This window comes from Thermobia domestica, chromosome 2, assembly GCF_964235325.1.
Source record: "Thermobia domestica chromosome 2, izTheDome1.hap1.1, whole genome shotgun sequence".
Classification (NCBI taxonomy): domain Eukaryota; kingdom Metazoa; phylum Arthropoda; class Insecta; order Zygentoma; family Lepismatidae; genus Thermobia; species Thermobia domestica.
Genome location: NC_137455.1, coordinates 288,723,942 through 289,012,299, shown reverse-complemented (window position 1 = coordinate 289,012,299; position 288,358 = coordinate 288,723,942). Strand labels below are relative to the sequence as shown.

Sequence of the window (288,358 nt, the reverse complement as noted above, 5' to 3'; positions counted from 1 at the left end):
ACTATAGAAGCTTCTTTGAAAATACTTTTTGTTGAAATTATTTGTCGCTGTAGATTACTTTTTGTCTTACATTTCTCGTGAAAACAATTTTAACGTAAATCACAAAAGTTTAAAATACGAGGGTCATTTAACTCGAAGTGGCAACATAGTTGTGAAATGGAATGTAGTGAATTACTCACCTCAAGAATTACTACACTCCTTCGATGTAGTCTCCGCCAGCCTGTTGAGCCCTTCGCCAGATGTCTGGTAACCGTTGAATACTTGTCAAAACCCCACTTTGTGAAAGGGTGTTGACAGTGTGCCCTAAGGCGCGTACAATGCTGGGAATGTCTCTGAAACGTTTGCCCCTGAGAGGTTCTTTCATTTTTGGGAAAAGATCAAAACTGCAGGGCTCATATCCGGGGAGTATTGCGGGTGCTCTAGTACCTCGCAACCCCATCGTCGTAAGAGAGTATATACTGGATTGGTTGTATGGTTGTATGTAGAGAGTAAACTACATACGTGTGGATTTTTTAAAGGTTGGTAAGGAACTTTTAATAAACCCTGTATATATTTACACGCGGACGATGCTTGCGAGCCGAGCTATATACCTACAATACATACCGATGCTAAAGTTGTTAAATATACCGAGAGCAGCGTACCTTATAAAGGCTCCTATTAGGTTATACGACACTAACAAATGTACAGTAATAAATGATTGCACACATTTATGGATTCTCTTCGCTCCATCGGGAGAAGTGGCTTTTTCGTCCATTGTTCCTTGATGGCATGGTGGTACTCGAGATTTCGTACAAACCTGGACACGAATTGTCCTAATGCTCATTATAATTTGGTTGAAATCGGTCGCATCATTTGAAAGAAGAACGGCTAGTGGCGGCACTTCAGGAAAGTCACATCCGTAAAAATTAAAATTGTAACGCTACAGGCTAAGGGAGGGAAGAAAGCTTGATACAGCTTCAGAAAGCTATATACAAGAATTAATACGTGTACACTACGTAATCTTTCTTCCCTTAGCCTGTAGCAATAATTTATAAATTTTGATCGATGGAAATTCCTTGAAGAGCCGTTACTGAGAATTACACTAACACACTTTTAAGAGGCCTCATCCCGGCGAAATTAAAATACCGCTAATTTTTTCAGTAATTATGTGATACCTTCAAATAGATAAAAGATAATTGAAATGTGGAACAAGAGCGCCCCAGACAATATTATTTTGTGGGAGGTACCGTTATCACAAGTCACCTAGTGGCTTTCCGTTTTCAGCCGTTTAGAAACGCGAAAATAAATGCCGAGTTTCAAAATGGCTTGAAATCGAGAGCAGATAAGTGAGTCGTGATAACGGTATCTCGTGTAAAATGATATTGTCTAGGGCGCTCTTGTTCCACATTTTATCTTTTATCTATTTGAAGATATCACATAATTACTGTAAAATTAGCGGTATTTTAATTTCGCCATCATGAGGCCTCTTAAGGGAAGAATGGAGCTTCTGTGTGCTGACATTCACTTCGCTCTAAATAACGAAACGGTAGTATTAAATCAAAGTTCTTTCATCATAAATTACATGGTTCTTTATTACAAAGGTGAATTAATTAAATTGATTTTCCTTATTTTGTTATTTCAACTCTATTAGCAGTGAGATTCCAATAATATGTTCCATAATATAGCAAGATTATTGAATATATATCTGAACATCGTTTATCATAGATTAAAGATACTACGTTCTACGTGAAATTAAGTGATAATTGTAGAACCAAGCCTTTCAGAGAAAACGGATGAAAGCAGTATTTCAAGATTAAAAAGGAATTCTAATTAGCTTCCTGTTCGCTACATCGGCAAGAGAAAGATAAGAAAAAGATAATGAATATCAGATTAACTCATGCTGTGAGGAAAGGAGTAATATAGGAGACCATGAAATGTGCTGTTCGTGAAGCAAGAGGCTTTAGGGTAGCAGATTCATATAAAATGTTCTTTCACGAATCAAGTCTTTTGAATTGGAAATGATACGTTGAGTGCCGATTAATATAACTTCGGGAGATGATTACTTTTATAACACATGAGAAAAAGTTCTTTAAAAATAAGCAGACCGGAAAAGTTTCGTTTAAAAGCTAGAAGCATATACAAGTTCCATTAACTTCTTAAGGATATACCTTCTTCAGAAGCCAAACGAAACAATTTCTGCCACCACTCTCTTTCAAATTAAATTAAACTACGCTTCGTAAGAGATTTTCCGGGGATGATAAAGATTCATTTACATAAAGCATCTTTTATAGCTAACTTGCATAGTGTTTCTTTTGTCTAGTCGGTGACATGGTCAAGAGGTATCAGTCATTATGCTTGAATCACAACGTCCCTCATTCGTGAGTTCCAATGAAATAAAAGGAAATGCAATAATTCAGTTTAACAACCCACAATTATGCCCTTTAGGCTAAGGGAGACTATTATTAAGGCAAGTGAAAGATGATGGAAGAACTGGTGGAATGAGAATGGGGGAGAAAACGAGAGTACCCCGAGAAAATCCAGGATACGATTTTGTCTACCATAAATTTACTTAGCCGGGGACCGAACTAGGGATCCCATGCCCTAGAGGTAAGTGCTCTACCACTGAGCCCCCTTCCCCCCCAGTTCGAATTCTGTTCAGGAAATAAATATATATCGTCCTTTCGCCATTCATTTCTCATCGTCTCCTTTTAGGCTAGGGGGCAAAATATGGGACATGAAACGTAAATATCAATAAGTAAGTCCAGAAAAAATATATCTAATTCATATATATTAACAAAGTGTATTTCTTGCTTATTTCTTTGAATGTTTTACATATACATAGTCATTGAACATTTTACATATTCATTCAATTCAAAAATGAATTTATTCAAATTACCTTGTCAATGTTCTCTATATCAGTTGATCAAGTAAAATGACTTTAACTTTTTAAAATAAAATTTAATTATCTTCCAGAACACTTGTAGCGAAATGTATAAATGGATTCGTCCGTTGTGAAATTATTGCCAGAATCGATATAAGAAGGGTATATATTTCTGAAATATCTGTAAAATACAACCGCCTAAAGAAGGTCCTCATTTCAAATAAAATTTCTGTAGGTGTTATTTACTGAATTTATTGATCTACCCTGGAGCGTCTCATGTCAATAACTTTACCCATTCCATAAGATAAAAACATAAAATAAAAAAAAAACTATGATCGATTTGCTTGATTGAGTTTAACCTTGGTGTATAAAGAAGATATACTCTTTTTGATCAGATTTTAAGCTTCTAATTGTAAACTAAAGAATGACAAACTGATAATATAATTATTAATCGAAAGCTGTAACAAAATATTAAACATAATTATAGAAGAGCTTTATTACTGTTTCAGTAAATGTAACTAGAATTGACATTGTATAGTTTTAAAGTTGTTTATTTTTCTCGTCTACTGTGGCGTTAAAATTATTGTATTTCTTCATGTGTCATTGAAGTTAAAGTTACTAACTGTATTTTCCTCCATTTATGTCTAACAATGCTTTCTAAACGTACTGGAGAATTTTGAGAAAAGCCTTCGGGTCTCATCCTAAACAAAGGAAAAATCCCAACCTACACCTCCTCGTGAGAGAAAGCGGGCAACGTCGAAGGCGGCTAACGTAGGTGGGGACCGACCGTCTCCCGGGATAAGGAGTCAGCCCATACCAAGTGCCAACGGCCTTTTCGGAGGGCGGATGAGCGGGTGGAGGTCAGAGCATCTTCTTGCCCTTAGGAAGGGAAACCACCAGGTGGTCAACGGCATGAAGATGTGGAAAGGAAATGGGAATACTACCACATTATCCTTTTCCCAGAAGTGACGAAGAAGGAGAACAAATATAATGATGATTCTTCCGGAGGTAAAATAGTCCCCCGTTCGGATCTCCGGGTGGGGACTACTCCGAGAAGAATTATCAGAGGAAGAAATAATAATAGCTTTCATTTCAGCATAGGAACCTGGAACGTATGGGCTTTACGACGTATGGAGAAACTTGAAAATTTAAAAGTGGAAACGGACAGATGTAAAGTAAACATAATGGACTTAAGTGAAGTGAGATGGCCAGGAAAAGATTAGACAGTATCGAGAAATTACACAATATTCTATTCGGGTGGCGTTAAGGCCGAGAATGGTGTCGCGATAGCAATGAAGAACGAAGTAGTAAGAAGTGTAACCAAAGTGGAACGCTGCAGTGATCGCTTGATGTTTGTAAAACTAAGTGCAAAACCAGTGGATATTGTGGTAATACAAGTATATATGCCAACAAGCGACCATGATGACAATGAAGCAGAAGTACTGTATGATGAGATTAGCGACATATTGCATCAGGTGGGAAGAGGAAGTTCAATGCCATAATAATGGGAGATTTTAACAGCGTAATAGGATAAAAAGCCGCAAACAAGATGGTAGGACCATTTGGACTAGGTAGAAGAAACGAACGGGGAATGCTTATCGACTTCTGTAGGTAAAATGATATGGTGGTGACGAACACGTGGTTTAAGAAAAGAAAAACCAAGCTGACACATGGAAAAGTCCAGGAGATAAGAAATGCTACCAAATTGATTACATTCTTGTGAAGCAACGTTTTAGAAACAGTGTATATACAAGACGTGAAGACACTACCGGGAGCGGATATCGATTCGGATCACAATCTCTTAGTGGCGGAAGTGCAAACCTGGTTCAATACAATCAAGAAAAGTGGGAGGAGAAATCGAAAATGAAACTTAGAGCAACTAAGAAGTATGGACAATGATGTGAAAGAAGAGATTGAAGAAAAATTCTGTAATTGGCGATATGGTAGACAATAGTTGAGGAAAAGTTAACAGATTCTACTTGACACACTCCACAACAACATTGGTAAGATGGAAAGAGCACAGAGAAAGCCATGGGTAATTGAAGCGATGCTTAAGAAGATGGAGGAACGCAGAAAGGCGAAAAGCACGGACATCAAGGAATACAGAAGGCTGAATAATAAATTGAGAAGAGAGACGGACAAAGCCAAAGAAAAGTACATGGAACAGGTATGTGAAGCAATAATGGAACTTCAACTATGCGGCAGATATGATCTGATGTATCAGAAAGCACAAAAATTAGGAGAGAAAGCTAACAAATGTATACGCACATTTGGAATCGAAGATCAATAAGGCCATGTAATCTCTGACCATCAAAGAATTCTTAGAGTTTGGGAGGAATACATAAAAGATCTATATGAACAGAAGAACCGCCCCAAAGATATTGCGTTTGAAGCAGAGGAAGAGGTGGATGATGATGAACAAGGACCCAGTATATTCAAAGTGAAGTAGTACAAGCCATCAAGGACATGCGAAGGAGGAAGACCACTGGAGAGGAACACATACCAGCAGATTTGCTCAAGGAATTAGGAGACAATGCATTGAAAGTACTGACTTCCCTTATTAACAAGATCTACCTGAGTGGAGAATGGCCAAAGGATTTTCTTGATGTTACAATGATTGCATTATCCAAGAAAACGGAACCAAAGAAGTGCAGTGATCATAGAACTATAAGCCTATCACACTGGAAAGATAATTGCGCGTATACTGAACAGACAACTGGAAAGTAAGATCGAAGAGGTGTTGGAGGGAGATCAGTTCGGATTCTGGAAAGCAAAAGGCACCAGATATGCCATTGGGTTGATGAGAATTTTCTCAGAACGAGTTCTGGACTTAAAAGAAGAATTGTGTTTGTGCTTCATAGACTGGCAAAAACCTTTGACGGGGTCAATTGACGAAACTTTTGCAAATACTTAAAGAAATAGGGGTCAACTGGAGAGGCCGATGGCTCATTCGCAACTTGTATATGGGGTAACGAATCAAGATGCGCTTGAATGAAAGAGAAACCAATAGTCTGGAGATTGGAAGAGGAGTCAAACAAGGATGTAGTATGTCGCCCCAATTATTTAACATTCATAGTGAATGGAAGGAGATTTCAAGATCATCAATAAGTTCAGGTATGCAGATGATACGATTATAGCTAGAACCGAAGAAGGACTACAGGAGATGATTGACAAAGTAGTTGACACTAGGAAACTATATGGAATGGAAATCAACATCGAAAAATCTAAAAAAAAAAAAAATCATGAAAATATCACGTGGAAATTCGCCCTTATGGGTCAAAGTAGAACAAAGAATACTTGAAGAGGTCGACTATTTCAAATATCTGGGAAGTATTTTAACGGAAGACACGTACTACACCAGAGAGATCAGGTTGAGATTGCCATAGCCAAAGAAGCAAAGGTCACTCTTAACTAGCAGCCTTAATATTGGACTAAGGAAGAAATTGGTCAAGTGCTATATATGGAGCACTGGACTTTATGGTTCAGAGATTGGACATTATGGAAGTTAGAAAAGAAATATTTGGAGAGCTTCGAAATGTGGTGTTGGAGGAAGATGGAGAAGATAAAATGAACAGAAAAAGTAACGAACGAAGACGTTTTAAAACAAACAGAAGAGAAGAGGGCGCTTCTAGCCACCATCCTTCGTAGAAAAGCCAATTGGATTGGACACATCTTGCGAAGAAATTGTCTTCTTCATATCACCATAGAAGGAAAGATGGAAGGAAAGCGAGGAATAGGGAGAAGAAGAACACAATTGATGACTTGAAAATTAGAAGAAAATATTGGGAATAGAAAGAGAAAGCTGAAAATCGAGAAACGTGGAAGAAACATTTCCAGGCCCAAACTGAAAATTAAGATGAAGAAAAAAAACATTAGTTCCAGATCATGCCAATAGGCAGACTACTCAATAATAATAATAATGTCTAACAATAGACTGACAATAGACTAACGAGGGGCCACCAATTAATGAGGCACGCACCCAAGACTTCTCTTGGAATGATCTTGTGATGTGACCCTATTATCTACCTTTGTTGGTGATTAGATATTTTGAGGGTGAATTGATATTGAATGATAAGCTGTGAACGAACTAACTTCATTGACTAATTCGGGATTCACATAAATAAATATTACTATAGCAGTGGCGGATTTAGAAGGTAAAAAGTGGGGCGGGAGCAGCCAGATATGCTATGATAGGTGTATGATGAGTTTACTATAAAATTTAAAAATAATAGTGTAAATTATTTATTCACTCAAAAAGCTGGGAGGCTAACCCCCCAGTCACGGGCTAGATCCACCACTATACCATAGCTTCCGTCGTAATATCTATATATTCTGTACATAATTTTAGAAAATTTACCCAATAGATGGACGGAAGAAAAATTGCCTCAATTAGCGCAAAATTTATTGAAAAGACAAGTGACGTGACTGTAATTTCTAGAATTTGACAATTTAACTTTTTTTTGTAAGTGTAGAAGTAAAGTGAAAAGGGATTTATTTAACTATAAAGAAGCTAAATGAAGTGATTACAGAGTAAGGCAATACTATGGAGAAGAGACATGCAGGAAATTGGTCCTGGAGGTCCGAACTTCCCAGTCTCCAAAATTTCGACTTTTCTGTAAATTTAGTCTAATTTTTGGGGGTGATTTTACATATTTTAATATACGAGTAATTTATTCTTAAATTGAATTTGGACCCCCCCAAGAAAACTTTGGTTCGCTCTCAGTATAAATTCATAAGTAATATTGGGGTCAGACTTATTTTTCCCCTTTTCTCGTATGGTCTTGTTACAGAGTGGAACAGCTGACCACAACAGAACGGTTTTAAAATCGGGATAGCTTCAAGGAGTGATTACTGTTTCTTAATCAGATAACTAATTGCATACCTGATTTTCATATGTCATTTGCTGTCTAGTTTGTTAGTCTCTAAAGAGTACAGGTCAAGCCCTAACTTCACAAGAGCAAAATCATAAGTAACGAATTTTTGTACAAACCCGGGATATACCGTACGTAGTACAATAATAAGTAGCCATTACGAAGCTGAGATGACTAACAAGGCGTCTCTCAAGCATTGATCTGATGCTTTTCTGCACCTTGAAACCACAGTACTTTCAACTGGTGCAAAATTATCTCCGCACAGATAGCAGAATCACTGAATCAATATGTTGAATACTCTTATAAGAGGAGTTGTAAACTGAGCCAATATTGATAATCTACACCAAAATATGAGAAAGCTTAATAATCTATTAAGACTTAATTACATTCCATAATTATAGAGTTTTGGCTTAAAGCAACTTCACTACTGTAACACATAGGTACATTGATAATTGCTTATTCCTTTATTATACGACATATGTATATCCAGAGAGAATGATTCAATTACTAAAAAATATCATACTAATTATCATACTAATAAAACAAGAAGACACATTAACTAGAGTAGAGATTCTTCTATCCAAGAGAACATACATGAGAGTCCAGAATATCTTATATAACCTATTAAAATCTATACGTCTGTTCAATAAATACAATTATCCCGATAATATATTAAAAGAACTTGTCAGTTTTCTTAAGATTATAGAATTTTTATTCATGGGAACCACTTTCGATGCTCTTCTAAGATTATATGTTGGTACCCTTATACCTATATTATGTAGGCAGTATTCACTACTATATCTATTATCTAAAATTTTCTGAATAAAGTTTTTCTCTATCATTTTTCTTCTTACATGTAATTCTTGCAACCCCCAGTATTTGTTCCAGTAATCATAACTATGAGAGTAGTAATCTTTTTTCTTATTTCTACACAATAGCCTAATGAAACATTTTTGAACCGATTCAATTTTGCTACATAATGTTGTGGATATATTATTCCATACAATTGCACCAAATTCTAATTCCGATGCTCTTCTAAAATAATAATAATAATAATAATAATAATAATAATAATAATAATAATAATAATAATAATAATAATAATAATAATAGTTGCAGTCGAAAAGTTCATAGCTGGAAGATTATCAAACATTCATTTGTATAAGCACACCATTTAGAAACTGTGCAGAATGTCATAAGTTTTGAAATTCCAAATCTAGTTCTTCCATCCCTCTTGTAAATGCACCCCTAAAATTAATTAATTTGATTTTAATTCCTTTGCTGTTGTAATATTTAGTTCCTTTCCAGCAATGGCGATTCTTGAGGGAAATCACATTGCGAAGGATTAAAATTTTATCGCTACAAGCTAAAGCAAGAAAACTTAAAAAATACACTAACTTCTGTATACAAATTTCTAAAGCTATATGAACCTTACTTGTAGCGATAAATTTTAAAGCTTTGCGAATGTGCCTTCCTCAAGTTTCCACTATTTTCCAGTTCAATCAGGTTTAGAAGCTGTTCCGCTATTATCTTTCTGTCTTTTCTTCTTTCCTAGAGAACCCACTCAAGAGATGGGTCCTCAGGGAAGAGTTGGTCTCTCTCCAATAATAAATAATAAAATTCTTTAAAAATTCATAGAATTAAAGAAAAAAGTTGTTTGAATATAACACATAGGCTACATACCTGATATGTTTCGGATCTTGGCTTTACCTCGTACGTATAGAATACTTACTACCTCGAAGGTATTCACACAAAAACTAACTCAAATTTCCGAACGTGTTACAATTTGTGTATTTGTATGGTACTATCTCTCACACTTTTTTTTTTTTTTTTTTTTTTTACGATCTTTTAATAATAGACACTGTCTGTCGTTAAATTTAGTGTCTCCAGCAAACGCCATTTGAAGAAATACCTCTGCATTCCTCTACCCTGTTATTGTAACCCTCAACGATTCATCATTTCATGAGTTACCTCCCCAGACAATACTGTTCTACAGATCATGAATATTTAGTAACATTCTAGAGAAACTATTTTAGACAGATCACCTCCCCAAAGAAACCATGTAATGTAAACAGGGTTTGATAGTTTGGGGAATTCCAATGATCACACTGGGAGAGTTCTCTAGAACTTCTTTGGGTTTCCCACAGGAAGAAGAGGAGAACAGCGGTGGGTAAAATAATTTAAGCAAAAAATCACTGGATTACATTTTGTGTGTGTGTTTTTTTTTTCTGAAGATTTATTATTAGTATGTATAATTGTATCACATCTCTGCTAGAGGTTCCAAACAAAATAGATAAATCATATTGCTTACTTTTCTTAATGTGGTCTATATACACACACACGTGCATGATCTTAATATATGAAAACTTTATTGACATCCAGCCAAGTGCTAACATTAATATTTTCACATAGTACACGTGTAGTATGTGCGTTAGTTAGATGTATGTGTGTCATCGTTAGGGGACAACAAAGAATAAAGCGAAAAAATCGTTCTTCATTGTTTATTTTAACAAATCTTTACTAGAGATATACATTGTACTTACTTCCGTTAATAAGTAGCCAAAAATTCACTGGCCAATAACTCAAGAATCAAAGGACTCCACGTATCCAAACTTGAAATGTTGGTAGACCTTAATAACTTTAATAGTTATGTGAAATATCGTGGTGTACAGGCGTTTGGTTCTTGAGTTATTGACCATCAAATTCAAGGTTTGGATTCAAATAATTTCCAAAGTTCAACTTTGGTGTTGAATCACTTGAGAACCAGAGGCCTCCACTCAACCATATCTGCAATGGTAGTAGGCTTTGATGAATTTATTGGGTATATAAATTATTACGTTATGTAGGCTTTTGGTTCCGGAACTATTGCCCATCAAATTTGAGGTTTGGATTTAGTTAAAAAGAAAATAAAGAAACGGTAAAAATGAAATGAAATCTACGAGTTTTACGTCCCATGGTTATGCCGGCTAAGCTAAAGGAGATGGCGATAATGAAAAATGAATACAGTGGTGGAATGAAGAAAGTAGGAGGAAACGAGAGAACCCCGAGAAAATCCACGCACACGGTGTTTGTCCACCACAAAGTCAATTTGGCACGAGCTGGAATGGAACCAAGGAACCAATGCACCAGAGATGAACACTCTACTACTGAGCCATGATATTTAGTATGCGTGCTAAGGTTATAAAGATCTACTACCACACCAAATTTGGTAAAAATCGGATGAGTTCCATCAATTGAGTTTTAGTGATATTTCTTGTTTTCACTGAATCGAAACTTAATTTTGATGGCCAACTACTCAGGAATCAACGGTCCAACACACCATAGTATGTCATATTAGACTAGCGCGCATACCAAGTTAGTCAGGGTCTATCACCATAGTGGGGTGGCGGTGGCTCAGTGGTAGAGCGTTCACCTCCGGTGCTTGGGGTCCCTGGTTCGATCCCAGCTCGCGCCATGTGGACTTTGTGTTGGACAAACATCGTGCTCGTGGGTTTTCTCGGGGTTCTCCCGTTTCCTCCCACTTTCTTCATTCCACCATTTCACTCATCTCTCATCATCACCGTCTCCTTTAGCCTAACCGGCATAAACGTGGGACGTAAAACTTAAAGATTTCATTTCATTTCTATCACCATAGCAAGTTTTGTCAAGATCGAAATTTTTTATTGATCACTAAGGCTTGAAAAAAAAGAAAGAAAACAAAAGGAAGGTCGAAAATGCATCGCACACTTACATTCTTAGATCTATCCGTCTGGACTTCCCTGTTGCTTCGTGCATTCTCGTACCAATAATTAGGAGTCTTCACTACCCTCCCCACAACTTTATCTTATTTTCTGTAAATTATTGCAGTAATAACAAAAAATATAAAACATTTTGATAAGTCAGTCATTTAATATTTACAACATTCTATTAAATGAGCTAATTGTTGTTTTCATCGTAAAGTGGATCAGAAATTTAAATGGTCAACTATATGATGGTTAGCCTATAAACAAAAGCTTAATAAACAATATTATTACTTTATTTAATAGTACTTCATAGGCACCATCTGCTTTAATTTTTTAAAGAAACTTTTTTATTGTCTCTAAGGTTGTTTAACAATTATTTTTAAAAAAAGTAATGGGGAGGTAAGGAAAGACCCGTAATGGTTGAATGCGTTTGTTCTCCTTTTTTTTTTTATGTATTTAGTCACCCGGAGTTTGCTGTTTCAAAAAGAGGAAATTTTCTACCACTCGCTGTAGAAGATAGTTGCTTATGTTCCTGCTTCTGTGTACTCCACGTTAATAATTGAGAAGTTGAGACCATCTGCACTAGCGGCGGCCGGAAATAATGAACAGCAATGATCTGGTTATGATCTGAAATGCCTATCATCGCCTCTAAAATTCTCATACTTCCAGGAACATTTCTTGTAGCTATATTAATATATGAAAATTTTTAGCAACTCTATTCCCTTTATGGGGGTGTATTTTAGCCTTCATATTTTTCGTCTTCCATACAAGTGAAGATTATCCACTCTAGCTCTTAAACCCTTCATCAATTATGAACATATCAAAAAGAGGCGAAATTGAGCTCACCACAGTAAGAAGGGAAGGGAAGTAAAACAAATTAAAAATTCACGTGAATTCTAAATAAAAGAATTTCGCAATAGTATATTTCATTTGTAAAGTTCGAATTCTCGGACTCAATTCCTGATGGGCGCACATTTATTTTATTGTGTTGATGCAGCATCGCAAGGTAACTGGAGAGTTGTTTAAATTAAAAGGTAGCGAACTTAGGTCTAGAAGATCATTAATAATTGCGCAGGCTACATATTAAACATTGACCAACTAAAGTTATCAGGCCAGTCATAGCCTATTGAGGGGTATAAAATCATAGAGTTAGCTTAAAATTCATATTTAAAATAGTATTTGCTTCAAGTAGGGATAGAATTTTGCACCTGAACTAATGTATTTCTTCTTCTTCTTCTTCTTCTTCTTCTTCTTCTTAAATCATTCAATTATAGTTTCCCAAATGTAATAACATTCCCACATTTCAATTCATTGTAACTTTGTTAAAATGGAGGTATTTCAGCGAAATGAGGTTTTTACATAGTGTTGTTCTTTTAAGGTTTTATCTGATAGCTCTATATGTCTGTCGTACTTATTATACCGCACCTCCAAATGGGCATCATACAAATCCGATGCATTTCTGCAACCTCATCCTGAAACCCAGAATGGCTTTCCGGTGCTGCTCATCCAAAATGTTCATGATGATTGCAAATTTCTTTTCTGTAAGATCATCCAGATTTCTTGGCTTTTGTACGTACACTTTCCTTTTGAAATATTCACAAAATCAAAATGCACACGGAGTTCAGTTCTGGCGACCTACGGGCAGGGATTTATTTGTAGCCAGGGAAGCCTGGGAATTTCCCCCCTTCTAAGTTTTGACTTCCCTGTCTCTAGATTTAATTCAGTCTTCCCAGCCTGGGAAGATATTTTCCCCCTTTCTTAGGCTATACAATCTGTTTTAAAGTACAATAATTCAAATTCATGTTTTAGTTGCAGTTCTTTATTTTTTCAGTATGTTTATTGTCGCGAGCTGTGTTGGTCTTGTTTATAGAATTGCCTCCCGAAGAAAAAAATCTTTCAACTGGCATCACTACTTATCATTCTTAATCTGAGTAGCACAGTAATAATAATAATATATATAAAAAAAAAACGTTTTCAGTAATCAGTGAGCAGTCATAGCAGTTGTGAATTGGTATCTTCTTCGTTGACAAGCACGTTAAAAAGAACAAAAAGAAATGGATATTAGCCAAAATTTAAGAAAACAAAAAGCTCCTGACGATGAGGCAAGTAATTCCAGCACACAAAGTAAGAGGCTTTGAAGATAGTGCAACGTCCGAATTCACATTAGAGACATCTAATCAGAAAGATGAAAATGATTCGGGACCTAGTGTTGATAATGGTAAGGTTATTTCTAGCCCCAATGGTTTGTTCTCTTCTATATGTGATCAAAAACAATTTGCGAGCTGGAAAATTAAACGACCGTGGCTAGGTGTCAAACAAAATACTAATGACATTCGCGTTGTGTATACTATATGTGCTTCCGTTCGTAAACTCGGTATTGATACAGTGCGTGAGTTTTCTCGGGGTTCTTCTGTTTTCTTCTACTTTCTTCATTCCATCATTTCGTTCATTTCTCATCATCACCGTCTCCTTTAGCCTAACCGGCATAAACGTGGGATGTAAAACTTGAAGATTTCATTTCATTATTCATACAGAAAGAAGAATAAATGCACAAAGTGTATGGTGCAACGATATTATTGCAAAACCATCCAAGAAAAGTTTTTTATAAAATCTTTGACTACGAAAAAATGTTCACATGTCAATATGTGAACAAAGAGATAGGGAAGAAATATAGGTTTCAATGGCAAATGGAGAAGACAGGTGGAAAATTGTGAATGAAATTTGTGTTAAAAAGACAGCTACGATATTTAGGACTGCCTACGTTATTGTCCAAAATCGTCTATCGTTTACGGTGCTCCCACATCGTATTAAATTACAAGAAATAAATTTAATGGACCTCAGACAAGTTCTTTACTCGTATGTTACATGTCCAAATATTATTGACTTTTAGCTACAGAAATGAAGGCAAACTGACTGAGCGCGTTCCGTTGAACCCTTCGAGCTAATGGTGGATGAATCCTCCATTGTGTCTCATGTTCTCATTGTGTATATCCGTACTGTAGTTAATCACATATTTATCAATATAATTTTAGGATTATTTGAGTTACAGGCAATAACAGGCAGAGAGGTTTGTGATTCCGTGAAGATGTGAACGTATGAATCTTTCCAAAACGATATTACGGGAAAGACTTACGGCAGTTTGTCTGAGAGCGCCACTAACATGCAACGCGGAATAAAGATGCTCTCTCTTTACTGCAGCAAGAATTTGACACCAATTTACTCGTGATTTACTACATGAGTCAGAAGATGGAACTGGTTGTTCACAACGTTGTTAATACGGTTTCAGATATGGTTCATTTTCAAAACTTTGTAGAGCGATTACACGGTGGTTTACTCAATGTCCCCGTAGAACACGAGAAATCGAATTAATATCAGAAAAACTAGGTATTCTCTTCCATAATATTAATACAGTTTTTGATATACGGTGGTTAGGCTCTTCTTACCGTTCAGTAGAAGCACTGTGGAAGTCCTACCCTGCGCTAGTGGAACACTTTCGAGAAGATTCTACAAATTTGCAGAGAAGTTTTGAGCAGCGTGTAATATTTTCGGGCCTGCAAAATTTCACTAAGTTTGAAGAAACTGGTCAGTTTTGTGGAGTCCCACTCGCAAAACCCTTAGACAGTTCTCTTGAGAAGTACCAGCAAATAAGATTGCAATTCTGTCAGGGTCTAGCAGATAACATACGGTCTTGTTTTCCTAACGAAACGTTCAGTAAGGTCGAGGTTTCGCTACAATCCAAGTGGCCAGAAGAATTGTCTGCAAGTATGTTATACGGCGACAAAGAAGTAATGGAAATTAAATAAATAAATAAATAAAATAAAATGTTCCTATGATAATACAGCAAAAATTCTGCAGCATTTCGAGGGAACCTCCTAATATTGGACGAAATCTACAAAATCTTAACATGAAATCATTTTTCTTCTTGTTTCTTCTGCATACTGTGGGAGAGGCTTTTCCAGCTTAAACTTACATCACACTGACACTAGAAATCTTTTATCTATAAAAACCCTCGAATCTACCAGACATTACGAGACTTCTTTTAATGCAGAAAAGTATGTTATCAACTGGATAAAAAGTGGACATCATGCTGCTACCGACAAATCAACTGGGAAAAAGACGGTATCCGATTTAAACCAATCTCCTATTGCTTCACTATTCTAAAGTGAGGTAAGGTGTGACAGTACTATTAATTCTACTGGTACTAAAACTTAGACATTTAGTACCGTCTTTCCCTTCTATCTAATAAAATTAGATTCAAGTGTATGTGCACCTATCACTGTTCTGCAAAAAGTAAACTCTTACTTTTGTAGTATTTATTGTTCAGGTGATGAATTTCGTCTTCAAATACCTAATAAGAGTGGTCTAAAGAATTACGTGTCATAACAAAACAGTTTTACGTAGGAGTGTGACACTTGTTATGACAAGTTATGCATTTTGCAATGTCCGTGTGCGTGGGTTTTCTCGGGGTTCTCCCGTTTCCTCCCACTTTCTTCATTCCACCATTTAATTCATTACTCATTATCACCGTCTCCTTTAGCCTAGCCGGCATAATCGTGGGACGTAAAACTCAAAATTTCATTTCATTTCATTTCATTTTGCAATGTAACTATAGGGCTTTTGCTGGATGCTGCACACTTGTCCTCAGCAAGAGGACGAAAAGTAGCAAGGCAAGTAACGAATGTGATCTCATCTACTTAACCAAATTTTATCTAACGTCCCTACCAATATTTATCATTTTTTTTTTTTTTATGTTAAAATTATGAACTTGGGGACTCGCTATGAAACTAGTACCATAATTTCAAAGTAGATAGGTTTAAAAATAACGTTGTCCCAGCCTGACTTTATAGTTGTTCTGTTATACGGAACACAATCTTTCATAAATATTCCCCCCTTCTACAAAATCCACAAATAAATCACTGCCTACGGGCCATAGTGTGGTCGTCTGTAGCCAATGACCTGCATCCGTATTCCAGCTTAATTATCTCATTCTCCTCGTCTAGATGGCAAATAATGTTGAGCTTAATTATTGCTCCTAGAAATCTATAATGAATATAGACTTGACATTTTAACCTTCAAATGACAAAGTAAGAAGGAAATGTATTTGTTTCCTATCTGACTTACGTCAGTCACTAGTGTTACTTCTATTCATAAAAAGAACAAAATTTTGTTTTAAGTTGTCTTATGTAATATATATATACTCAGTAATAATAATGGATTGAGTATAGCCCGCTCCCCCCAGTGATTTTTAACGAATCATAGTGATTCTAACGATTCATATTAGTTCATAATGAATCGGAATCACATGTTATCAAGATTTAAGATGTAAATCTTGTGGTAAGGAGGCTTTAGTATAAGTAGTAGTAGTAGTAGTAGCAGCAGCAGCAGCAGTAGTAGTAGTAGTAGTAGTTAGTAACAATACTAGTAGTAGTAGTAGTAGTAGGAACGGGTTAGAAGCCCCGCAGGGGTTGGTTGGGTTGTTCTCGATATAAGTAGTAGTATTAGTCGAAGTTGTAGTAATAGTAGTAGTAGTAGTAGTCGAAGTAGTAGTAATAGTAGTAGTAGTAGTAGCAGCAGTAGCAGTAGTAGCAGCAGCAGCAGCAGCAGTAGTAGTAGTAGTAGTAGTAGTAGTAGTAGTAACAGTAGCAGTAGTAGTAGTAGTGAGTCTTCCAGTTCCGGTGACAAAGAACCGGGAGGAGCGGGCTATACACAAGCCATAATAATACTATATATAGAATATATATTGAATGAAAGGTAGCCAGAAGTTTTCAAATATGCGAAATCTTATATTCTCTTATTTTTAACGTCTAAACCTCCTCTGTCAGGAACTCTCGTGAAAACATAGGTGGATAAGAAGAATACAAGTATTTCACTTTAATGTTCCACTATTATACCCTTTGGGCAAGTGAAGCAAGTGAATGATGATTAAGGGAAGTGAATGATGAGAGAAGAATTGGTGGAATTAAATAATGCAAGGAAACGGGAGTATCCCGAGAAAACCCAAGAACACGATGTTGTCCACTACAGTTACTTAGTTGGGGATCGAACCAGACACCGTCACCAGAGGAAACCTCTCTAACACTGAGTTACCATGTCACCCCCCACCCCACCCCTGAAGAAGAATGGAGTCAGCATGAAGCCTCTCAATACACTCTTTCAGGTTTGTGTATCCATAATAACTACAGACGCGCTGCAAGATGTTCCACGTGAAGAATTAGAACGTTTACACATGTAAATGAACAACCGGACAATCACGTTGTGATTCGATGTAATATACCACGCTCAAGCTAGAATTTAGGCGTATTCGCAACAAATGAAAACAAACGAGGAAATTAAAAGTTGGTTTACGCTTAGAAATGTGTGCTGATAATCTGTCCAGTGCCCGCCTTCGTAACTCATACTCAATATATTAATAGTGAAAATATGTATAAAGGTAACCAAGAAAGTTCTGTCACTTTTTCACCCGCCACATTCGAACATCGATATATCACGAAAGATCAAAAATAGTCCCCATCAGCATCGACGACCTGCTGTCAACATGCTGCAAGACCATGAATTCCATTGCGGTAGAACTTGGTGGGCCGTGAAGTGAAGAAGGTATCAAGTGCATTTTGCACCTCTACTGGGGATTTGAACTGGCCTCCACTAAGGTGATTGTCCAAGGAATAGAACAGGTGATAATCGGACGGTGCAAATGTCCGGGGAGTATGGCAGATGAAATAATGTTTTCCATCCAAGGCGAAGAATAGTGTCCCGGGTCATCCTAGCTACGTGGGGCTTAGCGTTGTCCTATAACAGGAGAACCCCTTTGCGATTCAGAAATGCTGGCTCCAGAATATTGAGTTTTTGTTAAATACGGCTGAACAGTACACAGTTGTATTGATGTTTTGACCAGCTGTTAGCAGTTCCCGATGCACGATGCCATGAGCAGTCCATCAAACACACAGGAGCGCCTTCTTCTGGTGCAGTGCTGGTTTCAGCTGTTTTGGAACCGGTTCATGGGATGCTAACCAATAATGAGGCGCCGTGGAGCTTCGTATAGGACTCACTTCTCAAACATGTCAACACCTTGTCCAGAAATGGCTCCTTCCTCAGACAAGACAGCAAAGAAATACAGGTGTCTGATCACGTTGCCTTCTGGCCTGAAGTCAAATCATGTGGGACCCAAGTGCTTCCCAAGTTGATAGAGGTGCTGCCGAACGGTTTCTCCACTCACACTGAATTGCAGTCCCAGTTCCTCACATGTCTGGTCACTGTTCGCCTCAGTTGCTGCATGAAGATCTTCATTTTGTACATGTGTTGGTTTGCCGGCACGTGGTGCGTCTTCAAATGTTTCGTTACCGTCCTTAAACTTGTTAAACCACCGCTGCACTGTCCACGTAGTCACGACACCCTCACCAAAGGCCTGGCATATCTTCCGCCTCGCTGCAGCGGCGTTTGACCCCAGTTTGAATTCGTACAGCATACACGCCCTTATGACGCTCTGTAGAGATCCCATGTTCACTCTGTCCTTACGCAAGTTCTCTGTGTAACTGAACTGCCACAACCAGGTCGTATGTTGGATATACTCACACCAACATCTGACTTTCGCCTTATCTCCATTCGCATTCGACTCATGGTGTGAGGGCCAATTCAACACAGACCTCCACAAAAAGCTACATAACTTTCTTTTTTACCTTTATAAGAACATTTTTTTCTCGTTATACTCTAATATATGGGTGTAAAAGACGGGTGTTAAGTCGCAGGGATGAAAACAAGTACACATCAAAAAGAAGATTGATAAGGAAAGATTCAGAGCAAAAAAGGAACGAACTAGTAGGTGAAAGAAGAAGGTTAGAAATTCTAAAGTATGTAAAAGGTATAGAGTGTACCGTGTGATGATAGTTAAATCAAGATATCTTAGATATGAAGGACACGTGTCTCTCATGGGTTATACGTGCAGAGTGCATAGTACTTTATGTTAGTTGTGGGAGTACATAAATTAACAATTAACAGGAGAATCTTGCGGAAGAGTGATGGAATGAGTCACGGAACCACTTGGGTCACGATTGTTGTCCGGGTCATCCGAATCTATGTACCACTCCATAAACCTGGTGACTAGGGCAGACCCAGTGATCCAGACAGACAGTAGCGTACCCAGGAATTTATTTCGGGGGGGGTTCAAACTAAATATGAAGCTATTTTATATTAAAATTGCTAAAATTGCCCCTAAAATTAGGCTAAATTTTTAAAAAGTCGAAATTTCGGGGGGGGTCCGGACCCCCGTGTCCCCCCCCTTCCGTACGTCCCTGCAGACAGACCCGATAACCCGGAAGCAGCTCATTATCAACTAGGCAATATTACTGCAGAATTTCACAATGGATTAATGATGCCCTCTACTTGAGCTCGAAATTATTTCCCGGTGAGACATTTTTTTTTTTTAAGATAAAGGTAACATGTCTTGAATATTTTAAATGTAATTTCTTGTTTATTCATCTTCCCGCGCTGAAAATAGTTTAGTGGTTTTTAAACATAGACAATACAAAAAGATTTAACAAAACATTGTTTGGACTCAGTGGCATTATTTATATTCTAAACGAGAAGTTTTACAAGTTCTATCGATTAACCTTGACTAATCCTTGGAATAAAAACATATAGCTTACCTTCCGTTTGATTCTCATGGGGTTATACTCTGTTCAATCTTGTAGTTATCTTTAAGTGCAATGCTTTGATAGACACAAGCTAGAAAGAAAATTGTAGATTTATTTAGAAAACATATACACAGAGAGAGGGTAGAATCGTGTTTCTTAGGACTATATTATAAGCCTCAAACATTCTTTCCATATTCTTATGTGTATGACGATGTTTCGCCGTCTCTGGGTCACACCGACTCTGTCCGAGTCTCTTCGCATCATGGGTCTGATTGCCTCCAGGTAATTGTTATGAAGATAGGTATAAAAATCCAACTGAGTTGAAGAGTTAATGATTTGGAAAAGAGCTGATGTAGTAAATTTGAAATTTTACAGCATAGGTTTTCTATTTTACGTTTCGTGTCATGTTTTACAGGTTATATTCTGTACTAGGTAATTTATATACTTCCTGGTACGCACACACACTCATCTAAATTACTAATATCATCCGGGAAAAAACTAGATGCAAACTAAAGAAGAAAGAAACACAACAAAATACCCTCTGCTGCAAAATTTTAGATTTGTTACATGAGCTCTTATGCATGGACTGATATTGAATGATATACTGAATGATATTTTCTGGTGCATGTTGACTCCTTATGCAAGATCACCGATATGAAAGATAAGATATATATTATGTATGTGGACTCCGAACCACGACCGGAGCTTGAAGATCACAATAGCTCAGAGCGTTCAGTTCACCTCTGGTGCCTCAGGTCCCTGTTTTGGTGGAGAAAATATCGTGTTAATGGGATTTCTCGGCTTTTTCCGTCTCCTACCACATTCTTATTCTACTAATTCTTTTTAATAATTTACTTTAATAAATCATCTGTCTCCTTTAGCCTAAAGCAGGGATTCTCAAAGTGGGGTCTGCGGACCACCCTAGCCAGGGGTACGTGACGCCTAAAAATTGAAGTGTGTTGTGATAAACTGGAACTCACAGATGTTATGCAAAAAGTATTTTTAAGACTAAGAAACTGCAGCTGTGGGCAGTACGAGTACAAAACAATAACTGTTTATCAGTTCCAGTACTCAAGGATTTCATTAATTCTTCAGGTGAAAAACTTTCTGCTGAAATGCACAAAACATTTGTAGGACACTTGAGAGCATTAGCTGCAAGTTTTCGAGAATATTTCCCTATCCCACAACCTGGTAATGGTTGGATTGAAAATCATTTCACTAATGCAGAAATCCATGACATACAAGGTATGAATCTCTCTAACACAGAACAAGAACAGCTATTGGAACTATCCTGGAACTTCATGGAAAAACGTTTTCAAAGGAAATGAACTTCGTAGCTCTTGGTCATGTGTCGTTTTGAGTATTATCAATTGAAATTTCGTTCATTAGGAAACATTCATGAATCTTTAGAATAAATTACTTATTGCATTTTTTTTATCTCTTGTCAGTGGTAATTCTAATTAGTATATATTTTAATACCATGTGAAATTCCAGATATCATTTCAAGATAGTTCGCAGATCACTTTCCGAATGCACAAGGAGTCCGCGTTACAGAAAAGTTTGAGAACCACTGAAGGGTGTAAACGTGGGGCGTAAAAGAAAAAAAAAGAGTGAAGTTTGAATCCAGTGCAGTTTTCTAGTTCATAGACTATCAAACAAGAGATCAAAGCTCACAGATTAGGATGTTCCTCACCACACTGCCCCGCCTCCAAGAGGCTGGATTACAGAACCACGCCACTGGATCCAGCTGTTCGGGAGAGCCATTGTGAGTTGCTAGGAGAGCCGGGTTCAGTGCGGATACTACATTAAGCTGTAGGTCCTCGACTTGTATAGCCTTGATGTAGAGAGGAACGCTAAACTCAAATTCACGTAACCAATTATTATCAGTTAGTTAATGATGACTTGAATACATTAATTTAGAAAATAATATCAGAATTCACTATGCAGAAGTATGTCTCTAAATCTTCCCTTCGCAAAGAGGAATGGACTCCGTAAACAAATGAAGAAGTGAATGGAAGTGAAATATGGTGAATAATAAAATTTGCCGCAATGGTCCCTGGTGTAGAGGCTTGCTGGAAGCTCTCCAGGATTTTTATTCTCGATGGTTCTAATTATAAGTAGGAGGCAAAGAGAGAGAAGCAGAAATAAAAGAAAGAACCTGCGACACGACAGAGAACGAAAAACATAAAAGTTAAAGAGAGGCAAGAGAATTACCAACTAACTTCCTGTCTCTTGCAGAAACTTCCAGAATAGACGCTGTCATTTTTATCCCTTGTTGTAGCTATTGGAGGTTCAGACACTTCAGTTGAGTAAAACTTATTCCAACACTTTAAATATTACATGCGATTTGATTATGTATTATACATACAGTATAAAAAGCTAGACATTGTATTCATTGTACAGATTGCAATGAAATAAAGGTGATGTCGTTTTATCATACTAAACTTTGATAACGAGGGACAAAAGCAGAGCACGAAAGACACAAAAACAGAGGAAAACAGAAAGTCGTTTCTTCAGTAGCTCAATATAAACCCCCCTACTTCGTAAGACGTTTATCTAACAACGAGACGACCCGAGTTAAATTGGTTTCGCTCAATTTCTATTGTTAATTACTCCTTTATTGCTATTCATGAAAAAGTGATTGATTATACAAAATTATTTTAGTCATAATCAGGGTCGTAGCATCCATGAAAATTGTGGAAGCACCATTTTCTCTGAGAATAATGCATTAATGAAAAAGTGATTTAAAGAATAATGCATTAACTATTCAGAATAATACATTAAAAATAACAACTTTTCCTAAGAAGAAAACAACCCTATGCTGCTGGCGTAATATTATTTAACTTTTATTTCATCCTTGAATGTTTGGAGTTATAAAGCAATAAACTCTGGTAAAGACAATAGATAGGATCACTCGAAATATTTCCATGTATGGAATATGGTTAGCCACCGTTAGTCACCGTTACCAACTAAGATGTTAACGGATTGACTCTATGAACTCAGTAGAGATAATCAATCCAGTTATCTTTACCGAAAACAGAATTAAAAACTTCGTTTAAACGTATAGAATATGGGCTAAAGATAGCCATTGTTAAAGTCATCATTATTCGTTACCCGTTAACAGATTGACTCCATTAACGAATTCAGTCTAGATAATCATTTCAGTTATCTATTGCAAAAACAGAATTAAAAACTTCACTTACATGTATTGTATATAGGTTCTAATTAGCCATCGTTAAAAATCGCCACTTACATGTATTGTATATAAGCTCTAGTTAGCCATCGTGAACAGTCGCCATTATCCTTTAATCCGTTAACAGATTGACTCCATTAACACATACGGCCGAGATAATTGCTCTGACTATATATTTTTAAAAAACAGAATTCAAAAATTCACTTGCATGTATACGATATAGGCTTAAATTGACATCGTTAAAGTCGCCGTTATCCATTAATCGGTTAACGGATTGACTCCATTAACGAACTATTTCGAAATTATCACTCCAGTTATCTATTCTAAGAACATAATTAAAAATTTTGCTTACATGTACCGGTATAGGATATGAGCTATAGATAACCGTTTGCGTGTTACTTGCCACGGTGTTACTTGCCACTATTGGAATTTCGTGTTACTTGCCACAGTTACCTTATCGCATATTTATCTGTCTATGACAGCGTGTCCGTTGCCACGCACCTGCATCTAGATTTGACCTTGAGGGGGTGGGCGTAATTTCCCAAGCAATTTTCAAAGCAAGGCAATCACCTGAAACGCAAGAAACAAAGCAAATTTCTGATTTAAGAAATAGGAACCTTGTTACAGAAGCGTCATTTCAAATTTTGTTTGGGAGGGTAAGATCCCTTGAAATAAGTAAAATTTCGCGTATTTCACTGATTTGCTACAATTCTGTTGATAAAATCTATATAAATCTCAAACTCAGGGGGGGCAAATGCCCCTCCCTGCCCCCCTAAATGACGCCCCTGCCTTGTTACATTTATGCGTGTCACAAAACTCGCACGAAATACAAGAAACAAAACAAGATTCTGATGAAAGGAGTATTCTTGCAAATCTACACAAACAATTGAAGTTCTTCAGTAATTCGAGCGCTCATTTTGCCGCCTGAAAGCATGGAAGAAACTCAATGATTTATATATTACATCACATTCTATCCATACTCCTAGGTGGTTCCAATAGGAACCTTGTCACTTGCGCGTCGCACGTCATAATGATTATAAGTGGGGTTTGTGGTGGACAAACACCGTGTAGATGGGTTTTCCCATTTCCTCCCACTTTCTTCATCTTGCCATTTCATTCATTCTCATCACCTCCGTCTCCTTTAGCCTACCCGGCATAAAAGTGGAACAAAACTCCAATGTTTCATTTCATTTTCATTTCAAAATGTAATAGAGTCCTGTGTAAATACCTGTGTTATTTTTTTCTTGGCTTGGAAGCTCATTCAAGTTTCTTACAATAGCGAAACACACTTTCTCCCACAATTTCTTCTCTCAATTTATATCTAAATATTCTTGCAAACTTTTCTTTTTATATAACGCTGGGTGTTTCTCTATTTCCTCAATTTTACATTGTCTTTACCACTAATTTACTAAGACATACATGTATTAGCTTCCATCGCGAACACTTCTTTTCATACTCAACGCACGGAGCGAGCTGTTATGTAAAAAAACTTGTAGAAAACATCTATTTTTTTTCTCTCTCTGCTTGGATGTACCTCGGCAACTTTTCTGTCGCCGTCGCCGCAGTGAGCGGACTCCCATAAGACTTAATGCATTTTTAGATGTTACCCAACTGTTTCGTCGCCAAGCTGTTGCCTTAGGCCTACCGCTCACTGGCAACATTTTGTCGGGCAACTATCTTGTTGCTCTGGCTAAATGCATTGAGTCTTATGGGAGTCCGCTCACTGAGACGACGGCGACAGAAAAGTTGCCGAGGTGTTGCTAAGCAGGGTGACAGCAGGGCAACAGCTCGGCGACGGAACAGTTGCGCAACATCTAAAAATGCATTGAATCTTATGGGAGTCCGCTCACTGAGGCGACGGCAACAGATAAGTTGCCGAGATATCTCCAAGTAGAAAGGTAAAAAATAAATGTTTTCTACAAGTTTTTTCACGTAACAGTTCGTTCCGTGTGTAGCGCGTGAAAAGAAGTGTTCGCAATGGAAACTAATACATTCTTTGATTAGTGACTAACATGTCTTTAATTAGTGATAAAGACTATGAAAAATTAATTGAGAAAATAGAGAAACGCCCAGCATTAAAGAAGAAATATATATAAAGAAGAAGTTGTGGAAGGAAGTGTGTTTCGCTGTTATAAGAAACTAGAATGAGCTTTCCAGTCAAGATAAAAAAAAAGTTAAATTATTCCCACCCCCTCAAGGTCAAATCTAGATGCAGATGAGTGGCAACGGACACGCTGTCATAGATAGATAAATATGCGATAAGGTAACCGTGGCAAGTAACACGAAATTCCAATAGTGGCAAGTAACACCGTGGCAAGTAACACGCAACGAGATAACCACCGTTAAAAGTCGCCATTGTCCGTTAATTCGTTAACAAATAGACTCCATTTAAAAAACTCGGCCAAGATAATTACTTTAGCTATCTATTCCAAAGAAAAAAAACGAATTCGATAATTCGCTTACACATATACGATATAGGATTTAGATTGACATCGTTAAAATCGGCATTATCCGTTAACGAATGACTCCATTAACGAACTAGTTCGAGATAATCACTCCAGCAATCTATTGCAGAAACAGAATTATAAATTTCGCTTACATGTATAGGATATTGGCTATTGATAGCTTCGCCATTATCCGTTAATCCTTTAACGGATTGACTTCATTAACTATCTTGGACGAGATAATTGCTCTAGCTATCTATTTCATAAAACAGAATTCAATAATTTGCATATATGTATGGAATATGGGTTTAAGATTACCACAATTAAAGTCACCTTTATCCGATAAATTATTAACGGATTGACTCCATTGAAGATCTCGTTCGAGATAATCATTCCAACTAGCTATTCTATGAACAGTTTTAAAAGCTTCACTTACATGTATGGGATATGGACTGTAGATAACAACCGTTAAAAGTCGTCGTTACCTGTTAATCTGTTAACGAATTTAATCTGTTTAAACAGATTAACGAACTTGGCCGAGGTAATCTCTTTAGCTATCTATTGCAAACAAAAAAAAAACGGAATTTCAAGAATCCATGCAGAAGTAAGGGAGAGACGGACGGAGAGATTAACAACACAATCTTCTAAGTCTCTTAATAAAGAAGACAATAAAAATAATGCCAGTAGCGGATCTGGGCTGTAGCTGGGGAGGCCTAGGACCCCAGCTTTTTAAGTGATAAAAACAATGGAAGCTATTATTTATGTATTTATGAAAGTTTATAGTAAACTCGTGATATAACTATCATAGTCTGGGTTCTGGCTGCACCAAGCGATATGTTGCTACATATCTATATCACGAACGTTGGACCCAGGCTGCAACTGATGGTGCCCACATTGAAATATCAAATGACAATAAAATGGTTCTTAAAAATTATTATTATTGAGCCATTAAATAAGGCGAAGCTCTGTTGCAATTATTCCATTTATTTAATCTCTTGTTGTCTTGACAACCTTCTATTGACAATGATATTATTTAAAAACTATGACAACCTATAAAAATCTTCTTTATATCGATATTATATCTAACAAACTTCTTCTTCTTCTTCTTCGAATAACATAGTTTAGTACATATATAAAAATACTTTACGCCCAAATTTACAAAATTTACAAGTGATAACAATATACAAACGTACTGTTGTAACAAATACAATACAATACATTACACAATTGAAAGCAGCTATGTAACTTGTTTAATGACAGATCTATAGTGTACTAGAGAAGGGTCATAATAGTGGATCACCTTATATACATACTGTTTCTGCAGCCAACACCCTAACAGCACTGGAATACCACTTCTCTTGAGATCAGCGTGATTAAACAGTGCCGAATGTGATCAGAGGAAGAGATCGTTCATACTCAGCAGATCATGTCATAACGCCGTGAACCCAGCGTCGTGAGAACAACTGAGGAGCTAATTTGAAAAAGAAGTAGCGAACTCCAGTCTAGAAAGCCAGCATTAACGGCGAAGGGAGTTGATGTGCTGACCACACATAATCTCAAAGGTTATGGAGTGATGTGTGGTCATGGGTCTTCATGGAACCATCATGCCATAAGCTAGCTGGTATAGACCCTAGCTTCTAAAGGGCTATTACACCAAGAATTTTTATTATTTTTTAAAGGTACGTTTAATGCGAGATAAACCAAAAAAATTCAATTCAGTAAAATAACCAGTTGAGAATTCTCCAAAAGCATTGCCAAAACGAACTTAACCCTACAACAGCCAACCTATTTTCCTAACATAAACAGCCAAGGTGAATCCAATGGACTCACACTGTTTATAAACATATTATCAGACCTTATAGACCCTATTGTGTTTCAAAGTCTATTTTTTTTTTAATTTCGTATATTTTTAAATGTTTCTTACAGAACATGTAAGTATAACAACCTCGCATTCCTCCGATAGCATATCTATAAAAAGACATCCATTGAGCAACAAATAATTTCCAATCGATTAGAAATTATACACTATGAGTCATTGGACTCACGTTGGCCGTTTACAGGTTGAAAAGAGTTAATTTTTCTTCTTAACTTCCACAGGCTTTATGCCAATTGTTCTATGTACTTTATTATTATACTCATTAAACAATTCTTGTCATATATCTATCCATTTATAATTTCCTTGAGTGCTAAATTTTCTCCACGTTTTGTTTAAGAGTTCTGTTAAAACGTTCTACGATATGTTTTTCACGAAGACATCTGCTCAAAATGGAGGGCTCAAAATTGAAAAATTCACAAAATATTATTTCTCCATGACTTATGATTCTCGAGATATGGTTCCTTAAATATCCCGGAATGGGAAATTTTTCGGCCAATATCTCGGAAACGGTAAGAGTGACGCAAAAAATGTCACCACTTCTTTCAAACAGTTTTTGATTCTCGATCGAATGGAGGGCTCAAAATTGAAAAGTTCGCAAATAACAGACACACACAGAGAGAGAGAGAGACATATATTTTCCACACATAGACACAAAAACTGCTGCTCTACCATCCTTGTTTAACAATTTTCATCTTTTTTTTCCCTCCATTTTCTCCAGAATCAATAATGTTATTCGTGCGAAAGCGCAATGTATCAGGATCACAGGTGTTTGCATGAGAGATGATGAAGCATGGGTTGTCAACTTAAGCTGCTTCTACATAGATGAATGTGACTCTCTGTCACGATGGCAGGAACCATCAGACGACGGCACCAAGTACGAAATGCATTTCGCCTTTCCCTCAACTGATGATACAATGTCAACGTGTTCTTGCTCTTTACTTGTCAGATTACTAGGTGAACAATTGTATAGTATAAAACTATACTCAATAGTAATAATAATAATAATAATAATAATAATAATAATAATAATAATAATAATAATAATAATAATAATAATAATAATAATAATAATAAACAAATCAAAAAAAAGTAGCTTATATGGGTTGTTATTCTCTTGTTTTAAAGTAAAAATGAGAATGATAAAGATACCATGTTTCGTGGTTGTAATGATGCAACATTATCTTCCGTAACTGTCAGTATTCTATGATAAGCTAGTTGCACCCGAATCTTCGTCCTGCTGTACATTATAAATTACAATCGTGCTTAATTAGAAATTTTAGCTGTTATTTAACAAATTTATCTTTTTATTTATTTTTTATTTTTTTATTTGACCATCAACCAACATACGGCTACACAGATATTAATGTTGAAATCTAAATACAGTAAAACCTGTGAACTTGGCCACCTCTCTAAGTTGGCCACCTGCTTATCTTGGCCTGGTTCGTCTTGAACCTGCATTTGCCCATAAGACATTCGTTACTTATTACTCTGTAAGTTGGCCACCTGTCTATCTTGGAAGTTGGCCGAATTGAAGCAATGTTTACCCTATGATGATAATGATACATTTACCTGCGTATCTTGGCCACGCAAAATACCGTTTTGTTATTTTTCTTTAGTCTTTCGTATTCTCATACAAGAGGCAGATATTCTGTATTTGTAACTGGAGACAAAGAAGCACGGATCTCCACGATTTCTTCTTGGAGGTCAGTGGCCAGAACACTACCGTGATAAAGGGATAGTGAAGGAAGATGTGAATCAGAAATAGCACGTAACGGAATTCAGGAAATGGTTGTACGTATCTTTTTACACTGTCTGTTTTGATAAAACCATTAGCTATATCAGCTCCTTTAATCAGTGGGGATCTCAATTGTCAACTACTGGCACTTGACAGCTTGTCGAAAGTAGCGTAGTTTTTAAGATATAAATTCCCTTAAGATTTTCTCAAAATATATTTTGTTCCGAGGGAAGGACTTGTAGCTCATTAACAAGAGGTAGTTAACTACAAAATTAGAATGTGCATATGTGCCAAAAAGAATAAAAGAAATACATTTAGAATAAGCCGCCATGAATAAATTTGTATAATAACTGATTTGCTATTTTTTCGAAAAGTATCTACAGAAAATATTTGTCACTTCGAAAAAAAATCATATAAACTGCACATAAATTGCTCAATTTATAATTTTGCTTTTCTTGTTTTCAATCTGAATAATTCACTGTGCTACAATATCAATTTCAATGAACTGCCTACATGTGTTTCTATTTTATGGTTGTTTGTGTTATTGTGTTTTCAATCCGGATAACTGAGTGTACCAGACTAGTTTTCAGGAAGATAAAGGTACATATATTAAACATACTGTAGTAATTTTTCTAGTACTGTATATTGTTATGATTATTCTATATATTAATACATTATTTAAAAGTAGCTTTCGTGCCATTGGTTATTTTTTTTTCTATCAAGTAATACTAGAAATCCTATTCTAAAAAATACATGAATCTCACTTATTCTCTGTAAGTTGACCACCTGTCTAAGTTGGACACTTTTCAATGAAACCGATGGTGGCCAACATAGACAGGTTTCACTGTATGATTACAGTTCTTGTCCTGAATACAAACAGGAAAGCACGAGGAGAATTCAAAAATTCAAGGCATTTAAGAAAAGCTGTACTTATTCTAATGATGGAAAACTGAAACATATCTTATTTTTCTACGTAACCTCCCTGGACTTCAATCCACTTTTTCCAACATTTCATAAGGTTTTTTTTTTTTTTTTTTTTTTTTTTTTTGATTCCGTGAGAAAAAAAAAGTTTTTCGGTTGCATCTGTAACCAATTTTGCACATCAATGACTAGCTAATGATTGACCTTTAAATTTCTTAACTTCTGGTGATGATGATTGTTTCCAAACCATACCCGCAGCCTTATTTTCCGGTTCAGGATGATGTACCCAACTTCCTCAGTCCCTGAGGTCGATATTCTGCCGGATTTTTCATAGTCACATAAAGTTCTTCCCTGTTTGAAACGCACTATCCATATGTAGATCTTTCTTCGTGATAAATAGCTGTCACCATACGGTGCTTGCATTCGACTAATAATGTCCGCAGGTTTCACACCTTCTGCATACCAAAAGCGAATCACTGCTATCATTTCGTCTTAGATGCAGATCGCCAATGGAACTGCCATGTTTAACAGTCTGCTACACTCCAACGACTAATGCAGGAATACGAGCGACACGTCTCGAAGTGCTGCCAACTACACTCACTGGTTATTAGCAGTGTTGCCAATCCCTGGAAATAGAAATTGCAAAGGTACCTTTACTTTTTGAAATTCCTCGTATATTCAATGGCGCGTTCAATGCACAAGGGAATCAAGTCAACTTTTTGGGTCATTTCGAACATATTTCATTTTTAAGATCTCCATGCGAAGCTTTCACAGAGTTTCATGTCCAGGTGTTTCAAATAATTCTTATAAAGTTAAACACGGTGTTAACTTTTCCATGTACTTAAGCGCACCGTAAAAATTGTGTATATCTTTTTCTCACAACCTTGGTAGTTGGAGTTGACGTCCTTGTCCTCTGAGCGCACCACATTTAGTATCACTGTCCACAGTGGGGGAGAAAAAAGCAGTTTTAGGTATTATTGAGAAGAGGAAGAGAAATTAGTTGGCACATTGACTAATTAGGAACTGTATCTTGAGGAGGTTCTAGAGGGTATGATGGTAGGAAAGAGAGGGAACGGGAGAAGGAGACTACAATTCATGGATCATGTCAAAACAGAAAAATATACGGAGAAGACGAAGAGGGTAGCGTAAGACCATGGAGCATGGAAGCTTCTCAGTTTGTCAAGTGACCTACAATAATGGCAGAATACCTATGATGATAATAATGAAATTGAAACTATGCAATTTAGGCCCTTCTTTTATTCCAAAATAATTAAATTGAAGTATACGTACAGCATTTTATCATGCAATTAAATCGTCGCATTAATTTTACATCAGAAAATTGCCTGCACATTGGCGACATCTATTAGCGTCAGCTAGGGAAGCGATATCTCAAGTAGTCACTGTTTATTGTTATAAGTTAACATAAAGCGCTGAAATGTTAGCCTTTTATAGATAGGTTTCATCAAGGAACCGCTGTTGAGAAAACAAAATAATGTATCATCATCATCATAGATATCTGCCATTAGCCCTATTGGTAGGTCACTTGCCGCAACTGAGAAACTTCCTTACACCAATGTCTTCACCTAAGCTCTTCATCTTCACGTGTGTTTTTTATGTTTTAAAACCTCCAGCAATTGTAGCCTCTTTCATCATATCCCTCTTTTTCCTGCTACCTACCCTCCAGTACGTCCCTCATGATGAAGTTTCTTCTCACCCAATGTCTCAACCATTTCTCTTGTTCTTATCAACTGTATCTAAAGTTGTTATTTTCTTTTCTAATATTCGTAACACCTCCTCAAGTCTTGTGTTCGATCCAGCTAATTCTTTTTCATATCTACGTTTCGGAAACCTCCAGTCGTTTTTCATCGCTTTTGCGTAATGCCCATATATCTGCCTCATGGAGCACAACACCACTCCACATAAAACATTTTATGAGTCTTTTCTTTAACTCTTTATTCAAGGACCCACAAAATAGACTTTCCTTCCTCCTAAAGGCTTCTTTCACCATTCCTATGCATGCTTTTATTTTACGTCCGCCCTTCTTGTCATCTCTTATAATGCTACTCAGGTATTGAAAACTAGTCATCTGTTCCTTTCTTTCCTCCTATTTCTATAATTGACACTAATCGTTTCGTTCCAATCACCATGGTTTTTGTCATTCTACCTTTTGTTTTCATCCCATATTCGTATTTGTATTCCTCAAGCTTTCTAACATTTACTGATTTTCTTTTCAGACTCCGCAATGAGCGCCATGTCATCTGCAAACCATGTACATCTAAACATTCTACTTCCTACCGAAATATATCTTTAACATGTAGATTCTTCATCTAGATAGGTATGTAATAAATACATCGGCGAGAGACAAATCCCCGATGAACTCCCCTTCCAATTAAACTCTTCGTGTCATTTCTTATCCTACTGTTGCAGTTATTTGTTGGTTCATATATAAGTTTCTTATGAGTGTTCGACCTTCCCACTCCAACCTAACTTTCTTTAAAACTCCCATCAACAATCCCCAGTTCACCTTTTTGAAAGCCTTTTCCAGATCAATAATTACAACATACATGTTTTTCCTTTTTTCTACAATATTTCATCGATTACTCTTGACAAACAAATTGCATCTTTTGTGCCCCTACCTCTCCTAAACCAGAATTATTTCTCTTCAACTTTTAAATTTGTTCTTCCATGCAACCTTCTGTTAAGTATTCGAAGAGTAATATTTGGTTGCATGAAATTTGAGACTAAAAGTTCGCTGATCCTCACATGTCTATGGGGTCTATTTCTTACTTATTATCATGATCGTCTTCAGGAAATCTCTTTGGCCACTCCTCTGTTTCATATATTTCGTTGCAGAGTCGGAACAATTCTTTCTTGCTCTTGTCTCCCGGTTGCTTTTCCATTTCTCTTTTTATCTCGAATAAAGTTCTTTAATCTCATCCTGAAGAATATTAACCCCTGTATACTACCATTGGGTCCTCTTGGGACCCCAGATATATTTAATGCAGTACATCTCTTAAATGAGTGAGTACCTAAGAGTTTGTTCTTATATTTTCTCCCCTGTGTATGTTTAATATATTGAATGCATCCTGTTGTTTTGCTTTAATGAAAAAGATGACTGTTTACCACTGGGGACGTAAAAGGACCCCAAGCTAATACCCATGTAAGTAATCAATTCTCTTTTTTTTCTTTTTTTTTCTTTGTTTTGTTTCTTCTTACCAAACGACCTTAATAGTTTACATAATGCTCAATAAATGGTACAAACTACTAATATATTGTTCCCGAAAATTACTTCATTTTTGACATAATAAAGTAAGTTGGATATGTATCAGAAAGAAAGTTATCTTACATTACGCTATATTGTTTGTGTCCTTACCTCTTTCTACTATTTGAAGCTATATATAACATGAAACCTGCTTAGATTTTTGAACAGCTTGAAAATAACAAAGTCTCTAGTTTCAAAGGGCTAAAGCCTGCTACTTAATAGCCTGACTTACTAAAAATAATACAAACTTTATCATTTTTCTCTTGCTTGTTTTTCATGAGTGAAAGGAGATACTGAAATGCAGCTTACCACAATCATAATGTTAATGTTATTCTACGACAGAAAATGTGAACCTAAAGAATTTTCATTGTTACCATCCATAAAATTACGCAGTGTTGCCAGAATAACATTTCCTAAAAAATCTAAGTTAACCCTTTTAGGATTTCCACTTTTTGAGGTAAAATTTCGACTTTCACTCAAACAGCAACTGGTTCCTTATTATTTATCGTAGAGTCATGGTTCGTACCTAGTTTATATATATATATATATATATCATACCTTCCAATAGTACTATCCGCTTGTCCGTATTATACAACAGAAACGCCAAAATCGGAGAAAAACAGCAGATTTTTCGAAAAAAAAAAAAAACTTTTTTCGAAATTTTTGTGCCCCTCTGGCCCGAGCCTGAATTCACGTAGGGGTATGAATGTTTTAAAAACAATACGTTTTTATATGCATAATACATGTGCAAAATTTATTTCTTGTATCTTTGAAATTTTTAAATTTTTGAATATCTGAAGGTGACCCATTTTTCATATATATTAATTAGGGAATTAGTGAAAACCCGTTTTTTTTTTTTTTTTTTTTTTTTTTTGTAAATTCCACCAAAAGACTTTGTCCCTCTGGCCCAGACCTGAGTTGATGTAGGAATCTAATTTCTTTCAAAAATACGTTGTTATGTTCATAATACGTGTGTTCAAAGGACGAAAAAATGTTGAAAGCCTGAATTTAGGGTCTCTGTATACACACACACACACAAACACATATATATATATATATATTTGGTCTAGGAATTAATTTGTGCGGGTGGACAAGAGATGGCGCAACGAACGGAGCGTCCCACAGTTCCGTGTATCCACACATGTGTTGCAAACCCCTGTCATCGCGTATCGTTCGTAGTATAGGGCAGTGGATTAAAGCGTCAACAACACCAGTTTGTAGTTAAGTGAACATGGCGCAATTTGTGCCTGATAAAGTGTTTTTGCGGGGTGTCCTGCTGCATTACTTTAACATGCAGAAAAGTGCGACTGAAAGTCATCGTATTTTGGTGGAAGTGTATGGTGACCATGCTCTAGCTGAGCGAACGTGTCAGAAGTGGTTTGCACGGTTTAGAAGTGGTGATTTCGGCTTGGCAGACCAAGAGCGAGCTGGACAGCCAAAAACAATTTCAAGACGAAGAATTGACAGCATTGCTCGAGCAGGATTCGTGTCAAACGCAGGAACAACTTGCAGCAGCATTAGGCGTTGATCAACCAACAGTCTCCAAACGCTTGAAAGCCATGGGAATGATTCAAAAGATGTCACATTGGGTTCCACATGAATTGAAAGACAGAGACGTTGAAAGACGAAAAACCATTTGCGAATTGCTGCTTCAACGACAGAGCAGAAAGGGGTTTCTGCATCAAATTATTACGGGTGATGAGAAGTGGATCCATTACGAGAACCCTAAACGAAAAAAGGCCTGGTTGAAACCAGGTGAACCAGGTCCATCACAACCAAAACGAGATATTCACTGTGCAAAGGTTATGCTGTGCATATGGTGGGATATGAAAGGTGTGGTGTACTATGAGCTGCTGCAACCGGGTGAAACTATGAATGGAGAACGTTATCGACGACAATTAATGCGTTTGAAGCAAGCTCTGGCCAGAACACGATCAGAATGGGAGAACAGACATGATAAACTTATTGTTCAACATGATAACGCTCGCCCACATGTCGCAAAACCGGTCAAAACCTATTTAGAAAATGTCGGATGGGAAGTTTTACCCCACCCGCCGTATTCACCAGACGTTGCTCCTTCGGACTACTACTTGTTCGATTGCATGAACAACGATTTGATTGGACAGCGGTTTACTTCTTCAGAAGATATCGAAACATGGGTCTCTGACTGGATCGCTTCCAAGGATGAGGACTTCTTTCGCCACGGAATTCGTACATTGCCTGACAGATGGGCGAAAGTGGTGGCTAGCGATGGACAATATTTTTCTTAAGGTATTTATGTATTTTGTGTTTGTACTACAGCTTCAATGTGTGCGTACCAACCGCACTAATTAATTCCTAGACCAAATATCATATACCTGAACTGGAAAAATCGGGAGAAACCGGAAATTTTTCTGAAAAAATTGGAACAACCCCTTGAAACACTTGAGCCCGGCCTCAGTTTTACGTAGGAATCTCAGAAAAAATTGAGAAATACCTGAGAGTATACACAATCCGTATGCAAAGTTCCAATATGATATCCTGAAAACTAAAGGAATATTTTTTTTTTTTAAATTTGTCTTAAGAAAAATAAAAAAACTCACGCCCCTCCGCCCCCACTTAACGCCGCCAAGTTGTCCATCCGATTCCAAAATAATCTGGGGTGTTCTTTGGTCCATTCTTGACTTGACTAATATAAAAAACCGGCTTGAATACCTGTTATAGAACCTAAATAAGCGGTCAAAAATGATACTACGCCATGGTAACAAAAGTTACCAAAACATCCTAAAAGGGTTAAGGCAGCGACTAGAGGAACGAACTCCTCATTCTTATCATTTTACGTAGCTATGTGCTCTTTTTTCTGTCAGCAAATTATGGAAAAATAGGGTGGTGGAGATTTCCCATTGCCTTCCACTCCGCAATGTCCCAGCCGTTAAAGTCATCTGATTATGCCTGCGACTATGTCAAAGTTACCATACCATTCATTGTGAATTCCGCTAACTTGACTATTGAAAGAAGTTATGCCTTCTCCCAAGACATTCTTCGTCTGGTTACTCTATTTAGACTAATTTTGGCAGTGAAGTACTGATATAGCTCTAAATTTCACTGTAGCACGTAATCCTACCTATTTGACATATAAATATCTTCGTGAAGGTGGTGTTTATCGGGGAGGAAATATTACATTTAAAAATTAATTCTTTTTGCTCCGCAGAGCGGAACTATATCCATTTAATTTATTCGGGTATTATTTTCCTCCTTTACACTTTAACTAAAGTCAAATAACATAATTTATCTAAATTTGCATCAAATGATTTTGATTTTTGATTGTCTTTATCATTTTCAGACACTCTTGTCTTTTTCCTCCTATGCTCAAGACATTTTGGTATGATTAGTAGGAGTAGGGTGTTTTCTCGTGTAATTGAATGGTCGATACGCATGCCTAGGGTGTTTGTCTTTCCGAGTTCAATGTCCAATGGGGAGAAGTGTTTCATTGTTCAGTAACCTACTATCTACCCGTGAGATGGACTCAAGTTTGAGTGTCTGACCAAATTTTAAATTCAGCACTAAATAAAGATTAAAAAAAAAATACCTTCTACTATTTTATGTTCAAATTATTTGTATGGATTAACCATTCACAAGACATAAATATTCGCATAATTAAAAAAAATCCTTAGATATTTCTAATATACAGTAATACCTTCTCCATAAATAGTTCTGGCTTTACCTCCTCTTTATGACTTTGGAATTAACTTAAGGAAAATATTAAAATCTGATCAACGTAAAAGAAATTCAGTGTAACGTCTCACGGTTATACTCTTTAGGCTAATGGAGGCGGATGATTTAGGACAGTAAATGATGATGGAATAAGAATGTGGGAGGAAACGGGAGTACCCCGGCTTACTTGGCCTGGGATCGAACAGGGACCCCACGCATTAATGGTAAGCGTTTTACCACTGAGCCACCGTGTTCTCTCAAAGCAAAAAAATCGAAATAAATAAACATATTAATAATCTTGTGTTACAGTTCCTGCAGTATTACAGCGTTCGAAACTTAATACAAGTTTATTATTATTATTATTATTATTATTATTATTATTATTATTATTATTATTATTATTATTATTATTATTATTATTATTATTTGGAATGTTTACATTCAATTCTTGAACGGTTAAACTCTCCTTTCACTTGCGTTATTTCGGGTTCGATTTTCTATGGAGACACCAGATTTCCTGAGTATTGACAGTTTATTATGAGAAATTGAGTAATTGAACCCAGTAATAACGAACTGCGATCTAAAAAGCAGAAATAATTGCAGTACGAACTTGCACTGAGTTCTTTTCACAGCAAAAGCCGTTCGCCAAGCCATAGGTCCTTCGCGGGCTGCACCATAATACCTACAATAAAATATGCAACAGATATACTGTACAATAATAGTGCTGTGTTGCATATTGTACAACATGCTAAAATAACATGTATATGTCCATCAAGGGAAATTGTAGGCTGTGTGAATCAGCACTAAAAGATTCTTCAAAATCGTAAATGGATTACCATAGAAGCTTGTAGACAAAAAGATGCTGCTCGTGGGAGTGAAGGAAGTGTAGTCTGATCTAGACATGTTCACTTTTATAACATTTCATGTAGAGAGTACATAAATAACTAAGCAAATATATTGCCTGAAATTAAAGCGGGCGTCTATATCATAAGACTTGCAATTGTCTTCACTTCCTGGACCTACGCAAAAGAGGCGTCACTGGCAACATCGTTCATTGCTGTTTTATTTAAAAGAGTTGTAAACAATGGGCCATTGTAAAATGTACAATGATGTCAGTACAACACCTAGCAAGACAGTCTTTCCTCCTCCATTCGTTTGTCTGGCCTTCAAGTGAGTGACTGCCCTTGCAAGGTCTCTGTCGTTCCGTCAGATGGTTCTGCTGATGGCTTCAGTTGCAGAGATGTTGGCAACAGGTCTCTCGTTACACTGACCCACTGCTCAAGAAGGAGGATGAAGAAAAAATTACATATACTCTTCTGTTACATGCAGAAGGACTAGAAGTATGTACGGGTCTGAGTCTTATCCTACACTACTTATTGGTGACTTTATTATCGGCCTCGGTTGGGTTTGTTAATTTGAAAGTTTGTAATAATTTTTCCCTTGAACTTTTTTGGACCGTTTTTAAGCATGGCAAGATTTGGAAGGAATGAATTTCCAACCTCAATTTTTGACTGGACCATTTGAGATTTATTTGAATGCTAATCTGACTTTGGCCAAAAATCTTACACTCACAATATCAATCCTAAAGGTATGTGACCCTTGGCCAGGAGAAATACAGTTAGGCCTATTCATCTGAAGATATAAATCTCTAACCCTCTTGAAAGTGTATATTGGGATTTGATGTACTTTTTCTAGCGTTTCTGGAAGTCTCTTTGTGAAGGAAATATAGCTGAGCCATCACTTTTCGCATGATGTCTTGTGACTCAAATTGAATGATTTTCAGATTGAAGAACAACGGAAAATCAGAAGCGACTATCGACGAGTAGGAAGCTGAACGGACTAGATGGATGTTGATCTTGGATAAGAAAGTCAGAATTTTCCCATGAACACTTCACTGCATGATTGTTGGCTCAAGATAGACTATGACAGTATAGCACCTAATCGAAAGAATAGGAGGCATTGTATTGGTGATACGGTGGCACTCACCATCAAAGCCTACGGCGGGAAAGCCGTTTGATAGGAATATGGTTGCAATATTTATTGGACCAACGGTGCTAACCGATTATATCTATATGCACTGCGGCAGGCAGATATGAATATATCCGCATCTAGTATCTAGTTTATCACATGCTACTGACTTCTTCCGATTGACCATACTTCTGTAGTCTACAGTGCACAAAGAATCCTGTGGCGAATTGTTCATGAGACAAGTTAGCTTTAATTAGTAGCATGTTTAGGATTTAGGATTTAGATTTCTGGGCTTTCAGCATATATGACCATTTAGCCCGTCACGTATGAGGGATTACACTTTCCGGGGAAAGGGAAGGAAGGAAGCGGCCTGGGACCTTTAAATTAGGTACTACCCCGGCATTTGCCTGGTGGGAATGAGGAAACCCCAGAAAAAGCATTTTGGACTTTTTCGACTGAGTATCCCTCCACCGGGAATCGAACCTGGGACCGCTCGCACCGAAGGCAAGAGCGTTAGCGACTACGCTACTCAGGGTGACTAGTATCATTTTTATACACAAAGAATGAAATTATTAATTTCCACTTCTAATGTTGAAAGTGTCAGCACATTGTAACAATGATTCAGATGAACAGCAGAAAGTTCTGATCTGAGTGAGAATAGTAAAATAAATTTGTGCTATGTAGGAACTTTTGGAATATTTTGTCTCCAGAGTTAAAAAACAAAAGAAAAAAAGCTAATCTGAACGGTGGGTTTATTTATCACATTTATCATCGGATAGGAATAAACATTTATTTTCGAAACATTAAATGCAGCTATGACCGTATGATACCTACCAGAGTTCGTTCAACAATATCACCTTTTAGGCCCGTAGCTAGGGGTGGCCAGGGAAAAGTCAGCCTGTGCGATCACCTTCAATCCCCCCTGAATCTTTCAGTTGTTTGTTGATATGTATTTATGAATGTAATGTGAACTCAAGTTAACCTCCCCCACCTACAAACAAATGATATCGCATCCCGTGTCTCAGTGTTCTGTATAAAGACTTGTCCAGCACTCATTTTGAAAATCCTGGTAGAAACTTAGTTTCGTGAAGCAGGCTCCAATTCTACATGGATCGTTTACTATATAAAACTCATTTTATTTGCTGGTCTATTGATACATGAGGCTGACGATTTTGGATTTTATCTGATCACATATCTACATTCACAATCAAAGCTATCAACTATATCTTTCATTTTCTCAAAAGAAAATTTTAAAGAAGCATTCATACACAAAAGCACATGCAATGTACATATATATGTGTGTATGTATATATATGTAAAATTTATAACTATGAAACATTTTATTTAACTTTACTATCACTGTAACTCATCCTATCTTTACAATCAACTCTGCTATCGTACATAACCCTGGAAGTATAAAAACGAATTTTGTTTCAATATTTGGCTTATGAACAGCCCTTTATCGCTTAATAACATTTACAAAAAAAGTATATTAAAAATATGGTTTAATCTTGCTTATTTTTTACGTTATCGTCTTCATATAAAGCTCACAAGTGCGCCTGGCATGATGTGGTTGAATGTCATTGAGTCTGACGTTTATTAAGCTTCTGGAGTCTGACGTTTATGATTGAAAAGATAAAACTTTTCCTCATTGAAATTGTCTGACATGTGAGTTTTTTTTTTAATTTGTTTTTTGCCATTTTACACAGTCTGTTGAAAAGTCATATACAGTCTTGTTTTTTTTTTTTAAAAAAAAAAACGCTGACCACTCATCTCTCTCTTTAAAATGCATTCTCCTCTGGTCTCCAATCGGAAGTAAAAGAAAAAGATGTAAATCTTGAATTACTTAAAGCTATATTTCAATATTAGATGCATAGACTAATAGAAGGTATTAAATGCATAGACTAATAGAAGGTCACTATCTAATTTTTATAACTTGACAAAAAAAAAGTTAAAAAACATTAAATTTTCTAGCGTATGGTTGCAAACACACGGACTTTTAAAGTGATACAGGTTGCCACAGGAGTGCACCTACGGGGATCCACCCTCCAAAACTTCCTAACTGAACATATATTGGTACACTTTCTCAATAAAACAATATTTGTTTAACAGTGAAATGATTGATTTAGCATGAAAATTTTTATCTTACACTTCATTTGTACTCTTTTCTCCTATAGAAACAATCTAGTTCTATCATTTTTTTCCCCTGAAAATATAGGTATAAGTGGAAATATTTTACAATTACAAATCGTCTTTTCTGGTGCAGTTCAATACTAGTTCAATACTGGTTCAATACTAGAATGATATCAGTTCAATACTACAAGATGTAGTGGCTTGTAGAATTAGCCCCCACAAAGCTTGCACCTCTCCTAACAATAATTTCTGGGTACGCGCCTGGGTTGCCAGCAGGCATTAAATTAAATGAATGCACGACGAAACTGAGCCACCGCAGTAATTTTGTAGAGAACACTGTCTACATCACCAGATCGCCAAACCGATCAGCTAAAACTAAACGTCATTGCTCTCTGTAGTTTACCTACGAGTATTTACTAAACTCCATATGTATATGAGTAAATACCAAAAGCGTTAGGCTTAAACTGAATACTCGTATCGTTAATTAATTCTCTCTTTTTACACATTTATATATTGTTTTGCTCCTTACTTCATGTAAAACAATATGCAGTTACTAACATCCACAGGCGAAGCTCAACATCTCTCATCAACATCAATATATTAAATAAAAGCACACTACAATGCTTCTTAAACTGCCAACTTTATTTAATATCAACAAACGCAAATAACTAACATCTAGACAGACTAAGTTGCCAAGCGACTTGTAACCTCAAAAAACTAGACACTTTCAACCTGATTAAATGTATCACCTCTCAACACTCTCAACATTTTATATTTACAAGTACGTATTTTGTAGTACTATTTTTAACAGCATCATGTACCTATGAAGTGTACATGACACCATGTAGATACATCTGCTTCGTTTCTCATTTCACATTTCCACTAAGTTTACGTATCACTTCCAATGGCAATATTCATTTAACAATTAATATTTCAAGGTCTATTGTTTACATGGGGCCGCATGATTTAAGGTACCCTTTCACGTGAAGATAACAACTTCGTCGACTTTCTCCAATTATTACAATCGAATTTAATCTCTGACTAGCTTCTTTTAATAAGACATCCAAATGATAATCAAAATAAACAAAAAATATATCAAAAATGTTTTTAAAACATTTTTGTAAAACTAAGACACACACTGGAAAAAATTCTGTAATTTAAATTGCCGAATATTAATGTAAAATCATTTACCCTTCATTTTGTAAGTTGATATACATTTCCATAGATTAAATTACAAAATTTGCTGTTCTTTCTACAAATTTAAAGTAAATTTATAAGAAAATATTATATTTTTATTGATAAAAGTGTTATTTTACACCGTTTTATATTAGTAAGCTTACTTTATAATAGTAAATTGATTTACATAGAGTCTTGGCAAACAGATTGCCACCGTTTATTGTAAATTTACCTATGAAATTTTTTGCAGTATATTGTAAAGTAAAAACTGAAAGGTAATTTTGAAAATACCAATTAAAAGATCTATTTGTGAATTCTAAATTTAAAAAGAAAACAACATATATAGTGCTTTCACATACTTATAAATTGATTGATTATAAGAACGCTCCCCATGCTTTACTTAGTTATGAATTAAAATATTTTTAAAGTAATTTTCTTGAAAACAGATTTTCTTTATACATTTTAGTAACTTTTGGTACGATTTGTTTCCTTTTTTACATTTTAGTACGATTTGTATCTTTTTTTTTACCTTTTAGTACGATTTGTTTCATTTTTTCACTTTTTAGTACGATTTGTTTCATTTTGTTTACTTTTAGCACGATTTGATTCATTTTCTTTACTTTTTAGTACGATTTGTTTCATTTTTAACCTTTTAGTACGATTTGTTTATTTTTTTACTATTTAGTACGATTTGTTTATTTTTAAATTTTTAGTACTATTTCTTTCATTTTTTCTCTTTTTAGTACAATTTGTTTTATTTTGTTTACTTTTAGTACGATTTGTTTCATTTTGTTTACTTTTTAGTATGATTTCTTTCATTTTTTAACCTTTTAGTACGATTTGTTTAGTTTTTTTTTTCCTTTTAGTACGATTTGTTTCACTTTTTCGACCTTTTAGTACGATTTGTTTAAATATTTGAAAGAAAACATGATTTCTTAAATATTTTATTTTATTTTTTACTTCTTAGTACCGTATAATTTGTATTTTTAAAGAAGAAATTTTATCTTTATTTTTTGTTATTTGTTTTACTTTTTAGTACGATTTGCTTTCCTTTCAAAGAAAATATGTTTTAAAAATATTGATTCATTTTATTTTTCAAAAGAAAGTATGTTGTCAAAGTCTTCTTTATTTCAGTTTGTTTTCTATATTTTAGTCATAATTAAGTACGTTTCCTATTTCTATTTTATTATATATCATACGTTTATTATTTACATTTTATTTCTCAAAGGGTTCATCTCGCTGTGGTCTGTCTCTCTATAGTTGAACTAAAAGTTACTCTTGTTATATGTAAAATTTCATCATGGTGTGACGTCAGAAAATGAATTGAATTAACGTTGCTAGATTTGAAAAACACGGTCCATGCGGTTCTTGTCCGTACGGTCCAACCAAAATCACTCTTACTTTAAACTATGTAAATATGATATATAGAAACATCTTAAAGTAACAATGGAATATCATATTGTCATCGACTTATCTATGTTGCTGTGAAAATGTCATCATTATGTGATTGAAGGGAAATGAGTCATATTAAGTTGCAAAATTTGAGAACAATGTTAAAGCATTGTAAGGAAGAAAAGAATATAAAAATAAAAGTTCCACTAAATACGAGATGAAGATGACTTCCTAGCTTAAAAAAAAAAAAAAGCCCCACCTTGAAAATTATTATCTCTATCAAAAAGGGTTTTAAAAATTTCGTACTAGTATAAGCTCCATTTACCAGGCTTTCCCAACTTTATTTCACGACCTCCCTTCTATCACATCCTCTTTCCAGTGACTCCCATAAGCAATTTTGCGGTTTGTAATAAGCTTTTGATCATTGCTGCCTATGGCTTTCGTCTTTTATTACAATTATTTTTTAAAACAAAACTTTAATATTCTTTCCTGCATTTGACATTAAGAATGGAAATAAAAATGGGTCTTTGAAAATACTTTTTTAAAAATATCACTCCACTATTAGATTTATCTTTTTCACCTTACTTATGACTCATATATACTGCTATCGCATTGGGACCTGATATGGGTCCCGACCCCTGATTGGGAAACCGTAATCTGCTCGAACCAAATTTAAAGCCGGGACTGTTATAATTCAGTGAGTTCCAGATATTGTATGGGAATTAATCGTTAACAGTCAACAGAGATATCAACAATAATGGGAAGAAATCTGCTGGAGTCTATAAGTTAAAGCAGTATTCCAGCCTTTACCTGATGGATCTGAAGAAAATCATCGTGAAAACCTGTCAGTAGTAAGCATCTACTAGATTCAAATCCTACATCCGGCGGGAGCTCATGTGGTTCGGATTCCACGTTAATCAGTAGGTCCCGTCTCATATAGCCTCGCTGCTGAAAGGGACGTTAAACTCAAAATCAACTCAACTCAAGTCCTACACCTTCTGATTTCAAAACAATAAGACTATCAAGTATCTTAAACCCCCTCATTATTATTATTATTATTATTATTATTATTATTATTATTATTATTATTATTATTATTATTATTATTATTATTATTATTATTATTATTACCTCGTTTGAGTGAATTGTCGTAAACTCATAGTAGGCGTACAACCCCACGTGGCGAGGCTAATACTAAGGGATTGCAAGAGGATGGTGGGATGGGATTAGCAGGAGGATTAAAAATATCCTTCCTTGCAGTCTCCTCCTGGTGTCTGGACCAACCAACATTTTCTTTTGCTCTGAACATCTCCTCTCATCCCCCGGACTCCGGCGAAAGAAGAATTCCCTCCGCAACGAGATTAACAACTATAGCACATGCCTTCCTGCGATGGTGGTGCCCTCTGCTGCCGTGGTTTTGGCACCAGTGATCCGTCATGAGGCCTCCCCATCTTCTGACAATCCAATTTCCCATCAGAGTTACCAACTGCTTCAATTACCCACTACTGGAACATTTATTATTATTACTATTGCTATTATCTAATATCATGTATTTTAGTACTCCAGATCTTGCATCAGAGGGCTACATGTCCATCTAAATTACTGAAACCATGCAAAACACGTATTTACAAGTCGCTTTTGGGAGAAGACCAACCAGCGTTGGATATAATATGCCACTAGTGTTTTTTACTATTTATTTATTTATTTATTTATTTTTACAGATAGGTCTAAAGTACAGAAATAAATTTACAACATTTCCAGTATGATATTGGTAACAAACATCATATTTGTTAGTACCATAGATATATCTTTTCTCGGCTTTCTCAAAAACTACTCATGTCAATTTACCCCCTCAAGCATATCATTTAGTTCGGCTTAATGTGATCTGTCGATTGATATATGTCTTCAATACAGTATTATATTAAAATAACAACAATAACTTTCAACAATAAAGTTTAAAAAATTATCATAATTTTGAGCAACTTCTCGTATTATTATCTTACTAGTGTTATAATGAAAAGCTTGAATAATGAAAATATACTTCAGTATCAGGGGCGTGGCTACAGGGGTCTACCGGGTCTAGGCCCTCTAAAGTTGGTAACTTGCCATATATTTGTACATTTTCTTAATAAAATTATACTTGTTTAGCTGAAAAATTATTAATGTTGCATGAAGATTTTGATCTTGTACTTCCCTTTGTACTATTTCTTTCCTTACAAAGCAATTTATTTCTATCATTTTTGCTTAGAATATAGATGGAAGTATTTTATAATTACTTATCGTTTCTTCTAGTGTAGAATAACAGTGGTTCAATACTGCATAGATGTAGTGTCTTCTAGTATTGAATCCTTCCCAAACTTTCGACCCCTCCCAATAAAAAATTATGGGTGCGCCCTTGTTCAGTAACACTTTCTTCTTAATATATGGCGTGATTATCTTACAGCATTTTTTTTTTTTGTCGATAACAAGGGGTGGGAATGTTCGCTTCAGGGGCGGATCGGAGCGATCGCCCCCCCCCCTCCCACAAAAAAGAAGAAACTTTCTTATTTGATATATAGATAAAAACCCATCCCAAAGTTTGGAGCTCTTAGAAGTAGCTCTAAGTAGCAGTATTGCAATCCACCGCCCCCCAGAAGTCCGTTCTGGATCCGCCCCTGGATCGCTTACCCCATATAATTGTATTAAGGCCAATTAGATCTACTCATTGCCATGTGTCTCATCTTTAGACGGTTTTTTTTTTTCGTTAAACCCTATAATTTTGAACAATTGCATGTTATTTCCTTGTTTCTTGAAACTAAGCCTCAGCAAAGGGACAGACACCTGGACGTGTAAAGAAGGTTATCAAATTAATAAAAACACCTCGAGTTGTAACCATTTCAGATGTCTGGATTAGCAACGGTCAGGCTGTTAGCGGTGGTAGTGCTTTACGCAAACTATGTATTACGTGAAGTGCAGTAGAACAGCAGTGTGCAGTGAACTCAGCAGACAATAAGAGTGTAAAATAGATGATCTTACTGATTTCCAAAAAATGGCAAATTATTGGCGCACGGTTATGTGGTGAGAGTGTGACAAAGTGTCAAGTATATTGGGTATGTCGCAAGGACCAATGTCTAAGGTGATGACGCGGCCTACAAAACTCACGCCTAAACCACATCGGCGAAGAGAAACAGTAATCGGAGGACAGGTGCCTTGCAGTTTTTAATTTCCTTGAGATATTGTCTTCGGCATAAAATGTAATCGATCTGACTTTCTTTTCCATTACTCCTTAAATCAAAAGCTTTCCCTTCCTCTTCTGAAATAATGTATTGCAAATCGTCAAATCGAATGCCGTCGCGTAGTCTATCACCCTTTTTCCTTCCTCATTTCTTTCTCCTACACTTCGTCCACTACGTACTCTTTCAATCCATTCCATGCTTCTACAGACATACTCATTCAAGTCACCGATATAACTTCCCTCAAGAACCCGTACTTCAAAAGTTCATTAGCTGCTTGGTTTCTCCTAGTTACTATTAGAGTTGATTCTAATATAACTGTCGATAATTGTGGAGGAAGTAGTCCCCCCTAATGGAAAATAAAACGAACGAAATTTCTAGTTTTACGTCCCACAGTTATGCGTTTTAGGCTAAAGAAAACAGATAATTAATTTAAGAGAATGAGTATGAAATAATGGATGAAGTGCCAATGTTGGAGAAAATTGAAGAATTCCTGAAAAACCCACGAACACAAGATTGTCCGCCATAAACGCACTTGGCTTAGGATCGAACCACAGCCCCTTGCACTAGAGATGAACGCGTTACGAATAAGCCATCATGTCTAATAGAGTATATGCGTGCCATAGGATATGAAAAGTAAGATAAGGTACTATGTGTAGAAGTGGTTGCATTTCCTCTTCTGCGTGGAAGGCCCGAAATTGAGTTCGCGGTGGGAGGTCGTGCAGTTTGAATTCATAGCGTTAAATATCAAAGTGTATATATAATATGATACTTAAAAAAAAAAATAGGCACAAACGATAATTTGCAAATAAAGAAATACACAATTTTTAAAAAGATAGATATGGTAAATGAAAAACATATTGTAATGACTTTATATTTGTGAACTCTTCTCATTGCAATCGTGGGATGTTGACCTTCTCGTAATTTAAGCTCATCAAAGTTTATTGCTTGTGTCTAGTTGGAAGAGTAAACATCATGTAACAGATCCGTGTAATTAGAAGAATGTTCATAGAGTTTATTAAGCTATTAAAAGAAGGAAATTTCAAAAAAGAAATATTGTGCAAAGGTAATTATAGCCATTTGCAAGATGTTCCCTAAAGCTCTAGTTACATTCCATAGAAGCGGATATGGTGGTGGTGTAACTGTAACTATTTATAACGTGTGTGTTCCTTGCCGGTTGATGTGTTTAGTAAGTAAATTACAAACATGAATCATCATAGTTTTTTATGTTAGTCTTTCTTATGTAAAACATTGTCCTCTGGGGAATGAAAAATATGTGTATGAAAAAAGGGAATATTTTCTAAATAGGGAAAAATTCAGGTTGCCTGAAATATAATAATAGCAAGCGAGTTTAATTTCACAGGGTGAAACTACGGTAGTCTTTCCAACTATACGAATTCAATACTGAAAGTGGAGGTAGAACAATCCATAACTTCTTGTGGCAATACAGAAGAATAAGATCAAAGATAAAGCACGTTCCTTCAACGCTGAATTCATATCAAAAAGCCATACTCACTATCTCTTACGGTTTTTCCTCTGTAAAAATTAACATTGAAACCAGTAGTTGTAGTAAATTTCTACTAATTTTGGTTTTAGTAGAGAGATATGGGTGAAGATGGTAGTTTTACACTGCTTCAAACGCTAAGTCGATTCCAAAAAGCTGCTATCACTTCCTGTTATCTTTTTTGTTCTATAGCAATCAGCGTTGAAATGGAAATTGTTAATTTCAACTACTATCGGTTTGATTTGAGGGTTAATGGAGGAGATGGAATCTATTCTTGAGACGCTGAATCGATTACAGAGACCGCTTCTCGATATCTCTCACAGTCTTTGCCCCGATATCTATCGATAGATGGATATTCAGACGGGCATAGCCGTTCTTTGAAAATGAAATGAAATATTTAAGTTTTATGCCCCACGGTTATTCTGGATAGGCTAAAGGAGACGGTGATGATGAGAAATGAATGAAATGATGGAATGAAGAAAGTGGGAAGAAACGGGAGAACCCCCGAGAAAACTCACGCATACGGTGTTTCTCCACTACAAAGTTCACTTGGCGCAACCTGGGATCGAAGCAAGGACCCCGTGTATCAGAGTGAACGCTCTACCACTGAGCCACCGTGCCCCCATACATAGCCCGTTCTATAAGGTTTCCCAAACAATGTGTTGCAACAGGTTATGCCATACAGAAGACCTATAAGTCTAGACTTCATACGATACATTTTACTCTTACCATGAAACATTTAATGATAAGTAGAGCCCGGATTTCCATGCACAAACAAACCCTAAGATATGCATGCAAATATGCACGAAAAATATCAAAAATATGCACTAAAATATGCATTAAAAATTTTAACATATGCACTGAAATATACACTAAGAAAATAAAATTTCAATTTCTTATTTTAAAAAAGTCTCATCTTATTCGCCTCTGTTGTTTGAACTATTAACGTCTTCCTTAGATTTGTTTCTGTAAACCCTCTGCGTTTATCACTGAGAAACGTTTTGTAGATCGAAAAGTTCCTTTCTACATCAGCAGAAATCACTGATGCATGTGAAAAACACCGCAAAACACCAAATGTCTTCCTTTGTTAGGTCCTCTTTCAGTTCCATGTTTTCACCATTAAGTATATTTGCAAAGTCACAGATTTTGTACCCGGGATTTTTGCATAATTCTTGGCAAAGTTTATCTGACAGTATTTTCACAACACCGTGAGTTTCACCGGACAGTCTGCGCTAATTTTCACCCAATAAGGAGAGTGAATGCGGCAAAGCATTGTTATGGCACTTCAACTGTCTGATAATTTCAGATATTCTCGAGAAGTGGTTGTGTATGTACTTAATTTTGCTCTCAATGCCACTTGCAGAGAAACATTTTTGTAACATATAAATAGCGGCTGAATCATCGGGATTTAGTGACCCAATTTCTTCACTTGATGATTTAAGTTTTCTGCATAATACAACACAGCTTCTCCCAATGAGCCCCATTGAGTTTAAACTGGTTGCGGAGGTAGCGGAACATTTTTCGCAACTTTAGGAAAGATACGTACGCGCGATGGAGCTTTCACAAATACTTTCTTTATATTTGATACAAGCGCGTCTACTTCTAGATATTGGCATCTGATTGTTACTTCTACACGATGAAGAACATGTGCAAGACAAATGAGGTGGACTAATTTTGAATACAACACTTTATTATATTATTTTATTATTCTATACAATGTTTTATTATACATCTGCGTTTACAAAGTTGAGAGTTTGAAACAGCGTCCTTAGTTTGATATTGTCAGATTTCGTTTAACGTGTAGGTTTGAAATATGAAATAACTTGAAAAAAAAATAATACAATTTTATGTTGGATTGGCAACACTGTTAATCTGGTCGAACTGGAAAGTATAACAGATAATGCCCCCTTGTGCATAGATGTATGATAGAAAATTTCGCGTTTCAAGATACATAGTCCACCCTATACATCCAATCATTAAAGCCAAAGAATCCCCCCCCCCCTTTTAAAAAATCAAACTGTAAAATGTCAAATATCAAGCTAAACCTTTAACCTTTACCCTTTGGTGTTACCTTTTGCTCTTATCTGCTTTTCTAGGTTTGTATCAGATAGATCTTATGTTTTATTTGCTACTCTATTTCCAAATGTCACCTCAGTACCTTTACTATAGGCATATCATGCTCAGTGTCTCAAACGGGCCAAATAATCGTCAATGCACAATATTTAGGGCCGCAAGAAGTATTAAAAAAAATATTTTTATACTTAATGATATGTATATTTAATAAGTGAATAAAGACATAAAATTATTAGTAATATTCTCGCTTGACCTTCTATTTAAATATATATATATATATATATATATATATATATATATATATATATATATATATATATATATATAAGGAACATAAGAAAATCCGGGTAGTGGATGGATGCCTTCGGACGTCATTTTCCTGAATGATTTCTTTTCCCATGCCTGGTATCTTTGTCCTACAACAGTTTTAAGATTTCTGAGGACATACTGTTTGTACTGGCTATTTTCAAAACAGAGGACAGATGAATGTCTATTAACATTGATCTCGCTGGAGATTTACTGATTTTCATAAATGAGAAAATTGGTTCACTGTAAATTACAAAGAAATCGGTATTTGTTAAAACGTCGTCAGTCCATATTTTAAATATTCTAACCTTTCCTTCTTAGAGAAAATAATGGTTCTATGTACGGATACAGGCTATTATTTAGAGTCAAACAGCATTGAAAGACAAAATTTACGAATAAGAAAAATACGTTGTTTTATCAGTAAACTAATCTTCGGCTAACTACGGCCTTCGCCACCAGACCCCTGCATTTGCGTGCATTTCTCATATCCCTAACATGTCTCTCTCTATTCTTAAGGGTTTTCCAGATATGGCCATCTCATTTCAACAATTGCAATTCTCATTCTTTTTTTTTTTCTACCTCTTTCTTCCTTCCAAGACACATACATACCACACACACACACATACACACGAAAAATAAGAAAGTTTCCTCTTCTTATGGGGGGGGGCGACCACCACGATCTCCCCCCTGGATCCACCACTGATGTGAGGATCCACTCAAGTTATGGCTGTTGAATTCGATATTTTAACTCTTACTTTAAAATAAGAGAATACATATTTTGCAATTCCGCTTCTCATGAAAAAAAAAAATAAATAATAAATAATTTTCTAATTTCCAAATCTTTATACAGAAAACTTTATCTGAGAATTCGCTTAAGTTGGAAGTAAGAGGTTTGATACATAAACTTCTAATTGTAATTAATCGAAAACGTGTTTCAGCCTTTGCAAAACTTCGGCTTCTAAAGGGAACGATTTCCAGTATTACAACTTTCGATTCTTTAATCAGAACATGCATTGTCAAAGGCGTGAAAATTCGATATATAAACAAATAATTAAAAAAATAGTAAACATTTACTGCAACATTTTCGACAATTTCGACAACAAAACGAGAGACAATTTTTACAATATTCAAATTTTGGTTTTATATTCATTTAACTCCTTTGGGATTTCCATTTTTTGAGGTAAATTTTAGACTTTCACTCAAACAGCTACTGCTTCCTTACTATTTATCGTAGGATCAAGGTTTATATCTTGTTTTTCAGGATAGAGCATACTTTCTAACAGTACTACGCGCTTGTCCGTATTATACACCGAAAACGGGAATATCGGGTAAAACCGGGAAATTTTTTGAATTTTTTGTGTCCCTCTAGCCCGGACCTGGGTTCACGTAGGGATCTGATTAAAAAAAAAAAAAGAATACATTGCTATGTACACTCATGTCCAAAATGATTGTCGCATATCTATAACTGTCTTCTTGTAAGAATATAATTTGATAGTGATTTTGCAAGGTACTTTTAATACTGTTACTACGTGTATAGTCAGGAAATGTATATTTGTGGTAAACTTCATAGCGAAAGAATTATAAATACAAAAATTAGATTGAGTAAAACAAAATGCTGCTAAATGGACAAGAAAGTTTTATTGTTCTTATTTACTGCTCTTTTGACATGAAATTTGCCACAAACGTGTCTTTGTCGATTATACACATACTAACATTATAAGAAATACCGAGCGAATTGGTTATCAAATTATATTCCTACAACAACATATTTATAGACATGCTAGAATAATTTTGGACATGAGTGTACATAATACGTGTGCAAAATTATAAACTTGAAAACTGAGGTAGGGAGAAATTTGTGAAAGTCTCAAGGTGATCCATTTTTTCATATATATATATATATATATATATATATATATATATATATATATATATATATATATATATATATATATGTGTGTGTGTGTGTGTGTGTGTGTGTAGTGTCCGAAGTCGAAGAAAAGCAGAGGCGAAGTGTTTTCATACCAGCTTTCTAAACGTTGAAATACACTGAGGGTATGTTGCCTAAACATTGCATTTGTATTCCATAACTGAAAACCAGGAGAGACTTTAGAGAGCTTCTCTGTAGTTACAGGGGGGAGGGCATGAAGAGACTTTGATCCTCCGTCAAGAACTTTCTGAAAAAATTTTAAAAATTATCCCTTTATGTTGCATTATAGAGAATTATACACGAAAATATTTTTTTAAAACGATTTTTTTTACTTACAATTTCCTGTAAGAAAACTCCCGAGCCTTCCACTCGACTCAGGGATATTGCAAATCCCCAGAAGATCCCTCCGCACATCAGATAACCCCTAAATCCGCCCATGCTCAAAAACACATTTATATGTATTAAGGAAAGAAGACATACACATACATAAGGAAAAAACAATTCAATATAGTACTTCAAAATATAAACTAGCTGAACTTCTTTGAAAACACTTCATTTTAAAAACAAAAGATAGGAAAAAGATAAAAATGTCGGTGTTGTCAACTTAGAAATTATTTCTACATAAGAAAGAAAATCTTTGACGTGCAAAGGTATTCATCAGTGTATGAAAATGGATTTATTAAATATATTTAGCATCTACTCTCCAGTGACGGTATATCTTGATCAAAGAAAAACCAGAGGCGGTATATATATATATAGACCCCTATATATCTATATATATATATATATATATATATATATATATATATATATATATATATATATATATATATATATATATATATACTTCAAAAAATATATATATAGACGCCATTGTCTTCAGTATAACGAGTCCTATCCAATGGTACCACGTACCACTCACATGTCCGTAACATATACCTGAACTGGAAAATTCGGGAAAAACCCGTATTTTTTAAAAAAAATCTCGGCAAAACACTTTGCCCCTCTGGTCTGGGCCTGGGTTTACTTAGGGATCCGATTTAAAAAAAAAAAAATGTTATATACATAATACGTATGTAAAATTTCAATCTTGTATCTTCAAAACAACGGGCGGAAAAATGTGAATTTAGGCCCTATAGGCGTATATGTACACATATATACATATTTAAAAAAAACACTGCGTCATTACTATTTGGCCTAGAGTCGTGGTTTAAACGTAATTTTCTTTAGTATAACATGCCTTTTCTAACGGTATCACTCACATGTCCATTTCATACACCTGAAAAATGGGGAAAACCATATTAAAAAAAAAAAAATCACTCCTTCGGAACACTTGCGCCCCTTGGGCCCGGCCATGGTTTCGCGTAGGGATTAAAAAAAAAATGGGAAATGCCCAAAGGTACACACAATCCGTATGCAAAGTTTCAATCTGATGCCTTGAAAACTAAAGACGTTAAAAATTTTGAAATTTGGCTTAAGAAGGGCTTGACCAATAATAATAATAAAAAAAAAACTCGGCTTAAATACCTGTTATAGAACCTAAATAAGCGGTCAAAGACGATACTACGACATGGTAAAAAAAGTTACCAAAAATCCTGAAAGGGTTAAACCTTATTCTTCTCGTGTGCAGAATGGGCACTTCTATTTGTTCTTTTATTTGCATTACTTTAGTGACTCTATTTGGGGAGAGAGGCAGGAAGTCATTCGGGAGGGGCCGCCGGTCCGGACCCCCATTTACCCCCACCCTGGGGTACATCCCTGGATAGCCGTATGCACTTGTATAGCGATCTAAGTGTTTATCTAATTGTGCAAATCTAACTAAAGGAAGAAAATAAATAAACAATTGCTTGAGGCATCAGCCCATAATTCCATTACGGGGTTGTCCAGGGTTTCCCAGAGAAGGTATTGTCTCGCACACCATGCCACGAGGTCTTTCAAGTATCGGTATGTGGTGTATGCACTGTGGAAAAGATGGAACCAAATACTTTTATTGTTTTGAGTAAAGAAGGAAAACTACTATCGAGCTGATGCATTCCACGAATAAAAATTGGAAGATTCAATTCTAGAATCCTGTAATTGAAAACTAAATGTGAAGGAGGGGGAGAGATATTTATGTGGTAACTGGCGAGGGACCGTGCCAGAGAAAGAATTGAACACAATAGGGAGATTATTATTATTATTATTATTATTATTATTATTATTATTATTATTATTATTATTATTATTATTATTATTATTATTATTATTATTTTATTTATAACATATCCCTCCTATAGATTTTTTTGGGTTGTCTTTGTATTCAATAAAACCTTGGATATTCTCGCAACATTTGACCTACCGTTCATGAATCAAGCACTAAAAATTATGAAACTGATATCATATAATATAAAGAAAGGAAATCCAATGTTACATAAAAAGTATATACAGTATTAATAAACAAATACGTATTACATATAATATTTTTTTAAAAGAAATGATTAATTTTTACATTTATCAGATTGGAATGTTGAACGTTGCCTAGTGGCTTCAAATAGATGAATTTCGAGACTAAACACGTTACATTTATCAGGAAATTGTTATACTGCTCGTATGTATAATCATACAACATAACACTGATAGCCATTGTAGCGGTGATCGGTGTGTTGATGCTTTATTGCTCTCATTCCTGAAATGTTATTTAAAAAATAAAAAAAAAATAAATAAATATTCCCCAATACTACTCAGATATCTACCATTTCTTTTTCTTGGTAAGACGTGTTGTGTGTGTATATATAGTATTGAAATAATGTTTTTTATGACTAATGAATCATGCAATACTAACTAACTTTATGGCCTATGAAACCCGGAGGTTCAATGCCGCCTTCACAAAAGCTCTAAATGGATTTTTATCCTTACTCAATTGGATCCAGTTTCTACCTTGTATTCCTATTTCTGCAAGATCCATCTTAACATTATCCTTATAATAAATATAAGAATATGTAACTAACTGATAAATATTAGCTTTGCTTGCTATCTCAAATAACTTGAACTAGAAAAAAATCACTGAATAGAGTAAGGTTTATTTTAAAATAATAACTATGTGGCAGTTATTAAGTTTAGGCCATTGTCTGATGAAGCCAATTGGCGAAATTGTCACACAGTTATTATTTTAAAATAAACGTTGCTTTGTTGAGTTATGTGTTTTTCTAGTTCAAGAATATGTAATGTAACCGAGATATGTTATGAATCAATGATTTGAAGGTTAAAAAATCAAACCCTAAGTCTTTCATATTTTGTAATCCCGTAAGAACTTTTATCACGCTTCTCCCTTCTTACGAAATATCTTAACATTGCCTAAACCATCAATAAATGGGCAGTAAGCAGTAATAAATCATTTTATTCATTTAAATGACTGAAAATTAACTTACTCGTGTTGAAGAAAAGGACACTAATAGTTGAAGTTTATTTCAGTGCACCGTTTCCTTGTATTTCCATATATGCACGATTTTATTCCTCTTCTTTGTTGCCTTCTAAGGTTAAATTACATAATCACAAAGTATATCAATACATTAATAATCGAGTGATTCACACTCATAACTAAAGGCGAATATAGGATAGGTTATCTGTTACGCCTATTACGAGAATTACCAGGCTTTGATTTGAAGGTCTTTTCTCCTTTCCTTCACCTCTATTGAAACGTGAACAATCTTTTTCTTTTATAAAATAAACAAAAATATATCTTTTCTTAGACATTCAACAGTTTTGAAAGACTCTCAATTCTTTTTACAACGTAGCACCAAACATGAAGCCTTCTGCCACTGCGATATTCGTTCAGGCTTGTTAGGTTACAGCCTCTTTAATCATATCCACTTTATTCAGTACTATAATGATCGCAACGAGTCGTGAAGCTTAACATAGATCTACCAATTTCAACATCCAATAGAACGGGAGAATGTTTCCCGGTTGTCAACATCCATCCGTGAAATTTTGAAATTCTAGTTTCTCGGAGAACATCTCCTGAGGGTACAGTGTTATCAGATTACCGCTAGGTTTCATTCTATTGTTATTATTGTTTTATATTATTGTTACCGTTTAATTTGAATAATTATTACTGTTCGTATTACATTTCTTTAAGTGCTTTTTTTTCTCGCTCGTTGACCATTTCTTCTGTCTGGCAACATTGTTGGTGCACTTCTATTGTTTTACATTTTCTCAAGTGTCCGTTCGGAATGCAGCTCCACGAATTGTGCCGAAATCTTCCGATGTTTCAGATGTAAGGGAAAGCAGTTCTGTGATTGGTGTAGAGCCCAGGCTTGACAAGTCCTTGGAGTCAGTATAGTACACTATTGCTATTTATTACTCATACTAATTGTTCCCCAAGCCTTCGCTTCAATATACGTTAGCGCCATCTATCGGCCTCAGACAGGCAGGCAGCGCACGTAGCGATATCTGTGGAAAAAAAATAGGAATTAACGTAAAACATAGATTAAGACGTTGCCCTATTGTATTGATCATAAGAATAGATGATTGTGTTCATCAATTTATCTTTCAAGCCCCCGGTGTGATCTAGGTCAGTGGTTCTCAAGGAGAAAACCACGTATTCGTTAATACACTACAGGGGGTGTTCTTTCCAACTGTGACGCTAGAACAAACAGGGCGATAGACTATTTAAAGGGATCTGAGATTCCATGACCTGTTAGATTTTTTTCTTGTTGTTACACGAAAGCCATTATGCATTTTACAAATTATCAAAAGTTTAGACTTTTTTACTACTACTGTTAATAATAATAATAATAATAATAATAATAATAATAATAATAATAATAATAATAATAATAATAATAATAATAATAATAATAATAATAATAACATAAGACAAAAATTACCGAAACTAAATTTTCTTTCACTTTCTTAAGGCTGATTGTAAGAATTCAAGTCTTACGTTCAGCCTTGTGTTTGAGTGGGTTACGTTAGGATGGCGAGAGGCTCTCAAGACAATCGCATTCAGCTAAGGGACGCGAGGCTCGAAAATAACCACTAATTGAGAACCACTAATTAGGTAACTAAGACTTGCATCATGAAGGAATTTAGTAGACATGATTCTTCAAGTCTCAACATTCTACTGTAATAGGCTAGATACTAATTAATCATTTTTTCATTGTAAAACGGTACTAGAGATCATTTAAGAAAGCTAAAGTAGAAATTATTAACTGTAACCATACATATGAAAGCTGTTAACATTCGATATTGGTATATATACTGTATTTTATTAAGTGCATTTAATTTCTCAATAAATTTCCAGATACATTTAGTATAGTCATAGAGAAATCTGTTGTACAATATTGTTTAACACAGGGAACACACTAATGAGAAATAAGAAAGGAAATATTTGGAAGGTCGTTAGCGATTGCCTGGTAAGCTGTGAGACTGGAGAAATCTCATTGATGTTTACTTGTATAATTTAAAGCCAGATGTGTAGAATATTCAGCAAGAACGCTTCAACTGAGACTACTCCATGAAATGGTGTACGTAAGGGTTTTTTTTTCGGATTTAGCCACCCTTGAGGAAGTTATTATGCAAAAACAAACATGTACCATATTAAAAATCTATACAAACGTCTGAATTGATATAAACTTAGGAGCTTGAACCTCCTTCTTAATGAAATCCTGCTTATGCTACTGGTACAAAAGAACGTTTATCATTTGAGATTTTTATGATCTGAGAATAAATTGATAAATATTCACTCAAATACTTCTTTATTACGTTTATTCACTTTTAGTTTACTTGTTAATCGAGTGTTAATCGACTTGATTTGACCCAAAAATTTAAAAAAAAAAAAAAAATCCTTATAATGTAATGTTCCCGGGAGGGGCTTCCCCTTAGGCTAAAGAAGGTGAATGATTCATGAAATAAATGATAATGAAAAAATTGGTGAAACAAAAATGTGAGAAAAACGGAAGAACCTCGAGAAAACCCACGGACACATAGTTGTCCATCTCAAACTCACATAGCCTGAGATTTTAAAAAATGAAATGAAACTTTTAAGTTTTACATCACATGGTTATGCCGGTTAGGCTAAAGGAGATGGTGATTATGAGAAATGAATAAAATGGTGAAATGAAGAATGTGAGAGGAAACGGGAGAACCCCAAGAAAACCCACGAGCACGGTGTTTGTCCATCACAAAGTCCACACGGCGCGAGCTGGGATCGAACTAGGGACCCCAAGCACCGGAGGTGAACGCTCTACCACTGAGCCACCGCGACCCCTAGCCTGAGATCAATCCAGAGGCATCTCAAACCAGAAGCGAATGCTTTAACATTGAGCCAGGGTATCCCCCCCCCTAATATCATAGACCTGTTTTTCAGGGTAAATTAAGCATTAAGGTGGAAGTAGACTAGGTGTGCATATTGTATCACTGAGTCATGAATCATCAGTAAAAAAGAAAATAAAAAAATGACAGTATAAATCGCTATACTATAACTTTTCAAGCGTATACAGCAAGGATGGCTAAACCGACGACGGGCAAGTCGTGATAGGTAACCCGCAGTAGTCTGTTCTTGAACTATGGATTTATTCGGCTAGATATGAATATACCGCCCCTTTCAGCAATAAGGTTGTATGAGACATGGATCAACAGCTTAACGTAGGATCCGAACCACATAAGCTCTCGCCGGAAATCTAACCCGAGTCTCCCGTTCTGACATACACTATCGACTCTAAATGCATGTAGCCCAAATGGATTAATCCAGTCAAAAATAACCAGTATAAAGCTCACCTTGTATAACTTTAAGTAAGAATAAATACAGCTTTAATTAAGAACCTAGATACGCTGCAATCATTTTATTGCTGTTTTGTGTAATAAAATGTTTTAAATGTAAACATTCTTTTATGCATTCGTAATAGCTGTCGTAACGAAGTGTCGGACAAAAAATTAATAAATAAGCTGATGAGCTTGTTCCTTTATTGAAACTTTGTATGTGTATGTGTGTGTGTGTACGTTTGTTTACGTTATTTACAGAGAAGCTTATTTTTGGTTTCTGAAAGTTAGTTTTTGTGAGGAAACATATCGTTGTTTGCGTCAATTGGATGAATCTGTAATTTGTGAACATGCACTGTTGTTTCAGGGAAAGAGATGAAAGAAGAATGTAAGAAATAAATATATAAAAAAAGCATTTTTCTTTTATTTCTTTTTCTTTTTTGCTACAGCGTCCAAGCCCTCTTCATTATGATTAGACACCACTGGTCTACAGTAAGACAAATAGACACTGTCAGTGATTTCTGAAACAATACCCAGCCCTCAAACTTAAAAAGGTTGGCTACCAATAGTATAAAGTATAAATAAATATAGATACATACATACATACGTTATGAATGACATTAGTAGACCTACTTAATGTATTAGACCCTATGACTTTGATCTTTCAAACAAGGCTGTTTGTAAAGAAAAAACCGGTCAGAAACGGTCAGAAATCCTCAATTGTTTTATGTACTAGGAGTGAAGGCCCAGAAAAAAAAATCAGGGATAGTCTAAAGTAGCCTTTCCCAAACTGGGGTCGCGGACCGCCAGTGGTCCGCATGACGATCTCAAGGGGTCCTCAAGCCAATGTAAGAAAGCACACACAATGGTGAGAAATACACCATTTTAAGTTAAACGACCTAATTAATAATGATAAGTCAATTTGCGTGAGAAGTTATATTCAACCTACAAAAGGTTGCCTATGCTTCAACATTGACTGAAGTTGTGTATTAGGGTGGAGCGAAAAAATAAGATTTTCGAGTATCAAATTCTAATAGGTCTCAAAAGTTGCGTATTCACATGCTAATCATTGAAAAAATAACGAAAAAATTCACACTTTGGATCTTCAGTTGGTGCAAACGGCCTAATTTTTTAAAAATGACAACAAAAAAAAAAAAAAAAAAAACGACATTTACCTTTACGCAAGAAATATACAGATTACCTTTTTTTTTCATTTCTATAGCGTTCAAGTACTTTATTTTAGTTGTGTGAGATCATGTTTGTTAATAATTCGTTAATTTGAGTGATTTTATGCATTTTATTTTCATAATGATTTTGCAGCTCTTCGCCCATTTCTCAACGTTCTGTTCCTTAAAATGGCCCAGAGCTCACCACGAAGAGATAGCTGCAATTCAAGTTTCACCCACACCCTATCCAACCATCCTATCAATTAGGAGATGCGAAATTATGTTGATTTAGTCAAGGACGTTGTCTTAAATTCAGATTTTTCTTTAAATCAAATTTTGGCACTGTGAGTCTTGAGAACAAAGTTGCTCTAATGTAGCCATTTCTGTTTCTTTGTCCGCACACTTTTCGTGCAGCCTCTGTGACAAGTTTGACACAACTTTCAACTTTCTGAGTATGGCATGGAAAATTTAAGAAGCCAAACTCATGAGCAAATTTGTCATGAACAAGTGATAAGATAGTTTCTGTTGTCAAGTTTTCGAGCAGTGGAAGGGGCGACATCTTACATTTGCGAATACGCAACTTTTGAGCCCTATTAGAATTTCATACTCGAAAATTTTATTTGTTCGCTCCACCCTATTGTGTACCTCGGTTAATCATACACTTATTATCATATTAACTTGTTGAAGTTAATACATTTTTTTTTTTTTTTAGAATTTTTTTTCTATATTTAATGCGTAGGCTATTGTGGTTTAGTTGCAACATCTTAGTCGAGGTGTCCGGCCCCAGGTTTGAAACCCAGAACCACCCGATTACGGACAAGGAATCATACCATTCTAACAAGACTATATTACCTCAAAGAAAAAAGGAAAACACTCACCGAATATATATTGCAAGGGGTTCTTCACATGTATGGTAGACTCTAAAGGGGAAAGGCTGGTCTAAAACAAAGCAAGAACTCTGATTATATTATCTAAAATACAATATACAATTTTATTCAGTGTAAACTGGAGCGTTTCATGAAGGGGCTCTGATTCCCCTTATCCCTAACTCGTCAGACATTTAAAATCAGAAAAGAAACTGGAAAATACGTATATTGGTTTCTCCTAAACTTTTGTAAAAAGGACTCCAGTCGTTTATTCAAAGCGTTATGAGGTTGACCACTGCTTACATGAATTTGCATTTCCCTGTTTCTATATCCACAGACAACCAACCATCTAATGTTGGTAGGTTCGAACTCTTGTTTCGCCATTAGAAGTTAATATGTATATATAGAACACCTTATACGCATAGAAGTGTGTACGTAATGGAACACCTTATTTGGATACCAAGTGACCTTTCCTTTCTGTTATACATATAATTCATGCCTTCTTGTCTGAATAGAAGATCATTATTCAAGTAATCACTTGGCTGCAAAATAAATTTAAAAAGAGAAGAAGTGTAACTATGCAGCAGACAAGCAGGATATGTATGCATGTTGCATCTACTTCTTTAAGGTCTGCTCAGAAAACGTCTGACAGTGAGTTTTTGACTTCGACTACCCGGCCCGTTCAGTTCGTTTAGAGATGATGCAGGTTGTAACACTGAATCTATTCCATCAAGAGTGATCTGTCGGACTGTATCTGTGTATGTGTGTGTGTGTGTTCATTACTTGAATGTATATGTGTCTGTGAACACTTTATGTGTATGTGTGTGCGTGAGTGAGAGAGAAGGAAATAAGAAAGAGAGAGAGAGAGAAAAAAAGAAGCTTTAGAATTGATCTCAACAAACGGCCTCTGTGTTGCTGCTGTTCTTAGGTTCTTACATCTGACCGCGCTAAACCAAGAGCATGACCTTTCTGGTTTACCATATCCGGAGAATGCTCTTCATGTGATATAGTCTATACATAATATATATTAATGTTTCTAAAGTTTCACGGGGAGAAAAGTCGTTTATTTTCAATAAGGGCGTTGTAGTAGCAGAACGTAGAAACAACACTGATGTTTTATGTGTGTGGAGACATACAGAACGTTCTAGAAAAGCATTATTAACCCTCTTGTCACTTTTATCCAAAAGGATTTCACTTTCTTACATCTAGACGCCGCCAACTTCCTTTCTTATTTTCAAAAGCTAAAATTGTAAGAGTATAGACGCTCATGTATTTTTGAGTACAGAACCCCTTCTTCGCGGGGGCAAAGTGCCAAAACCAGTGAGAGAGGTTTATTTTGTTCAGATTAAAAAGAAACGAGTCGTGTGCACAATTCCTCGAGTAGCAGACGCTAGTGTGTGTAGTTTAGTTAGTGAGTGTATTGTGCGTTACTCGAGTATGAGTGTTTCGCCGGAGGGGTGGTTTCTGATTAGCCCTTCGGTGTTGTTTACAAATCAGTATTCAAAAAGTGCACTCATACAAACAGACAATGTGTCTTCAACTTTGTTTGGACAGTCAAGAAACCTGTACTGGTTTTATGGACTTTTTGTATGTGTTTCTGTGTGGAGATTGTGTAAATTTTAAGTAGGACTTCACAAACTGTGTGTGAAGCTTTTTTTTTTTTTTTTTTTTTTTGTATAGTATGATTGACAAAATGGTTGAAATGTTACTACATTGGCACGTTACTTAGTAAGTGCGTTTTACAAAAGTAGAAGTTTCCACCAGTTATAGTGCGTACAGTTTTTTTAAAGTACAAAGTAAGCAACTGAAATAAGTTTTATAACAATTCAAAAACATTTGATAAACAACAATACTTATTGTTGTATAAAGACTGAATTGATACATTCCATTTTTTGTATAACAGTGTCAAAAACTGTGCGCGTGTGACTGATTTCTTAGTTTTGCATCCTTTTGTTTGTTTGTTAATTATAAACTTACCGTGATGTTAGTTTTGGCATTGTGCGTAATGATGAAAATCATTGAATTCTCGTCCGGTCATCTGATCAGTGTAAAAAAGCCAAGAAGACAACCGCATTCCAGAAGAAGAAAAGGTAAGAAGACAACAATTTATTTATATATTTATTTGCAGTTTTCTAGACGTTGCTGAAAAGGGAAACACTAACATAGGAGGAAGGATTCTTCTTGGCAACGAGATTTTATATATTAAAACTACTATGCCGCAATTCTAGAGGAATCAAAGAAAACTTGACAGAATAGTTGGTTGTAAGATTCGAACTCACGTCTTTTCGATTCCAAGTTAGACCTACTGTTGCAAAAATTCGAATAATGAACTCATCAAATGATAATTATCGGATAATATTCGAAGTTTTCTACTGTTACTCGAATATATAAATATGCGTTTTCGATTTTAGGGTAATGATTCAAACAATATTCGAACAAAAACAACGAATATCAGAATAATTTTAGCCAGAAATAGCTGTTGGGAGAGGTTCAGACTTGGGGGAGGGGTCAAATACTACAAGTACTACTGAACGGGTATTATTCAGTATCTGAAAAGACGAGAAGTAATTGTAAAATACTTCCACCCATATTTTCAAGAAAAAGATGATGGAATTTTTTTTTTTTTTTTTTTTTTTAATATTTGTATAAGAGAAAGAGTATAGCTTTATAAGAGAAAGAGTATAAGATTAAATTTTCATGCTACATCAATCCAGGGACGGATCCAAGAGAAAAATGTCTTATTTTATATATATTACCCTCCGCCCCCCCCCCCTCCAGAAGTCGGTCTTGGATCCGCCCCTGCATCAATCACTTTCCTGTTAAACAAATACAATTTTATTAAGAAAGTGTACAAATATATGTTAAGAAGTTTTTTGGGGGGTCCAGACCCGGTGGACCTTCCCTCCGTGGGCGTGCCCCTGATTTTAACAGTACTAGCCAGAATAGTAACGTTTCGTATACGCTAGCTTAGCTTTGTTATTAACAAATATTATTTAGGAAGAATTAACCTAGATAGAATCCTTATGTTTTCGACGCAAATGTGGTCTGGTATTAGTAGATAATTTACAATCGTATATACAAGTTCAGAGTAAGTAAAATACATTCAGTTTACTTGAATTTCAGTGTACAGAGGTAATTTGCTATCGGTAGCACTTACGAATCTCTGCTACATATTAAAATAAAATAAAACTAAGAAACAATCTAATTTGATCGAAGCAAGAGTTGACGAGTGAATCTGTTTTTCTCCCCCAAAGAAGTGGTTTCCGGCTCTTTGTTTCTTTCCTCTGAACGGTTCCACTCATCTCAATCAATTCTTGGATGATTATCAAGACCATCGATAGCCAGTTTTTTTTTTCTTTTAAATCTTGAATACTCGGTACTATACATAAATAATCATCGAGAAAATATTTCTACTATAGAAGTTAATTAAGCAAGGAAGCGCCTAAACATACAACCATTTATGCATGTATGTTTGGAAGTGTTGCATAACGTAACGAGATCTTTCATAATATTTGATGCTTTCTCGGTGTATCAACACTTTAGCATGTCGATATATGTACAGTACATTTAACCCTTGCAATAGTCGACCGTGCGCGATGAATTTCTGTCATAGCGAGTAATGGAACACTCCTTAGCGAAAGTTTAAACGTTTTGCTCCAACTTTGACGTTTGTAAGGGAAACAATTCCAATAGGAGCCACTGTCTTCACTAAAGTTTCTGGTGTAACTTGTATAACAGACGAGAAATATGCAGTCCTACTATTTCTTATATTCCCCGTTAAAATTCGAGTTCAATGGGCTGGACAAGTAACAGCCAATCAAATTCGAATATGTCGAGAAAGGGTGGCGCTGCCGTAGCTGTTTCTCATAGAGAAAGGAGAAAGTCGGTATCTTATCAGGCCTACCAGCTTTCATTGTATATCGAAAATTTATTATTTGTTTCTTTATCTTTAAAGGCAAAACATTACCAAATCACTTTTCTATTCACACCCTATGCGTGACTTTTTTCAACTATGAAATTTCTTGCGTTGCTGGCAGCCATGTGTACCGGGGAACCGTTCTTCTTTTTCTATGTTGAGAACCTCCCACTAAACCCATCCCATGATTCAAAGGTTTTTTTTTTTTTTTTTTTTTTAAGCTTATTGTTTGAATATTCCTTGTCTCTGATCTCAATAATCTTATCGGTACTTTCCAGGACAATATTATGCTTATAAGATTATTGCCAAATTGGAACATTATATAACGGATGTTGTCCCGTAGTATTAATTTATTAAAAGTGTATTCTGTCGAGGAATTTGAAGCTTAAAATATACAAAACGATAATCATGCCTGTTGTTCTGTATGGTTGTAAAACATGGTCGCTTACTCGGATTGAAGAACATAGATTGAAGGTATTTGAGAACAAGATCCTGATATGAATATTCGGACCCAAGAGGAACGGGAATGGGGAATGGCGGAAACTTCATAACGAGGAACTACATAATTTATACGGTTTACCCAACATTGTTAGGGTCACCAAGCCTAGGAGGCTCAGGTGGGCAAGTCATGTAGCCACGACGGAAGAAAGTAGAAACGTTTTCAAAATCTTCACTGGAAGGCCAACAGGAAAACGACCATTAGGAAGACCTAGGCGCAGATGGGAGGACAACATTAAGATGGATCTCGCAGAAATAGGAATACAAAGTAGAAACTGGATCCAATTGGCTAAGAATAGAAGTCAGCGGAGAGCTTTTGTGAACGTGGTGGCACTGAACCTCCTGGTTCCATAGGCCATAGAGTTAGTATTTCAGATAGATCCAAAAGGCTATTTACGCCATTTTACACTGGATTTTCTCTACACTTTCAACTACCATTTTGAATTTTCATGAATTGCTTAAAGACAATAAAGAATTTCTCATCCTTCAGGAAAAATAAGCCAGGTAATATCCAGAAAAGAATATCAAAAGAACTCGTAATTTCTGCTTCCAGATCTCTTCTTATAGGCCGGAAATCTTAATTTCTGCATAATATGAAAGGAATGAAAACACGAACGTTTATTTATTTCGGAAAAAAAGAAGCAAAAGCCTAATTACAGTTTTCGATCATTGTATTATAATACTTTAAAATACACATATAATTACATAATAAATCTATAGTAAAATACATGTTTTTACTTTAAAATACATATAGTTCGATATACAGCTCATTTGTTTAGATAAAATTTTGTCTATAGCTAAAAATTGTTTACTCCAGGTGCCCTTATGACATCTTATTATACAATAAACAGATATTGCTGACATCCAATGCATTAGTGCTTTGCGCTGGGAGATGGAATATGCCATTATGGGGTCTCTTTGCTCTATGTGAGACGTGAAATTTGATTTCTGATAAATATTCTGAATCTATTGCATTATGAATTATTTCATGTAAGAAAGATAAAATAAAATGAGTTCTCCTGCTTTCAAGTGATTGTGATGAATTTTTGCTTCGAAGATCTTCGTAGGCTACTTCTCAAATTTTGGATATATATATTTCTGTTTCTTCATATGTTAAAAAGTGCACAAATTTATTTTGAATTTTATTTACAACTCCACATTATTGCTGGAGATATATATTCTCGTAGCATTTTGTACGTTTCAAAAAACCTCACATTGTTATTTATTTTATATATATATATATAAACATAAGGGACAGTGATTGATCACTCTTAATATTAACAATGAAAGACTGGTGAGATAAAAAAAAAAAAAGAAAAAGTCGGTCAATACATAGGTATTATTTTAGTATTCGATTTAGGCGAAAATATTAATTTTTCTTCTCCACTTGCCAGGTATATTCGTTTGGTTCCTTGTTTCATTACAGGTGAAGTAGGATCTAAATAAAGTGTGTTAAAACTAGAAATGAATTTACCGATTACGGAAAAAATCATTCTTCATTCATTTTACTTAATCTTTATTTTAATTATCTACCAGCAGTGTACACAGAGGGCTTTGGGGGTACGTGCTGGAAACTCGAAAATGGTACGTGCTGGAAAATTTTGCGTTACGAATTTGGATTCAGCGCATCGGAATTAAAGCTTGTGACAAACACCTTGGCATTTCAGCTAAACGAATAAAACGCATGCTCTGACGCTATGTTGCCAAGTGGTAAAGGGGTGTGGCTATGGTTGGCTAAGCAGACGAACTACAGCGCAATCAGGTGACAGGAATAGACTGAAGTGAATGTGTACAAAATAAACGTGGCAATACCGCGGGCCTCTCATTTGCTAGCAGCATTTAAAGGGAACATGGAGCGCCGCCTTCAAATGCCAAGATGTTTGTCACGCCGTTTAGTAAAGAAAACATATTGGCACCGCAGTTACAAAATGGCTGTCACATAGTGCAATTTACCTGTGCGTCAGTGTAGACTTTGCCAAAAATTGAGGAGCTTTTCCTCGCTTCGACCACAATCTTTTTCATACATTGTTTTCATAAGTTATACAGGGTGGCCCAAAAGTACGTATACACCCCTGCATTGATCAAGTATAACATTCTAGCTTATAGGCTTACGTACTTCGGCTGTTCCGAGTTTAAGGTATAAGTAAAAAGACATTAAGAACAAATAATAAAGGAACTAAGTCTACCTGATGGATATTTTTTTTAATGATATAAAAAGCAATGAGTTGAAAAGTACGGGACTGTATACCTACTTTTGGACCACAATGTACTTTTTTCATCACTTGTGATCAACCCATTCTGAAATGGTTCGAGCACATTTTAGTAGAGATTCGGAAGTAGAAATTCCATCGAGTAAACGTTTTTAAGTCAGATCATGTGGCACCCAAACGTCTAGTTTCTTATTGCAGCCATCTTTTTTCAAATGATTTAACACAGTTTCGTGAGCAGATGGATGTTTAGGTCATCAATGAAGTCATAACTGTCTACATCTCAGTCTTGGTCGACTTTCGCCAGAATATCATCCAATTTTGCTGTGATTGGTTCCCTATTGCGAGAAGCATATTGGAAATCAAAATTTTCAGAACGAAAGCGATGGAACCATCTTTTGGCTTTGCTTTTGATAACGTATCTTGCCCGTAAATAGCACAAATTTCTTCACAGGCCTGCGCAGCACTTGCGCCTTTATCGAAATAAAATTGTAAAATGTAACACAGGTTTGGGAAAAGTTCTCTCATCTTCATGGCTCAATACTTAGTCTGATTATTAAAAAAATGAACATCTTTTGCGCATTTACAAGCTTCAAATATCAGCTGTCAAATGAAGCCAGATATGACCCGCTGTGACTCATATACCTTGAGATTTGGGACACTAACGCCATGTCGTGCGCAAAAGGCTCACTACTTTTAGGCTATGTTATATAGAAAAATAAACAGTTGTAAAAATTTGCTCTCTGTCTTTGTCTCTCTCTCGCTCTCTGTAAGGTGGAAAGAAAAAGAGTGGGGATTGCAATCGTTAAAATAAAGCACCATTTCTCAAAATTCTGCTATTCACGAGAAGAGGGGTAATTTCTATTCTCTCTATATATATTGGAACACATTTAGCACTTGGGCCGATAATCACTTCACTTTGATTGAAATGCATATTCTAACTATGAAAGGGGTTTAATTTTTCGCAAAGAATAATGCCATAAAAGTATTCTTGCCGTGCGAAGAACGGAAACAACGCTGAAATATGAGGTTCGAGGCATTAGACCGAGCAAATTTTAGGGTCTGGGGAAGAAAGGCCCCCAGCTAGCCGAATACTAGTTTATGTATGTTCCTTCATGTATTACTACAGAAAAGAAATGTAAACATTCCTCTATGTTGGTCAGGATCGTCACCGAACTGCCGCAAGACGACTAAATTGCTAGATGCCAAGCAAATGATGTTTTCTTGTAGCTGCAGGCCCTACTAATAATGCTTACCTTTAAGTACATGATTTTCTTCAGCTCTATTACATTTATGATTCATACATGTCTCCTCTTGAGACATTTTTTCCATTAAACTCTTGTGATATTGTAGCATTTACAAAATAAATAAATAAATAAATAAAATGAAAAGTGGGGAAGGAAAACGTAGTGAAGACCCTCGAAAACGTATTAAGACCTTTCTTTTAATAGTTTTAGTGAATTATATAGTTTTAGTGTTATAGAGATCAAACGCAAATTTTAGATTCTCTTATAATGGGTAAGCAATGTAAGGCTCAAGTTTGTCTTACATTTCCTCCATAAAATAGGGGGAAAAAAAGAAAATAAAAGTTTTAATCTCCTTGGAACACCGAAATGATTCTTCGTTACCAATTCTCGTTAGTGAAGTAATGGGCAGAGATAAAATCTCATTCCTCGTTGATTAGCTGTCGATTTCTCAAACTTTCTGGAGATAAACAACTCCAGAGAGTAAAATCGATAAGAAATTCCCTTCGTCTATCCACCCACATTGTCCCTTGTCTTCTCCCTCCCTCTCTCTTCTGCACGCAATGCTCTGATAAGTGACGTCATTGAGTGAGTCACTCACCCTGCCTGGGTTTACGCCAGATTCTGTCTGTCGCTGTTCCCTGGTTTTCTTGAAGGAGCTCACTCTGCACTGCAGCTGCCCAAATAGTTTGTTAGGTTTCGTTCCACCAAACACCTCATCCCATCGAAATTCTATCTTCTCTTTCTCTGCTACTGCTCGTGCGTGACATAGTACTAAACCACTTGTAAATAAGTAGCTTTATCTCCTTTGTATATCGTGCAGTGGCGTAGGAAACGGGAATGTGGACCTTCCTTCAAAGAAATTGTTTAGTATTTTAACTGTTACTCCATAACAGGGAAAAGGAACTGGTCAGTGTACTACTGCTGTATTGGGCTAGTAGCCTTACCCAGTACTCTGCTTGGCAAATTGCTAGAACCTACTTTCAGGCGTAATATTCATACCTATGTGTAATCAAGTGGGGGAAGGGGGATGGTGCCACATATGGAAAAACTGTGTTATCCATAGATGGAAATAAACAACTTGAATCTTCTTAGACCCATACATAGTCAAAATATTGATGATTAGTCGAAGGGGGCACCATGACTCAGTGGTAGAGCGTTTACCTCTGTGGCATTCCTGGTTCGATCCGGGCCAAGTAAGTTTGTAGTGAACAAGCCTCCCACTTTCTTATTCCACCAATTCTACCATCATCATTCACTTGCTTTAATCATCGTCTCACTTAACCTAAAGAGCATAATTGTATGACATTAAACTAAGATTTCATCTTTATTTGAAGATTCGTCCAAATTCGAAGCAATAGTAAAGGATGCCTTTTGTATCCTACTTTACAAATAACCTGCGTCGCATTTCTATTATCGATCATTGTTTGAAATTAAAACATGGACATGCATAAAAAATTGAATTATTTCAAAACCATGGAATATACATGTATATTGCCATGAAATCAAATAAAATAATAGAAAGTTTATGAATTCCTATAATTAACTGTCAAGATGCGTGTAAAAATTTTTAACATTTTCGAATTCGTTGCAAAGATTATGAGAGACTCTGCAGTCAAATCTATCATTCGATATTCATGTCAACAGAGTAATTGGTGAGGCTTTTAGGAATCTTGGCTTTGTGATGAGATTAGGAGGTGATTTTTCTAATACTAATGCTCTCAAAACATTATACACTGCCTATGTATAGTCTAAGGTGGAATATGCAGCGATAATATGGGGTTCTAATAGTAAGAAATATATAAATAAAATCGAAAACATTCAAAATAAATTTGTGTGCTTTTTGACATATAAAGAAACAGGTATATCCAAAATTTGAGAACTACGAAGGTCTTCGAAACAAATATTGAATACAATCTCTTGAAAGCAGAAGAAGTCATTTCATATTATCTTTCTTACATAAAATAATTCATGGTGCAATAGATTCAGAATATTTGTTATCAGAAATCAAAATTCGCGTTCCACATAGAGCAACGAGACCCCATAATGACATATTCCATCTTTCAGCGCAAAGGACTAATGCATTAGATGTATTGCCTGTCAGAAAAATGTGTATATTGTATAATAAGATGTCACAAGAACACCCAGATATAGATATTTTTAGTTACAAACAAAATTTCCATTTTAGATAAATTTGTTGTATCTTGTATATCGTGCTATCTGTATTTTAACGTATATTTTGCTTTCATATTATTATTTTATTATATGTGTATTTTAGAGTGTATTACGATAGAATTGAGGTCATATTATTATTATGTTACTATATGTGTATTTTGAAGTGTATTAAATACACTTTACAATAAGGGAAAACTGTAATTAGGCATTTGCCTGTTGTTTTTCCGAAATAAATAAGTAAATAAAAGATAAATGTATAAAGAAGCTTGTAAGTATTTATGCAGTACGGAATATAAAAATAATTCAACACATGCATTTGATTTATACTTTCTTACGGCGAAATAGAAAGAGATTTTATGAATTCCTTAGAAAACGGGAACGACTCACGATGCGAATACCCTATATCAGGGGCGCACCCACGGGGTCCGGACATTCCCCAAAACTTCGTAACTAGACTAACATTTGTACACTTTCTTAAGTACCTTGTTTAATAGAGAAATGATTTTTGTAGTCTAAAGATTTGATTTTTCATCTCATCTGTAGAAATACTCTTCTTTTCCTTATAAAAATATTCTACTGTAGTTTTGTCAGACTTTCTGAGAATACAGGAGACAGTAATTAACAAATACTTATCGTCTTTTCGGGTGCTGAATCCCTAAGACAAAACTTTGGACCCCCTCCGAACAAAAAATTCTGGTTGCATGCCTTCCCTAAACCTTCAAACATCTTTTTGTATTTTTTTAAAAAATGTAATATTTTGCTTATATCAGTGCCGTAGTAAGATTTTACTTCAGTGATGTTGACACTTTTAGGCTAGTTTTAGACGGAAGCATTTATCGTAGCACTCCTCATAGTAGATGTGCTGCCAAAAATCTCGTATAATATTCTATTACATCAAAAGTACACTGTGCTTTTACACGGTAGCATTTTGATAAGCATCTTGTCGTGACGTAACAAACAAATCACTGGAGAAAAGCGAAATTATGGCTCCGAAATTAAAGCGTTAGTTAGCTAAAGCTATAGTGGTTGAAACAACATTTCTCGCCGGATATATTAAAAAACGAAAACTACAAGTATGTGGGCAAAGAGTATCGCTACTCCAACTCATTTTTCTTTACTACAATTCAATTTCCCACACAAAACAAAGAGCATGAGTATTTGGCACAAAATCTTTCGTTTCCTTTTAACAAACCACGGCACTGCAATCAAACCAGAAATGCTGGGAAATATGTTACGAAATAGAGCAGGTTCTATCGACAAGAAATGCCATAGGATATGCCATGGCATGGGAAATGCTATAGCATTTGCTACTTTACACGGTAGGATATCCATGTTATGATTTTTGCTACGAGAAATGTTACGATAAATGATTCCGCCTAAAACTAGCCTTACAACCAGCGTAGTATGTCCGTCACTTTTAGGGGAGAAGAGACTAGGGGTTCAAGTCCCGATTGACGCCTTACTAAGGAGGCGAAATTAGACCAATCTGATGTTTTCGTTAAAATCGCGATTCTTTAGTATTCTTCTGCCAATTATGGGGGGATATGCGCAATAAATGGATCTCTCCTATAAAGGGCTGGATTCATTACTTCCAGATAAATGATCCGAGACATTTTTTCTTCTCTTAGCATGAATAAAGATTTACTATAGGTTAATCCTTGGGCATTTTCCTTTTTTATCTTCCCATAAAGGTTATTAGAACTTTTTTATATTGTTTTTGGCGTGTTCTGAAACTTTGTTTAAATCCGATGCATCTAGAACAATCTCAGTACATAGCTTAGACAGAGGTACTTTGGGGACTCGTTTTATTTATTTTCTGTTTGTTCAGCTATACTATTCTTCCTGGGTGCACACAGATGTTAAATGAGCCGCTTTTACTATGTTGATTCAAGTTCGGTTCTCGGGATGTTTTCTTTAAACTAGGAATGGTGATTAGTGATTGGGGAACGAACTTGGAGTTGGCACTAGGCACAAGTATGAAAACGGCTATGTCCGTCTGTCTGTCTTTGATAAGTATCAGAGCAAAACCAGTCAGAGATAACGAGAACTTGTCTTATGGAATTGATTCAACGCCGTAAGAATTGATTCCATAACCACTCTATTCAAACCGAAAATGGTATAAATATACCATTTCTGGTTATAGTGTTGATTGTCAGAGCAAAAACGATAGAAGCGAGAAAGCAGCTTTCCTACAATCGATTTAGCGTCTCAAAGAATACATTCTGTCTCTACCCTTTATCTCTCCAGAAAAACCGGAAGTGGTAGAAATTCGCTACAACTACTGGTTTCAATATTTGATTTTCCATAGAGCAAAAAGTATCAGAAACAGTGAGAAATGATCTTTTTGAAAAAATTAAATGAAATGAAATCTCTAAGTTTTATGTCCCAAATTATGCCGGTTACACTAAAGAAGATGGTGATGATGAGAAATGAATTGATGGAATGGAGGAAGTGGAAGGAAACGAAAGAACCCCGAGGAAACCCCCACACACGGTGTTTGTCCACCACAAAGTCTACTTGGCGCGAGCTGGGATCGAACCAGGGGCCCCAAGCACCAGAGGTGAACGCTCTACCACTGAGCCACCGCGGCAATGGTCTTCTTGAGTTGGATTCAGCATCCCAAGAATAAGTTTCATCTCGATCTTTATCCCTCGGTTCAAACCGGAAGTGGTGGAAATGTACGATTCCGGTTCAATACTAATCACCATAGGAGGAAAACGGTAATTGATAGCGACAATGAATTGAGTACCACGTGGATAGAATCCATCTCCGACTGTATTCCTCTGTTGTAACCGGAAGTGGTAGAAAAACAATAAAAGATAACAAGAAATAGCTTTCTGAAATGGATTCAGCGTCCCAAGAACAAGTTTTCCACTGAAACCGGAAGTAGTATAAACTAGTACAACTTCCAATTTCAGTATCGGTTCCTTTATAGCAATAATCGCCAAACCGTCGATCGCAAACCACTAGTAGCTCAGCGGGACATTTTCGGTAGATCGCGTTAACGCTCCGGTTCAGGTTCAGGTTCAGGTTCAGGTTCAAGGTATTTTCCTTCCTTCTCTCCGGTTGGCTAACCTTGATCAGTGTTGCCAATTTTTTTTGGTAAAAGTCTCTAAATCTAGGGGAATCGACTTCCAGAAGAAAACTTGTTGATAGCAAAAAAGAAAAAAAAAGTTCCATCCTACTCATTAAAGTTAATAAGTCTGATAAAAAAAAGTCTATTATTATATTTTATCAGTTTCTTTTTGTTACAGACAGTTTAATTAAAATTGATTTCATATTTACTAGAAAGGTATGTTTATAGGCTATAAACAAATTTAAGATTTTTTTTTTTTTTAAGTTGGTCGTTCTATTGGTTGGTAGCTCACAGTAGGATCTGAAAACGATACGGCAGCTCAGAAGCTTCATAAGTTTGGCGACCACTGCTCTATAGTAATAATCAGTGATTTATTTGTGGATTTTGTAGAAGGGGGGAATACTTATGCAAGATTATGTTCTGTATAAAAGAACAACTTTAAAGTGGAGTTGGGACAACGTTATTTTTAAACCTACCTACTTTGAAATTATGGTACTAGTTTGATAGGAGACCCCCAAGTTCTTCATTTTTTAAACTTTTTAAAAAACAATTCTATAATGAATACGGATAGGTACGTTAGATAAGATTTGGTTCGATTGCATGCGTTAGTTACCTTACTACTTTTTGTCCTACTGCTGAGGACAAGTGTAGAGCATCCGGTAAAAGCCCTGTAGTTGCATTGCAATCTGCACACCTTGTCATAACAAGTGTCACACTCCTACGTAAAACGATTTTGCTATGACAAGTAATTCTTTAGTCTGTTCCAATTTGGTCCTTATTCCAATTTGGACCAAATTCCGCGCCCGAACAATAAATACATCAAAAGGTAAGAGTTTACTTTGGGCAGAACAGTGATAGGTGCACATATACTTGAGCCTAATTTTATTAAATAGAAGGGAAAGACGCTACTAAATGTCATTCCTCATTACCATAAATAAGTTTTAGTGCCATTTTGCTCCTTGTACTTAATAAAATTAGATTCAGGGGTGTGTGCACCTATCAATGTTCTGCTGAAAGTAAACTTTTGGCCAACAAAATATGCTGGCATTAAAATGGATCCAGAATTGAACAAAGACAGGGTTAAGCTGAAGCATGATTTACGGCATGTTATCTAACACTGTTTTTAGAAATTAACAATACTTTCACACCGTGCCTCACTTTAGAATAGTGTAGCAATACGAGGTTGTTTTACATCGGATACCGTCTTTTTTCCCAGTTGGTTTGTTGGTAGTAGCATGATGTTATGATGTCCATTTTTTATCCAGCTGATGGCATACTTTTCTGTATTGAACGAGATAATATCTGGTCCATTAACGTTTATGAAAAGAATAAATTCGAGAGTTTTTACAGATAAATGGTTTCTAGCATCAGTATGCTGGAAGTTTAAGCTGGAAAAGCCTCTCTCACACTCTGCACAAGAAACTGAAAGAACACTGATTTTCATGTTAAGATTTTGTAGATTTGGACCAATATTAGGTTTCATCTTATGCTCTCGGAATTCCTGCAGAATTTTGGCTGAATCATTAGAGGAAAATTTTAATTCTTTTATTTTATTTTATTTATTTATTTATTTTTTTTATTTTATTTTCGAAATTTGCATTACTTCTTTGTCCCCGTTTAACTTTCTTGCAGGCAATTCTTCTCGCCAATTGGATTGTAGCAAAATCTCGGCCCCACTGAATGTTTCGAGCGTATGTTATCTGCTATATCCTTGCAATCTTATTTTCTGGTACTTCACAAGAGAATTGTCTAAGGGTTTTGCCAGTGAGACTCCACAAAACTGACCAGTTTCTTCAAACTGACGTAATTGTTCCATGGACATGCCGCCTTTTTCTTTCAACGTTTTCAGAACATTTCCAGTTTTTCAATTTTGCTTATTACCTGTACAAGGAATGCAGACCTTTCTTGTAGAAACAGGCTAAGGATATGTTGAGGTTCCAGCGCATCTCGGATCATGGATATTTCATAAACAAAATCCCACTTAGTGAGTTTTACGTACAGATCTGAAAATATTGTACGCTGCTGAAAGCTTCTCTGCAAATTTGTAAAGCTCCTCGAAAGTGTTCCACTAGCGCAAAGTAGCACTTCCGCAATGCTTCTACTGAAGAGTATGAAGAGCCTAACCACCGTACATCAAAAACTTTAGTAATATTATATAACCGAATACTTAGTTCTCCTGATATTAATTCGATTTCTCTCCTGTTCTTCGGGGACATTGAGTAAACACCCCCTTGCTGGAGTAAAGAAACAGCACCATTTATTTCGCCTTGCATGTTATTTGCGCCATCAATGCAAACTACTATAAGTCTTTCCCGTAATATCATTTTGGAAAGATTCATACTTTCACATATTTTAACTATGGAATCACAAACCTCTCTGCCTGTTGTTACCTATAACTCAAATAAACCTAAAAATATATTGCTACACACCTGATTAACTACAGTCCGAATATACACAATGAGAACAGATTTATGAGACACAGTGGAGGATTCATCCATCATTAGCGCGAAGGGTTCATCGGAATTCGCAAGATACTGGGTCATTTTTCATTCATTTCTCTAGCTACAAAGTCAATAATATTTGAACACGTAACATTAGAGTAGAGAACTTGCTCGAGGTTCATTCCATTTATTTCTTACTATTTAATAAGATGCACGGTAAACGACAGACGATTTTGGGCAATAACATAGGCAGTTCTAAATATCACAGTTGTCTTTTTAACACGAATTTCATTCACAATTAACACGAAAGCCTCTTAGTTTGTGTACCGGAATTACTTGCCTTTTAATCGCCAGGAGCTTTTCCTTTATTAAAATATACTCTAATATCCATTTACTTATGTTCTTTTCAAGGTGCTTGTCAACGAAGAAACTACAATTCACAACTGCAGTGACTGCTCACTGATAACTGAAAATGTATTATTATTATTATTGTGCTACTCAGATGAAGTATGATAATCAGTGGTATCAGTTACAAGATTTTTTTTCGGGAAACAATTCTATAAACAAGACCAGCATAGCTCGCAACAATAAATATACTTAAGAAAAAGTAAAGAATTGTTACTAAAATATGGAGTTGAATTTCTGTACTTTAAAACAGATTGTATAGCCTAAGAAAGGTGTAAAATATCTTCCCAGGCAGGGAAGATTGAATTAAACCTAGAGACACGGAAACCAAAACTCAGAAGGGGGAAAATTCCCAGGCTTCCCTGGCTACAAATAAATCCCTGGTAATAATTGTGAAAGTTAATGAGAAACTGTTTTTGACATTGATTCCATCCGAAACAGGTTCCGTCTCAGAGCTTCTCCCTCTATTGAACCGGAAATAATAGACCTACTACTTCCAGCTTCAGTATTGAATCTGCGTAGTATCACAATGTGAGACGAAACTACCTTTTTTTTTTCAGTCGATTTTTCAAGCAGCCTGAACAGAGCTATCAATCGTGGAATCGTTACATAATTGTGCCTAACTTTTCAATTTGCTTCGCGTCAAAAGTACACTTGCACTATTTTGAAAAAAGCAATGACGCGAAGATGTATGGTCCTAAAATTGACTTTTCAATAGATTTAAATCTTCCTTAGGTTCGCGATTTTGATTGATGTTTCGCCCATTCCTTTCATTAGTCAATGCTAAACTCCCTTATTCGTTTCCATTATTCATTATTCCGGACTAATGGCTTTAGAAGCTGAATTTCATTAATAAATAAATCAATAAGACCACCGTGCCTTGTCTGTAGTAGAACCCTTAGGTTAAACATAAGTTTCTCAAGTTTGATCCCAGGTGACAGCAATGTTGGTTTTAATTAATGAATCTCAATGTATACGTTGTACAATTTTCTATGAGATTAATTTTCTCATATTTAATCATCCCATCATTTATATGTGTAAAGATCAGTGCAAATGCAAACAGCGCCGGATTTAGGGAAGGGTGCAAAGGTGCACGTGCATCCCCGTTGTTGTAAATGTATACAAGGTCTGTATGATAAGTAATGAGACTCGCCGCGCCGCGGCGCGCGTGTCGCTGGAGCGGGTTTGTCGGTGATGGAGGATGTAGGGGGGGTCCGAGCAAAGCAACGCACCGCGCGTCAGTTGGCTCCGAGCCTTAGTGGAGCGCGGACAAGCCTTGGACAAAGCCCTTGTGAACATTCTTGTCACGGCGGAAAATCAACAAACATGGAGGGTTCCATCGAACAGCGTTATGCGATCAAATTTTGCGTTCGCCTGGGGAAAACGGCTACTCAGACGCTTTCTCTCATCACGGAGGCCTACAAAGAGGAAGCCCTATCCAAAGCCCAGGTGTTTCGTTGGCACAGTGCGTTCCGGAACGGCCGGGAAAGCGTTGAGGATCTGGAGAGGGCTGGACGCCCGACAACAGTGACTACGGACGAAACTGTGGCAAAAGTGAGGGATCTCCTGAACTCAGACCGTCGATTATCGTTGAGATTGTTTGCTGATGAACTCGATATGAACCACACAACAGTGCACAAGATTGTGACGGAACAATTGGGAATGAGAAAAATCTGTGCGAAACTGGTGCCGCGAGTGTTGACTGACGAACAAAAGCAACGACGTGTTGATTGTTGTCAGGAACTGTTGAACCTCATGAACAGTGACCCTAACTTTGAAGATGACGTCATAACAGGTGACGAGTCGTGGGTGTTCCAGTACGACCCTGAAACGAAACGTCAAAGCGCGGAGTGGCACACTCCTGCGTCCCCGCGCCCCAAGAAGGCCAGAATGTCGAAGTCAAAGGTGAAAACAATGTTGATTGTTTTTTTTGACAATGTGGGGGTGGTCCACAAGGAGTTTGTACCCCAAGGACAAGCCGTCAACGCCGCCTTCTACAAACAAGTCCTTGAGAGACTGCACAGGAGCGTCAAGCGGAAAAGACCGGCGATCGCTAGCCGGTGGAAGTTGCATCACGACAATGCCCCTGCCCACACCGCCTTCTTAGTGACCTCCTTTTTGACCCGGATTGGGGTGGAAGTCCTTCCACAACCACCCTACAGCCCAGATGTGAGCCCGGCCGACTTCTTCCTCTTCCCGAAGCTGAAGCCACGCTTGAAAGGAACCCGTTTTGCAGACGTCACAGCCATCCAAGCAGCCGTGACCACATTTCTAAAGGACATGCCGGCTGCTGACTTCCAGGGGGCGTTTGCAGCGTGGAAACATCGATTGCAGAAGTGCATCGACGCAAGAGGAGAGTACTTCGAAAGCTTTTAAGTCCCTGTACAGATCAGATCAATAAAACAATGTTTCCAGACCTGGTCTCATTACTTATCATACAAACCCTGTACTATTTAAAATGAGAAGCTAGCAGTGGAAATAGCAACACATTCCGAAACTTTCTGCCATCATGTTTCCGTTTGGGGCTTAAAAGAAAGCACAGCTTTGCAAAAGCAATGGTTGAAGTTGATTTTCAGAAGGTTGAAGGAAAAGGATTCACCAAGCAAAACAATATAACATATGTCAAATAGGAAAGAAAACTGAAGCCAGAAGGAGAGAACATTTTTTCCTACATACCATTTTCGACCCTCTTTAAAATACTTCCCTCCGTTCTATGCATCAGTGTTTTCAGAGGGCAAAGAATATTGTCACATGTCACGTTGAAGAGTTTCAGTATGATTGGTTATTTTGGTAGTTATTGGTGCACCCTCTCCCTCAGACAATCCTGGATCCAGCCCTGGATGCAAATATGTATTTTTAGTTTCTATTTTATGGTGAATAAAATTGCGAATATTCGTGAAAACACAAGAATTTTCGTTATCATTCTTCTAAATACTATTAATTATTGACGTCATGTATTGATTAAATTATCCTTTTGGGCCAGATCAAAATTGTTTTGTTGGATTTTCTATGCTTTCGAAACCCTATAATAATTATGAAGTGCTAATGTGATTTTATGCGAATTCGTTTCAAATAGCTTATTCTTCTTTCTCAGAGATCTTACATCTTCCACTTCACCTTTCAGTTTTGAATCTCTTATGAATAATGAGATTTTTGTAAATAATATCGTTGTATTCTGAAATTATTTGACATATATGGTATTACTAGGGGTCATAGATTTTCATATTTTTGAAATGGAACACTATATAAAAAATTCCAATAAAAGACGGGATACACCATATGAAAATTACTACTAAAAACGAAACGCCATATAAAAGTTTATACTAAAAACAGGGCAACACATGAAAATTTTCACTAAAAACGGGACACTATGAAAAGTTCCACTATAAACGAGACACCATATGAAAATCTCCACTAAAAACAGGATTATGAAAATTTTCATAAAAACGGGATACCCTATGAAAACTTCCACTAAAAAAACGGTACACCATATAAAACTTTTCACTAAAAAACGGAACAGCATGTGAAATCTTTCAGTAAAAAAGGGACACCATATGAAAATTTGCACTAAAAATGGAACCACATGAAAATTTCCACTAAAAATGGGACACCACATGAAAATTTCCACTAAACGGGACTCCATATGAACATTTACACTAAAAATGAGACACCATATGAAAATTTACACTAACAAGTGGGACACCATATAAAAATTTCCACTAAAAACTGGGACACAATAAGAAAATTTACAGTATAGTCGTAGTTATGCAGTTAGTTTTTCATGAAATATCAGAATTAATTAAATAATAGGTCAGCACTCACCATAAGAGAATACAGAGGCTAGATTATTCCTAGTAGTTTGACTGTTAAATGATTAATGAAAGTGGGATTTTTAAATATCCCGCAAATGATATTAACTTATATTTTGAAGATAAACAAGATATTTAAACTTTTGAACAATTTCAGGACAACATATCGAAATCCAAAATGTCTGGTAGTCCTAGAATTTTATCTTATTGTATTTAGTGTAGTTAATCTACAATAGGAAGAGATTGTATTAAAGTTTTGCTTGAATTTTATTAACATTATACAAAACTATAAAGCCATGTTAGAAACTACTTTTGAAACCACAATTGTAACAGAACAAAGAAATTGTATATGTGATTATCTCATAATCTGCGGATTGTGGATGCGGATGCGATATTTTATACCCGCGCAGTCCTTAAATTTGATTACAATCCATTTATGTTTCTCATTGTCCACATGAAAACTACTTGAGGAAACTAAAGAAATTCTTAATAATATTACGAGAATGGTACTTGAAAATAGTGCCAAACTCTTTCACAATTTCGTTGTTTTAAGCTTTCACGACAAGAGTTCAACATTGCACTAACAAACGTCATTGATCACATATAAATATCAGTTCTACGTTTTCAACTTTGATACTGACTCTGAGGAGGCTAACAATAGGACCAGCGAAAAGATCATTGGTTAAATATCTAAAATACACGACATTTATCTCCTGAAACCCAGAGAAAGCAGTCCCTCATATTTGTTATACGTCTGCGATAAATTATTTGCTAAAGATACACTATAGCGATATATGTTGAAAGCTGCCTATCATGGTACATTTAAAACAAAATATAATGAAATTATTTTACAAATACTAAATTCTATTGGCTTACAGCAAGATAATCTTTCTGTATAATAATATAATGAAATGTAAATATACGTATTTTCTTGTTACATCGTTTTCTGTTTTATTAACTAAACTATTTACGTAATTTTATATTGAATGTACAGTAGATAAGGGTTATTTTATTCCCTTTAATTTAGAACACAAACATGTATGCCTTCCAACATCATCAAACGTTGCATACATTGTTTATTCAGAGTTGTAAAATGTGACAATAAATAATATTGAATTAATCTTCTTGGTATTCAACGGTTATAGTGTGTTTGCCATTTTTGTTTATGTGTTCTATTTTTGGACGTTTATAAACCATAACGACTGGGTGTGGAGATGATCTGAGCTAAGGATTTGATACTGCTGGGGATGTTCAAGTGCGTATGAATGTAGGATGTAATGCGAACCGACGTCATTAATTGATTTTCCCGACACAGTCCAAGTCCATAAACTCGAGTTAGCGTTGAGTGATAAAACTTAAAGGAGAAGAATTAGGGCTTGCTTCGTCAATAACCAAATACTGTATAACGTGTTTTTAGATGTTTGTCTTCTAAACTTGGATAACGATGTGTTATTTATTAAACTCAATTGATAGCCATCTACAAGACATTTCATTAAATTTTGTTTCTAATTTAAGTTAAAATAATGTTATTCTTTATCTTACAATATTTTTCTTCTTCTTTAACAAGTATGTTCACAATTACTTCTTAGATCTTCTTTTGTGGTGAGTAAAGCTCTAAAATACCAAAGTGTGAATAAAGTAAATAGGTTTTGAACTAAATAACGTGCGTTTATAATTTGGATTCTTAAACCGTTAAGAAAAGAAGTTTTTTAAAAAGCAAGTTGATTATCACAAAGTATGCTACAAGTAATTGCGGAGCTTATTTTCGAAAAGGAATAATTCAATTTTTTTTTTTTCTAATTTGATCTTTAACACTTTTGGAGTCTGTGGGATGAACTCTGTCGGATTACGCGATAGAGTTTATGCAAACGGGGAGTTTTTGGAAGAAATCACAATATCTAAAAAAAAAAAAAAAAAAAAAAAAAAAAGGAATATATCCACCTCGTCCATTCACTTCTACTATAAAATTAGCAATTGAGGAGTTTGGTGTAATAAGTGCGTAAGCGAGTTTACGCCCTTTTTGCATTAAACGCATTTGTGGCTTTTCCCATGCTTGTTTAGCCTCCTGGTAACATTTCAATTCAATATCGGAATAAAATGCTACACATTACATTGTTTTATGTAAGAAAAAAACACTACCTAAATTTTCAACATTGTTTTTCTTTAACTGCATGTTTCAGACTTACGCCCGTATTGCATCAAACTTTTCAATTGTGAAGCATTTCATCCTAAAGATTAAGAAACCATTAAAGCTCAATTAAAAAAAAAAAAAAAAAAATCTGAGATAGACATGTTCTCTTTTATAAACAATTTTCTCAATTGTAGACTATATGAAGGAAACAAATATGATTTGCATTAATCTACTTGTGTTTTTAAACATCTCTTTTAAGAACATTTCGTCACTTGCAATATTTATATCTACTTCTGCTTTTATAGGAGGTAATACTTAGTTATATTAAGTGAAACAACGTGCATAAAAGGGGTTCAAATGTTAAGGTTTATTATACTGGAGCTATTTAGGTCTTGACACTGTTGCTACACACAGAAACGCTTCATCAGTATTCATATTTAAGCGTGAATCGATCTTCGCATTCGTACCAGTACCATACAATTATTTAAAACGGTTCACTGCATAGAGACATGTATAGCACATTAGCTATTCAGATAAATTCATTGAAACGGAAGGAATTTGTATATATATATATATATATATATATATATATATATATATATATATATATATATATATATACGTATATATGACAGAGAATGAATCATGGTCCAAGTGAGACTTGCATTAATCACATTTTGGTTCGATACATTACAAATGTAAAAATTAAGTTTTAAAAAAATGAAAAATGCTGGTAGCGCATCTAATATATCACTTTACAGTACTCCCATATTGTTTATTAAAAGTAAACAAAACTTGAACTATCTTTGAATAACAAGTAATACACTACCTTAGTCAAAATAGTTATGCTTCAATTTGTTTTCTTAAATCCGGTAACCACCTCTACCAAATCTCACGTACTGCCCAAGAAATGAAACGAGACCAATGTCTTCCAATAGAAATAAAAATAATTTTCGAGACGAGACTGCACTTTGAAGACATCTATTCCAGACGAGAAAGATTCAAATTTTGTCTCTTGGACAACACTAATGTGGTTAACAATTCTCCGCAGCCCGACAGATATGGTAGTCTAACGGTGCACTGAGAAAGGCTTACACAATTTTAAAGTCAATCAACTTTTGGACATTCTGTGTGAGTGGTCAGATACAATGCGAGGAAGACAATTTAATCATATTATGTAATTACAGTTAGAATGTAAACAAAGCTCTTGGGTATTGGTAACAACAGAGAACTACAGGCCAAATTAAAGGAAATAGATAGACGTTGATTTAATTGTATTCCAGGGGCCTTTGCTGCTCGTCGTTGTTTTAGTAGTTTATCAGATTTGAACATTTCCGTCAGGACAAAGCTTTCCTTTGAGGATATTTGTTAGCTGTTTACTAAGTCGTCGATATAATTAAATTAATCGAAAAACGAAGTCCTTCTGGGAATTCACTTTCAGTGCACTCTATATGATATGCTACATTGATTTCCGAGTAGTGAATACAGGATACAAAGGAATCTTCAAAGTGTTGTTTGTTGTATCTGATAGAGTTTGCAAGTTATAAAGGAAATTACGATTACGAAATGCACACTTTAGTTTTCACATGGTCTTTTCTTTAAAAGTTATGGAGCTATGTTTCATTTTTTAACTCAGATTTTGTTACTACATAATTAGTTGATGTAGAGGCAGAAAACTTCATTGTTATTCTACTTTCTAAGTTCAGTTTGAGGTAGAGTTGTCAAAACATGCGAATTCGGCTTTCGGGCTGAATCGGAATAAAGTACGTAAGATATAATAATTATTTTTTAACAATGTTATATTGTGACACAGAAGTTCAGCTTTCCTGCATATTACATTGTCTTTCACAGAAAATATTAAGCACGGAGGAACAAATTGGAAAGACATTGAACAAATTGTAATATGCAGGAAAACTGAACTTCTGTGTCACAATATAACATTGTTAAGAATTAATTATTATATCCTAGGTACTTTATCCCGTTTTAAAATAATTAAAATGTATAAGACTTAGCTTGAATCCTTTTCCATTAATCAGCTATTTTTCTTAATCTTGGTTTGAGCGTAAAGGATGAAAATAGAGCCAAGAAATGCCACGTTCTTTGAATGGCCTCCAGAAAAACAGATTCATTTGTTACCCGCGAGGAGTGAAGGAAAAGAGAAATTCAGAAACCCAGAATTAAACAAATGGATGGCAGCCAAAAATTGAAAAAAAAAAAAAAAAAAAAAAATCATCAACTCAAGATTTCCATCGGAATGTTTTCATCATTAATTTGTTGCGAAACATTGGAAACAGGCGCTAGTAAAGAAAATATTGGAAACAGGTGCTATTAAAGGAAATATTGGAAACAGGCGCGGCCTGATGTAATAATACAAGCGCCCAAACGTAATTGGATTTGAATTGGCAATCAAATATTATTCGTTTAAAGACGATTTCTTGTAAATAGAAGGAATTTGTTGTACTGTACATTGTTTGATTGAATAATTGGTAGTTTTCTTCATATGATTCGTCGGTCAAAAAATATTTTACTGCATGCATAATAATGATAACTCCTGTGTCATGTTCCCTCATTGCTAAAAAGGGAACCCTAAACTACAATGAAACTAGTTATATCATTTGAAATCCCCTATACTAAGTAAGATGAGTTTATCAAACCTGTTTCACTTTATATAAAGTCCTCAATTCGTCCGTAAGGGTCTTTACTAAGCATATATATATATATATATATATATATATATATATATATATATATATATATATATATATATATATATATATATCATTTTAATGAATTAATTCGACTGTATGGTACAGAGACTTGTTCATTACGGAAGTTAGAGAAGAAATATTTGGAGAGCTTCGAAATGTGGTGTTTCAGTAAGATGGAGAAGATAAAAATGGATAGAGAGAGTAATAAATGAAGATGTTTTAAAACGGATAGAATAGAAGAGGAACTTTTAGCCAGCAACCTTCGTAGGAAGGCCAATTGGATTGGACACATCTTGCGAAGAAATTGCCTTCTTCATACCATCGTAGAGGAAAAGACGGAAGGAAAGCGAGGAATAATAATAAGAATACAACTGATTCATTATTTGAAAAATAGAGGAAATATTCAGAGTTAAAAGAGGAAGCTGAAGATCGAAAAACGTGAAACAAACATTTCCAGCCCCAACCTAAAATAATAATAATAAAAATAAACAAAATCATTAGTCCCAGGACTTGCCAAATAATAATAATAATAATAATAATAATAATAATAATAATAATAATAATAATAATAATAATAATAATAATAATAATAATATAAAACTTAAAGTCAATGAAAAATATAAAATATGTACAAAGTAAGCCAGAGACAGTACTTACGAAACGCTCTTATATTAACTAATGATTGTTTTCCAAGACCTTCGTATAGTGTATAAATTTGGATTACCAGCAATTCCGACGTCATAAACTGCGCACCCAAATTTCTGGGCTAGACCTATAAGAACATCTTTGGAAATAGTTATTTTGTTTAGTATCATTTAGTAGAAAATATTTGGTTTACTTTCTACATTTTTTTTATATCCTACGTTGTATTTAACGTTATTCGCTAAAATTAAAAAAAAAAAGAAAGAAACAGGGGTGAGCTTAGTGAAGAGACTTAAGTGAGTTTACCCAAAATTGAAACCTTCATTATGATTAAAGCACTTTCTCGCTCCCCATAACGAGAGTTTCAAAATAGAATTATACATATTTCTAGACATCCTTACTCAAAGTGTTCCTAAATGCGGTTTCTCTTTTCTTATTCAGTGTCTTAGATTATGTGTTTCTTAAAGATCGAGCATTTATACGCAATCTTGGCATCAAGTCGCTCTTTCGCACCCCGTAGCGTAGATTTACACCATTTATAAAAATTATAAAAATCTTTCACTATTACAACCTTTACTCTTACTATATATATATATATATATATATATATATATATATAGGGTGGCACAAAAGTAGGTATACAACCCTGCATTGATCAAGTATAACATTCTAGCTTATAGTTTATTTGCTTTGGCTGTTCCGAGTTGAAGATATAAGTAAAAAGACATTAAGAGCAAATAATAAAGAAACTAAGTGTACCTGATGGATAACAATAAGAAATTACTCGTATATAAAAAGCAATGAGATGATCAGTACGGAACTGTATATCTACTTTTGGGCCACCCTGTATATATATATATATATATATATATACGCTTATCTACCGGTATATCTATATTTATCTATCTATCTATCTATCTATAGATAAATAGATATAGATAGAGCCTACGTATAGATATAAATAAAGATATTTACGTAGATATATAGATAGATAGATATTAGATATTCCCTTTAGGATTGAAAGAGCTAAAAACTTTTATAAATGGTGTCGGGTGTGAGAGAGCGACTTTATACGCTAAGATTGCGTATAGATGCTCGATATATATGTACTGTATATATGCTGTAAGGAACACTTCACGTTTTCCAAAATATTACGGAAATCAAATAATAATATATATTTTAAAGAATATGTGTGTACTATTGGACATAATGATGTACAGTCCGACTCTCGAACTTTCCATAGGTAGGAATAGGAATCTTAAACCGTCAAGTTTCGTAATCCTATTCGTTTCTCCAATATTATTAAGGTAACTTGAAAATTACAGCTACATATGCAATCTTATGCCCCATTTACAGTAATGAAGTAACGTCAACATTGAACACAACGTGCTTCAGACAGAGATATTACAGAAACTGTTTCCGTACTACTACACTTTCTTAAGATTTTAAAGTTGTTTTGAGTCACGAAGAACGGTGGATAAAAGTGTAAAATGAATATACAACGCAAGGAGATGTGTATAATTTAATACTGCGAGTAGTATGTGTAATCAATCAAATTTATGAATACCTTCTCTTGTGTTAAAATAATGTGCATTAAGAACAACACAGCGAAGTGAGGATTTGACTATTTTTGCTGGTTTACGGATATTTTAGTGTATTGTGACGTGCATTAAGGAACTTTTTACAGCATCTATTTTTAACTTCATGAGGAATAACAAAACAAAATAAACAAAAAATCTGTATGTGTAGGGAAAATTATTATTATTGTAATTATTTACAACCATCTCAGTCTTTAATTTAAGAAAATGTTCTTCGTGCGAGCAATTACTACTGACGACTTAAAGGTCTACATACATTTTTTTTTTTTTTTTTTTTTTTTTTTTTTTAGCGGTCCTTCAAGCTGCAGTGCATCTGCAGTAGACAATGCCAACAACACGAAAACGACTTCTCATTGAACTAGTTTCCATTCTCACCTTGGTTCTTCAGCCAGTCTCTCTAGTCCTCGCACACAAATACATTCGCACATGAAGCAGTAGAGGTAATATATAAATCCCCTGTGGAAACAAGACCAGAATTGTAGCAGCGATTTTTATATGAAGTGCTGGCATGATTTTTTTTTTTTTTTTTTTTTTTAAGTAATGGTAGACAACCAAATGTGTTGACTTTACAGCCCCCAATGTGTTACAAATGTTCAGAATTATATACTATGTGCTCTTGGACTAGTAATATATATATATATATATATATATATATATATATATATATATATATATATATATATATATATATATATATAGAGAGAGAGAGAGAGAGAGAGAGAGAGAGAGAGAGAGAGAGAGAACTTATCTTCATCTTTGACACTTACAAGTTGACTCAACTGGTTTTAGTTGCAATTAAATCTGTATTCTGCCTAATGTTTCCGTCGTTCTTTATTTCTAATTATTGACAGAGACTGTTAGAAAATTTTATTAGGTGATCATTATGATGGAGTTGCGTTTGTAATAGATTGAAACAAGTTTAAAGTTTTTTTTTTTTTTTTTTTTTTTTTGTTGGTTTTTCACACAGAATCTTCATATACCAGAACTTGAACTGGTACAGTGGCAATGAAATTTATATACTTCAGTAATTTGTAAGTTGGATGGTGTGGTCAAGCGATCTAATGCTTGCGATCCAAAGATAAGTATATCGCGGGTTCGAACCCCGCTACAAGCATGGATGTTGCGCAGTATCCTATCACAATTAATTTCATTATCGTAATTCTTTACTCACGTACCATTTGGCCTAAACTGCCAAAGCGTAAGTTGTGAAACTCAGATACAATACAATAAAGTGACTTTTTAATTAATTCTGTGCTATTTCTGTGGCATAAGGAACCCACGGGTTTAAGGCAGCAGGTAGAAATATAACCTCAAACTGATAGTTTGCTAATTCAACTTCTTGTCAGGATGATTATTCCTCCTATCCTTTTGATGTTAATATTATTTTTCCATTCCCATCTTCTAGAAGCATCAACAAATACCTTGTGTAACTATTCTATTTCTCATGTAACTACATAAAAATTCTTTGCTGACGTTGGTAGGGTTGGATAATTACATATAGAAAAGAAGAAAAGGTTTCCCACGTGACATAAAACACATTTTAAAACGCGTAAAATATGTAAAATACATACAAAACCAGAAAAAAGTCTGCAAATTAAAATAAAATATTTGTTCACGCTAGTTACTGTTTAGTTTCGAACAAAGAAAAAAACTTTATAAAATTTCCTCCAAATTTATATGGGTTCTCGCTGGATTTTGAAATTTTATAAACTAACGTATTGACTCTATAAAGTAGCTTTGCCTGTATAAATAACAAAATTTTCAATTACGATCTGCACTCATGATTATGTTTTTTTTTTTTTTAAATCATAATGTTCTACGCTTTCAATCCTCTGTGGTCAACAAAAGTTTTAAGGCAGAGAAGCCATGATGAAATGAGAGACGATTGTACAATGCAATAACTTTTGATATCTATGCACCTTCGCTATTACCGCATCTCAGGGCTTCCTGTACTCCATTTCACACTTGCTGTCGGCTGTTTTGTCGGTTTCATTTTCCAACGCTTTGTCCGCTCCACAGTCTGCAATGGAGTGAAATAATTAAAATATTGGCTACACTGTACACATATTCTTTTTCACAGTCTCTTTTATTAATATAAACTCTCAAAGTTTACACTTCGCTTCAGTTGATGCAACCAACAAATGTGAAGGAATTGTATTTTGAGTTCTGTCTTTGACTGCGTTCTGCTTTTGAATGGTTTAATTTTTTAAAAAATCTGTTTTTCTACATGACGTAAACTCTCGTGTAATTTACGTAAAAAAAAAAAAAAAAACGTAAGTAATAAACTACTTTGCCAACTCTGAACGTGGGTCAGTCTCATATCTGTAATATCAATGCACATTCCAAGGGAGGAGGGAGCTTCTTCGTGGCTAAGCGGTTAGCGTACGCGCCTTTGGCGGGAAGACCCGGGTTTGATTCCCAACGGGAGCCCATGTGGTTCGGATTCCACTTTAATCAGTAGATCCACTTCTCATATAGCCTCACTGCTGAACGTGACATTAAACTCAAAATCAACTCAACTCCAAGAGGGGAGGTGGTAGAAATACACTGACGGAGTGGTAGAATGCTCACCTTTGATGTGAGAAGTCTGTCGTTTAATCTAAGCCCATGTAAAACTGTGGTGGGCAATATCGTATTCGTGAATTTCTTTCAATTCTTCCATAGTTATCCATTAATCATCCATTTCCTTTAACCTAAAGTGCATAAACATTGGACGTTAATTTTCTTCAGCACATTCGTGTCATATGATGCATACATGTCTCTCAAATTTTCAATGTTTGTATAGTACTTTGTATATTTTGCATTCAGAACTAGCCAAAAAAAAAAAAAAAAATACTTCTATTGTATCAATATTTTGAATAAAGTTGGTTTAGATACGTGGAAATTCTGTAAAGTTTCGTTTTGTTTACAACTCTACTGGAACGTTATTTCTGCATAGTAGACCCCAATACAATCAATTCGTTCAAGAGCAATTTTAAAGATATAGATCTCGAAAAAGAGGTTTTTGGACTCTGCAACAGTCTCCATTCCTTGCGTTGTATATGATTTTATGAACATAGACTATTATATTATTCGATTCATTCTTGATAAAATCAGATAGGCAGAGATAGAGACAAAGAGAAAGTACTACAACATCCTTACCAAGCAATGCATACTAGGATTCTATTGAATGCTCAGAAAAGTCAATAGCAAAACAAGAAGTTTGTAGTATGATATCTTATATTGAATATCTTTTTATATTCATAAACGTGTGCATGTATTTTTTCCTTAGAACCGTAAAAAAATGTAGTTTGGAATAATTATTCGTAATATTGTCCGAAAACCGAATTTTATTCGAATAACGAATATTCGAAGAATACATTATTCGAATTTTAACAGCAATAATGATTTTATTGTTAGAGGCATGTGTAGAATGATATTGATGTGACAAGTTTTCATTAAAATTACAAGTGTCACTTTCTGAAATTCCACTACGGTTTGAATATTATGTAAACCAGCCATACGAAAACAAATAGTTAGGATGCAATAATAGTATTTCTTTTTCAAAGGAGAAGAAATCTGTGTAACAAGCGGTGAAAGCAAGGTCAATTCCGCTTTTAACTCTTTTTAGTAACAAGTGTTACGTCCTTTTATTTTTCAATATAACACAAAGAATTGCGTGAGAGTTTCATGTGTTTTACGTATAGCATCTCTAAGCGTCAGGTTCAAAAGGAAACTCCAGTTCCTCCAGTCGTAAAACAGGAAGCCGTGCGCGCCAGAAAATGTGTATAAGACGTCTTTTCTCTTTATTATTTTTATCATGAACCATGGGATTTTTCTCGTGTGAATTATGAGTTACAACAGCAGCCAATTAAGAACACTGATACATTTTCTGTACCATGATGATTCAGGATGTGCGATATCGACTTCTTTTCATCTTTACACGGATGCCTTCACTAGTTGGAACTAATGTTTTCGAGATATTTAATAATTCGTTTTCATGCTTGAGTTGTGAACTTAGATCACAATGAATTTCTTTCTCTGTATATGTGGTAAATGTAGCAATTCCACGAAACATTCAATTCTTTGTTAGCATGAAGAACAAACATATCCGCACAGGTAACAATTAATTTGATGTTAAACTTGACGAATAAGTTTAAATGTACATATATTCATTATGTTACTTGGTCCGTAAAAGCAAATTCAATTTATCTATCTATATAAAAGAGAACGTACAAAATCCTTTGTCCGCTCATCACGCTAATACGGCTGAACCAATTTCTTTCATTTTTGGGGGGTTATTAGGATTTGGACCCTAGATGGTTTTTATCATATCACTTTAATTTTTAATTACCAGTGTCTTGAGATAATTGACCATTCAAGTGTCCATAACGTACAAATCCTTTGTTATTAGTTCATCATAGGTAAAAATAAACGTATTTATATGCAACCCGCATGACCGTGTCACTCGGCGGGTTAACATAAATGACAGGCGATATACAGCGGAAAATAGCTTGAATCTTCTGTTTAAAATTTTTTAATTGATTTGCTTATTTTTACAGACACTTTTACAATATGCCAGCACCGGGATGACCGCAGCGAAGCGGGGCGGGTTAACATAAATGACAGGCGATATAATGTTAAGATTTACTGCAATCTTCTATGGTTTTTATCATATCACTTGAAAGCGAAAAAGTAAAAATTATCTAAGTAACAAAGTTTATTGCGTTCCGGGGTGACCGCAGCGAAGCGGGGTGAACGCTGCTAGTTATTTATAACAAGAACCTGAAATGTTGCCATACTGTTAGGCAAGTGGGGGGAAAAAATACCGTTTCGTCTGTTGCAGTTTTATTGTATTCTGTTCTCTTCAATATTGTCAACAGTTATTGTTGTTGACACATTAAATATTTGAAACTGAATTATTCACATAGTTTTGCCACACTTGTATAGTTAATACGATAACCTTAGGCTCGATTTGAAGTGGGGGCATAAATTTCCAGTTTTGACCCAACATAGTAAGCTATTTGGAGAAATAGTCACGAAAGGGACGTACTTCGGTCTCGGTAAGAGTGAGTTGACTTGATTTTGAGTTTAACGTCCCTTTCAGCAGCGAAGCTATATGAAACGGGACCTACTGGGTAACGTGAAATCTGAACCACATGAGCTCCCGCTGGGAATCGAACCCGGGTCTCCCATCTCGAGAGAGTGAAATTGGTGTCGATCATCAATCGCCTATTTGAGTGTGCTCTCTATGAATTACCATATCCCTATATAGGCTGTAGCACCAGAAAGCTTTAGGTAGGAAAACAGAAGCAATGTTAAGTATAACAAAATCCGTCAAGTCCCCAGCAATTCAAAATTCCCAAACTCCATTTGGACTACTATCAAACAGTTTTATTCGCATTTTTATCAAAAACTAACATAACTGAAACGGAGCCGATCGATTGCTAAAAATCAAATCTCATTTAAATCCAACCTTCTAATTTTAAATGGGACCAGAAGTCTTCGTTTGTCTAAATTCGTCAATAGCTCAAACCCCTAAAGTACGTTTGTACCAAAACCCTGAATCTACAATTTAATTTTTCACAATTTGCATTAAAAAGGAAATGAATAAAGGAACACACACACATATATATGATATATATATATCAGTGTGTGGAATGAAATGATGGCATGAAGAAAGTGAGAGGAAACGGGAGAACCCCGAGAAAACCCACGAGCACGGTGTTTGTCCATCACAAAGTTCACACGGCGCGAGCTGGGATCGAACCAGGGACTCCAAGCACCGGAGGTGAACGCTCTACCACTAAGCCACCGCGCCCCCTATGTTGAGGTTTTGTTGTTATTTTAATGTATCAATGTTTTGATAATTGGGTTAATATACGATGAAAGATTTGACCCAGATCCGATATAAGTAGGTAGCCATCCATGTTTTCTACGTGTAGCGGGGGGATAATTCAATAACTGAGTTCATACAGTTTCATGTCGTTGACAATTATTCTACTAGCGGGAGCCATAGATTGTAGATGACATATGGGATTGAAAAAAGTACAAAATTCTCCAGAATTGTATTTTTTTCAACTATCTTAAACAACTGAAATCCGAGCATTCCTGTAGTTTTAAGACGAAGCATATGGTTCCTTCGGTCAGCTAATCTACAAAGATCAATAATTTCATTAAGAAGGCAGCTAATGTATGAGAAAAACCACATCTGGCCTCATAAGCGCAGAATCTTACTATTTGAACAAAGTAGTTACACTTGTTGCATGAAACATGATCCTATTAGTTATATTTATACTGTGTAGGAAAATGAAAATTAGGCCGTACTGCATTATTGTTATTGCCCAATAGCTTATTGTTACAAGAAAATAAAGAGCAGATTTGTTACTATCAGAATAAATGCTAAAGGTTTCGTTCTCTTTTTAAAAATTTTCCTTTTTTTCTCCATCTCTTTCGATGGTTGCTCCTGGAAGCTCCACCCACAAACCAACGGAGATCAATAAGTGACAGTCGAAGAGCGCAGCCTCTGGAAACATTGGAAAGCCGTGAAACACTAGTCTTCATAAACAGATTTTGTAATTTGCAATATGATAAAGAAGGAGAAGATAGGAGGAGACCGGGACCGGTTATTAAAAGGGAGTTCTAATCAGACATTAACATCACAACTTTTAATTACAACACCTTCGCTAATGGTTGTCACTCGAATGTCGTTTGCAGAGTTTTTATTTTCTATATATATTCATTCGTTATAATTTCCGTTTCTTTTGAATATAACCACAAAGTTTAAATAGATTTGTAGTTTTCGTATTTGTGTATTAATTTCAAAGTTATTGAGTGAAACTGCGAGATAAAATCAGTTTGGCCGTTGATGTTGGAAAGTGACAAAAGCATGGTGCTAATGAAACCGTGGCGTTTTGAATTAAAGTAGTCTAGCAATACGTATAATTATATACATCAATTGCAATACGTGAAATAATAATGTTAGTAATAAAATGAAATGTGGTACGGGGTCTTCAAGTTGGAAGTAATAATAATTTGGTAATAAATGTAGCTTTGAAACTGTGTAGATACGAGCAACTAGTAAGTTTTCTTATTGCGAGTAAGGGTAAAGTATACTACTAAGTTTCCCTTTTGCGAAGAAAAATGACGTATACTACTAAGTTCCCTATGGCATTAAAAATCAAGTATACGAATAAGTTTCCATATTGCGGGAAAAATTGAAGTATACTAGAAAGCTTTTCTACTGTGGGAAAAATAAAGTATATTAGTAAGTTATCCTATTACAAGAGGAACATAAAGTATACTAGTAAGTTTCCCTATTGTGAGAAGAATAAAGTAGACTTACTAGTAAGTTCCCATATTAGGGGAAAATAAAGTATAGTACTGTTTCCCATTTGCGGGAAAAACAAAGTTTACCTATTGTGGGAAAACAAAATATACTAGAAGTTTTCCTATTGTGGGGAAAAATAAAGTATACTACAAAATTTTCCTATTGAGGGAAAAAATAAAGTATACCAGTAAGTTTTCCTATTGTAAAAAAATAAAGTATACTATTAAGTTTCCCTATTGTAGGACAAAGTAAAGTATACTAGTAAGTTTCCCTATTGCGGGGAAAATAAAGTATATTGGTAAGTTTCCTTGTTATGGAAAATAAAGTATACTACTAAATTTCCTTGTTGCGGAAATAATAAAGTATACCAGTAAGTTTTCCTTTAGCAGGAAAAAATTAAAGTATACTAGTAAGTTTCCCGTACTATGGGAAAAAAATCATCGGCCATTAATGTTATCAATTTCTTTAAGTGCTGTCCACATTTACAATAGCTAATCAATCATCTCATCGTTTAAGTTGTTATGTCTCAAATTAACTTTTAATAAAACATTTGTTTCCTGTAGTCTTGTTCTAAATAGTACAGCAATTTAAAAAATCTTTTGTCAAAATTTGATTAAATTTAAAGCCGCAACTGAGGAACCAGAATTTCTGCATGCCGTAATATTTCATATGTATACTGAGCTGGTCAAAAGTCTACGAGAGCTCATATCTAGTCAAACTAGGATGAGTTTCATCGAATGTATGGAGTTTTATTGGTATTATTATTTTGTGAAAAATTTACGTCATTTTCTCGAAAATGACGCATAAAAATTTACTCTCAAAGTATCTCATATTATTCAGATGGATGTCATGTATCGATTAATAAATTGTCACAATTTTGAGTGATTAATCAAAAATTGAAGTTTTTAGAGTAAATCATAATTTTACTTTATATCTCATTAACTACTGTGTTGTGGTCTTGGTAGTGTATTAATTTAAAAAATGGATGAGGGTATACTTTAAATCAGGGGTGTGCAACTTGGAACAGTGGGTGGGCCAATCATAGAGTAGTAATTGGCGTCGCGGGCCACAATATTGGTAAATTATTTTTACAACAATTTAATAGTATTGCATTCAATGATGGAGCAAGTTCATCGTAATTTACACTGCAACAACGCAAAACTGTTATAATTGTAACCAAAATATTCATTCACTAAAGAGAAGCAGAATAGTGTGTTTACTTACAACAATTTCAGTGAGAAAACCTGACCCTTCATATCCTAAACCAGTCTCTCAGCGTTCAGGGGTAAACTAGATGTTTCAATGTGGAGGTAGTTTACAAGGTGGACGTCCGTTATCCTTGATCTTTCCTTAAATTTGACCTGTTTCATGTTCGAGAAGAGTTGCTCACATAGATACATGCTACCAAAAAATGCCATGTTGAAAAGAGTTATGTTGTTGCATGGAAAGTATTTCTCAAAATTTTTACAAGCAGGTGTCCTGAAATATCCTTTTGAAAAGCAACATTCTCCTGACACTCAATAAGCTCTACCTGCAGATTGTTAGGAGTATTACTATCGTCAACGCTTAATGCTGATAATAAAATACTGAATTTCACTTCCTCCTTACTGAAGTCTCTAAATCGGACATTAATTCTTCAAACAAATCTGTCAATAAGTTTGCGTAGAAAGATAAGTTACAGAATGATTTATCCCCCTGCAACAGGATTGGAAAGTCGGAAGGACTTTCATTCTTCATTTGATTTTCCCATAGTTTTAGCTTCGTTTGAAAGTATTTGACATGTCCTTAAAATTCATGAGCTAAGTGACATGTTATATCCACAAGAAATGCAAGATCACACAACTACTTTTTATCGCTTAGCTGAGACATGGGTTTTCTTTTTGTGCCTAAGAAAAGTGTCATCTCTTTTATGAGATTATAAAACCGCTGCAGCATCTTTCGTTTGTTAAACCAACGTTTTTTCTGAACAGTAGATCAGATCTTCGTGCGCCGTTTTCAGTTCGTCTAGAAAGGCTTTAAATTGGCGCTGATTGATGCCGTTCGACTTTTAATTCACACAAAAAGCCACTGTATTCATAACATGGGCAAATTTCAATGTTTTGACACAAAGATTCTCCTGGTGTAAAATGCAATGGATGAAACACAAGTTACTGCAATTTTTCTTCCAACTAATTCTTCCTTTCTGTAATTTTTCAGCCCCCTTCAGTCGTCTAACACTGCCTCACACAGAAGGAAGTCGTTATGAGTGTGCAAACACACTTACGCAGGCAAGAAAATAAAAAAATCGAATTACAATGGCTATGAACCTTTATCTTTCTAATGAGCCGAACTCGAGGTCGGCGTTGTCGATTCACGACTTTGTCGCTACATCCAGCAATCTTTATATCGACGGAAATTTTCCTCCAGCTACCTGCGAATGTCAAGTGCTTGTCTTCATGGCGTTCTTACCACGTTTTGCACTGCGTGACGACGGAAAATTTCTAGTTCACTCTTAACAGATTTTGTATATATATATATATATATATATATATATATATATATATATATATATATATATATATATATAATTATCATATTCAATAATTGACCAGTGGGCCACAAGACAGGGTTAGGCTGTTGCACATGGCTGCTTTAAATGGATGAATGTATCAGAGGCGTCATTTAGGGAGGGCAGGAGGGGGCAATTGCCCCCCTAAGAGTTTGAGGAATACATATTCTTTCATCAATTGTTTACTAATTTACTACTACAAAACGTGAAAGTCTTATGTCGGTGGTGCTCTTGCCCCCCTCAAGCAGTTTGAAATGATGCCCCTGCAGTGTATACTTTAATACCAGTTTCATCTCAATAGATGATGTGGTTATCGTATAGCACCAATTTTTAGGTTTACAAAAAATCGCTTAACCTTTCTCGAAAACTAAACACCCTATGTTACTCTTGGGTTGACTTTTCACTATATTAGTATACTTCTTTTTTTTTCCTTTTTCTTTTTTTTTTATTTGTAACACTTTGCAAAACAAGATTAGCCAATGTGGGACACGATGTAGTGCTTTTCATATGTGCTTATAAGCTGATGCACAAGAGAAGAAACAAGTAATCTACAAAAGATGCATCATATCACAGCTGCTCAATGAAGAAAATTGTGACAATTCTTCGTAAAAACGTGTTAGAGAGGTAACATAGATTGGAACTGGAGAGTTAACCGGGATGAACAAAGTATTAGAGTGAACAATAAATGGGGAGCAAATCGTGGATGTTGTAATGCCTCTCGTACTATAATTGTAATTGAATATATACTCTTGCACAACCAAAAGCACTAAACGTTTCATAATGTGCGAAGTACTACGCATTTCAAAACACTGCAGTCTCAAAATAAATTAAAATTAAATGACACGAATGCCTTGTTTATTTGCGTGTGTCAAAAATAGTATTGTAATATGACCTCCACCAATATCCTTCTTCTCCACATTTGTTCCCAGCTCACTATTTCATAAATTGCTTATTAATTACCTGTGAACGTTTATATAAAAAAGGTTTTAAATAACAAGACAATATTTTAAGTTAATGTACATGAAAGTTGTTGTTAATGATGAATCTAGTTGAAGTTTCTTTTTTTTTTTTTTTTTTTTTTTTTTTTTGCAGAGAAAATGTAAGATTTTTATCATTTATGGGCCTATAGAACGTGACTTTTAACTTTTATGCTTCGTGAGAGAAGCTTGGCATTGGAAGTGCAAAACAGCAGAAGAGCTCAGCCAACTGACTGAAGCTTAAAATACCAGACAAGGTTCTCGGGAAAAGGAATTCATGTTAGAAGAACTTCCAAGAATTCCTTTTCCAATCTGATATTAAAAGAGAAAAAGAGCACAGAAAGAAGATCATTGACTTAATAGAATAAGGTTACTTTGTATTTACAGCATGTACAATATTAACATACAATCTAAAAAGATGCGGGTTTTATTTACAACAACTTCCATTACATATATATTATTAAATACATATTTTAGCATTTTCGAAATTCCACGAAACTATGAATTTGTACGAGTTAAGTGGCCATAATTCTAAAGGAGTAGAGTGGAAGAACATCTAAATGTTGGGCAATCTTGGATACCCTTCAAGATCGAATGTCCTCCTGGAAAGTTTGTGCACATTTCTTCAAGCTTGGATAAGCACTTGAAAAGTAGATTAGTTTTTCGAATTAGAAAAAAAAAAAACGTACATTGCAGGAAAGAAATTGGGATGAATATAAAAGTACTACACTCAAAATTTGTCAGATGAGTCATAAATCAGTGTTGAATATCCATAAAGTCAGTACAGTACTTTTATTTTGATCTAATAAGTCATAGGGTCCGGTTATGATGAAGAAATGAAATGAAATGATTTTTTTAGTTTTACATCCCATGGTTATGCCGGCTAGGCTAAAGGAGACGGTGATGATGAGAAATGAGTGAAATGGTGGAATGAAGAATTTGGGAGGAAACGGGAAAACCCCGGGAAACCCACGCACACGGTGTTTGTCCACCACAAAGTTCACTTAGTGGGAACAGGGTTTGAACCCAGGACCCCAGGTTATGGTGAAGAATCTCGCTTCTTGGTACTATAGGAAGCAAGGGCGCCGATTTCTCTGTAAATTTTGGGGGGGGGGGGGCACTGAGACGCAGAAGGTATATATATATGAGGATGTTAAGACAAATTGCATTCAAATTATGCCAAATGTTGTATAGTCATAAATACACTAGGGGGGCCCACATGAGCTTTGGGGGGCGGTCCCCCCACGATCGGCGCCCTTGTCCCCCCTTATATGGAAGGAATATGCTAAATTAGATTTCTGGATGTCTGAATTAGGCCTACTTGTAGAATATATTTATTTTATGGGCCCTTAAATAAAGCGTTAGCGATGAAAAACCGAAACTTTTTTAAACATGGGTGTGGAGAAGAATTCAAAGAATCAACTGGATCGAACGAAAAATGAATCAAGAATATTAAAAATAGGAGGAGAGAAAATAATAATTTTAGATGCAATTGAAAGGAGAAAGTAAAACTAGCTTTTAAGAAATGAGCTGAGAAGAAACTACCATGAAGAATGTACTAAAAGCCGTGGTGGCAAGTAAAAGAGGGAGAGCGCGAAATAAGATACAGCTCTTGGACGGTATTAAAACAAAAATTATACTGAGACCTTGGTGCATGAAGTCTTTTCAGTTTGCAGGAAGTGACCTGCCAATAACGCCAGAATAGCTATGATGATAATAGTATAGAGTTAGTGGCGGATCCAGGGGGGCGATCGCCCCCTCCCCCAGAAGAGGAAAGTTTTTTAATTTTATATATAAATAAAACCCATCCCAGAGTTTGGAGCTCTTAAAAATAGCTCTAAGTAGCAGTATTACAACCCACCGCCCCCCAGAAGTCCGTCCTATATCCGCCCCTGTAGTACACGTATAATTACAAATACATGTTATCGAACATGTACTAAAGTAAAGTTCGTACTAACATGGTTGAAGTTATCTAGTGGGTAGAGAAAGTTCTCACACATATTTTGTTGCGAGTGATTCCTTTAGCACATAATGGCCTTGAATAATGTTCTGTCTTTGAGAGTTGTCTCACCACATCTCCTTAGCTCCCCTTCTCTCTATTTCTTTCTTCTGATATTTTGTTCATCTCTTTGCATGCACCCAATGCTATGAGATATACATATAGAGTGGAGCCACCATTACCCGAACATCTGCTACTGTACACCACGTGTCCTTGTGAGAGTTTTAAGATTACGCACGCTGACGAAAGATCTTTCCCGTTTACAGTTCTTCTGTGTCAGTTTATTTCTTCTTACCCCCTCCTTCGACCTATTTGTACAGGAGAATGATTGTAATCTGCGTCTATATAATTGCAGCTATATTTGGCATAAAAATTAAGTTTCTTTTGATTCAAAGAAATTATAACAGTCTTTCTATCAAGGAGCTCTTTGCTCTATTATTTGTGCAAATTATGTGCAGCGCTCTCACAAAATATTTGGTACACATCTTCGTTTAAACACAGAAGTGCTTTCTTTTTCCCTTCTTGACAATCAGTAAGAAAAGATCTGGATCTTGGAAAGTCCTACTAATAAAACTACCAAAATTACACTATATTACATAAGTTATTGTATTTATTCATATTTTAATATTTAAGGCCCACAATGTAGGATTCTAACAAGTAAACCTTACGTTTGGGTGAATCGAGTTGCTGACTGAGACACATATGAGAAAGTTTTACTAAATGTGTTCAGTATTTCAGTGAAGTTGTAGGTGCGAAGCACCAGGGGTTTAGGAGATACAGCTACTAGAACATCACATGGAAGTACAGAATAGTCTCATACAGTTGGAGGTAAAAGCTCTGTAAGACCTCTTGTGACGACAAAAGATGAATAACAAATATATGGGTACATATTAGGACTAGGGGGAAGTCATATAGTAAGAGTATACCTTACGGCGGCCATCTTGAAATCCGCCATTTTGAATTAAGATTAAGTTTTTAAAATAGGAATAGGGTCATATAATACATGATTTAAGGCGCAAATTTAATCAGAAGAACAATGGTGACGTTAATTTTGATATACGCGCAATTGGTAAAAAGTTACAGGCAAATTAAATATTGTTGCAGCATATGCATTAGTCCTTTACCCCATCTTGTAAATTTTATGTTAATGATAATAATTTAAAAAAAGCAGGTGGATAAATATTAGGTCTATGGTAAGAGTTACCTTGATGGCGGCCATGTTCAAATCCGCCATTTTGAATCAGACAAAAGTTTTAAACAAAACGCATAATAGTGACACCTTATTAATAGGAAATTTTACAATAACTTCAACGGTATAACCATTTTTGCTTTATTATTAACCAGCACAAAATTAAATGGATCGCTCCTTACGACTACTGCTTTAACGGAATTGTTAACGACAAATGTGTCAAGTGTAACTCGATTGCCTTTGTCAGGTGTGCTCACTGTGAGCAGAGCATTTGTGCAAGTCATGAACTACATATTGATTTTACTAATTTAGGACTTTTCTGGAAGAAAGACCCAAGTTCAATAATGACTCAATTCTACTTTGGTCACTTTTCCTTAAATTAGCCACTTGTTTATGCGATAACAAATGCTGGTTAATGATAAAGCAAAAATGGTTATACTGTTGGAGTTATGGTAAAATTTGCTATTAATAAGGTGTCAATGTTATGCGTTTAGTTTAAAACTTTTGTCTGATTCAAAATGGCGGATTTGAACATGGCCGCAATCAAGGTAACTCTTACCATAGACCAAATATTTATCCACCTGCTTTTTATTTAATTATTATCATTAACACAAAATTTACAAGGTGGGGTAAAGGACTAATACATATGCTGCAACAATATTTAATTTGCCTGTAGCTTTTTAGCAATTGCGCGTAAATCAAAATTAATGTCACCATTGTTCTTCTGATTAAATTTGCGCCTTAAATCATGTATTACATGACCCTATTCCTATTTTAAAAACTTAACCTTAATTCAAAATGGCGGATTTCAAGATGGCCGCCGTAAGGTATACCCTTACTATAGGACTTCCCCCTAGTCCTAATATGTACCCATATATTTGTTATTCACCTTTTTTCGTTACAAGTGGTCTTACAGAGCTTTTACCTCCAACTGTATGAAGACTATTGTGTACTTCCATGTGATGTTCTGGTAGCTGTATCTCCTAAACCCCTGGAGCTTCGCAACTACAACTTCACTGAAATACTGACCACATTTAGTACTACTTTCTCATATGTGTCTCAGTCAGCAACTCGATTCACCCAAACGTAAGGTTTACTTGTAAGTATACATGAAATATAGCCATATGGAACCACACATGATTTCAAAATTGGTAACGCTTTCAAAATTCTTAAATGATGACTCATATTACACATATCTTTTCCTTCACTTACTGCGACCGTTCTAATTTATTTTTTGGCAACATTGTATTGGTAGTCGGTTGTATGTTTAAAAGAAAGAAAGAAAGACAGTGTGTCCAATGAGAGAAAAATACACAATGCAGAAGTCTTAATTTTATGGTATTTTAATAAGGGAGCATAATACGGTATTCCTAAGTAAATATGGTGATTTGGATTAGAGAACTTTCTTATGGGTCAATATTTCTACATAATTTTTATTTTCAATTTCTGGGATTTTCTGCCTGGTCATTAGTATGCTGGTCATTTTTCCCTGTCAAAGACAAGATTCTCATGATACAAGCATGCGCATAATACACGTGCAAATATCGTGCTTTTTCCATTTCTATATAGGACCATTGTACAGTATACGCAATACCGAATACACTGTTCAAGCAGCTTTATGTTGGTTGCACAGTCGTTTACCTTTCACAAAACGCTTGCAGACTTTCTACTTAATGGCATTGAATTGTCTGTTTATGGATGGTGTTGGAAGATCTCCCTATTGTCACTTCCAATCAGTTTTCAGGGTAAAGACCGGTGAATTGATGTAAAATATAATTAATTATTAACTTTTGCTGTTGAAAGGAGATTTTGTTTAATTTCCATAATGTTTCAAAATGTATTTTTGTTTTACAAGATATTATCGCATATATGATATTATTATCATATTTCAATCTGTTAATAATATGGTTTGCTATTACAATGGTAATTGTCAATCTAACATTTTTATATAGCAGTTATGTCTACGTTCTTTCACTCTTATGTGCCACTATTATTATTATTATTATTATTATTATTATTATTATTATTATTATTATTATTATTATTATTATTATTATTATTATTATTATTATTATTATTATTATTATTATTATTATTATTATTATGAGACTTCCAAACTATGCTATGTATAAGTATCGGAAGTATTATAGAACGGCTATGTCAGTCTATCGACAGGCATCAGAACAAAAAAACCGGAAACAGACAGCAAGAAACGGTTTTTGAGACGGAGTGCCCCAAGAATAGGTTCTCTCTCCTCTCTTAACCCTCTATTCAAACCGGAAGTCGTAGAAATCAACAATTTATGGTTACTCATCATCGAGTAATACGTACATAGGAAGAAGCACAAAAAAAAAAAAAAAAAAAAACTTCGGAGTGACGAAAAGAGAGGAGAAAGTGTGCTAATTCTGAAAAACAATCTAATCGAGATTTACACGATTTACACGTTTTATGACTCAGATACCGAAAAAGAGGAATGGGAATGGCGGAAACTGCATAATTTATTATAGAGTTTGCCAAACATGGTTAAGGTCATCAAGTCTAGGAGGCTTAGGTGGACAGGTCATGTAGCCAGAATAGAAGAAAGTAGGAACTCTTTCAAAGTTTTAACTGGAAGTCCAATCGGAAAATGACCAGTAGGAAGACCTAAATGCAGATGGGAGTACAATATTAAGATGAACCTCGCAGAAATAGGAATACAAAGTGGAAACTGGATCCCCTTGGCAGAGGACGGAAGTCAATGGAGAGTTTTTGTGAATACGACATTGAACCTCCGGGTTCCATAGGTCATAGAGCGAGTGATTGAGTGAAATATCGAAAAAGTGATTTTTCGACATTTGTCCTTCTATTCTTCCTGGTGTACTCTCGCCTGAAGACCATAATGTTCAAACGTATCACAATCAAATTTTAAAAATCTTAAGGTTTGCATATGATTTGAATTTTCTTCCTACTCCTAAAAATACGGGTAGTTTACTGAAGATTGAAAATAAAAAAAAAAAATGCTATTTTCTCAAAAACGCAATTAATTTTTCAATAACAACCCATACTGTGGAAGGTCATTTCCTTGGGGAAAAATCTACGAGGAATAGTTTATTCTTGGGGTGAGTTTTTTTTTTTTCGGACGATTTTCTTAAAAACGACTCAGGCAATTTTGTTCATATTTCATAAATAAATATTTCATTATCAACCAGACAATATAGAGGCTCAGTGGTAGAGCGTTCACCTCTGGTGCTTGGGGTCCCGGGTTCGATCCCAGCCCCCGCCAAGTGAACTTTGTGGTGGACAAACACCGTGTGCGTGGGTTTTCTCGGGGTTCTCCCGTTTCCTCCCACTTTCTTCATTCCACCATTTCATTCATTACTCATCATCACCGTCTCCTTTAGCCTAACCGGCATAACCGTGGGACGTAAAACTTAAAGATTTCATTTCATTTCATTTCCAGACAATATAGAAGAATAACAGATTAGTCCGGAGTAGTTTATTCTTTGGGGTGAGTTTTTTCGAGTGATTTTTTTCAGAAACGATTTAGGCAATTTGTTCATGATTCATAATTAAATATTTAATTAATAACCTGATAATACGAAATAACTGTTTTGTTCCAAAAAATCTACAAGGAACACTTTATTCTGGAGGGTGTTTTTTTTTTTTTTTTTTGTACAATTTCTCGAAAATGACTCACGTGATTTTGCTCATATTGCAATATTTACTTAAAAATAATATGAATAAATATTTCATAAACATTTCATTAAAAGCTTTACAATATTTCATAACTGATTTGTCCTATAAAAATTGTATGAGGGATAGTAGTCTAGAGATTAATTTTTCGGACTATTTAAAAAAAAAAGACTGAAAAAAAATGTTTATTTTATATTTCATTAATAACCTGCAGGGGCGGCTCCCCTCAGAAGAGGAAACTTTCTTATTTTTATATATAAATAAAGCCATTGGCGTCTCTGGCATGTAAAATTGGGGGGACATCAAAGGAAATAATCTAACTGCTAGTGAGTATCTAAATAAATTAAATGAAAATAAAATATTGAATTTTTCGTATTTCAAAATATTGGGGGGACGCGTCCCCCCGTCCCCCCGCCAGAGACGCCCATGAATAAAGCCCATCTCCGAGTTTAGAGCTCTTAAAAGTAGCTCGAAGTAGCAGTATTACAACCCCCCCAGAAGTCCGTCCTGGATCCGCCTCTGCTGATAACTTGATGGTATGGCATAACTCAACTATCCTGAAAAATCTACAAGGGGTAATTTCTTCTTGGAGGAGGTATTTTTCGGACGATTTTCGCAAAAACGACTTAAACGATTTTACCCATATTTTATAAATAAATATGAATTAATAACCTAATGATATGGTGTAACTTAGTTCTGGAAAATATACAAGGAGTACTTTATTTTTGAAGTGTTTTTTTGCAGACGATTTTCTCAAAGACGACTCGGGCGATATTGTTCATATTTCATAAATTAATATTTCGTTAATAACTTGACAATATGATATAACTCGTTTGTTCTGAACAAATGTACGAGGTGTAGTTTATTCTTGAGGTGATATTATTTCAGACGATTTTCTCAAAAATGACTCAGGCGATTTTGTTCATATTTTATAAGTAGACATTTCATTAATAACTATATAATGCTGCGTATATTACTCCGTACGAAAAGAATCACAAGTAATAGTTTACTCTTGGAATGAATTTCTTTTCAGGTTAATTTCTCAAAAATGACTTATGCGAGTTTTTTCATAACTAAATATTTCATTAATGTTCTCTTCGGGGTGAGCTTTTTGACAGTTTTCTAAAATATGGCTCGTGCGATTTTTAAAAAAATAAATAAACAATTCATTAATAACCGTAACACATGGCATAAATAATTTCTTATGGAAAAATCTGCAAGGTGTAGTTTACTTTTGAGAGTGAGTTTTCTTTGAACGAAGTTTTCCGAATCATCATCATCATCATAGATATTCTGCCAGTATTCGCAGCTCACTTGCCGCAACTGAGAAGCGTCCATACTTCACGGTCTTCCACTAACCTCTTCGTTTTCACGTACAATTTTTCTGTTTTGATATCGTCCATTAATTGTAGTCTCCTTCACCCCTCCGTCTCTTTGCTGCCACCATACCCTCTGCCACGTCCCTCATGATACAGTTCCTTCTTATCCAATGTTCCAACCAGTTTCTCTTCCTCTTCTTAACAATGTGTAAAATTGTTCTTTTCTCTCCCACCATTTCTAACAACCCTCTCATTCGTTTTCCGCTCGACCCAGCTAATTCTCTCCATTCTTCTCCACACCCATATTTCGAAAGCTTCCAGTCTTTTTTCATCCTTTTTGCGTAATGTCCATCTTTCTGATTCATGCAGAACAATACTCCATACGAAGCATTTTATGAGTCGTTTCTCAACTCATTACTGAAGCTCCCACAAAATAGTAATTTCTTTCGACATTCCTATCCTTCCTTTTATTTCACGTTCACACTTCATATCATCATTAATAATACTACCCTGGTATCAAAAGTTAGTTTTCCGAAAACGCTTTATAATTTTGTCCATATTTCACAAAAAAATCATTCATTAATAACTGTAGCACAACATAATTTAGATTGAGGAATTGGAGGGAAAAAATTTAGTGTGGTGGCCTGTACTTTTTATTTTTTCTTTGCCTTGAATTTAGTGTGTCAAGAATAAATTCCCCGCTCAGTCTTATGTCGATGCTGAAAGCGGAAGTGGTACAAATCTATTACCAACTTCCGGTTTCAATAATCTCCGTAAAGTGAAAACGGTAAGAGGTAGAGAGTAATGACATTTTGGTAGGATGCAAAGTGTCTCAAGGACAATCAAAAATGTTATCCAGGATCAACATTGACAGACGAAAATCATATTCACGAAGGAATTAAATGGCGACTAAAAGCAGAGAATTCGTGTTATTATTCGGTTCAAAATGTCTTGTCTTCGCGAATTCCGTTGAGGAATTTGAAGCTTAAGATGTATAAAACGATAATCATGCCTATTGCTCTGTATGGTTGCGAAACATGATCGCTTATTCTGAAGGAAGAACGAAGACTGAAAGTATTTGAGAACAAGATCCTAAGACCAATATTTGGACCCAAGAGGAACGGAATGGGGAATGGCGGAAACTTCATAACGAGGAACTACATAATTTATACGGTTTACCCAACATTGTTAGGGTCATCAAGTCTAGGAGGCTCAGGTGGGCACGTCATGTAGCTAGGATGGAAAAAAGTAGGAACGCTTTCAAAGTCTTGACTGGAAGAGCAATCGGAAAACGACCATTAGGAAGACCTTGACGTAGATGAGAGGACAATATTAAGATGTATCTCGCAGAAATAGGAATACAAAGTAAAAACTGGATCCAGTTAGCTAAGGATAGAAGTCAGTGGAGAGCTTTTGTGAACGCGGTATTGAACCTCCGGGTTCCCTAGGTCACACAGTTAGTCACACAGTTAGTTTCAAAAGTTGTAGAAATCCATGATTCGGTTTCAACAATGATCGCCATAGAGAAAAAACGGGAATAGCGAGAAGTGGTTTTCGAAATTGATTCAGAACCACAACAATAGGATTTATCTCCATTCTTATGTATCTACTAAAACTGGAAGTAGAGAATTTACTACCGCATCTAGTTTTAATATTGAATTTCTATAATTTGATAGTCTACCGTAGATTTACAATGTGAAACTACGTCAGACTACAACACCTGTACCTGCCTACAACCTAACGTGCGTTCCAAATGCTATGAGGTCCTAATAGGAATCGATCCCAGATCTTCCGCGCGAAAGGTACATTTATTAACCATATAGCTACGAAGGACCTCTCTACATGGAACTGTGAATTTGAATTCAATTAACAGTTTAATCTTGTAAATGACTATTTAAAAAACCCTAACAGTATACTGTATTAATATGTCAAATGAACGAATTACATCCTAAGTCTTGATATCGTTTTTTCCTAACTTGAAATCTAATGGAGTCATCCGTTGGGCATTCATAAAGCTGTACGTTATTCCGATGATTGCTGAGTGGAACCTATTAAAGATGGTGACTAACTCTGAAGAGTGAAAGTCACTAATATGCTCTGACAGTCTGGAGTTGAGCTGATTTATTGGAGTTGATTTGCGTCTGCTCTTTTTCTTTCACAGCAATATGCTTCATAATGGTTTCTTTGTTCTTAAAATTTAATTAAATTTGATAATATAATCCCAACAAAGCAACCATTTGGAGGGACAAATCCATTTTGAACTAAAAATGTACTTTTACTGTTAAAGGTGTTCCGTTCCGTCGATTCTCCAGTTCCTCTTTTTTTCCAATTCTTAATTTTAGTGGAATGAGGAACATTTAAAAAAATGTAGAAAGTGAAACACATGGTATGCGCAAAATGCTATAGTGGTTGAACTAACAGTTGTTTTCAAGAGCTTTCGTATATACAGAAAGTGAGTCTCAACAATCATCAACATCAAATAACCATCAAAAGTAATTTTGTATTAAGACATAAGCAGAAGGGCCTAACTTCACAGAGGAAGAATAGTGTTTATGCATCACATTTTAAAATAAACAACTGAGTAGAGCAAATAACGACGAGAAAGGACTTCTATCAATTTCCAGGCCAGCTGACATCCACGTTCTTGATTAAATTTGGGCTTAAATGTCATCATGGATTTGATACTAATCTCGGTCATTTTGGACATTTTAGTCTTTTGCTTTCTCATCCTCCATACAGATAGATGCTTAACTTGGACGTGAACGGAATCGAGAGTGTCACTATTCATCTCAGTGATCCCGAAAATTATCAATTCCAAACTATAATATCATCGTTTTCAATTATTTTTTAGCCACTTAGAGACACGTTACTCCGACAGCATTATTTTCCATACTGTGAGTCATGTGTATATGTTGCATCCGCGCAAATCTGTCTTCAACATTGGAGGGGAAGGGGGGTAAGACCAGCCCACCCATATTTTTTTGTTTTGTTTTTTAAGCGATGTTCAAAATATTTATGAAGTTGAAAACAATGCTGTGGAGGATCAGGGGAGCAGACTTGTCTTCAACATTGGGAGGAGGGCAAATTTGATACTTATTCTGAGTGAACATCAATTTCATCTCACTTTCCTTTGAGGCAATCGGACACAAATCATCACTTTTCTCCCCCAAAATACATTTCAAATCGGATTATTGGAGGGGAACAGTCCTCCCAGCTCAAAGATTGAGAGGATATGTCCATCTCTCCCCCTGGGATTTGCGTCAGTGGTATGTTGAGCTTCCTCATAGCCAAGCGGTTAGCGCACATGCCTTTGGCGTGGGAAGATCTGGGTTCGATTCCCCGTAGGAGCTCATGTGGTTCGGATCCCACGTTTAGCTATAGGTCCACGTCTCATATAGCCTCGCTGCTGAATGGGATGTTAAACTAAAAATTAAATCAAATCAAAAAATATTGTACCGGTATGTCTACTTATTATTTGTTTTTAATGAATTTACATATCGAGTTTCATCTTCCTAACATGAGAATCTTATGAGATACTTTCAACTTCCAAATAACCTCTTTCCCTTCGAAGCTAACTCTTTCCCCTTAGGTTCACCTCCGGTGCTTGAGGTCCCTGGTTCGATCCCAGCTCACGCCGTGTGGACTTTATGGTGGAAAAACACCGTGCTCGTGTGTTTTCTCGGGGTTCTTCCGTTTCCTCCCACTTTCTTCATTACACCATTTCACTTATTTCTCATTATCACCATCTCCTTTAGCCTAACCGGAATAAGCGTGGGACGTTAAGTTTAAAGATTTCATTTCATTTTTTTTTCTTTCCCCTTAGGATTCGCATCAAACAATTCTAAGCAACCTATGATCTCCTTCAGATTGTGATCTGATTTTATACCGGACATATATGAAAACATACATTTATATTTTACAAGATTAATTTTTTTTCGCTTCGCACAAACTACTATATTTTTAATAGTAATGAATTATTTCCTGGTATTGAGCACTATTTTTTTTTTTTTTTTATTTTTTCTGCTTTTGAGCACTTTTCTTAAACTCAGTCAATATATTTCAATTTTTTTAATTAATGTTCTTCATTGATTAAGTTATTTACGAAAACTAAGCAAAAAGTGAAAAGCGTAATTAAGGTTCTTATGCGTATTATATCATAATTATTGTTGTGTTTGTGTTTCCTGATGTGACGAACAAAGAAATATGTATTTTTTAAAATAATAACTGTGTAACAGTTTCGCCCACTAACTGAACATATTGGCTTCATCAGACACTGTCTAGTCCGATGAAGCCAATACGCTGTTAGTGGGCGAAACTGTTACACAGTTATTATTTAAAAAAAAAAAAAATAAATGTTGCTTTGTTCAGTATTTCTAATTTAGTTATTTAAGATAGCAAAGCTAATATGAACCAGTAAGATCCTTATATGGATCAGCATTTAACCAATCCAAATATTAATTCGTAAATTTCTTTAAATAACACTCTATTAAAGAAAGAAACAAAACTGTAGAATTGCCTTCCTTATCATCTACTTAAACTGTCCCCGTATTAACGTAACTATTTTGATATAGAGAGGAATTCTATAAATTTGACTAGGGCCTCACACATGGAGAGGGTACAACTGGTCCTGATTTGTGGACATTACACATATATTCATTACATGTAAAGTTCTACAGATACGTGCTGAAGGTTGATTTAAAGGGACAAGTTTTATTGATAGATGTCACTACAGTCTTCGTGTCTCTTTCATGTATTTTTTACCTTTCATGGAAATTCACGATTTTTCTTACAAATTCCAACCTAGAGACTTTAAATTTTTAGAGAAGCAAATTCATATACTATCCAAGGCAACAATCCGAGCCGATTTTGTATTTAGAATTTTCTTCATTGTTGAAATGGCTTGATTATTGAAATGGAAATCCAAATCTTTAACAATATAACTGTTTCAACAATGAAGAAAATTATAAATAAAAAATCGACACGGATTGTTGTCTTCAATAGGTTATGAAGTTTCTTCTAAAAAAATTTGAAATCTCTAGGCTGAAATTTGTAAGAAAAATCCTGAATTTTCGTGAAAGGTAAAAAGAACATGATATACGAAGACTGTAGTGACATCTACTGCCAAAGCTTGTCCCTTTACACCTACCGTAATATTTTCTTGCCAATGTCCCAAGAAGGATTTTGGACGTCCAGGCATATTGGTACTAGTTGCCTGATGCATTCACACCACATCGATTTCAATGTCTCTATCATTTTCAGCTTTATAGCCCGGAGTTGTTTGATACCTTTTAATTCAAGTCGCTCCCCAAATTGCTTCACGATGACGATTCTACAATGAAAGTAATGTCACCATACCGAGTGTCGAATTTGCAATCTAATTACTAGATTATTTTCGAAAGAGATATTATAATTATTTTTCTCATGTTTATATGGAATCATTTCAAAATATTATGTGGTCTTGCTAAATAAACACATCAAGAAACAGAGGAACATCAAATGAAATCTTTCAGTTTTACGTACCACGTTTATATCGTCGTGTACGCTAAAGGAAGGGGATGATTAATGCAGTGGTGCCCACCCCCCTCATGTCCATGACGCACCCCCCTCAATTGTCTATCCGTAGGTGTTCTTCCATGAAAAAAAATCTTTTCGATTAATTTTTACACTCCCTCAAACATATTTATATAGATTTTTAACCCCCCCCAAATATTTCAATGACGCAGTTTGCGTCATAGCCCCCCTTTGTGGGCACCCCTGACTAATGTCAGCGGATGATTATGAAGAATTATGGTGGGATATGAGTTTGGCAGGAAACAGGAGAAGTCCCGAGAAAACCCACGGGCACAATGTTGTTCACCACAAACTCTCATGACCTGGGATCGAACCCGGTTTCCCTCACACCAGAGGCAAGCGCTGTATTACTGAGCCGTCGTGCACCCTGTCCAGAAACAAGAACAACCTTGCTGGGATATGTAGTATCAGACTATTCAAATATTAGGATATTGAATTACTATCGCAGTTGTAAGAATCGCGTGTTACATGGCTAGATCTCTCGCCTTGAATGTGCATGTTCACGATACCGAATTCCGGTAGACCTCAACATATTTCAACATTGACCCAAAATCGTGAAAACCGAGGTGATAGTTTGATCAAGATGTAATTTGCCTGAGCCCGAGGACATCTTGTCGGTTAGAACTCTTCTTGGTCGATAGAGTCGTCTGTTATTATTATTATTATTATTATTATTATTATTATTATTATTATTATTATTATTATTATTATTATTATTATTTTATTATTATTATTATTATTATTATTATTATTATTATTATTATTATTATTTTATTATTATTTTATTATTATTATTATTATTATTATTATTATTAGTATTATTATTATTATTATTATTATTATTATTATTATTATTATTATTATTATTATTATTATTTATTAATTAATTATTGAAGTGTTACATTTTTTTCGATTTCAAGTTTTTCCATTCCTACCACTTACAAAAGTACCTGAAGAAATAAATTAATCTGATTCTGAAAAACATAGGGAGTAAGGAATAGTGCCTGGTTTCCGAGAGTGTCAGCTGATACGGAAATACTTTTCCATCGTTTTCAAGAGGAAATTGTATTGCTTAGGAAGCTGAAAGGGGGTGCGAAGGGGAAGACGAACGAAGGAGGTGTGACGTGTTGCAGCCAGGCAGGGCTCCGAGTGAGGCGCGCGCCGCCTTGGTCGGTCAGTAGTGCCTTGCGAAGTGAAGCGGTCAGAGCGGAACCTCTGCACGTCCAGTTGGCAGAGCAACTGTCACTTTCCAATCAACTCAACCAAAAAGTATTTTTTTTTTCTCTGAAAAAAGTGCAGTGTTTTTGTTGTTCTGATCTAAGTGTACGTGAAAAATCAAGTGAATTAGTGTGCTAAAGGACGGAGCATGTAGGTATCATTGAAGCGTGTATGTGGTGATTTGTTTATGTATGTGTGTTTTGTTATTTCGAATGTTGTGTGCAGAAATTGGCCGAGTCCTAGGGAGGTGGCCAAATTGATATTTTGAAAATATCATTTTTTAATAAGTATAAATATCCTGTATTCCCTAGGGCCCGTGCCGTGAAGATTGTGCAAATGTAAGTGTAATTGTGGTAAGAGTGTGCTTGTGATGTAGCCTTTATGCAGTATTATACTCTCTTGTTTAATAGTGAAATTAAGAACGCGAATAATAATAAAATAAAATAAAAATATTCACAGCGCATATGTCACATGTGAAATACGATATTTTCTTTCTTATTTGAAGATACAAACTGGATTTTGGATTTTGAAAAAAAGTAACTTTCTCAAATAACATTAATTGTTGTTTGAGTTCTATTTCACAACTAGCTCTTGAAATTTAAAAAAAAGAAAAAAAGAAAAGAAAAGGAGGAAGTTTGATATGATTTTATTATAATTATGGTTTATGAGGGATTCGTTAAATTCTGAAAGGTTGGTTGACTTTTCTACTTTTTTGAGTTCTATTAAAGCAGTTTTTCAAAAGTAAAGGTCTCGCTTCCCTGGGGAACAGCTGGGATGGGTCAGACTACTGAAGGATTTTAATACGTAGTCTAAATGAAGTGATTGGGAATGTATTCAGTTCATTTGTGCTTAAAAAAAAAAAACTAATAAATAAATTACGCACTAGAGAAATGGGCTAGTCTCTTGTATAGCAAGAGTTTCTATATGCATGAACTCGTAATAGATTGAAACCTTCGTTCATTGCTTAGCGTTTAAAAATCTTCCCCAACTCAGGGATTATATACATACAGTCGAAATATATTATTGGAGGGGTAAACTTTACAATACATGCTTCAGTTGCGCATCGATAGTTGAATCGCTTTAAAAGGTATAGTATAGTAGGGTAGAGTAAATTAAGGTAGGGATAAGCAGAGTAGGGGTGGGAACGGGTTAGATTAAAGTTAGGTAAGTTTTGATCCATTTTCATAAAATTAATAGAGTGTAATTTCTCGTTTCTGAGTGAGTATACCTACTGGAGCGGGCGTTGTAAAGTTAACCCTAATTCGAGTTTGACCGCCACATATGATGGTATATTGAACGAATATATAGGTGATTAAACAATCCATCACAGCAATAGCGTACACGGAAGTTCTACAGGGGCGGAGCAGGATTCAAACAGCTAATATAATATAATTTCAGGTGCCTATATACGTATCTTAATATGATAAATGTTTATTTTTGCATACCATCTTGTTTAAGGGGGGGGGAGATAAAAGTCCGAAATTTCCCTTGCGTACTCCACTGACGTCAGAGCAACTAGTTAATCTTGTTTTGTGTTCTGTTAGTTAATATCAATATCCTTGGCACGGGCGTCGTTCCGAGTGAGAAGTGCGAAGGGGGTCTTGGTTCCTCCAAAGTTTGCTAGCTCCCTACTTTAGCTTATTTACATTACATACATATGTATAAATTATGTAATACTTCAAGACAGTGTTACATTTTGCAAAAAGAGTGATTTTTAATTTGTTTTAAAATCCTCATTGAGTCTTGTTAGACGATATCCGACAACGAAACTTACATACCTGACCTCCTCCCTATCCCAAATATAGTAATCGGCACCGCTGCTTCTCGAGAATTATGCACTCACTCACAGCAATTAGAGGTCATTGTTCCCTTGCATGATTAGATTGCATAATTATAAATCCTCATATGAGAAGAATGGGTATGCTTACCCATTTGTTTTAATTGCTCGAACTCGCTCGTAAATTTGAAATTTGAACGAGCTGCCTATCATTTCTAATTAAATAGTTTTCATTTTGGAAGTTAATTAGTTGAGTTGAGTTGATTTTGAGTTTTACGTCCCTTTCCAACAGCGAGGTTATATGAGACGTGGACCTACTGATTAACGTGGAATCCGAACCACATGAGCTCCCGCCGGGAATCGAACCCGGGGCAATAATTAGTGAATACAGTGGAGGAGTGAACACTGGCGCAAATCCCGGAGGGATTGAGGGGGGCATGTCCGCTTCAATCTTTGAGCCGGGGACTTTCTCCCCCAATAATCTGATTTGAATTTTTTTTTCTGGGGAGAAATGTGATGATTTGTGTCCTATTGTCACAAAGGAAAGTGAGGTGAAATTGATGTTCCCCCAGAATAAGCCTTAACTCAGCCCCCCTCCCTATGTTGAAGACAACTCTGATCCTCCACAGCATTGTTTCATTGTTTTTCAACGTCATAAATATTTTGAACATCGCTTTTAAAAATTATGGAAACGGTCTTATACGCCCTCCTCTCCAATGTTGAAGACAGATTTGCGCCGCTGGGAGTAAAGAATATTTAAACCTTGTGTTGTTGCTAATGTGAAGTATTAGGTTGGACACTTTGGAAAGCTGACTTGCAGGTCCAGTGGGAAGCTGAAGGAATCTCGTGCGACCGAGTTTTCTTAATCATCCAATTATTATTATTTCTATATGAACGTACTTAAGGAATCCTTGATTTTATATACTTCGAACTTTAAGTCTGAACAAATGATACTTTTAAAGTTTCGAAGTTGGAAGAAAGAAATATCCTTTCCAAAGAAGCCCGAAAGAACTTCAAGCCGACAGTTTGGGCTCTGCCTTAAAAGTTGCAGTTGCCCAGTGTCTGTGTTGCCTTATATAGGGCCACGTAGCTAAAATATTATTAGGGCCCTATGTATTGATTTGAGTCTTCTACGGTTCGATTACTGCTCTTGTGTATCCAAATGGTGAGTACGCACGTTTTGGGATGGAGACAGTTATTTTGTGTGTACCGAAGTAATAATTTTATATTGCATGACCCACCTTAAGATACAACGTGTCGACCCTCTAACATCGTCATTGATGCAGGGTCTCAGATTCAATTTCTAGTTCGGGCACAGAATGTTTGCGATGTCCCGCCGTTATGGGGCTACTGTAGGGTTGAGTTAAAGGGTAGCTACCTTTGGATTAGTCTGCAGAAAAAAGAAAAGAAAGAAAAATTGACGGCATAAATCTATGTGCTGACTGTACTTCACCCACTAAAAATCGTTTGAACAGCCATAGACTTTCATGGACTCTTATCAGGGAGTTTAGTTTTATTCCGTAAAGTAGCAATTAATATATTGGATATTAAATCAGTGGTTATATATATATTACTGAAAAAAAGATTTTTTTTAAAGGTAAAAGTTGCAGCCACGCCTTCCGTTTCTACATCGGTGTCCGGGGGAGTCACCAGTATAAATATCCAGAATAAATTCATGCTTTTCGCATCATAATTACATCAAAACTATATTTCTTGTAGACGCTGCTATAGAGGGAACTCATTGACATGTGGGATATGTCACATTTCAGATACACAAGTTATTGTTTAATTGTACCTAGGTACATTACGGTTTGGTGTCAGGTGTGGTTGGATTTAATAGAAGAAATTTGATGATTTATCATAACTTATATAGTGGGGAAATAAACCTCATTCATAAGCATCAAGTAGATCTACATAGGACTACATTGGACTAGTATTTAAACTTTCTTTTCTTCTCTCTCTTTCTCTCTTTTTTTTTTCAATTATCTTTAGTTCGATGTATAACTGGATCCAGACTAAAAGGAGGATAGGGTCTATTTTAGGTACAAAAGTGTGTATTTTGTATGTAGATTTAATTTTACAAGGCACATATTTTTGGCAGACATATTGTCATTAAATGACTATAAAATTATTGTGGGCAAGTCTTTACTTTGACTCCAACTGTGACTTTAATCGGTTCTTATAGGTTTAGTAACATTGTGGCCCTTGTACTTATAGTATAATTCTTAACTTCGTATAGTAACATTGTGGCCCTTGTACTTATAGTATAATTCTTAACATCGTAAAGTAACATTGTGGCCCTTGTACTTATAGTATAATTCTTAACAGAAGTCACAGTTGGAGTCAAAGTAAAAATTTGCCTTATTGTCTTTCCTTGAATGATCTTTTAAAAATTATTTTAAGATGGGTTCGAGACAAGTTTCTAGTTCAGTGAACTCCGAAGAGACTTCATTTGAATGCTTATAGTCGCGTTATCGTGTAGCGTTTGAATTTTTCTCATGACACACTACTGTATTCGAGATGTTTGCTAAAGTTAATGTGGTCAATATAGTTTATTATTTATATTTATACTTTTTTTTTCGCAATCTAGAAAAAAATTTAAATTTTAGTTGGCCAGCTGTTTTTTTGAACTGAAATTCTTTGCTATGCTAATAGTTGGGTAGTGTACGTGTCTTTAGCGTGGTCTCTGGTTCGATTCTGGGTGAAGTGCGAAATTATATTGACTTATGAGGCAGTTGGAGTTCTACTCGAATCTGGTGTGACGAACTCAGTCTTGGTCGATGAGATCTAACGTACTGACCCAACTTCAAGCGTCTGATCGCCCATCGTGTCCTGAAGCAACAGGAAGTTTTTTTTTTTTTCCTAAGTGAAATTTAGACATTACGATAACATTACGAAGTTCATTTCATGAATTCTACCTGAGGTCATTAGTCTGAAATCCTTGTTCGTTTGGGTATTTTGGCAATGAAACTGCTTAGACTGTTTTTCATAAGAATCTAACCCTCTGAAAACAAGAGTTAGTGCTCAGTTATTTACAGACGATATTGACGGTATTATTTGGAGTAGCTTTTGTATGTATTAAAAGATCAATTGTAATGTCAAAGGTTAATCTATTATCCGAGCAAATAGCTGTATTTTCATTTTCAAAACAAGATTTCTGAATTGGACATCATTAAGATGAATTCCTTGCTTTTTAGTATTTTGTTTCAAGCGTTTTGTAACATGAATTATTTCATACTTGTTACCTGGTTAACAGAGAAGGATATTTATACTTCTGTATTTTAAAGCGTCCACTCTAATAACAATATGCTATGCTTTTAAAGATTTTTTTCCCCTCAGATGAATTTCACGAATATTGCTCTTGAGTTAATATTGTCTCAATCGAGATCTATCTAGATCGTTTATTAGAACCAAAAAATCGTAGATTCATCCCATGCCATATGATCCTGTAAATGTGTTTACAGAAAGGCGCCACTGAATGAGTTTTTTCCCAGAGTTTTATCTTCGCGTATTCTCCCGAAGAGTTTGAAGCTTAAATTATGTAAAACGATAGTTATGCCTGTTGTATTGTTGCAAGACTTGGTCGCGTACTTTGAGGGAAGAACACGGACTGAAAGTGTTTGAAAATAATATCTTGAAGCGAATATTCAAACCCAAGTAGGACGAGAGTAAGAGGAACTTCATAATAAAGAATTAACATAATTTATACCGTTTACTGAATATTGTTAGGTGTCATTAAGTCTAGGAGTCTCAGGTAGATAGGTACATGTAGCCAGAATGGAAGAAAGTAGTAACAATTTAAATTTTGCCTGGAAACCCAATTGGAAAAAGACTATTGGAAAGACCTAGGCGCATATGGGAGGCCAATATTAATATGGGTCTCCCAGAAATAGGCATACAGGGTAAAAATTGGATTCAGTTAGCTGAGAAGTCAATGGAGATCTTCTGTGAACGCAGCATTGTTTCGGCACCTCCGGATTTTTTTTTTTTTTTTTTTTTAAGCGTACAAACTACCAAAGGTCAAGGCTTAACTAAATCGGTTTCTCGTAACCTGGATGAGTTTTACCAAAATTTCTGGAATGTCGTTAGGGCTATTTTGGAGATGTAGGTCTAATTGAGGTACTTACAAAAGGATTTTTGGGCTACTATTAGGGAAAAAATATTTAACACTTATAATAGCAATAATATAAATAATGAAGAAGTGCTTCTTTGAGCTATTTCTTTTATAACAGTACAATAACAAACATATAAAGCCTTATATTTTCCGCCATAGTAGTATTGGCATACATATACTATACAAAGCCACAATAGGTTTACTGCACTCAAAATCTGAGGTAAAACTTCTGTAAATTGAGCACTGCCATACATTTTCTTTTCGATAAAGGAACTGATTTTTTTATAATTACGCAACTTTATGTAAATACTGGAATTACTTTGAAGGCAGGTGTTGGGCGGAAATGTAGCTTAGCTTCGAAGGTTTTTCTCCCATCATAATTTCTCTCGACTTCTCTCGCATGCATATAGATTTATGCATATATTTTACGATAATAAAATGCTTTAGTATAGCAATGTGTCTTTAGAAAGTAGAAAAATATTACTAATCATTATTATAAGCATAGAAGGTTAATAAGCTTGAACTATAAAATTCCTGAAATTCTTTAGCTCTACCAATTGAAATATTCACATAGTAGCGTTATTTAACATTTAAAAGTGCATTTAAGCTTTTATATGTTCAATTTGCATTTTTTTTTCTGAGATCTTCCAGTGAGAAAAACATATTTTAAGACTTTCCACATGTTTCATACGATAGGAATCCCTTTCTGGTGTGTAGAATGTGTGAATGGAGCGGATTATGTATTTACAATTGGTTGGCTATTATTTGTATTAACAACTTTCGCATTACACGAAATAGGAATAATTTCCAACATTTAGTGAGTAAATCATGCGCAAAATTAGGCTTTCCATGTTATCTATATACCTAGGTATTTTTTTTTAAAAAGGTACGTCGAAATTCCGCGTTCGTACGAGTATCTGTCTATATTAGAACTCATAGGGTAACCTTAATACCTAGGCCTACCCTTATAATTTTTTTAGGACCATAATTACAAAATAATTATAATAGTGTTTGTACGTACTTCCATTTCCAGTACCAAGACTACTATAGATAGGCTTATCATAGTTTCTGGATACCAATTCCGGGCATTCTTGTAAAATTGCGTGGGAAATTTGAGACGTAAAAAAAGACTAAATTACAAATATATTTTTTCTAATTTTCTTCTATTATTATTATTATTATTATTATTATTATTATTATTATTATTATTATTATTATTATTATTATTATTACATTTGTATTAATTATTTTGCAAATTATTGTTTTCTGATGAAAGTATTTTTAAGAGGAACTTATCACTTTTGATTTTTTTTTCATAAAAGTTCACACAATAAAAGTTTGCTTAGACCAAACAGAACGAAATTTCCCGGCATTCCCCTGACTAACCCGAAAATCCCGGAGGTATGCTAAGCCTAACAATTATACAAGTAAGATACAGATATAGCTGGGTAAGAAACATGTATACAGTCTGCGAAGAGAGAAAGTAATTTATATACAATTTGTGTGGCATATGCTGTTTTATTTTGTCCATAACTATACTTGCATCGGGAATCGACCTCGTAGTATAAATTTGATATTGTTTTACTTCCGAATCCTATTTGAGGTAAAATCTCATTTTTTGTCTCCTATTGTCGAGTTATTTCCTGCTGGGTATATTATTATTATTATTATTATTATTATTATTATTATTATTATTATTATTATTATTATTATTATTATTATTATTATTATTATAGTAGGTGGGCTCTTAGTTGACCACAGTATCACTGTATCAGTCAAATTTTAAATTCTAAAGATATACAGTAGAGTTAAGCTTCAACGTCTCAGGTAAATGATAAAGGATATCCTCCTGGAAATGATAAAGGAAAATGAGTGATTATGAAATAATTAGTGGAATGGCAATGCGGGGGAGACGGAAGAAACCCGAGAAAATATACGAATACCACAAACTTATAAGAGTTAGAATTGATTCTGATGCTCTTCATACCAGAGGTGGACGCTATACCGCTGAGCCACCGTTCTCCTTAACAATGTGCGATAATATAGTATCAAAAAGAATTTTATACATTATTTCTATAGTATTTGTTGTAAATTTTGTGGAGAGTTTAAGATGTATTGAGTGCTTTTGAATAGGATCATTATACAAATCTGGATTAGAAACTAATTTCTTGTTATGTAAATGAGGTTACAGTGTACGCATTAACATGAGAGTCTTGAACAATATTTTACAGCTGGTTTCATAATACTATCGACAACGGTAAAATTCCATGTAGTCTTTTTCAGTACAACCAGACGATATTTTCATTTCAGTACAACCAGACGATACTTTTAAATACATGTATACTCAAATACACGTGAACGTAGCTGGATTCCATATGTAAGCACTATATTACGACCTTGCGAAATAAAATATCGATGTGATATGATGGTGGCCCCGCGTGGCGTAGTCGCTAACGCTGTCGCCTTTAGTGCGAGCGGTTCCGGGTTTGATTCCCGATGGGAACACTCGGTCGAAAAAGTGTAACAGTTTTTTTCAGGCCAGCTACCCTGAATGAGATTTTTCCTGTGCTTTCTTATTCACATCAGGTAAATGCTGGGATGGTACATAAGATAACGGTCCTAGGTCGCTTCCTGCCCTTTCCTCGGATAGTGTGCTTGACGAGGGACGTCATCCCTCATATACGTAACGGGGTAATGGCCTTAGATGCCGACAACCCAGGAATCTAATTCTTAATCCTAATGTAAAACTCAAGGTTGTAGTTTTATATGGGAGCACGGTGAAACAGTGGTAAAGTGCTTACCTTTAATGCGAGATGTCCCTGGTTCTACCCCAGGCTACGTGAGTTTATTATGTACAGTCAGCGACGAAAGTTCTTTCCGTTTGATGAAAATAGTTTCGTAAATAACTTGAGAATGGAAGGACAATTTGAGTACATTTCTTTTTCAGTAAATTAAAAAGTGTGTAATTTTCTGTACGTTCCAGCCATACTACCATTATTCCCAAAATAAATTTTACTAAGCGGAAAAAAACTCTTGTCGCTGACTGTACAACATCGTGTCCGTAGATTTTCTCGGAATTCTCCCGTTTCCTCCCACGTTCTCATTCCAACAATTCTTCCATAATCGTTCACTTTGATTAATCATCCGTTTCCATTTGCCTAAAGGGCATAATCATGGAACGTTGAACCAAAGGTTTATTTATTTTCTTCATACTTGAATCACAGTATGCGTTTACCTTTAGGAAAATAAAAAAAAGAACAGACGGGGTTTACCCAGAATGTTTTATTATCTACATATGTAAATAACGATTTAGATAAAGGGGTTTATTTCTAATCCATGTAGGTGCATTACCCTTAGCAAAATTATCTTTTACCTCAGTTATTAATGACACAATGGCTCTATAAATGTTTTCGTTCTTTATCTTTATATTGTTGACATCGAATGTATAAATGTACAGTTATCTTCCTCTTTCATTTGACGTTTTCCGTATGTTTTTTAAAGCTTCGATTATACAAAAGCAGGAAGTCACTAGTATCGAATGCACAATACGTTGGTGCCATAAGTGGGCGCCGTGTTTCACATATTTCCCATCGTGATACGTTATTTATATGACGGATGCATACGAGTTTTTGTCCTTGTGTGGTCGCTTTACACTTACTGTAACTATATAGCCACCTTTCTTGTACCGTTTTTTATATTTTTTTTTCTTTTAAATTCTATCTATCGTAGGCTACGAATCATACACCTCCAGTATATTTATATGCATATATATGTGTGTGAGTGTAATATGTGTGTGGTGTATGTGCACTGCAGGTGAACAGGCCATTGTCCTCAGTTGCAGTAACCTGTTTGATATTCTATTCATTCCCTTGGGAAGATTAAACAAAAAATCCACACATGACTTTTGGAAATGGTGATGCCTAAAATACTCGTAAAAATACGTACTTCCGTATGTAATTTTACAGTAAAACTTCTGTGAAAGGTTTATTATTATTATTATTTCCCTTTTATTTATTGAGTTTACAATATTCCCGCTCTACAGATACGTATCCAGAAATACGTAAAAATAGGCGAAATAACATTTTGACTGTAAATCAAGCTTCATGCTACACAAATGCCCTGGATCGTCGCTAAAGGACAAAATAGTACACTTTCTCCCCAAATTAAATTCAGAAATTACGTAGTAGTGAATTTAATTTCCTAGTTGGTAATATTTCATTTTCCTATCTGTATCTACTGATTTGATACTTGCCAATATCTATGGTCCTCACATTTTGTGGTAATTAAATTGGGTAAATTTATCTTGAATTTTTCGTGTTTGTTTCCTATACTTAACTACTATAATGCTTAAAATGATTTTTTTTTTAATTTCAGTATTATTTTTGTGCTCCAAACTGTCAGCTTAAAAAATCTTTAAGCAACTTACAGTTTCTGAATGGATTCATTTTATTGGCACATATTTGGTAGATATTTTGGTTTGATTTTGTGCAATGGGTTCGTTTCAAATTCACCCTTTAATTTAGAATCATTTTGTATAATTTCCGAAGTAGCGTGGATTCGATTTTTCGATAGATCTTGTCCATATGTTTTAATTCCTAAGCTAATATTCTTTGAGCGAGCTAAAAGACTTTTTTTTTCTTTTTTTAATAATGATGTTATTGTGGAATGATTCAATTGAATAGGCCTAAGTTTCGGAATCATTGTCCAAGTTAAGACATTATTGTACCCATGGCTTGTGTCTTTGGTTCTTTCAGATCTCACTCCCCTCCCTTTATGCTCCTTCGTGGCTAAATGGCTACATGAGTGCTCTCTGTGAGCATAGTTTCGGGTTTGTTTCCCGCTGGAGGTATTTGCATAGGATGTAAACCGGAGCTGTAGTTCGGAACCAACTATAAACACTAGATTGCCTTTCATATAGCCTCCGAGCTGGAAAAGAACGTAAAGCTCCAATCGGCCGACTAATCCCACTACCACCAATTGCAAAATTTGCGAAAAAAAAAAAAAAAAAAATCTGCAGCCAGTGAATGTTTCTCAGCTTTGATTGGAAGAGTTCAAATGGTGAAATGTCCATCATGCTCATCTAACCTCAACCCATCGGAGTGTACATGTAGGGAATTTTGAAATCTAGCGTGCGTAATGCTGTGACAATCCAGTGCCTGGATTGTTTCCAGAAGTAACAACTGCAAGCTACTGTTGTGGCTCCTCTCACGTTGTCTTGTCTGAGTATTCTACTCATAAGTAGGTTCTAGTCCACTTATCTAGCTAATCGGCCCACAACTGGTAGACCAGATATAGGGTGGCAGTTTCTTTCACCTTATCGAAAACTATAATTTAAGGAACTGTATTGTCATTGATTATTATTGCTTCTTTACACGTATATTCACTTGCATACATAAGATGATATGCCTTCGTTATAGAACAACTAAGAACGCAAAGAGCAACTGCCGCTCTTTTGTGTCAACAAAGCCAGTTCCTTGATAGAGATTATCTCATGTAGAAAGATATAGTGGGATATATGAAGAAGTGTATTGAGAATGGCGCTGACCGTGTGGAGCAAGTTTCAACTACAGATAATGTGTTGTTCATTGTCATGATTCCATATCCACTCTGTGTGTATATTCCTCGTTGGAAAGGTCCTGTATACTCAACTTTCAAAGATTGTGACCTGATAATTAACGGTTATTGTATTTCATATCAATGTTTCTTTGTTTATTTGTTTATGAGTGAAATTCACATTAAAATTGATTACGGAATATGATTGAAACAATTCAATATATTTACAAGTTCGTCGTCGCCGGAAATGTTGTATTCAATGCAGATGTCATCCATTGTCTTATGTAATGACTTTTTTCTCTTAATTTACATGTAAAGAAGTTAGCTGCTGAGGAGAGGAAGCAGAATAACCTACCTTAAAAAAAAAAAAAAAAAAAAAAAAAAAAAAAAAAAAAAAAAAAAAAAAAAACTTGCTACAATTCTTGATCTCAAACACACAAACAAGAGGAAACAACTCGTTATCTTGTGCGTGTGGGAATTAATATGTGAATGAGTGAAGGTCGTGACTCGTGAAATCCTGTGTTGAGTCGAATCATCATTTCACAACCTGTAGGCTATTCAATGAAACAAGGTTGAAAAGAAAAATTTTCATTCCACTCTACGGTAAACTGAGCCATGCCTTTTTTTTTTTTTTATCTTAAAAGCAATTAAATCGTATATTGTTAGTATTTACGATGCTATTTTTATTTCGATTGCTTATCACGCGATCGAAGTATAAGAACCATCAATTATGAAATAAACATTTCTATTGTAAAAGAATGATTGTAATGTATTTCTTTATTATTTTTCAAAGCATTCCAATCAGCAACGGTTGCAGATAGAAAAAGTGCACAGACCACGCGTATGTTTTTGTCGAATACTTCCAAATAAATGCTTCAGTTGAGGGTTACCGGTGGCATCACCCTGTAATCCAGCTCTTGATGGTGAGATAATGTGGTGGGGAACGGCCTGTACTCAAGAGTCGGATTATGGTTTGGCGTAACCCAAAGCTATTGAAGGTAATAGGGCCCATTAAGTATCAAGATGAACGTAGTCACCTTATATACAGAAATGAAGAAACTAGTGATATTTTAGGAAGCAGCTTAGCAGAAGGGGGCCCCATTACTTACATTATAGGAGTCTACATAACACGAAGCACTATTGCTATATGTAGATTTTATTTTATTTATTATTTTTCTTATATTTTGAAAATGTACATCCAATTGTTTCCTTTAATTTTGGGGGCCCCAAGAGAGTGGGGTCCTAAGCTATAGCTTGTTTAGCTTATACGTAAATCCGGCACTGCATGTACTGTAAGTCAGGGGCGGATCCAGGACCGACTTCTGGGGGGGCGGTGGGTTGTCATACTGCTACTTAGAACTACTTTTAAGGGCTTCAAACTCTGGGATGGTTTTTATTGATATATATAAAAATAAGAAAGATTCCTCTTTTTGGGGGAGGGGCGATCGCCTCCCTGGATCCGCCACTGCTGTAAGTGTTGATCCTGCATGCTAGTCTATGCATCGGTTTCAAGCGGTCCTTGCTCTGAGCCATAAAATTTATTGGTAAATTACCCTAAGATTATTGATAAACAGAACATTTAATGATGGCTGGAGGATTTTAGATAGATCTTAAAGTATGCAAGGCAACAGCAAATGGATACGAAATTTTACTCATAATGAAAGAAATTTGCATAAACTGTTTTGCTCTTGTGACAGAGTTAAAACTGAATTGAAAATATCACTCTGAAATTCCTATGTCAGATTGTGGTCCACATACCACGATTAATCTTGGAGGTTTTCCCCATGTGGTCCTCTTGGATAGAAAGTTAAACAAAAGGGGAAAGGGACAGGAAAGAAAAAAAAGTCAAGTGAATTATATATCATGCACTAGGCCTATACCTAGCTGAGAATATAAAATAGGTATTAGTTATACAGTTAATAGATAACACAATCTAATATATATATGTAATGTACAAAGTACTGTATAATGGCTTATATCGGTGGCGGATCTTTAGGGAAGTAATATTGCAAAAAATAACTTTTATCCCTTTAAACAAAGGGAAGAATACTTATCTAATGAATAATTAATATAGAATATACAAGAATTACAACATTACCCAAATTCTCCCCTCTTGGTTTGAAATTGGGCCACGGTGGCTCAGTGGTAGAGCGTTCACCTCTGGTGCTTGGGGTCCCGGGTTCGATCCCAGCCCCCGCCAAGTGAACTTTGTGGTAGACAAACACCGTGTGCGTGGATTTTCTCGGGGTTCTCCCGTTTCCTCCCACTTTCTTCATTCCACCATTCCATTATTTACTCATCATCACCGTCTCCTTTAGCCTAGCCGGCATAACCGTGGGACGTAAAACTCAAAGATTTCATTTCATTTTTTGGTTTGAAATTATAATAGTTTAATTTTTACCGATGTGGCTTCCTTAAAAGCTACGTCCGGTTTATATAGATCTATTGATATAAAATAATTCTTGATAGTCGCAGTGGCGCAGTCTGTAAGACATTTACATGCCAGCTTAGTGATCCGGATTAGATTCTCGTTAGGTGCGGATTTTTTTCCTTAATTTTCGTTCTAGTGCGGCTCTCTAGGGGGGTACCTGAGGCAATCGAGTGACGTAAAAGAGGCCAGGGCGTACTGCCGACTACATCATGCCCGTGAGGGCCGCAATCAACATACTGTTAGAGCTTTTACCTCCACATACACAGCCTTTGGGCCAGTGGTGGAGTGGCCCCCCACCTGGCGGGCTCCACGGTAGGAGTCGTATACATCCCATATGCAAAATATTTAATTATCGTAACCCTGCTGATAGCATCAATTCTATCACTGTAATGTAGAAAATGGTACCTATTCTGTTTGCTCTATTGTAACTTCAGACTATAATGATCATCGTAATTGAACGAGAAATCACGGATGTGCCATGTTCTCTAAGTGCTATTTCGGTTGTACATCGCCGTAACTTTCAGGAAGAAGCTCGTAAGGTATTGGGGGCCTTCTGGACGTAATCTACAGTTATCCTTCTGATGTCTGTGAGAATGCTCAGTGACGTGCATCTGATGTAGGCTCAAATTTCATGGTTCTTTTTGTTGTTGTACGTATTTACGTAAAGATATTTATGTACATATTTGTATATAAAAAAACGAAGTTGAGGATGGGGTCCCGTCCGGGATTCCGGCCCTGGCCAGCCCGAGACTGTTCTGGGCCTTCATGTTCTGTCATATTTTGAAAGAATCTTTATTTTACGCCATATAATGTTATAATATAATAAAAATCTATAAATTACAGTGTTCCGTGTTGACACCTACAAACTACCCGTAATTAGATCAGAGCTTGGCATAGTTTATAGGCAACAGGTGCAGTTTAGAGGACCTTTCCACTCATTATTATAGATCTGTTGCTTGATATGACGAAGAGGTGAGTTGATTTTGAGTTTAACGTCCCTTTTCAGCAGCGAGGCTATATGAGACGTGGACCTACTGATTGACGTGGAATCCGAACCACATGATGATATGACGAAGAAAAGTATAAAAAATCATAATCAAGGTGGTCGGCTTTGCTGATCGATTAGAAATTTGGCTATATGCATTGTAATACATCACATCCAGTAGTATTCTTTTCTTTCCTTCTACTTTGTGATATTAAATTTGAAACGAAAGTGGAGTTAAGCTTTGCCCACTTGTCTAATGGCTAGCTCGCGTTCGATTTCCGCTGTCAGAGCCTTGAAATTTGAACTCATTACAGTAGTTTGGATTCCACCGTAAACTGTAGATCCACATATCATATAGCCTCGCTGCTGAACGGGATGCTAAACCCAAAATCAAATAAAAAAATCCTAGAGCTCCGTTATTCCATAGCTACTCTGGAAGAAGTAAAAAGAAGAAAGTTAGCTCCTTTAGATCTTGATTTCAAGTGGAACTTAACTTGATTACATTCTCGTTATAAGTGGCCATGTACAACCGTTCCCTTTAATGATGATAATTCTTGACATCCAATTCTCTTAGGGAGAAAAAGAAAAGTTATTTGCACTTCTTTTTCGTAATGAAGTTTATATGCAGATATATTAGTCTAAGCTCCTACTGATGATGACATAGAATGTTTGATATTCCCTCTCGAGTGCTTCCTGAAATGCAAGTCGATTAACTTAACTTTTACACATTGACATGGAGGCGTACGACAACGTATAAGTAAAGGGGGCAAAAAAGTGTTCTAGTTTCATTATAATAGGCAATGCATTAGAATAACGTGATGGATGACCTGATCTTGTTATACCGGAATAAAGCCTACTGCTGTGTATACATATACAATTAGAAAACTATAAATTAAGACACTTATTTCTATTGAGAAAAAATGGAGAGAAAATAATTTGTTTTTATTGTTCTCATTTTACAAGCTCCAGTTTGTTTACCTGTGTTAAACTGCTTGTAATAAACACCTCCACATGAGTTTGGATTGGCAAATTTTAAACGAGGACAGGTCGAAGTAGCGGTTTATCACTATCTACCAGAACAGAAACTATGGGGTTATTCTGATTTTTTTTTTTAAATTTTATTTTTGTTAGCAGAAACATGGAATACAATCTTTATAATATACTTTGATTATTTCATTTCTCGATATGTATGAGCATAGTACTATGATTGTTTCTTACTCAATAATTATAGCACGGAACGATGTCTTCAAATACTGATTCAGATGTAGTTAATTTCGTATTAAATAAATTGAATTGTAAGTTACCAATTTACATTCAATAAGTAAATATCCCCTCGTAGAACTTTTTTTTTTTTTTTTTTTTTTTCTGAAGTCCGATTTTAATGTAAGATGATTCGTGCACAATAGATTTTGGCAATATTCTTAGATTATTACCAGTAAATCATATACTTCACCTCCTCCCCCATACGCATATTCATTCGTACCAGCTTGGTTTAATGCAGTTTAAATGGATTAATCAGTAAAAAGTGTGTTGTTTAACATTATGTAGATGGATGATCATTTGTCCCCTCTTACGTAAAGTAAATGGAAGTTACACAAATAATCCCATAGCAGCCATTTTAGAGGTGTCTGGGAATTGTTTCGGTCATCTTGATTGATTAATTGTCTGTTTCAGGGTTTAGCCCCTTGCCTTGAATGAGATATGATATATATAAACCCTATATATTACGTTAGTTCTAAAAGGGAGTTCTGCTTATATCACTTCTTATAACTTCCATTTAATGTGCTGTTGCCTTACGTGTTGTAGGCTATATCAATGGACATAGTTTTAGTCAGAAATAATAATAAAAAGACCTTTTCGCGTAACATCCAGCTTAGACTATTGCAGTTATTCAAGACTAAGTTTATTTAATGCATAAATCTTCTGTAATGATAATTAATTATGTTGAATTAAACCTAGAAATAACCTCAGTGTTATATCCAAATATTTTACAAATTTCGTACTTGTTAAAATAGCGTAACGTAGTCATTAAGATTCATTCAAGTCTAACAGTGCTTAACTGTATATTGTGAAACAAATTATTTGGGTTGCTTGCAATTAGATTCCCATATTAAATGAAGAAATGAAACTCAGGAAAACTTGCTTGTCTTGGTTCTCAGATATGGCAACATATTCTTGTAAGACACCACCAAGAATGGAACGTCTAAAATGATGAAATATGAACAGATATTTTGTAAAGTGATGTAACTATACTTGCATAATTTACCAAACACGCAGAAGGGAACATGAAAAATAAATAAATAAAAAATAAAATAAAATAAAAACACTTTTTGCCGGAACTTTAAAGTCGGATTGGTACTATGAAGATCAGTTATTCTTTCCTCTTGCGTATGAAAATGAAATTGATTGCTGATTGTTTTTTATCCATAATTTTAAATATATCCAGTAAATACGTACGGCAATAATTGTTTGTACGTAAGTGGTACAAAATAAATAAATCTTGTCATATGTGTCTCCATGAAGACGTAGCGACCACGCCCATGTTCACTAGCAGAAACACAGAAGGCGCGCCCACGAAGTTTGCTCTGTTGGCATGTGACACAGTTCTCCAGATAAACAACCGACTCGCTGTTTTACTTTTTTCTTTTCTTTCTTTTTCCAAACCAAGTAATGTTCAGAGAGAAAACACATGAGTAATATAATTCGCACGTTAAAGGACGGGAGGGAAAACAGGAGCAATGTAACACAGTAGTGGTATTTCCATTAAAGTGGTATGGATACCCTGCTGATTCACATTCTGCACCCAGAATTATTGCGTTTCTCGGGAATTTAATAGTGATATGTTAACTTTTGTTGAATATGCAATACGTTGCAACTTATTCAAATGAGAATTTTAAAATTCCCATCAGCGTTATGTAGGGATCAGGGTGCAGAGTGGTTTGATTCGAAGGGTTCCTAGTTCGACAGCAAACCATTGTTTCGTTGAGCTATTTTATGGCCGATCAACTGCTTTCGTCAGCCTTCTCCTTTAGCCAGTTGTATATAGTCAAGGAGCTAAAATCCAAAGATTTTATTCAGTGCTGTTTAGAGAACTAATCCATGGTAGTTGGATTGAATCATAGGTGCTAATCCAATTATGGATATATAATTACTAAATATACAGTTATTAGAAAATGTTACTCCTGTGTAGTAATTGTTACCACTACTACCTGTAAATGGTGGATAAACACCGTGTTCATGGGTTTTCTCGGGATTCTCCCGTTTCCTCCCACGTAGCCATTCTACCATTGCATTCATTTCTCATCATCACTATCTATCTTAGCCTAGCCTGCATAATCGTGGGACGTAAAACTGAAAAAAAATCATTTTTCATCCGGTAAAATTTGCAAGGGTGTAATTACAGAATACAATTTTTTTTGTTATTGACTCAGTATTGTGTGGTAATTGGGATCCTAGTTAAACTAAGTGGCGAACTTAAGTCAATAAATAGGACATTGATACTCTAATAAAACTCAGTGGAAGCTCCTCGTTGGTTATAGCTTACTTAAAGTATTATTTACCATCTGTATAAATGACTTCCATTTCAGATTTGTCATATCCTAACAAAAGTCACGGCAATAGATGTCGCTATCTGTGTTATTGTATATTAAACTATGCAGGCAATTTGCCGATTTAACACTATTCTATATTACAACTTGAAAATTGTATTGTTTCAGCGTATTTATTTCAAAATAGGACAAGTGCTGTAGTAACCATATTTATGGTAAGATTTGAGTATTAATATTTGTGTAACCGCATGTTTAGCCACTTAATAACCTTATTTCACGCATCTGATGTAGATATGGTTTAGTTACTACTACCACTCCCATTTCGTTCATGGATCGAGGACTGGAATCGCACTTATTTCTCTTCCCCTTTAGATCAGTTTCTCTTCCTATTTTTCTTTCCCATCTTTACATCGATTATTTCCGATTTCTCGAACAGAACTATCAGGCTTAGAGTGATTGCAAGAATCCGTCGTACCTTTCAGTTAACCTCAGTACTGGATTTGCACAACTTTGAGGAAAGATGTGTCAAAAATATGTGAACTTAGAAAATATCATAGTGATGTGATTTGTTCTACGTATTCCTTAATTTACGTCAAACATATACATTAGCACTATGCACATATGCTGTAGTTAGGTTAAGGTATCTCAAATATTATTTAGTTAGACATATTCCCTACCTACTTCATCCGGAAACTGTAATATTAAGTAACATTGCTTGGTAACTTTACACTTGTAAAATATAATACATTGTTTAACACCACTTATCTGCAATGGGTGTAGTAACCTAATAGTTTTTGGTAAACGTGATACTTTGTGTCAAGATTTTTCTAACGGAAAACACTCTTTGGCTTTGGATTTCTTCTGTGGAAGAGGGCGGCAGACCGTAAAGGACACAGACTTATACACTGATTCCGTGGAGAAGAAAACTACAATGATTTAAAGAAATAAATCTGATAACAAATGAATGGGGAAAGAGGTCGTAAAAAAAGGCAAGTAACCGACCAACACTACTTTACTGATATCCACTGTAGCAGAACATTAAGTACAGACAAAAAAATTACGAGAATATGCATCTTCTGATTTATCACTGCTATCTCGTTAATTACGACAGGGCGGAGTAGAATAATTTTCTTCCATTTTAAGCCTTTATTCCTACTTTGTGGAGATAATAAACTTGATATATATATGTATATGGTTGAAATAAGTGCAATGCACTCCAGCTAAATGAAAGCGCAACTTCTTATATTAATATATACGTATTCTCGGGAGGTACAAGTATTCTGATTAGTACTTTTTTTTGCTTATATTTATTAACCTAAAACATTCATAGATTTCCTTCGTAAGATAACATGCTTATATCATGTATTTTGGAGGCTTGTAGATAGTGGCAGTGTCTATTTTAAAAAAGAAAATAGTTATTCATTTTCATCCAAATGGAAAAATGTACTTGTACACTTACCGGCAAAAGTAGGGTTACACCCTACATGTCCTTTTCTTAGTACCTTAAGGAACGGATCGACTAATTTTAATTGTTTTCTTCATTGAAAGAGAGTAATTCTGTACACTACTCAAAATTGTATTCCGAGTCCCTGGTTCGATCCCAGGCGATGAGAGTTTGTGGTGGATAGCATCTCTGAATTTTCTCGGAGTTCTCTCGTTTCCTCACACATTCCTATTTCACCGATTGTTGCATATTGTGAGACGTAAATCTACATATTTATAGCTGCGGTGGTTCAGTGGTAGAGCGTTGACTTCTCATGCATGGGATTCTTGGTTCAATTCCAACTCGTATCAAGTGAGCTTTGTGGTGGACAAATAGCGTGTGCTCGGGGTTCTCCAGTTTGTTCCACTTTCTTCATTCCACCATTTCATTCATTTCTCATCATCACTGTTCCCTTTAGCCTAGCCGGCATTGCCGTGGGACTTAAAACTGAAAGATTTCATTTCATTTTCTCACACTCGCTTCCGAACAATATACTAGGTGAAAAAGATAACTTGCAGAACTTTTAGACAGGCTAAGGTATCCCAAATGCAAATCAACTAAACTCTGGTCCATAAAAAATGTGGTGGTTATGTTTTGTTACAATAGTTTTACAAACAGTAGCAGAAAATAACTAAAAGCAACAATTGGCATGATAAAATTGCTCTCCTGTAAACTTAAACAAAATGTGAAATACTGTCCTATACCTCCGATGGGGAGAGATAGAAAAAAGGAAAAAAAGAATTGGAAATCCTTGATTTGATGCAACCTGTTTGTCTTTAATGTTGTAGTGGTTGCATATGCACCTGCGTTGCTCATTTAAAATGTATACGAGAATATTGTTTTGATAGGTAGTCGTACTATTCTTATGATCTTTGGATCTTTCTTGTCGCAAGAAGATAAAATATCGTGAATTTATTCTTCTTGGAGGATCAAAAATGCGCACTTTTTTTCCGATTTTTTAAAAATATACAACTGATGATAAGATGTGAGCTCTCGACCTTTAGAACTAACGAAAAATAAATAAATAATAAACGAGGTTGAAAAAGAAAGAAAAAAAAAATAGTTTTGTCATACAGCAAATTTATTCTCTGAAATGTCAAAGTCACAATTCATGTTTTTCAAAGTATGAGCTCTGAGTTGCAAAAAACAAAAGAAACCGTCTCTCTTGGGTCTGATTGAGCGACGGATTATTGACGTCACCGAGGACCTTTCTTTGAAGATCGAGGAAGAAAAACTTCCAGTGACCCACCAGGCAGCATTGAATCTTGAGCTCCTAGAGATTTTGTGAGGCTTTAAAACTTGCTGGAAGTTTTCTCCTTTTGTTTTCAGTTGAAGTGGCTTCACTCTCACCCCTTTTCTGCCTTCCTCCTTGACGTCATGGAGGCTTAAGATTCCGCTCAGCAAACTTAATCTTTCTTTTCTCTGTTGGTTCAGGTCCAAAATTTCTGAACGAGAAATGCTTTGCTCCTTCTCCGATTCTCCACGCTCCCATTCCTACAGAACTAGTGTATCCAGAAGTTCCAATTTCAAAAGAAGAGAAATCTATGGTACTTCTATAATCCAACTTTTATACGAAAACGTTCATCTTCCTGGTGTGACACTTATAGTGCTCGTTTATACTGTGATACTTCGCAGTTTGGACCTTTTGTTGCGCTTTCATGTAGACATAATTCACGCAGATGACAAATCAATTGAGCTGAAGTAGATACTTACTACTTAAATATTTTTCTTTTCTTTTTCTTAACGTCCACCTCTTTTAAGTCCATGAACAATAAAGATATGCATCGACGTAACTTACTTATAACGCATGTAGTTTCGATTTTGGGAATGCGGGGTGTACTCAAACCCATCCTAATATATATCTCCGCTTGATATTAATACATACAAACTTTGTGTTGAATACGTACCTGCACGTTTTTTTTTAGCCCATTAATTTAAATGTGAAATTATTTGTTCTGTTTTCTTTGAAAAAAACTGGAATTTAATGGCTTGGTGTTAGATTTCTTCTTCAAAAATATTCAAATGTCTCTTAATAATTTATTAATTTTAATGTTTAATAAACAAAATTTAATTTATATGTCGTCATCATAGGTATTCTGCCATTATTTGCAAATCACTTGCTGCAACTGAAAAGCTTCCATCTCCCATGGTCTTCCGCTAATCCTCTTCGTTTTTACGTACGATTTTTCTTTTTTGATATATAGTCCATTAATTGTAGTCTCCTTCACCCCTTTCCTCTCTTTCCTGCCACTATACTCTCTAGCACGTCCCTCATTATACATTCCTTTTTAGCCAATATCTCAACCAGTTTCTTTTTCCTCTTTTTAATAATATCTAAAATTGTTCTTCTCCCTCCCCCCTCACCATTTCTAAGACCCCCTAATTCATTTTCCGCTCGATCCAGCTAATTCTGTTATTTTCCACAATCACATTTTGAAAGGTTCCAGACGTTTTTCATCATTTTTTGCGTAAAGTCCAGGTTTCTGTTCCATTCAGTCAGGGTTGCCAACCGTCCCGATTCTCTCAGGACTGTACCGATTTCTGACTTACTTGTCCCAACTGGACACTCATCGGGACACACATTGTCCCGATTTATCGATTTTCAAAATTAATTAATATTTTACTGGGTCATTTTTACAAAGGAATAACATTATTTTACACGCACAGTTTTATGCATAGAATCAAGTTAACAAATTCTATATAGTTGTCTCTCTAAACCTTGTTAATATTAAATAAATTACAGTTGTTTTGCTTTGAATTTGTTGCATATATTGCTTATACCTAGTAATGAACACTGAGTGGGATTTTTTTTTTTTTTTTTAAAAAAAGTACCGCATACATTTAGGTTCGTGTTATTCAGTTGATTCTTTACATTGTTTTCAACGACTCGCCGTGCTTGTAGTCGTCTCCGGGGGGGGGGGGGGAGTCTCCAACGCTGGTTGTCCCGTCCCGATTTTTCGTAAGAAAAGTTGGCAACCCTGCTTACAGTATAATATTCCACACGAAACCTTTTATGAGTCTTTTTCTCAACTCTTTATTCCAACTGAACGCGGTGGCTTAGTGGTAGAAGAGCGTTCACCTCTGATGTATGGGGGTCCTTGGTTCGATCCCAACTCGTGCCAAGTGAACTTCGTGGTGAACAAACATCGTGTGCGGAGATTTCTCCGGGTTGTCCCGTTTCCTCCCATTGTCTTCATTCCATTATTTCATTCATTTATCATCACCGTGTCCTTTAGCCTAGCCGGCATACAGTGGGTCACACTTACTAGATTTCATTTTCTTTAGTCAGGGTCCCACAAAATAGTATTTTCTTCCACCTAAAGACTTCTTTCGACATTTCTGTCCTTGCTATGGTCGCCTATAATCTTTATAATTAGTTTTGATCACGAGCCGAGAAACATGACAATGATTTCATGAGTCTCATGAGCAACAATAGTTCACCTAAATCTTAGATGCCGAACACTGTTTGAGTGTTACGATTCATAGTGTAAAAATTATAAATTGGTAAAATGATTTATGAACACAATGTATTTATCAACGTTTCAAGATGCGTACTCCACTCCAATAATAAATATGGTTTATAATTTGTTATATCACACCCTTCGTGGACCTCTCGTGATGCGGAAGGATTTTTAATAATTTTAGATGAAATTAAGATGAAATTTGGGCATAAATTTTGTACTTGAATTTACGATACGAGACGGAAAAGCTTTTCGAAAATCTGGACGAGACGCGACTTTTACAAAATTTACGAGACAAAAAAACTTGATTTCTCTTCTTGTCTCATCTCGTCTCGTGGACAATGCTATTTATAATGTCCATAGTTAATTTAAGTCGTGGCAAACAGGTATGATAGCTCTGAAGTAATTAAGTTTAACTGATTTAAATATGATGTTGATGTAATCAATGACAATTTCTCTTTCTCTTTAACTAATTATACTAGTACATCACTGAAGAGCATTAAGTTTTAGACGTAGTGACATTAGTAACTTTTTTTTTTTTTAAGTTGAAAACCATGTATTTCATTATTTCACGGGTTGTGGATTTGAACAATTTATTCTAATAATTGTTAATGAGGATATATTGTTAGATTGTTCAAATATGGAAGAACTCTAATGTTAACAAAAGTAGACCATAGATCAAAGCCTTATACAGTAAATCTATGTACTGGAACTGGAAATGAGCGTTCAGTTTCAAACTGACAAACACTAGCCATCGCTGTTGTGTGAGAATCGTAGAACATGAAACTATAGTAAACGTTCGAATTTAATTTAATAGAAATAAATAAGATTTGATAGTACTTAATATCATAAGAAAAAGCGTAAAAAATACACTACAAATTGAACTCCGTCGGAGGAAATACCTGATGCATATAATATAATTAAGAATAGTTCACATCACAATGCTGAAGTGAAAATTATTTGTGAGCGAAAAGAAAGTCATTTACCCAGTGAACAGAATAGTGTAATAATTCTGAGTACGGAATTTATTGAGATAATAACAAACGAACGTAGGGCTAGCAAAATAAATTACGAAATGGTCGTTGCAATGTCCTCCTTTGTATCTCTCGTTCATCGAGAGGAGGATTGGGTACTTGTATTACTTCACTCCCCTAGTTGTCTGTAATTCGCGAGTTATTGCTCGAAGGTCACCCTCAAATTAGGTTAGACTCCCAGTAGTCTGATGAGGAGAGAAAGGAAGGCAGCATTTGAAATTAGAATGTCTACGCTTCTAAGATATTTATTGCAAAGCGTCGTCTCTTTCTTGTCTGCTGAAAGATCTCAACATAACCCCCCCCCCCAAAAAAAAAAGTTTGTTTATTTTACGAAATACCAATCCTCATAACAATATGATTCGCTTCTAATTACCTTCTAATTAAACCATAGATAATGAAGGCACTATGAATGAGTACTTCTATATAAGTAAAAAACCAAATTCCATGCTTATATAAAGGTTGAATCGATTATCTTAAAACGCCTTTGTAACTTTTAAACTAATTGAAGAAAAGAAAACGCTGAATTTTTGAACCTTGCAAATATGGACATTGACATATTCCAAACCCGATTAACATCGTTGCCAACTCAACACAATTATTATTTTTAAATAGCACTACGTTAGATTATTACGTATTTCAAATTTACATTTTAAACGAAAACTTACAATACCACGCTTATTTTTCAGTGTTACAAACTTAAGTATGGTACAGCCAGGGGCGTCATTTCAGATTTTGCTTTGGGGGGGGGCAAGACCCCTTGATATAAGTGAAATTTCGCGTTTTTCACTGATTTACTATCTACTATTTTATTGATGAAATGTATATAAATCTCAAACTCAGGGGGGGACAAATGCACCTCCCTGTCCCCCCTAAATGACGTCCCTGGGTACAATAACGCAAGTGAGACGGACATTGGAACTATCTTAGTGTCGAATACTATGACCATGATATAAAAATAGAAACAGTTACAAGGAACTCAAAATTTCACTTTTTTAAAGGTTTTATTTCGAAAAAGTTCTTAGGTAAGTATTATATCTAATCACAAACATGTTTTTCTCGATAACTGTGATCTTCCATAAACCAATATTTCATTAACAACCCTATATTATTATATAAGTTATTTCTTTAGTAAAAAAATCAAGAAGGGATAGGTTCACTTTTTGGGGTGAGTCATTTGGGGGGCGATTTTCTCAAAAAACAAGTCAGTCAATTTGTTCACTGTATTTCATAAACAAAATTTCCATATTGTCCCCATATTCTATTAATATCCTACATTAATAATATAAATAATTTTTCATTTTAAATTTCATAGGGAGCAGTTTACCCTTGGGGTGTTTCTTTTTCGGATTGTTTAATTAGTTGTTTCGCTAGTGAATACTTATCAATTTTATAATCTAGCATAAATCATTTTTCATGAAAAAGTCCACAAGTAGTAGTTTATTGGTGTGAGGGTGTTGTGTACGCAGATTTTCTCAAGAATGACAGATAATTTTGTTCATATTCCATACATAAATATTTCCCTAACGAACTTCAAAATGACATGAGTAATTTTTCGTGAAACAATCCACAAGAGGTAGTTTGTGCTCTTGAAGGCATTTTTTTGGATAATTTTTCGAAAGGACCTAATATAATTTTCTTCATATTTCGTAAATAGAATAAATGTTTACGTAATGAGTGAGCTTGATGTGGTTTAATTTAAGAACTGAAAGCAAGAAAATTTATTGCAATGGTCCGGACCTCGTTCTTCTCTTGAATTTATCAATGTGGACGTAACGGGATTTAGCGTAATATAGGGCACCCGGGAAATAAGGACGAATTTGAATTTCGCACCATTTTGTCATATGACAGTTGGCGGCCGTGGGTTTACCATGTTTGTTATCCTCTATCCTTCCGATTAGTAGCCTGTGTTTTGTGAGCATTGTTGGTTGGTGTTTATTTCGGCATGGAACGTTTGACAACAAAGCAACGCATCCAAGTGATTAAAAGTTATTACAAAAACAAGGAAAGTCCCACGGCAACCGTTCGAGATTTGCGTGTGACACTTGGACGCAATGTTGCTCCTACTGAATCATCAGTTCGGAAGTTGGTCCTGAAGTTTGAGACCACGGGGTAAGTGTTAATATTATGCGAATTGGAAGACTGCGTTCTGTTCGAACAGAAGTAAACATTGCTGTTGTGCGTGACACTGTGACCGTAAGCCCCATGAAATCAGTTCGTCGACGAGCTCAACAATTGAATTTATCACCAAGTTCACTGCATGAAACCCTGTCGAAAGATCTGAGAATGCATGCATACAAGATTCAACTTACACAAGAGTTGAAGCCTACAGATCATGGAAAGAGACATCGATTTGCTTAATGGGTATTGGCTCCACAAGCGGAGAACGAGAACTTCACGACAAGAATAATTTTCTCAGATGAGGCACACTTCTATCTCAGTGGGTACGTCAATAACCAGAACTGCAGAATTTGGTGTACAGAAAATCCGCAAGTGACTGTGGAAGAACAGATGCATCCTCAACGCACGACTGTGTGGTGTGGGTTCTAGGCAGGAGGAGTGATTGGCCCGTACTTTTTTGAAGATGATGAGGGAGCTGGCGTCACAGTGAACGGCGACCGTTACAGACACATGCTTTCAGATTGGTTTCCCTCAGTTTTGGATGAAATGGAAATTGAAAATGACGATTTTTGGTTTCAGCAAGATGGTACGACCTGTCACACATTCCGTGAAACAATTGGTCTGCTGAATGAAAAGTTTCCTCAAAAAATGATCTCTTTGCGAGGAAATCAGGAATGGCCTGCCAGATCATGCGATTTTACCCTGTGTGACTTTTTTTTTTTTTTGTGAAATCTAAAGTGTACGTGAACAAACCACAGACAATACAACAACTGAAGGATGAAATTAAGAGGGTTATTAACGGCATCACACCAGATGTTTGTAAACACGTCATTGCAAATTTCAATGAACGCATTGCTCATTGCCCTGCAGCCTTGGGTGGTCATATGCCGAATACAATTTTTCATACATAAATGTGAGAAAATTACCTAATGTGTATGTATACATAAATGGGAGAAGTTACTCAATGTGTTTATAAAAAAAAAAAAAATCAATATATTTTATATTAGTTTTATAGCACTTTAACATTCGTCCCTATTTCCCGGACACCCTCTAGAATCTCATGTAATATTTATACCTTCTGCCTTCCGAAGGTCGTTCCTCATTTGTGTAAACATTGTCCTGACAATGTAGAATAATCAGTGATATTCCAGTGGGAGTAGTTTCGCTCAATACGCATTAGAATGAAATGACAAGTTAAGTTGGACTCAAATTACATTGATGTTCATTGATTTCAAATTACTTTCAGAATCAGCAACGTAGATGATTAGTTACTATGATCTGTCCAGATGTAAAAATGTTGTTTTATCTAATCGAGATACAATGATGATGTTATTGCTGGCAACCTGTACTCTTAAATGGTCGAAGCGGAAAAAATCGTCTGTCTCCATAGTAACCCTTCAGATGAGTCGATTTGGTTGCTAAGCAACCACCCGCCCTCTAAGCTAGAAATAAACTGCTGCTCACTTGTGAGATGGGCTGTACACCAATACAGAATCAGGAACCGACAGCTTTACTCCACCATCCTCCCCTATATGTTCCTTAACACTTTCGGAGTTAAAAAGAAAAAATAGTAGTGGCTCCGTAAAAAAGAAAAGAAAAGAAAGGATACGTAAAAGATCGTGTTTGCATTCAACAGGCATTCAAATTCTAAGTCCTCTTTTAAAAGAGGGTTCCCCCCTATTTTCCTGCTTTCCCGGTGGAATATAGAAGTAATGTATGGGACATCTAATTTTGAAGGTTGCCAGAGTTTAGTGTATCCCTTGTTCTGTATATAGAAAAGTAAGCATTGTAATTGCGCTTTTGCGTATATACAGGGTGTCTCAAAAGTCCCCTGACATAAGGTAATTCTGTTATTATCAGAGTTACAACAAAATGTAAGAAAGGAAACTGTTTCCAAATTGATGTTTTCAGTCTAAAGCGAAGGAATTTTTAAAATCATACGAGCCGTTTGAGCTGTACACTCTTTATGCACTTAATGTTAAATGAAAATGAAACGTTGCCATTTACGCTAACGTGTCAATGGCCAGCCCCCATTTCAAACATGTCCCCATTCACCATACTCTTACAAAATTTATCCGCCTCCCGATAAATGGCAACGTTTCATTTTCATTTAACATTGAAGCGCGTAAAGAGTGTACAGCCCAAACGGCTCGTCCGATTTAAAAAAAAAAAAAATCCTTCCCTTTACATTGAAAATATCACATTTGGAGACTGTTTTCCCTCTTATATTTTGTTGTTACTCTATGTCAGGGGACTTGTGAGACACCCTTGCAGTGAATTGAGAGGAGTTGCCTAGAATGCCAAAAATTTGTAAAGCCGATGGAAAGTCTTACAAGGCAGGGTACCCAGGTGTAACACACCGATTGTGACAAGATTGCACAGACATAAAGAACATTGAAAAAGAAGCGACACGTTTTTTTTTTTTTTTTTTTTTTTTACATCGGCCAACAAACGCATTGAAAGGGTCAAATAGGGGCATAAAAATGGGGTCAAAATGAGATTATGTGGAATATAGCGAGAACGAGAAGAGATATCGGGAAAGGTTAAATGTATGAAATACTACCCATAGTCGACGCAGTTCAATGAGGTAGGACGCACTCATGAGAAGAGAGCAGAACGTCCGAAAATGGACCAATCACGTGTACAACATTGTCACAATGTTTTACGGAAATGAACGAAAAGGGTGATAAGGAGCAGGAAGAAAGAAGAAACGAAAACAGAAAATAAGTCTTTTTGCTTTGGGTACATATGTTGCCCGTATGCGAAAGAGACGCAGATTTATCTCAATGCCCGAAGATGGGATAACACGCAGAAAGGATGCACACGCCGTTCATATAGGCAGCCAGCGAGACAGTACTGTACCGTGGGTTGCATATATCGGGTAATGGGAGCAAAAATTCATAGCACAGTAGAATGTAATAGCAGGTGGTTCACATACGTAAGATAAACAGCAACATTAATATCAGTACCACACATGAGTATCAACATTACATCACTACGAAAATACGCGTACAACATAACAGTAACAATTTTGTCTTGGTGTTGCTACTGCGTACACACATTTTCGTTTCCAATATCCATCTCATCGTTGTTCTCATTACGGGATATATGCAACCCACCGCTCAGTGCTGTCTCGCTGGCTGTCTATATGAACGGCGTTTGCATCCTTCTGCTTGTTATCCCATCTTCGGGCATTGAGATAAATCTGCGTCTCTTTCGCATATGGGCAACATATGTACCCAAAACAAACACATGTATTTTCTGTTTTCGTTTCTTCTTTCTTCCTGCTCTTTATCACCCTTTTCGCTCATTTCCGTAACACATTGTGACAATGTTGTACGCGTGATTGGTCCATTTTCGGATGTTCTGCTCTCTTCTCATGGGTGCGTTCTACCTCATTGAATTGCGTCGACTATCGCTAGTATTTCGTACATTTAACCTTTCCGATCTTTCTTCTTGATCTCACTATATTCCATATAATCTCATTTTGACCCCATTTTTATGCCACTATTTGACCCTTTCAATGCGTTTGTTGGCCGATATAAAAAAATACATGTCGCTTCTTTTTCGATGTTCTTTATGTTTGTGCAATCTTGTCACAATCGGCGTGTTACACCTGGGTACCCTGCCTTGTTAGATAAATATGGTAATCGTATAAAATAGTTTTAAAATATTCGACTATTTTTTCTTCTGTTATTCGAATATCCGAATATTCCTTTTCAGCATTCGAATGGCTATTTGAATAATTATTCGTTATTCGAAAATTGTTCAAATTATTTGTATAACAAACTTGGTTTGAATATTCGAAGAATCTATTATTCGAATTTTAACAGCACAAGTATAAAAACAATTAACGTGTTCCCTCAGGAAACAAAGAGATATTAATGCATATCATACAGTAAGGAAGGACGAAATTGAAAATCCAAGTAGTTTTAATTCTTAAAACTGCCTAACAGTAAATATTTGAAAATATGTTAATTGCGTGTTTGGGTACAAAATCTGACTTGAACTACTCAATATAGACACAATCTGAACAGTTCTTAACGAAGGGAATACGAATATTCAAGTGATTTTTCTTCTTGCACGTATATTTATCGAGAAGACTCTCCAAAACTTTTAAATGTGCTATAATTAGATATATGAAATGGATCCAGGACCTTTGTGCACTGCGCTGGAAACTGTATTGATTCAATTACAGACTCAGTCCCATTCTCAAAATTTCGGACGAATAATCTGAATATACTGGGATCTTTGCGTTCGCATCTCTTTGTCTATTTTCGCAGTTCACTGACCGGAAGCAACAGACATCATAAATAGTGTTGTCAACGGCTCGCGCGGCACGACTTACGGCTTAGTCAAGACCGAGCCGAACCGATAAGTGAGCCGAGCCAACAGCTCACCCAACCGAGCCGGCTCGATCCCTCGGCTCAGTTGGGCCGAACCGAACCTAGCCGATGGATCACCCCAACCGAGGCGGCTCGAGTCAGTGGCTCATCTCACCTGGGCCGATCCGGTGGCTCACCGCAACCGAGACGATGGCTTACTTGAGCCGAGCCGAGCCGGTTGACATCACTAATCATCTACGGGGGATCAAAACCGAGACTACATACGATTGATTGCTCTATATAAGAAAGGGGCTTACATTTAAGAGTGGATTCTGTAGCAAATGTACTACCACCGGGAATCGAACTCAGATCTCCCTACCAAACTAAAAGAGCTAACATTTAAACGATGAGGGATCTATAATTCTATAAAAAAAAATTACCAGTGAACCAATATGGAAGTATTCGACTGAATTGTTTTCAGGGGCTCCCATCAGGGGGGCAAGGTGGGGCGCTCGCCCTTTAGAGGAAATTGTACTTCAGAATATCGAAAATCCAATAGAATTTTTACATTAGTTATAGCAAAATTTGAAACTATTTTTGAAACGTCGCTTATACTTGCCCCCCTTGGAAACCACAACATGAGCGCCCTTGATTGTTTTATTACAAATGAAACCTGTATAAGATTGTTGATACCTGTATTGTTTTATTACAAATGAAAAAATGTGTCAAATGAAACCTATATAAGTATGTTGAAAATACTGCCTAATAATAAATTTTATTATTAGGCAGTATTTTCAACATACTTACGTATATAGGTTTCATTTGACACATTTTTTTCCTAACATATTCTAGGCTGAAATTTGTTCTTATTGAATCTAATAAAAGGAAGACTCAGGGTACATGTTTAGACGAGCTTTTAATCACATAAATCCAATAACAATATTTGTGTTTACCAGAAATTAGTCGTAATTTTGGTTTCAGAGGTTTGAAACCTGTCTTTACCAAGGCTATATATCCATACAAGTGCAAAAGCTGTTGGGTTCCATCACCTCTATATCTCTGTAATAGTGTTATTAAAAGATCTTCAGGAACTAAGTAAAACTTTCGTTGATCATTGTACTTGGACTACCACGTACAGGAAGTTACCATTGCAGCAAACACTCACTACATGCAAAACACATTTTATGGCCGTTTCAACAATTCATTGGATCACGAAGCCCGCTATAATGTACGAACGTACGCTAATATTGTACAGTACTTCATTAATGATATGAATACAATGAACTCGCGCGTTATCTATGCAATATCATAACAGCAGAAGATATTTAAAAAAGATCGAAAAAAAATCTCTCATGTTTATTTAAAACAAAGTTGTAATCGTTATGCTCCAAAAAGTTTCTCGCGAAAAAAAAAAAAAAATCCAGCCTGGTCGTACATTAACAAGCTGGTGGTTATGTTTTCTTGCTTAAAAATAGCGTTAAATTATGTTTTTTGAACTTATTCCAAACATTACTATTATGAGACAAATGAATTGTTGTTATAAAGAAAAAATAATATTGTTATATCATACTTCATTGTATTTAAATATTATTATTATTAATATTATAATCGACAACTTCCCCTCTTCCGTTCCCGTACACACCTAAAAGAATGACTCATTCATTTGAGGTATTCTTTTAACATGTCGTGAGCATATGCTGCGGTGAAAAAAAAAAAAAAAAAAAACTCCATCTTCAGTTCCCAGACGACAAGAGAACAGATGTTCGTTCAGCATGATGATTACGTTAACACTTATGTTGAAGCTTTTGTTTCTGAACTCAGGGATAACAATAGAAAACGAATGCTCTTACAACGCTCATGATCTTGGTGAACCATGGTTTGACATTTCGCTTGGGAAGCGGTGACTCATAATATCCCGTGCGTCACCCTGCTCCTTCATCTCAAAGGCTGGTAGGCTGAGTCGCTTAAAAAAAAAAAAAAAAAAAAAAAAAAAAAGTGCAACACAACACAATTTGAAGTTATAAATAGTTTTTTTTGTGTGTGTGTGTGTGAAGAACATTCTTCATTCGTAAGCGCACATTTACTGTGATTCGAAATCCGTCGTGGGTATATAGGTACTGTAGTTAGCGTATGAGTTTTCAACTCGGGAGACACGGGTTCGATTCCAGGTTTAAGTTCATGTGATTCGGATCCCACGCTAAATGTAGGTCCACGTCTCGTATCGCTTCGCTACTGAATGGGGACGCAAAACTTCAAATCCAAGCCACCAATTTCTCTTTAATTCTTTGAGTCAGTATAGAATTTTATCTGGCACCGTAACATGCAGATAGTAAGAATAATCAATGCTTGAAATTGTTTCTATCATTATATTTAACAAGAATGCGTAACTTAAAATATACTGTCGTCGCCATCACTGCCATACTGCTACTGTAAATCTCTCGTGACTACAGGGTTAGTAAACGCGTTTTCGATGCTGAAGACCCGGATTCGACTCCCAATGGGAGCTCATATGATTCAGATTTCACGTTAAGCTGTAGGTTCTGTCTCATATAGCTTTGTCTGATAGGGATACTAAATTCCAAACCAACGAACCAGCTACTTCAAATAATCATGAGTAGTGGTATTAAAATAATAATGATAATTCTCTCGGAAGCTGTGCCTCGAAATTAGCGAACACTACTTTGTTTATTTGTAAGTTACTTCATAAATACTAATCAGCTGCACACAGTGATTTAAAACTCACAAAACGCCTGAAAAGTGTGAGGACAACTGGCATGCAAATAAAATCATGTTGCTCCTTCTCGTAAATTCCATCAGTATTATGAGGTAAATGTCACCTCCCGGTCAAATAGGTTCAGTTCAAAAAGACAGGGTCAACGCATGACCATGGGGCGAACAAATAGAAGGTGTTACGTGTGTATGTACGGGTGTACTACTTGTTACACAAGTAACACGCAAACCTCACATGTAATAAACATGCTAAGGGAAAAGAAAACTCGTTTCTTTCCTGAATCACCGCAAGCTCTGTCATATTTTTCTGTTCTTTCGAGAGGACAAAACGAGAAGATTTCTGTTTTTTACCCGGCTACGGCGAAGCCAAAAGAAAGTATATTGTGTTTGGCGTGTCCATATGTGAATATGTATTCATGTTCATTAGTTCCACTGTGGAGCTCAAACGTCTGAACCGATTTCAATAAATGATTTTATTGTTGGAATCGTGGCGACAGCCCAAGTAACGTACGATAGTTAACGTCACATAAAGTCAATATGGCACCATTGTCTAAGTATATATATATTGAAAGGAAAGGAAGTCGATAAATTGGAGGAAAAGATAAGTTCACCATCCATAATACATAAGTGATTATTAATTTATTAATAGCACTGGTGACAACTGCTGGGTAGTCCTTGATGCATCTGAATGTGCTGCAAGACGTCTCCCTGTAGCATCCCAGATCTGCTCGGCGGGATTGAAGTCGGGGGAACTGGCAGCCAGTCCATTCGCCCAGTATTCTCTTGTTCCAAGAGCTCTGGCACTTGTGCTGTTCGAAGTGGTCGCACTGCACCTCTGAAAAGATAAGTGTCACAATGACCAGTGAGTGTACAGCGTTTAAAAATTTGGAGGTCGATATACCCGTGTAACATCGTATTTCCACACAAGAACACGTAAACCACAAAACGATCATGTTCCACAATGTTCCTAGGATCATTGCATGTTCACAACTCTCGCTATTTGAATGTATGTACATCCAGAATCACTACTCAGAATGAATCTGATCTTATATGAGAGAAGAACGTGACCCCAGCCCTGTGATGTTCTTGGCACTACGGCAAATGGTGCCGCCGATGTGCGGATGTCAGCGGAAGGAAACGTAATGGTCATCAGGCAAAGAGAGCACTCCTATGTATTCTACGTGAGGTTGGGGCTTGTAATGCTGTTAAATGCGTTTACTATTTGAAGTCGTCCCATTCTTGCCTGTTGCACAATGTTGCGGTCGTCCAGTGCTGTAGTTGACCCTTGTTGACCACTTCATCTTTCACAACATTGCCTGTGGTTAGAAATGCTTTCGATGCACGTGAAACAATGCTATGTGTAATATCAAACTCCAGGATCACTCTCGTTACACTTTATTTTTCTAGTTTCCCGATGATTATTTTCCGTGTGAAGTTATCCAAATGTCGTCTCCAGGCCATGTTATTATAAATAACCAACACAATAATGCACCTTAACAGTTCCCACTGGTACACAATGTCTCGTCTCTTTAATTCAACTGCTTCGTGTTGGATGAGCAGACATATTCGGCGTTGACGTTACGCCATGCAACGTCTTACTTCGTGTGTGTGTATATAGGAGACCTCTGGCAACACGCTGCCTGCAGATTATTTTATGTTGCTTTGTCTATTTCGTCCTTAAGCTTTGTACACCAGTGTATTTGCATATTCTTGTACAATGAGTGACCAGCAAGTAGGAATGCTTTCAGTCTTAACTAGAAATCCAATGAAAAACGACTATTACGAAGACCTTGGCGCAGATGAGAGCACAATATTAAGGTGGATCTCACAGAAATAGGAATACAAAGTAGAAACTGGATCCAGTTGGCTAAGGATAGAAGTCAGTGGAGAACTTTTGTGAACGCGGCATTGAACCTCCGGGTTTCATAGGTCGTAGAGTTAGTTAGTTAGAGAGGGAGAGAGAGAGAGAGTGTGTGTATGAAGTTGTAAATATAAACAATTAAAGCTCTTAATTAAGCACAATTTTAACTTATAATGTACAATGGAAGTATCTGCAATACTTTCCTTTATTGTGTGTATAGATTTATGCTCTTTGTATTTTAATAGTAAGTAAGCAGTCAAATAAACCAACATAAGATGACTGTTTAGCTCTAGATCCGTAGACCACGGGGAAATAGCACAACTACTGTATCACTGTATGTCGAAAAAAGCAGAGCTTCCTTGTAGCCGAATGGCTTGTGATTTCGAGCTTGCATTCTTTTGTTGTATTATTTAGAGTTAAATATCCAGTGATCTAGAATTTTCGGTTCTAATTCAAAGCGAAATCCAGCGACGGGAGTTGATGTGTTATTCTAACTACATTTATCTAACGAAAAGTTATCTTGGAACTCAGGCCTTTATAAGCAGTAAAACGTCTACCCGTTGTTTTTGTTTCGAAGCTATTCATATCTACAGGAAGAATAGATATTTTTTTCTAAGTATATATTTGTGTGAAGATAATTATGAAAGGTTCGTATCACTCAATACTTCATACAAGAGAAAGAACTATGATTCAAATAAGGGTAATATTTTCTACAGAAACTGTTCAGACCTTCTAAAAACCATCATTTGTTCCTTTTCAAGGTCTCATACCAACAATTTTGGATGATGATGATAATATAGCCCTGCAAAGAGGAGAATAAATAAGCCTTTGTATGAGTGAGAATAAGAGGGTTATTTTGAAATATAACATTTAATTTTATTTGTAAAAGTGGATATTAATTCATATTTTTATGTAGACCCTTTACGGGACTTAAACTAACACATAATACTATAGATTTTATATTCAGCTTTTCAATTCTACTTGTAGTTAACTGTTTGTTTTCAAAACATCTCCAGTTTCAGTACCAAATATTGAATAGAAAGTTAACACTCGTTTCTTTGTATATTTATTTGTTACTGGAGATAAAACTATAATAGAATACATCTTGTTCTTTGCTGTGTGGTAATAACTAAAACAGAATTAATATGTGCTTGCTCTTTTTCACAAAGCCAGAGAAGAGAAATGAAAAAAAAAAAAAAAAAAATCTGATGTTGGTAAAACAAATGAAGAATTGTATTAGAGCAGTCATTCATTTGTGACAGCTTTTTTTCATGAATTGATTTTTTTGTTGTTGTTGTTTCTCTCATCTCTCGTTCGTTTGTTTGTTTTGCACGTTTTGTTCGTTTGTTTCATCTCAGACCAGTTTGCAGTCTCGAGCTCTGAGTTCCATGTGAGTAACTTGTGAACAGAGATACAATGCCACGGGCTTAGCTTATATATATATATTAACGACCCAACTAACTAGGTATTTTCTCGAGATCGCTTTGACGAATTATATACATATAAACCAAAGAGCGTTAGAAAGAATACAACATGAAATACACACAAACTTTTTTTTTTTTTTTTTTAAACCTCTAAGGAACAATGAAAAGAGATTGCAAAGTAAGTGGAACCACATCTAGATGGTCAACATTATATTCCCCTGCTTACTGAGAGTTGATGCCGACTTTCTATTTTATCGGATTATGTTGTATAGAATTAGGTAGTTTCTGTTAGTAAAACGTATTTTGTGTTATTTCTCTCAACAAAAAATACTCTGTTCTAAATTAGAGATACAAGATTCACATTCAAAAACCGAGTAGGAGAATCAGTGACGGATCTTGAGGGGAGTTTCACGAGCAAGTATGCAATTACTTCTTCGATATGCAATTACTTCTATATATGCATTATAGGCCTATACTACTTGAGTATATATATAATGAGAAAGAGTTATGGCTGGGTACGTATATGAATGAAATTCATTCCCCTGGAAAAAAAAATATTCAAATTTGCACATGCTCTTTTGTATACAAGAGTTAGGACATTAAGTAAATTTCTTTTCTTAAGTCGTGACAATGTAATTTTTACCAATGTGCGTTTTGTTATCATGATTTCCAAACATTTTGTTACGTACCATCTCCTTTCTTCTGTGATTAATAATGTGTTTAATTTGAATGTATTCCAAAGTTCTCACTGATTCCTGTTAGTTACATAATCCAACTTTATATTTAACTAAAATATAAATTCATTTCACATGTGACATACGCTAAGCTTTTTCAGAGTAAGGCATTTTATATTCCACATTTAGACATCGTATTAATAAAAACGTATAGAATAAACTCAGTGAGCGCGTCGATGTAGAGTGAAGCATTATTAGGTTTCAATTCCCCATGAAACTTGCAATGATGTCCATGATTAGTTTTGGAGGATTCAATATACGTTTATTTAGTCATTAATGGGAAATTGAAATCTGGATTTGGGTTTCATTATTACTAATACCTGATTATATTATGTGTATGAAAATGTCTTGTGTGCCATATGTGTTATTGCGTGAATGAGATTGATTGGTTTAAGTGTTTGCTAGTGGATCAAATTTCTCCTTTTATATTAATTAGAATATTGCGTTTGATATTGATTTATTATTAAAAGAGAGGGGGAAAGAAAGACATTAATCTCGTTTTGTGCTTCGAGTATTCTTTCTTCATATTAGATTTTTAATTTTAGTGATAGGAATTCGAGTTCCGTCTTTTTACTCTAGCTTCAATTTATTTGTTGCAACTTATAGGAATTATTATTATTATTATTATTATTATTATTATTATTATTATTATTATTATTATTATTATTATTATTATTATTATTATTATTATTATTAGACAAGATGGCCAAAGTCATTCTTGGAAATCTAAGAAAGTCTAACGCACTATATTTATTAGAGAAAGTATTTTCGCGTACTTTATTTAAACATCAGCGAACAGATTGAAGAGAAGCATACATCTTTAGTACTACACGTAACGGAGCTTACATAGTTTTCTTATATGGAAAAAAGACTGCCCACTAGATTTAGAGTGCGGCGGATTACTGGTCGCCATCCAATCACTATATACCAATAATTGCACGTATACTTACACAAGAGCTACATACGTACTTGAGCGCTTTGAAATGTGATATCGATTTTTATCTCCGGTAGAGGTAATAGAATAGCCTTTGATCTAAACCCAAGTGGTGGCTCGGAACTCACTTTAAGTGCTACCTTCGTCTCATATAGTTTCAATGTTGAAAAACTTCAATCAGTTAATCAAGCACCTTGAAACATTTTTCCCCTTTCTTTTTAGATGCAAACTGCTTTACGCAGCACATACAGATGCATTGTCTTTGCACGTCAATATTAAATAATACTTCAAGAATAAAATATTGACGAAGTGCGTGATTTAATACATTAATTAAAAATTATTTCAAGCAATTAAATATTTTTGTAACTCTTCTCGAGCTATCAGACAGGTGAAGACATTGACATCCGATGTTTCGAATGCAGACATCGCATTCATCTTCAGAGATTGTAATGAAGATGAATGCGGTGTCTGCATTCAATACCTTCACCTGGCTGATAGCTCGAGAAGAGTTACTGAAATCATGTCTCTAGGAGAAATTAAATTCTTTCCAATTAAATGTTATTCCACTAGAAAGAAGTCTATTATATACAAGAAAGCTAATTTTTTTTGTTGAGATACAATTCTGAGTGAGAATGAATGATTTTGCGCATGAGCGTGCGTGAATTAAGGTGAAAATGATTGTGTTAATGTCTATATGCCACAAAAATACTGTCACAAATATTTTGGCTACATGCTACTTTTTTTCTCTTCTTTTTGTCTCATCTAGTGGGAGACTCATAATTTAAGTTCTGGCAATATAGAAGAAAATATTATAGTGGACAGTTCAGTCCAATTTTTGTTGACGTCAAAAATAGAACAGAGCAGATATTAGCAATGTGAACTTGTGAGTGATTTTAACTTTCTAAATGTGAAGGTGAATCAGTCGAGAGACTGTTCGCAAATTCCTCCCAATGTGTGCGGGATGAAGATGGATAAGCCCGGCTGAAATCTCCTGTTGTGTGCCTCCCATTTGACAGCCACTGCATAGTTACTCCCAGTACAGCCAGGATGCGCCTCATCAGAGTGAGACGCCGGGGGCCGCGGCTTCTTCCGCTGAGAGGTAAGTTCCCTCGTCTGTCTGTCTCACTTCTCTGTTCTAGCCCCAAACATCGATTGTTCATCGTCGCAGTAAACACATGTTCAATAATATCTCTAGATGTAGATCGATTGATGTTGACAGCTGTTTAATAAAACTGTTGTCTTGTGTTTGGTGTTTTCAGATTAATTCAAAATAATACATTTGCTCGTCTCATTCAGTAGCGGCGCTAGGCTCGTAATAGCAGGGGTAAAAGAGGGGAAACAAAAAAAGTTTTGGGAAGGCGAGATAACTACACTTGTTTTGCTTTGAATATTATTATTATCATCGATTCTTCTTCTTCTTCTTCTTCTTCTTATTATTATTATTATTATTATTATTATTATTATTATTATTATTATTATTATTATTATTATTATTATTATTATTATTATTATTATTATTCACTGGTTGCTCATAGAAAAATGGGGTCGAAGAGGGGGCGAGAAAAATATTGTGGTGGCGATCGCTCCTCCTCACCCCCCTGTAGTGTCGCCGCTGGTCTCATTAATTGTAAGAAGGTGACACAGTTTTCACAGGCTGAAGACAGTTTGATCTAAGAGAACCGGAACACTTACAGGAATCACAAAAATGATTTTAAAAAATAACATATAGAAAAATAAGAGAAATAGAAAACAATTCTCAACAACCATTTAACGATAGAATTTTTGTAATTTGGTCGTGTTCGCGGCATTTATTACATTGTGTTTCTCATTAATTTTCAAACTTATCTGCTGAAATAGTTCTACTCTTCTGCTCCCCCTTCCCTCCGTCTCCAATTTTGTTTTAAAGCAAACTGTAGTTCCAATATGAATATATATATATATATATATATATATATATATATATATATATATATATATATATATATATATATATATATATATATAACCCCATAAAATTGCTATACGAATTTCAATCCCTTGTAACAGTGTTTTCTTCTGTTTTGATTCATAATTGACTTTCTGTTCATAATTTCGTTTTAGCAGTTCTATGAAAATAGTCACTAAAAAATATTAATAATTATTTTAAAACATGCTCTTATTTATTATCATAATTTATCCGGCGATCGAATAAAGTTTCTACCATGTTCAGGGGCAGCATGAGAAGGATAATCATTAAGTTAGTCGAGAATATTTCTCCTGTTCTGGCGATAATTCGCAACACGTTAAAGGAATACTTAGTTCTTTCCAGTTAGCCATAAAGCTTTCAGTGTGTTGGTCTCAGAGTGTTAGCATTTCCAACATGTAAAATACGTAAATTCTGTAATATAATAGCGTATAATAATAATAATAATAATAATAATAATAATAATAATAATAATAATAATAATAATAATAATAATAATCGCCAAAAACAAATTTTGTTAGCATGAAAATTTGTAATATGTGAGTCCATGCTACCTACTGATACTTAATTGTGCCCCAGGGGGTGTGTGCAAAAGTAGGTATACAATTATGAGTTTTTGCTTTCTTCATTAGTACTATATATAACGAGTTCTTGACTATGAAAAAAAAAGAATAACGTTATGCGGTCACAATCAGGATGATATAAAAATTACAATTAACTACAATCTCTTGAGTTTTTAAAGTGTCAGCTTTCAGCATTTACACTTTCCTTCAGTCTAGTTTCTAAACTCAAGCATACTTTGGCACAGAGGTTTTTATTGTTATTAATTTCTCTGAACGCTTTTCTTATGAAATTAGTCATGTTGTCAATAGTGCGTGTTTTCCTCGAAAATACTTTATCTTTGACAACACCCCAAAAGAAAAAGTCCAGTGGGGGTGAGATCTGGTGATCGTGATGGTCATTCAACTGGCCCTCATCGACCTATCCAACGATTGGGTAATTCATTGTCAAGAAACTCGCGCACTGCTACAGCATAGTGAGGAAGAGCTCCATCCTGTTGTAAATAGAAGTCGTTATTATCATGTTGTCGCCGTAAGTGTGGAATAACAGTGCCCGTAGCATGTTAACTTACAGGTCGTGAGTAACAGTTCCATTAAAAAAAAAAAAAAAAAAAGATAGGCACAATGACTTCTTTACATGGAAGACTTGCCCAAACTGTAAATACAGATTGATTCAATTATTGTTCAAGTATTAAATGGGGGTTTTCTGTTGCGTGATAGACACATTATGCCTATTAACAACGTCTGAAAGTTGCTTCGTCTGACCAACGCACTTTTCGAATGATGCCATCACATTCCCTTTCTGCATTCAACATTATCTTGCAGAAGGTAATAAATAGGTCGATATATTTTCAAACCTAAACGTTATGCCAGATGCCCCAAAGATCTACGGGAAATGACTAACTCAGAAGATGATATCCACTTTGATTTTTTTTTGGGGGGGGGGGCTTTGGATAAACTAACATTTTATTGTCGTGGGTAGTAACATTAACCGGTCGACCACTCTGGCGCATTACAAATGGAGCCAGTTTCATCAGATTTATTAAGTAATCTGTAAATTGTTAATCTACTTGGTGGAAGTGTATCAAATTCTGTAGCCCATTTCCGTCAAACCGTTTCAGCATTCTCTGTCTTCTAGCATTGTTTTATTATCCACTTCGATGGTCAATGTGGTCAATTAATTCGATGGTCAATTAATTACCAGCCATAATTATCTGAATAATAATAATAATAAACTGTATACGTACTTTTGCACTCCCTGTATGGGTCTAATTAAGTCTTTACTTTAATTAAACTTTAATTTTTGTTAATTATACGGTGTATGTGTAATGGGTCTAAGGATGTCATGGGCTGCAAGTGCTACAATAATCGAACACATGCCGAAAAACATATCTCACTTGTAATTCACAACATAATATTACCGGATAACCAAATATACCTGGGTAAATCATCTTACACCATACAGTACTAGAATCTAAATAAGATATTTCATGTTTTGGGACTATATAATATTACAAGAATTGTTAATCAATATGCTATTATAAATACGCATTGTAATATTTGACACAAACTGCAATAAATTATCTGAAAGAGACTGAGAGTTGAATTCAAATATAAATGAGTAGTACTTTTTGCATCCGAGATGCAGTTTGCGATATTCTTAGATGGAAGTTTAAGAATAAGAAGATTTAGTAATAAACCTAAACATTGTCTAACTTCAGATTTTTAACTGATGTACTGTATTAACTAATTGATGTACTTTAAACTTGTGTTATTCATCACAACAGCAACACAAACTCAAACGTGGGTAGGTCATGAATGTTTACAGTGCTCTACCGTTATTTTCTAATTTTGTCGTTGTATGTTATCGCTACTGGAATTATCCCTTTCTAAACTTATCTCGAAAGGGAAACCTGTTATTATCTGTTGGTAAATTGTATCATTTCCTGTTAATTCGTAATTATATTGCTTATAATTGTGTTTAGTTGTCATATGGATAGTAATTAGTGTCGATTCAAAACTACTAACATGTAGTCATTCGAAATCAAAATATATTGGTGTGGTACAATAAGTCTTTATATCGAAAACTTTGGCGAATTAACTTAGTACATACAGAGGACTCAAATATACGTCGATTTTATTTTCGCGAAAGCCGTTTGACTGTCATAACCTTTCGTCAACTCTAAAGCAAAGGAACTTATTTTACTCATGGTAGCTTGTAATTTTAATCTGTGTATTTTATTGAATTGAAGGCTAAAGCTACTAATTGTTTGTAATATGTTACAAGTTTACAATAATATTTACATCATCTTCGGCTGAGTCACTTGACAATACTACCAACGCATTGTTATATTTAATGATCGCAAACGAATAGTGGTGCTTAGCGAAGCATTCGAGTGTACTAGAGGCGAACCATTGCTTAATATCCTTAAATCCACGTGTCAATTGGGAATTTCTGTCATAGCTGATGATACAAAGCCGTTTGATACAGCAACATGTTATTGTATCTCAGATGCTGATGGGAGGTGCCAACCCTGAAGATAACGCGCTCTGTTTCTTGCATTATTATTTCTCATTGTATACTGAGAAGCAATTGTTTTCAAGTGTAAGCGATGGGAGGGTTTTGATTCAGTGAATCAAATACGCTGGAGAAGTACTTTTGTTAGCCGGAAGTTTGTGCATTGGTTCGTGGGAGACTTCCGAATAACACAGTTTCCACGCTCGTCTGCACATCTCTTTGTGTCACAGTGTGTTACCATGTCATTCATTAGATACTTATCATAGAGTAAATATAGCGATATGATCTGACATCAAGGAGTTTCAGATGTGAAACTCAATACATTAAAACAAAGTCAACTATACAAGTATACTTAGTTGCTGTAGTTCTTTCCGTTATACATCCGTAGTTGATTTAATCCACATATTTACATACTATTAATTTCTGGAGCAGAAGATAGCTAATGACAATGTTGTTTTACTACTCTGTAGTCAGTAGTGTTTGATTTGTTCATCAAAATTATCGACATATAATGACAGCAGAATATGAGTATTGGATATCGTACTTGTAAGTTAAAAAAAAAAAAAGTAATTGTTGATTAAATTAAGAAAGGTATATTCGTGTCATATCATTATTGGAATTTATCACCCATGTATATTGGTAAGACATGTTTATCATTTACGAATAGTTAAATTTACATGTAAGCAACTTCGTGTTTCCGTGTATAGTTGAATAGTGACGTAAATGAAACTGGGTTTGATCCTATTAGAAGCCATTATTTTTTTTTTCTAATGTTGATCAAACATCGAAAATCAATTCAGAAACTATGAGAATTAGGAAACAGTCGAGAAATTTAGAGATAGTGACAATGGAAACCGATGTGCTGACTGAGATTACTGAACTACAAGTCATATGACTGGCCACAGTCACCGTGGGTTATAATGCCTCGTGCTATGGAGTAGAAACTTAGTAATTTTAATAAATACACTTTTAATTTAGACATACAATCCATCAACCATTATATATTAAGCTGTAAATGATTTTGATAACATTTTCTATACACAATTATAATTAAAATCATATACATTCAGACCATAGAATTTATTGAAGGTGAATAGATTGAATAATCAAAATTAACAAATTTTACTTTGTAGAATTTACTTTACATTCTCATAACATAACAAAGTATGGTGCCTACTATTAAACTACTCTAGATGTGTTTCCAGAAAAGTTTGAATCTCTTAATACGCGCGTCGAAGCAATACTATAGCCATGAGCTGGGCCTTGATAAGAAAAATCAAAATTGCAGTTCTTATATTAAAAAAAAAATCAAGAATAAACTTCCTTTACAGTTTGTTATGAACACTCTCGTTCATGGTTAATGCGTGTTATTTATAGTAATGTTCCCCTAAGATACTGTATAGTACAATATTAAATGTACATATGTGTGTTGTCTATGAAGAGATTTTTGAAAAGAAATGCTGTAACGCTGCCAGAAGAAGACAATTTGCACAATTTTATATAAATATATTGACGTATCAGTTTATTACAAAAAAAAAAAAGAGTGACCCAAAATTTGCTATATACTTAAAAAAAAAAAAAAACTTTTGTTCCCGAAGATGTATTTGAAGATGCAAATTAGACTATTGAAGTAATATCGCATTGCAGATCGGTTTCACCATTGAATAGGAAGTGAAATAATAAGGATGGAAGTATTAGTTTCTCTTTTTTTTTTTTTTTTAAGATTGTGAAGATAGAGTCAAAGATTGAAGAAAAATTTACATTTTGTACCGTTAGATGCTTGTTTCTTTTGATAAGATAGATATATTGCTTGTTTAATTTACTTGTAAATACCTTAGTTCTTTTTTAGAATATATATGTATATATAATATAATTCTTGTTCACTGATATGGTTCAGTGCGTCCGTAAGCACTTTCTCCTCTTAGTGGCACATCTATTTTCAAAAGCTTACTCACTTCAATTGTGTCTTATTCAGTTGCAATGGAAAATTGAAACATTTATATATATATATGATATGCCTAACAAATTTCTGTAACTAATTCTATATACAGTATGTTCTTTCTCTCCAATTGTTTTCTGTGCAAAGGAGAGAGAATGACAACAGAATATTTTCTGTAAATTCTAACAGCATGAAGTTTTTGGAGCTTGCTGGCAACATGGTGATTGCATGCGTTAGGGGGACAACTTTTAAGTGGATATAATTATACATGCTGACTCAGACCTTCAACAATTTCTCAGCTCTTAGAAGCAGAGGCACATCTGCGTAATGAAAACAATTTTGTCCGCTGAAGCAAAATAATGGTTATCAACATTTGAAATTGCTGATGAAGTTTAGAAATGAGCATATTATACTGTACAGTAGTTTGTCTTGAATACTATTAACATACGTATTGCTAACAGGAGTACGATTACTTGACCACAAAATTGAGCATAGTCAATATTCAACAACTGCAGTAAAACATTAAGCTTTGAAATGTGTTTTTCTGATGTAGTTGGCTACCATTCACTTGCTCCAAAGAATAAAATTGTGATAAGATGTTTTAAAAACATATAATTATTTTTTTTAAATGAAAATATTTCATTTCTGAATTTTAAAATAGCAGATGTGGACTGATTTTGATACATTTTAAAGAATTTGGTTCACCAGAACTTTTTTTTAAAATTATATTTACTATATCCGTGTGTCCGTCTGTCGGGTACAAAAAAAATCTCAAATATTTAATGGATCACCATCAATTTTTGCACGGTGTAGATGATTAAAAGCTAAAAATCGAATTTGTTGATGGAGTGATTCACCCACCGAAAGTGGGAGAAATCAACAATTGAGGAGTTTGATGTAATAAGGGCGTAAGCGAGTTTACGCCCTTTTTACATCAAACGCATTTGTGGCTTTTGCCATGGTTGTTTAGCCTCCTGGTAACATTTCAATTCAATATCGGAATAAAATGCTGCATACTACATTGTTTTATGTAAGAAAAAAAAAACACCTACTTAAATTTTCAACATCGTTTTTCACCAACTGAATGTTTCAGACTTACGCCCTTATTGCTTCAGAATCCTCAATTTCCGGCTTTTACATGATGACTATAGTGTGAATATGGTAATAGGTTGTGAGAAGGGGGCTTCTGAAGTCAATTAAGCGTCTCATGAATACATTTTATCTCTATTCTTAACTCTCCTACTAAGACCAGAAGCGAAAGGAATTCTATTATAGTTTTAGATTTCAATATTGATCTATGTAGAGCAAAAACAATAAGAGATAGAATCTGCTGTTCGGAATCCATTTAGCGTTCTAAGAATTGATAAGGCAAGTGATTTTGTCACTTTCGCTGTCAATATAATTGCAAGATTGCAAAAGTCACATATTCGGTTCCAAACAACCCATCTGGTTGGTAAAGAAAACATAGGCTGATGCAGGTTTTCACTTTATTTTCAGTAAATACGTTTCCTTACCTTCCATACCTTTGATGTGTGTGCTCTTTAGAATCAATTCTTTCGGAAATTTACATAAAAATATGATTTCTCTTCGATTTATAATAGTTAATACAAAACAACCATTGTAAGTTCTACTTGTTTGGAACCCATTGGAAACAAGGAATGCATAAGTGTTGGCGCAAAAGCGTCATGTTTGACCTATCCATAGGCGTCATATTTTCTCTTAATCCTCTATTCCTGCTGAAAGCGACAGAAATAAACTGCTACGTTTTTAACGTTGACTGCTATGGGGTAAAAACGTTAATATGTAGCGACAAGCGGTTTTCTGCCAATAATATGTTCCATCTTATGCCTCCGTATGTAGTATATCTAATCAGAGCTCGTAAATTTGACCGCAGATTCATATTAAGAGAATTACGAAGTTTTTCTAAGTTGGCGATACTGATTGGCTTCGTGTAATGCTATTGATAAAATACATGCGCTTAAGTTTATGAAGAAAAAAAGATTTACAAAATACCTTACACGAAGTTAATTATGCTTCGACTCTTATTTTCCTTGAACTTTATTTGTTCCTGCTTGACCTGACTCCTTTTGGTTCTATTCTATTTATTTATAATTTCTTTAAATAATACCTATCTAGTAAGAACATACTTAGCTAGTTTTTCTATCTGGAAGAAATCCCAATTCACAAATTACTAACATGTGGTTCGTCTCTCTTGTTAACATGAAAGTGACTGGCGTTCGAGGAAGGAAGCATAGTTAATTGTAAACATTTGTACGCACGTATTTGAAAGAAGACTGAAAAGCCGAAGCGAGAAATGTAAATTCCTTATCAGGATCTCTATAAATCATCTTGATGCGCCGAAGCATATACAATGCACGTAAGGATTTAACTCCTGCTGGTGTTACAAGTGTAAGCGGTTGGGTCAGATTTCCAAGACATGTAGTTATTCAGTAACACATTAGAAAAAGAATATTAACAACAATGCGATGTCAAGGTTCAAAACCAGTTTGTAGTCGTCTCATACATGCATTGTGTTGGTATCTTTGCTTTTCCATATATTTAGGACAATATACATTGCATGAAGAATGACCACAGATAATGGAGAACCATAAATATTACATTCTAGATAGACACAATGAAAAGAATAAGAAGAATAAGAGGGTTACTTTATTTAAGAGAGTTTCTTGTTGCAGTTGGTAGATACTAATATCACTATGACGCAAAACCGCGATGGGTCCTAATAAACAAATCTTACTTCTTTTAGTTATTTATTGTTATATGTTATTGTGGCTGAGCTGTATATCTAACACTTACATGCATATTGATTTGTTTATTTACTCATCAGAATACCGAACACTGTTGTGTTGCTATACTTTTAACGTTCGCGTTTGCTTTATTCGATTCGCAGTGAAAATAAATAATTCTCGCTTTTGTGTCGGAATTACTGAGTTTGAATCCCACAGCCAGTTACCCTGAGATTTTCTCAGCTCTTCCTACTAGAATAATGTCTGAGGTGCTGCTTTGAATATATAGGCCCTGGTCAACTTCTGACTCTCAAATTTTCATGTTTTAACAGCAATATCTGTTTTTAAAAATAAAAGAATTAATATCACTGTATTTGATTTATAATTTGTAGCGTTTGAGCACTATTATTAGATATTACACCTGTATACCTTGCAGAAAGTAAAAGCAATAACAATTATATTGTATTTCATTTTCTTATTACAAAGTTAACAAGTAAAACTTAAACGAACGTAATATTTGTACATTCATTTGAAGGAGTACATTTGTTATACAGACTCGTAATTATATATATTTAAAAAAAGTGCTTAGAATTTCATTGTACTTTAAAACTTCGACAGAAAATAATAATTGTGGTTTACATTTTGGTAAGACCAAAATGGAACGTCTAGTCAATTCTATTTAATATTTCATTCCTAATATACGTATATTTACTACTTACCTAACAAACTGTCCCCGTAATTAGAGATCATGAATGGTTAAGTTTATTTATACCCTTCTTATTCAACACCAACTTATGAAAGACGGGATTTACTTTTAAAGATGGATTCTAACTACAATTCTGGTTAGTATAGTATGTGCTCAAGGTTTGAGCCTGATTCCACTTGCATCGAAAGCGTATTCTGTACCCTTGAGGCGACAGAAAAGTCTATAATTAAGATTGTGGGTTTCGGGAGAAGAAGAGGGCTTTGTCAACTGCCTGCTTCTGGAGCTAAGATTAAGTAAGTTACAATTACATATCAGTCCTTTATCAGAGCATGTACTTTAGCAGTCTCCCACTGCAGACTTTCGGACCAAATTTTCTGGAAGAGTCTATCGAACTACCTGTGAATGTGAGCCCTTAGTAAAAACCGAAGAAGAAACGAGCCTCAATGTAATGTACCTATCCATTACAGGTGTGTGGGGGAAAATGAATGAACTTCTAAAATAATTTGGTCACATTCGATAAAAAGAAAAACATTTGTTTTTTACATTTTATTAATATATACTTTTATTTTTGCCTTAATTTAAAGTATGTAGACGTTCTCCGACCTAGAAAATTAACAGATCACTCGATATATATGGTAGAGAAATACCTCTCTTGTCTGTGATAGACACCCTTCACACAGCGTGTACAAGTACCTACTTATGTCATTCAATATAATATTGTCATCAATAAATCAGAAAATCAAGTAGCTACAATATAAGAGTAATGAGTAAAGACTATTTGGTATGGCATTTCGTCACATCAACCGTTAGGTTGTCTACATTTGACCTAATAATCTTCCTCCCTCCTATATAGCTGTTATTTCCTTCTGTCCTCATTTGCACCTTCACAAATCAATAACTGGGCTTTGCACGCATCATTAATGGCCGAAATGTTGTTGACATTAATTATTCTTTAATGTTTTTGTCAGTTAATGAAGCCTTTAGGCTTTTATTTGTTTTACAGTTGCGCCGTAGCCTGATACTAGGTAATAAAGGTGTTCGTAGGTGTTCTTATAAGTAATCGTTTATTTACATATCAGTCCTTTAATAGAACAGTGACAACTTAAAATTGTCACTTTTTCAGGATATCGATTTGAATATTTGCATAGACCCAGTTAACACGGACGGACAAATACTACAGTATTCCCTGAGAGGAAGGGGAGGATGCGTACTTTCTTCTATGATGATTTTTACAAAACTCTCAGCCTTTAGGATCATTTTCAGCATCATATTTCAATAAGAATAATTTTGAGCTGTGTCAACTCCATCTCTGTTTTCGACATACCCAGTATTATTCTTCCGTTTCGTTCATGGCCTACCTAAAAAACAAAAACTTTACATGAAATAATGCACAGTAATTTATATATATTCTGCTGGAAACGTGATTAAGAAAACTCAGTAGGAACTGACGGATTTGCCCAAAGTTGGTACATAAAAATGTAGTAGTAGTATTCCCAACACGGCGCCCGTTAAACATCCCGAACATTTTATACATGATGTCCAAAAAAAAGTGTAAGTATTAGTAAATGTAATCACCGCTAGCGAATACATAAGCAGTTGTTTCGCGCACGTAACCAGAGATCTGGGTTATAGTGATAGAGTAGGTTCGGAAATCTAGCAGGCTATAGAAAACATAGCAAATACAACACGCTGTGTTACGTTGACGGTATGGAGACATGTGACATCAAATTGTATTATTTGTTAAATTCAAAGTACGATGCATTAGTTCAAAAGTGTATATATACATACATACATACATATATATATATATATATATATATATATATATATATATATATATATATATATATATATATATATATATATATATATATAAAATATGGGTCATGTTAACTCGAAACTCGTAATCCATATTAGCTGTATCCGCTCCTGCAGTTGTTATTTTCAAATAACTGCATTGCGTCCTGATCAGAGAATTGTAGAAAAAAAAGGCAAGCTTTATTTTTTATTTAAAAATATAACATCGGTGTGTCTGTATTGGTGCAGTAGAATAAACTTTCACATTTGAAAAAAAAAAATGTATGCCATTCTACTATTGTATCATACAACCTCAATCAATTGAAACAGTAAAATATTGGTAATAAATTAGTAACGCGGGTGTTTAGCTGACAATACTAATGGATTGTTGAATTTAGTTCAACCTTCGAGAAGACAGAACAATTGTTCGTGTCAATTATTGACAGTCAGATAATCGCATATTGTTATTGGTATGAACACACAATTTGGTTTCAATGACATAGCTTTCGCTTGTCAATACTATGTCATTTTACAACAGGTGTGAAGTAACAAACCTACTGGGGAAAATCACGTTGGCACAACTACACATTCATTTTTCGTATTCGTTGCATACGTTACTTGCATTTTTGTCTTGTTAAAATTTTGTTTCCAGCATGTATACAAGGGCATCTGTCCGTGATCAATCTCTTCAAACTATAGTAAATCAGATAGACGCCTAAAAATGGATATATGTATAACAAAGCCATAATTACTCACTTCTTGTATACGTGATATCTGATCCTAATTCTTATCTATTCATTGGCGGCTCTTGAAGGAAATCATGAAGGTAAAATTACAATTTTATCGGTACAAGCTGTATACAAGAATTAGAACATTAGGTAAATTTTCTTTCCTAAGTTGTAGCGATAAAGTGTTAATTTTTACCGATGTGAATTCCATTATGAGCTGTCACCTAAGTTATCCCTTCACTTCAGCTTAATATTCAGTTTTTTGTACTCTTTTGATCACTGGAAAGAGAACTGGCATTCCTACCCTTGTTCCATTGACTTAATGGCTTTGCCAATCGAATTTTATATAAATAAGTACAGCGCTAGCAGCCAAAATAACTAAGGAAGAAATAACTACTATCAGGGGCGTAAATAAGGGCCCCACAGACCCCGCATTGCGGGGAACCTCAAGCCATCAGGGACCCCCAAATCGTGCAGTAGGGTAGGGGCCCCATTCCACGCTGTCTGCGGGAGGGCCCCTAAGTCTTTAGTTATGCCATTGACTACTATTTCACTAATCACTATTACTTACTACCGTTCCTAAATAGTAAAAGAAAAAAAAAAACATGATTTTACCCTTGTTAGTATGTTTTTAAAGTTTATTTTAGGAAATGGAATATTATTTGTTCCAGCTTTTAGGTGAGATAAGACTAATGCAAAACGAAATTTTTAACACTATTTTAAAAATATAAGATTAACTGATCATAAATTGTTGGTAAAATAAATAAATTCTATAACTGAGGATGTTTCTGATTTATCCATTTTTTTCATACAGTCCTATCGATGCGAAACACACACCCACACAATAGAGGTTAAATTTCATAGATTGTTAACAATCCCAATAATAAACATTCATGTTAATAATGTCGCTACCTGCGCTATCGCTTGCTTGTGTAACGAAGTCCTTATATTGCATTACTATGGCATTTGGGGTGGCTGGTGTGCGAACTAATAAAGTGTTAACTGAAAACAAAGATTTTAATTAAGTACTAGCTGGACCTGCGCTGTATACACAGCGCATCGTTCTGCTATGTCCATGAATCTCCTTCCCACTGTGCATGTCTCCTTACTCAAGTAAAGGATAGAAGACTCACAAAGGAAGTGAATTGCTATGTATAGATGTTGGAGTGAGTTTGTAGCAAATTTGTAGAAGTAACACGATATCAAGTGGAAATATTTTTTCGGCATGTCCGTTCGAGTACTTCTCATTGCGTCTCTTGAGTTGCCAGCATGCAATGATAGGTTTTGCCATTGATTTAAGCAAAGCGCCTGCAACGTCCACCAACCCGCCATACGTAATTTCTCTACTGGTTGCCTAACATTAGTTTCGGTCTGCAACAATGTTAATCTTGTGGAATCAAAAACAGCTTCGAAAATGTTGAATAGAACAATAACGACACAGTTTTTTTGAAAATGTGAATGAGAACTGGACAGTCTACACAAAATTTGGAATCGACCAGTGAAAACGGCACGGTTCTAGCACGTGGTATTCGAGATCTCATTGTCGAAAGGATTGCGGGCAAACATATAAAAATATAAACCTAGCATTTTAATATATAGACTAGCTGAACCTGCGCTCTCTACACAGCGCATCATTCACATATGAGCATGAATCTCCTTCTCATTCTTCCTCACATCTGTACATGACCCTTTACAGCCACAAGTGAAAGACGTCTATTTAAAAAAAAAAAAATCGACAAGGGGTACCATAAAGGGGAGATTTTTTCGATTATTTTTTTAATATCTCACAGTGTACAAGATTTGAGCCTACTTCAGGTTGGAGTTTCTAATTCATGTATGATTAGTGTTTTCTTTCTTCTTGATGCAGTATGTAATAAGCAAATACATTAGATACATACTTTACACAATTAGTTATAATGTCAGTGAGAAATGGTGTTCATTAAGCAAAACACTCCAAACAATAAAGATTCATCTTTGCCTGGAGAAATGGTTAGCCTTCGTTTTCCTTTATCACTTGGCTATGAAAAACGCCTTGGAGATATACAACCCTGTATACAACTATTTTGTTTTGGAATGTATAACTCATAGGATATGATGCTTTACTTTTTAAAATTTCAACTCTTTCCGTGTATCCCTAAAAAATGTGGTAAAGGAATAACGGCCACGTTTTCTAAAATATTCAATTATAATTAGACAATCTACAGAAAATTTGGAATCGACTAGCGAAAGAGGCATGTTTCTAGCACTTGTTGTTTTCGAGATCTCATTGTCGAAAGGATTGGAACAAACATATAAACCTAGCATTTTAATATATAGACTAGCTGAACTTGCGCTCTCTACACAGCGCATCATTCACATTTGAGCATGAATCTCCTTGTTATTCCTCACATCTGTACATGACCCTTTACAGACACAAATGAAAAACATTTTGATAAAAAAAAAATGGCAACAGATACCATGAAGGAGAGATTTTGTCGATTACTTTTTCAATATCTCCCACCGTTTGCAAGATTTGAGCCTATTTCCGGTTGGAGTTTTTAATTCATGTATGATCAGTGTTTTCTTTCTTCTTGCATGCAGTATGTAATAAGCAAATACATTACATACACAATTAATTATAATGTTAGTGATATATGGTGAGCAAAATAGTCTAAACAATAGATTCAACTTACTATCTTTCGTTTTTCATTTCGCCATGAAACAAACGCCTGAGAGGTATGCAACCCTTGTATACAATTAGGTTGTGTTGAAATGTATAATGTGTAGGATATGCTGCTTTAGTTATTTTCTTTTTTAATTTCAACACTTCCAGTGTACCCGTAAAAATGTAATAAAGAAATAATGCCCATGTTTTTTAAATATTCAATTAGAACTGGACAATCTACACAAAATTTGCAATCGATCAGTCAAAACGTCATCTTTCTAGAGCTTGTAGTTTCCGAGATCTCATTGTCAAAAGGATTGGCCACAAACATATAAACGCCCCAAACGTATAGTTTAAAAGAACTCCAAAGATGGTAGTTCCTTTGCATTGATTTTGGAAGAGGCTTATTAAAATACAAAGGCTTTGAACAATAATTTTAAAAAGTGAACTTTATATGAAAAGAGGTCTACTTAAATAATTTATTTAAAGTACTCATAGTTTGAAATATTTGTTTCTGTTAAACTTGAAATCACAAATAACCGTAAATCAAAGGTATGAAATCAAAGTTTATAGATTGAAGCTCAGGCGCTTTTGTTGCTATTGTAGCTTTTTAATAGATTATATTAATCTATATTTCTAGTGTACATTGGGCGGAACAGGTAGTAAAGATTAGAAATTAAACTTATTTACCGTAGTTAGTTTTCAATTTTACATTAATTCATATGTAAATTATTGGATATAGTATTGGAAATTGAGGTATATAGCTTTCATAACGTACCATCTAACATTGACAAGGAATCGCGAGCAGGCGCACAGGTGACGGATAGTGATGTGAATGTGTACGAAAACGTGACAACACCGCAAACATGTCATTTGCTAACAGTGTTTAGAAGGAAGTCAGAACGCCGCCTTCAAATGGCACAAACACTGTCCCTTAGCATAATTCGCGAGCTCCTAGTACAATGAGATCTTTTACCGTGGTACTTGCTTATTCTTCGTTGGTATATGTTACTTACATTGATTTCAATGATGCAAGATATTTTTCCTGAAGCTAGAACTTCATTATCTTACTTCGATATATATATATATATATATATATATATATATATATATATATATATATATATATATATATATATATATATATATATAATGATAATGATGCTGTAACTCCACCTCCAATAATAATTAATAAGGTGAACTTTTGAAACTTGGCAATAAATCATACCACATAGTAAAAGAAGTGCTTTATTGTATGAACATAATAATACTGACGGTTTCTCTCTGGAAATTTTATACCTAGACATTTGAAGGTAGTCTTGTCCATGCGCTATTGTACTGTACACGTCATCTTAATAAAACATGCTGAACGGCGAATAAAGTTTTTGATGCTGCAGGATAAGAAAGTGCATTCAAGTGTCACATTTGACGTCTCATGGCTCCACTCCGGGGAAAAGAAATCTTAGAAAGGGGTTTCAAAAGAAACAAGATATCACATTATCGTAGCTTCCGGTTAAATGGTAGAGGTAAAGGAGTAAGTGTGAAACATGTTTAAGCCGGTATAGTTTTGTGTGTGTTAGTTTCATTTTTCTTTTTCTTTTACTTCAGACAATTTTTTTCTGCGTCTAATTACAGATGCTAGATTTACTAGTACACGAAAAAGAATCGAAGTAACATTAACGCACACGTCGTCTGTCTCCATAATTCCGATTTAAAGTTGGCACGCTGTCATTAATATTAATCGAATAGAGTGAGCACAATGTAAGAAACCACTTTCAATTCAGAAACTTTCACTGTTTATCTTTGTACTTTTGTGTCGATCGTCAACCTGAAAGCCAAATTTGAACATCTGTCGGACAGGTTTGGTTCTGAACATCGTATTTTTTTCTTTCTTTTTCTTCTGTTGATTGATTACTTTTTTTATTTACTCAAAACAAACCATTCTAAGAACTAGCATAATGCTTTCAGGTAGACAGCTTACTGGATTAAAAAAAAAAAAAAAAAAAAAAAAAAAAAACTTGTTAGAGCTAAAGTTTTTCATTGAGAATTTTTCAACGAATACAGCCGGGACTGGTGGCTTGTCCTATAATCTGGTTCTCTAGGAGGCGAAATAATATGATGGGAAACAGTTTACACTGTGAGGAAGTGTTGATCTTGCATATTGGTTTGTGCCCCGTCCTGCATAACCTGTGTTGTATAAGGATGCGAAAGTTCGGCTACGCTATGAATATCTTAAATCCTAAAGTATTTAGCTTATCGGAAATAGAATTCTAGCCACGCCAATTCTGTCATAAATGTGAGAAATCAAGAAAGTCTGTTGAGCCCAAATTTGCAAGAGAAGCGTTTAATCGAAATTATCAAATTAGATACAAAATTTTCAGTAGAAATCAAAAATTTAAAATAATTCACTCAAAACTGTTATTATTGAGTATATCGAAATCTATCTTCTCAAATAGAAATTCCTGTTGGCTATTATTATTTATAAGCATATTGACAAGAAAATTGATAAACTAAATGTCTTTGGGCTGTAACCCTCGGAGTCGGCCAAATGATATAGCCCAGTGTTTTGCTTCCATTTGGTGATCCGCGGACACTGAGGGGGGGGGGGAGGAAGTGGGGTGGAACAAAGTTAAGTGATTTGTGACCTTATTTACATATTATAAGTTTTAGTACTCAATTTTGCGAAACCAATATCTTATAAGCTATTTCATAGTACAGATGAAAAAAAAGACCGTAACCTTAACTAAACATCTGTCAGTAAAAATAAAGAGACATTTTAGTAGGAAGTCGGTATTATTGCTAAGTAAACTACCTATCTGTCCAATACGTTACTCTTTTTTTGAAATCCCTTTTTCTCTCCTAAGTGTCCTAATTGTAAAGTCTCGACTATGGGCACCGTGGCTCAGTAGTAGAGCGCTTACTTCTGTTTCGTGATGTCCCTGGTTCGATTCACGGCCAAGTAAGTTTGTGTTGGACAAAATCTCGTGTCCGTAGGTTTTCTAGATACTCTTGTTTCCTCCCACATTTTCGATCCACCAATTCTTCCATCATTCACGTGCTTTAATCATCCATCTCCCTTAGCCTAAAGAGCATAATCGTAGGACGTTAAACTGGAAGATTTTCATTGACAATCCCCTATCTTTTCTATGTATTTTGTAGGAAGCAACAGTATTCAAATTGTTCAATCAACTTCACGAGTTGCAAATTCAGGCTTTGTCTAAAGACAAGTTGAATGGTACAGAGACTAGAGCAATTAATTTCACTCTTCCAAAGCATGCACCTAATCTCAAGACTCTCTTAACAATAAAATATTAAAACATACTTAGAAAACTACACGGGTTATTATCTAATTATTGATCCAACTGTTTTTTGTACAAAGTTTGAATTTTTGTTTTCGGGCGAAGTTTTGACTCCTGAATTCCATAATCTTCTGAAAATAATGTAAAGAAATTGAAAGCCACCCGAAAAGCGCATTTGCTTTTGTGCATAAGTGCGTCGATTATCAAAAGCAAGTATTTCGCTGCTGTTCTTTAAGTTAAGTAATGAAGCGTGACTATTTCTAAATGATATTAAATTTGCATGTGATCAGTTGAATAACTTTCTTGGTTGTGTGTGACAGCCTACTTAACTTTAGTTTTGTAACACACACAACATCAATCTTCAAGATAATGGCATAAATATTTTTGACCTTCGGGAGAGAATTAAGGCCGGTATTGTAAAAAATGCGGTCCGAGCTGAAAGTAGTATCCACTCAACCTTTCCAACATTGAAGTCACTTCTGAAGTGCTGACGAACTGCCACAAAACGTTCAACATGTCATTGTTCAGCATCTGAATAATTTAGCCAGATTACTTCATCGTCAGATTCTGAAGACTAACAGATAAGAAAACCTTTCAAATACAGTGTAATACAGTTAAAAACTTTGTCTAAGAACGAGGAAGATAAACTTTTAGATGTTACTTGTAGTTTTGGGTGACGGTAATTTCTAAATATAAGAAAATATGTGAAATGGAATTGAAACAACTAGTTCTATTTTGTAACTAATATCCTTTCATGCTTTGTTTCCTGAATAATAAACATAGAAATCACCTCAATATTGAACCTGATTTGAGGATAACCAGATCTGCAAAGGACGGCCCGAAATTAATATATATATATATATATATATATATATATATATATATATATATATATATATATATATATATATATATATATATATATATATATATATATATATATATATATAATATGTGTGTATGATTTTTCTAATGAAATCTAGATTCTGTTACATACTATATGCCATTTATAACGTATGTAAATAAGGTTTTCAATTTAATAGTTGTTGATATTGCTATCTTGAAATAAGCTTTTGTGAAAGCGGTGTTGAACCTCCAGGTTCCACAGGACATAGAGTGAGTGAGTGAGTTAACTAATATTGCTATCTACCTCTCAACTACAAAGGTGAATCTATCCCCTCTACCCCTGAAGCCACGAAATTCCCCCGTGCTCACTGTAGATTCCATGTAATTTATTAATATTAGGCCTATTTTTCACCCCCCCCCCCAGTATATTGAAATCCTCGTCTACCCCGAAGAAAATTTTCTGAAATCATGCCCTCAATTGCATCATGATGCTCGATCAACGCTGATTTTTTTTTTTTTTTTAATCCTACCGGGAATCCCACCTGCGCCCACGCACACATTTCGGCTACACGCCTACACCGGAGTATATTAACTGAATATACAAATAAAGTAACTACAGAAATAAATGCTATTGAAGTAGCGCAAATATCCACAAGACTAAAAGGAAAAAAGCTTATCGAGTTAAAAAAGCTTTCCGACACATTCAGCTCATATATCCGTAACAAACAAGATAATGAATATCACAATGCTCTTTAAAGGAAATCAAGATCTAGGGGAACATAATGTTAAAAAAGGAAAAGAGACAAATTGACATTTCGCAGTTGCTATGTCTTACTCACAAGGGAAAAAGGTTGAAGGGTCTTTCGAAATGTCGACGGAGACCTTTGCGCGCCCTTTGATTTTACCATATACGAAAATGTAGAATCGACTGTGTACTACCATTACTTTTTGAATATTTGCAATGTGAATGTCACTTGTTTATTACATAGGTCTATCTTAAGTATGCAGTAGCAACTAAAGCTGGACTAAAAATACTTTATACACAACGCAAGGTATATTAAATGAAGATTTGAGGGGTCAGTGAAGTTTATATAATACATATTTCTGTGAAATTAGATTGTCGTTCGCTGTCACGGGGAACCTTAGTAGTTTCTACTTTCGAATGACGATACGAGAGTAGAAAGTATGGTGATCGTGTGGGGAAAAAATCGAAATTGCAATGGATTTACACGTTTCATGGCTCCTATCGAAAAATAATTTTTCTATGTTTGTTTCTCCTGACGTATACTCTTCTATATGTCATACCGTTCAACGTATCTGGACCAAATTTGAAACTTAATAATAATAATAATAATAATAATAATAATAATAATAATAATAATAATAATAATAATAATAATAATAATAATAATAATAGTAATAATAATAATAAAATATTCTCTAAAGAGGTTGTTCGAATTTTCTTCCTACTCCAAAAATAGTAATAGTTATGAGTACTGAAGGGTATGAAAAAGAGCGATTTTCTCAAAAACTGGTCTAACGATTTCTGTGTATTTTTCATAAATCAATATTTCATTAACAACCCTATAATAACGTGTAGGTCGTTTGTCTGGGAGCAATCAAGAAGATGGTAGTTTACTCTTAGAGGTGAGATTTTCTAGTACGATTTTCTTTCTTTCTTTCTTTCTTTTTCTTTTTTTTTTTTAAAAAAAAGTAACAGCTAATTTAGATCATATTTCATAAATAGGACCTAAATGTTTCAATTATAACAAACTTACAATACGGTAAAAAATAATTTTAATTTAAAAGAAATCCAGAAGAGTACTCTTAAGAGGTTGAGTTTTTTCGGATGATTTCCTCAAATTACTGAGTCACTTTTGTTCATATTTCATAAATGATTTCATAACAAACGTACAATACAGTATAAACAATTTTTCATTTTTTTAAAAATTACAAAGGGTACCATAGTTTGCTGTGGGAATGATTTTTCTCCCATACAAAGTTTTCCAAAAAACGCTTATTATAATTTTGTTCACATTTCGTAGATAAATGTTTCCGTAACTACAACATGATATTATTCAATTTAAGAAGTGAGAATGAAAAAGTTTAGTGTGGTGGTCCGTTATCTTTATTCTATTTTTGTCCTGCATACAATGCATATTATTAATTTATCTTTTTGTTATATACCTTAATATGTTCTGTGTACAATAAGGAACCTTAGTTGTTAGTAGGAATCGTTACTTTTCATTTTAGTGTGATTATAGATGTAATATATTTTGAAGCAATGAATTCTCCTCGAAGAGCAAAAATGAGCTGAAAAACTGCACTCATACTGTAAAAATATACTAACACTTCAAAACATTCATAACTGAAATATTGGTAGCAACTGATTAGTTTATCTAATAAAAAGTGCCTATATACATAGATGTTACAGGGTTCGAATTACCGTCGGTAATGACTGGTAATTACCCCCAGTACAGGAATGTTACATGTCTCATTAAGAAAGTTGACGATTATAAATCCCTGGCGGAGCCATTTTTTGTCCTCGGTAAATGTGGAGTTTGAAAATAATGTGAACATTGAAATTCGGAAGATTTAGAATATATTAAAAAGTAGCGTCAATTACCCGCTTTGCTGCATTAAAATAATAAAAAAAATAATATGATGTTCCGTTAATCAATCACTTTTTACTATTACTGAAGCGCTATCTGATATCGGTAATTTTTCGATCATTTTTATATATCTCCCCCTCCTCTTAACCCAAGTTCCGGGGCTGAATTTGGATTTAAATGCCATCGGAAGTGTCACTCTTCATCTCAGTGACCCCGAAAACTATAGATTCGACACTAATATCGGTCATTTTCGATCTTTTTAAATATATATATATATATAATCTCCTCCCCTAAGTTGCACCGTCAAAGTGAAATGATAAAAGTCATTCCAGGCCCGAATCTCATGTGGCAGATTTGATCGTGATCAGTCGCATGCTTCAAGAGTTATTAAGTTACATAATCACTTTCATTTTTTGATTATATAGATAGACAAAATAAGTACTTGAAACATCGGCAATAAAGGAAAACGAGAAAAGGACATACTGTGTAAAAATGAGTAATGAATTAGCGAGATATCTGAATGAGTTGAACAATGAGTTATACAGTTTAAACAATCTTTAATAATAATAATAATAATAATAATAATAATAATAATAATAATAATAATAATAATAATAATAATAATAAAATATAATATCCTCTAAATTCTTAACGCATTCCACTTTTTCTCCTATATTTTTATTAACGTCGTAATAATCATAAGCAATATTAGGAGCGTCATTTCAGACTTCGCTTGAGAGAGGGGGGGAGGGCAAGAGCACTACCGACATAAGATTTTTCACGTTTTGTACTAGTATATTAGTAGACAATCGATTAAAGTATATGTATTCCTCAAACTCTTGGGGGGGGGACAATTGCCCCTTCCTGCCCCCAGTGTTTAAAGTGACATCAGATGAGGTGACGGTATGGAACATACATGACCACTTACATTAGAGCAGTAATTTTGACAGAACGCTGAAAAGTATAGCTACTCCTGACATTTCTGCACCATTTTTGGCATGAAAAATCTATAGAAGGAGAAACAGAGAGAGAGAGAGAGAGAGAGAGAGAGAGAGAGAGAGAGAGAGAGAGAGAGAGAGAGAGAGAGAGAGAGAGAGAGAGAACTAATATAGTAAATGTTTTACTCATCACTATCATTAGCCTAACAGAAATAAATATATATAAAATGATTTTGCTTTTCTAAGATTTTGCTTGAGCATATCGGCGATCTAAATGTGGAAGAACACGAATGGTTCGTTTACTTAAACATCGCTTTTACAGTAACATAGTGATCCATCGTGGCCTTTAAGTGGATTAAAACAAGAAACATATATGCCCATATGCTTTTTCGTCTCCTTTTCAAGGCTTTGTATGCACTCATGTCTCGTCTCTAGTATTTATTAGCTTCCCAATCTCATTTCCATTTTCAAAAGATTTTGGTCTCGTGGTCAAACATTAATTTTCTTATAATTGGAAACACAGAAGTCCAGACAATGTCAAAATTTTGAATTTTTTTAAAAAAAGAGCTGTCAATCTCAAAGGCAGAGCCTGGTTAAAAAATTTATGCGGGCGGTATGGTAGATTTTTTTTTTTGAGTGGGGGGAGGGGGTTGGAATTGCTCGCACAAATGTTGAAAAAAGCAAGAGCACAAATTCCGTCATCGAATAGGGTGATAGGAAACTATTATTTATTTCGAAGCAGCAGCAACGAAGTTTTTGATATTACAAACATATTTTTTGACTCAATGCTAACGCCGTACTCATTTCTGTGTAAAGTCCCTTTTTTTTTTTTTTTTGACCACACGCATATTACAATTTAAATCAGTTATTTTCACCGGTATGCCATACCGGCCGATTTTCTAACTTTCGGATGCATAACCGGCTCATACCGGCTCACTTTAAGCACTGCCTGCCCCTCTCTAAAATGACGTCCCTGAGCAATATTATGATAATTTTGTAAAATAGGCCATCTAGGATTTGTGAAATGTTATTAAATAAATTTGAGGGCATATAATGCAAAAGTTTGTTTTCGACAATTAATGCATTTGGTCCTGAAAATGACAAATCACTGTCTTGTCTAAAACTGAGTTACAGATGGATCTACGTTTTGTAATTGTAGGTCCACACTTTCGTAGGAACTTCCATCAGTAAGATTTATACTGTAGTAGCAAATAGGCCATTGAATATTCTGTGTTTTGGAATGGACATAGGTTAATAACTGAGATTTATATATTTATTATGATTTTCAAAATTTATTATTATTATTTTCGAATTTTCATTGTCTTGAATCCGCTTTCAAAATAACTTACTTCAATTATGACGTTGTAAACTTCGAGATGAAATTTCTAGTCGTACGTCCCACAGGTATACCTTGTTTCTAGCCTAGAGGAGACGAATGGTGGGATGCGGGTTAAAACGGAAAAACTCCGACAATATCCACTAATCATAAATTTCGACCATAGCTTTCTGAACTGTAAGGAAATACTTGGAGCTGTTACTAATGGCAGTTTATAAATACGATAAATATTTTAAATCTCTGATAATTTTTCATGTATTATTTACATATTGGCTAAGAAGGAACTGTATCATTTATTTTCCTGCCACCATACGTGCTAGAAGGTACAGTGGCAGGAAAAAAATGGGGAAAGGAGTGAAGGAGACCACAATTTAATGGGACGATATCAAAACAGAAAAATCGCACATGAAGACGAAGAGGTTAACGGAAGACGATGAAAAATGGAAGCTTCTCAGTTGCGGCAAGTGACCTACCAGTAATGGAAGAATACCTATGATGGTGATTATGATTAAATATAATTTACAAACGTTAGAAGAATGCTAAAGAGCTAGCAAGGAGTCTTAAAAAAGAAAAAAAACGAAAAGTGATTGAAAAGCTTCGTTTTAAAAGGAATTAGGTGTTAGTTTCGGTCCTTTGATCCACTGTACGTTATAGGTGCATACTTAAAATTATGCTTATTTTAAAAGCTTTAATAGTTTGCATTAATCTATATATATAAAAGAGAACGTACAAAAATTTGTCCGCTCATCACGCTAATACGGCTGAACCAATTTCTTTCATTTTTGGGGGGTTATTAGGATTTGGACCCTAGATGGTTTTTATCATATCACTTTAATTTTTAATTACCAGTGTCTTGAGATAATTGACCATTCAAGTGTCCATAACGTACAAATCCTTTGTTATTAGTTCATCATAGGTAAAAATAAACGTATTTATATGCAACCCGCATGACCGTGTCACTCGGCGGGTTAACATAAATGACAGGCGATATACAGCGGAAAATAGCTTGAATCTTCTGTTTAAAATTTTTTAATTGATTTGCTTATTTTTACAGACACTTTTACAATATGCCAGCACCGGGATGACCGCAGCGAAGCGGGGCGGGTTAACATAAATGACAGGCGATATAATGTTAAGATTTACTGCAATCTTCTATGGTTTTTATCATATCACTTGAAAGCGAAAAAGTAAAAATTATCTAAGTAACAAAGTTTATTGCGTTCCGGGGTGACCGCAGCGAAGCGGGGTGAACGCTGCTAGTCAAATTTATTTTTATTTTCGATTAGTTAGCTCACCAACCAACATGTGATTACACAAATATTAATACTCAAATGTAAATATTGTTATGGCCCTTGTCCTATTTTGAAACAGACTGAAACAATACAGTTTTTAAGTTGTAATTAAAATCGTCGCAATAGTTTTAATCAGCAAATTGCCTGCACATTAGCGACATCTAGACAGGCAAGCGATAGTACATGTGGCGTCACCTATTAGCGTGATAGTTTATTATTATGAATTAGCCTGACACACTGGGACGTTTCGCTTTTATAAATAAGGAAGTGTTTATTACAATCATTTTACCCCAGCAGATAAAGTTATGTATAAAATGTCTGTATGCCATAAATAATTAATAGTGTTGAATGTGTAATCATACTATAATTGACTAGTGTTGTATTTAATAAATGCTTATAAGATCTTATTTGACCAAATTCACAATTCAAGTACATAGTTTACAGAACTTTCACAGATCTTAATGCTGAAGCAACATAACTTTAATAACAATCATCAATGATTTATATGAGGACTTTCTTATCTTCTTTCTGTTACTCTCCCGTTGATGAGATAATCTTCCATTTGATCTAGAAAGGGTTATCCATTCATTCACAACTAAATGGTTTTATTTATCTCCTTGTGAATAAGGTCTTTTCATTTCTGACTCAGCCACTGATGAGCGAACAAGGTTACAGAAAGAAAGTAATAAAAAGGATACTTCTACATAGAAATCAGTCGTTTGTGTTTATCTCTACCATCAAATAACTCAAAGTATTTTCTTTTTTTCTGTTAATGATTGTACTAACTTTAAATACTGGGTGACCTATTTTAAGATACCTGTAGTTTTATAGCTCGGGCGTGTGTGTGTGTGTGTGTGTGTAATATGGGGAAAACAAAGAGCTAAGAGAAAACTATACCCAATACTCTTATAAACATGTAAACAATGCGAAATTCATATTTCATGTTCCACAATTTGTTTCACGCCCGTTCTTAATTTTAAAACATCAATAAGGAAGTTTATTATTGGATGTCCAAACTATGCTATGCTTAAGTGTTGGAACTGTTATAGAACGGCTTCTTCCATCCGCCCGTCTGTGGACAAGTGTCAGAGCAAAAACGGTGAGAGATATCTTTTTTTTTTTAATCGATTCAGGGTCCTTAGGATAGGTTTCATCTCCTCCCTTAACTCTCTATTCAAATCGGAAGTGGTTCAAATTAGACATTTCCCGTTTGAATGTTTATTACCATAAAATGAGAATGGTAATAGATAGCGAGAAGTGTTTTTTTAAATTTTTTTTGCAAACGATTCAGCGTCTCATGGCAACGTACCATGAATATAGCGAACACTCTACCAAAACCGGAAATGGTTCAAATTTAATATTACTTCCGGTTTCAATAAAGATTTCCATGGGGCAAAAAGCGTAAGAGATATCAAGATGATTTTTTTGCAGCTAATTCAGCTTCCCAAGAATAGATCTTGCCTTCTCCATTAACGATCTATTCAAACCGGAAATTGTTCAGATTATCCATTTCCGGTTTCAACATTTATTGACGTAGATGAAAAATTATAATATATAACAAGCAGTTTTCTGCAATCGATTCAGGATATCAAGAGAATGTACCATCACAATCCTCAACACTCTTCAAAACCGGAAGTGGTTGGGATTTACTACCACTTCAATTTTCAATACTTATTTTCATAAAGTGAGAACTGTAAGAGATGTCGAGATGTAAATTTTTGCAATCGGTTCAGCTTTCCGGGAGTAAATTATATCTCCCCCTTAACCCTCTTTTTAATCCCGTAATGATTGAAATTAACCATTTCCGGTTTAAGCAATTATCTGTTGAAATAATAGAACAAAATTGGTAATAGATATCAACAAGCTGTTTTCTGCAATTGATTCAGGGTGTCAAGAGAACATACCGTGACAACGTGGAACACGGTACCGAAACCGGAAGTGGTTGTAATGTACTATTATTTTCATTTTCAATACTGATTTCCGTAGAGCAAAGACGGTAAGAGATATCTAGGTTCAGTTTTTTTTTATTATTATTATTATTATTCATTTTCCCAAGGTAGGTACAATCTCATCCCTTAATCTTAACCCTCTATTCAAATTGGAAGTAATTTAGATTAACAATTTCAGATTTAAACCTTTCTTACTATTAGAAACAAAACCATTCGGTCGTAGCGATTAATGGTCTTCTGACATGGATTCAGCATCCGAGGAACAAGTTCTATCTGATTTTATTAATCTATTGCAACCAGTAGTTATAGATTTACTACTTCAAGTTTTAGTATTGACTCTATTGAGTTCTCATAGGTTGAGAGTCTACTGTGGTTTCACACTATGAAACAAAACTCATTTGTTATTATTAATTTATAAAGCTACATGAACTGGCTAACTCACTGGCTTCCAGTTAACGTGAAAAATTGAAATTTGACATGCTTATAGTTTATATATAATTACATTCTTAGTAGGTAAACAAAAGGGGGAATGAAAGATTCTTCATCTATTTAAATAGTCTTTTTTCTTACACTTCGTCTTTTAGGTAACTGAAATTAAAAAATAAAAAACTTGAAATTCGGTATGTTTTTAAGTTTTAATAACGTTATCTAAGTAAATCATTTTAAAAATCTAACTTCAATGGGATTTTATGGGAAACTGAAAAATCTTTCCATGTTATTCAAATGGCACACCTTCTACAGTTATTAGGCATTTGTGTTAGAACTACAACGACGAGCTTCAGCATATTTTTGCCTCCCGGGACTAATCCACAGAAAAGTTATCAAAAGTGAATATATATTTTTTAAATTTTCTATGGAGTCTATGAAGGAGAAGAAAAATTTCCTTATTTAAATGGAGTTATTTTTCATTGAATAATTTTAAAAGTTCAACTTTTTTTTTTAGAAATACACTAAATTGCACACTATTTACAAGCTATATTCGAAAACCTGAACTATTCTAATTACCACGCGCTAAAAATTCTAAGTAAACAATGTTTATGTCTTCTGTCGTATCATAACCAAATTTCAGAATTTAGATTTCAGCAATAAATTTTACAGTACTCAGGTTCTCTCAGTGATGCTCTTCAACTTAGCACAAAGAAACTAGATTTATTAAGTTTTTCCTTCAGTGTATATTGAAGATCTTTGACTGAAGGATTTCAACTTTTTAATTTTACTTCATTGGTGAACAGGTTTTCCTAAGTGAGCCCACCTTTTCAAACTAAGTGCATAGCTATTTATGAATTACGAACACAATTATTAGAATTAATAATTTCATATCATTGTCCCTAAAATTTGACATTTTAATTACAGTATCTACATTATGTATGCTTAAAAGTAGTGACGAAATTGATAAAACCTCATTTTCAATGGTAAAATTATGTCTCAAGGGAGAAAATTTAGAACGATCTACTAAATTGTCGAGGACAAAGTATATTACTCTTCTAAATTATAGGATGAATATAGTATTTTGTAAGGCTCTTGAACGCCTTCCCCTATCTGATACGAGGATTTCACGATTCACCAATTTTTTTTTTCGAGGTCTACCAATGTATTGCGACCCACAGATTATAAACGTTGTGAAACATATCGAAACCACAATTTTTACCTGTATCAGTTAATCTTTGTCGTTTGAGGAATGTAAAACCCTTTTAATCCATGGTCAAGGTCGCGTTTTTTTTTTTTTTTTTTTTTTTAATTCCAGATGAAAATCTGAAATAGCTATACATTCGATGGTTGATTTTTTTCCGTATTAACATTATAAAAACTTTCTCCCCATACGTACTGTTGAAGAACGCAATGACCACTAGTTTCATTCGAGAAACAGTGATGTACTGAAATTAGTTTTGTGGATTCCCCTTGTTCTCAAAAGCATAATTGAAGAACTGCTGAGCTATATGGATGAAATGGATAACATTTTAAACACGGCTAATAAATCACTAAAGCGTGAGTTTGTCAAAGGAGTGTTCATTATTTTATGTGCTTTCCGTCCCACAGCAGTCTATTTTCCTTTCTCTGTTTTTAAAATCCCCCTTCCGTGTATGCGTCTCTGTTGTTAACCCTTTCTTGGCAACGTTCCTACCCTTGTTGGGGTGACAGCCAAGCAGACTATCTTTACCCGGACACCGCCTTCATGAGTCGAAGCGTCATTCTGTTTTACCAAATAACGCCAACGCAACACGTCTTTTTTTTTCCTTGTGCGCTATTTCCGGCGCTTCTATTCAAAGACTATGACTTCCAGCACACACAGCCTTACAGCTCCCTCACAAGAAATGAAATGTTCACCTCTCTTCATACACGTATTTTCATCCACCCTAATGCAAGTACATTTACATCCATTGCGCTGTGTGTTGTGCTTTCATCACAAAAAGGACAAACAACCCTGCCGCACTTCGATCTTTGCTGGAAACAGAAAAGGATGCATATGGGAGAACTTATTTCCTACAACGTTTCAGTGATTGATCAATTTTATACTCCATCATATACCTAGTGAGAATAAGAGAGTTACATGCTATCTTAACCCTTAACAAGATTAACCTCTTTTATCACCACTAGTATTTGTATGGAAGTGTTTATTACCCCAAAACAGATATGCCCACAGACGGGTTTTAGGGCGGAGGTTGCGCCCATTAGATTTTTTTTTTGGGGGGGGGGGCATTTTTTCATTGAAAATGGTACAATCAAACTGGAAAATCAATGGTATGTTTGGGAAGAGACATGCAACGTTTGGGGAAAAGAATGGTAAATGTGGGGGTAGAAAGAAGGTTGCGCCCAAGTCCTTGAAGGGATTGGACAAGTCCAGAGTTTGGGTGAAGGTACCGAAGTCACACTTCGACATAGGCTATATTTGATTTAAAATTTACCCTTACATATCTAGTTAAAAATTTAGCAAATTCTCATATTTCTCTTTTTCAAAATAATTGTGAAACTGAAGGTGAAATTAAATAATACTCGAAGAATGTAGAGTAAGTTATGAAACATTATGAACCGCTTAGATATGTTACTTTTAGTTGAGAAATACTAATACGTCATGATCAGAAAATGATTACATTAGAGTAATCAGCGTGTATGATATTTTTAAGTAACGACTTCTCAAATAAGCTACATAACACTAAAGAATAGTGTTCGAACACAGGTAAACCCTTTAACTGAATTTACAAACAAGCTTGCCGTCAGGGAAGTGTCTGGGTGGCGCGTTTCCCCTAAAATTTCCCTGCCCAATGAATTATCTCTAATGATATTTAGAAGACACGACTTGCTCCTCCCCCTGAACTTTGTCTTGCTACATTTACGGCCTGTTTACACATTTTTTGGGTAGAGGATTGTTAGGTAAGTAGGTTCATGTTGATACACATGAACTACAAATAGAAAATACAATATGTTGTAGACAAATTCGCATGGAGTAATTTGTTTCTAAGAGAATATGGTATATATTGGTTATATCAACGAAGTTGTTTTTTTGTTGTTGTTGTTGTAGGTTGTACTTATTTACCTCAAGCGGCCAGTCGCGTGACATTACATAACTAAAGGTAAACCGTTATTTTCTTAAAACTGAATAATATAGCCAGCTAACAACTTTCCACAATTTCTCACGAAAAGATCGAAAAAAAAAAAAAATCTGTTGGCGTTGCCGTATCGTTCACGTGGCAACACAGTATTTTGTGCCTGCAGCCATTAGCTAATTGTTTCGGTAGAAACGAACAATTTGTTATACAGAGAGTTTCTTAGGTCAAATTCGTGTTCTTGGATAGAGTCGCAGTAAATTGTTTAATGATTTTACACAATACAATAATTACGATAACTTGATAAATAAGCATTAATTAAAAAAAAAAAAAAAAAAAAAAGATTGTCAGTACTCTAACAATCACCTTTGAGAGTTCTCCAATGGTATAGCGATTACTTTTGACGTGAAGTGCCCTTAAGTTCGATGCCTTTATGTAGGAACTTTCAGTGAACATATCGTGTGTATGGTTGCTCTTGGTTCTCCCGTGTCTTGCCTTCCACTCTTTCAATCTGCCAATATTTTCATTATTTCTTGCATTAACACTCCATTTAATCTTCAGAACATTACTCTAAAGGTATTAAACTAAAGATGTCATCCCAGTAGCTCTCTTTGTTAACTAGATGCTAAAACAAGGTAACATTATTCCGTGAGACAAATATCATAAAATTTAGCTTTAGTTCTCGATCTAAATTAAAGTAAAAAAGTTCTAAAAATTTTGTATGAGAATTGAGACGACTTAAATTCAGACTATGAACACTAAAGGTGAGTGTAATGTCATGATAATTCGAACTCAGAGGTTCTTTAAGCATTTAATAATAATAATAATAATAATAATAATAATAATAATAATAATAATAATAATAATAATAATAATAATAATAATAATAATAATAATACAGTACTTGCAATAGTTTAGTTATTGTCTGTAAAAGATTTTTTAAGTGTTGGGCGTTGCTACTTGGATCATAGTTGCCGCCAAGTGGGCTTTGCAGTGGACAAGTTTCTCGGATTCTCTTGTTTCCTCCAACTTTCTTTATTCCCCCAATTTCATTCGTCCTCATCATCACAATCTCCTTTAGCCAACACGGCATAATCGTGTGACGTAAAATTGAAATATTTAATTTTTTTCACATTTCTATCATACTTAAAGTATCTCGGTTTCAGATTAGGATTAGGAATTAGATTTCTGGGCTTTCGGCATTTATGGTCATGTTAGCCCGTCATTATGAAGGATGATGTCCCTCGGTGATCACACTGTGCGGGAAACGGGCTGGGACCTGTATGTTAGGTACAATCCCGGCATTGCCTGGTGAATGACGAAAACCTCACTCAGGATGGCTGGCCAGGCTCACAATGCCATGTGCTTGAAATAATTTTGAAGAAAAGTTTGAAGTTCTGTTCATTGTGTTTTGTTTACAGCGCACTTACTGTGCCAGCGCACTGTGCTGCTAGCAATTAAATTAGTTTCTTTGCATTTATTCTGTCCAGCTAAGTGCACCTTGCGATCTCTTTTAGCCCTTCTGAAACTTTCAATGTGTTTACGTAAATACTCGTGAGTGTATGTGATGATAGTGTTCTTGCAGAAAACTGTTAGGAAGTGAGTACGTGAGTTCAAAAATAGCATCAACTCACGCTAACATTGCCTGTGTTGAAAATTCCATCATAGAAGATAAGCGTGTCACCATGCAGATTTATGATGCATTGGGACTAACAACGGAAACAGTAGAAGAAATAATTAAAACGAACTTAGCCTAAAGGAAAGTTTCTTCTCACTGGATTCCACGAATGCTTAACGACGATCAAAAAGAGGCAAGAAGTCTGTTAAATGTAACAAATTTAACACGTTTCAGCTGAGAGGGGCGCAATTTCTTGGAAAGTGTGACAGTGGATGAATCACAGATTCCATTATTCTGCTCAGAAACAAAAATACGTTCGATGCAATGGAAACAAAGATTCACCCCCCTTCGCTAAAAATGTTCGGTGACTTTCAATGAGAAGACGCTGTACGCTATCTTCTGGGATTCCCAAAGGGAAAACATTGTACTACCCTGTTGCGAAAGTTAATACAATTACGGGCAAATATTTTCGTACACTTTTGGATACAGAATTTTTGTCAAAATTGACAGAGAAACTACTACAAATGGCAAATGCCAATTTCATCCTTCACATGAAGAATGCACTGCCACACCGTACTAGTATTGTAACCTAGTTCTTGGCTGACAACGGTATTGAATTTCTGCCACACTTACCCTACTCACCAGATTTAGCCCCGAGTGATTTCTGTTTGTTCCCAAACCCCAAAGATTATCTTTGTGGACGTTATTTTACCAGTAGGCCATCCCTGGGAAGTGTTATTTTTCCAGTATCTGAAAATTATCCACAAAGATGACTATGGAAAATATTACACAAAATGGACGGAGCGATGGCATCTGTATATTAATAGACAGAGAGAGAGTTAATTCCCTGTATTTCCATGGAAATTAGAACGAAACTGCACGTACTTTTTGTGTGCAGTTCGTATATACAATATGTGTGTGTGCTTAAAAATAAACAGTCAAGAATGTAAGGTGAACTTAGGTTAGACTCCCAAATCTTACCTTGGCTCATTCTTTACATTATTGATGTAAAAGAGTAAGCAGTGAATAAACATTTATAATAACTAAATCTCTTTCAATGCATAACATACTTAGATATAACAATGAAGTATTTGGGAAAAATCTACATTTGGGCTCTAAGGTTTAGGTACAGAGTTAGTTCTGTCGCTTTGTCTAATAGAAAGATCCTGAAATTAAGAAAACCAAGAACATTAATTTGCCCATTTCTCACTCTGATAAGACATTGATTCAAACATTAATTTAGTTTGTTTGGCGGCCTATTATTATTATTATTATTATTATTACTGAGTGCAAATTTCTTACTCAATAATTTTCCATGCAATATTCTGATATATGATGTCCCCAGTGAAATATGTGTAATGATGTTTATTATTGGATAATTAAAAATATATCTGGCAAATAGTATTTTTTTTTTTTTTTTTTTTTTTTAATGTGATATTAACTTTGTCCATAACGTAGAAATAGCTACCTTTTTATACAAGCTCTTTGTAACTGAAGGCTGAAGAGATCAATATTAGAAGCTAGAAGAAAGAAAACTTATTTTCACAAATGTTACCCTGCAGTCTAACTGCATAATCTTTTTTGCTGCATTTGGGTAAAACATGATCGATGAGGTGAAATTTGCTCAGATTCTGTTTTTGCTCTAAGTGCAATAAAATGGAAAGATTTTTCTTCTTTCTTTCGGTGGTTTAGAAAGCGGATTGTCTCATAGAATAAAACAGGAATGAAGGGGAACTTTTTGTGTTGTGAAAACAAGAGATCGAGGTGTATTAGAAGATAAACAAATAAGATCTTCCTCTGCGTCAGGTGCATACACAGTGTTGCCAATTAGTAGATATTGTCACTAGATCCGTGCACTTTACAAAATTTATTAACAAAAGTTGAGTGAACATCTTGCATTTTAGTTCCCACAAATACCAATTGCTAACTAGAGTTTGTTCAGCGAAATAAACTATTTAGTTACTATATGTTTAGTCATTATTTGCATGTTTATGTCAATAGTGCAAACACTATTACATTATACAGCATATCTCTTGGAAAGTTTGGCATATTGAGCGAAATATTGTAAAATTCTTGTAGACTTAGGATTTGGCCAAGATGGATGGACCTAACTCCCCTTGTCTCGCTCAGTTTAGGGTTGCAAGTATTCTTTTTCAGGATATACATTTTGTGCTGTCTATCTCTCTTTTTTAAGTGAAGTACTCGTTTGTACTCTTTTTTATCCTCTATGTGAGTTTTGCAGAGCAAGATCGACAATTGTCATGAGTTCTTTACCTTACGTAATAATCTTTTAATAAGCTAACTTATTTTTGTAGTATTTTCTGTTTCAGATGTATTTGTCAATACTATTAATTCTGCAGGTTTTTTTATTGTAAGAGTTTGTAATAATAATAATAATAATAATAATAATAATAATAATAATAATAATAATAATAATAATAATAAGGCCAGAGGTGTCCATCTCCCTATGATCCATGTCTCACTACTTCAAAATCCAACAATTGACATTCTCTACAAAAGGCCTCTTCGCTTATCTACTGCATAGCGGACGTGTCTTTGCTGCACGGGGTCTCAGATTTGATTCCGGGTAGGGACACTCGGCCGAAAATGTGTACAAAGCTTCTTTAGGGCAGCCATCTTGAATGAGGTTTTCCTGGTTCATATCCTCATTCACACTTGGTCTCAGGCCGATTCTTTCATCCACAGTTCCTTTCTCCCTTCCCAATTCCCCGGGCAGTGTGATCACCGAAGAACGTTATCCCTCATACGTGATGGGCTAACATGACCATAGATGCCCAGAAATCTCATTTCTAATCCTAATCTTCCTTTATTTTATGGGAACTTAATCGGTAATGACTTTGTTGAAATGCCCGTCCTTCGCAGAGGAGGATTAGGTTTGTGCGAGATATCGGAAAGTAAAGGAATAAGTGAAATAATTAAATAGTAAGTAGCAAAAAATATGTATCATCGGTTGCATACAGGCAAGACGTTATCAGAAAGTCAGAAACGTGCGTAATTTTTGTCCCACGCCAACCCTTCTTCCAGCCGAAAAGCGACATAACGGCTTCGTACGCGATTAGATCTGGTGAAGATCTGTGTACAAGATTAGGTGGCTCTAGGTGACTCCTTTTTATGGCAGACACATTATTATTATTAGTATTAGTAAAGATGTTCGATCCCAGCTCGCACCATGTGGACTTTGTGGTGGACAGGCACCGTGTGTATGGGTTTTCTCGAGGTTGTCCCATTTCCTGTCACCTTATCCATTCATTTCTCATCATCTCCGTCTCCTTTAGCCTAGCCGGCATACTGTGGTTCGTAAAACTGACAGATTTCATTTCATTATTAAAGATGATTTAAGAGATTCAAATTTCGACTGGATGCGTATTGTAGATATAATTTGTTAATTTCTATGAGTGGAATCATCTAGTGCTATATCGTCTTAAAGAAGACGTTTCGCGGCTTCCTGAGGGAAAGTACTATTTTTGTTTTGAGTTGAGTTGATTTTGAGTTTAACGTCCCTTTCAGCACCGAGGCTATATGAGACGGGACCTACTGATTAACGTGGAATCCGAACATGACCCCCATCGGGAATCGAACCCGGGTCTCCCACGCCAAAGGCGCGTACGCTAACCACTTAGCCACGGAGGAGCTTTATATTTTTGTTTTGTTTTCATAGTAATACCATTCTTTGCGTGATGGAATAGAGGTTTTGAAAAGAAATATCCTACACAGTTCTGCTCTGAATTACTAACTATAGCTAAAGTTTCTGTACAATGCAAGATATATGTAATATGGGTCTATTACCTGCCATAAGAATTTAGTTCTTTTATCTTATAGAAATGTCATTCTCTTGTTTGGCTACATTGCACATAATATAATAGAAAGTGGAAGAACAACGCACTGTAATGGTGAGCGCATCCTTATTGTCATATAAGTGAGAAATGGTCGTCTTTTATGTATAACCGACAGAAGCGTCATCGTCAACAATGCCGGTTATGAAAAGGAAAGAAAACTTGTTTTCCTTTCTTTTTTTTTTTTCATCAGAATCCCTTAGAAACATGTTCAGATTTTTTGAAGATTATTTTCCTACGGGGTTTTCATAAAATATGGTTCAAAAGAACAAAGATTAAATTTAAAAAATAAAAATAAAATAAACTGTCATAACTGAAATTCACTTCCCGACATGGTAATTTTAGTATTTAGTTCAATTAGCTCTTTTTTTTTTTTTTTCAAATCTGTTTTAATGTAATCTAAGTCTTAAGCAAACTCCGAGTTGTCACATACATGGTATTATCCAATAAACATTTAACATCCTGATAATTCCAATTTCATTATTAGAATAGAAAGTAAATTCGCTTCTAGCTACAAGGCTACCATTTTGCTCTTTGGTACTCGAGATCTGAGTTCGATTCTTGGACAAAGTAAACATTATTTAGGACCCACCAGAATTTATAAGTCCACGTCTCATATGTTCTTAGTGTTGAAGAAGTAAGCAACGATAACAAAGTGTAATAAATGATTCATCTCTAATCAACACTGTAGAACGTCTCATTATCTTGTACTGAAGAAATACTGATTAAGTCGTGCAAGTACCGGTGTCTGTCGATAATGAGACTATTATTACTCGAATTTCTTATATATATAAAATAAGAACTTGACCGATAAATTGCGTTACGGAAATTAATTTAAAACCTACGTATGGAGAGAACGCTCAGATAAAATAAACTGCTAGTTATATATATATATATATATATATATATATATATATATATATATATATATATATATATATATATATATATATATATAAAACTGAAGTCATATAGCTATACAGGACATTTTTCATTTGATAAGGTTACCTATACAATAATAAAACTCTTGCTGAAGATAGTAAAGAGAATCACACGAAAAGTACATTTATGAGTGAATGAGCTTTTATTTATACATCAGGATTAAGAAATGTTAGATTATTTACATCTTTTCTGCAGATGCAAACATGAATTTATTTACTTATTTATTGTATTATTTTATTTACGTATTATTTATTTATTTATTGTGAAGATGAATTTATTTACATCTTTACTCGGAATTTCTCGAATTTCACGTGGCGCATAGACTTGTTAGTAGGTCGAGTCTTGATACGTTGTATGCTGATGTAGAATGGACGATTTTAAAATGTAATTTTAAAACCATTAGCGAATTTTCGTTATCAATAAACCATTCCATGTAGGTACTAATAGTTAAAAGTTTAGCCTAGTTTACAAAGAGGTAGTACTATACGGAGTTTTTAATGCCTTGCTAATTTTGCGTGTGAAAATCTGGAACATTGACTACGCAATTAGTATTGAACTAGAATCTACATATACAAATACATTTACTGTCTTCCCTATATTTGCTTATCTAGTAGCTACAGAACAAGTTTCGGTATTCTTGATATTTCTGCTTCAGTCTGGTTGTAATCATGCTTGCGTTTAGATTAAACAAAGAAGTAATTTTCGTGAAATCGACTGACATGAAATTATCAAGGCTTGTGCAGGCTTAAAACTCGTATAGAAGTAGTACCCAGATAAACTGCTTGTCATTTGGATTTAAAAAAAAAAAAAAAAAAAAAGTGTGAAGAGAAACTCGTATGTTTACAGTTAATGGAGTTAGTTTCTTCACTTCTTCTTACTCGACAAAATCCTCTTTTCTCGTTGCTGTTGTAAACAAATACTGGTTTTGAGTTCAAGTCTTCAATGTACCGAAAAAGTTTCTACCCGTAATGATTTTCACTTTTCGTTTTTATGTTTGTTCCTTAGTAATATGGAGAATTAACTTATTTTCTTATCTTCTATGTGTTTCTAAGAATTTAGAGTTGGAAGACTACTCTAAACTTTCATAGAGGCGTCTCTCATCTTAAATTCATTATTTTCTCATACACATTTATTCCCCCTCCCCCTCTTTCTCCTTGGGGGCATAGTGGCTCAGTGGTAGAGCATTTACTTCCGGTACGGGGGGTCTCTAGTTCGATCCTCGGCCAAGTAAGGTTGTAGTGGACAACATCGTGTTGTGTGGGTTTTCTCGGAGCACACTCATTTCCTTCCACATTCTCATTCGATCAATTCTTTCATTATCAACAGACATAATCGTGGGACGTTGAACTGAAAATTTTCATTTGCTCCCTCTCTTTCTGTATCTAAAAAAAAATAGATAACGGTTTCATACTTAAAGGAGCAGCGGCGTAGCCAGAAAGTTGTTACGGGGAAGAACGTTAATTTTTCAGGGGGTTACGCTAGTAGCAAACAAAAATATTTCAGAATATTAAAGCATTAGTAACTCACTATACATATTATTATTATTATTATTATTATTATTATTATTATTTATAGTATTTTTAGTACGGTATCTTATTGAAACATGGATCTTGACAGACCGTGAAGTTACTGTAAAATCACAGGCTTTCGGGAATACACTAATAAGCTATTCATAAAGAAACAAAAAATATTTATGGAAGTTCTATTTCCAATAGATTTTGTGTTTATATGGATATAGCCCTATATATAACAGTATAATAATAAAGAAGGGATAAAGAGGCAAATATGTAGAGATTACGTACGAATCCTGGATAACTAAGTCTGTTTCGTGTTCACACTTGACAAGGCTAAAAGTTTTTTTTTTTTTCTTTTTTTGCGCGTATTTTCTTGAAAGTGGGAGCCTAACGGTTTCCCACCCTGAAGGAGTAGGTTGTTGAGTTTGTTCCACTAACACTGACAAAGTGTGTGCTTGACTAAAGAGAGAAACTACAGACTTTGACAGCTAGCGAGTAAACACTATTTGCATCTGAGAAGCTTGTTTTAAGCACATATACCATGATAGTACAGCTAACAAAACAGTATTCGTATTTGTCTTTCACAGTGAATACTAATAAGCTGACAATACACAAGTACATAAAAACACAAGACCGCACTGTCATCGTTGTATGTTTTGGGCCACACAACTCGTAACCTTCCTTGTGCAACGGTATAAAGTTGTTTCAAGAAAGGTAAATATTCTTATAATATTCAGCTGAGGTGACAATTGAGATAAAATAGTGCTAAATAGAAGCTATTTGCATAAATGAATGAAGACAAATTGACGCTATTTGTCAATTTCGCAGATAAACAAATAATAAAAAAAAGAGCACAAAAATTGGAATATTTGGCTATGGATATATACAAGCCAAGTTAAGTTATCTAACCAAATGAAGTGTGTGTGGGGTTAAGGGTCATAGTATCTCAGTGGTAAATCCTTATCTCTGATACGAGGGGCCCCTAGTTCGATCTCAGGCTATGTGCGCTTCTGGTGGACAATGTCGTGTCCATGGGTTTTCTCGGAGTTCTCCCGTTTCCTTCATGCTTTGTGATGGACAAACACCGTGTGCGTGGGTTTTCTCGGGGTTCTCCCGTTTCCTCCCACTTTCTTCATTCCACCATTTCATTCATTTCTCATAATCACCGTCCGCTTTAGCCTAACCGGCATAACCGTGGGACGTAAAACTCAAAGATTTCATTTTTCATTTCTGTTTGCTTCCACATTTTTATACTTCTCATTTAGCTTAAAGATCATAAACATGGAACTCAAATAAAAATATTTCATATATATATAATACAAATTTTTAAATGAAATGAAATGAATCCTTTAGTTTAACTCCCAACGAGTATACAAGAATTGGGAAGGTAGAAGGAAGCTGGAGTTTCGGGAAAAGCCATGGATACTATGTATTTTTTTTACAAACTTACATGTCCTAGGATAGAACTAGGGACCTTCGTAGCAGGGACGACTTTGATCTCCCCAAACTTAATAATAATAATAATAATAAGAAGAAGAAGAAGAAAGAAAGAAAGAAAGAAAAGAACAAAATTGAAAAATTCTTGTGAAGTTTACGTACCTCGTTGTACTATACTATAAACTGCAAATATTACTAACATTTCTATTGTAATGTAAGACGCCTAAAGAGCAACGTTATAATTAGAAATCAAAAGGCACTTAGTTTGTTTTTCGTATCCTGTTATAGATTAGTTTTTTTTTTTTTTTTTTTTTTTTTAAATCATGTTAAACGGCGAAATTTCAATTTTCAGCAGAACGTCTTATCAGCATTGACAAGACATACACGAGAAAAAAGTTCTATTAGAGATAGGATGTACTGGAATTGATTACGTAGGAAGTAACAAATAAATAAATATTTAAATAATAATACAGAAAGAGAGATATATTTAGAGTAGCACATTGTGAAGGCTCAAGAAAAAAGTTAGGTTTACTAATGTAAATATTTTCAATGTTTTTCTTACAATGTATTCCTTATGTAATATATTTCCATACATCTATCCTCACTTAAACTTTTTTTTTTTTTCTCGACCATGCTGACAGCTGTCAGCGAAAATTCGACGTGATTTTTTTTAAAAGGAGTTTAGTTTGCTGAAGACTCCTTTATACAGTATATTTACTTACTCTGTCCATCTGGGAGAAAAAAAAAATCAAGAACTACTTGGTAGATCACCGTCAATTTTGACCTGGATGTAGAGTCAAAAAAAAAAAAAAAAAATCGTTGATTGTCGTCATATTCAAAACGAAAGTAGGGCCGCGGTGGCTCAGCGGTAGAGCGTTCACCTCTGGTGCTTGGGGTACGGGTTCGATCCCAGCCATCGCCAAGTGAACTTTGTGGTGGACAAACACCGTGTGCGTGGGTTTTCTCGGGGTTCTCCCGTTTTCTCCCACTTTCTTCATTCTACCATTTCATTCATCACTCATCATCACCGTTTTTCCTTTAGCCTAACCGGCATAATCGTGGGACGTAAAATTCAAAGATTTCATTTCATTTTCAAAACGAAAGTGATAGAAATGAATCATTTCCAATTTTAATATTGATCACTATGGAGCAAAAACGGTAATATATAGCGAGAAGTGATTTCCTGCACTCACTCAACCGTCGGAAGCATACATTTCATCTCCATCTTTGATTCTCTACTAAAAACAAAAATGATAGAAATTCACTACAACCGGTTTTTATAACCGATCTACGTAGATCTAAAACAGTAAGAGATAACGAGAAACGGTTTCTTTCTTTGTTTTTTAATCGATGTAGCGTTACAAGAATATGTTCTATTTTCTCTCTTAACCCTCTATTCAAAACGGAAGTGCCAGAAATCGACTACTCTAGTGTTAACTTCGATTGATGTAGAGTCAAAACAGATAGGGAGAAACGGCTTTCCGCAATCAACTAACCGTCTCAAGATTATAGTCCATTTCCACTCTTAATATCTCTATTAAAACCGGAAGTAGTAGAAATCCACTACCCTTCCGGTTTCAATATTGAAGAAAATTACGCTATACAAACCAAAATCATCATGTGCTGTACACGTGATATTACTACTTGTTGACCAATCCAGTGGTTCTCAACCGATATGTCGTGACACTAGTGTGTCACGCAGTCCCCTAAGGTGTGTCGCGAAATTTTAGAATTTAAAAATCATGAAGAATTTAATAATTAGTTAAATTCAAGACTAACTGTACCAGTCAACATCTTCAGCAGTAGTAATAATACTCAGTGCTATATAGAGTCATTATAAAAACAATTTCACTAGTATATATTATTATTATTATTATTATTATTATTATTATTATCAAACAAGTGTGTTGCGCGATGTACTGAACTTTCAGTTAAGTGTGTCGTCAGTTAAAAAAGGTTGAGAACTACTGGAGCTATAACATGAAAATCTTACAGAAGCTGAATACTTTTTAAGTTAAATTCTAAGACAGTTCTGACTTTGTTAGTTTAGTTAGAAACGAACTAGCCTTTACGAACTCAGATATAATTTTAAGTATATTACGTTTAGTACGTGCCGGAGCAGGACCCCCAGCCGTTGGACTCCGCTATCACGATCTCAGCAGAGTGTGCACAGATTCGCTTTATTGATTGACCAACCCAACAGAGGAAGAAATTGTAAATTTCAAGAGGAGCGTACACGAGCGAAAATTTGTCAAAACATATGCTATTCATATAGATTTCATCCACATGCTCTCCATTGTGATGGACAGAATTATTACTGTAAAAGACTAATGTAAAAGGTTAATAAAATAGAATTCAGTACCAACAAGGAAGAAATGTACTCACATGTCCACAACTGACAACGTGATGTAATACGATCCAGTGAATGTTTCTGATTTAAAAAAAAAAAAAAAAAAAAAAAAGCGGATGAAGTCAATGCTACAGTCTCTTCTTCACATCTGGGGCCGTCCGAAAATACGTTCCTTCAAATTTTATCGATTCCCAAAACAATATGGAAATTGCATGAAGACATATCAGGACTGTATATTGCATAAGACATTCATAGGAGTTTCCGATTAAATTTTCATAATACAGTTTGCGTACTGTTGCCTATGAAGGGCTTATATTATCGTGAAGATGACTACACTCCTTGATGTTCTGCCGCAACAATGGAATGACTTTGATGATCGTACCTCACTCTAAGAATTCCATTATAAGTATAGAGCCCATTTTATCAGCTTGTATCGTGTTTCATTTGACTGACTCTAATATATAAAATAAGCAAAATCATCTTTTGAATTGGCTGCACACTTAATTTGGCATCTTATTGATATTTGCGAAGTTACGATCACCGTATGCATTGTTACTCCGTAACTTTGCCATATGTGCAAGTTGAGCGTTTTCATGGAGCTATGGTTCGCCAACTTTTTTTTTTTTTAATACATCAAAATTTTATCATTTCACATGTTTCTTCATGTGGAAGCACTATCGACTATTAGAGATCACCATATTTGAACATTTCCTCCTCTGAGCGCTGTGAAGTGCTATAAACACTTAGCTACGGATAAGACCGTCTGGTACACGCACAAGGTAGCTTAAGTAACCAACTGTCGAAAGAAAAGCACACTAAATCAAAAACAATGCCTACATAAATGCACAACATATGAAGAGCATGGTTAATAATAACTATTTTATTTTTGTGATGTTAAACTTTACAGCTATATTTGCATAATAAAATAATATTTTAAAATTATTTCTGTATTTTCTTAAATGTGTGTAACTCCTTTTGTTTTAAACCAAGTTTCCAATGTCTGTGGAATAAGGAATTAAGCAGTAGATAATATCAGGGTAGATTTTACTCGTAAGCCCTTATTCCGTCTTCAAAAGTATTGATTGTTTTGTATTTACGTTTTTTTAAATTATCGTTCTATGTACGGTAAGCGCTATTCAATTGCATTAGTTTGAATAACGTTTTTCCTTATACCCACAAGATAAATATTGGAAGCTGGGTTTCATTACTTTAGTTCTCTGTTCTTACTACTACTCTTTTTCCGGTCAAGATATACATGTAAATTTGCAAACGAAGTGTGTTGGAAGCTTTGGAGTTTGTTTTGCATGGCTAGAACCGCTTTTCACCACCGTCTTGAGGTGAACAAAGACAACCAAACTATACAAAAGGTGAAGGAAAAAAAAATAAAAGAAGAAAAGAAAAATTGAACAACGTTCTGTTAATGAGATGATTATTTTCACATAAGTGTTCGTGGTAACACCATTGCATATTCTTGTGCAGACACTTTCACCTGAAAATGGAGATACTTTACATGCATGTATTAAATACTCTAACCACCCTATTACAACGATTAACGCCTAGAGATGCGTTAACTGCATAGGATATTCGTAATGTGTGCTTGTCAAACTGTTTACAGCTTGTGTAGGTGTTGTTACCAACACAGTTTTCTTCTTCTTTGAAGAGAACACGTTTTAAAATCTAGTATATAGACCTATATATACTAACAAAATTTGTGAGAGCCAAATTCATATTTAACACTAATGAAACATATAAAAGAACGTGCTAGAACAGAAATCAGGAGCATATTCATAAGAGATTTAATTATTTAATTCCCCTTTCTTAGAATGTATATAAGGCATACCCATGAAGCTTCCATTGGTAAAGCTTCATTAAACCCAACGTACCATTAAAAAAATATTTTAAAAAAACTAAAGACCCGAAGAGTGTTTATCGCGTGTGTTACATCAAAGCTTCATCTAATCCACTCCCGTTCCCTCTTAACTAGGGGGGAAGAAGCCGGTCACTTTATTCCTGCTCCACTTGCTTTGTGATTCCACTAACTTCATTAGGTAAGCGGGTAGAACCTGCATTTGGACAGAATATACAAACAAGACATTGTAGAAGAAACTCTTGAAATTTAAATTACAAAGGTGTGAAAATTTCTCTTGACAAGATATTGTATTGTACTATACATTAAATTGTCGTTGCTAATTAAGCTCAAATGAATCCTACCGTTGTTGTCTGTTTCTAATGACCATTTATCTGTTGTTGTAGGTCTACCACCAAGCGGTCCCAAAGGTATGTCAGAGGAGGTGAAGAAAGGCGCAGGAATATGCAGTTCAGAGTCCGATTGTAATTCTAACCACACCAACAAAACAGACCATGCAGGGGAAACCACCGGCAGCTACGTCAGCAACGCTTCCTCGCAAGATGTAGACTTCATCCAAGATAACTCCGACTATCAGTGGTTTCTCGACTATGGGTAAGTCTTACGATACACAATGTTATTTTCAAATTATTTCACGAATGCTAAATAATTGCAATTTGTTCTAAATACATATATTTTGTGACTTCAGCGATTTATTAATCGGCACAAAATAATACAGTAAAACAGCAGTACAACGGAATTTTGGGAATCTTCGAAGTTATAGTGAAATTTCATCAGACTGAAATAAGTCAATTCTCAATAACTCATCTGTTGTTACACCCACTGCAAGATCCACATTACTTCTACATGAATTTACAGAGAAAAATATTTGTTTCCGCTTAATATTTGTTAGAGAGAGAAAAATTGGGATATACACGTACAGATACATGAAGTAATATGATGTATAGTAATTACAAGATGTAGAGTATTTTTGTAATTTTTCACCATAAAAAATACCTTATACACAATGTTTTGGACTTTTATTTTTAAAAAAAGAAAAAGAGTCTGATTTTTTCTAAACACTTTCAGACAGAAAAGACCGTTCAACCACCCTACATGAATTTAACACAGATTCTGACACATCAGTGTGACAGAGGGAAATTTTGGACTAAATGCCATGTTCGTTGCCTCCACAAGAATCAAATTCTGTCAATCACTTTGAGGTACTTCTTCATCTTCCAACTCATCATCACAATGATTTGTATCACTCATACTGTCTGCCACGTCTCTTTTTATAATACACACGTATTATAAAACAAAATTAATTTCAATTATATTTTTAAAAATTAAGTTAAAATAGGGGGAGGATAGACGAATTTTCATTCGTTATGTTGAAAGTTAAAAATTCGTTAAAAGGAAATGTAAACATATATTAGAGAAAAAACAAAGGGTCATTATATTGGCAATCGTTAAGGCAATATTTTAGCTGTATTAATACTAAAAAAATCGTACACTGAAAATATTATCCACTATCCGCGAAGCAAGAATTAGCTGAATTGTGGCATCTTTAGCCGTCTTCAGGAAAATTCTTTACCATTCGTGGATGGTTAACATACCGGTATATATAACTTATATTATTTAAAATGAAATTAAATTTCTTGTTTTACGCCCCACGTTTGTGCACCGAGGGTTAGCAACTGGGTGGTGATAACGAATGATAATGGTGGAATAAAGAAAGTGGGAAAAGCCGGGAGAACTCCGAGAAAAATCCACACACACTGGTTGTGTTTATCACAAATTCTACTTAGCGCAAGCTGGGATCGAACCAGGGACCGTCTACCACTGTGCCACCGCGGCCCGCATTTTATTATGAAATATTTGGCTTAAAGTATTGTCCTTTTGCTGTGGGCTAAACGAAGTCGATTATAATTACATATGAATGATTGAAGAATTGACGGAATGAAGATTGGAGAGAAACAGGATAACCCTAGGAAAGCCAAAATTCACACGATTTGGACCGAACCGGGCCACTTCATACCAGAGGTGAGCATTCTACCACTTCTAATACTACTGCTAATTAGAAACAAATATAATAAATATTTTGCCAGCTATGTTTGCTTTAATTACACTACAATTTTATTTTCCGTTGAAAATGAGAGAGAAGTAACAACAAACTGTCTAATATTTTGACTAAAATGGGAAGTTGAAGGAGAAATTGAATACATGCGCCTTCTTTCAAGATCAGTAGCATCAAATCAACGAGGTAGGGTGGGGTCTCTACCGACGTAAGTTTCATGTATTTTTATCAGTAGCTGTATTAATATAGAACTGATTGAAATATATGTATTTCTCAAACTCAAGGAGGGGAACTATGCTTCCCCCTTGTCCTTCCCAAATCAGACCTCTGTTCAAGATCCAGAGGAAAATCCATGAATTCATAATTTTGTCTAATGCATTTCATGTTTTCTCTGTGAATTATTTTGTTACCATAGATTGGCTGTGACCTATTTCAATCAACATGATTGGAACCGAAAGTTGAAGTGCAAACTCTCCGTATCATAAATATATAGTTGTTAACTTTATATTTATTTTCTCATTTAGCATTGCACAGATATTCATTATTTATCTAAGCTTTCTTTGACTCATGAAATTAATTTTGAAGTTGCTTTTCTGATTAAAATGTACTACATTGTGGTGTTTTTGAAACAGAACTATGAACATTTCTTTTCATATATTTTTTTAAAAATTTATTTAGCATATCTAATTGTGTTCACATCTTCTTTTAAATGTATTAAGAATTACATTTACGCAGTTAAACACAAGCCGTTTACCTTATTGTTTATTTGTTTATTTAGTTATTATTTTTGTGACAATAGAAATTAATAGTTTAGAAATTATAGGCAAAACTGTTATGGCTCTTCAATGCACATGATTTTGAGTTCGATTCCCGTGGGAGTGTAAGATTTTTCGGTGTTTGAGTCAACATCATGAGGCAAATTGGTAAATATTTGAATTAACAGGTACCGAATTATATCATCCGAGATGCCATGACCACGCATCACCCAGTTGGACGTACGCCATCTCGTTGGCCTCATCCTTTCGTGAGTTCCAGAGCCAGAGTTACGAAAGGTTTTCTTTCTTTCTTTCTTTTTTTTTCCTAAGGGTACCTAGAACATTTTAAGTGCATTATATCTTGTTATGATATTGTCGGTCAGAAACTCAATCGAAATATTAGAATTATCATACTATTTGGTACGAGTAATACAGTATTTAATAGGCATAAATTCACCAATAAAGGTTGTTTTTTTAAGGAAGTTTCTTTTTCTTGTAATACCATGTGGTTTGAAATTTGATATTTTGTGACAATTTGTAGTATATAAATTTCATTAGTGTCTTGTTCTTGTAGAACATTTTATCAATAATTTAATTCAGTTGCTGCACACACAATGTACACATGAGTACTTGAATGACCGTTGCGAGTTTTGTCTTCAAATCATCAAATGCCTGTCATCTGATGAAATAAATTGTGTGCTTCGCACGATCTCTTGATCCGAAAGAAATCGCTGAATATGATTTTTAAGGTGCTCTACAACGAATGTCATTTTCACGCCCAATCTCTCTGTCGTGCGCAAATAAGAGAAAAGAGTAAAAAAAAAAAAAAAAAAAAAAAAAGCAAATGTTAATTTCGTATAAGGCGAAACAAAATACGCATCTCCAGTACAACTTCTATCGGCAGGGATTGAAATATATCTGAGAACCACTATAATTATGTTTTACAAATAAACATGGTAATCACGCGTTATTGTGTTGTAACAATAGGGCCTATTTATTTAATTTTAATTATAAAATGAGAAACGTCTCAGTTTGTGCGTTACGGAAATTCTAAATAGTTACCAGTTACGCTAATAGGTGTTGCTGCAAACTCAGCATAGCTGCCGGATGCCCATAGATGTCGCTAGCATGCAAGCAGTTTGAGGATTTAAAACTATTGTGAGGTTTCAATTGCAACTTAAATTGTATGGTTTCAATTTATCTAATTACTCGTATTTCAAGATAAATAATGATGATATTAAACATAAACGTACCTTGCTGTTTATTATTAGGACAAAGCCTTACATTAAACTTATTTTTTTTGGCTTAGTCTCGAATATTAATAACTTATTTGTGTAACAGCACGTTGCTTCGTCGATAAACTACTAAATATAAACATGAATATACCTAACCAATTAGAGCTTCTAATTAAGGATGATTTTAACCAGGAGCGTCATTTCAGATTTTGCTTGGGGGGCAAGACCCCTTGATATAAGTAAAATTTCGCGTTTTTCACTGACTTACTACTATTCTATTGATAAAATCTATATACATCTCAAACTCAGGGGGGAGGGCAAATGCCCCTCCCTGCCCCCTAAATGACGCCCCTGATTTTAACCTTTAGTGTACAGCGGACTGAAGGTTTGGGCGCAACAACTAATTATTTGGTTTGATTTGAGTTTAGCGTCCTTTTTCAGGAGCGAGGGTATATAAGACGTGGACTTATAATTTAACACGGGGATCCGAACCACATAAGCTCCAAGCGGGAATTGAACCCGGGTCTGATGCGTCACGCAACAACTAGTCTATTTAGAATAAGTGCACTATAAATTATAGTAGTAAATTTTAGTGTGTTAATATGCAAGGTTTACTTTATTATTATTATTATTATTATTATTATTATTATTATTATTATTATTATTATTATTATTATTATTAATAATAATAATAATAATAATAATAATAATAATAATAATAATAATAATAATAATAATAATATAATGAGCCAAAATCTTGTTGATATATTACACATTTAGGTATATATAGTCATGTTTAGAGAACCTGAATTCTTCGGAAGGTGCATATCCTTATTGGTAGATAGTTTCCAGCGGGAGCTCATGTAGTTCGGATTCCACGTTAATCAGTAGGTCCACGTCTTATATAGCCTCGCTGCTGAAAGGGACGATAAACTCAAAATCAACTCAACCTTATTGGTAGATAGGGACGGAGGAAACGCAGACACACTTTCTGTTATCGTATTGTATTGTATTGTATTTATTTTCATCCTTTTTCATACAAATTGTTCACAACGTGAACGTATGAGTTGGACACGTCATAAGAACACTGAATGTGTACATATGTATACATTTAGATCTACATGCAATATTAAAATAGTGTGAATTTATGTACAAAAAAAGGTACAATTTTTCATTATTCTAATTTACATACATCGATATAAAACAACAAAACAGTTAATAAAACCTTACATTATAGATATACAAAATATATATACTTTAAACCTTATTTATTACAGGCGAGATATTCTTCTACAGAATAGAAACAGTACTCGAGTAGGTAGGACTTGACTGCTTTATTGAAACCAGATGTTTTGTTTTTTAAAGTGGAAGGAAGCTTGTTATAAATATTCACTGCCATAGGAAATGTACTATTCTTATGTACTTTTAAACGTGAGGACTCTACATGAAGATCAGACGCTTGTCTTGTATTATGCATATGAATATCTGAGTTCAACCGGAAGCTGCTTGTATCTGTCTGTATATCTTTTCTTACAAATTTTAGAAGTTCATATATATATAAACATGGAAGAGGTAAGATTTCAAGAAATTTAAATAGAGGTTTACAAGAAGTTCGAGGTTTACTTCCGGTCATAAACCTTAAAGCTCTCTTTTGTAAAACGAATATGGAATTTAGCAGTGCAGTAGATCCCCAGAATATAATACCATATTTCAATTTAGAATGAAAAAGTCCAAAATAAGTTGTGAGCAGAACATGCTGACTGACACTATTTCGTAAAAGCTTTAACATGTAACAGGTTTGAGCCAATTTACTAGATAATTTTTGAATGTGAATTTTCCAATCTAATGTATCTGACACCCAAAGACCAAGAAATTTTATATCCGAGACGTAATTCAACGTTTTGCCGTTAATTGTTACACAAGGGCGTTTTCTTATCTCGTTTTTTACTACGTGAAAGCACATGCACGAAGACTTTGTTGTGTTTAGTATTAGTTTATTTCTATCCATCCAGTCACTGACGGCAGACATGGTGGAATCTACTGCATTACATAACTCAACGTAAGTTTCTCCAGTTACTAAAATATTTGTATCGTCAGCATACAGAACAATTTTAGCAGAGTCTAAACATTGTGGCAAATCATTTATATATATTAAAAATAGAATAGGGCCTAAGATGGAACCTTGAGGAACTCCAAATTTTAACTCTTTTGTATCTGAATAACATTTGCTTACTCCCTGAGTTTGACAGTTAATTTCAACAGTTTGCCTTCTGTTGGAAATATACGATTTAAACCAGTCATAAGCATTTCCCCTAATACCATAATCTTGCAATTTTTTAAGTAAAATTTGATGATCAATTGTATCGAAAGCTTTGCTAAGATCAAGAAATATGCCGGTTGTATATTTCTTAGCATTTATTGAATTTAAAGCAGAATAGAGAAAGGAGTAAAGAGCAGTTTCAGTAGACTTATTTGATCTAAAGCCATTTTGAGCAGGAGATATTAAGTTAAAATTATTTAGAAAGCTAACTAGTCTTATATACATAAGTTTTTCAAAAAGTTTAGAGAAGGTAGACAGACATGATATTGGTCTATAGTTGGATGTAAGATCTTTCTTGCCACTTTTATATAAGGGCTTAACAACTGCTAGCTTCAATGCCTCAGGAAAAACGCCACTACTAAAAGAGTTATTTACTATAAAGCATAAGATATCAGCAATTTCATAGGAGCATTGCTTTAGAATTTTATCAGGAACTTCATCATATCCTGAAGAACTCTTATTTTTCATTTTCAGTGTAGTATTTAAGATTTCCTGAATAGTTACTGGGTGCAAGAACAATGATTTTTCGAAAATATCGTTATGTCTACTAACGTATTGTTTGCTAGGTAGTTTATTGTTCACGTTATTAGTGATAAGCTTTTCCACTTCATTCGTGAAGTAATCGTTAAAAGCATTTGCAATTTCAGTCGGATTTTTAATAATTTTATTTTGACAAGAAACGCTAGTTATCTTAGAGGAGGGTTTTCCTTCCCCAGATTCTTTCCGAATAATTTGCCATGTATCTTTTTGAAGTATTTTGTGCAAGCTTATGTGTCACAATGTATTACTTACGGGCAACAATACGGAATATCTTCTTTATTATACTGAATGAATAATTTACGTGTTCAATGAGGATATCAGTTCCGAGGCTATTTGTCTCCACATTTACTACACTATATGTGGGATAGATTTTCAGTATTAATGTTGGTTTCTTTCTTCTTGAAATCTAATATCTCTTTTCGGCACTAAGGCTAAATGAGACGAGAATAGCGTTGCTCACGAGACGAGATATACATTTTAAAATTCCAGACGAGAAATATGACAGTTCTCGTCTCATTTTTGAGACGAGATGAGAAATCGAACGAGTTTCGTGGGCAACACTAATTATACCTTAAAGACGTCAGAGATTTAGTCAGTATCATTACATTAAATTTCATATATACTCGGAAAATTTGCTTTGTTAAGATTAGTTACTAATAGTTTTGTGTTGTTAATAACATATGTTCTTTTGGTTATGAACATTTATTAAGGAACTTACGTGATATTTTTTTTTAAAAACTAATGCTAATTATTTAATATTTACCCGTATGTAAGTTTTGTATTTCCTATTACTGAATACAAAATTCTACCAAGACTTCTTCCAAAATCAACTACATACATTTACAAACCGAGACGAGATAGAAACCTTTGAGACGAGATTTCTACAAAATTTACGAAAACTTTATTTCTGGTCCCGTGTTGTGGGCAATATTAAGATGTAAACCTACACTTTAAGGTGAAATCCTAACCGTCGTCATGTGTTCACATTTTTTTATGCTCTCCCACTGGGAATCGAACCCGGAATCTGGAATTAATACTGTTTCGACAAATAAATACATACATAGAGAAAACATCTCGACTTGTAAGATTTTGTCCTCTTTCGCCACCTAGTCCGTGGCTGATATCCATGGCTAACTATGCACAAACGGCAATGTGGCAATATTATTGATTTTTGTACACTTTGTTAAACATTTTCTATTAAAAAAAAATAATAATCTTGGGTCTTAAGTCAGAGATTAAGGTGTTGAAGTTTATTTTTGAACACGACTGTACATCTAAAATAATAATTACGGAAAAGAAAATGTTAAGACACTTTATTTCTTCGGGACAATACCATTTTATCATAATTTTAAACAACGAAAATATTATCAACGGATATGCGTCACTTTCTGCCAACTTCATACAGGAAGTGCAGTTTTCGACGCCATAGATATATTTATATGTACTTACAGATAATCTGATATACTGATTAGCGAGAACTGGTTTGGGTTGCAGTTTCAATGAGGGGGCTTAGACAAGTTTCCGGCTTCGGAATTAAAATCATGACACCAGGCACTCAGTGATAGAACATTTTATTCAGCGTTGTTCCCTTTCAGACTGGCACACTTGGTACAGTCCGCAGCAAAAAACCTGCAACGCGAGCATGTAAGTTTATTGTGAAACTACTCCTAACAGCGCAGGGAATCAACATAACGTCTAAGTGGCACGAATCACACCAGGAGAAACCTCAGCGTCCTCTCCTGCACACTTATTTTGGAGCAAAATACAATAAACTTACTTGCTCATGTTGCAAGTTTTTTGGTGCGGACTGTACAGCGATCCTACAGCAGTGTTATCCCAACAAATAATTTTGTCTTGTGCTATAAACTATGCTTCTACAGCTACTATTTATTCAACCTTCATTATACCGTACCTTTTTCTAAGTTCTAGTATATACTTTCTCTCAACTTGTATACTTCTTTTTTCAAAATTTCAAACAAATCTGTTTTTTTTTTTTTTTTTTTTTTTTTTTTACTTCCTAATCTTTAAATTTTTCATTATATAATTTGTTGTCTCCTACTTTTCTTCCTAATATATATATATATATATATATATATATATATATATATATATTCACTTGAATTTTAAAGTCAGCACAAGATGTTCTGACAATTTCTGCGTTTTTCCTTGCTGTTGATGTTCAACACTTTCGTCGATATATCATTTATATGCATTAATACTACCCACTATTTGTAGTCATTCTCTTCATCTCTTGTTTTACTCTCACAGCACTCAGAAGACAACTCCTCCTTAGAAGACAAAATTTTACATTAAGTATGCACAATGTAATACTACTTCTAGAAAGTAAATATAACACTTATGTGTATCTCCTATTTGTTTACTTTTTCCAAATTGGTACTTTAAATCTTCATTCATTTCCTCGTCTGAACATTTTTTTTTGGGGGGGAGACGCGTCCCCTCTGTGCTCCCGCCACAGACGCCCGTGACAGTTGATCTATTTTGGAAGAATCGGTTTTCAAAAGACGATTTGAACGCTGGCAATAGCGCAGTATATTCTATCGCATCGAGGTATATATAATATTGTCGCCGACTTTCTCTGTCATTTTTATTTCTTAAACCAAGCGTTCTCTCATTTTAATTATCTAGATTATTATTTTACACTCTTGACGAATCCATGAGTAATTGTAATATTACCAACCGAATGCAAATGTCCCAAAACTTTCACGTAATAATTATTAGTCATTCCAGTGAATAATACAAATGATATCTCTGCGAAATTCACCTTGAAATTAGGAAAACAGTTTAAAGACTCAAAAATATCTAAACAGAAAGGTAAATTTCCTTCATTTTTTAAGTTTAGAGCGCCCGTAGTGTATCAGAACTTCCCCCACGAAATCAAAGAAAAAGCATGAGTAGAACTCCAGTAAAATTTTAACATCGACTTTCTGTTTTCGGTTCTCTTGAAACATAGCCACGCCATCTCAGTTTGAAAACAACTAGAGGAAATAATTTAAAAGAAACTTGGGAAAGAAATTGTTAAGTATAGCAGATATAACTGTAACAACAGTATATTAAATGTAACTTCTGGTGCTCAAACCACGAAGGTTGGCTGACGTGTAGTTGGGTTTCATCAGCACAATTTTTTCTCGTTTTTTTTAATGTACAAAAATATTTAAATATATTTAAATATCCTGTTTTAAATATATTTAAAATGTATGTAGGAACGTTTGCTTCTGTCTGTACAACCTAATGTAAAAAGGAGGATGGCGTTATCAGTCCCCCCTCCCCTTTTTCTTTATTTTTCTGTAGCTATTTAGTCACGATCCTTCAGTGAAGTTCTTGGAATCAAACCACAAGCAAAAACTTAGTGTTGTAACCACTTCACTAACCAGTGAAATCAAGAGAGTTCGATGTAAACGTTCTTCCTAACATTGATGAATCAACGTTGAAAGTTGCGTGATAACAATTTTAAAAGTACGTCAAGCCAAGGCCTTCCTGATCAAACACAGGAAGGAGAAGAGAATGTGCAATTTTACGTATCATAGTTTAATTTCCTTTTCATTCTACGCTTGTCAAAAATAAGACAACAACACGGTGAAGATACCACACTAACACGTATATCGTTCTAATAGAAACTTGAATTACAGTCATTTTTATCAACTCCTAAACTCGGACACGCAACTGTTACAGAAAAATATCTTGAAGTTAGTTAACAATTTACAGAACCATATGCATATGTGCGTATTAATTTATATTTAGTAGACCATAAGGAAATTTCTCTCTGTATTGTAAAATATGTTGAAACGATGAGAATTGTGGCAGTGAAAGGCGTGAATTAGCTGGACTAAAAGTACGGGTTTAGTAAAATGCACTTTTTATTAACTTCAGCAAACATTAGCAATCTCACATTGTGTGCAATACTTATAGGTATAAAAGAATGTAAAATACTGTGAGAAAAATATTTTTTTCTTCTAAAAAGGAAGTGGTTTCCGGCTAATTTGAATTGTAGAAATTTATATAACGTTCCGAAGGTCATCAATCGTCTTACTTATATGATTTTCTTTCAAACTTATTTTCATTTCTATGTATCTCCTAAACCAGCGATTCTTAATCTTTTTTCAAGTGAAGACCACTTTTATTAGTCAGTATAAATTACGGACCTCCATACAATTACCCACTTCAGAAGAACCAGTATATTATCTGTAAAATAATATTAATTGGTATTCATAGAAGAAAATACATCAACGTTCCCCAATCTTTCTAATGTCGCGGATCCTTTGTAACGACTGTTAATCCTCCGCATCTCTCCATGAAACCAAAAATGATTTTACAACTGTATTATACAAATCAAAAACGAAATGATAAATTACAATTTTATAACACTGAATGTCTTATTATGACAATGTAATACTGTTCTAAATATAGATATTAAAAAAAAAAAAAAAAAAAAAAACGATCATATCTGTTAGGCCGAACATCATGAATTCAACACTCAGTTAACGTAGTAAGGCTGTTTTTCAGACAACAATTGAACCAAAGCTAGATAATTTCAGACGTAGATCTGGCTTCATGTTAAGTATGTTTCTGTATTTGTTTTTCATATGTACGAGATAATATACGGCAAATGGATATATGGCAATACGGATATGTATTGGCAAATGGTTGCAGATGTCTTACAGCTCTTTTTGGAATTTCAGGATAAATAGCTTTAAACTAGAACCAAAACTCTATTCGGTAAAGAAGTGAACAGCATTTTGAATGGTAAATCATAAGACAGTTCGATAAGTTGTTGCACATTGGCAGAAGAAAGACCATATTCTGAATCTAGAGAGGAAATTTTCATTCATTTTTTTTTCTCAGGACAAACCGGAAATACAGGCATAGTTAAAATGTCAATGACCTCAAATATTCAATCATACTTACAAGGGAGGGTCACGCAGTGGCTCCGCTGAGATCCGAACGAGACAATATATATAAAGTATAATATTATGGTGTTTCAAAACAACACCGACAACGTTTGGGATGTGATTCCTAACACCAAGATAAGACGAAAAGTATAGACCAACCTGGGTGCACAAATGCTTTCTTTCGGAGTTATAGGCTGCCGAAAACATGAAAAAATGTACTTTAAAGGTCCATAGCTCCAAAACTGTACTAGTATGTGCCCTATCCAAATATCCATGTTTCAGAATCTTGCAGTACTTCTGCAACAATTTTTGTAGACGTAGTTTGTGAGTACTTCAAATTATATGCCCATAGCGAAACTTCCTCTACAAAAATTGTTGCGTGAGTACTTTATGATTCTGAAACATGTATTTTTGGATAGCTCACATATTAGTTCCTCAGTGAAGTCTTGACCCGACTACGGTAGATCCCATAGTTTTGAAACTATGGATCTTTAAAGTTCATTTTTTCATGATTTTGGCAGCTTATAATTCAGAAAGGAAGCATTTGTGGATCAGGTTGGTCTATACTTTTTGTCTTATATTGGTGTCACTTATCTTGATGCCCCACTGAGTGAAGACGCCCCTGCTCGAATTACTCGAGGCCTGTGACTTGTGATCACAGGATTTGCCATGCGCGTGAAAGGGTACACACTCTTGAGTAAATATGTATGTGTGGAAATTTCATCGGAGAAAGAAGCTAATTTTGTTCAGGCCTGCTCACAAAGCTAAGTTACTCTTATTTCAGTGTCCATAATTTTAGAGAGTGGAACGTAATAATGCTCTTGACGATAGTTAAATAGAAGTACATGAATAAAACATCATTGCTTACGAACTTCAGTCTTTTACAAACGCTAATATGCTTTATGCTGTTTCTTCGTCCAGAGATAAGTCACATGATCGATTGGGATTGGGGATCGATTGGGATCGGGGGATCAAAATTGGGAAAGTTTCCCCAGTGAAATCGAAGCAAAGATGCCCCACTTTATAACATTAAAGGTTTAAGATTTCTGTTCGGGACAACCAGTTTATGACATGTTGCAAGGATTTATACTTTCGTTATGTTTTAAACAATGTTTAGTTTGAATATGAAACACTAATTGTTCTGTAATACCCTGTAATTAATTGTTCACTCAGATGTAGACGGGAAATTCCCATTTGGAGTAGTGGCTTCGTTTCCTGGCTGGATTGCTGCTTTCAATGATGCAATTTATTCTATTTATAAACTTTTTTTTTTCTTTTCGCTCCTAACGTGATCAACATTTGACTGAACGAACTTCACATATGTATATGACACTTGGCTAGCAAGCTAAATCAAAAGAATGTGTATGGATTGAGTTTTAAGCCATTTGTGCGAGTTGAATATGTATGAGGGTTGTTCAAAATACTAAAAAATATCCTTGGGGGAGAGGTCCTGCGACACACTTGATTTGTGACAACTTCCTTTATCTAGTTGAATTATTTTGAAAAAGGTAAATTTCTGGGTGAATCAAATACCCCTTCATTGCAAAATGAAGAGTATTTCCGCTAATAAATCAGATATCATCATAGGTGTACCAGTGTTGTAGCTAACAAGTTGTTATAAGGGGAGGCATTACTTTTTCAGGAAGCAGGTTTTTTCATATTAAAAGAAAGCCGTCTTCACCTCTGGTCTAGTTGCTAATACGTGTTCCTTTGGTGCACGGTGTGCCGGTGTGAACGCCTTGGAAAATTTGAACGATTATGGTGGTTGGGATTTAAACTGTAGGTCACTGCATGTCACTGCATTGATTGTGATCGCAAGAATCCAAGTTTGAAAAAAATGAACAAATGATAATAATATGAAGGTCCACAATTCTTTTTTCTCTCTTATTTTTATTCATTGTTTACAAACGGATTTAGAAAATATACATGGAAAATACTTGTCATTTTGTTGAAAATTTTCTTTATAATTAGATAAATAATTAGTAGAAATTAAAGTTAGTAATATTAGTGGTACAAAAGCATAGTTGCCTGTTTCTGTGATGTTTATGAACACATTATTAAAAAGTGTGAAACTGGGGCATCTTCCCCCCACATGCATGCCGAAGATGCCCCACTTGAAGGATTTTGTAAATCGTTTATTTTTTAAGTTCTTAAATTTATTGAAACAAGATTGTCTTTCGAGATATTACAAACAAGATATCAGTCTTCTAATTGATCATAAATTCAACAACCTCACCTGAATTGCAGGAGTGGAAAATGGGTAGTAATGAAAAAGTGGTGCACCTTTATCCAATTTACTCTCTCTCTCTCTCTCTCTCTCTATATATATATATATATATATATATATATATATATATATATATAGGGTGAATGTGCCACTAGTCAGCCCCTCACCAGTAGTCAGCCATTTACGCATTTTCGAAACAAAAATAAGAAAACGTTACGTTTTGACCCTTATCAGTATGAAGCTTAGCTTTTAGACATTCATCCTCTACACAGCCGATCACATGTCACACCGAAATGTCACCTAGTGTCGCAGCAATAGGTGGACAAAGAAGACACTATGTTGTAATGCGTGAATCTACTACGTAAAAAGTAACAGACGAGACTTTTTGTTACAAGTGTGTATTTGTTATCTAATGTAAAAATAATAAATATTCTTTTTATTTTTTAATTTGTATATATTAAGGAAATGAAAACAGAAAAAAATTTTTGGTAGATTTTGAGCATTTCGTTTGTATAGGGGGGGCCGAGTACTGGAATTGAAAAATGAGTGATTTTCTAATAGTCAGCCCCCGGGGCTGAGTACTGGAATTATAGCATATGTGTGCAATTTCGTCCATCACATGGCCAGACCAAGTATTCACTTCCCTTCTGTTAATAACATACAGCATGACTCACAAATCTTTGTTTTTCCAGTAGTCAGCCCCGGTAAAAATGCAAAGGCCGAGTACTGGTGCCTCGAAAGCCAAAAGTCAGCCCTGTTGGTAATTTTACTGCAATTTTAAATATCAATATCCAAATTTGCAAAAAGCCAGGTTCCCACTTACTCATTTCATGGAAGTAAATATAAATGAATGAAAAAGGAATAAAAATGGAAGTTAAGAAATTAAAACGGTGGTCAATTCACCAGTACTTAGAAGAGTCTCTCTACAATGCACTGAGGGCTGTAGAAAATGGAATGACTATACGTGAAGCTAGCAGAACATTCAATGTTTCTCGCAACACACTAAAATAGCCAAAGTTGGATTTGGGCAAAATAAAATGGATATATTTAATAGAGTATACAATATTGTAAAAGTGACAATAGAAAGAAACTTTTCAAAGAGAGCTATCTAGGAGAGAAATGGTATAAATTGTTCTTACGAGGAAACCCAGAATTAGTTTGCAGAGTCCCGAAGGCAAGAGTAACAGTCACCGAAGAATGTATTCGGAAGTGGTTTAAAGAACTCGAGGTACCTCCAAAGCATTAACGCATCCGATATTCTGCAAGATCCCACCCGAATCTTTAATGGTGATGAAACTAGTTTTAGCCTTTGTCTCGAAACAGGTGAAATTATCCTATCGAAAGGTTTGAAAAATGTTTATGAAGTCCGACGTGCAATTGACAAACAATCACTGTTCTTCTAGTTTCCTCTGGCAAACGGCGAAACTGTATTTCCAATGGTTATTTTCTCGTATGTTAAACCATCGCCTGACATCATAGAAAGTATGCCAAAGGTCTGGTTTTGGGGAAGATCAGAAACAGGCCTGGATGAGGATTGATACTTTTTATGAGTATATTGTAAATGGTATAAACAAATGGCTGGAAGAAATAATGTTAAAAGACCAATAATTTTATTTGCTGAAGGGCATCGCACACATCCAACTATGGAATTTAATGTGTTTTGCATCGAAAACTGAATAATTCTACATGCCTTACCACTTAATACAATACACATTCTTCAGCCAGCAGATGTTAGTGCCTTCAAACCCCTCAAGATAGAATGGAAGAAGACAGTTCATGACTGGCAAAGCCAACCCAAAAACATAAGTCTGTAGCAAAATCTCATTTCTCTTCACTTTTGTCAACAGTAGTAAACCGTTCTTTTCTCTCCCATTCAATTAGAAATGGTTTCAGGAAATGTGGCTTGTGTCCTTTCAATGCAAATACTGTAGACTACTCTAAATACATTAAAAATAGCTTAGTGAAAAGACGTTTGGAAAAAGATTGAAGTGTATCGGCTGACTGATTTCCTCGCATATCCCTTCTCTATTTCCTTGTCAAGCAGATCGTACTGAAATATTGGTCCATAATGTAATGGAAGATGGTACGGTGTTTTGAAAGATGGTACATTACTTCAAGTTCAAAGCGCCAACGATAATATTGAGAAGTCATACACAGTCATAGATAAAGCTCCCGAAAAAAGTTCAAATAACAGTAGACAAGTCTCACCAAATTTTGAAAATAATTTATTTTGGCCAGAACCAATTGGAAGACTTCAAAGAGGCAACGAAGCAAAATAAATTATCAAGTGCCATATCGTCAGATGAATGGAGAAATATAATGATAGCCAAGATCTTAGAACGGAAGAAAGCAATTAAAGCCAAACAAAAAAAGAAAAGAAAGAAAAGGAAAGAAAAAGAGCAAAAAAGAAAATTCCAACTTCCTGGAATTTTTGTGAAAAGACAACAACTACAATTTTATTATTATTATTATTATTATTATTATTATTATTATTATTATTATTATTATTATTATTATTATTATTATTATTATTATTATTATTATTATTATTATTTGTAAGAAGTAAATGCTTTATTTGCTTTTTCTAACTTAATAAAGGTGTTCAAACATGGTGATAAACTGATGGCTGTGACATATTTCTACTCTAGTTCTATGAGAAATATTCCTAACTTCGTAGAATTTTTATGAAGACATAATTCGATTTTATTTCATATTTTTGTGAGTTTTTTTTTTTTTTTTTTGGCGTTTTCTAACTTTTAACTGGAGTAATCAAATGATATTGCGATATACTGGTCATGAAATTTAGCTATGATCTAACAACTTTAGTTCTATTTGAAATGTTTTAGCTTCATGGTTGCTTATATTTTTACGAAGGGTCCGCTCAATACAATTTTGTTCCTGTTTTTCCGAGAAATAAATGATGTGTTTTTTTATTAGACAATTATAATGTAATCTGTTATATTTGTAGTGTCATGTAGCAAAATAAAAAAACGCTCCATGATATTACATCTGTTTTTATCATTAGTTTCAAATTTTGTTGGCTGACTTTAGGTTCGTTAATGGCTGAGTTCTAGAATGTAGTGGCTGAGTACTGGTATTTTTTGGCATTTTTAGGAAATTTATAAATATTGTTAAAATCCTAATAATAACATTAAAAACACTCCTTTCATTGTAAACTAGACTAAATAATGAATACGTATATCATGAAGAAGTCTCATTCTGTTCAAAATTAAAATCAAAAATGACATTCGAACTTAAAATTTGAGTTAGGAGGCTGAGTACTGGCACATTCACCCTATATATATATATATATATATATATATATATACAGTAGAGCATCGATTATCCGAAGTAATTGGGGGATATGGGTGTTCGGAAAACTGGTTTGTTCGGATAATCGAACTGTACATGTTTATTTACAAGCGCGGAGCGGCACGCCTCAACTCTAAGCTGGCGCAGCTGTTGCTGTGAACAGCTTTGATACTACCGCTACTTCTACAGCCAGTGCCAAACCGACAGAAGTGTGCTGTTAATTTTGAAACACAGCGACTGGCAGCTTGGCCGGTCAGCAGCGCCTTATGAAGGCCCCATTAGAAGCAATGTTCCGCCAGCGGTGGCTCAGTGCGGCGACTACTGTGGGAAACTTGGTTTGGGAGTGAGGGGGATGATGGACGGTAGGGTGGGAGAGTAACAGGTGCGAGCGAGTACACAGTTCGGTTAAGCGGTCGTTCGGTTGACCGACGTTCGGATAATCGACGCTCTACTGTATATATATATATATATATATATATATATATATATATATCCAGAAAATGTTTATTTTTGCATAATAATATCTTGCTCAAAGAGAAGGGGAAATGGTTAAACTCCCTTATATATTAGGTGTTCTAAAAATGGCGCCCACGGACTACAGAGTACTGTTCTATAAGTCAAAGCGAAAAATATATATTGCATACTTTCGGGTCTTGCTCTGGAGATGCGAATTGCACTATGTGGCAACGTCGCAGATAAAGAACCACAGAGAAGATCTACCAATTTATCAAATAGTTACATCGATTCTTTCCAAATGGCAGTCAAAGTCGATATACATTATCACCACTTATTAGCATAACAATCGATATAGCTACTTGGTGTAATGGTTGAGCAATACTAATATTTCCAAGTTAATCTGCGACGTTGCCACATAGTGAAATTTTGATTCCCTATTGCGGCTGAAGAAGACCCTAGAGGGTATGCCATTATATATGATTTTCGCTTTATTTTGACCTGAAGAATAGCGCTCTGTTGTTCGTGGGCGCCATTTTTAGAATACCCGATATATATATATATATATAGTTCAGCTAAGATGATCATAATGACAGACTTCGAGGACCACAGTTTGAGAAACTTTGCCCTACATCATAGCCAGTGATATCATCGGATTTCAAATATTCAAATACTTCTTTAGAAGGAAAAATAAACATATGCTCACAATACAAGCAGATACATACTTGAGATTTTACGTTAGTGTAAAAAAGATACCCTATTTTTAAAACTTTGATTGGAATACAGTTTCACTTTAAAGCGATTTCCTGTCACATTGTGATTACTTGAGGACAAGCAGTACGTTCTTTATTCACGAAAAGAACAACTTAAGATTTCCTGAATATAGAAGAACCTGGATAGCGCTCTCACAATCAATTTATTGTATATGAGAGCTCTCGCCATACTTTCTTTTACTAATGAATAATTTTTTTTTTTCAAAAAGTAATTCTCTTGAAAACATTTTTTAAAAATTTTTAGCACGATTTTTTTTATTTTATTGGTTAAGTATGGGGTTAAAATAGTTTTGTTTTATTTCATAATATAGATACAGGACATCTAGATGTAATCTCTTTTCGTTTTTTGAATTTCTCAACGATTTAGTCATTTTGTTAAAGAAAATATTATTTTATAACGCTACAACTGAAAAATAAATTCCAAATTGTCGTTTCATTCTTTTTCTTTTCAAAATGGCTTATACTATTCTCAAATTAAAGACCATTGTGGAGGCAAAGAAAATTCAAAATATTTACTATTTTTTAAATGCTGTCCAAAAGTAAATTTTCATACTATAGCATTAGAGCAGAGCATGAAAAAGCTCCTACAACCATATTATATTACATTAAAAGTTCATCTTTTATCTGTCTATCAAGTGGTCAATAGTTAATAAGAAATTGCCCGTTATTGCGCACGAGTAATTTGAAAATATACAATATATAAAGGTTAGATGTTATAGACGTACGTGTACGATTTTTCAGTATTTTTCTGCTGATACTAAACATAGCTTCTGGGAATCCTCACTTATGGATAACAAGATAAAAATTCAAGTACGGTTGTACGATTTTCCTTTTTCTAGAGAATATATTAAATTTACGAAAAAAAAAAAAACATTAAAATAAATGTAGCTAACTATTCTTACATGTTTCTTTTTAATTATTAAAAATGATATACCAAATTATATATATATATATATATATATATATATATATATATATATATATATATACCAAATGATCTAATTACTTAATGCCCCATTTTTTTTTTCAGATACAGAGATGGCTCTACACAGCAACATACCAGCATTCTCTCCATGTCGCAGTCCTATGGCGAATCACATGACATCAGTTACGATGACATGGCCAAAAACCTGGACGCCAATTTGGCCGAGATTGACATGGAGAATTTTCGCACAGAAGATATCCATTCCATCCTCACACTGCCTGCCATGTGCTGTGGGGACATCCAGGTAGAACTAGAGGTCAATATGCTTTTCACTATTCACTCTTTATGTTGTGCGTTTCCTATGTGCACCGTATACACAATTATTTATTTTAATGCGCTTTTGTGTGTGTCTACGCGCGTGTTGCCATAGAGGATCTGGTACTGAGAGAAGCAATTAGTAGAGGTGTATGCGGAAACAAAACATCTCATTCGTATCCTCACCTGCATCCGCAACCTTTCCATCGGTATCCACACCAACATCCCCAAAAAATTAGATAACAGATATATGCAATTTACTTGTTCTATAACAATTAAAATTTGAAAAGTAATTCTAAACATAATAATTAGTTAAATGACATAATAATTCGTGCCCCTCTCGTGATAAAGGGGCGTATCTCAAAAATTACCAAAACTGAGATGACTATCACTAGAATCTACTTGTTGAGCTCTACAAATTAAGTGTCTCGGTGAAGTTTATTAACTGAGAAACAGCTTCTTGATCGATAGGTGTAAATTAGGAGAAACGAACTTGGTGCACAACAAAGGAGCGTATATTGAGATACGCCTTTATACCGTTTCATGATTGAGAAACGTACCTTTGTTACAAGAGGGACGAATTGTCAATACCTATTGTATTCTTTACAACTTACTTACCTAGTAATGTTCGTGAGTTTTTTTTCTTCAATATTTCGAGTGTGCACTTTGACACACATCCTCAGGGGTACACAAGGGCATAAATCCTTCTTCCCAACATGATTTTTGCATTGTGTTATTTTTGTGTGTGTATGTGTCTCAAGTATAGTATGTATAATGTATATAGTAGAGACCTGCACGGGCCGAATTTTTCGGCCCGAGCCCAATCCAGCCCGAACGTACCTAGGCCCGGCCCAGCCCGGGCCCGAAAAGTTTTAGAGATTTTCGGCCCGAGCCCGTCCCGGCCCGATAAGTTTTTCAAAATTCTTGTCCCAAGCCCGGCCCGGGCCCGATAAATTTTAAAAGTTTTTGGCCCGACCTCGGCCCGATATTTTTTTTAAACAATTATCTCGAGCCCCAATCTTTCTCAAAATTTAGTACTAAATTTGACCTAACCCTCAGAAACATTTTATAAACTTTGGTTCACAACCTGACGCTTGCCTCCCGAATGGTACCATTGCCTCTTAGAACTTTGCCTGTCATCGAGAGAACAAAAACTCCATTTCCTATGACAAAAATCTAACTTAATTGATTTTTAGCATAAAGTGAAGATGGCAATATTGTTTAGCGACAGGCAAAACATTCTCACGCCTTCTTTTTATATTTTGAGTTCAGTGAAGGTCAAGGTCAAAGCTCAATTTACCGCATAATGCCTGCAATCGTCTATAGTGAAAGAGGAGCCGCTAAGCAACACAAACTGTAAATAGCTATTGCATTCTTTGTAACATTTTTCACGGACACGCTTTTTCAACGTTTGGCTTTATTCCAATTATAGTTTAACGAAAGTCAATAATTATTAAAGAATTGCAATTGATCGGCCCCAGCCCGGCCCGACCTCAAGAGAAATCAGTGTCAGCCAGCCCAAGCCCGGCCCGGCCCGGCCCAAAGAAATAACAGTGTCGGCCCGCCCAAGCCCGGCCCGTGCAGGTCTTTAGTATATAGTAAAATAAAAAGAGTATCTATAACATTGGGAAAGGCAGGTAACAATAAATATCGAAAAAAAATGTAATTTTGTTAAATTCTCTCTCTTGAGACAAACAGTGTGAAGATCGTGGTGTAAATAATAATAATAATAATAAATAATTAAGCCATTGTGTGCCCCTGGAGATGAGTGTCCGAGTATCACCTGAAAAAATTGACTGAGAAACATTGCTAGGTAATTTGAAATATTACAATGTGTTCCATACGCTTGGTAAGTAATTGTTACATCCTTTCTAATCTACCTTAAATAAATCCCTCTGATTGTAGTAACTACAATGACTAAAATGCAATAAAATCCATGCAGATACAAATTACAAAATAAATAAATAAATAAATAAAGTTACGTAAGGTCTCGCAAATACAGATTTCTGACTAGTAATTGCCAAGTTGATTAATACCGTATCTCAAATAATTTCAGACCACATCGTTAGAAAAAAAAAAAAAAAAAAAAGTTATAAGACTTGAGCATGTTTGTTCGGAACACAAGGGCGAAATGTAGACAGGTCGTTGAGAGGGAAGCATGCGCCACCTCATTACAAACTCACATAAAAATCAAAGCAAAAATGACAAGAAAATGCAGCAAAATTTCCTCTTGTCCCGAAATGATACTAAATACCAATCCAAGAAGTCAATAATTAATATTGCTTTGAAGATTGATTATTAAAATTCTTGTCTGTTTAATGATCACTGGCAATCTTATTCACCGTACAAATACTCGTGGATATCCGCACAGATCTCTAGCAGTTAGAGTATTAGGTATTGTTACTACTGTTGAGTAACTACTGTATCTATTGCTTAAGGAATTCGAAGGTTTATCAACATAAATGCAAAATCTCGGCAACGAATTATTATTTAGATGGGTTAATAGCATAGTTGTATAAAATAATATGAACCTAAGGAGGAAATGAAAAGTAGAACCAAGCGGAAATTTGTGGACTACTTTTTGTAAAACTTGTTGCCATCGCACCCGATATCAACAAAATTAAAAGAGGGGAGAAACATACAGTTTTGCATTTTATACTTCATAATTGTACTAGCTGGACGTTAAATTGCATAGACTGGCAGATTTTGGACGTTAAATCGCATAAATAAAAACCACCAGAGTTTTCGTGCGTTAAATTGCAGGTATAAGCACAGAGTTTTCAGAAATAAGTTATGAGGAAAATGTTGGGACGAATGAATCAGTGAATGAAAAAAGGTACACAACGTGAAATTCCATAATATGGTTTGTGTACGCGTCACCGAATAATATACAGATTGTAAGATCTAGACATCTAACGTAGGCAAACACGTTTCTTTAAGCATAGTATATATGATTCTAGACAAGAAGCTTTTGGATAGATCACGAAGTTGATGAGAGGAAATACGAAGTAGGAGTTTAAAAGCTTCAGTAGGTTCCACCTCTGGTGCAAGTCCCTGATTCGATATCAGGCCATGTGAGGTTTTGTGGATTACATCACGTTTATGGGTTTTCTCGAGGTTACTCTGCTTCGTCCCACATTTTTATTCCGCTAGTTATTTCATAATCATACTTTTTTAATAATCCGTCTCCTTTAGTTTTAGTAAATACAGTAATTAAATTCCTGGCATATCAACCCTTCGGAGACCAGGGTCTACTAGTTGTTTATGGCACTTGTTTGATGTTTATGGCACTTGGTGTTTATGGCAGTGGACCAGGGTACTACATGCTTTTCGGGTGATGGTCAGCATATCGTCTCCCCAGGCCGCTGCTTCTTTCTTTTAAGTAGCTTCCCAATTGTCCTCACGATGCAGGAAAAACCTACAATCCCTGCACCATCTGGTGAGTACGAAAGGTCACCCATCTTTCCTCTAACTAGACTCAGTGCTGCTTAACTTTGCTGATCTCACGGGAAGCTCCAGTGAGGCTAGGACATTGGCTATAGAACATAAAACTACGTATTTTATTTTCATTTCATTAATTCTTACTGAGTTGATTTGATTCAGAAGAGAATTCAGTAGTGACATTTGTTTGTGCACGATGGCTCGCTTGTGCTTTTCCGTTCTTTCATAATAATTCACCTTAATTGTTTTTTTTTCATCTCCTTCGGAACAAGACATAGCCATGAAGCTTTATATTAGAGGTTATACTTTCATTTTTATTCCTGTGGCGGTGAACTTTCAGGTTCCTTAAACCACAGTAAGCACTGACGGCATGAGACTGAAATGATGTACGTAGAAAGCTATTACGCTTAGTTTTAAAACCAAAGACCACACAATTTTTGCAAATATATAGATGTAGTAGTAACAATAAAAAAAATATTGTGTGTTGCTGGGAAGCGTTCGGATCCAAAGCTAAAATCATATCGAGTTCACTCGTGGCTCATAGTTCGAGTACGAGGGAGTACCGGGTTCGATTCTCGGTGGGAGATCATGTGGTTTGCAACTAGGTCCACGTCTCATATAGCCATGATCCAGAAAGTATATAAATTCCTTCATTCCGAATATCAAATAATAATAATAATAATAATAATAATACTCTTCTAATGTTTTCTTAATGAAGATAAAAAGAAGCAAGTACATCCTACTATAGCTTACTGCTAGAAAAACCACTGCATATATAATTTTTGCAGCAAGCTATTTAAAATAATTTAAAATAAATTTTACTTAAAATAATTTAAATTTGTTTTTCTTCAATTCTTGCTTTACGAAATCGGAACTCTTAGTTTTATTCCAATTGTTCTTGATTCTTTTGTTTAAATTTTAAAAGTATGTTCCACGATAACTTCCATTAAAAAATCGATTTTGATACAATATGGTGGGTATATATATAATATGCTTATTAAGGCTTTCACTCAATTCCCAATACTTGGAGTTGAGGACAGTCAAAAAGAAGGCTCACTTTAGGTCCACTATTTTCCACGTGATTTTTCTTTTAATTTTATATTAACTTAATTTGAAAAATTCTTTCGATTTTGGCACAAATAACGTTTTTTTTTCTTTTTCTTGTCTGAAAATTCCTAATCATCTCCACTGCTTGTAATTTGATTACTAAATGAATCTCCCCACTATTTTAAAATAAAATATACTTCATGACAACATCGAAGAAAAAAAAGAACTCCAAATTTTATAATGTGTTTTATTTTGCTGGAGTAGATTTTGAACGTTATAGTCGTATTGCAGATACAAATAGTTATGTGTAAAATAATCTTATTTCATTATTGTTTATAGACGTTTTGAAGTTATTAAGGTAGAGTAAAAACAAATTAAAGCAAGTTACTTTAGAAAGAATATGGAACCTACATCAAAGTTTATTGATTATGAAATACTGGATCCTTTCTTTTATAATTTCGAGTTTTACATAGATAAATTAGAAAATTACTTTATGTTAATTATTACAAATAATAATAGTATTTTTAAAAATAATTGACAGCATAGGGAAATACATTTTACATACTTCGAGAGCATTAAATTCCCAACTCATAATGATAGAAGACAGCAGACTCCAGTAGGCCTACTTGTCTATGTCGACAAGCTAGGAAATTGTTCTCTGATGTACATCTTTATTTCATTATTCTTAAAATTTTACCGTCTTTTCTTTTTATACTTTAGTTTTGTGTGTGAGAAATTAACAAATGTTATCGACATAATAGTAGCTTACAAAATTAACCAATGTTGCACAGAAGAAAGATTGAATATGGACTGGTATCAATTACATTTGTAATTAGATGCACTCTTCAGAATTGTTTCGTTTTCTTTATTTGTTTCTTTTTTTATGTATGAAAAACATTTTTAAGAGAAACAATATATATAAATAGGAGCAAACGAAAAAAAAAAGGACATTAAGGAATCATGACGCAAAATCAGTTACTTTTCAAAAACGTTGCTTAACTCCTAATTTAAACAGTTATAAGTTAGTGAATTGTTGCATTCATTTTTTTGGCTTCATTGAGAACTTCGTAAAGGCTCTCGTCAGTCCCGCCCCACTTCTTCATAAATAAAAACATAGTACTGAAGCATTTTGGCGTAATTTTGTAGTAAGTACAAGTTATTATTAAGAAAATTGGAAATAAGTACCTTTATTTAGTCCCGAGAATTTAATACTGAAATGTTTCGGCAAAACCTGGTTTTCAATTTTCAATAAGATACGTCAATTTTTCTCTTAATTAAATATTTATTAGTAGACGAGATTGACTGGAGACCCTATGGATGGTTCAAACATGACATATCTCACCAGTACTTCCGGCATTATTTGTTTTTTGGTGGGTTCCAAACGCATGAGCTACATATGAAACTTACATTGACCTATATTATAATGAAAGAGAGAACTGCAATTTCCATTTAAGGTGGGTCACTACCCGGAAGTTAGTACATATTTGAGCTCATTGCCTTAACTACTGCGCAATGAAACGTTACATATTATAAATATTGTACTATGAGATAAAGTTATATTTCAGCTATAGCACAAGACACTGATTTATGTGGTTGTGTTTCCTGAAATCCAAAAAATGTAACAAATAAAAGAATATATTTGATTCGTTTTACAATGAGCACACAAGATGGCACTTGCTGTAAGATCTTACTAGAAGTGCTCAGTTTTACGAAATGTTTATTTGTATGGGTAAAGTATTTTAAAGTAACGATCTTATTACGAAATAGATATATTGTTTGACCGTTTTTCGTGTTATGTTTCATATTTTATTTAAATATTAATTTACATTTAAGGAAATAGATTTTGAGACGAAACTTGCGCAGAACGCCATAATGCGTTGTTGCCAAATTTGTACGTTTACTGCAGTAGTCACAATAAGAAAATTCCTGGATTCTAGCGTTGCAGTTCGAGAAGCGGAATTGCGGTAAGGGTCGAAAACGAATTTCTCTAGTAAGTATCTAAGCTGAATTCCATGATTACTTCCTTTATTATCTGGCATCAGTAAACACTCGACACTATCTGACAACGCCACACTATTTAAGCAGCATTTAGCATAGCACTGGAAACACCTAGTGATCCACCTTAAATTTCCGAAAGAAGGAGCTTCAAAGGGAAAAATGTGTCAAATATAAGGTAATTAAGAAAACGTATTTAAATGCAAATAAGACGAAAGCCACACCGGCGTGTGCTTTGTTTACATAGCAGATGTATTGTCTGGAACCGAAAATGTGAGTTGTACAACCTTGCACTTAGATTGACAGCGGAAGTGACGAATTTATTTGACTCAATTATTGACAGCAAAGACTACTCACTGATATTCTAACTAATAGGTAACAGAAAAATATTAGTAGTATTCTTTGAATTACGGAATATTTTGAAAAACGTGAAATAAAGAATGTAAATAACCAGGTCCACATTTATGTTTACAGGTCCATTTTGTGTCCAGATCCATGGGTATGTTTTACATTTATGTAGAGAGTGTATATAAATGTGAAACATAACCAGGTCCATATTTATGTACGGGTCATAGGGACCCAGAACCAGGGCGACAAATTTGCAGGGGCAGCATATTTAAAAAAATCGAGATTGAAATATAATATGCGGAAAAAAAGGAAACTATCCATGAGAAAAATTTAAGGGAGATCTATATTGAAAACAATGTTGATACCACAACGCGACCTAGTTTTCTCGTGATGATGCTACTGGCGCTAGGCGCTGACGCTATTGTATATTAGCTGCCAGCCTAATCCATGCATTTGGTTCTGCACGTCCTGCGGTCGTTACTATTGGCTCAATGTAAGCGAACGTGGCCGTATTGTTTAGGCCTATACTAACTACGAACAAATAAAGGGGCGAATAATTTTCTAGGGCCCAGGAACGTAAAATACCTAAGAACAGTCTTACTGATAAGCATTCTTAAAGCTAATGGGGTTCAAATATATTGTACAACTATAGAATAACATTGTAATAAAGAGTACGTCTGGCAAATATTCTAGTAAACAAATAAAATGCTCATTGAGTTGCGCCTTCAAAATTTATTTTCGATATCGACGAGTTAACGTAATACAACTTTATATCTTCTTTAACAAAAGATGCTAAGTTTAAGGCAGATCTTAAGTAAGTTTGCCAGCAGTTATTATCACAAAAGAACATTCCATTTGTTATTAAAAAATATTTTTAATAAGGAGTTCCGCGTTGTTAAGTGCTTTTCGTCACAATTACTGCTGGCTAACTTGCTGTGATCCACCCTGAATTTATGTTGGAGGGAGATATGTTGTTGTTTTATGTGAATTTATCGATACCTATTTTAGTTTTTTCCGATGTCCGATGAACGAAGGAATTTGCTTTTGAAGGCGTAGCGTCGGTTAGTATTCTGCTTATTAATAGGATAACATTGTTTTATCATACATGATTCGTGAGATCTTTATATCATACTTAACTAATAATACACCATATTTTATTTCCCTTATTACCCACCTGATATAAGGTTAATCTTCTTTAACTTTGGTTTGAACGTTCTTTTAGTTCATGACATTTTTCTACAAACGAAAAATCATAAACAAAAAACTAGCTTCCTGAAGTAACTTCAATCACGCAGCTATTGTGAGAGTTACAGTTTTGAGATTTTTCGGTTAAACTTTGTACTACGATAGATTCTCCAATATTTAGTCGCATTCAATGCAGAATGATATGAGATTTTAAAGTATTGTTTTAAACATCTATTTTGTGTGAATAGAAAAAGACAAAAATGACAAATGTATCTCTCTTTCTCAGTTTTCTTTTATCTTTAATCATTCAAAAGTCACTTTCTGTATTTGTTGTGTCTGAAGATGTCTCTTTCAATACAGGGGCGTAAATAAGGACCCCGCAGACCCCGCATTGCGGGGGGCCTCAAGCCATCAGAGGGCCTCCAAATCGTAAAGTGGGACGTAAAGAAGGGGCCTCATTGCACGCTGCCTGCGAGGGGGCCTCCAAGCCTTTAGTTACGCCACTGTTTCAATATATATTATTCTGGAATTGTAATTATTTTTCTGGAGTGTTATTATGTAGATTACCTCTTACAACAATTTCGTCTATATTCTTGATCTCCATGATGTGAATAGATTTCTCATTTTGCACACCTAAACAAATTGCTTTTAAAGCGAGGAGGTGTTACCTATTCACTAATGGTCGAATTGGGTTGGTATGCTATACCGGGAGTAAATGTGGATGTGAAAACCATACCAGCTGTAAAAAATTTAAATAAGCTCTACTATATTGAAGTAATGCTTAACTGATACTGTATTAAGTTAATTGAACAAAGCACAAGTAGATTTCAATGAACAGTATTTGCAGAAACGCCTAATTTCAGTTAGATTACGTTCTTCTTCTTCTTCTTTACTTTTCTTTTACGATTTCAGCTTAGAGGTACGTAATTTATTCCCAATTCGATTACTGCGTGTCATAAAAGAAAATTAGGAAATAATTAAAATACGATGAAAACAAGGTAGGTTAAATTCTTCGATGGTGTCCATATCAGGCTGAATTTCTTACAGACGAGGAACTGAAAGCTAGATGACTTCAGAAACTATTCGTTAAGTGCGAATACGTTAGTTCACGTGGTCTACCCTGAACAACGATATTGCACCATGAGGTTTGTTTTTTGTGCATCTTTCTTTAATGAAATAGTAATCCTTTCTACTGTGCAAGAAATAAACTGCTATTTCCGGTTTTTGCAGTAATTTTCCACCGCTTGTGGACAGAATATTGGGAAGAAATATGTTAGAAGTTTCCAGATATGAAACTGTAGTTAGGTTTATCCTCTTTAAATCTCTTTTTAAAGATGTTGAGAGCTTTATTTGTCGTCACAGTATTCTTCTGCACACATTCACCTTGCAAAACGAAACCTTTATCACTGTCACATGACAAAATACATTTACACTAAAAGAGCTAATAATAATGCTGAAATTAATTATACTAACAATCCGAAATACACATTATTTATTTCGGAGCAAATAGTAAAATGCTTTTTTGTACACTTTTTTGAACAATATAATTTTGCAATTTTTGTTTATTTTTTGCGTTTTATTACAAGAAAAAATAAAGATAAAAATGCTTTTTGTGGAGTGTCACTTTTTTTTCTGTACCAAATAATGATCCCTTCCCACCAATTGCACTAACTCAGCTGCTTCTGGTTTTGACAGACTAATCGTCAGGGGGAGATGTTCGCAAGCGTCTCTGGCTCCATGATGGCAAAATTTGATTTTGATTCTTCCATTAGTCCACGAAGCAGCTCACAGGTGGGCAACCATTTTTTTTCTCAGTAAATTCTAGCCGTGCCACAAGTGTTTTGTATTTAGTTTTACGTTGTACGTTTTTCGTTTCCTAGTTTTTTAATTTTTTTTTACATCCTTTTGCGCTTAATTTCCTGCAAACTTACTTAAGCATGGCTTCCTTCTCACTCCACATATTGCATAAACGTTGCCAAGTAGTTGTCATTGTTGTTTCTAGACAGTAGGAATAAACATTTACAGTTGGTAATAAATGTTTTTTTGCTGTTAGTAAATCATGTTCTCCCCCGCTTCTTTTATGTTATTCATAAAAAATTTACTTTATTATGTTAAGCTTTGTAGATTTCCTTATGAGATAATATAAAATACTTTAGATTTGCTGTTTAGCTTAAGGGTGTTGAGTACGTGCGCCATATATATTTTTCAGCCCATTGATTTATATAGGAAAGTGTTCTCTTTCCTTTAAAATGAATTGGAATTTTAATGGTTTCATTTTACTGATTTCTTCTTCAAATCTAGTGAAACACATTTATATATATTTACAACAAAATCTAAGAGGAAAAACCGTGTCCAAATATGATGTTTTCAATCTAAAGTGAAGGAATTTTTTAAATCGGACGAACCATTTGGGCTGTACACATTTTATCGCCCAATCTTAAATAAAAATACAATGTTGCCATCTACCTCGACCCACAACATAAGTGAATGAAGTTACTGTCTTTTACGCTAACGTGTCGATGACCAGTCCCCATTTCAAACATGCTTCCATTCACCATACTCGTTACGAAATTTATTCACCTGCCGGTAAATGGCAACGCATTTTTATTTAACATTGGACGCATAAAGAGTGTACAGCTCAAACGGCTCTTCCGATTAAAAAAAAAAAAAAAAAAAAAAATCCTTCAATTTATATTGAAAACATAATATTTGGAGACGGTTTCCCCTCTAACATTTTGTTGTAACTCTGATAATAAAAGAGTTATCCCATGTCAGAGGATTTTTTGAGACACCCTGTATATATATAATCTTGCTTTGTCAAAATGAATTTGCATTGCATATAAAGTTTAATTAATTCTAAAGACGAAATTAATATCAATCGATAGGTCTCATTGAGCTGAATAAAATTATATGAACAATTACAAATCCTCATGCGTAATTTTTGGATAAAATCGAAAACAAAAACTTTTTTAAAATCTGAAAATGTATGTTGTACGATAGATAATCACACCACCTGTTAATCATACACTAATCAAGGTTTTCTTTATGACACTAGCAAGATGACAGTACACAGTTACGGATAATGAGATTTATTCCAAAATTATAATCTACTCTTAAAGTTTAATTTTTACTTAACTTTATACTGTCCACAGCTAAGCCATATATCAGTCATTAGATCATATCGAACTGATCAAAATGACATGCTGAAAAGTAAATTCTGATGAGTAGTTTTTGAGATAATCGAGGAAATTGAATTTTTATGGCGTTAGAGAGATGTTCTTCGTTGCTAATTTATTTATTTATTTATTTATTTATTTATTTATTTATTTCATAAGGACAACACAACAGGCTTAATGCCCAGTTATAGTGTCGTATACGGAATTGTTTAACATACACTATTATACATACACAAATATACGTTATCTAGTTATACATAAGTTATTGCATGATAATTCTTTTGAACTTGTTCTCTGATATACTTAACACATCTATTACATGAAGTCTAATCATTTCATTATATGAAGCACACATTCTCCACAGAGGAGACTTATGTAATATTTTTGTTCTTGCTAATCTGATGCAATTAATATATATTTTTAATTAATTAATTTATTTATTTAATTATTTACTGTGTATGAAAAATATACAGTATTAAGTAGTAGATTGTGTCTATTGTTATTTTAATTTGTCCAAACAATGACACACTATCCTAACAGTATCACGCATACTGCTACCAGTCATGAACATTCTAGTTGTAAATGTTAGTATTATATATCCTAGAATTTAATTTTCACAAAAAAAGGACATAAAAGGGACATTTGAACAGATTTGAAGAAGACACTAGTCCAATCGAACTGAAAATATTTCTTGTTCGTTTCGAAGAAAAGAGTATAATGCTTCCTTGTATCAGTCAATGGGTTGAAAAACTTAGGTGGCGCAAGTATGCAACTACTTTAAGCTTGGTGTTTAATCTTGTATTAGCATTATCAAATATATGAAATTATTACCCGATATTACGATTGATCTCTAAGATCTTCACATTTCTTTGTCTTAGAGAAAATACAAAACAACAATTTTATCATTAATATTTTAAATTAAAATTTTCTGTTTTATTGACATAATATTACAAATTATTTAAGACAAGTATTAGTTAATCTGCTAAGAAGTGTACAGAAGTTCACAGTCTAGCTAATTTATATTTCGAATTGCGTCTTTATTGGCGATTAAATTTAACCGGAGTTGCCAGTTTTAATTGTTTCTTTTCTTCTACCTGGTTTTCGGTTTAAGAGGCTGACTCACTAAAAATACGTAATATAAAATTTACCATTTTTCTATTGCTTGTTTTTCATAAGTGAAAGGAGATAATGAAATGCAACTTACCACAATCATAGATAATGTTATTCTACAACAGAAAATATAAATCTGAAGGATTTTCAGTATTGCCATCTATAAAAATTATAGTGTTGCTAGAATAACATTTCCCCAAAAATCTAAGTTAAAGCAGCGATTAGAGGAACGAACTCGACTGCATTTTATTACGTATCATCTTGTTTTGGCATCCTGTGAATTACTTTTTAAATAACATTATTATTTAATTTTAATAATTGTATGTTAAAACTATTTTGTTTATTACAAACTAAATGCAACTATTATTTAAAAAGTGGTTCACAGGATACAAAGAGAACATAATAAGCAAAAGAAAAATGGCAAATTTGGTATTTTTTTTTTTAGTAAATCAGGCTCTTAATTATTCTAACACCTACATTATATCAGGCTACAAGAACCATTATCCATTAAACTATTATTCTATATTAATTATATAAATATTTTGTCTGAGCTTAGTAATCTCACTAACTCGTTGCATCCAGCGTAGTTGTTTCAGACTTCTTTACAGCAATGTTGAATTCAGGAAAGTTTATAGGTTTTTCCATATACATATCTATATATTAGACCGTTATTATAATGGCAGTACATATTTATTTTTATTTGTCTGTTTTTCTTTTGAGACTCCGTTCCCCTTGAATTTTCAAGCAGTTTTTCCTACGAAGGAATTCTGAGTTCAAAACTGCGCTAATACATTTAAAGCGATCAAAATTCGTAACTACCTGAAGAAGAGGAGAAACAATATATTCACAAGAAACTGAGAAAGTTATCGAAAAATTCATGGAATTTATCTGAAAGTTGCGTGAATAAGAGTAGTAATACGAATATACAGCAAATGGTTTTGTGATAAAGCAGTGGGTGGTTCATAACAAAGCGATACACTGCTCAACAAGGCCGAAGCACACGAACAAATACACGGAATTTGTTTTTTCTGATTACTGGCTGGGACTTCCTTTCTTTGTTTTTGAAGTTCTTCATTGTTAGTAATATGCATTTTTTTTACTTGAAACGAACATTTTTCAATTTAAAATTATAATTTTTTCCCATCATTTTCAAGATTCCTAGAATATTTTGTAAGTTAAATATTAACCCAACACTAATTTTCATTTCCTGGTCGATAAACTTCATCAGGTGATATACTGAAGAAAAATTTACAGCCGGTAAATGGAAGTTAGTTGTTTTGGAATTAATATCTGAGTTACAGTAAACTCGAAAATTATAACATAGCTCGTAATATCTAAGTTACAGTAAACTCGAAAATTGTAACATAACTAGTGTTTTCCGAAGTTCCTATATGTTTACGATCATAGATCAGTTCTGGAGTGTCCCTTAACAAAAGTACCGGCATTTGTAGGAACTAACTGGATCTGAATACAAGGAAACAAAATAAAATGAAAGTAGACTAAAAAGGCTCCTTTTTAGGATCTCCCTCCTTCCAAAAAAAAAAAAAAAAAAATCCAGCATTTTATTTATTTCTATTTTAAACATTGGATTCACTCTTCACAGAAACGTTCGTAAGAAGTGTAATTAATGAGTCAAGCTCTCAATCTCACGAAAAAAACCCAACAGAAATTCTCCTGAATATAAAGAAGTTCTGATTGTAATTAAATAATTTCATTTTTTTGGTATTCCATCCCATGTTTTATTTATTTTATTTTAACTTACGTTTTAAACGCATTGACTGTAAATAATATTACAATAATTGTACAATTCCCCAAACTAGTAAACCTCTGACGATGAACACAGTCAATAAATTTGAAATAGGATGTTGAAATAAAATAAACGAAAACACGGATGGAATACCAAAAGATAAATTTATTATTATAGGTACCTCCGTGAAAATTATGTGTAATATATAACTTCTAATTGGTTTGGTAAGATTAGAATACAACAGATACAGTGTACGATAGGGTAAAATACAGGGGAAAAAGCTATTCATTGAGATTTATATTAATTTATTGTTATCAATTGGTTTTGTCGACTTCACTAGTTATTTAACAGCAGTGTGTACAATACCAGTGTCATCTTTGGTTGTTAATCCATTGATTTGTATGAGGAAGTATTGTCATTCTTGATTGAAATGAAGGGCTATTCTAATGTTCTGACTTTGCTGATTTCTTCTATATAGTTATTTTTTATGCATTAACTTCTAAAATAAATTAATTTTCAAATAAATGTATTATTTATAGCTAAACCATATAATTTACGTAATATTGAGTTTTCATATTAAGTAAATCCTCATCTTACTACGACATACCAAATAGACGAGTGAAATTACATTATTAACAGATAATTTAATTTTAATGAGAAAAGAGAAACGCATTCCCATATAAATTAATGAATCAAAAATCAGATATGACGCCTATATTGTACAGCCATAATATATGTAATAATTATGATTCACGGGTGTTTTATTTACTAGTTTCCATTTAAGTTTTTTTCTTCTTTTTTTTTTTTTAAAAAAAATTACTTAGTAGGCACTGCGAATTCGTTGTATTTAATTAACGTTCTATCATAAGGATATATTCCCATTGAACATGATTCACTATCGAAAACAGTAATCTGGATACTGAGAGAAAAAATGGTTACAAATTTAACATGATTATCAGGAAATCACTAATCTTGCAAATCACTGTTAAGTATAGGAATCATGAGAGGTTATGTATGGTGTTCTAATTTCAACTATTTATTTGTAAAATGGGTTTTTCGGTGCAAAGTTGATTTTCCCCATTGAATCATAATTAATTTCATGGTTGTTCTGAAGGTGATATATATATTAGTAAACATATCTACATAGCATTACAGGGAAAGAAGTGATAACTCTAAAACAGTAAAGATATATTGTTAACTCGTTTTAACAATTAACAATTTTATTGCAGTAAGTGATTTTAGTACCATATCTGTATTCTAGACTGTTAAAAATCTGTGTTTTAATACCGGACATATAGACACTAAAAACTGGGAAGGTTTAGAAAGAAGAAAATCTGCGAAATGTTTGTCCTACTCTCTTGGCAATAATGCAAAGACCTTACACTAGAAAGCATGTTATATCTTTTTACTATCGCTTCACTTTTCTGGACACAGTTTCATTATTTCTCCCAATAAATTAATAATAAAATTTGACAAATTATATTCTGACAATCTGTTTATTTCTTTTCCAGGGCGAGGATTCCGGGTCTACTGATATGTCCATATGTAAATCAGAACCTCTATTTTCTCCAGTAAAAGAAAGTCCTTTACCAACTACAAATTTTAGTGTCGATTCTCTGGATTGTGATTTGCTGACAGAACACGACATTATGTTAACCTGCCAAGCAAACAAAAACAACTACACTATTGCGTTTGAAGGAAGTATGACACTCTGTTCAGAAGATTCGGATTATCATGAAACAGGTAACTAAGTGCTACATGTTCGTAGAATTAATTCAAATAATGGTATTTCTTTTGTAACGATTACTGTTTTATACAGGCATTTTACAACAAAAATAAAATTAAATGAAATTTTAGTTTACGTCTCACGGTTATATTCTTTAAGCTAATGGAGACTAATGGTAACGAAAGTGAATGACTGATATTAATTTTTGGCATTTATTTCGAAGTTGGTCGTTCGCCTGGTTTTCGACAGAAAGCGTAATAAGAGCTAAGGAAATTTTAAAAATATTAATTTCTAGGACCACTTTAAAAGAGTATAGAGTATAATAGAGTAGGGTAGATAAAGTAGAGTAAGGTAGGGTAGGATCAGGTCGGGTTAGCTTAGAATTAGGGAAGTTTTCGCCAATTTTGTTAAAATTAATAGAGTGTAATTTCTCGTCTCCGTGCAAGGATACCAAATGCACACCTGCAGCCATGAACACCAAATGTACAGATGTCTCTATACACCTGCAGCCATGTTTAAAACTCAAACATTCATTACTTTTCCACAATCTAAGCATGCGGTAACCTTGCGCGAAGTAGTTCCCTCCCCTTGCCAAATAGTTCCATGCTTATAACCGCTTATTAAAAAATTAGCACAACTTCTTCTCTTCTTATAATATATATTATCAAGCACACAAACGAGCAGAATATCCATTTCTTCCTGATAAATTTTCAAAATTTTGCTAGAAACGGACGACCATCTTCGGAACTTAACCTTAATTTTTTGTGCTCTGCCATCAAGAATCGTAAATGTCCAACTTTCTAAAGTAAAATATCTATTTTAAAATGTAACTTTGTCGTTGTAAGATCCAACTCTTTTTATATTAGTATTATTATTAGCGAGGAAGTTTTACTATATAGTCAATGAATTCCTTCAGATAATCCGTAATTTGCTTTCTGAATGCAATTTAATTACAGTGGACTAGTTTATTTAATACTTTTTTTTAAAAAAGTTTACATATATGTAATCATGTTTATTCAACATAGTTGATAATTTTTACATTTTTACTACCTGTTATTAGTGTATTAACATATTTTTATGCCCCGTAAGTTTTTGTGTGGTTTAGTTCATTTATGAGAATTTAGCGAAATACAAAAGCAAATATAAGCTAATCATGCAAAGACATACTAATACTAATTTTGCGAAGGAAAGGTTTAAGACTTTGTTTTGGGTAAAAGTTGAATAATGCATAAAGTTCATAATTATACAATTATCTGAAACATTACTTTAAGTCAAAAGCATGGTTTGAGTAGGAGCGAAATGGTTGGAATTTTCTCATTCTGGAGATAGTTTGCTAAAAATAGTAAATCATCCCTCTCTATGGGTATTTTGCAAATCCGGCGCAGGTCCAAACGATTTATTTATAAAAATTTTAAAAATGCTTACACAAGGCATATGTTAGTTACACTGGGAGATAATCAATGGCACAATAGATTAGCAATGTCTAATAATTTTAATCGATATCTGTGCATGCTTGTCTACGTTAATGTAATGCTAGATATTACTAAAGGAACATATTCGGAGGAATATCACACTGTGTTATAGAACATGTTTTTCTTTCAAAACAATTTCAATCTTTCAACCCTTTGACAGATAATATTATTTCTCCCTCTTATTAGCTAAACTGCCTTTCTGTATAGAAAGAAGTGCAATACATAATTATGAGGTCAGCGATATTTTAAATATGTTCATAAAGTGAAAATTCATCTGGTACCTTAATACTTACTAATGATAAAATGCATATCTATTAACTGTAGGAGGAAATCTTGTACCTTAAAACACCCAAAAGACCCAAAAATCTGCGTAGTTTCGATGCACTCTTAATCTCTTCCTCAATGCATCTGAAGAAGACTTGCTGCTACATAAAATGTATGAAATTGAACCAACTTGTGACTGTCCTGTAGAATTCAACTTGCTTCTATTTACAAATCCTTATTACACAGAAAGTATTCTTTAAGTGTTTAAATGTTCCAAATAATTTCAATATCGTCAGTTTACTGAGTAATTTGCAGTTTTACCTAAACTTGTTCCATACTTTCTCTAAATTTTATATATAATTTTTTGTCAGTGTTTAATTGTTACTATAGATATTAGTATATTGTTTAAAATAATAATTAAATATTCCAATTTATTTTCAATTGTATTGTGTACATACTCACGTACGTTAAATAAATAATTCATATTCAGTAAATCCCTCAACATCGTGTCCATGGGTTTTTCCGGTGTATTCCCGTTTCCTTCCACATTAGGGTTGCCAACTGGCCGGTTTTTCACCGGCCTGGCCGGATATATTGCTGTTATTTTGATTAAAGCCGGTGACCAGTACAAACTTCTTACCAGTCCCTTTATGGCCGGTTTTTGAAATTTGTATCTAGTTCGAAGCAATTTCATCTAGTTCGAAGCATAGATTTAAAAAATAACTTTCATTCTGTGAATCCAAAACGGTCACCTTTCACCATCTATCAACAATTAGTATATCTTGTTATTCTGTTTAGATAATTTTAAAGACATGACAGGGACTGTATCAGGGAAAATTTAAAATTTACTTGTAAGGAATTTTATACATTTATTGATAGTGAAAACGGACTTCTTAAAGCAATTTCCTGCAGTTAAAATATAAGTTTTTTAAAGAATAAATTATATTTTCCAAATCCAAAGTTGTCACGTAAAGATAAATATACTTTTGTTCATCTCTTTAGATAATTTTATAAATAATTGTAGTTACTGGTAAATACAATAAAATGATCAATGCCGATTATAGTTTTTCATTTATAGCACAATTTATCTATTAAGGTTATTTAGTGAATGTACTAAGGAGATTCAGAATACAAGTGCTAATGCACTTTTTTCACGATAGTACATTTCCTTCCCATGGGTTCCAACAGAGATGTCATGTCAGAGGGTCGGATATCAAAAATTCACACTTAGACATATCATAAGGAATTTTGAGGGGGTGCCGGTTTTTCCATTTTCCAGAATTGGCAACCTTATTCCAGATTATTATTTCGCTAATTATTCCATCATCATTCACTTGCCTTAATCATAGTCTTTCTTAGCCTAAAGGGCATAAACGTGGGATGTTAAACTGAAAGATTTAATTTTAAAGAAAGATCTCAGTAAAACCTAATCAATTAAATTAATTAATATCTTCGAAATATTAAAAGTAACTAAATTATAAATGCGTATTATAAATGTTTAATACAATAAGGAATTTAGAAGAAGACGCTTTGTAGGGTTCAAAATTAACTTAAATAACATTTTATACTATTAGTAATGATCTGCCTTAATTTACGGCTATTTTTTTTTTTTTTAATGTTTTTGTCTTAACAAGAAGGAAGGAAAGCCAAAGTGTGGCAATTACTGCGCAACAAGCTTATGCATATTTAACGCTAACTGAATACATTAAAAATTTTTTCAACCAAATACTTTGCCACATAAATTATATAAATAATCCACTGCCAGTATTATATTGAACAGATAATTGGGAAAATGTTTGTTCCGTAATTATGAAATGGCATTAGGCTTACTTGTTTTTGTAGTTGAAGAAAATGAAATAAATGAACTTGGTTTTACATTTTTTTTAAAACTACGAGTATTATCACAGGTAGCAAGATATGAATTTTAGAAAAGTTTATGAATAAGAATAAAAATAAATTTACTTAAACAAGATAGAAACAGTTAAATATTCATGAATCAATCATAATTTTCCACCTACCAACATCATGAATGATTTAAGTTCTCCTTTTTACATTATTTTTGAAATTCTGTGCAAGTGGTATATATTTTTCTTTTTTACTGATTTAATCTAAATGAAACCCAGTAAAGCCACCTACGAGTGAAAATTAAAAAAAAAAAAAAAAAAAAAAAAAAAACGTTCTTCAGCGGTAGAATGCACTTTCAAATTTACAGAATATATGAATAATGCTGCTCTACAACCTTACAAGAGAAATTAGGGTAACCGTAATCACTCTTAAGAGTTAAATATTATATTTCTAAGTGAATGCGGAAGTTTTTATTTCATTTTTTAAAGAACAAAAATTAATGATAGTAATAATACTTACAAAGAAGAAGAAGAATTGGAATAAAAATATGTTCTCTTTAAGATAATATAACTCATTCTCTAAGCTTGAAAAGGGAATTTCTTCCAAATTTCTGACATTATTATGTAATTTCTTTTCCTTAAAAAGTAAAATAAAATAAAATTTAAAAAATAAACTAAATCCATAACAGAAGTTGAGGTTACTTGGAAATGCAATCTCCTTTCTCCCACAAATATGTGAATCCAATTCCACGTATCGATGTATGGTGCTTGTATTTAAACTTAGATTCAGTTGACCATACACACCCCAGCAACCTGTTGTCACAGTTTCAATCCGATATATTACCTTCCATCCAATAGTCTTATTAAAATACATGAGTTTTATTGTCCTCCCCGCTGGTCTAGTTCCATGCGCATGTGCCTTTGAGGCATAAGTCCTGGGTTCGATCTCCGGTGGGAAAGATTAAAATTTGAACGCATTACGATGGTTCAACTTTCACTTTACATTGTAGGTCCACGTCTCATATAGTCCCAGTACTGAAAAGGGACGCTAAACTTCAAGAAACAAACAAATTAGTCTTATTTTCATTGGATCGTGTTCATCAACCTCTTTATTCCCTGTTCCAGAACCGAGAAACAAAAACTTTCTTCTATTAACTCTAATGATTTATTTAAAAAATAAATAAAATTTCAAAATGTTTTACAAAAATGTAAACTGAATTTTAAAAAATTCAAATCTGATATTTTGTGTCACTAAAGTTTTAATTTCGAATCTTTTGTAGGGGACAGCGAGGCCACAGACAGCAATAACTGGTCTGAGAGACTTAACGCAGGGCTCGACAACTCTTTGGTTCGATCTGACTCCGTGTACACAACATGGTCAAAACTGAAGCGTTCTCGGGAAATTCATCGTCCAGCCTTTGGTAGTAACAATAACAACAGCTGCAGCAGCAACGACACGAGCTTCTCTTGCAGATCAAACGCCGCGCTGAAGAGCCAGTCTCTCCCCAATCTATTCCGCAAATGTTTCCTCACCTCCATGAATAGAATCAGTCAAATGAGTTCTTCAGTGGAATCGGATCACTGTGTCAAACTCTATGACATTCAGAACAGTTCTTCCGCGCACTCCAATAGCTCCGAGGGAGGTTCCAGTGCTGCGAAACAAAATTTCAGTTTAGTAAAGTTATTTATGAAACAGAAGAGCATTAGCAATGATGGAATTAGTGTTGGTGGAAGTTATATGGATCAATCACAAGAAGATAGCATGTTTCCGCGTACTGTACAGCATGTATCTGAAGTCAACGAAAGCTCTGACTGGCCATCAAACAGCCAGTCAGAAAGTGATTCATTTGGACAAGATTCGACTCGCCGGGAAGTTCGTGTGAATAGACCTAATTCAAAGTTGTGTAGTGGTATAGATTTAGCCAATGCAAAAAATGGTATTGTATTGCAGGCTGCACGAAATAACAATACATGCTTGAACAATTGTGAGTGTCAACAACAGAAGGAAGATACAGCACAAAGGCACAAAGGTTTGGTGTGTGATAATGACATAACTGGACCTGTCAGTCCTTCACATGCTTGTCTCGCTAACGCCGCCGCGCTGCTAATTAACAATCGAAATACAACTTCAGATGATGTAAATAATTGGATTAAAACTGATACAACCGAATACTCAACGTGTTTTGAAGATAGTTTACTAACAGATCATGGTTATTTGAATAAGCGGTGTGATGTCATTGAAGAGAAGATAGAGGAAGCGGACCAGTCTGAATCGAGCATGGACGGAGGCGAACAACTCAGTGAGAGCATGTCAGCCGAGAAAGAGGACTCTACGTTAGACGTTGACAGTAGTCTTCAGCTTGATAGCGAAGAATATGCATCTAGTCAAAATAATACACGAATTTCGCTACCGAAGGACAAAAAGCCAAAGAGCATGGATCTTATTAATAATGTATTTTCTAATAGTAGTAAAAGCAAATACAACATCAATAATAACAATAACGACGAAAGATCTCACTCTCAGCAAAGACAGGCTGCCATGTGTCAGGGGACACAGACTAAAAAACTCAACAGCATTGGAAGTACACCAAGCGACGGTAATAGCAGTGCTAGCTCTACCGAAGCTCTGAGAAATACATACATTCATCAATCACAGGCACAAGATAAGAAGTCCTTACCAGTAAAATTAAAACTACATAGAAATTCTCCAGCAAAAGTAAAAAATTCACCACCGATTTCTCAGAATGGGCCTCAGAAGGGAAAGGCAAACGTAGCAATTACAACAACAAAAAATACATCGACTCAAATCCCAGTGCACGTTATGGACCAGAGTATACAAACATCATCATTTGCTGATGTAACAATAAAGACTCCTTTTAAACTGTTGGAGAATCCTAACAGAACATCTCTAGTCAAAACTATTGAGCCAACCACAAACCCTGCAACGAGCCCAAACAAGTCACCAGAAGAGAAGAACAGTAAACAACACAGAGCTCGTAAGGACACGATGGAAGGAAAGAAGCCCGTGTATGTTTTCTATCCTAATTACTCGTTGCCTGATCTTACGTTCCTGAAAGAAAAGCAGGATTTCGATGCAGCCATATTTCTTATGCCTCAAAAATACTCATCACCGCCTTCTCCACAGCAAAGATGCAGACAGACGAAACGGCGAACACGGCCACTATCCTGCAATGATCTTGAAACCTTAAAGAAAAAGAATTTTAGTCACATCAAAGACTGGGATTCCTTAAACTTTCTTCTTCCCCAGGAGTACAAACAGATTTTGTCTGAAGTACCAGAAATCTTGCAGCTAAGAAACAAAGAAAGCAGTCTGAAGGTAAACAACCAGCAACAAGCATTTTACTGTGTACCTGCAACTAATCTCAGACGTCCACTAAGTTGCGATTACTCTTCTTTGACCACAGATGGGAAGAACTCGTCCTCTTCGAGTATTGCAACACAGCCTTCGTCAGGTTACCGAGGATCTTCAACCCTTCTAACAGATTCCTCTCATGCCAGTTATAGTCCGTTGTTCGTTTACCGTTATGATAGCATGAGTTCAGAATCGAGCATGTCGCATGATGATCGACCTCCACCTCTTCCAAAACGTTCTATCTCGTTGCCCAGCGGCGAGAAGACGATTCCGGAAGACAGTGAGCATCCACCGCCTCGTCCACCGTTACCAAAAGGAATTTTGCGAAAGTCAACATCTATGAAGGATGATCACTGCAAGCTTCACACAAGAAAGAGATACAGCATGATGGAGTTAGGCGGGATGAAGGAAGAAATGATTCATAAAAGGCGATCCCTACAGGAACCGTATGAGTATTTATCCAGAAAACTTAACTATAGTCAAGAGACTCAATCAAGTGGTATAAGTCATGGTAGTAGCTGTATAGCTGAACACGAGGAACAGGGAAAGAAGGTGCCATCTGAGAAAGACGAGTGTGAGGATGAAGGGGTGGATGCAGGTACAGATACGAGCTACGAACATCCCAAATACAAGGTACGGCCTCCGACGCCTCCAATTCCAAAAACGCCTGAAAGTCACGACTGTAGTAAAACGCATCCCCTTGTTTCTCAAGATACTACATCATCCAAAGAGGCCGCTAATATAATTAACAACAATATTTTGCAACTAGATGACAATCTTTTCCCAGCAGAACTATTGCAGCTGAGTGGATTAGGTGAAGTGAAGTGGGATGAGAAAGAGATGTTACGACTTCGGTCACAAGTTAGTCAGTTTTTGTGTATGAAAGGGAACCTGGAAAAAGTGAATGAAGCACTGCAGCAACCACTGGATGCATCAAAAGCTCAGAAGACTCCAACGTCAACGTTGCAAACACCAAATAATACACCGGAAGCTCAGTGTTCGCCATATGTGAGCTGTGATTGTGCTTGTACCTGTGGCGAGAACAAAGCAAAGAAATCAGTAAGTTTCGCAGAGAAAGTGTGTATTCATCTGAGGGAAACTCCGGACAGACTAACAACGCCGCCAAATTCACCTAATCTTTCATTGTTGAGTACCCATCGTTCATACCAGGTAAGTATATTTATTTAAACTCATATAAGTCACTGTTTTCAGTAAAAAATCTGTTCTAAAACAAAATACGTATTAGTTTATACATAAAAGCAAGATTAAAACAAAGAATGCCACATCCTCTAGTATCGCTGTCACATTCTTCATCAAATTCATATACGGACATCTTAACCCTAACATACAGAGTTTCATTTCATCTTTAATGCCTAACCAATTTACTGTTTTTACTTTATTGTTTTCTCCTTTCTGTCTCTTTTTACTGCTCCTGATAAATTATGTAGGTTCACGCGAAATACGAAACTTCATCGATGTGACATTGCTTGCTTTTAGCCAATTAGTACATAGAGAAACGTAGCATTTACAAAATTTTATTTTTAAAAAATATTTAATTTTTCAAGTTTTATTATTATTTTTATACGTATATGCAATTGGGTTTAAAAAAATGAAGGATCTATTTCGTATGAAGTTGTTCTACGGAAAAATAATTAATGTAACAGAATTCACGTGGTTGGCTTAGAGGTTGATTTTTAAGACCAATTGTTATATATAAAAGAAAATATCATATTTCTTTTCGCTAGCTGAATTAATTGTTTTAGTCGTATGGCTTAGTTTAGCGATGTTCTGTTTTATGATCAGTTTTGAAGTCATCATATGTTGCCAATAACGTGTTTTCAAGCTGAAAATATATTAAATATACAGTACTGTATATCACAAAAGCTTTTTTCCAGTTTAACCGAAGCAACATCGGTCTCATAAAATTCGGTTTAATGGGACTCTACCATATATATTAGTAAAAAGTGAGAGCACCTCGTGACATTAGTTTCAGAGACCCTCGACTCCAATACAGTACTCAGCGGGTAGTGTCGACTTCATGAAAAGATTTTTCTCGATATCTACCAAATGTTCTTTATTACTAAATATAAATTCCATCGCATTAACTACTGATTGCATCTTTATTTATCCCGTAGAACATTTCAGTTCTTAAATAAGGTGTCTTAATTCAGACAAAGAATGGAAGAAACTAATGTGGCAAACACTGCTTTATCTTTCCGGGTGGAATTTTTAATAATGAACTTACCAATATAATTCTTGGCACCTATCCAAATACTTCTAGTTCTTAAAGCGTCATATCATATATAGACATCTTAACAACCTAATGCGAGCTTGAGCAGAAAGTAAGCTCTTCTTTTAACTTTCACGATTCTTCAAAATATATACTTTCTAAAGTAAACATTATATACATGTATATAACTTTATATACATATTAAAAAAAGGGCGTCGAACTTTCTAACTGTAATATTTTGTTATGTATACTGATGATTCAATTTTAATGAATTATTTGTCTGGTTATAATATTAAAGACAATAAATAATGTGAGACCTAGTCTGTTTTCTAGAAACTTAAATCATAATTAAAGTTAAAAATGTATAACGTATGGTTTCAAATTACAAAAAGCCGTTTGTCAAGCAATCTGACCCTTCTTGATTATATACAATAATTTAAATAGTGCAAGGAATAGTTTAACTTTGACCTTGGTTTGACACACACTGTAACTCTTAGTTATATCTGCAGTAAATATTTCTTCTTTAAATTTGCATAATGTGCTAGATAGATGAAACGTTCAGTTTATCAAGTACATAGTTAATACCTCTATATTGTATCCTTCAAAAATTGTAAATGTTACATCGTACATTTCCTGAGAGACAGTGCTTGGTTCATACGTGTACTGTTAGATAATATAATATAATATGAAATAAGCACTGAAGCTTTCCTGGTATGATGAGTGTAGTTGTTCTTGGACAATCAGACAAGTAAATTCTACATCGTCCAACGTTTCGAGAACCGACAATATTGATCTCGAAACGTTGGACGTCGTAGAATTTACCTGGCTGATTGCCCGAGAACAACTATATTCATAATATAATATGTTATTCCTTTACGACCTCACAATAACATTTTGGTGCGTCCAGGTATATTTATGATTAACGTGGTCACATTTGACGTATGTAGATCCCGGATTTAAGTCTTAAAGGATGCTTAATATAAACTATAAGTTTGGAACCCAGAACAAAGTTTTCAGATACTTGCTAATAGCAGTATATACACGATTATTTAGTACTCGTAGGATAATTTAACGGGGAAATATGAAGAATGTTATTAAGTACTATTAAAACAATTTGAATGTGCATATTATTTCATACTTTTGGCTTAGGTTGAAAATATCCGGAATTAAAAATCAAACAAGATTATAAACAGAGTAAAACTCTCAAGAAAGTTTCCTGCAAATTTTGAATAAATATTTAGTAACTACGAAATAATTCTATTTTATTAGTATTATATTTCTTTACTGTATCAACGAATTTTATCAAAACACTCCTTATTTTCAAAATTATTCAGTTTATTTCACATTTTTTCGTAACTTATGTAATCGTTATCTTTAATTAGACTACTAATTACAATAAATTAGATACGCACTCATCTTATGACTTTTCTGTGTTACAGTGTAAACTCCACCCTGGGCTCGTTGAAATGCCTATTGATGAAGAAAGTGAATCAGCTCCTGACGAGGTACAGTCAGTGCCATCTAGTGTTAAGCCAAAGACATCACCAGCGGAAGGGACCAAGGAATCTCTGCAGTGCAACCATTTAACAAATGTTGCTTCCAGAAATGCCACAGTAGACCTTTCCCAAAAACGAGGTACATAATAGGGATATTTTCTGCTTGCTGGATAAAATTCGGAGCATTATAGTCTTTTAAGATAATTCTTATCTTGAAATTTAGGCATCTGATCTCATGCATATAACGTAGATTGAAACTCATTTTATTTCCTTCTACAGTTTCTTAAAATTTTCTTTGTAATTCTCTTAAAATTAGTAAATCTCTTAAAATTTTCTTTGTAATTCTCTCCCACAAATAACAGCTTTTGAATGCCTGTAGTGATAGGTCATTGCTGCTGCGCAGCATGAACTGTCGGAATCTGTATCTGGTATTATTGACATAAAATAATTTAAAGAAAAATCTCTTTCCTTGTTTTGTTAGAATTCGAGAATATTCTGATGTTAGAGAGTGAAAATTCATAACTAAACTGAATGGGGACAACACTTAATAGAATATATATAAAATTCAGAGATGTCAATAGTGCATAATCATGTATTCGATGCATTCTGAATTTCTTACAGAGTTGCGCAAGAAAAGTTTCAAGTAGTCGTTATATACAAGACTTTTTTTTTTTTTTTAATATCAAACTCTTGCAAGTGTTTTCTAGTAAATCAGTAGCTTTCTCTCTTAATTCTCTGGTAACGCAACAGCTTTAGTGTTAAAAATTGTCAAAGTGATCTTGCATCTTACACTGAAGATCCTTTGCAATATACTTGAATAAAATTTCCGAGAACCACCCTTCAGTTCAAAATTATATATCTAAGTCTATACTCGACAACAGCTATGCTTTCTTTTTTGATACAATCTTAAACTATGTGTACATAAATTTAAATATATGATAGTAAATGTAACGGTGATAATACCGTTCTTAACGATTGCGATCTATTTGTTTCGTATCGTGTATATTTTAAACACTATAGGTTACAAATGAAAAATAATTTCTTTCATTTAAGTACTAACTGAGATTATTCGTATCTCACATGCATCTTGCTTAACTTGTTAGTTATGTTTATTGTCCATGTTTTAATTTTTGTATTTCTTTTTCCTGATCAATTACATTATGCTTAATTTTAGAACTTCAAAGTTCTGTACTAGACAGAAGCTTAAATACTTAAGAGGAAAAAGTTACAAGAAAATAACTATATTTTTTGTTTTGTGTTACCAGGTGGCTAGGTCCGTGTTTCCATGATTCCAATATCTTCGTGTTCGGTATGCTAAAAATTTTCTGAGAGTTGCTAACTCTATATAAACGTAGCACCACTAAGTTTATTTTATTCATTAATTTCTTTATCGTGCAACAATTGCAGTATAGAATACCTTTCTTCATTCTGTAGAATCTTTCAGGAACAAAGCCACAGTTATGTTTATTAACGATATATTTAGAAGGTTTGTTATTATTGTGGGACTTCCATATGTCGTTGATGTACTAATACTTTCAATTTTTAATTTCAGCTTTAGTCATGGCCGTCACTATTGCAGTGGAGAAATTAATTACATATTTTTCACAAGCTACAAGTCAGGAAGAGTGTGAGGTATTAGGAGATTCGTCGAAAAACCCAATATGTGCGCAATTAGCTCTACAGTTGTTATGTCCCGCGATGTACGCAGTTCTTAGTGATGGCTTACAGCCGACTATTGAAAGTGTATTTGGCTCAATCCATAACTCTGTATGGACAGTTGTGGAAGCCTCGGCACAGCAGGGTAAGTTTACTGTCTACAATATCTACTGAATGGTGTAACAGGAATGCATAGGAAAGAGGGAAACCTTCGTATAGAAAAGTTTAAGAAACAGAAATACCAGTTTTCGGTTAACTAACTAGATGTTAAGTATTTTCATTGTACTCTACATCACTTTCGTTGTTTTATATTTTTATTGTAAATAACTTAATAACACCAGACAATAGTGGAAACTCCATTAAATTAGTTAATGTTTATTTCAAAATTTTTCGTATTTTAAGAAAGTCATATTGTACGATAATTATGACATCATAAATTGCGCATTGAGATTTCAGGATTATAAGAAGAAACCTGAAAACAATTATTAGTTTCTGTAGTACCATTTGGCAACACTAGATAGCTTATAAATTTGTACATTTTTCATATTGTTAATTTTTTCTAGATAATTTACTACATTTCAAAAAGAAAGTAATGGGGAGTGTAATGCGATGTTAGTTCAAAGTTAACTAACTAACTAACTAACTCTATAGCCTATGGAACCCGGAGGTTCAATGCCGCGTTCACAAAAGCTCTCTACTGACTTCTATCCTTAGCCAATTGGATCCAGTTTCTACTTTGTATTCCTATCTCTGTGAGATCCATCTTAATATTGTCCTCCCATCTGCGCCTAGGTCTTCCTAGTGGTCGTTTTCCGATTGGTCTTCCAGTCAAGACTTTGAAAGCGTTTCTACTTTCTTCCATTCTAGCTACATGACCTGTCCACCTAAGCCTCCTAGTTCAAGGTTATTTATTTATTTATTTTTTTTTAAAAAAAAGAAATTACTTTTTCCTAAAATATTCCAAAAATCATGAAAATTTTACAATACAAAGAGAATTGTAGTTTTCAATTTTATAATTAGGGTTTAAAACAGGTTTCTTCTTTTTGGTAAAACTCACCAAAATCTTTGACCCCACAATCCATTTTCGGATGCTATTACAGTTCTCGCAAAAAGATGGCTCTCAGTGGGTGGTATTTGGAACTGTCCGAACAGTTGTATCCTTTTACTAGTGACATTATAACTTAACGTGTGTCCAAAGACGTTGCCATATTTTTGGTTTCCTTACCTGTGATTAATGACTTACACATGTGGGTTTGGGAGGCCACTTTGCTTTTTCCTCGTTTTCTTCTCCCCTTGCCAACGAAAGGTAGATTCTCCGAAAATGAACACACTGACCAACTACCTGCATATGGTTAATTCCTTCTCAACGGAAAAAGAAAGATTTTCTGTTGAAAATGTCAAATAACAAAACAACACAAGACATTCGAGTTTCCAGGCTACTTTTTTCTTCAGCAAACATTTAAGACATTGTATTCCTTTCTCAAGTGACAGAGAAGATGAGCTTCTACTCACCCCTTATTCTGGCCGAGGACTATCAAACAGTTCGAATTTCTTGGCAACACCGGATTTCGGAAAAAATATCTGTTTCACTACCATGTAGTGAAGGAGAAGGCTAATAGGTCTATTTTCTATACTACCCACTAAGGCTTTTGCGAGAAGATTACTCAACCCTGAGGAGTATCTCGAATACAATGGCTATTTAGAACACAGTAGTTTATATATATATAAAATTTATTACTTTGAAATTTTAAAATGTACAATTAAATCAGTACTCCCCTATTTTCCATTTTCTTTTAAAGTTTTCAGTTACGATATTCGTATTTCGAAACAAAAGTTGCAATTCTAAAATTTCCATCCGTTCATTCTTATTACTGATTACTTATCTGTTAATGAACTTTAGCAAAAGTCTATTTTAATTTATGAAACAAAAATACTTTGTATATCATGATTCTATACATATTATAAACAAATTTAATAGCATATCATCTAAGACGTTATAATTATAATCAAAGCTTTACATAGCATTATTATTTAGTGCAGGTTGTAGGAAACATATTCTTCACATTCTTTAACAATTCGCAAACGGATTGAAGTAAATTCTCTCTCTCTCTCATATATATATATATATATATATATATATATATTTTCTAAGTAGCATATTCTAACTAACTAACTAACTCTATGGCCTATGGAACCCGGAGGTTCAGTGCCGCGTTCACAAAAGCTCTCCAATGACTTCTATCCTTAGCTAATTGCATCCAGTTTCTACTTTGTATTCCTATCTCTGCGAGATCCATCTTAATATTGTCCTCCCATCTGCGCCTAGGTCTTCCTAATGGTCGTTTTCCTATGGGTCTACCAGTCAAGACTTTGAAAGCGTTTCTACTTTCTTCCATTCTATCTACATTACCCGCCCACCTAAGCCTCCTAGACTTGACGACCCTAACAATGTTGGGTAAACCGTATAAACTATGTAATTCCTCGTTATGAAGCTTCCGCCATTCCCCATTCTCGTTCCTCTTGGGTCCGAATATTCTTCTCAGGATCCTGTTCTCAAATACTTTCAGTCTATGTTCTTCCCTCAGAGTAAGCGACCATGTTTCACAACCATACAGAACAACAGGCATGATTATCGTTTTATATATTTTAAGCTTCAAATTCCTCGATAGAATTCGCGACAACAACAGATTTTGAACCGAATAGTAACACGAATTCCCTGCTTTTAGTCGACATTTAATTTCTTCGTGAATATGATTTTCGTCTGTTAATATTGATCCTAAATATTTGAAAGTATCCACTTTATCAAAAGCATTATTTAATATTTTAACGCCTCCACAATTTGCCGTATTACGGTCCCGAAGTAGCATATTCGTATTCAGAATTTATTTTTCTGTAGTAATTCCTATTATTCATAATCTCATATACAACAGTCATACGAATATCAATTATTTGGAATTCAGCCTGGGAAATATGCTATTTTAGCGTATATATATAGGAAATTTGTAAAATATACAGGTACTTTCTGGAACCCCCATATATAATAGTTTTTACCCTATGCCTTCAAAATGTACACTCATGTCCAAAATTATTGTCGCATGTCTATAAATATGTTGTTGTAGGAATATATTTGATAACTAATTCGCCCGGTATTTCTTATAATGTTAGTATGTGTATAATCGGCAAAGACAAGTATGTGGCAAATTTCATGTCAAAAGAGCAGTAAATAAGAACAATAAAACGAAAATAAAACTTTCTTGTCCATTTAGGAACATTTTGTTTTACTCATTCTTATTTTCTTATTTATAATTCTTTTCCTATGAAATTTACCATAAACATACATTTCCCAATTATACATATAGTATCAGTATTAAAAGTACCCTGCAAAATCATTTATCAAATTATATTCTTTCAAGAAGACAGTTATAGATATGCTACAATCATTTTGGACATGAGTGTACATTAAAGTAATTTTAATTTTTAAAAAATATTCACTGCAGTCCATGATAAGTCAACGTAATTCTTAATTTGACGTAATTTATATTCAAGAATTCACATAATGAATGTAAACAATAAACATTCTTTATTGGAAACATAGAGTCCAAATTTTCGTTGAGAACATGAAAATATGCAGAAAGGATATTTTTAGCTTTTATGACTGGGATTTAGTATCTAATATGCTAAGTAGCTTACTTAGCCTTTAGCTCCATTAACAATATTATTTTCCATTAATAATTTTATTTTCTATTTCGTAATTTCTGTGATGTTTGATTAAGAGTTTTACTGAAAGAAACTACCAATATTGATGAGAAAGTGATACGAAGATCCAAGTAAACGACTTAGCATATTAGATATTAAATCCAAGAACTGGAAATACATTTTCATATTCTTGAAGTACAATAGTGATATGTTTTTGACATTTGAAACGTAAGAAAGAAATTTATGATTTGGACTAAACAATAAGTTACTTTTAGGAAATCAGTGCCATTGATGGAATGAACTCGACTACTTGGATATATAAATAGTAAGAATGAATTGACAGTTACTTAATGTAGAAAAAATGTAGTATTATATGATTTCCATATTATCAAAATAAGAAATTAATATAGACGATATTATTGTAGGTCTTGTTACAAAGGCTTTGAATGATTTGGTGATGAGATTAAATGCCGAAGATGTTTTGACTGAAGTTCCAATGAAATTCAATGCCTTCATCTTTGGACTTTTAAAGTAAGTAGTTTAATAACCTCTTAGACTTTATAATTGAATTATAGTTATAGTTTGTAGTTTGACGTCAAAACAGCTAAGTAGTTTGACGAGCAGCTTTAATTTTTAAACGCTAAAGAAAAAGTGATTGACATATTATTATTATTATTATTACTTCTTTTCAATAAATAGTAAATAAATTGCTTTTCAAACAACATCTTGAGAATATAACTTCCAAAGCGAGAAGGAATCTTGGAATTCTTAAATGGATGTCCAAAAATTTTAGGTCTGTTAAAGCATTCTTTATTATTCCAATGTTAGAAGTCATCTTGAATATTGTTGTATCATATGGAATAGAACTATAGATTATATATCTACTACTTTGGAAACAATTCAAAATCTTTTTCTTGCTTGGTTACGCTGGAAGTTTAAGTGTTATGAAGGTATGTCGTTGGATGAAGTTAGGATATCCTTAGGTATGTTAAGATCGTCCGAAAGAAGGATTATTCTGGATCTTAAAATGCTACATTCAATTCTTCACGGTAATTTGAATCTGTTATCAACAATAACTCTATATACAACCAACTATCATATAAGAAATCACAAAATATTTAAACCCATTCAGTTTCTCAATGATGTTCCTTTGTATAAAATTTTATCAGTAGCCAATGATTTTACCAGTGTTATTGACACTTTTGATCATAATTTTAGCAATATACAAAGACAGTTATATAATCATTTCATTATCAGCTGAGAGTATTATTTTCTTTTATATAACTTCATGTTTGTTTTATTCGTGATTTTTTTCCTTTTGTGTGTATCATTTGTATTTTAATGTATTTGTTGTTATTTGCAATTTTTTGTTATTTGCAGGTTATTTGTATGAGTGGGCAGTTCTGTCCGTAATTTCCAGTATGCAATAAATATTATTATTATTATTATTATTATTATTATTATTATTATTATTATTATTATTATTATTATTATTATTATTATTATTATTATTATTATTATTATTAAATACATCAAAATTAAATTGAGTTCCTACTGTTACTGTATTGATAACATGAGAATTTGTGGTCAAAAGTATTCATTTACTTGGTTCGTACACAATCTTATTTCTGTTTGCTGCGTAAAGAATGTTAAGTACAATCAAAAAAGTTAAAAAAAGCATTTTTATAACACGTAGTAGGAAAGACTTTGATGCAGAGTTTAAAACTTTAGGTGTTCGCTGACTCTGTAAGACGCTTAATAAACCTTAGAAAAGTAATATGTTTTTAATGCCATTTAGCTCAAAAGTACGATTTTGGACTTATTACCTTTCACGCAACAAACACAGATATACGAAAATGAATATGTTTGGTTGTCTTTCATACAAATCCACGCTATTGACTTTGGCATACTTTTAGGTAGCGATTGTGATCTCGAAGACTATTTTAAGGGAGTGTTCAAAAGGGAGAAGGCGTTTAAAATTTATGCTAAAAATAAAGTTATCTCATGTTAGGAAGATAAAACTCTAAACTTCATTTTAAAAGTAAGTGGACACATGTCTCAGAAGTTTTACAAAATTCAGCTTCTAAAGGAAAGGAGGGGAACCATATTTATATTTTTCTCAATATATAAAAATACAGCAACTTTGTCTCATCATCGCGGGAACACTGCTAAACAGTTTGAAACTAATAGACTCAAGTAGGATTTTTATCATGTAACTTACATTAAAATGCCTAAAGAACGGGAGTAGTTCGAAATTTAAGGGAAAAATAAAGTATCTCACGAACACCTGAAGTTAGGCAAATGAAAATCGATATACATTGTATATATTCCTTACTCAAAATAAGTTTACACGTATTCAAGAGTTTTCGAAAATTCCGCTTCTAAAAGGGGGAAGGGGAGGAAGGGTCACTTTCGATATTTTTCTCAACATTCAAATCGACGTTGTTTCTTATGAGGAGAGGGGAACTGCTAAACCGTTTAAATTCAATTCCTGAAAATACTTGCCTTTGGATCTAGTTGAGTTTTTAGCATTTCAGTTTGATCGAAATGCGTATCCTAAGGCGGGTGCAGTAGTTATTCTGCATGTTAAAAATTTTCACGCAGAATAATTACTGCACGCTTGAAATTAATTTTTAAACATAACACTTAAGTCAACTAAAATTTTATCGTTTCATTTCAATTGGAGTTCAAATATACTATTCAAATATTTCAAATAAATGGGTTATTCGGCACTTTCTATATTTATTCTTCTTATTGTTTCCAATTTTAAACCACCTTCTTTCCTTTTGAGAAAATGCCACGACACAATCCGAAATAACAACAGTATACTGAAATTCGAAATAATAACAGTATACTAAAATCGGATCACAAATAAATAAATACAAGCATTTTGTGCTTACTTGTAAAACTCCAACTCAATTGTGGTAATATTGAAATCAGTTCAGTAAGTTAATACTGAAAATATTTCTCCTGAAAATAAAATGTTGAATGTTGACATAGAGTTATATTATTTTGTAAAAATAAATAAATAATAAAAAGAAATCAGAAGAGACAACCAAAGAAGTATTTTGTGCCTGAAAATACAGCAGTGGTACAAATTTCTTTTCCAGATAATAATTACTACATGGATATCATCTCAGTCATTTATATTCTTTATGACTGGCTTCCATTTTTAAACAAGAATAAAGTGAAATGCTTTCTGTATTATATCAAGAAAATATTGTTTAATGTATTTGGTCTAGGAATTAATTCGGTTGGTACGCACACATTGAAGCTGTAGTACAAACACAAAATACATAAATACCTTAAGAAAAATATTGTCCATCGCTAGCCACCACTTTCGCCCATCTGTCAGGCAATGTACGGATTCCGTGGCGAAAGAAGTCCTCATCCTTGGAAGCGATCCAGTCAGAGACCCATGTTTCGATATCTTCTGAAGAAGTAAACCGCTGTCCAATCAAATCGTTGTTCATGCAATCGAACAAGTAGTAGTCCGAAGGAGCAACGTCTGGTGAATACGGCGGGTGGGGTAAAACTTCCCATCCGACATTTTCTAAATAGGTTTTGACCGGTTTTGCGACATGTGGGCGAGCGTTATCATGTTGAACAATAAGTTTATCATGTCTGTTCTCCCATTCTGGTCGTGTTGTGGCCAGAGCTTGCTTCAAACGCATTAATTGTCGCCGATAACGTTCTCCATTCATAGTTTCACCCGGTTGCAGCAGCTCATAGTACACCACACCTTTCATATCCCACCATATGCACAGCATAACCTTTGCACAGTGAATATCTCGTTTTGGTTGTGATGGACCTGGTTCACCTGGTTTCACCCAGGCCTTTTTTCGTTTAGGGTTCTCGTAATGGATCCACTTCTCATCACCCGTAATAATTCGATGCAGAAACCCCTTTCTGCTCTGTCGTTGAAGCAGCAATTCGCAAATGGTTTTTCGTCTTTCAACGTCTCTGTCTTTCAATTCATGTGGAACCCAATGTGACATCTTTTGAATCATTCCCATGGCTTTCAAGCGTTTGGAGACTGTTGTTTGATCAACGCCTAATGCTGCTGCAAGTTGTTCCTGCGTTTGACACGAATCCTGCTCGAGCAATGCTGTCAATTCTTCGTCTTGAAATTTTTTTGGCTGTCCAGCTCGCTCTTGGTCTGCCAAGCCGAAATCACCACTTCTAAACCGTGCAAACCACTTCTGACACGTTCGCTCAGCTAGAGCATGGTCACCATACACTTCCACCAAAAGACGATGACTTTCAGTCGCACTTTTCTGCATGTTAAAGTAATGCAGCAGGACAACCCGCAAAAACACTTTATCAGGCACAAATTGCGCCATGTTCACTTAACTACAAACTGGTGTTGTTGACGCTTTAATCCACTGCCCTATACTACGAACGATACGCGATGACAGGGGTTTGCAACACATGTGTGGATACACGGAACTGTGGGACGCTCCGTTCGTTGCGCCATCTCTTGTCCACCCGCACGAATTAATTCCTAGACCAAATAGATCTTCTCAGACAATATGCTATCACACTCACGAATTTTGACGATCTTTCATTTTCTTGAAATTGAAAATTCCTTGCACTTTTAAGCTTTCGGCTCTTCTCTGCAGCTTTGTTTAACGGAGATTAAAAATAGAAGTAAAATGGTAAAAACACCAAAGAAATATAAAGGAACGCATTCACGGGAGTAGAGCAGTGCAGAAACACCTTGCAAATTGCTGCCTATCACATGTTCCATAGTCGTGCAGCACGTTCAGCTACTGAGATATTTCTTTGATGGGTTTATTACTTACTCCTATTTTTAACCTCCGTGAAAAGGCTGTAGGAAAAAGCCAAAATCTTAGAGGAGCAAGAAATTTTTCAAGAATCAGAATTTCAAGCAAGTGAAATGAGTGCACCGTTTCGTTTAGCAAGAATAAGCTCATGTATTTCTACACTCATTTATCATTACCACAAATGTCTTGCCGTCATGGACACACAACTTACCGCAAATTTAAGGTTCACGAGCAACAGTCCTCCATGAATCACTATTTTGGCGTAAGAATTTTCCTCTACAATTGTATTATTGTATTTCCTTTGTGGTTTACAGGAAAATTTTATTTCTTCTCTAGTTCATCTATTGTATATTCTTCCTCTCTTTTTCCCGCTTTTGTGTGTGTGTGTGTGTGTGTTACGCACATTAAATTTTGTTTTATCTCTCTCCTTAAAGAAAATGCGTGGTTTATAGCGTTTAGGGACGGATAACATAGTGTTTGAAGGGATAGACAATGGCTTCCGTGATTGTGTTTTTGTACTAATATTGATGTAAATTTAGTAGTACTGTTACTTGTGTTTTAAATGTAATAATTTGCTTTTCTGCTCTATTTCTAGTATTCACTCTTTGGATGCCTGGCTGAGTTATCTTCGAACGCGAGAGAGTATCCTTCACAAACACTACCATCCAGATGGCTTCTTATTCCTCGCTAACTCTTCAGCTCGCAGTCTTGTTGATCAGCTGCTCTTAGCCCTTCAACCATTAACCCTCCTTCCCTTCCGACTAGACTTATTATTCGAATACAAATTGATGCACGAAAACCTCCAGCGAATGGACCAGCGTTACATGGAACACTCAGAGCGTGAATCTATAAGGTCTGGTTCTCCCTCACAGCAGCCTTTATCTCCAACAAAGCTCAAACAATGGACAATGAAATTAGTAAAGTCTCTTCACAGCAGTTTCAGTCAATCTTACGAAGAACAAAGACGAGATAAATCATCGCGAGATGACGACAAAGAGGAGCAGCAGAGTCTTCGTAGAGCTTTCTCTGATGAAACTACTCATTACAGTAACTGCATAGACCCAGTGCCATTTATCCTTCCAACTATGGAAGATTTGATGGATGCCAAAGCAGACAGACCGAGGCCGAGGTCTTGCGTGGATGCGAACGCCAGTGGATTCTCACTCACAGATATTGCAAGCACTATGAAAAAAAGATGGAGCGGAATACAGCTAGGATCCAAGTTATTTCAAGCTTTCGATAAGCTGTTAGTTGAAGATATTGCATCAGGGGAGGAAGAGTATACGGACAGTCTAGAGAATCCTAAAATACCCAGCCGAAAGCATGACCGTTGTAGTACCTCATCCAATAATTCTACTAGTGATGATTCAAATGAATTAACGAAGGACGAGCATCCACCACCATCTTCTGAAAAGGCTTGCCGTAGTCCGGAAAAGAAGGAAGAAACAGCAGATAGTGCGGTAACTACTACCTCAGAAGAAACCACTAAACAGGATACATCCAGCATGAAGTCTGTAACAAGTATGGGTTGTTCTGGAGATGAAACTCAAACTGGAGGTGGAAAATTCAAAAGGCTGCAGATGAAGTGGGAGTTGCTAAGTGGGAAAGACAATAGAACAAATAATACCAATAGCAATAATCCACGGTCCAAGATCCCTCGACCTGTGACCTCTCCTGTCCGAGCCTCAGGCATACCTGTCCCTGTCCATACCAACCAAACAAACACCAACAGTAGCACACCAACACCTGCGGGCATTCCCAAGGCCAAAAAACCTTTTGCTTCTAAAAATGACCAATCCTCAGGCATCCCATCTCATAGACAAACTAAATCACGAAGCGGCTCCGCTGGAAGTAGAGACAACAGTAAAGACACGTCGTCTGAAGATGGAGGAAGTCATAGTGTCATAGCGCGACCTCAAATGGCACCAAAATCAGCCATCTATGGAGCAGCAACTGCTGGTAGAAGGCAGACGAGGCTAAGTCGAGTGGACCAAGAGGATTCCATTGACTCCACAGCCAATAGAAGTGTGATGGGCAGATCAAGCAGTTTGGGATATAGGTCACTTCTCTCGCAACAGAATAAAGGAGCTGCCAGATCTGGTTCAGCAAAATCAGAGCGAAGGATTCCTCTTAGCAAACAGAAACATGCTAACCAAGATGATTCTCAATCAAAACAAAGGTAAGGTAAGAAAACTAAAAATAATCCTATGGTGAGAGAACGTTTTGTTTAATAGACGAAGTGGCAAGAAGATTCTCTTTTCAAGGACAGGTGAAAAATATTTTCTTTCGTGTGGATTTTCCATTACCTACACTACTTATTAATTTTATTATTTGTATATTTCTTCACATTTTAAATATTCGTTCTTGCTTAGAATAGATGATTCACCTACACGTGTATTTATAGATATAATAATTTGGTGCATGAATACATACAACAAAAGATTCAAAGAAACTAACCTCACGGGAATTCTATTAGGGAGGTTGATGGATCTGACTGGGCATCAAAAGTTTTGTTCCATTCCTAAACGTATTTATGAGATATAAAGAAACAAGAAAAAAGACTTATTTATTTTGATTGTATAATGCTGCTATGTGGAGGAGGAAAGAACGCTGGCATTCAACAGTAGCAATCATACAATGAAACTTACACCTTACATATATCTTGTCCTAGCTGAAATCTGTGTTAAATTCGTATTACGGCTTTTAACTTTCGTGCATAATTCCATATAATAAATCCTGTAATAAGAGCACCTGCCCAAAATGGAAACTGAAAGCTTCTGAATAAAAATTCTGAATAACGGAAATCTTTGTAAGAGTAATAGTGTTCCGGTTTCTTTTTATAATTTCTTACTATTAGTATAAATTTCCTGTTATAAGGATTAGGTACAGGTTCACAGAGGAAGATAACTATGTTTAAATACTTCATGGAATATAGCGTATGCACTTATTTTCGTTATGTTTTTATAGTGTTAACTGTGATTTTTGACTGAAAAAATTCGAAGATAATGATTCTTTATTATTATTATTATTGTCTTTAAAACCTTGGGAATACTTTGGTAATGATTCAGTCGTGTTCTTTTGTTTTTGTTGAGTTGAGTTGATTTTGAATTTGTCTCTTTTCAGCAGCAAGGCTATATGAGACGTGGACCTACTGATTGACGTGGAATTCGAACCACATGAGCTCCCGCCGGGAATCGAATCCGGACCTCCCACGCCAGAGGCGCGTACGCTAACCGCTTAGATCTTTTCTTTTTGTCTTCAATAATCTGTCTATATAGCAACTACATTCTGTTAGTTCTCTATTAAAGTTACACTTTCCAAACGTCATAGACTTCCATACAAAATACTAGCTAATAAAAAAATGAAATGAAATCTTTGAGTTTTACGTCCCACGGTTATGCCGGTTAGGCTAAAGGAGACAGTGATGATGAGTAATGAATGAAATGGTGGAATGAAGAAAGTGGGAGGAAACGGGAGAACCCCGAGAAAACCCACGCACGCGGCGTTTGTCCACACTAGCTAATAAGCAATTCTATAATAAAATATATGAGTAATATAAATTATGTATAATGTCATTATACTTTCTGTTTAAGTTTTCTGCTCCTTAAATCAATGTAACTTGTACTAAATGAATACCTGTCTCCAACGTCCTTCATAAAGATAAGTTACGTTACCATGAGACTCCGTTAAACACAGATTTCGCTATAAAAAGGATATGAATAAAACTTTTGCTCCCGATTGTACAGTTGGACAAAAAGTGCATACCTTATTTCACCACACCAATATCTATGGGATTTATAAATTAATTTCAGCGCAGTTTTAAAGAAAGTGATTATTGTTTAGCACTAGGGAAACTATTCTGGAAAATTAATTCATTTAGGGGATATTAACAACGAAGGTATGCATTTTTTATTCGGTTTATGGGAACCTTAAAAGAGATATGCACATGATACTAATGGTAGTTTTTAGTTAATAACGAAATTTTCTTATTTACGTATATAACGTCTAATATAGCAACGATGTTATTCTAATGTTCGTCTATGTTACTATGAATTAGTTAAAATAATATCATACAACCTATTCAAAAAATGCAGTTCATTATTCTTAAGAATAAATGGCCCTCAAGACTTTGTTAGATGTGTGTTAAAAAGAAATTACGTCAGGAGCGTACGGCAGTGGCTTAACAGTAGATGCGCCTTTATATTAGGTTTTTTTAGCAAACCGCGAAATAAATTTATATTTGTATTGCAATTTATAAGTTTTGTATCGTATTTTGTCAGAGAAGGAAAACAATATTATTATCTATTAATTTTATTCTTTTACATAAAATGTTAAATTGTTGTTTGTATGAGAAGCAAGTATGGTAATGAAAAGGAAAGTAAAGAAAAAGTAATAGCAATTATATTTTTAAAAAGTTCTAACTTTGACATTCCTCATATCGTTAAAGCTGGTAGCCGTTTTTGAATATGTCCATATGAAGCTTTTTTTTTAAAAAATAAATAAATAAATAAATAAATAAACAAGGTTTGAATCCATAATGACCTTAAGAAACGGAAGTTCGAATTACGCAGTAAGCGAAGTGAAGCTTCATATTTCCGATTTGGCCAAATATAAATAGCAAAACAAATGTGGAAATACGGTAGAGCAGAAATGAGTGCTGCTAACCTCCTACATTTTAGATAGTAATCTTGTTTCGAAAAGCAAGTTCGAGTCTTGGATTTCGAGAGTCTATTGAGCCACTTTCTTTATAGATTGAATAAAGTGTCGAAGAGGATATGATCTCTGTCGTGCATTCTACGGTCAGTTTTCAGTAATTTGGTTTGTAGTCTGTAGTAAATTGTGTTCTTAGGAGCTTGACGGACGCGTAAAGGGAAACGTCAGGTTTCCGAGAGATTAGCCATTGAGTTTTAATTGTAAATTCGAAAGAGAACCTTTCTGTTATAAACGAAAGACAATGATATACTGTTTTCTATGGCAATAAATTATGACCATAGATGGATCGCATTTCTAGATTTTCTGTATCAAACTGCGATATGATACCGCGTTAAAATCTTGAGATATATAAAATATCAGAAAACTGAACACAAAAGGCTTATTTATTCGTTCTTACTGCCGATCGCCTAGTGTATCAAACCTTCAGGAGTATGCAAATCCGAAAAGTCTGACGGATTGTTTGACGCGGCTATAAATTCATTAACAAACTCCTCAATGAAACTTGAAAGCTACACTTGTTACTTGTAGCTTAAAGACTGAATATCTGAAATTTATAGAATGCAAATCAAAACACTGAATGGACTTTATTATTTCAAGTTTTCACGACGAGAGTTCAACATTTCTCTTTATGGTTTTCGCTGATAGGTTGTGTCCGCTAATTCTAAACCGACGATCGTTTCGACGATGGTCTTATTATCAGACTCCTCAAGGTTAGTACGGATGCCTGGATATCATACTGACCCGAGAAGACTGGCAATAAGACCAGCGAAACGATCGTCGGTTTATAATTAAGAATACACGACATATCACCGAAAATCATACAGAGAAATAAATGAACTGATAATGTTTAGCGTTTTGTAAAGAGAGAAACTTCGTAGAAGACAGTGAAAATAAAAATTGTAATTCAATCATTTAATCGCAAGATATTAACAAAGCAATCTACATTTTTTGAGTCGGGTGTATCTAAATAACAAACTTATCTGGTGGGTTTTCTTAACTCTTAAATTCACTTAAAATTTTAATAATTTGCACTGTTTATTTTAGGTTGAATGTGGTTTAAAAGTTCGTTATTTTACTAGTGCATTTCTATTTTAGCAACAAAAATAATTATTTCACTGATTCAGTTTCTTCTTTTCTTAAAAATATTTTCCTTAAACTGATTCAATTCTTAAAATTTATATTCATTTATTTAAAAGGCTTAAAAAGAAATGGTGCATGGGAAACTTCGAGTTTAGTACAGTCCCAGATACACTACAGTCTTCTATGGATTAATTTCTAGTGTATAAAACCATTTTGTCTGTATTTCTGTACTGATTCTTTAAAGAGCTCGACATTCGTATTAGTGAAATTGTGTTAAGAATACCTCTAATCTGCCTAGTATATTTAGGGAGGGGAGGAAGGCGCGCTTATTACTATGCAATATTCAGACAGTACAGTAATATTCAGGACACATGACCGCTCACTTATTTGAGAAGTTATAGTATCACTTCTAGATGGGCTCGTATTAAACGTGTATCCTACAATCGAAACGAAAAAGCGTGATATAATCCTATCAAATTTAGCAACAACAAAATAATAAGAGTAGATGTAAATGTTGATTTCATAAATCTCCGCAACAATAAACGCGTACACATTCAACACCTCTATCAGATGGTGACATAATTAATCCAGTTTTTAGAATACTTCCTCAAATCTTTGGAAGAAATTTCCAAAAAATGAAGTGTATCTTTAGATTAGCACTTTGATTCCTGACCTTACTTAACAGGTTTATTATTATTATTATTTATTACTGAATTTTTATGTATTAACATTCTGGAATAAAACTTCGTTGGTTATTTCTCGTCACCTTACAAACAATATAATAAAGCAGTTAAGGTTGGTGTAAAGGGACAAGCTTTGCCGATAGATGTCCATGTCTCTCTTATGTAGTTTTTACCTTTCACGATTTCTATTACAAGTTTCAGCTTAGAGACTTCAAATTTTTAGAGAAGAAACTTCGTAACCTATTGAAGGCAACAATCCGTGTCAACTTTTATTTTGAATTTTCTTCATTGTTGAAACAGTTATATTGTTAAAGGTTTGAATATCCATTTCAACAATCGAGCCATTTCAACAATGAAGAAAATTCTAAACAAAAAAATCGACACGGGTTATTACCTTTGGTAGGTTAGGAAGTTCCTTCTCTAAAAATTTGAAGTTTCTAAGTTGAAATTTGTAAGTGAAATCGTGAATTTTCGTGAAAGGTAAAAAATACACGAGAGAGATATGAAGACTGTAGTGACATCTATCGGCAAAACTTGTTCCTTTAAGCCAACCTTAAGTACGTACCAAAACAGAAAATTACGAAGTATTTTCCCCATTTCTTACCCTTATATTTTATTACTTATTTTTCAGTCCAGAAATAAAGAATGTAATAGGGTGCTGGAATATGTATTTATACTATTATGAGATGAGTAATATAACAAGTAATCTTATACTTCATTCTTTTAAAAATAATTTATACATTTAGAATTCAACAGATGGGAAGAAAATAAACAATAATAAAACACAAATCTAAGAATAAAGATTTAAAAAAAAAAAAAAACTATGTGAGCTAGTATTTGAAATGTATTTTTATTTAAAAGGCAAAGAACAATTGAAAATAATGGGTAAGTGATAAAACAATGATACTGGGAACATAAAATTTTATTCAGAAATTTAAAACTTAGTAATATAAATACACATCGCTAGCCACTTATGCTTCGTTACGATTGATGAATGCAGTGAAACCTCTTTAATCTGGAGACCGGTAAGCCAGCCTTTTAAAAAAAATAGTTCTGCACATATCTTCGTGTCTGTTAAGAATACTGTACTGTATTTGGCCATTGTTGTTACGAGTATTATTAAAACACTCAACAACAGTATTGTATATTGTCAACAACAGTTAGGCCTATGCCTCTTAAATCTATCATAATAAATGTGTTTTGTTACTATAAACAGTTTTGATGCACTTTCTTTTAGGTGATTTAAAATAATCCAGACTTTCATTAATCTGTCAACTTATCCCCCCAATTATCCACATTAACAAAGTTATACGATATTCACATGGATAGGAGTCAGTAATTGTCAGCATCTGGCAGACATGTTGAATGTGTGCGCCTCTTATTTTGATACATTTTGTAGAAAATATCCTTTATTTTATTGTTCGCAATAAAAAAAATAGTTGAAATTCGTGTTAAAACTTTACCTTTTTTCTCCGCAATATTGTTGGTTACTACACCTACAAATACAAATTGAATCATAACATGTAATACTCGAACAGATAACCTGAACTGAAGGACATTTCTTGCTGTTTTCCTTGTAGGTATGTACAGACCCTGTGTCATCGACTTCCCGCCGATAGTGGCCATTTGACCTTCAACGAGGGGGAAATTCTCACGGTGGTTCTTGAAGTGGACAATAAATGGCTCTTGTGCTGTCGTGGGGATCAGAAGGGGCTAGTGCCCAAGTCAGCAGTGATTAATCTGGATGAATCGTATAGATTCTAAGAAACGTAAGATAACGGTGTACAATGATTGAAGTTATTCAGCATCCCCCTTCTTTAAGAAAACAAAAATTCTGTACCACTTAAATGAGTGGTAGTGTTAACAGTGAACGAGTAGTGAGAGTGAACGAACGAAAGCATGAAGCTTGTGTGTGTATGATCGTGAAGCATATCGGGATATGTAATTTCATTGCTGTGAAGGTTGTGGTGGATTTTTTTATTTAAAAAAAGAACAAATTCAGCAAGAAAAAATGTATTTCGGCAGTATATTCATATATAAGGAGTAATTAAAATGTCAGATGATTTAAATTTTACTTGTAATATACGTATATTGCGGAATGATATACAATTATACACTTGTAAGATTTTTCACTCAACACGATAAATACAGTTGAAGGATATTAACGAACGGTAGCGATGAATGAGATTGTAGCAAATTGCTCAGGTTGCAAGACTTAGAAATCAGTGTTCGTCCAGTAGGCTCGCGAGAAACAAATGAGATAAAGACTTTCAAAGCATCCAGATCCTATCAAATTGAGTATTTTAACAGATAGTGGACAACTTAAACGGCAGCATTATATTTACGAGTAAAAAACAACGGGTGCATTAATTAAACATGTGATTTTGCCGAAGGTAGCTTTCGAGAAACCTTCGTAACAAGCTCGGGTAATATTAAAATAAAACAAGTCACGCATTAAAAATTAATTTTTGGAATAAATTAGCTCGATGATGATAAGTACCTACGGAGGAAGAAATTCTAACTCCAACTTCTCTCTTTCGATGAAGGAGGCTTTGGTAAGTTCGTACACTCGATCGTGTTTAGAGAACTTCATCAGGGATGGGTGGTATAGTAAAAGAGTCCTGAGTTAAATTATCAGAAATGGTATCTCTGTTCCGTGGTGTAACAAAAATGTATGCCGGAACTAAATGAGTACAGCTATTTTGTACAAAGTACTGTATCGTTTGAATATCTATTCTGAGTTTTCGCTGAAACTCAAAATACAAGAGCTGTGAAATCATAGTTTTAAGCACTTTTAATTTAAAAGTCTTTACGCGAATAAAATTAACAAATTTGGAAATAAGTTCAGAAACTAGGAAAATAAACTTGTATAATGCATGTAAAGTATTAAGTTCTCTGACATTTTAATTGCTCATTGTTCAATTGCATTTTTTTTAAAGAAACGGAAAATCGTTATAACTTTCTTCAACTACTATTTAAAACTGTATTCTGTATAAAAGTTCCTTTCCCTCGAGTTTAAGCTGTATTCTCAGGTTTTCTTGACAGCTTTAGCTTTGAAGGGTAGCATTTATGTTGCACCTTTTACTATATCGCGCTTTTTTGCACAAGAGCTACTGTGGGCCAGATATACCTCGAGTATATCTTGTGGTATCCAGTTGATAGCTGCATAACTTGATACTTCATTTCTGTTTCCTGAGATAAAACTGTTGTTAACTTCTGCTATCTTTTAAGTTATTGTATTAATTACAAGTTAAAATTGAGTGTAATGAAAATATATAGTTAAAAAAAAGAAAGAAATTTTGGTTTATTATGACAAGAAAGAAAAATGCTTTATATTAAAATATAGTAACAATTTTGAATGACAAGTAGCAAGATAACACAGAATGGTGATTACTGCCTTTCCAGTCTCGTATTTAGAATTAAAACATTAAGGAAAAAGTGCTTTTTGTCTCTCATATTACAATTGACGCATGAGATGTACAATGTGATATATTTATATATAACATAAATATATATATATACAGCAAACAAAGAACATTATATGTGCTCTCGCAACTACCCTAGGCTGTTTCGTTTACAATTTCTTTGGTCTGTAGTTTAAAAGCGTAATATATATATATATTCTGTTATTACAAAAATGTATATGTACTAATATATATATATATATATAATCACAAAGAAATATTTTTTCTGTTACAATGTAAACAATATTCTTCAGTATACATCGTCAATGCTGTTATTAGTTGAGTTTCTGTGCAACAAAAAACGTTTCACGTAAGTAAAATTCACGAAATCACACTTTTAATACGATACTAAAGTTAAAAAAAAAGATATATAAAAGATTACCTGCTATGAATGAGGAAAAGTGGTATGTAACTTCACAACCAACATTTGCTAAGGAGAAAAAGATATGCATTTCTTAAAGCTTGTTCGATTTTCTTTCGATAGACTATCGCTGATTGCGAAAGTTTTATTTTTGCTTTGACGCAAGCAAACTCAAATAACTTTTTATTTTATATAAATATATATATATATAAAAAGAAAAAAAAGAATGTTGTAAATTTTCCTTGACTTTGTACTGTATTTATGTATATATTATTGTGGTTATGTAAATATTATTAATAGTCGATGGAAGTTGAGAATTATTTTGGTCAGTTTAAAATTGTACACATGATGATCAGGTCTGTAATTTTGTTTTGTGTATAATAATTACTGACCTATTTCTTAATTCCCTTAGAAAAAGAGAAAACAGTGCCATGGACTAAACTTTTCCTGTAATTTATAGGAAAACCGTAGACCTATTGTTTTTTTTATGTTGATCTTTTTCTCCGTGGGTAATACTCTTTGACCAAAGACAATACATGTGATGTGTCCAGTTTATTTGTCAACAGCATTTAATACAAATAGAGATCATCAATATATTTGTACGTCTTTTATTTTTCTCCCTTTAAATAAAGGTGTAGATATAGAACGAAAATCTTTCTTTAACGAGAGCTCTTTCGTGGGTATATGGTTAGCGTATGCGTCTGTGTCACGGGAAACCCGGCTTCGATTCTCGGTGGTGGCTCATATAGTTCAGAGCCCACGTTAAGCTGTAGGTTCTGATATGGCCTCGCTGCTGAAATAGACGCTAAACTCTAATCAACCTACTTTCTTTAACGAAATTATATGATAAGACCTTTCACCGTATTTACGTAAATCTAATGGGCACTTCCCTTTTTTCTCGATGTCCAGATGCAGTATCCAAAATTATTGTGTGTATTAGTTTCGAGTAGTTCATCGGTAACGTCATTCAAATTTATCGTTTCTTACAACACACAATGCTGTCTTTTGCCAACATTATTTAAGGTGTACACGGCTTGCAGATGATATGGCGCTTGTTGTAGAATCTGAAAAGAAAATCAATAAGATGTAGAAAACCATGAGGAAGGAGTGTGAAAAATATAGGATGAAGATAAATGTTAGGAGGACAAAAGCCATGATAATAGAAACGAAGCATTCGGTGCCAAATATAGAAGTAGGAGGGGAGAAAATAGAACAGGTGACTAGTGTTAGATACCTGGGTAGTAATATTAGTGATGAGATGAAGTGCGAACATGAAGTAAAAGCAAGGATAGCAATGACGAAAGAACCCTTTAGCAGGAAGAAAAGTCTATTTTATGAGACCTTGAATAAAGAGTTGAGAAAAAAATTATAAAATGCTTCGTCTGGAATAATTGTACTGTATCGGGTAGAAATATGAGCATTACGAAAGTGATGAAAAACGACTGGAAGCTTTTGAAATGTTGGTGTGGAAAAGGATGGAGAGAATTAGCAGGGTCAAGCGGAAAATGAATAAGAAAGTCATAAATGGAGGGAGAGAAAATAACAATTTTAGATATTGAAAAGAGGAGGAGAAACTAGTTGGGACATTAGCTAAGGAGGAACTGTATCACGAGGGACGTGCTAGAGGGCGTGATGGCAGGAAAGAGAGGGAGGGATCGCAGGAGGCTACAATTACAGTATCAAAACAGAAAAATCGTACGTGAAGACGAAGAGGTAGCTGAAGACTATGGAACGTGGAACCTTCTCAGTTGCGGTAAGTGACCTGTCAATAATGACAGAATACCTATGATGATGATTATTATTTCACAATGTATTGCTACAATTCTCGACTTCGTTATAATTATTGTTGTCCTATTATTGCATAGAGCTTGAATTACGTAATCACGGAATGGAGAACAAGTAGAAAATAACATCTTAGATTCAAGTTCTTACTAGTACATAACTGTTCATTTCTAATGGTTACTTCATGTAAGTAGTACAGTAATTTTTCAAGTGTGTCACGTAATAATCCAGGCTCTGTCCATAAGAGCTGTAGAAAAATAGGGGATGACAGCAGATTTCTTAAGAGCCTGTTATAAGTTATACAAACAAGGATGTGTTGTTACGAAAGGAAATTAAAAGAGAACGTAGTGAAACTGCAGAACTGGATCTAAGTTCAATAAAATCTCAGTCTGAACCAATGTCAAAGAAAATGAGAGTAGATATTCCAGTCCGACAATCACCATTTTCAAACAAGAAAGCAACAATATTTTATGTGTAGTATGTGGGGAAAGAGAAACACAACGGAAATAAACAAAAGTACAGAATGTGTGAATCAAATCGTGTAACTACATTTGTATCAGCAACCATGTATTTTTGAAGATGACGTGTTTACTAAAACTTGTGACTTGGAGGATGAATTTTCTGTTTTCGGTGCAGATCTATATTATCATAAGGCTATCTTGAGTGCTTTCTTCTAAAGGTTCTATGTTCTCAGAAATCAGATGGCATAACTACCGAGTCTAAGAAAACTAATAAAAGTGAAGGGTTTAATAAAGTGGCGCCAATTATCGAGAAACTATTGGATGAGGGTTGTGGATTGACATTGTGGGAAATTCGCGACTTCATTAATTGAAACAGTGGACTGACTTTTAATAGAAACGATGTTAAACTTCTTAACTTTTCTTAAATGTTTTTGGAGAAAAGGTAAGGTTTTCGAAGCCTTCGGAAAGAAATAAACCTATTCTAGTTTTCAGCTCATTACTTAGTGGCGCAGAAGTAGCCTACAAACTAAGATCAATTAACATGCAGCGAATGAAGTACGAACGGCTCTCCTTCACACAGATTTTGGTATTGAAGGAGAATTTGGGGACAGTCAGCAACTTCATAAGTCCTGGCCAACAACTACAATTCCTCAACCTGTTTTGGATTTTCTAGTAGAAGTGCTACAAGTGGATAAGCTGAATATCATATCTGCGAACACAAGCTATGATCTACATATCACTGACGAAGATAGTGAAAATGATCTTGAAGAATTTTCCGACCAACAAAATCTAAACTTACAGAAGCTATTTAATCTTCCAGATTTTATTCAATGATGGACATCGTGGTAGGATAGCAAACCCCATGCATTTGATGGTGGCACATTCAATCCATGCAAAATACAAAAGCAGGCAACTGATGTCAACTATAAACAAATTAGTTGTGTCAGTTGGCTATAAAGAAACCATGCAAGCACCAAGCAACCTTGCAAAATATACACTTAAGACCTGTTTCTCCATTTTGTCTCTTCCAAGCCATTTTCAGAGTGATAGTTTTACGGTAGGAGCTATGGATGATTTCGACCACGGAGAGGCTACTCTGTCAGGAATCCATTGTGGCCACGATACAGTCATGGCGCTTTTCCAGAGGGTGCCAACAAAAGTGCTATCTAAACCGAAATTGTCTGAAGCCGGTATTAGCTAGACATTCAGTCATCTTCGATCCTTGCTTCCATCTCAGCAATTGAAGAAATATGAAAGGAAGGTACAACCTATATTCATTCAAAACACGCTGACAATTTCTTCTGAACTCTATATTTGGAGATCGATAATTTGCTTCACAAGGAGTTAACATAATCCACGCTGCGTACGAGCTAGAAAGTAAAGAATCTGCACTAACTTGGGATGCTGTGAATGCCACGATAACGGATTCAAATGTTCCCAAAAAACAAGTTGGCTTTCTTCCAGTGCTGCCGTATCCAGTAACGGAATATGATAGTGTATACACAGCAATGAAGTACAATGAACTTCCAGAGCCTACTTGTACACTTAAACAAGTTTTCAATGCCCGTAGTATGTGACGAAGAGGTGTATCACATTGCTGTCGAAATTCAACTTACGAGCAATAAATTTCCAAACATTTCCTCATGCTAGGATCATTCCACATGACAAAGGGCCTTCTTGCCTACATTCCTGGTAGTGGTTTGGAGTCTGTTTTCATAGAAAATTATGTTTTTGGGCTTAAAGTAACCGAGAGTATTCTAAAGGGAACTAATCATGTTAGGGCAGGCAGTAAAAGGCATGTTTATGATTGCAGATGTTGTATTTATGCTAAAGTCGAAGATTTTCCTGGAAGAACGTGAAAGTTATACGTCTGTCATCAAGCAGTTCGTTGACACTATGACTATTATGGAAGAAAGACAAGCTGAAAGTGCTCCCTATCAGTTCATGGAGTTGGTCAGTAATTCAGAAGAAATATCGAAGACTTTGCAGAACTTTACAGTATGCTTCTGAGCAGTGCCGCTACCTTGAACATTTTCTACATCTATAAATAGTATTTATGCTTAGAATCCTTATAAGAGCTGACCGAGAAGGAGACTGGCCGCTGCATTTATATATTGTACAGCACTTGCTTCCTGTATTCATGACATTCAATCGAGTCAATTATCTGCGGTGGGCGTCCGTCTACCTTGAGCAAATGAGGAATTTGGAGACTCAACATCCAGAAATAAATGCTCATTTCATGAATAGTCATTTCGTAGTCAGAAGAACGAACAATGTATTTAGGAAAGTTAGTGCTGATATGGCACTCGAACAGACTATAAATAGATCTAAAAAATCATCAGCAGAAATTGTAGATCAGAACAATATTACAGAGTGGGAACTGTCGCACCACGTAGTTCTTTCGATACGCCAATCCTTCAGTCAGATTCTTGGTATATCACAGACAGACTGAGACTTCCAAATTCATCATCAATTCGTTGGCAATGTAGCGTAATTCCATTACCAGAATGGTAGAATTTATGGAGAGCAGGGGAAACAGATACAAAGTAAACAGTCCTGTTAAGTTGTACCATTTCATGTCAATGAAGTTGTACTAGATTCTAGTGCAGAAGAAATCCTAAATTGCCTGACACGTGGCCATGAAACTTATGTGTCATTCCGAAACGAGTTATTTTTGTGCAAAATAACTCTGTTGTCTAAGACCATTTACAGACGAAAACTTCCACTATTTCGTCAAGAAAATCAAGTAGTGTCACCTTCCATTTCTTCCAAGATGTCACCTGTCAAATCGCTGGCTTCTGCGCAGACTGGTAGACATCGCTAAGGAGAGGGAGCTACTGTTAGATAACATATTGCGATATGACCTGTGCCCTCCACCACATTGCTGGACAATTTGGGTGCAACCACCAAGCCAAACAAATCGGAACTAATGTTTACTTTGCGGAAGTTGTTGGAACCGTCTAAGTACGTCTTCGAAGGACATTTATAGATGAATACAGCAATTGTTGTTGCTGTCATGAACCAACTTTATAAAACTCGAGTGAAAGGTTTACAAACATTTGCTGATTTGTTTGATGTATTCTTCAGGAGCTGCAGCAGTATTTGCACATGAATCCGCGAGAATTTTCTGTTTGATAGCTATCTAACCACTTCAGTGAAAACTCAAGACAGGCCTTATGATAATATAGATCTGCATCGAAAACAGAAAATTCATCCTCCAAGTCACAAGTTTTAGTAAACACGTCATCTTCAAAAATACATGGTTGCTGATACAAATGTAGTTGCACGATTTGATTCACACATTCTGTACTTTTGTTTATTTCCGTTGTGTTTCTCTTTCTCCACATACTACACATAAAATATTGTTGCTTTCTTGTTTGAAAATGGTGATTGTCGGACTGGAATATCTACTCTCATTTTCCTTGACATTGGTTCAGATTGAGATTTTATTGAACTTGGATCCAGTTCTGTAGTTTCACTACGTTCTCTTTTAGTTTCCTTTCGTAACAACACAATCTTGTTTGTATGTAACTTATAACATGCGTTTTTAGAAAAATACAAAAATTCTGCACCTGGCTGAAGATCCTCAAGACTTTTCAGAACATCATCCTTCCGAATTTTAGCCGTAGATATAATGACTTCTCTCCCTCGGAAAGACGACAGTCTCACCTTAAGATTTGTCACGGTTCTGGCAAATGATGCAGGCATTTACGTTTAACATGGATGAAAAGGAAGAGGAGTCCCGGGATAGGGAGATGTCAAACAGGTTTTCTGTTGTTGTTGCCTAGGATATAGGTGCCAAGTATGAATTTTTTTTATTCCACTGTCTACATCAGAGCCTGCAAAATGAAACAGTATAATAATTACATTAGCTACATATTATTGAAATAAATGATTGATTCGTGATTGGGAGAGAAAAGTAACACTTCAGGTTGTTGCCATTTAAAATTGAAATGGGTCAGATTAGTAAATAAACTAAAATAATTTTTATTTTTGCTGTTCTATACATATTTCTTTACTGGTTATTTAATATCGGACTTCCGAAGAGAAATCTAATCTAATTGAATTGATTGGCCGCGCCCATAGCAACAACTCCCAGTCACGACGTCTTTTCAGTTTTATTTTAAGATAGGAAAAGATTGAGAAAGAGAGAGATGAAAGTCAAGAAGAAGGTAGGAGAAGGAGCATAGAAGGAAGAGAGAGAGTTAGGAAGGTTGTCTAAAGAAAATCTATTATGTTGGAGATAGGGAAAGACCAGAAGAAAGCGTTGCAGGAAAGGGATGTTGGATAGTCTATGGTTAATACAGAAGATAAAACAGGAAGAGAAAGAAGAAAATAGAAACGAAGAAATACGCGTTAATTATAGAAATATAGTAAGGAAGCTTAAATAGATATTAGAAGATGCTTCGTATCCGAATTTTATTATTCAAAAATCAATTCTGAACTGTTCCTGATGAGAGACGTTCCCTCATACGACTCTGACTTGGATCCAGGTAACTGCACAAGTTGGAGTTACCCTGACCCAGCCCAGATGATGAGAAGTACTAATTTAATTATTTATCTGTTATTTCTGAGCATTAAACAACTTTCATCCAGTAACTGGTTTTAAATGGTGAAGGTCGAACACATGTTTTAGTCAGCGAAGGAAAGAAAAAAAATATTCACATATTTTTCCACAAATCGTGAAGAAACTACCATTATCTCCAGCCTAACCCGTTGTTTCGGCTTGCCTTTCAGAACCGATTTAAAAATGTTACCTTCATGACCTCGGTCATGAATCAGATATGCACATGTTATAGTAATACACGTACATAATAAATATTATTTTATATTGACTTTAGAATTTATCAGTTAATGCTAGAGTTATCATTCATTCATACACACATCGGACAATGTATTAGCAAATAGGTTAAGATTTACTTTGAAGGAAACTATCACCTAGCTACAGTTTTGTAACATTTATTACACATATTAAGAGTAAAACACAAAGATAGCAAGCAGTTACATACATATATATATTGGTATATTAGTGCATAGAGCGTTAAATTATATCAATCTAAATTCAAAGTTGGAAAGAAAAAAATATATATTAAACATTCGTAATATTAAATCGTATCTCGCATATCAAGAGTTTTTTTTTTTAATGTCAAACGAGTCCTTTTCTTGTCATTTCAGATATTTCATTTTCCGTGTGTATTTCACCTATTTGGCGTCCATGCACGTAATCTTCATTTGAGTATTCACATGACGTGATATTTATTTGCAACTAACATACAATATTGTCTGTATATTGAGTCTATATAATTATTATTTATATATTTATATCCGTTCGTAAATTAAAAAAAAAAAACTTAAATTTCTGTCATTAGATTCACTTCAACAATATCACTCATTTCATTATTAGTTGATATTTCTTCAAATCGATATCACTTGAGTCATCGTCATATTATATCTTATTGCACACACACATTGAGTCATATTTCTACAATTTAGAGAAAGAAAATTTCACGAATTCGTAGGGATTTGTTATAATAGTTGAAGGATAATTAGTATGGTATTACAGACAATGCCAATCACTTTCGCACCAAGATCACGATCAGTAAGATGGATCACGATCACTAAGATGGGTTTTCGAAGATTTGCATATGACAAGGGAATTGAGATACGACTATATGGGAAGGTTCCAGGTTTACGGGATTATGGATAAACTTGATGGTAGTTTCGAGTTACGATAACCTGCCTTGTTTACATGCAGCATGCGATTAATGAGATAATATTAAGATGCTAATGTGCACACATAAATTAATCACATTACAAAATCAAGGATGATACTTAAATATAGGGCGGTATATTTCAAACTTACGTTTTACATTCGTCGATTTTATGAAATTATGGCAACAAACGCAACCGTTGGGGGTAGGTAACAAGACCCTTTACTTACCTTAGTCAAAGTATTTCAACATTATATGATTCTTTTTAGTATCACACTTACATTCATTACATATTTATAATTCAATATACATATATTTAATCATTTTCTTTCAATTTCAAATTAATTACCCCGCTCAATAAAATTCTTAGATTGCACCATTACATCATGTACAACGAAATAAATTCGACCATACGATGGATAACCGCGCGATACTATAAACATGCTTACATCCTTACAGTTTTCAAAATAATAGACATTAAAGGTATCAGGCAGCTACGCGAACTGGTATATAATACTAAAAATTTTCATAGTTTGCAATTCAGATGGTAAAAACTTAATAATTTTACAATCATTCATGGGCCCATATGTTTACACAGAAAATTCATCTCTATGGCACTATATTGAAACAAGAATGGAGACGATGAGTACTACAAAGGTGAAGCTCAAAGCATTTAGCCAGGAATGGTGGAGGAAACGGAAGCAGAGTTAAATCGTCTACTGGGCGATCGCTCACAACTACAGCGAGTCAACTAGCGATGGAAACGGTCCCATTATATAAAACGAAAGTAAATAACCCTATGAATTATATCTTGCAACATCTCAATCGAATATATAAGTTCAAATAAGATATGCTAAATGGTTATATGAATTGCCAAATTAAAAGGGGATAGGGGAGGTTAAAAAAATCTTAGAGAAGAGAATAGAGAGATAGCTAGAGAAGTGAACAGAGGCGTGCCAAAGAAAAATAAGATAGAACGCTAGATACTACAAAGAAAAGCGGTCGAATCTAAAAATTATGCGACAATCGTTGACTTAGGAGCTAAATATGTATTTTAATATGCCTAAACAGGAGGTCTACTAAATGCGTAGCCAACTGGGGAAACCTTGTTGTCATGAGGCAAGTCTGTGTCTTGTAAATAAAAACTTCACAAGGTATTTCTTGTGAAATTGTTATTTAGTAACCGTCTCCGGCTCAAACCAACAAGGAAACAAAGGGGGGAGGGGCAAGGCGACATTGCCCTAAATTTTGAAATTTCTAAAATAATAAAAAAAATATCCGACCCCTCAGAAAACTGAGAAGATTTAGGTTAAAGTATAAAGAAATAGTTCAATAAGTGAAGAGAATCCTAAAACGAGGGTAGTCAAAATTAAAAAAAAATAAAGTAATTTTGTACGGGGAAGTTAATATAAGCCAAATTTCGCCAGTTGCTCTCAGTCCGCAAGACTCACGAGGTCTTGAGATGTCGATTAATTTCGACTACATCGTTTAGAACTAAGGAAAAATGAAGATATGTGGATGGGGACGGAAGATATGTGAACATCCTGGTACGGAATAATAAGACACTAATATAATAAACCTACTATACTATTCACTCTTATTCATCTCGTCACCTCTAAGAACAGTGACGAGCTCTACTTAGTAAATTAACGTTGGAGGAATAAATCTCAAAAGCAACCAAGTATTAACGCGAATTGGAGGTTGGACAAGTATACTTCAACTGCACTAATTGCGAATCAGTTATATCGTTCTGTAGTTGCTCTTAAACTATACAAAAATATTTACTGGACGAACACCACTCACATAGTCAGACCGGTATGATGAAATTCCATCATACATTTGCACAGTTAACTTCTCGTTGATTGCATTCGTAAAATGTTAATTTTTACCAATGTCACTTCCCTCAAGAGTCGCCTCTGTTACTTACGTTGGTTGTCATTCCGTACCAGCCTTCGCAAAAATTTCGAGTATAGTAACGTAATGCAAAAATGCAGTCAGTCATTATAATTGTTACGTTTATAATCGCTATCTAAATCGCAAATTTTTGCGTTCTGTTAACAAACGATTCTCGGGCCCTTTAGTTGCGGAGACCTTTTGACGCGGGTCCGTTTGATGCAGGGCCTTTTGACTTGGGTCATTTTCTCGTGGGACCCTTTTGACCCGGGCTCTTTTTATGAGGAGCGCTTTGATTCGGCCCCTTTTGACTCCGGGCCTTTTGTAGCGCCGCCTCTTTTTGACCCGGGCCCGTTTTACTCCGGTCTTTTTGTCGGACCCTTTTATAGCGGGGCCCCTTTTGACTCAGGCCCTTTTTATGATGAGCGTTTTGGTTTGGGCCCTTTTGTTGCGGAGACCCTTTGACCCGGGCCCTTTTGACGTGGGGCCGTTTTGTAGCGGGCCCCTTTTGACCGGGGTCGTTTTGACTCGGGCCTTTCCGTCTTTGCCCTTTTGTCTGGCCCTTCTGACTAGTGTTGTAAATAGAAAAAAACCGTTCGTATTTTTTCAGAAATGCACGTTTTTTTAAAAAAACATTGCTTCTCGTTTTTTTCTAAATTTCGTTTTTTTTTCAAATAGTCATTTGTAATGCATCTTATGTCTATTTAAGTATGAAATGTTTTTATATAGGTGTAATTACCGTAAAATGCAACATAAATTAAACTCTAGATATTGATATGCTACAAATATTTTACAGTTTATATGAATAGCATACCTACTAACAACTCGGGTTTCAGCAGTTTTCATCAATATCAACTTAGAAATAAACGTGGAAATGAAATTTTGTTTTTTCGTGAAAGCAGGTCTTTAATAAGTATAAAAATAATGTCACGAACAGTATAAAATTCAAATAACTTGTCTAAAGGTAAAAGCTAATACTAATTTGCCTACTAGTATTTTTCTAAATATAATATATAAATAATTTGTCGACTAGATATATATGATATGCAGAGCCGGCTCTACCATATGTGCAAAGTTCAACACGTGCATTTGCATGGAGCGGCAAGTTTCTAGAGTCCGGCAAAATCTGTCATTAGTATATTATTTGAAATTAATATTTCTTGTTGGAAACAGACTTCATGATGATGGTAGTTGAATTTACTAAGCTGACCTAATATTTGAATACTACATTCATAAATTGTATTTAGGTCGCATTAGTTTAAGTTCACATGGACAATGCTAAAGCAAATGGTCAAATAAATCTCAGCACAAATTACTTGATTGTTGTTAAATGCAAGAACTCAATTCTCGAATAGTAGCGAATATCTGTTCCATTTAGTTAGTTATAACAGTTTTGATATGACAACTAGTCTTGTTTTTGTCACAAACAAGTTCCTTATCATTGAAGATAGAAAAAAAGTTTTTTTTTTAATGTTAACAGATGTAGAAGAAAAATCAAAAAATAAAGATAAAAGAGCTAGTTGCACTCGAATTGCAAACTGATATATTGAGATTGAAGCTTGATATTGAATTCTGTAAAAAGGATTACCATCTTTCCTCTGCAGGTGTGTTTCCTTTATCTCTCACTAACATTACAGATTAATATTTAAAGAAAAAAAAAACAGATGCAAGGAGATTGTACTTTAGTACAAGTAAGTATTTAAGCCTTTCTGAGTGGGACTGCACTTACCCTCCCCTTAGTTGTTCATGCTGGAGTAGCATACTTAAAATCATGACTTTTAAGATTTGTTCTTTGTGGAGAAAGGGGGAGGCGGCAAATTATGCCATTGCACGGGGCGACAAATTGCCTAGGGCTGGCCCTGATGATATGTATATACAAGCCATGAATATAGGATGACTCAATTTGAAGTAATGCAGGGTGTTTCAAAATGAATATTAGGGCTTTGAAACTTTGTCGTATCTGTTATAATTAACTTACAATTGTAAATATTATCAAATAAAAGAGCAACTCAAACAGTTTTGTACACACATATTCACATGCAATTTCCTCTGTCTGCCGTTAGAAAGAGCTAGTAGCAAAGATGGAGACTAGAGAGCAGAAAGCTGTTTGTGTTTTAATCATGTTTTAATCAAGACTGAATTTGTAGTTACAGTCAACCGTGTGTGTGAAGAATATTAAGGAGACGCTTGCAACTACGTCCTTATCGTTTGCAGTTGCTAAAGGTCTAAAGCCTACAGACTACGGTTTACGTGCCAATTTCACAGATGAAATATTGCTGCATAACAATGAAGATTTTCTAGATCGTGTCGTCTTCAGAGATAAATCGATATTTTACCTAAGAGCTAATGTGAGTTGAGTTGAGTTGATTTTGAGTTTAACGTCCCGTTCAGCAGCGAGGCTATGAGACGTGGACCTACTGATTAACGTGGAATCCGAACCACATGAGCTCCCGCCGGGAATCGAACCCGGGTCTCCCACGCCAAAGGCGCGTACGCTAACCGCTTAGCCACGGAGGAGCTCAAGAGCTAATGTGAATACTCATAATGTTCGCATCTGGCCGTCAGCAGATCCTCAGGAGATGGTACAGTTGCAACGAAGCTCCACTAAATTGAATGTGTTTTGTGCTATATGGCAGAAAGTTTATGGGCCTTTCTCGCCTATCGACTAGATGTGTCCCGTGTGACGAATGAAGCTCACATCGAACACTTGTAGCAAAGACTGTTTGAGGTGCTCTTTTATTTGATGTATTGTTTATAATTGTACGTAACATGTAATAAGTTCTACGAAGACTTATATCCAAGATATTCATTTTGAAACACCCTGCATTTCTCAACAACAATATTGGAACTAATATGTAAAAAGGAGAGAAAACTTTCCTTATAAAGTGATTGTTTACAACAACGATATTATTATTAGTCGAGACTATAACTACTACAACAACACGAGTTGTCAAAGAAAATGTAATCATATGTACAATAACCCTTTCGGACCCAGGTGGCCAAAGTGGCACATACGGGTGTGTCACTTTTTTAATCCGCTCCTGTGTGGACACTAATTAAGATATCGAGATATTAATTTTGCCAAATATGGTTGGACCATAGTTTACCATATTAATTTCTTTTTCTTCTCGGGGTCGAATTTCCTTCTCAAATTTCAGCCGTCAAAATTTCGAGAATTTTCGAATTTCCTTTACTTCTTTTTTCCCTATAGCTTCCTTCTTTGTAGAGAGACCTCCTTAAAACTTGCCAGGTAGATACCTCGGATTGATACCTAATTGTTCACATCAATTGGGCGGGCCTGCGCGCAGTATTGCCAATTAGGTAAATTAAAATTTCCCTAAATTTGGACAAAAAATTCGGAATTTTTTTTTATAAATCCGTATCTATACGTCCGAGTGCAAGTCAGCTTACGCCAGTCGAACATTTGTCCTTACTGAACAAAAGCAGGTACAGATCGTTACAATGAGGTAATTAGGGGGCACACGGAAAATTCGTATTTTTCCTACTTTTCTGTTTACCGTAATATATTTTTTGGTAATTAGAAGCTTCGTTCCTTAAATATCGGCATGATACTTGTAGGATATATTAGTCGTGTACCAATGTTTAATTTAAAATAGTTTGCGTCTGTCTAGTAGCAGTGTTGCCAGCTACAAAAAAGAATTAATTCCAGATTTTAGGGGGAAATGGAAAAATTATTTGTTTTGTGTCTATTATTTCCCACTTGTTCGCTACATCGGAACAAACGTATCAGTATCTGAAAATCTCGTCTTTGCCCTACACAACGCACTATAGAAAGTTTTAATAGGATAATTAGGGGAAGTACAGTTGAGGTTTACAGTAGACCTTGTTCTCTAAGTGGAAAGATAACTGTTTTTTTTTAGGTAGAATATTTTTTATTGACATGCTAACTTTATTAGATATCGTTACAATAGTTGTAGGATATATTAGAGAGATACCAAAGCTTATTTTAAGATAGTTTGTGTGTGTGTGTGTGTGTGTGATAGCAGTGTTGCCAGATAGAGAAAATTTTAATTCCAGATTTTAAGTGGAAATTTTGAACAATTCCATTTTTGTCCCTATTATTTCCCTCATGTTGGCTACATTCGTACCAGTGTCTAAAAGACTCGTCCTTAGCCTACACAGCACACCATAAAAAGTTTCACTTGAGTAATTAGAGAAAGTATAGATAAGGTTTACAATAAACCATGTTCTGTAAATGGGAAGATGATGAATTTCTGACGTAGAATGATATATATATTTTTTTAAATTTCATGCTTACTTTGTTAGATATCGCCATCATACTTGTAGGATATATTCTTGGGGTACCAAGGTTTATTTTCAGATAGTTTTCGTCTGTCTGATGGCAATGTTTCCAGCCAAAACAATTAATTCCCGATTTCAGGTGAAAATTTTGGAAAATTTCCCTTTTCCCTCTATTATTTCCCTCTTGCTGGCTACATTGAAACAAACGTACCACTACCTAAAAGCTTCCTCTTTGGCCTACAGAACGCAGTGTAAAAAGTCCCAATGGGATAATTAGAGAAGCTGTAGCCCCGGCATATTTGTTGATTTTTGCTTCTGAGGCGTAAAAAGTGTCAAAATTTCATGTGTATGATGAAAGAAAATTTTTTGTTTCCCTCTTTGAATGGAAGCCAGCGACTTCAGGATTTAATAGTACCTTGTCAACACACCAAACAATTTTTAGGTGACTTGAATCCATATGGCAGCAGTGGTGGTAGATACAAAGAATTTTGAAATTCGGTTAGGGATTTTTTGGTAAATTTTCACCCCTACATTTTCCTCAATAATTTCCCACCCGTTGGCAAGACTGCAAAGTAACTTACACCAAAATATATGCCACATCCATTTTCTAAAAAAACAAGGCCTTAAACATATCAATTGAATAAACGTTTTTTGAGCAATAAGTCACTAACTGAAAATGTGGGAAAATGCCAAAAATGACCTGGGTCCGAAAGGAATAATCACACAATTTTGCTAGTATATAGGTACAAAAAAACAAACGATTTGTAAGTTATGAGGGCTTCGGTTCAAGTTCTGTTGATTATTTCAATAATCTGCAATATAAATCAATAAATAATAGTTGCCAGAAAAAAAAACAGACATTTGAAAAAACATGAAAAAGAACGATGTTTTTTATTGAAAAAAAAACTTCACAGAAAAAAACCGTTTTTTTACAACACTACTTCTGACATAGAACTATATATATAAACAGCAGCTGAAATACCTGGGGCAGGGGGCCTGGGAGAGTATGACTAAATCGATGATCGATCGATCCAGGGCGCAGTAAAATTAGTTACACCACTGTTCATATCTCTTTCTTTCTATTCTCTCGACATCATGTCTGGAGATGAATGTTCTGACTAATGGGCTACAGCGGCGGAAGACGATATACGCTATCAATGATAAATGTTATGACTGTTAATATATATAGGGAATAAAACGAAAAGCTCTATATCGGTCTCTCCCCCCCCCCCCCAAGTTGGAAAAAATTCTGCGGGCGTTAGTGATAATGATGTTACTAAGTTACTGTATTATATTGTTCTATACACGGAATAAATACTTCTGTGTTTTATATAATAATAACCTTATTTACATTTATTACGGCCCTTGCTTTACGACAGCGAAACATATTCACGTTCAGTGTAATCAGTTTACATTCTCAAATAATTACAGTGAGGCAAATGAAATAATTCACTCACAGATTTAGGACTTAGAAAAGTGTCCTGCGAACATGTAGTAAATTCCTGAAGAGTTAAAAGCGCTAGTAGCTGTAATTAGCTCAGTCGGTCCCTATAGTCCCTTAGTGAATTACATAAATCTTACAGATGTTGTATCTCTTCCTTTCTCTTCTCTCTACATCATGTCTGGAGATTAATGTTTGGACAAATAAGCTACAGAGACAATTTTAAAAAGTAAGATGATTTATGCTATCAGTGACAGATGTGGTGTTTAACTTAACATTAAGGCAATAAATTGAAAAACAAAGAATACGAATCTTTTCAGAGATGACAGTGCACTGATGTTTCAAATCTGTGCCTTTACTCCCTATACTTACGTTATTTCCCTAGTCAAAATAAAAACTCTTCAAAATTAATCACAAATTATCATGCAACCATCCCTTCCTTAGAGTACTGCGCGGCCACATACCCGTCACGGTGATGTAAAGGCACTTTTGGCGACGAGGATACATTGTTCATTTTTCTGTACGGACCTCATAATTTCTCACTTTACAGCCTTATATCTCTCTTATTTGGCAACAATGATAACCCACATTTTGCTTATTTTCTTTCATGTTTTATGCCAATTGTTTTAATGCCATAAAATTGTATACGTTCCATCTGAAAAACCATAAATTTGTATTGGGATGGCAACACTGTTTTTTGACACAACTGCCGTGTTCTTGGTCACGCGTCCCGCTCCCGTTGGTAAGCTTACCTGCATACATTTTTCATTTTCTGGCTTTTGAGGTATAACTCTGCACAACCTCACCCATCCATTGCTTGGTATACGACTATGTATTGCTTGGTATACAAGGCATTTCCGTACCGATACCGAGTGACTATCAGCCACCACGATGATTAACGATACACAATTAGTCAGGGTACCAATTTTCATAAATATCTATCTGTCACGGTTCGCATACGTCCCTTGTTAGATTCAAGCTCATACTAGTGTGTAACTGTTCATTTCTAATGGTTATTTCATGTAAGTAGTACAGTAATTTCCTGAGTGTGTCACGTAACAACAGATCATCTATACTCTCTCTTCTGATAGTTTATATACCAATACATTGTGGTGGTGCACGAAATGTCATACTATTTGTTTTGTTCATTACACGTGTAATATTGTAGATGGAATATTGGAAACCCGTATTTGTACACTTTGGTTTATGGAAAATCCGTTGGATGTCACAAGAAGTTAGTATCGAATATTCACTTGGCACCAAACAGCAGTTTTCAAGATGATGTATAAGAGCAGATTGAGTGCTGAACAGAAGGTAAAAGTTGTACTTTTTTTAATTACAGAAACGCGGAGTTTTGTAGCGACACAAAGACGTTTCCGTGCACACTTTAGTTAAAAAAGAAAAAGAGCTCCATATATACAGACTATTCAGAGATTGTATCGTCAATTTGAAGCAACTGGCTCTGTGGTGGAGAATTGACGGCGCGAACCAAGTGTCCGCACCCTTGAAAACATTGAAGCAGTTCCGGTTGCTTTGATATGAAGTCCTAGCAAATCAACAAGGATGACGGCTGATGAGTTAGGAGTATCTCGTCGGTTCATATAAAGGATTCTGCATTCCGATTTTCACATGTTCCCTTATAAGATAAGAGTTATCCATAAATAAACAGCAGAGGACAAGCAACGAAGCAGTTCGCTTCATGGTTATTGTTAGTACTAGAGGATCACGTTTTGCACAATACGTGGTTTACTGACTAGGCGTATCTTCATTTAAATAGTGTAGTAAATAAGCAAAATGTTCGTTTCTGGGCAAGTGAACGTTTTCACATTCTGCACAAAAGGGAAATTATGGAGTACAGGTCAGTGTATGGCCATTGGGCAGCAACTCATCCCATGGAATCACCGAACATTTTCTCTTTGATGAGACGGTAAACAAAGATCGATATAAGGACATGTTGGAAAGCAGATTTATTCCAGAACTTTTGGCAACAGGTCTTCCATTACAAACTCAATGGTTCATGCAGGCCCGTAGCTAGGAGGGGGCGAGGGGGGCTGAGCCCCCATGTGGCTACCTTCAGCTCCCCTGAAACTTTCACCAGTGTTTTAAATGCTTCTCTATAAAGAAACGAGCAATGCATGGAAACATTGTTTTTGTTTTATCGTATTCAGACTTGGGCCATAAACTAAAGTTATGAGAAATACTTTGTCGGAAGCAACATTTCATTTATTTTGCCAACTACACTCCTTCGGTATTTTTATAAAAATAAACCAGAATAAACCAGATGGTTTTCTCTTCTTATTCTGTTTCAACCCGATTGCAGTTGGTATACAAAGAACGCCGTTGTCAGGCCTAGTGGCTTGTGCCATAAATAAGTCATCTTCGAATTCAAGGAGGAAGGTTAGGGATGGAGAGTTGCTGTTGTAAAATGAGTTGGGGGGGAAGCCACCAAACGAAAAGAGAATGAGAGGAAATGTTTTGTCTTTTTCCCCATCTCGCCATTTTTCATCGGCGTACAACAGAGGTTTGAAAATATAGATTTTTCATGGCAGTACAGTAAATCTTCTTCTACGATCCACAAGTATTTTCGTATGTAGGGTCAGTATAGTAGGCGGAGTGGCTGTTTTATTGCCCCTTCTACTGCCTCTCTTGGTGCCAGTCGGTAGCCATCAGATTTTCTTCGACATCAATAGATACAATTTGTTCATACGCGTAGTCCGTGTGCGTGCGTTAGAGAAGTCAATGATCCGCAGTGGTGGGTGTTTGTGCTTTAGTGCCGCTCGGAGATACGCATAAGTTTGTGTCTTGGTGGAAGCTGTTTGAGTTTTCAGTGCATTAATGACTAATGACTCTTATAGTAATTAAGCGTCTGTTTTAACTGATTGCGTGCGCATCGTGATGTGTTTTCCGTTCTTTCTGCAAGCACAGTGAGTTTTTTTTAAATTAAGATTTCAGTGTAAAAATGGATAAATTTATAATACGTACGAAAGTCACTAGTGACCCCGTTGTTTCCGTTCATCATCAGCGAATGACAAAAACAAGGATATCAGTACTATACCACAAGATATTTCAAAACCGGGAGAAAATATTAAACAAATAAACTGGAATCTTATCCTCGGAATAAAGACGGACGATGCTTTCAAACGGAATGGTTTCAGAGATTTACGTGGTTGGAATATTCGCAACCCCGGGATGCTGCGTTTTGTTACGCATGCAGACAGTTTCAACCTTATGGATGTAAAGAAGTAGCCTTTATATCTAAAGGTTTTAGTAACTGGAAGGCCGCTCTTGACAAATCAAAAGCAGGTTTAATAAAACATGCCGCAACAACCACACATATTGTTGCGATGAATATGTGGGCAGAGAAACAAAAGCGTACAGCTGTAGGGAAACCAGTGTCACTTTTAGTAAATCAAAGTGTACTTGAAAAAAGTCAGTATTATGTAAAGAGCATCGCGGAAATTATTCAGTTCCTAGCTGTGAATGAATTACCAATGAGAGGGACTTATAATGTTGAAGAACACGAGGAACAGAGCCTCTTCCGAAATATGTTTGAATATACACTAAGAAAGGACGAGAAACTGGCCGATTGTTACAAACAAATTCCTCAAAATGCTTCCTATTTATCTCCGGAAATCCAGAATGATATAATTCAAGTGATAACAGATACTGTTCGAGAAAATATTGTTGATGACATTAACAGTGCAGATGTGCCATGGTTCACTCTATTGGAGGATGGAACATGTGACAAAAACAATCGAGAAAATGTGGCTATCGGTATTCGATATGTGAAGGACGGGAACGTTCGTGAGTCTATTTTAAGCATAGAAACTCTGCCATCTCTTAGTGCCGATTCCTTTGCCGATCTCACACTTAATGTTCTTCGGGACTATGGTTTAGATTGCACAAGACTGTTGAGCCAGTGTTACGATGGGGCTTCTGTGATGAGCGGGAAGAAGGGTGGAGTGCAAGCAATAATACAGAAACGACTAGGACGTGATATTCCTTACATACATTGTTTCAATCACAGATTGCATTTAGTAGTAATTAAATGTGTGAACGATATTTCTCTTGTCAAACAACACTTTGATCAGTGTGTCATGCTTTATACTTTCCGTAAAAGAAGTAAAATTGATACTTTGTATGAAGGTCGGAATCTTGCTCGTCTTTTAGAACACCGTTGGCCAGGACATTTACGGGTAATACAAATAATTCGCGAGAATTATATGGAAATATTGAAGGTGCTAAAGTTGGTTAAGAACGGGAATTTTAATGGGAATGAATTAGTAGAAAGTACTGGACTTATTCTGACTGTTGGGAAATTGCAGTTCCGATTTTGTTTATTATTGATGAAAAAAATACTTGAAATTCTTCATCCTGTTGATAAAATTCTCCAGTCGCATGAAGCATGTTTAAGTACCGCACGAAATCTGGTTGATGCTGCTGTGGAAACATTGAACAATATTCGAAATGATGAAACGTTTCGAGATATTGTAGGTGAAGCAAATCGCATGATAGAAGATACCCACATTGAAGAAGCTTGTCAACGCCCTTCAAGGAAAAGAAAAATAAGTACGTCACTACAGGATTTTGTTGTAGCAGAAACAACTGGTGTAGGGAATACAGAAGTTGAGTGTTTGCGACAGGTGTTCTACGAGTCGACTGATTTAGTTCTTATAGAAATTAACAGACGATTCCACAATAACAATGCTTTGTTGGACGCAGTTACTTCAGCAGAAAATTTACTACAGACTACTTATCTTCATTAGGAATTACCATACCGTCTAAAGAAGAACTTGCTGTTGCAAAGGCGTATGTTAGCAAATGTAATTCTTCTGACGCCTTTAGTGAAATCTATAAGGTTAAAATGGCTTATGAAGATACTTATGCTCTACTTGCTTCTATCCGAACACTTGCATGCAGTACCGCGTTATGTGAATCTTCGTTTTCTGTGTTGACCCGCATAAATAGCCCAGAAAGACTTTCCATGAGTCAGAAACGATTGGCCAACCTGGTGTTTCTTGCGTTTGAAAAGAAACGAACTGCAAACATAGACATCATGAAAGTTCTGCAGAAGTTCAACGCAATGAAGAATAGGCGATTGCAGCTTTTTAAAGTCAAGTAAGTAGACGCATTTTCTTTTCTTTTCTTTTTTTTAAAGAATCTTTGAGTTTTACGGGCCACGGTTATGCCGAATAGGCTAAAGGGGACAGTGATGATGAGAATAGATGAATGAGCTAGTGGAATGAAGAAAGTGGAAGGAAACGGGAGAACCCGAGAAAACCACGCACACGGTGTTTGTCCACCACAAACTTCACTTGGCGTGAGCAGTACCATCATTTCAGATTTTGCTTGGAGGGGGCAAGACCTCTTCATATATGTAAAATTTCGCGTTTTTCACTGATTACTACTAGTCCATTGATAAAATCTATATAAATCTCAAACTCAGGGGGAGGGCAATTGCCCCTTCCTGCCCTCCCCAAATAACGCCCCTGGGCGTGAGCTGGGATCGAACCAGCGTGAACGCTCTAACACTGAGCCACTGTTGTCTCCCTCCCTATTGTTTTATTCACAAGAAAAATAAACGGATGAATCAGCTATAGGTCTACATTCATTATTTGTTATTGGCTTTGATCATTTAACTAAAATTTTAAACTTTTACACACACAGTACAGAATTATAGAGGAGTAGAGATTGTCCAATTGTTGAATGATAGTATAGCTTATTCATCTATTTTATTTCTGTATTAATTCCTTCATATGAATGTTTTATATCTTACTTCAAACAATTACATATCATTGTTTATTCAGTTTTCAATGTAATTCAATTTATACAAACTCTTAGAGTTACTTTTTCTCCAAATTTGTCTTAGAAAAAAAAAATGCATTTAATATGTAGTGAAAAGATTCTGAAATACGCAGTGTGCAAATTACTAGGGGAATGATGGAGAAATTCATCTCTGTTAAGCTGGATGTCTCATATAAATTTTGAATTTCCCCACGATAATTTTAAAATGTTCACTTTATTCCCCTTGTAAAATGTTCTTTAATTCACACATTGGAAATACGGATCTATAAATGTAAAATAGATGGGAGTATGGGGATATTTTTAAATAGCAAGCTGGTCATCTGATATACAGTACATAATGCATTATACAGTATGTTTCACATTACTGACCTTTAATTATTTTCTGTGTAGTTTTCGATTATTTCTACTCTGAATTCTTGTTTGGGAATACAATGATCGTAAGTTAACCTTTAAACGCCAAAGGACGCATCTGCTGCGTTGGATTTTAAACCTTAATAACTCAGCCCCTAATTAAGCTAGGAAGATAATTTTGGTATCAAAGTCTTCGTGAAAGATGAAGCTTGTCGCCGATATGCATTTTATGTATGTGAGGAGTGTCACGGCGGAGACGAGAAAGGTAAATTTCGTGTTTTTTTTTTCGTTAATTTTTTGGGGGGCATTCTCCATTGGGGGTACAGTCATAAAAATTGCACGCTAATACCCTGCAAAAGTACTTGTTACTTATATGAGGGAAGTAGAAAAGGGACAAGGTTGGCCAAGTTTTTAAGTATCATTTTTCTTTTTTTTTTTACGTAAATTACATTTATTTTCTGGACTTCCATATAAGACGAGATATTTTTTCACTGAATTGGTCTAGAAGCATAACTCTTGTTGCCTCGTTGCAATCTGTGTTCCATAACATATCCAACGGTGTTTCAATCATGATTAGAGGGGTCACCAGGGCCGCCAACACGAATTTCTGTAACAGCCCTTCGAAAATTATATACAGGGCACTTTATAGATTTTTTTCTGAATTTTTCTCTCGCTTTGCATTGCAGTAATTGCTACCATTTTTTTATAGTACTATTATAACAAGTGTATTGCATTACATTATCATCGTTTTGTCAGCATTGGGCGTCTGTATGGGTTGCAAGGGCCCCCCAAGTTCTAATTTTTTCGTATTTTAAAAAAGTTTTATGACCTTTCTTCTTCTACGATTAGGGTGGGAATTCCACAAGTGATACCTCGTTGGAATCAGTGTTCCGTAAGCTTTCCAACGAGCTATACATAAGGGGGAATTTGTAATTAGGGGGTCCCCTAGGACCCCAGCGTGAGAGCCTACGATTTCGTTCAAATTCTTGCCAAGTGTATAAAGGTTAAGTAGCAACAATAGATATGAAAACGTGGAGTCAGGTTGCCCCCCCAGAAGTGCTCTCGGCCCCCCCTGCTTTCGAGTTCTGGCTACGGGCCTGGGTTCATGCAAGACGGAGCCCGACCACACACTGCAAATGTTGTTCTTGATTACCTGTATGACATGTTTGATGGGCAGATATCGCAACGGTTTCCTGAGTGTCAGCAAGGTGGGAGACAGTGGCTCACGCTTAGTCCTGACAACAATCCACGTGATTTCTTCTTGTGGGGCTATTTGAAAGATAACGTCTTCGCAAGGAAGCCCCCAAGTGCAGCTCATCTCAGGGGTTTCGTCATCATACAGTTTTGCTGTCTAATTTCGGAAGACTTCTGCAGGAAGGTTGTGACAAATGTAAAGGTTCGCTTGTAAAAGATTGTGAAACAAAATTATCTCATTGAACACATATTATATTGAACTAAACTTTTATGCCCATGCAATTAATTTTGCACTAATTTTGTACTATTTTGATGATAAATACATGTGTAATGAACATAACAGATGATATTTCGTGCACCACACTGTATATCTTATCATTGATGCGTATTGCATTCGCCAACAAACTTTTCTATTATTATTATTAAGTTTTAAATTAGCGTGCATTAGATTAGCGTAAATACGATATTTCCGTTACATACTAAGTAATTTTATCGTATAATTGTACCTTTCCTATTAGAAGATTTTGAAGAAAGTTATATCGGCAAAAAATAAAATTTTATTGCTGTAAGCTAGGGAAGAAAACTTAAATAATGTACTCATTGTTGTATACAAGAATTGGTACATTAGGTAAGTTTTCTTCCCTTAGCTTGTAGCGATATATATATATATATATATATATATATATATATATATATATATATATATATATATATATATATATATATATACAGGGTGGGCCATTTTAATTAATCCACGGAAATATCTGAAAAATGATAAAACATAGAAGAAATGTTTCAAGTACACGTTATATATTACTAAGGGGGGAAACCAATTCCGCCAAAAGTACCCCTCCCCGCCCCACCCTAAATGGGGGTAACGGGGGGTAACTTTGAAATGTTAAATGGGAACATGGGTCG

General features: G+C 34.8%; 2 protein-coding genes across 8 annotated transcripts; both read left to right on the top strand.

The window, feature by feature from the left end:
- The first annotated feature begins 62,566 nt into the window (after positions 1–62,566).
- LOC145678561 (uncharacterized) lies at positions 62,567–265,135 on the top strand. 7 transcript variants are annotated; one of them, XM_081748856.1, is made up of 12 exons: positions 114,270–114,470; positions 153,599–153,931; positions 198,214–198,421; positions 217,436–217,646; positions 227,357–227,452; positions 233,206–233,437; positions 238,281–241,543; positions 244,043–244,238; positions 245,652–245,900; positions 249,877–249,982; positions 254,834–256,417; positions 262,295–265,135. In XM_081748856.1, exons 2-12 carry the CDS (start codon positions 153,880–153,882, stop codon positions 262,476–262,478), a joined length of 6,381 nt encoding a protein of 2,126 aa, XP_081604982.1. In that variant the 5' UTR covers positions 114,270–114,470; positions 153,599–153,879; the 3' UTR covers positions 262,479–265,135. The 7 variants fall into 7 exon arrangements, with proteins under 7 accessions (XP_081604986.1, XP_081604981.1, XP_081604980.1 ...); XM_081748860.1 differs by lacking the exons at positions 114,270–114,470; positions 153,599–153,931 and adding an exon at positions 62,567–63,758 and having other exon boundaries at positions 254,834–256,422; positions 262,295–262,430; XM_081748855.1 differs by lacking the exons at positions 114,270–114,470; positions 153,599–153,931 and adding an exon at positions 62,571–63,758 and having other exon boundaries at positions 217,436–217,634.
- Positions 265,136–283,434: 18,299 nt separating this feature from the next.
- LOC145679452 (zinc finger MYM-type protein 1-like) lies at positions 283,435–284,856 on the top strand. Its single transcript, XM_081750032.1, has one exon. It carries the CDS (start codon positions 283,435–283,437, stop codon positions 284,854–284,856), a length of 1,422 nt encoding a protein of 473 aa, XP_081606158.1.
- The last annotated feature ends 3,502 nt before the right edge of the window (positions 284,857–288,358 follow it).

Bases quoted from the DNA above. Each gene is read 5' to 3' on its own strand.
- LOC145679452 (XM_081750032.1), top strand. From the start codon at position 283,435: ATGAATATGTGGGCAGAGAAACAAAAGCGTACAGCTGTAGGGAAACCA.
- LOC145678561 (XM_081748854.1), top strand. From the start codon at position 63,650: ATGTTAGTTTTGGCATTGTGCGTAATGATGAAAATCATTGAATTCTCG. The intron at 63,759-198,213 runs GTAAGAAGACAA...CTGTTGTTGTAG, and splicing joins GCATTCCAGAAGAAGAAAAG to GTCTACCACCAAGCGGTCCC. The intron at 227,453-233,205 runs GTGGGCAACCAT...TTTCTTTTCCAG, and splicing joins GTCCACGAAGCAGCTCACAG to GGCGAGGATTCCGGGTCTAC.